We start from the raw sequence: 278,149 nt of genomic DNA on the forward strand, positions 1-278,149 counted from the left end.
CTCAAACCGTTCCCCCAGCTTCGGGAACCCCGCCCCTCCTGGGAGGGGATGTTGGGTCCCTAGATGCTCGAGGGGCTCAGCTCAGGGTGGGGGGCGAGGGACTCCAAGGGCTGGGGCTTCGGGAACCTCTCCCTGAGACCTGCTCCTGGAGGCTGGGAGAACCAAGGCATCCCAGGGCTGGGCGCCTTCGAGGACAACAAGGAGTCGCAGGAGTGGGATTTCCGTTCCCCCCCCACCGCGGGGTGTTTGTGCGCCGGCCCCACCCGGCGATGAGTCACCGGGCACCACCGGGAAGGCTGGGACGCGTTACGACCAGCCACGCCCGGCAGGCTGGACTGGAGAGCGTTCCGCGCGGCCGCCGGGGCAGCCCCGCCCACGAAACGCCCCCGGAGGAGGAGCAGGGACGCACGGGGCGGTGCACGTGGCGGTGAAGTGGGGGACCGGGCAAGTATGCGTGCGTGCGCGCGCGACCCGGCTCGCGAGCACCCGGACCCGCTGGGACACTTCAGGACTTTCCGTTCGGGGACAGAGACTGGCCTTTTCGTCCCGCAGGGCCCTAGGAGGATTAGACTTCCCACAAAGTTAGTCCTCCCCCCCATTCCAGCACGTGTCCACGCACGCGACACCAGCCCTGGGTGACTCACAGTTGCCACAGGATAAGGCGCGGCCCTGGCGCCGGGCGCTGGCGGCCCCCTTCATCCGGACCCACTGCCACACCTCGGCTGGTGACGCGGTCTGCCCCTTCCCCACCTTCGCGTCTTTGCACACGTTATTCCCTCCTCCCGGAAGACGAGCGCATAGGTAGCCAAGCCTTTTCCATTCAAAAATATTGATTACGCTTTCCAGTTCGGGGGAGTTAAGAGGGAGAAGATGAGTCTGTCCTTCCTGCGTTGACTCAAGACAGGCTTCGGCAGGCAGGGAGCCGCGCTGTCGTGGGGTGCCCCGCCCTGGCCCAGATCTCTCTCTGGGTGCAGCTCTGCTCAAGTGACCTTTCTCTTCTCCCATCTGGGATCCCAACCAAGGGTGGGACAGGACTTCTCCCTCTCACCGTCAGCATCTCCCAGCCCTACCCCAGGGCCAAGCCCTGTTCACTCTTGTTTTCTGGTTTGCTGACTGTACCCAAAAGAATGCTTCGCCTAATTTGCAAAATGGGCCAAGGCTGCTCCCTCTGGCCCAAAGGGAAGGTCCTCAAAAAGACGGCTGGGTAGTGAGGGGGGCTTCCAGCCTCTCCAGGAGCCCCAGCCGCCAGGTGGGTGCCAAGGTCAGGAGAGACCGTCTTGGGCCACAACCGGGGGGAGGCCAGAGGGGCTGGATTGGCAGAGCCCTCACATCTTTTCTGGTGTGCTCCCTTCCGGTGGTGACTCAGAAATCCCCAGGGCCCCAGCAATCCCTCTTTATCCAGTGCTCCTCAAGAAATTGCCTTAGGAATGGGTGTGGGACACAGCTCTGGCTAAGAAGAGGGGAGATCACATCTGAGGGCCAAGGAGCTTTGAGGAAAGAGTTTTCCATCCTCAAGAAAAGAGAGAGAGAGACAAAAGAAGAAAGAGTCCTTCATCTTCTACTGGACATTTTTTTGTGGCTGGAAATGATGCTTGGAACTGTGGAGGAAGTAACCAAAGGAGGAAGAAGCTTCAGGAAAAGCCAGCTTGCTGATAAGGGCCGAGCAGAAATATAGAAAGAAACTGGGTCCCAAGTTACTTTATTCAGTTCCTAAATTAACAATTTTTGAGCTGCCACATGCTAGCAAGAGGGAGGATTCGGCTTCCCATGGTATTTTTTTTTTTTTTTAAGATTTTATTTATTTATCCGATGGAGAGAGAGGGAGAGATCACAAGTAGGCAGAGAGAGAGGGGGAAGCAGACTCCCCGCTCTGCAGAGAGCCTGATGCGGGGCTCGATCCCAGGACCCTGAGACCATGACCCGAGCCGAAGGCAGGTGCTTAACCCACTGAGCCACCCAGGCACCGCTTCCCATGGTATTTGAGCCACGGTGAATGAGGTTTTTCTTTTGCAAGCAAAAGCTTCAGTCCCCATGTTACCTGGATGCCAGCATCCTGCTGGCCTCACCTACCTTTCCAGCCTCCTCACTCAACACCCTGTCCCTCTTTGCCTCAGCCACATTGACCTTTTCACATTTTCCTTGACATCATGCTCCTGCTCACCCCAGGGTCTTGGCATGTGCTGTATTTTTCTACCTGGAATGCTCTCCATCCTCCCCCACAAACTAGTCTCATCTAGAGCGCCTACCCTTCATCCTTCAGGTTCCAGCTGCCCTGTCCACCCTCCAATACACACATACACACACACACACTCAGAATGGGTCCAGCCATCACTGATACACTCACAGCCCTCCTGTACTCCCTCTCCACAGTTATTCTAACGAGTCCTTTCCTGTGTGCATCTTTGTGATGGTTGTCCACGGGGCTGCAACCAAGTCCCTTCTACTGATGAGTGCACACCCAGTGCCTAGAGTAGTGCTCGGGAACATTTGCTAAATGAACACAGTGACTGTCCTTTGGTTCTCCTACCAGATAACAGTGAGTTTGCATATTGTCACATTCACCATGGGTGCCATTATTGTATGCAGCCCTTTCCACACTCTTCCTGCCCCATGAAGCTAGCCCTCCCATGGCACCAGGCAAATGCTTGTTTCTGTGTGCCTCTGTTCTCCCCAACACTGTGAGCCCTGGGGGTGGAAGTGGAGGCAAGGCCAAGTTTGACTTGGTTTTGCTCAATGTCTGGGACACAGGGAGCACAGTACCAGGGGAGGCCACAGGAGCCTATAGGAGCCCAGGCCTATCTCCGTGAGGTTCATGAAGCTAGCTGAACCCAGGCTGGCTGAAGAGGAGAAGGCTGTGGCCATCTATTGGGTATTGGTCAAGGCTCCAAAGATCAGTTCTCCCATCAGCAATTCCCCCAGATAATTCTTGATTCTCCAGATTCCAGTTCCTCAACTAGACAAACACAAGGTCACTAACATTACATATTGTTTCCCTTGGACTTCTCAGTTCTGATTCCTGTCAAGTTATAAACTACATAAGAGACAAGGAGCAGGGTTTTCTATTTTGACTTTCTCTCTCTTTATTTTATTTTATTTTTTTAAGATTGATTTATTTATTTTAGAGAGAAAGAGATCTTGCATGCACCTGAGCAGGAGAGGCAGAGGGAGAGAGAGAGAAAGGGAGGCAAACTCACTGCTGAGCACAGAGCCCAACGACATGGGGCTTGATCCCACGACCCTGAGATCAGCACCTGAGCAGAAATCAAGAGTCAAAGGCTTAACCAACTTAACCAACTATTTTTCACTTTTCAACCCCATTCTCTCTCTCTCTTTTTTTTTTTTTTTTTAAGATTTTATTTATTTATTTGACAGACAGAGATCACAAGTAGGCAGAGAGGCAGGCAGAGAGAGAGAGGAGGAAGCAGGCTCCCCGCAGAGCAGAGAGCCCGATGTGGGGCTCGATCCCAGGACCCTGGGATCATGACCTGAGCTGAAGGCGGAGGCTTTAACCCACTGAGCCACCCAGGGGTTGTTATTTCTCTCTACTTTTTGAAATATTTACATTCCATTCCTCTACTCTGAGCCACACCTTTGTTTTGCCTTAGATCTGCAACTGAAGATATTAAAATCTCTCTGCCATTCTTTTTGCTAAAATATTTTTTGCTATCCATTGGTTGGTTGGAGTTAGTCCTCTAGAAGGTTCCTCAAGAATGAAATATTTACAGATAAAGTGGGAAGACATCTCGGATCTGAGCTCACAATTGCTATAGCTACACCCCTCGGGTTATTGCAATGGGCCCATGAAGATTCATTGTGTTCTATATTTGTGTACAGCATTTTCTATTTTTAAAAAAGTTAGGGGCGCCTCGGTGGTTCGGTTGGTTAAGTGACTGCCTTCAGCTCAGGTCATGATCCCAGAGTCCTGGGATCGAGTCCCGCATCGGGCTCCCAGCTCCATGGGGAGTGTTTCTCCCTCTGACCTCAGCTCTCATGCTCTCTCTCACTCTCTCTTTCAAATAAATAAATAAAATCTTTTTTTAAAAAAGTTAGAAAGTTAAAATTAAAACTTTATTATTCTTATTTCATCAGACAATATTATTTTGTTAATTAACTTAAATTTTAATTTAGCTAAATATGCTAATATCAGTTCCTCCCTTCTGATCATTGTATTGTGGTTGTGTGAGACGCAAACATCCACAAGGGAAGGCTGGGGAGGAAGATAGAGAAACCTCCCTATTCATTGTAAAGCCCTTGTATTTATGACATTGGAGGCTGTCGGGAATCCAGAGTTCAGATCTGAAGTAGAACTTCCCAGGCATCAGTGGGACATTCTCATGGAGAGGGTCGGGCCGGGGACTCACCCAGGTTCTTCTGTTCAGGAGACTGGCCTTCCTTCATGTAAGTGTTGGGCTCACCTTCGTAGCCGTGAACCGAACTAACTTCAAGAAGGTTCTATAGGCAGCCTTCTTTTCCCAGTTGTGGCCTCCAGGGGTTCAGCTCTTGCCTTTCCAAGGGCTCTCTTGTCTCTTGGAAGGTGGTCCTCTTTTAGAGAAGCCCCTCTGGAGTTCCTTGGGCTTATTCCACTTCTTTCTTCAGCTCCTCAGGTTCAAGTTCTGTCCCAAAGAGTTCTCACTCAGAGGGCCATCTCAGCCCGGAAGTGAGTGTTGCTGGCAAAGTCTGAGACGCCTGCTACCCAGGCCCTTCCCCATCCCCTGCTCTTCGGTACTGGCCTGTCTTCCCCCTGGGTTCACCTGCTTCTGGATTTGCATGGTTTCCCAATCCCAATCTCCTGATTTCTCTGAAATTAAGTTTGACCTGTGGGTGTTGGTGAAGGCCTGCCTTTGTCCTCCTCCTCCATATGGTTTCAAGGAGGAGCAATGGGACTATCCGGAATTAAGCTGCTGCCTTGTTTCCTGCAGACCCAGCAGTCTGGCAGGCTGAGCTGGTGCTGTGTTTACAGAGAATCTGTATCCACTCTTCACCTGCTCCTCCCTGCCCTCGCCCTGGGAACCTGCCCTCGTGAGCTGCATCACCAGGGCTCCCGCGGCCTCAGCCCCAGTTAGGTTCAGCCAGTGGGGGATGTATCGGGAGAGCAGGGAGGGCGAGGAGAAGTATTTATCCCTCCTGCGCCCTCCTTGCTTGGCATGGTTTGGCAGAGGCTGTGTTCCTCTGCTGCTGCTCCTTGTCTGATCTTCTCCTAAAGCCCCAGCTCTTCTTGGCGTCTGTACGGGCTCTCCTTTGCCCCTCCCAGGCCCAGGGAGGTAACCGCTCTCGCTATTACAGGTCCCTGGGCACCTTGCCATCCTTTGCTGTTCTCTTAAATCTGCCCACAGCTTTGTGGGCATCAGATACCCCTTTGATGTGCCCTCCGCTTTCCACCGGAACCTGGACTGTCAGCCATGGATGTGTAATGTTGACATGCCAAGGAAGTCCTTCTCTGCTGGCCCACAGACCGTCGCTAGGAGTCTGGATTTGGTTCCCTGTAACCGGAAGGGGTTGGTGTGCGCAGGGTCCGTAGGCTGAGTCTATCCTGTGAGCTCAAATCCAGGAAGCAGAAGGAGGAGAAGGCAGAAGGAGGACAGGCGGCCGTGACACTTGACATTCGTGACATCTGCAGTTCAGCTCACATGAGTCGTCCTGCTTTGGACACAAGATAGCCCCAAGTACTGGAGTACTTAAAATCAACAGTCTTTGTTATTATTTTTCAGAACTGGTCATTGTTAAGTTGGCAAATTGTTATTTGAAAAATTAGCTCTCTGTGACTTGGTGACGCAGCCAGGGGGTTCTTTGCCAAACTGGGTTGCTGAGCACATTCCACTTGGAGGATTAGTAGGCTCCATGGAAGGCCTGAGTGTCCAGTCCCGATGGCTGGGCTTCATCTTCTGACTCAGGACAGGCTGACAGGTGCCTGTGTTTAAGGGCTGCTCCACGGGGGCCCAGTGTGAGTCAAGCCTCTTCCAAGACTTGGGATGATTCTCTCCTGAGTCGTCTTCCACCTCATGGAGGCAGTGAGGTTGCTCCCCGCAGGAGCTGCTTGAGCTCAGCCCCTCCCACCAGCATCCAGCCCTGGTCAGAGGGTCTTGCACAGGGTGGACTAGGAGAACAGGGAGCTGGTCACAGCTAGAGCTGGAAGACCAAGGGGGGTTGGACCTGGGCCAGAGCACCAAGGTCCAGGGCCCCAGGCTGGTCCTGCGCAGCTTGGCCTCTCCAGGCCCCTTGCTTTCTCCCTGCTGGGTATTAGGGATCTTTGTCTGGACCTAACCTTGCCAGCAGATCTGGGGCCATAATGTGTTGTCACTGGAGTCAGGGTGCTCATACCTGGGCAGTACAGGGTCTCAGGGGGCAGGCAGGGTGATGTGGCAAGGGCAACAGTAGCCTGACAGTGGAAGAAAAGTGTATCCAGAAGCTGTGCTGGGCTGAGCTCGGGACTGGCACTGGGACCAAAGTCCTGCTGAGGGGCTGAGCCCTAACAAGGGCCTATTGAGGGGCAAGTGAGCTCCTGAGGAGATGGAGAGGAGTACCCTAGCATGGGCACAGGTAGGAAGGGGTCTGTAGAGTCTGGAAGCCATTCCAGAAATGCTGAGTGACACCACCATCCTGTCAGGGGATCAGGCACAGCGAGGACCCCTGTGGGCCTGGGGGACCCACACAACCTCAGAGGAAGAGGGTTTGATGGGTCCAAGGAAGTTCCTGTGGGTCTCTCAGCCCGATTCCCACCAGGTGTGTCCTGGAAGCTGCCCTCCAACCCCCACTGCCAACTCAGCAGTGCTGCCTGAGCAGAACATTCTGGTATTTGGCTATGGTAAGGGGTGAATGGAGTCTCGGGGACCTACTTAAGCTCCAGAGCCCCTCACTTCACAGCCTCTTGTGAGTCTACAAGGTCACACAGGGCCATCTGTAACACTTGCAAGAGTAGTAGTATTATGTTTTTTCCCTCAAAGAGGGCCTCTCCAAGTTGTTTAAGACCCAAACACTCCTGCCAGCGGAGAATGACAGGTGGTTGCTATGACCCTGTGACCCAGAGTCACCCCCTCCCGGGGGTGCTGGTCACAGCTTGGGGCTTCCTAACACCAATCAGGAATGTGGGAGGGCCTCAGCCCCATAACACCCAGGCTGTGAGGGCCCCAGATCGGATAAACACTAATTAGGGCTCACCACACCCTCCTGAAAAGCTCTGAGGGCTGAGAGAGCAGGCAAGTGGGGAGGCTGCTTCAGACTCCTGCCCTAGGCCTGGATGGCATGAACAGGGACTTGGGAGGACTTTTCTTCCGTGACCCCTGGCCATTGAGGTCACACTCCCCAGCCCTCTGCTCCCTCTACTCTTTGTTCCACCCACTGGTCAGTCAGGGCTCACTGCCAAGCACATCAGTGACAAGGGGGAGGGAATAGAAGTTTAGCAAGAGCTTGCACACATGACCCCACCGACTGTCAGTGACATGGCCAGGAAGGCATGGCTGTCCCCATTTTACACATGAGGAAACTGAGGCTCAGGTTGGGCCAATGACTAAAGGGTATGGCACAAGGCATGTGGCTTGAGGCATCTCTCTCCATCCTGAATAACTAGGGAGGCAGCCTGGTCCCTTGAGCATGTGATGTATCAGGAGCTGGTGGAGTGGCTTTCTGGAATTCTGGCTAGGGCCACCAGACACACCTTCCCTAGTGGTGGTGGGGTCCTCCATCTACTCTTCTAGGACCTCCTGGGGGACACTGGGCCTCTGCAAGAAGCCAGGCCCCAAGGTGCAGGGATGGCCAGGCTCCCTCCTGGGCTAGTTGCTCCCGTTCTGGCTGTTCAGGTGCTCGGTGCTTCTGTGAGCGAGAAGCAGCTGACGGCAAGCCAGGGGTGACTGTATTTCTGGTTAATGCTACATCCTCCTCAGCCTAGGGCAAGGTACAATGATGAGGCCCCTACCCCTCACCCCTCAAATTTCTAGTGAAAGCTGCAGAGACTGCGGAGCTGAGGTCCAGTGGCCACCACTTCACTTGTGTTCCTGGCCTGAGCAGCCATCTAGGTCCCCAGGTCCCCAGGCTCTCAAGCCCCTAACTAGGCCACCCTGGGGATCCTGAACGGCAGGCTGGAAATCCTAGGCCTTGTCTGGGAGTGCACCAGTGCCAGGGATGTGGGAAGCTCAAAACTCAGGGGGCTGGCAGGGGTCCCCAGTTGCCTCTCATCCCGCAAACAAGTCAGGCCTCCTGCTTTGGGGGAGGGACATGACCCAGAGCTACTTCTCTGTCCAGTCCCTGACCCTCACAGGGTCCCAGAATACAGGGTATAGGGGTCTCATACTGCCAGAGGGGCAAGGTTGCCCTCACAGCACTGGGGTGGCCCCACCCAGCCTCCTCCTCCTGCCGCCGCCTACGCTGACTAACCAGCTGATCTCCTACTTGGCTTAGGCGGGGGCCCCGTGCTCCAGAGCCCAGGCAGGCATCAGGGGCATCTATAAAAGGACGCAGGGCCAGGCCCTAGCATCCTGCTTGCTTGCCACCTGTCATCTCACGATGCTGGGAGGTCTGGGGAAACTTGCTGCTGAGGGCCTGGCCCACCGCACTGAGAAAGCCACTGAGGAAGCTGGTAAGAAGCCCGAGGCTCCTTTGACCGGGGCCCTTCTCCTAGGGCTGGGAGGGTTGGGGCCTGTTGAAAGTGGATCCCAGTAGATTGGAGGTAGGCCTTGGCCCCTCGACAACCCTGGCCAGTCAGCCCCACAAGGACAGAATGGAAGTGATGGGTATGGAAGCTAAGGAGGGCAGCTTGGGTGGAGTCATGAGGGGTCTAGTACCCCAAACAGGCCTCTCCGGGTCAGACCCGTTTCTGGAGTCTGTGACTGAGGGCAGAAGGGACTCCAGCTCAGGGGACATGGGGAGAGCCCTGGTGCTTGGGTGAGCTTTGGGTAGCTAGAATCTGTCCGTCTGGAAACCTGGGAGCCCTTCTGTATCAAAAACAGCCTATTTTGAATATCCTCTATAGAAAAAGGAAAAATGGATTTTTATTTTTACCATCAATTTAAAGCTTCAAGCATTTCTTCACTAAGAAACCAAGTCTGATTCTGTTCAATGTCAACCCCTAGGGTTTATCCAAAGGACATTTTGAATTTCTTCCAAGTCCCCAGAAACCCTTTCTTGTACGCAGACTCCCACAATTGTATGCAGGAGATGAGTCTGGGTCCCAGCGGGCATTTTGTGAAACACAGCCCCGTGTCCGAGTTGGCCGCTGTGGTTCCTCCTGGCTGGCTGCGGCAGACACGTCTGTCTTTCATCGGTTAAGCTGCAGCTGGCCTTCCCTGCCCAGTCACACCTGCCACTGGCTCTGAGCTTAGTCCCACCCCTAGTCCGCAGGTGAGGGAACCAAGCAGCACACAGTGGAGGTAGAATCAGAATCAGTTCTTCTGACTCCCAAATCTTGCTGTTCTAGCCACTGCCACCCAAATGTCAGACAACTCCTAGGCGATCAGAGAGTTCTCTCCTGCTGGAGGAATTGCTCTGGGGCCTTGGTTTTGCTGTAGATAGATAGCTTTGGGATTTGGCCTCCCGCTGCAGCTTCCATTGGGCTGAGGCAGGCCAGCAGCGCGCCCGAAGGTGCCCTCATCTGGGAGACAGGCTCCACCTTGGCCCCAGGCCCCCAGCTGGCAGGAGGGCCTGCTCTTCTGCATTCCAGGCCTTGCCAGGCCGGCCAGGGGCCATGGAGAGCCCCATGCCTTTGTCTGGCTCACCTCAGCTTGTGTCCCAAAAGCCAGGCCCCATGGGTGTCTCTGAAGCAAGCCAGCTGGGGCTCCTTCCTAGGGGCTGCCTCGTCCTGCCTGCGGTGATGTCCAGGATATCCAGAGCGGTCTGGGCACCATGTTGAGAAGAAGCTGGCTTGTACTGTGTTTTCACTGTGGGCTTCTCCTCTTTGCAGTTCATGCCGTGGAGGGGGTGGTCAAGGAGGTGGTGGAACACGCCAAAGAAGCTGGAGAGAAAGGTACGGCTGGGGCTGGAACCAGGGAAGGAGAGAAGCTAGGTGCTGGGGACAGTCGTTCTTTACCTAAGCAGGTCAAACCCTGACCTTGATGATGCATCCTTTCAGGCAGTATGCAATTATCAACACTCATCTGAGACCCCAAACTGTACTTTGCTAAAGCAAAATCTATCCAGACGGTTCTTTCTGGTGCATGTTAAGACGGTGTCACAAACGACTATGTGGCAGCAGGCTCGGACAAAAACCATTTCAGACATAAAATTCTCTATTTATATAAATATAAATTTACAGAAGTGTGTGTGTGTGTGTGTGTGTGTGTGTGTGTGTGCGCACGCGCGCTCTATAGTACAGTGATGTAAAAATAGCTCCTTCCTTACAACAAAAGAGATTCTAGAGGGATCAAGGGCTCTGTATTAAATACATGAAATTGTTAAATTGTTAGAAGAGAAGGTAATCTGGATTATCTGGGAAAGGATAAATTGGATAATCTGGGAAAGGAGAGGATTGCTTTAACTATGACAGAAAACCTAACAGCCATAAAAGAAATATTAGGTAAATCTGACAATACAAGATTTCTAAATTTTCCATAATAAAAAAAAAAATGGGATGAGCCAAAAGAAAAACCATACACTGAAGAAAAGCATTTGTAAATAGAAACGAACTGATATAAAAATGACCAGAAGACAGAAGCAGGCAGCTGACAGAGAAATGAGGTCTGAGTAGGCAGTGCGCCCTTGAGGGGAGCAAATGCTATCTTGCTCTGGACTGCAGAAACCCAAGTTGTTGGGGGAAATAAAACCACACTTGAATGCATTCCTCTGGGAGCCCCGATGCCCTCTGTCCCGTTGGGGCTCCTCCAGGGCACAATCCAGTAAGAACCACATCCCACAGGCCACTCCAGCCCTACCAGCTGGAAATGTTTACTTAGCTCACCGGACATTATTTCTCTTTCTTCCTGACAGCCATTGCCGATGCCTTAAAGAAGGCCCAAGATACAGGGGACAAGGTGGTGAAGGAAGTCACTGAGACGGTGACTAACACAGTCACAAATGCTGTCACCCATGCAGCGGAAGGCCTGGGCAAACTGGGACAGTGAGCACATCCACCTCCAGGGGACTCTTCCTGAATCTCAATAAAAAGCTGTGAAATGTGTACATCGAGCCCTAGATTTTTTCCTGTTTGGATGGAAACCTTGCCCGTGTCCCCAGTGGCCACTCTGCAGGGGCAGGGGACCCGCATGTTGGCAGCTTCTGGGGGTCAGTAGGACCCCATGGTTAATCAGTTGTGCTGCCCTCACATTATGATTTCTCACATCAGCAAGGAGCTCTGGAAGAATCATTAGGGTCTGTGCAACATTTCAAAAATGGTTATTTTCCTAGACACTATATATAGCTTTCAGACACCTCTATGCTTCCAGGACATCCCAAGGGAGGGACATAATTCAACTCACATGTTCTTTGGGTTTTTCTTGAAGTGTTCTTATAGGTCTCAAGGAAGATCGCGGACCAACCTGATGGAGAGTGTAGCTGGGCAGCTCAGACTGTTTGAGATGCTTCACATTCTGAAAGAGACTTTAGAGAAGCATTTGAGCTGGACAGACAGTCAGAGAATCAGGTCAAGTAGTAACTGAGTCCACTGCTTACTGGCCGTGGAAGCCACTGTTGGATCTTTCCCCAGAGACTTTTTCATGCCCAATTGATAGCAGTGGCCAAGAATGCCTGGCCTCCTCCCCTTCCTGCCATGAGGGGTCAGCACCATAAAGTTAAACCTATGTGGAAGCAGCATTTAGCTTAACATTTTGGATTTTAAAAAAGAAAATTATTTGTAAAGAAGAGGCATCGCTTATTTATCTTGCCGGAAATTTCTTGTTCTTCGCAGAAATGAGAAGAAAAGATGCTTAAGGAGCATGTCAGTTGGTCACCACATGTCTGGCTTTTTAAAAGTGGCTTCACAAGTCTTGAACAGCCCAGGAATATCCAATGTCCTAGCTTGGAACACTTGCCACTGTCCAGCTAGATCTGGACTCTACTTCTTGGTTGGGTTCCTGAAGACTTTTGAATTCCCTCAGTCTAAATCCTAGCTCAAAAAAAGTGAGAGCATTGTGGGCATCAGAATAAACTGGAGCCCCCTTTGGACAGGAATTTCTCTTGCCAAGACTTGATGCTTCTGGTGTACACAGGTACACACAGATGCCTAGAGGGCGGACACACAGGTGCATCATGGCATGTCTGTAATGGCAGGAGGTGGAAACACCCTAGCATGCCAGGCAGAAGTCAGGCAAATTTTGCTCTGCTTAGTAGGGTTGATGCCTAATTTAGATTTGACACCTCTTACTTCTAATGTATTGTAAGCCATATCCCAACTTGAAAAAAATGGGACCTTGTCTATATATATATATATATGTATACACATATGTACATATATACATATATGTATGTATATATGTACATATGTGTATATATACATATTAATGTATGTATATATGTACATATGTATGTATATATATATGCAACAGTTGTTAACCAGTTCCTGTTGGAACTGGTTACATATATATGTAACTGGTACATATATATGTACATATGTACATATATATGCAACAGTTGTTAACCAGTTCCTGTTGGTGCATATATATATATGTATATATATATATATACGTATATATATATATATATATGCAACAATTATATAAATATTCCATGTATATATGTGGAATGTCCAGAAAAATGAGGAACATGTAATACACTGTATGGGAACAAGTCCACATAAATTACAAATTATGGAAAATACGTTTGTAGGAGGAGTTCATTTAAGTAAAGCAAACTCAAACTTGTGGAAGAAGAGGAAAAAACTGGTAGCATGTATCTAGCAGACATATTAATACTGATCCTCTCTGTATCCATGGGAATATGAGAGATCTTCATTTTCTTTCTTTTTTTAATATTTTACTTATTTGTCAGAGACAGAGAGAGCACAAGCAAAGGCAGCGGCAGATAGAGCAGGCAGGGGGAGAAGCAGACTCCTCACTTAGCAAGCGATCCAATATGGGACTCGATCCCTGGACCCTGGGATTATGACCTGAGCCGAAGGCAGACACTCAACAGACTGAGCCACCCAGGCATCTTAAGATATCTTCATTTTCTCCATGACACAGTTCCATGATGCTTGAATTTAAGAGCAAACCAACAGAGACAGATTTTTAAATGTTGTTGAGGGCACATATTAGCTTATTCAAGATCATTTGCTGGTTAAGTGCTACTCAATGCTTATTGGCTTGCAAACCTTGTTATTACTACTTGGTGACAAGGTAAGTGAGAACAGAGCATTTAGAAACTTTTACAAAAATCTGATATTGCCAGGACCTCCATCTGCTGCGTGACCAGAAGATGATGCTTGTTGAAGAGGGTAGAGACCAGCTCTGGGTTGTTGAACTTGCATGGCAAGTTGTATGTGAACTAGTCACATGAAGGAGGACCACATACCCCGATGTATTAGATTAGCAAACAAAATAAAATTGGTCCTTTGCCATGGAGAGCTGGAGAAGCACTGCCCATGGTTCCTTAAGTTCACCTTGCAGTGTGCTGTTCTAGAATAAGAACTTCTCCCACTTTCTCTTTACTGTCTGTTATGCAATGAGTGGTATGACATCAGCCTCAGACAAGCTCTAAATGTGTTAGAAAAAACAATAGGTGGTGATGTCCAAGCAACAGGCAGAGCAGGGACCTCCAAAAATTTCCTCGTCCATAAAAGTAATGAGAAAACTGGCAAAAATATGATCAGAATCAAAAATTTTTTTTCCAGAATTCTTAACCAAAGGCTTACAGCAATCCAGGGAGCACTTATGTAAAACAAATTAAAAACAAATAAACAAAGTCTTCTTAAGCATGGCAAGCTCTGTGATGTTTTTAACTTACCCTATTCTGTCCCCCACCCCCCCAACCCCCACCTTCTCCAGTTCCATGAAAACCAACAGCCTAGCGGTTACTGGAAAGAGCTGAAGAAGCTTCATTTCCAGAAAACTGTGCTTATTTCACTTGACTGGTGGTTCCAGTAAGACCTCATTGCAAGGCTGCCTTTATTTGTCTCTACTAGGAGCTCCCCCAATTAAATAGCTTTTCCCCTGGGGTTGTTTGTCATAAAACAATTAGAGGCAATTAAAAAAAAAAGATTTCATTTATTTGTCAGAGAGAGAGAGGGCATGAGTGCACAAGCAGTGGGAGCAGTAGGCAGAGGGAGTAGCAGGCTCCATGCTGAGCAGAGAGCCCAATGCAAGACTTGATCCCAGGATGCTAGGATCATGACCTGAGCTCAAAGCAGACACCCAACCCACTGAGCCACCCAGGCCTCCCTAGAGGCAATTTTTTTTTTTTTAAAAGGATTTTATTGATTTATTTGAGAGAGAGTGAGAAAGAGTGTACTAGTAGGATGGGCGGTTGAGAGGGGTAGAGGGGGAGAGAGAAGCAGACTCTCTGCTGAGCAGAGAGCCCGATGCGGAGCTTGATCCCAGGACCCTGAGATCATGACCTGAGCCGAAGGCAGAGGCTTAACCCACCGAGCCACCCAGGCACTCCTAGAGGCAATTTTTTTAAGCTGGTGGCCTCACTGGATAACAGTTTGGGAAATCAATAGGCTAAACAAAGCAAAGAGCTTTAAAGGAAAAACTGGGGAATGAAATGTTCATAGGGACTTCAAAAATTCCAGTACATTTCCAGGAATCTAGAAGGCCATGCACATGTGTAGGGCTGTGCATGCGCTCATTAAAGACTGGAAAAGGCTTGAAGCTCTCACCTCTAAACAACCTTGAGGCTCTGTGAGGAGGAAGTGAAAACCAAAGCAGAGATATAATCTGCCCAGCTGAGTTTTGAAGGTAAGGCCCAACCTGCACAGAGTTCCCTGGCAATGATGGGAGACCTACTGATTCTGGATAAATCTCTGTCCAGTCATCAGCTAACGATTAAGCTACCTGAAGAGAAACTTCAATGGCAAAACACAACAAAGAAAAGAGACTGTAGAATTATTTCAGAAAAGCCACTACACAAACACTTAGGAACAAAAAACAAGGTATCTGGGAGGAGGGGTGTGGAATCTGATTTCAGAGTTGCCACATTATTCACTATGTGTAGTTTTCAGAAAAAGAATATTATGCCAGGAAAGACATTGTGACTCATTTAAGGGGGGGGGGAATGGAAACTGTGCCTAAGTAAGCCCAAATATTGGACTAATCAGAGATTTTATTTTTTTCCCCAAAGAATTAAAATCAATTATTCTATACATGTTCAAAGAGCTAAAGGAAACCACATCTACAGAATTAAAGTATATGATCAATACCAAATAGAGAGTACACATGGACAGAAATTATAGAAAGGCATGAAATAGTTATTCTAGAATTGAAAGTACAACTGAAATAAAACAATCAGATGTGAACAGGCTCATGAAAGAATCTGTGAATTTGAAGATATGTCAGATGAGATGATCGAACCTGAGGAAAAGAAAGATAAACAAATGAAGAAAAATAAAGAGGATCAGAGACACATGCATCACTGTGCACCATGGGGGTACCAGTCAGAGAGGAGAGAAAGAGGCAGGAAAAGTATTTGAGTAAATACTGATTGAAAACAAATTTGATGAAAATCCAAGCTCAACAAACTCCAAGTAGGAAGACCCAATTAGATGCGTACCAGGTATATCCTAACCAAACTGTTTGAATTAAGACAAAGAATCTTGAAACAGAAAAAGAAGGCATCACATAAAAGGGAGGTTCAATGAGATTAAGAGGTACCTTCTCATCAGAAACCGCAGAAGCCAGAGGCAGGAGGATCACCTACTCAAAGTGTTGAGAGAGACAGTCAGCCAGGAGTTCTAATTATTAAGCAACCACAGCCTTTTCACCCCATGCAGGCAGTCTACTTAACCCATAGGACCACGGCTCATGCCACTGACTCTGTTGTCACCAGGGGAGACCTGGTGGCCCTAGGCCTTGATCTGTCCCACCAGCATCATGACCTGCTGTGGGGCTGTCAAGATCCAAATACCACCAGGCTCCTGCAACTCCCTGATTGCTGTCGTCTATGCTAGCCCTCTGCAGGGGAGGCTTCCCAGTGCAGGGTGCGCTCTGGGCAGCACCCATCTTCACTCCACTCACAGGATACTTGCTGTGAGCAGGTTTCATCAGAAACTTTGGCCACCTTGCAACAAGACTCCCTGGATGTTTCTGGGGGTTCAACTCTAAGTTAGTGGGTTTTAATTCATTTATTTTTGAGGTGAAATTTACATAATATACAATTAACCATTTTCAAGTGTATCGTGCAGTTGCATTTATATATTCACAATGTTGCAAACCATCACTTAGTTTTAAAACTTTGTTATCACCTTGGGGCGCCTGTGTGGCTCAGTCGGTTGAGCATCTGACTCTTGGTTTTGGCTTGGGTTGTGATCTTGTGATTGTTGGACTGAGCCCCGTGATCAGCTCTGTGCTCAGTGGCAAGTCTGCTTGGGATTCTTTCACCTCTCCCTCTTCCCCTCCCCCAAATTGTGTGTGTGCACTGATAGATAACTCTTAAAACCAACCAAGCACAAAAACTGTCTCAGAGGGGTGCCTGGGTGGCTCGGTGGGTTAAAGCCTCTGCCTTAGGCTCAGGTCAAGATCCCAGGGTCCTGGGATCAAGCCCCACATCAGGCTGTCTGCTCAGAGGGAGCCTGCTTCCTCCCCTCTCTCTGCCTGCTTCCTTGCCTACTTGTGATCTCTGTCAAATAAATAAAAAACAAAATACCCAAAAAGCTGTCTCAGAAAAACACCCCATACTCCTAAGCAACCATTCCTCACTCTCACAGCTCCTGGTAACCATGACTCTGCTTTCTGTATCTGTGAATGCCTATTCTGGGTACAGAGTATAGAAGGATCATACAGTATGTTGACTTTCTGCGTCTGACTTCCTTAGCATGTTTTCAAGGTTCATCTAAGTTGTGGTGTGTTATCACCACTCCTCTCCTTTTAATGGCTGAATAATATCCCACTGCATGTACATACCACTTTGTTTTTCATCAGTTATGTTGGGAACTGTGGGTCTTTGTACGTTTTTATCACACTCAGAAGTTCTCCGGATGCCTGGGTGGCTCAGTCAGTTGAGCATCTGTGTTCATTTGGCAACGTGAATGCGTTTCTGATTGCCGTATCTGAGGTGCCACTGGCATCTAATGGAGGCCAGGGATGTTGTTAAACATCCTACAAAGCACAGGGTAGTCCCCCAAACAAGGAACTACCCGGCCCCAACTATCAACAGCATGGAGGTTAAGAAACTGCCTAAACCACTGTGTAAGCTTTGAACATCATATTACAAAGCAAAAAAGGCTTTCACAGGGGTCTCTGTCCAAGGCCCATAGATGCAGCTCCCTTCCTCTGCCATGGCTGGACTGTCTGAATGTATATCATGGCCAAGATGTCTACCAGGGAGGTTTAGGGAATAATGAATTTACTTAAAGCTACTAAGTTAATACGCTAAGGTTTTTGTATAAAAAGTCTATCACCAATCCTAGTAATTTGAGTTACCAGAAGCACCGTTAAGGAAAAAAAATAAAGAAAAAATTGCCTCCCAAACTGAAAACCAAGCTTTTCCGTCTCACTTCCCTGAACTCTTCCTGTTGGATAATTAGAACACATTTTCGTGTAGGGCTTCACCCGGCAAGAGCGAAGTATTCTTCGCATGTCACCTGAGCCACCTGTGGCTATTTCAGAAGCAATTAATTTTAGAGCATTATATGTAATTTTAAAAAATTATGAGTAGTGAATAAACTAGAAAATTTCAGTGAAGCTGAAAGACTAACTTACCAGGATTTTCAAACTCAAAACCCTGGAAACCAAAGTTGACACCAGCACTCTATACAGCTAGCAAGCATGATTCAGGTTTCCTAACATTAGTATCTGCAACCAACATCAACATCTACCTAATCTTTAAATAACCACTACAAAGGAGCACCTGGGTGGCTCAGTTAGTTGAGTGTCTGTCTTTGGCTTGGGTCATGATCCCAGGATCCTGCGACTGAGCCCTACATTGGGCTCTCCACTCAGTGGGGAGTCTGATTCTCCTCACTCTCCCTCTGTGCTCGCTCTCTCTTGAATAAAAATAAACAAACAAAAAAACACATACTAATAGTCCCAATGTTGTTAAGACAAAGGCCACCATGAAGACTTATCATCCCCTTTTCACACCTGGTAGGACTGCAAGTAGACAGAGCAGCCTGGGAAGGGGTGCCTGTGTGCCTGGTGTCAGGGGGCTTCTTTACCTACTGCCTGACTTGATGCTCAGAACCGCAGGTGTTCTAGACAGAACTGGGACAACAAAAGAGACAGTCCAGCTGGAAGCTGAGCTCCAGATTTGGCAGCTAAGTGAGTGACTGGTGGAGTCAGGTCTAGGATCTAATTCTGCCAACCATGGTTAGTATTCTGCCTTAAGGTGTTATAAGCTGTGGCTCAATTATTAAAAACAAATCCCTGATCACTGAAAAGTTCCTTCATTAAAAAAGGCACTAAAAATTACCTGGGTATATCAGCTTTGAGTACCAGAACCTCCTCCCCAAGAATAGCCACTGATACCGCTTAACAGAATGAAACACAAAAGAATTCGAGAATAAAATCTGGGAGGCTCATAATATATAGTGGAAAGAAATGTTATACAGGTGGTTCCAAAAATTTCAGAAACCCAACTTAGTTTAATTATTTACAGGAAGTTACTCTTAAATATGAAAACACAGAAACACAGGAAGCATAAGCTTTGGAAAAGGTAGACTTTTAATAACTGCTTTTATCACCAGGTTAAGTCATGCAGTTACAAAGTAGTTAGAAATTTCTGAAAGGATATTGTTGTTTAAAAAAAAAAAAAAAAAAAGCTCATTCTTACATAAATAATATCTAGTACTCCATTGGGACACTACTGTTCAAAAGGCCCTGGCGAAATAACTCCCAAACAAAACACTCAACCCAAGGTTGTTTCCAGCCTAGTGGTAATGATGCTATGCACAGAATCCAGTCCTCTCAAAGAGGACACCAAGTCAGGCTGAGTCGGGCTCATTGGCAGGGCTCGGAGCCGCCAGCTAGACTCCAAAGTGGGAGCCCAAGTGGTTTTTTTCTGGGACACTGTACTCGAATTATTGTTCAATTAGACAACACAGTAGATCTTCAAAAGAGAACAATTAATTAACATGATAAGGAGGTTACTGCACTCTTTGGACTATATGTCATAATTGCAGTTAGTAAATTCTGACAGTCTTAACAAAAATAGCCTCCACCATTTGCAGGTATGAAGATAACTTAATTCTCCATCAGACTTTTCATTTTTTGCTGGACAATACATGATTGATAAGCTATAAATGATACTGTTTTATATTATAAAAATACTAGCTTTTTTTTTCATTTATTACGTTTATAGGCATTCACTGCTTGAGTCAAGGTTAGGCTTGGTAAGTGATTAAAGGCAGTTTTATTACAGCAGCATGTACTTATTTTATTCTAAGAGAATAAAATGCATAAAGAGAAACAGCTTTTATTTTTGTCGCAATCTGTAAAACTGAGTTATTTTGCTGATGTAAAATACCAGTAACTCACTTGAGGACCATGCCACCTTCTGAAAATGCCCCACACCCATGGCTCAGAGGCGGCCAAGTTCCAGGATGTGCTAGACTCGTCCAGAGCTGAAGCAGCAAGCAACTGGCTGCTCTTGGCTAACAGGTGTGTTCCTGGCCCCAGCTCTGACCGTACTGGCAGTAGCCGCAGAGCACAGCAGCACAGACAGACGGGAGAGACCTTCATTTAACAGCCAAATACCTATATGGCTCTCTGGCCTAGGGAATTCCTACTTCCATATTCATCAGCTTACATATGATCCCCTAACCTTAATTTCTTTTTTCTCGAAGGGGCTGATTTCAACTGACTTGTTGAGAATGATGTCCATTTATCTAGTAAGTCGAGAGAGAGAGAGACAGAGAGAGAGAGAGAGAGAGATTTCTGTGGTTACATGTAAACTTGTGAAGGGTCTGCAGATGAAGAGGGGAAGAGGGCAGTGAAGAGGTCAGCCACACTCTGTCTATGTGAAGGTCACACCAGCTTCATTGTACACCTTGAAGACTTTCTCAATGGCATTGACGTAGGCAGCCGTTCTCAGATCCAAACCCAGATTGTACTTCATGGCCGTGCGCATGATTTGCTGGAAGGCCAGAAAAAACACAGTGAGGACAACCCTGACCCCAGCAGCTGGGCCACGGCCATGAACACAGAAGGAGCAAATGGGCCCCGGGAGGTGAACCCACCCCCATGTCCATGCGGGACTCTGGCCACTGAACCCCACTGGGAAGGACGAACTCTCCACAGACTAATACATGTTACCAATTAGGTGGCAGTGAGCCGTTGCTCTCAAATATGAACCGTCTCTCTGTCCCGTCAGACATCCTGTTAGCTGGACTGAGCTCACTGTCACACTTGGTGATGATTCTACAGAACTAAGAATGGGGTGGTGCTGAAAACATTCTGGCCTGAGCGGGGACGGCTACGTAGTCTTGGGAAGATAAAGTTGAAGACTGTGTACTTTAAAAGGGTGAATTTATGGCATGTCCATGATATCACATCAAAAAAAACATTAACAGCAAGCACCACCTGTAATGTCTGCTTATGCGATTTCAACTTAAAGCCAAGTGGAAAGAATCTAAACTCAAGAAGAAATCAGGAAAACTGGACTCAAATTGTGTTTAAGGTACTGAAATAAGGACCAAATGGTCAAAAATCCTTTTTCTTACAGCCAATTCCCTCGTGAGGTGGTTCCCTGCCGACCCAACAGAGTGGTGTTACAGACACCACACATCACTCCCACCTAACCTGCTGTTACCGATTTCCCAGAGCCTGGTGAACCTACTGTAGACAGTGGAAACACTGCCCATCAGATGAGCCTGAAAAAGTCAGCCTTCTGCTACACGTTCCTGAAGAACATGTGACCAGACCGCACAGTCCGGCCGCCCGGAGGCCACGGCCGAGCGGGGCTCCATGCAGGAGCAGACTCGCCGAGAGCACCTGCACACGTACCCTGGCAGAGCGCTCCATGGTGTATGCCAAGCCAGAGTGCACGATGTCCTTCTCGGAGGCGCCCTGGGCAGAAAAAGAAGAGCAGTTTAACACCACCACACACAGACACGCTTCATTTATAACCACACAAAGGATTCTTCAATCAATATACAGCCAGAGAGAACTGTGTAGTCTTTTGGTAAAGACCTATTTAATTCCTATGTGTCTCTTTTAAAAAAATTTTCTGTAAGGTATCTAAATAGCTATTTAAATAGTTGTGTGTGGGTTTTTTTGTTTGTTTGTTTTTTAAAGATTTTGTTTATTTATTTCAGAGAGAAAGCATGAGAAAGAGTGCAGGCAGCGGGGTAGAGGGAGAGGGAGAAGCATTCTCCCCGACAAGCAGGGAGCTCGATGCGGGACTTGATCCCCGGACGCTGGGATCATGACCTGAGCTGAAGGCAGAGGCTTAAACCACTGAGCCACCCAAGCGCCCTTAAATAGTTGTGTTTTAATCACAGCTTTGGTTTTCATTATATTTGACAAGCAAGTAACTCATGAAGTAAGATGGTAAAACAATGCACACAGAAGAGCTTGCAGCAGGAAGACATGGGGCGAGTAGCAAGTCCAGCACGAGTCGCCCCTCTGAGAGCAGACGGACCACAGTAGCATGTTACACCGTCTACTTCATGGCTCACCTCTGTTCTGCAGCTAAGAGGGACACTGTAAGGGGCCCAGAGAGGAGTCTGGCCGCCTCCAACAGCAGCTCTGTGGAAGGATGCTGGCTACATACTCAGCAGTGCCACCAATGTGGAAAGCTGAACAGAGCTCAGCAGCTCCTCATTATCCCCTCATTCCACTGAAGAGTGCGCCAACGACCAGAGAAGTTGGCCATGGTTATAAACAGCCATTTTTAGAGCTGGGGTATAACCCAGGGCCTTCGATCACCAAGTCAGCTCATCTTCCCATGCCAATTACTTCCTTAAGTCAATTTGTTTCAAAAGACTCCTCTATCTAGTTTCTAGATGCTTTCTACAATTTTAGGACAATTAATGATCGCCCCCTTTCTAATATGTCCTATCCAGCTGTCAAATACCGATCTGGCTATGCCAGATGAAAACTTAAAAACTGGGTCGCCAACCACAGGGGTCTATGCTGACCTTCGTCTCGTCAGCATTCTTGTCCCTTCAGAAGTTGTGTATCTGTAAAATCTGTATCAACTGAGAAACATCTGGGTTAAACTTTGTTCCGTCCTATCAACTTAGGAAGAAGGAAAAAAAAACTCTCCTTCCCAAGTGGGATTACTGCTCTTTCTCACTCACTCATTCCCTCGTGAAACATTCATGGAGCAGCTACTACGTACCAGGCACTCTTCTAGGCACTGGGGGCAGAGCAGAAAACAAAATAATGAAAATTCTCTGTTCTCGCGGAGTTGATATTCTGGTGGAGGGAGTCAGCCTATTTGTGGACTTAAAACCAGAACTGAGGGAGATCACTAAAATTCTGAATTCAGACACTGAAGTGCTCCAGGGCCCGAGGCCTGCCACCACGAAGAGCAGGGAGAGGCAATGAGGACGGCAGAGGACAAACGCGCAGGAACGGCTGGGGAAGCAGGAAGACACCAGTGAGGGTGCAGGGGCTCGGAAGCCAAGAGGAGAGACTATTTCAGGGGGAATGATCACCTCTGACAACAGCTGCTGATGAGCGAAGGAAGAGGGGGACAGAGAATCGACCACAGGTGTGGCAGTGCCTGATGCCACAGGTCATCTGGTCAAGCACAGTTTTGGAGGAGTGGTGAGCGTCAGCGCACGGAGGCAGTACGCACAACTCTCAAGGATGTCTGGTATGAGCGAAATAAAAATGGCAAGAACCAAGTTTGGAAGAGGAACTGGGATTGAGATCGAATTTTTTTTTTTAAAACTGCATTAAGCACACTGTCAGGAATGACTGCCGATGCGGAAGAGAAGGGAAGGCAGCGCATTTTTGGTGGGTGAAAGCAGGCCACTGGGAGTAGATGGAGGTACCCAGAGTCACTCTGGAACCAGAAGAGAGGCGACAGGAGACAAGGTGCAGGCACCAAGCGCCGGCGAAGTCTCCTCTGCGGACAGACCCTGGGTCACGTGCTGGAACGCAGGGGAGGAGAGAATGAGAAGGTGGAACAGGGAGAGGCAGGACAACTGCCAGGCAGCGCCGGCTGCAGACTTGAGGTTCGGGTCAGGATGCAGCAGTGGGCAGGGCCTCCAGCCCACAGGGGACAGGTGTGGAGGGAGCAGACTCGGGTTTCATCAGGGTTCAGGTGTTAGCAAGGGGGTATGCTGAGGCAAAAGAAGATGAAGGCATGACTTAATGATGCAGTGTGGAGTTTTTAAGTCAGACAACAAGAGGACTGAGTGGAGGTGGGAGTGGGGTGGGGTGATGGTCAATGATGAAAGTCCTGGCAGGGCCCGAGCTTGGCTGGGGAGGGGGGAGTGGGAGGGAAGGGGCTGGAATAAAAACCGTTTTTTAAACTAATACCACAAGACTCCTATAATAAGTCAGTAAGAGATGAGAAATAGCAATTCAGTTCAACATCTGAAGCACTGAAAGCATTTGGAAATTCTAAGCCCAACACACTGGGCAAAGATTATTTAAAAAAGGATAATGGGGTGCCTGGGTGGCTCAGTGGGTTAAGCTTCTGCCTCCAGTTCAGGTCATGATCTCAGGGTCCTGGGATCAAGCCCCGCCTCGGGTTCTCTGCTCAGCAGGGAGTCTGCTTCCCCCTCTCTCTCTGCCTACTTGTGACTTCTCCGTCAAACAAGTAAGTCAATCTTAAAAATAAAATAAAATTAAATTTAAAAGGATAAAAAGCAAGTCATCATGGCTGTCTTCCTAACTGGCCGTCCTCCTCCCGTAGTCCCTTTCGAGGTTTCAGTACCAGGACACAGGCGGCCACAGGGAGGGGCAGGAAGCCCATCTAAGGGCAGTTAACAAGTCCTGGCAGTGCAGGGACACGTGTGATGAAGGACGTGTGCAATTCCCGCATGCAGGGGGATCTTCAGGGCTGGGGTACCCAGGCAGGGAGCGGGTCAGGGCACTGCAGATAGAGGGACCAGAACTGAGACACAGCTCTGGGAAAGGTGAAGTCTCATTTAGGGCAATGGTTAATACCCAGAGTGGCAAAGCACCTTCTATTCTTCAAAAGAAAACCCCAACTTTCCTTCCATGTTGTAATCTCACCTTGCATTACTTTCTATGACTAAATATTTCATACAAAGACGTATTTTATAACTTGGCCATTTCCCAGCCATGTGCATGTAGATGGTTAAAATCAAACCTAATTTAAAAACCTGACTGCAAACACTGTTCCACAGACATCACCACGTGTGGCATCATTCCTCTCCTTTAGAATGATTTCCTCAGGATCAACCAGGTAAATTCCCAGAGGGGATATTATGATGGTACCCATGGGCAGGAAAACTGTCATAGGTCTTCAGCTTTTCCGAAGAGCTGCACCAATCTGCCTCATCATCAAAATAAAGGTACACTGGGTAGCTCAGTGGGTTAAAGCTTCTGCCTTCAGCTCAGGTCATGATCCTGCGGTCCTGGGATCGAGCCGCATATTGGGCTCTCTGCTCAGCCGGGAGCCTGCTTCCCCCCTCTCTCTTCCCCCTCCCTCTGTGCCTACTTGTGATCTCTCTCTCTCTCTCTCTCTCTCTCTCTCAAATAAATAAATAAATAAAATCTTAAAAAAAAAAAAAAAAAAAAAAAAAGGTAGACTGTTTCCCCACAGACACAGTGAATGTAAGAATGTAAGATCCATGGATGGTTTTTGTTAGTTTAATACATTAAAGAAAGCTTATTTTAATTTGTATTTAACAGCGAGAATGAGCATTTCTTTTTTCCTATGACTTTGTTTTTCATGTCTCTGCCCTTTACCAGGGACGATGTTCTTTGTGACATGTGTGCGCTCTTACTCTGTCCCGTCAACAGCTAATACACTCAGATCTACCTTTTCTACCTGCTTCCTTTCACGCTTGTTCATGTCCACATAGCAATTTCAATTCTTCGTATAGCTCAATTTCATGTTTACTTTTATTTAGTTTCTGTTTTGTGTAAAGCTTTTTAAAGTTTTTCAAGACCAGAAGAGCCGTTAATATTTATTTTAAACTATAATTCTTGGGCGCCTGGGTGGCTCAGTGGGTTAAAGCCTCTGCCTGTGGCTCAGGTCATGATCCCAGGGTCCTAGGATCGAGTCCCCCATCAGGCTCTCTGTTCGGCGGGGAGCCTGCTTCCCCTCTCCTCCTTCTCTGCCTGCCTCTCTGCCTACTTGTGATCTCTGTCAAGTAAATAAATAAAATCTTTAAAACAAAACAAAACAAAACTGCAATTCTTACTCCGTGTTTAGCATGTGAGGAGAGAGGACTGTACAAAGCACACACAGATCATCATTACTGCCATGCGGCCGACCACCCTCACCCCGATCCCTCTGCCTGGGTCTACAGAAGAGCGGACTGTGTGTGGAGAGTGTGGACCTGTCACAGCACACTTACCGATATCCTGTCTTGGAACTCGGCTGTAGGTACAATGGGAATAGTTCCACCATGCTTTCCAAATTTTCTTTCCAAGCTCTCTTGAACAGACACTGCAGAAAGCCAAGAGGTGAAGTTAAAATACTGCTAGTAGAAAAAAAGAAGAAGAAGAAGAAGAAGAAGAACCAGAAGTAGTTTCAAAGTTTCAAACTATATCCACAACCCAGAAACTACTAGAGTTTAGAAGCCTTGGGGGATCCTGTGTGGCTCAGTTCGTTAAGCATCTGCCTTTGGATCAGGTCATGATCCCAGGACCTTAGGAAAGAGCCCACACTGGGTTCCCTGCTCAGCAGGGAGCCTGCATCTCCCTCTCCCTCTGCCCTCCCTCTATCCCTCTATTTGTTCCCCACTCTTTCTCCCAAATAAATAAATAAAATCTTAAAAAAAAAAAAAAAAAAGACTTCAACACTATTGCCATAAATGGGTTAATCACTTAGAACTCTGCCAGATTCCTATAAATGTGAATTTAGGTCAGTGCTCTGTTTCCATAACACCCATTACCAGGGTTTTTCCTTGGCTCTGTTAAAAAGAAAACGCTGAGGGAAAAAGAAACGGAAATGGATGGAACACTTCACCCAGATTCTCAGAGTGGGCTGAGTGAAGCTCAGTCGGAGGTCTTGGTCTTACTTCAGCTGGATGAAATGAGACCATTAACTCTGGAGCCTACTCTAGTCAAAGAAAAACCGCATTCTCATCAGAAGACTCCAAAATTCTTGACACTAGAAAGGCCTTAACTAAGAGCAACCAGAGGTCAAAATGAGTGAATATCAACAGGAGTTCCTGGTTTATTAAAAGGAAACTCTTTCTACTTACTAACTTGTAGATTATGTTAGGGGAACATTATAGCATAGAATAAACATCTGGACAGAAATTTATTTGAGAGAGTTAGTAAGTTGACTACCCATAAAGAAATCATGTATTTTTGGTCCTAAGACTCATGAGACAATAATATAATTTCCTATTCTGACATTAAGTTCTCTGGGATTACAAAAAGGAAATTAGTCCTTTTTAAGTATAAGCTTTTTTCAGCCTTTTAGCGGGCCCCAAGGATGATTTCTGAACAAGGAAGGGCATGAGAACTCACTCAGCAAGTGGTAGTTAGAATCCCTTTCATATTTGAAGGTCAAACGGCCATAGCTGACATGATTTAGATTCTTCAGCCACTCAAAGTAAGACACTGTCACTCCTCCAGCATTCAAGTAGAGATCCTATACAGAGAAATACAGGGAAGACACCAAAGAAATGAGCAGATGATGGCTTCAAAATGTTTTCAGTGGACATCAGAACTCCATTTTAGTATTAAAGCAAATTAAGCCTTAAACTTCCCAAATATACCTTAGATTATATCAGGAATTTCACACTTAAATTTAACAAACATCCTTTCTAATTCACTAGAGGTTTATCAAACAAGCATTTGATTAGCTTTGGTTAGAGCATGTTCTCCACCAACCACTGGATTGCCCAAAGGGTGCCTCACCAGAAAGATCAGCATTCCTTCTCCTACTATCTAAGGGCAGTCTTATTTCAGCTAACCTGAATTTCTTAAGTGCTTCTGACAAAAGTTTAAATGCATCACCAATCCACATTCACTTCCTCTTGCAAATAATCTTCCGGTATAGACCCCAAGCTCACGCACTGATAACCTAAGCACATATTCTTTCTATGAGCTTTCTGAGTAAAGCAGCAAGGGACATTTGAAATGCACAAGGTTAGAAATTATAGAAAAGCTTAGAGTTCAAGTTAGAATTCATATTTCTAGCACAATATACGTTTTTTATATAACTGGATTCTTAAGCAGGCTAATACATACAAGAAAGAGCCTGAAGTTGGAAGAAAATGTTCAGGTCTAAGTGGAAACCGACAGGTCTTTTTTACTACACTAACCAACCAGGCTTCTACTTTATTTTCTTTAAAGCGAAATAAAGATAAAAAATTCAGTATAGTTTGGGAAATTAAGGATGACCCTTTTCCCTCCCCAGTTCATCGCAGAAGAGAGTTAGGATTCCAAGTGCATATAAAACCCGGCAAAAATGGATGACTTACGGGAATCACCATAATGTTCCTCTCCAGGAAGATCTTATCAGCCTCTGGAGTTGTCGGCCCATTGGCACCCTCAGCAATAATCTGCGAGAGAGTCAGGACATACAGAAATGCCAGCAACATTATCGACTCCCTTCACCAGGTCTGCAAGGGGTGTGTGTGTGGGCAGAACTCCAGTTTAAATTTAATAAATAAGTTATTTTGTTCTTGGGGCGCCTGGGTGGCTCAGTGGCTGGGCGACTGCCTTCGGCTTGGGTCATGGTCCTAGAGTCCTGGGATTGAGTCCCACATCGGACTCCCTGCTTGGCAGGGAGTCTGCTTCTCCCGCTGACTTCTCTCCTCTCATGCTCTCTCAAATAATTAAATAAAATCATTAAAAAAAAAAGTTATTTTGTTCTATAAATAAAGTATATAAAGTATATAAAACTATTTTTCACCTATTTCCTTAACTGCTTTTTGGAACTTTGGTTTAAGAGGAAACCCATGTCCATGGTGATGGACAGCTGCACAGCTCTGTGTATATACAAAGCCATTAAATTTTACTTGGGTGAATTGTATGGTATGTGAATTATAGCCCAATAAAGCAGTTTTAAAAAAAAAAGGAGGAAAGCCAGTTAAGAGCTTTTCTGTGAGCCTCAGGTTCATTCCACACTGTAAGGTTCCAGTTCCACCAAGCTCTCACCTTGGCTTTGACTCGGGGTGCATTGGACTTGGTCAGCTGCTTCTCACTGGCAGCAGGGATCAGGATGTCACAGTCGGCTTCCAAGATGCTCCCTTCGTAGGGCTTTGCCTTGGGGAAGCCCAGGATTGATCCATGTTGCTGCAATTGGTTGAGGAGTCAGAATTAATGGCGTGTGCACCATGGTTTCAGTGTTTATGATTAACGCCGATGATATGAAGACACACCTACTGAGAGCTCTTTGGGTTACATTTTAAAAAGTAAATAATGGAAATAGATTTTAATAGGGCTTATTTCAACTTTACAATACTCAGGGTAGCCAGACTGTTCAGATGTTAGATTAACATACCAATTTGAAGTCTTCCAGTTCCTTTGGGTCAATACCATCTGGATTCCATATGCTCCCATCAGACTCACCAACACCCACACATTTAGCACCAAAACGATGTAAGTATCTCATGGAGTGTAGGCCCACATTACCAAATCCCTATAAAGAACAATTACACATGACACAAAAACCAAGGTTTTAATACGGATGGCAAGAATCGTATTTGACCAAGACACATTCTCTTTGTTTAGAGTCATTCTTGAAACCCTTTTGCCGCAAGAAACAAATGTACTAGATGGCTTCTCTTCAGCAATCAGTTTCTCTTTAAGAATGTGGAGCCCCATGCTCTGTAATCTGTGAGAGCGAGTCCTGAAGAAGTTCAGGTGGGTACAGCCTTGTTGGCTTATAAAGAAATGGCCGTAGTGTCAGTCACACCCCAAGTCCTCAGTCCCTGATGACCAGATGTCTTATGGTTGTAAAAATACTAAAGTCACTAACTGGGAGGAATACAAATTCTATTCTAAAGTAGCATTCAACTTAAGTTAGATTGCACTCAGTAAAATAACCAAATACCAAGCAAATTCCTCCTGAAAATTAAAATCTGGATCATTGTGCAAACCTTTCCCCTTCTGAAAACAATTTCAATTTAAATATTGACCAGAAGAAGTTGGTGATAGTTTCATATGTATCTGCAAGACACTAAACGTGGTTCTAGTCACATGAATCATCAAGTGCTTATTACTCTGGAAACATCCACTCTAACACTTAAGAGATTCAATAGAATGACCTTTTAAAAACTGCAAATCTAAAAACACTGAAAAACTTACTTTATGCCTATCAGTTATTCTTTAAGAGAACAGACATTTTTACCTGAACAACAAATGTTTTATCTCCAAACCCTGGTGTCATTCCTAAAATACTCATGTAAGAAGCTTCGTTGATGAAATTTTCAATCCCATGGAAGACTCCTCGGCCAGTAGCAGAGATCCGCCCATGGATCCCGCCCTGACTGATAGGCTTACCGGTAACACAGGCATGGGCATTAATATCCTGCAAGAAAAAGTCAGAACTTCACATTTTTGTTTAACTAATTTACTCATGAGGACCATATGTGTGCTTATGAGTACAATTCCACCAATAGGGGTAAGTCGCATTTTTCCAGATTTCTGTTCCTAAAAAATATAGACTAAAACAGACTGTATTTTCATGGGGCTCCTTAACTCAGTTAAGTGGCTGCCTTTGACTCAGGTCATGATCTCAGGGTCCTGGGATCAATCCCCCCATCACGTTCCCTGCTCAGCGAGGAGTCTGTTTCTCCCTCTGCCTATGTCCCTCCCCCAGGTTGTGTTCTCTCTCTCTCTTTCGAATAAATAGACAAAAATCTTAAAATAAATAAATAAATAAATAAATAGACCACGGGCACCTGGGTGGCTTGTGGGTTAAGCCTCTGCCTTCAGTTCAGGTCATGATCTCAGGGTCCTAGGACGGAGCCCCACATTGGGCTTTCTGCTCAGCAGGGAGCCTGCCTCCCCACCTCTCTCTGCCTACTTGAGATCTCTCTCTCTCTGTCAAATAAATAAATAAAATCTTAAAAAAAAAAAAAAAAGACCATATTTTCCAATGGGAGAAACAAAGTTTTTAGGAACTTAACATCATTAGTACAAATAACAGTATCACAAAAGCAGAGATAGTTCTGCTTAAAACTATTATTCCTTCAAAAGTATTTAAGCCCTATTAGGTTGGATATACATCTCACATGTCTCTTAAAACTACCACGTCATGGGGCGCCTGGGTGGCTCAGCTGTTGGTTGGACTGCCTTCAGCTCAGGTCATGATCCTGTCTGGAGTCCCAGGATCGAGTCCCGCATCGGGCTCCCAGCTCCATGGGGAGTCTGCTTCTCCCTCTGACCTTCTCCTCGCTCACGGTTCTCTCTCACTGTCTCTCTCAAATAAATAAATAAAATCTTAAACAAACAAACAAACAAAAAAAAACTACCATGTCACCAAAATAGAGAGCCTGAATAGGAGGCCGCATTATGGTAGTCCGGGTTAGATGGGAAGACTCAATGTTGTAAAGATACTCTTCCACCAAACTAATTCAGAAATTCATAAAATGCCACTTTAAAAGTTAATATTCAGTTTTACCTACAAGTGGATTAACAAAAGTAGTCAAGAAATTAAAAAAAAAAGATAAAATAACTAAGGGGTTTGTAGGGCATTCTGGAATGCCTACCAAATAAAAATACCCATTAACTCAAAGATTCTACTTCTTGGAATTCAAGTTTTTGTGTATTTAGTGTATCATTTGAATTAGGAAAAACAAAAAGGTGCATGGGGGCCAGAGAGGCTGCTGCTTACATGTGGGTGGAGGCCCTCTGGGAGGAAGCGAGAGTAAGCCTTCACCACCCACCCTCCCTTACTCTGAACTGAAAGCGCATTCTTATTCAGAAACAACTATCATTAGGAAGAAACAAAAGGCTGGGGAGAGCTTTCGGAGAGCTTTCCTTCCAAGCTGTATCCACCAGAACAGTGCAGAACCCACAGACTTGATCACTGGGACAGGAAAACTACACGGTCCTATTATATACAGGAAATCAACATAAAAAGGAAGCGTTTTAAATTCGTGGATAAAGTACGGACTATTTAATAAACTTGCAGGGCAAACTGCTACCCACCGAAAGCAGGATGGAATGCTTCACCTCACAGTATAGTCCCTACCACCAAACAGAGGTAACTGGGTGAGGTAAGAAGCAACCTGGTCTTTATCTGTATTTTTTAAGCTATTTTTACAGAGATAAATTAGAACCATATTGACTCTGAATTGCCAACAAAAAGAAGAAGAGTTAAAAAAATCAAAGAAAGCAGTCCAGTAAAGTAATTTACAGAAATTAGTAGTTTTCCCACAGTTCCCTTCATGAATAATTAACACCATGAACACAGAATTAGGAACCTAGTGCCAAATGCTTTTACATAGTGCAAATGCGAATGCTGGAGCCTTGGGCAATCCCGAGTGAGGTCGGCCCAGGGCCAGCCACCCAGCTCCCAGCACACCTCATTGTCCAGGCAGCCTGGCGACAGCACAACCTCCCTCCAGGACCTGCACTTCTGGGCAGGATTAGACCAAAGTTGAGGCGTGTTTAGCTTTATATCTGGAAATTAAGTAAGACAGACAGTGGCTCCTTACCTTAGGCCCTGATTTTGGGATTTCCTATCACTTTAAGAAAAAAGAAGTCTTTTGCCAAGGTTTAGCTGGCAGTGCCTCACAACTTTTTTTGTGGTCACCACTGGGGATAAGCTATGAATAATGAATACACTGCTTACTACTTCACACCATGCAGTCTACTGTCTCGCTTAAAGGAAACCAGAGACTATCCAGAGCTCATTTAGTATCAAAAGGTGACATGGAAAAAGCAGCATTGCGGGAAACGGCAGTTAAAACCAAAATTCTCTGAAGCGTCTCATAATGCTCTTGTTTTATTTCAGGGAATTTATGCAGTTTACCTGATATAATATTTATTATATACCTGATATAATATTTATTGTTTTGTGTATTTTACTAAGGAAGGGGTACTATTCTAAGTGCATTATATTACTATTTAATTAATCCTCATTAGCTATTACTACTGTCATCTTACAAGACAGAGGCACAGTGAGCTCAAGGTACCTACCACAGGTCATAGAGCTGGCGTGTGAGGGAGCCAGTTCCAAAGCCAGCTCATGACTGCACCGCATCAGGACCTCAGAGCAGTGTGTGAGTTCTGCACTGTCTGCTGCAGCCCCCTTACTTCCCCGGGGAGAATAGTTCTCCTCTTCTCCAAGTCTCATCTTTCCACTAGGGCCACCCCCTACCTTTTAAAAAAAGGTTTTATTTATTTACTTGAGAGAGAAAGAATCTCAAGCAGACTTGGCACTGGGCCTAGAGTGTGATGTGGGGCTTGATCTTAAGACCCTGAGATCATGACCTGAGCTGAAACCAATAGTCAGATGCTTCAGTGAATGCGCCACCCAGGCGCCCCTCCACTAGGGGGCCTTTAAAGGAAAATTCATGAGGCCTTTATTCCCTTGGACGACTCTGCTACCTCTTCTGTTATCGTTCTCGTACTGTCTCTTGCATGGCTGAATCTGGGGCCCGCAGTCAACTTGCCAATATCATCAACAACAATAACCTTTCTCTTTGGGCAACAGCCACCTTTCACGTTCCCGCTCCGCTGTCCAGCGCCATTTTTCTCAGTGAAGTCTACTCTTCATGCCCTATTTGCTTCCTTGCAGCCCGGCTCCAATCAAACTAGAGGCTCTAGTTGCTAAACTTGTCTCTTACCAGAACCCCCCGGCCCCCCGCCCTGACATCACCATGTGGAGTTCAGTGCTTCCCGTTCTGCAACTGATTGCCTTCCCTCTAAATCACTCTTCCATATGGCCATTTCTTTCCAGCTCCAGGGGAGGCCAGTTTCCCTTCCCTTTGGGACTCCTGTATGGTCTCCTGCCCCCAACAATCCCATTCTGTGCTGCACACAGAGTAAAGTTCAAAATGCCGCCTGCCTGCTTTTAGTTAGCACCCTACCAGCTTCCCTCTGTTTTCAGGACAAAGACCAAAGTCTTTGCTGTCACTCGTAAGTGATGATGTGGTCCGACACTCCCCAACTGGCCTCTTAGGCTCTACTCTCCGGCTTTCCACGCTGGCTATCACAGTCTTCCCTCAATCTCAAGTTCACCTCTTCTGCACTCCAGAATTTAAACCAGTGGTTTCTTCTGCCTCCAACATTCGCACCCCCGCCCCTTCCCCAGTGGATCCTATTTGTCATTCCGAGTGCAGACCGGAAGCTTACTCCTTCACGGAGGCCTTTTCTGATCTCACCTGGGAAGGCCTGGCCAGGCCCTGTGATGCCTTGTCCCAGCATCAGAAATCCCTCTGCTCCCATTTATTCCAAATGCACTGAATACTTTGCTTGTTTGGCATGTATATCTTTTTAAGTTTTCAGGGAAAACTTTTCAGTTCCCTTTCTCTTCCTGATCCTTGCATGGTTTTCAAGGTTCCATCCGTTTCAAGAACGCAAAGTAGCTTTCCTTCTTGTGTTCTGTATTAGCAGCACCACTTCTGCTCAGTCCTCCAGACTCAAGTCCTCCTGGTTCTCTTCCTTGGTAACAGGCCCCCACTCCAGTCCTGCGGGGTCTATCGTGCGCCTGTGCTTCTCCCCAGCCCCCACAGCCCTGGGCTCCAGTGCAGCCTAACACCACCAGCTCAGTCTCCCTTAAAAAGAGTCAGCCCCAGAGCCTCCCCTCTGACTAGCCAACAAAACAAAAAACTAGGGCTTGAGTATTTTTGTCTTGGTTCAATTACTTCTTCACTCTTCTATTACGCTTCAAAATAAGCCTCATCTCCAGATAACCTGAGCTCTACTGTTTCTCTTCCTACCCCCGATGCTCCCCCCACCAATGTCTGTGTTTAAATCCTACCCATTTTCCAGGTCTAGCCCAGATACCTCATCCAGGAAGCCTTCTTTCAGAGATGTAACTGCATCCTTGTATTATCCCATCTCCTGACCTTATATGGGTTTATGTGTCCAAATTCCTCTTTAAATGAAAGCTCTGAGGGAAATCAGAAATGAATGCTTATTTCCCTTCTAGCGTCTTGTACCATGTCCTGCCCTGCCTAGTAGGTGATTGTTTCTGAGGTCCCATCCCCAGCTTTCAGGACAGGGCAGCATGTAAGTGAAAACCCAGTCCATGTTCACTACATTTATGGTTTATGGCAAGAGAGCTAGAAGTAAAATAATATCCAAATCAAGATACAACTGAAGGGGAGAAAAGCCCAGTGAATTCTCTCCATCCACACACCATCAGCTTGTTACTTCTTACAGATAGCCAACGGGGCCCTCAGGGTACTCACATAGTGCCCTATGGTGCTGGCATAGGTGTCCGCAATCCAGGACATCTCCCGCTCACCCGTGCTCATGTCTGGGGCAGGCACATCAATGCCAGGACCTGGGGGCACAAGGAAAAGGCACTGTACCAGCTTTTAAGGTCCACTCATCTCAAACAAACTGATCCTTGTAATTTTCTACCATAACAAGGCTACCATGGTTAGAAAACTTGAGGTTTCATCTGGGTAACTACTTGAAGCCATAGAAATACTCATTAAACATCTCACTACAAAACTTACACACATGCAATATTACATGGCAATTTCTCCATCTGGTGTTTCCTTGCTCTGTTTGGAAGTTAGCTCTGCGTGAGACACATAAGCCACTCCGCTGGACTTCTGACTACGTGAGCATAAGCAGATCAGTGTACTCCCTTTGACCTCAGCTCAGTGAAATGCAATTAGGGAGAAGAGTACCATCTTGCCCTATACAAGGATGACTGCTGTGGTTAGGGAGTGTCTGTTAAGAGACAGCACAGAGACATACTACTTAACTGGGGGTGCAAGCCCTCCCCGCCAGGGAGAAAAAGAAAACATACACACTGCTGAAGCAATTATGGTAAGCCCCATAATACTTTCACTCGTGCTTTGACCTGCTCATCAAAGCTTATTCTATGTACATATATTCCAGCCCTCGGCTATGAATTCCTCAAATCATAGCAAATTAGAAAGGTTAATAATAGAAGTTAGTCCAACAGCAAATGCCAGGGACAGCACTAACACTGACAGTCAGCCTGAGATCTCAGGTAAAAATGTGTGAGGTTATGCCCCCTCTCATCTGTCAAGGAATACACAGAAATACCCCCATCAGAACAGTAAAAAGCAAAACACCTTTGTTACTTGGTGGGTCAATTAAATAAAACATGCTGTATCAACATAAAGAAATATTACGCACCCATTAAAAAGCTTGCAACCCTCACCAAAACATATTGTGTGGGGGGAAAAAAAGCAGCTTTTGTATAGTATGTAGAATGTATTCCCATTTATGTAACATTCTTTCTTTCTCTCTAGCTACATCTCTGTACAGTATCTATGCATCTGTTTCCATGTGTATATACAGTATGGCCGGCACAGGTTTGGAAGGATACGCTTAGCTTACCTCACACTTGCTCACTATGTTTCCATTACCAGCCTTGTTTATAACTTTCTATAATTGTTTTAGTTGTCTAATACAAACTCATTACCTTTATAAACAGAAAATACAATTTGAAAAATGGTTCAGCTATGAAGTCTTCCAAAGAAAGTTCTAAGGCCTGCACTCGAGTTCTGTATTTTTCACTTTTTAACCAACTGAACAAGGTACATTTTATTTTATTTTTAAAAAGCTTTTACTTATTTGACAGATAGAGACCAAGCATAAGAAAAAGAGCACAAGCAGAGGGAGAAGCAGACTCAACACGGAGAGGGACCATGCCAACAGCTGCTGGCAGAAGCTTAACCAACAGAAGCTTAACCAATGGAGCTACCCAGGCACCCAGAGGAAGCTATGTTTTAGTATTTTCCTACACTGCCCATTGTGATGCAATGGATACATAACCCGTCTACAATAACTTGGAAATGGTCAGCTTGCTTTTCACCCCCCTGTCCCACCCCCAGCCAATCTGTCATTCTCCTGCACCCGAGCACACTTCCCCTTAGGCAGCTTCTAAATCTCATGAAATCTAACTTCCTCAAACTACTCTCCCCACATATAACTCTACCTGGAAGAGGTAGTGCTCCACCCTGACCTCCCCCTTTGACAAAAGGGCTCTACTATTTCCATTTGTTCAGTGTCCATTCTCTGAGAGCAACAGACTTCAAGGATGTTCATAAAGATTTGTTTGATCATACTACTTTTCTTCCAAGATATAAATGAAATTGCTTCTGAATCCTTCTAGAGGCATCTACAAAAGTTTTCTTTTTTTTCTTTTTATCAATATCAAGTGACAAGTAAGCTGTTGCAGGACGCCTGGGTCGCTCAATGGGTTGAGCCTCTGCCTTGGCTTGGGTCAGGATCTCAGGGTCAGGCTCTCTGCTCAGTGGGGAGCCTGCTTTCCCCTCTCTCTGCCTTGCCTCTCTGCCTACGTGTGATCTCTGTCAAACAAATAAATAAAATCTTAAAAAGTAAAATAAAATTAACAAAACAAAACAAAGCTTGTTGGGACAAATCCCAATTCCAACTGGAGAAGGCCTACTGGCAAGGGGCAAGTTACAGTCTGTAACCTGGAAATGTACCACAATAAACTGCTTCTTAAAAACCTCGATTCAGGGACCCCTGGGTGGCTCAGTTGGTTAAGCCACTGCCTTCAGCTCAGGTCATGATCCCAGTGTCTTCGGATCGAGTCCCACATCTGGCTCCTTGCTCAGCGGGAGCCTGCTTCTCCATCTGCCTCTGCCTGCCACTCTGTCTGTCTGTGCTCACTCTGACAAATAAATAAATAAAATCTTAAAAAAAAAAAACAAACAAACCTCGATTCATCTAGACAGCTCTCCCTACCAAAAGCCGAAATATTAGGTTTTTGAGTTTTCTACTCCACACAAAATCCAGGGATGCTCAGATTCTAAGTAAATCCTGAATTACAGACAAATTCTCAAATACCTTGCAGAGAACAGGTCTGAAAGTCCATACTTTGTAAAACAGGTTACCTAACCTCAGGAAAACTAAAATGCCATCCTTCAATCCCACAACAGTATACAAAAAGATAAAAAACCGGCAAAGAGCACAGCTGCTTTAACAGAAAGTGAGCACAGGGCGGAGCTAAAGGCCAGTTCTGGTGCACTGAGATGGGGGTGGGGCTAGAAAGATGGACACACTGGTTAATGTGAGGGACCTTCACAGTGTACACAGGTGGTATCTAAACTCATGCTATAGAATTAACACTAAACTTTAACAAACCTAAAAAGAAAAAAAAAAAGATACAAGTGGAAAGAACACTTGCTAACTGATTCTCTGAGGCCAGTATTCTGATGTTAAGGGCCTCACAAAAAAGAATATTGTACACCGCTATCCCTTAAAATAGCATAAAAAAAGTACTTATGAGTAAAGGTAACAAGTCGTGTAGGATGTGTGAGTTGAACTACAGACCATCACTGAAGGTAATGGAAGGAGCGGGAAACAACTGGAAGGGCCCTCAGTGTTCAGGGACTGGAACAGTCCTCTGACGGGTCTGCAAACCCATTGCATTCCCTATCAACTGTCCAGCTGACGGGACAGGGCTAGGACTCAGAGCCAGGTGGAATGCACACTCAAACTCCATGGACAGAGAAGTCCCAAAATAAGGAAGCAAAGACCTCAGTTCCAGAGGTTTGTTAGGACCAGTTCTGTGCCCTGGAGGGAGAGAGAGAATTCTTCCCCCTTCCCCCCAATGCTAAAAAGCCTTCTGAGCCCAGCCATCAGGTTAGCGGCATTGTGAGTCAATGAGGCTTTTTGCTTCAGAAAAGAAGTCAAATTGCAGGATTTAAGCTTTCATTGTTTTGATCAATCACTTTTAACCTTGGGAATCCTAAAGTATTTGTCAATACAGAGAAAATGAAGCTGCTTATCGTCTATATATGAGCCGTAAATACTAATAAATAAAGTCTGCAACCACTTAAGACTACGAAAGACATTGCATTTAAGCTAAGACGAAATACAATACAAAAATTATGAAGGCTGTCAAAAGGCTGAACATGACTGTAGTTCACCAAATCTGGGAAGCAGGAGGCATTTCTGTAAGGAAGGTAGTTACCTCCCCCTGTGTTTCCCCAGCTCAGTGACAGGACAAGTTCACAGCAGTGCTGAGAAAGGGGCATGCCAAGAATCCAAATGCCTTTAAAATGATCAAATCATTTAAACCAGACCAAATCTGGTAAAGTTCTCGTGTTACTTATATTTATTTCCGTACTGGTTTATTTCATGCTCTTTTTCCATAAGAAGAGGGCAAACTTCAAAATAAGGATATCTTAAGCTCACAGGAACATGTCAATGGTGGGGAGAAGCTGGGTAAGAAAACACAGGGGCAGCAAAACAGAAAAAGCAGATTTTCCTTCTTATTAGTCAGTCTTTGTTACAAGGGCAAACATTCTGTTAAATACTTTTATGTTATTAAAACAAATTAGAATTCTTCTAGCACAACAGAAGAAATAGAGACTTAATTTGCTTGAAAAATTAAAGAGTAAATGATGAATAGTCATACATCATAGCAAAGAATATCGCCATCCCACACAAAAACCACAGGACACAGATGACAGTATGATACAAAAACAGCAAGCCAATGAAGATCAGCACCGTCAGAAATCTAGTCTTTGGCCGAAGGGCCTGGTGACAAACATCAGGAGTCCCAGGGAACCCTCTAAACCAGCCAGTGCCGGTAGAGTGAGCCACTGTGGGAGCCCCTCACCTCCTAGCCTCTGCTCACTCTCTGAAGGGGCAGCCGGCTTTCAGCTTTTGGCTCCCAATCCCCAAAGGTATCCGATTTCTCACTGCTTTCACAACAGGATTACGATCATAAAAGTGCTTCTTACACATTAGAAAGTGTTTATAATACAGGCATTACTTAGTTCCTAAATCTTTCTGATCATCCCAACAGTGACTGTACAGGGATCCAAGGTAGCAGCGGCCCCCTGGTGTCCACACTGCGTACCAAGAACCTGAACTTGCCTTATAGAGATGCATCAAAACCAGACCTGTGTGCGCCCACCACAGTTACCACAGAGCCCCGTTTCTCAAAGCAAAGGGGCAGTTCTACCCAGGTACATACAGACAAACACAGGAGTTAGATGTTCCTACTCTATGCACAAGCCTACAAGGTAACACATACCAATAAAGCCCTTCTTCGCCAGCTCCATGGTAAACCTCCTTGTGATCTTTTCCAACTCATTATCCTATAAAGGAAAAAATGAAAACAAAACAACAATGAAACAAATGTTTCTCACAGAAAACCACTGGTGGAGATAAGTAATAGTTGCATCATACTTTCTGTTTATAGAACATTTTCATGTATCTCATTTTTTTAAAGATTTTATTTATTTATTTGTCAGAGAGAGAAAAAGCACAAGCAGGCAGAGAGGCAGGCAGAGGCAGAGAGAAGCAGGCTCTCTGCTGAGCAAGGAACCCAATGCGGGACTGAATCCTAGGACCCTGGGATCACCACCTGAGCCACCCAGGCATCCCAGGACATTTTCATATATCTTGTGTAGTAATCCTTCTAACTCATAAAGCTGGCATCTCCATTTCAAAGATAAGAAAATGACAGATCAGAAATTAGGTTATACAAATATCAGATAGTAGAACTGGGGCTCAAATCCCAGTTTCTGTTCTTTTTGTATTAATACAGCACCCTACAAGCAATCCCAATGGTATATAACAGCCAGCTTAAATTAATTTGGGAATTGATAGGAAAAATGGTAAGATTTTTACTAAATTAAGGCATCTGTCACTAGACCTTGAGATCCCAATATAAACATCTCAGATCAGGGTGCCTGGGGGGCTCAAGTTGGTTAAGTGGCTTTGGCTCAGGTCATGATCCCCGGGGTCCCACGTCAGGTCCCTGCTCAGCAGGGAATATGCCCCTCCCCTCGTTCGTTCTCTCAATCTCTCTCTTAAATAAATAAAATTAAAACAAAACAACCCCCCCCAAAACACCCACAGATCATAGCAACATGTTAAATGTATACAGCGCATATTATATTTATATTGTAGAATATATGACATGGATATAAATGCCTAAGAATATGAAGGTATTAATTACCTTTTAACCAAGTGTAAAAATGAAAGAGGACATTGATGTTAAGCAGGTGACCTTTACATGGCACCACACTCAATGAGTTAATTATTTACTTGTTTTTCCATTCCTTTAAAAAGCAACAGGGGTCATTAATCTCAATGGTATGGGGGACACACAGAAACCCTGTAATTTCAAGTCCTTTGTGAGTGTCCATGTGGACAAGTATCATTTTGACACTTACAGTATAGTTCTTGGGATTGATCTTAACACCAGCCTTGGCACCCCCAAATGGCACATCTGAAAGAGAAGGCTACAAGTTGCTATTCCATACAAAGGACCAAAAAAAAGTCAAGAGGCAGAAAGCACTATGCAGTATTACAATAATTCAAATATGACACTTCAAGCTTGAACTTTAGAAAATTCAAGATCTAAACCCACACTGATCTCTTAAAATGTATTTGAACTAAAATTCTAGTGGAACAGAAATGATAAGGCTGGGCAAGTTATGATGCCTTTTTATTCACTGTGCTTTACTACTTCTAAAAGAAAAAATTTATTTTCCTTCTACCATGATTTGGTCTTATTTACTGAGCATGGAAAGGGATTTTTAAAAAAGATCTACACTTAAAGAAAATTCAATTTGTTTCTATAAAAAGTTTTCCATTTAAAAAAAAAGAGACTACATCTTAATTAAGACTAACTGAAAAATGATATAAGCATTAAATGGTGCAACTTAAATAACCCCCCAAAAGTAACCTGGTGTGTAGACGCATTTCAGCAAAGCGTTATCCAGCAGCAGCAAAGCGGATCACTTACCGACCACCGCACACTTGTAGGTCATCAGCGAGGCCAGAGCTTTCACCTCATCCACACTCACATCCATGCTGTAACGAATCCCTGTGGGGCAAGAAAGAAGGGGATGGATTCAGAACGTCCTTCGGCTGGTGAAAAGAAGTGCCAGAAGCTGAAAAATGTCCACACTTCCTCCATTTCATTCCCTGGTTACTTCCAAGAACACTTAGAGTAGCTTGTGATACAAAGTCAAGGAAAACCTGCTAATGAGACACCTAGCAAGGGCTACAGATGAGTATGGAACTGGATTTTTAAGTATTCTGTTAGTTAAGGGAGTAAGACTGGCGAGGGAATACAGTGTTTGCATTCTGGTAGGAGTGGTAAGAGCATCAAGCAGTGCTCCCGGAGATGAACAGATGAGCCACAGTCCTGTCCTTGAGGGGCTTACAGCGCAGTGGGACTTCACAAGACAAAAACTACCTACAAATCAATGTTTCCAATGCTCTTACGAAGGCAACTAATTCAGCAAAGTCATTTATTCTTTTACTATTTGGCTTAGGTGATTTGGTGGCAAGGAGTTAAAAAATGTTTTCTTTCTGAGAGCAGATAAATATAAGCAAATGGATAGTCAACAGATCCAACAGATTCAACTTAGATCAGGTTGTCTAGTTCTGGCTTCAGACAAGTGTAGGAGATCCTTACCTCTTCCTCGTTTCACTCACTGCTAGCTTGTCATCCAAGAGAGAAGAAGCTGACAGACCTTTCTCAGCAATTCCCTCTGCTCTTTCTGCAAGGACGAGAGGAGGCCAAGCGACAGGGAACTGTGTCTTAATGTCCCTGTACTTGGGAGTGATTAGGTGTTTGGTAGAAGGGACACGGAGACTGAGTATGCCCACTACTTTGGTTTTGGGGATCCTGGTCACTCACGCTCCTGAGTTGTGTAGCATGAAGCCACCTTTCATCCTCTGCTGATCACTGTTTCTCAACCCCAAGGAAGAAGGCCAGAGTGAGGCTGATGTTTGCATGCTACTTGGGGCTCGTGAGCACTGTGTTTTTAAGCAACGAAGGATCTGAATGAAGCTGGGTACAACTTCCACTGAGAGTTATAGTAATGGGGGACCTCAGGGATAATCTCTTAAAGAAGAATTTTGGGAATAAAAGCTTTTTAGATAGAAATATACAATATTTCATAAACTAGCAGTTTGAGAAAACTTCCCTAATCACTTTTAAAAGCTGGCTTCTTATGTATTTCAGAAAATATCTATCTAAACACAAATGATACAGCTTAAGAGAATTTTATCTGTTGTATATGCTATCAAAAGGGCAAATTCTAAACCCGAACACATTTCTCTGGCTTATTAGAAAAATAAAATGATTACATTTAGAAAAGTGAGCTGTAAGAAGAGATCTTACATATAATGGGTTCTCAGATTATCTGGGAACAAATTTATGTTAGTGAATTTTAGATGAGATATAACAATTTTTAAAAGAAGATCTAGTGGTGGGGGCACCTGGGTGGCTCAGTCGATTAAGTGGCTGCCTTTGGCTTGGATCGTGATCCCAGGGTCCTGGGATGGAGCCCCACTTCAGGCTCCTTGCTCAGGAGGCAGCCTGCTTCTCCCTCTGCCTACCGCTCCCCTTGCTTGTGCTTGCTCCCTCCCTCTTTGTGTCAAATAAAAAAATAAAATCTTTGGAAGGAAGGAAGGAAGGAATTGTAAACAAAGAAAAAGAAAAGGATCTAGCCGCTATCTGTTGCTACAGAGCTTGCTTTCTTATTTTCTTCAGGCCTCTATTAAAACTGGCTTCACTCCAAGAGGCCCTTCCCAACCACCTTATTTAAAAAGCACCTTCCTCATCTCCACTCTCTATTCCCCTCTACCTTATTTAATGTTTTACCACTGACTTTACATTATATATATTGTTTATAGTCTTGGGTTCCCCACCTGGAAGGCTAGCAGCACCATGAGGACAGACTTTATCTTGTTCACTGCTTTAATTCTTAGTACCTAACACAGAAAATGGCAAGCATGTATTAGGTGCTCAAATACGTGTAAATAAATATCTGAATATTTCTTGACTAAGGTGTTAAGACAGAAAGGCCATCGTCACTAAAAATTCTGACATGCCTGTAATTTCTAAACAATTCACCAGCAGTGTCTGCGTGTATTACCAAAGGGCTAGAAACTAGAAAGAGGCAGAAGTACCAGGTCCTAAAATGTACTCCAGACCCCCCCCAAAAAAATCTGTAAGTAGTATTAAGATCAAACATTTCTTTCTTTAAAACAAAAAAATCCTGCTCAAACACCACAATGTGTTTTTTAAAACCAATAAAACTGTTACTGTGTATCATGCACATGACTCAGTGGAAACCTTGCTAGGCCAGGGACCTGGGCCAGGTGCGGGGCTGGGCACTTCCTAACCAAGCTGAGTCTCCTAAAGCAGTAAATGTTGTGGCCTGCGCCTGCTTACCTGAGGGACAGGGACATAGCGCTCACGGTTCGAATCAAGCCTACACAGGACAGTACCTGCGTGTGGCCATAGCTTCAATCTTGGCCATTATCACTGCTACAGGAAGTATTACCGTGTGGTGGCAGATCAAGAAATTTAGGTTTTAAAAAGTCTAAACTGACAGGAGCTTAAACAACTTAATAAAACTTGATTTCATTACTTCTCAAGATAAATTCATGAAGGTAGAAAAAACAGTCTGCTATGAAGAGTTAGTATTTATATTACACACAAAGCACTTTTTTCACTGTTTTTTTAGAGCCCATGGAAGTGGTTGCTCAGTTATTTAATTTCCCTTGCTTTCTTTAAAAGAAAATCACTGGGCGCCTGGGTAGCTCAGTGGGTTAAAGCCTCTGCCTTCAGCTCAGGTCATGATCCCAGGGTCCTGGGATTGAGCCCCGCATTGGGCTCTCTGCTCAGCGGGGAGCCTGTATCCTCATCTCTCTCTCTCTGCCTGCCTCTCTGCCTACTTGTGATCGCTGTCTGTCAAATAAATAAATAAAATCTTTAAAAAAAGGAAAGAAAAGAAAAGAAAAAACACCTTAATTTCAGGTATATCACACCAGAGTGACTAGAAAAGTCTATACATTATACTGTGCTCACAGTGTAGTTACCACTTTCCTTGCTTTCTTAAGGGAGGGGGAAAGTTATTGTCCCTTATCCAGTGTTTTTAACTAATACATTTGGTGGGAAACTGAAAACAGCTTGAAAGAGTAACATTCACAAATCTGAGAGCAATCCTATTATTCTAGACACTGGACTCCGGCTTGTACGAAATACTGTAAACAAAATGTCTATTTTACTGCAGAAGTCCTGGAATGATATGAGTCAGAAACTGTACATGTATAACAAAAAACATGTTTCTGCTTGGACAGAACCCAGGAATTCTTGTTTGTAAAGTAAAATTTTCTTTCCGAGCCACACCCAGTCAGAGCTCAGCTACACGCCAGGGAAGAGCAGCAGTTAGATAGACTACCTTTCACACCAGCCTATTCTGGCAGGCTATGAACCCCTGAAGGAGTCCAGTGAACTGAGGCAGGAGCAGAAGAATCAGGGGGATAAGCCCTGGAGCAGATGAAGGTGGGGGCAAAGGTGGACCCTGGAACCAACACACATGGCACTGCTGGGCTAAAGAAAAAACAGGTTTTCCTTTCAGCTTTCTAATTAAGCAGTTGATACACAAATGTTTTGACTTCTGGAAGCTGGCAGACACATTAACACAGGGTTACTTAAACTGTTAGTCTGGAAAAAACTCTCCAGTAGAGCCATAAAAAATACTCTGTACTGTACCAATACTTGAGACAAAAACAGGCATCAGAACAGAGAGTTCATCCACATCTAAGGGAAAGCTACACTTGCTTTTCTTCTCATGGGACTGGAAACCAAAGGTAATTACTAAAAATATACTGTCACCTAAACATTCTTACCCACATTCTATTGGATATTAAGAATATGAGGGCAAAAAAGAAGCCGTTCTTTACTGTATACAAAGCCAGTCAGTTATGAGATACCAACACAAGTTGGGGGTGAGTGAGGGACCAAGCAATGTGACAGACATATACTTGATGTGACACTCACTACCCCAAGTTAGGACAGTCACCACATGTTATGCTTTGAAGTTCTGAAAGGGGAAAACAGAGCATTTCTGAATGCCTCTAGTGTGTCAAAAATAAAGAATTCGAAGACAAAGTTGTTCAGTAAAGCCAAATAACAGGTAATACACACACATACACACACACACACACACGAAAACCAGGAAAGCTTAAAATGTTTTAAACCAAAATTAAAGAAACAAGGATCTTAGGTGCAGTCTGATATTTTCACTTTTTCTAAAACCACACTTCTCCGTCTTTCCTGTGGGATGGGTAGTATGGCAAGAGAAGGCTAAAGGTGAGTCGGGACAGGCGGGGACTGGATGCGGGCACAAGGATAGAAACTAGAAGGACCCCAAGTTTTATTCCAGGAACTGAGAAAAGCAAATCCAGACTTTTTTCTTTCCTGAAGTCCTCCAGCACTACCTGGTAGCCTGTGCTGCCATCAGCACTACTGGGGTTCAGGAGGAGGCCAACTGGGTCTCTGAACACAGCACTGACAGGTGTCACGCTGGAGGTGAACACGTGCAGTGAAAAGCAGGAGTCCATGGCTGGCCAAACTAGAACAGGAACTGGGTGATTACACATGTGTCATTAGAAACAGGGTCTAAAAATCAAGGACCACATTCTGACTGGCCCACAGAGTAAGTTGAACTTCTAGTTCACCAGAGGAAACTGAAGAAATAGCACCTATGACAAGGTTTATCATCTATCAAACCTGGAGGACGGGTTGGTGACACAGCTTTGAAATCAGACCTTTCATTCTGAAGAGTAATTAACTCTATCATACAGTTATTTTAGGCTAACGGGCATCCAGATGTTTCAAAAGAACATTAATAACAGGCATACATCTGCATACTACACAACAGAGAGCGTTTCTCTGCCTTTTGACTTAATGACCAAAGAGTCTCATCCCCAAGAGTCTCATGATTGGTATACAGCACATTTTTCTAGGAGAAACAAAAAACATAAAGCAAAAATTAGCTGAGGCTGCTCTAGTGATGAAGAAACCACACCGGCTCCTTACTTTGAGAAAAGATTCGGTGAAAACCACAACTGAGTAGCTTCATTTTTTTTTCCTTTCGCTAGCTGACTCAAAACCAAAAACAGACAAAAAAGCTCCTAGCAACTGAGCCAACATTGTTTTTTTTAATGATGAATCATTAACTGAACAGATTCACGAAAACCCAAATGGTTTTAAAAATTACTTGAACTAAGATCTTTTAATAGGGCTTGATTTATTAAAAGTTCAATTTCCAACTGTATTCTATCTCTTTTCAGAGAGGTTCTGAAGAGTTCTACCACAAGCACAGAACTCATAGGAAAGCAAAAGAGCCGAGAATTCATAAAATGCATGCACTAACCCTCTTTCCATTTACTCCTGAGAACACTTCTTTTCTCACTTAAGACTAATATAATCTCTAACATGCAAGAGAATGGCATACCTTAATTACAAATGAAGAAAGGAGGGCAAGCAGCAGTGAGGAACCACCACAGAAAATATGGGAAGTCTCAGATAAAAATTCATTCAGCACTGCAGAGAGCAGTTTTGTTCGGGAGCAAAGGAAAGTCATACCTTTAACTGCTTTGACAGTGTCCCTGTCTGTGTAAGGCGGCAGGGAAACCCCATTATCAAAATCTTTAAGTGTTTTGAAGAGACAAACTTCGTAAGTTCTGGGAAACATATGTTTAGCTGATGCTGGAGAAATGAAAAACATTTCACTTCTTCTTTTCATCAACATTTAGAAGTTTCAACACGTATGTATGTGTTCATCCAAACTTAAACACAGAAAAAACTGAAATCTCCCCTATCACTACATAAACCCTGTCTTTTCCTTATGGGTGACCATTCTTAGCAATTTAAGAGAGAGAGAGTGTGTGTGTGCATACATATCCTCTGAAATCATTTCCCTGCATTTAAATACGTACTGTTTATTAAATGTGCAGCTTTGTCTTATACTAAGTATTGAACTTACTGCCCAATAGATGGAGGAAAGATTATGGATTCAGACGGGGGAATCTTGATCCCTGGTTTCACAGATTGCTTATTCTGCTAATAGCAGTAAACTTAGTCCCCGCTTCCCACCAAACAGGTCTTGGAAACGATGCCAGGGTAAAAGTGGTGAATATAAAATCAGATGACATTTAGGAAAACATAAAGGTAACTAACTGGTTATAAAAAGGTTCAAAAGGTAAAGAACTGACATTACAGATATCCAGTTTCACATAAATAATGAATAAGTCTAGGTGATATTTGAGATGGATCGTGAAGAGCAGGAAGAGAATTAGAGGGAGATAGAAGACACGGATAGACAAGCACCACAGGCAGTGACTGTACTTTGCCAGAGTAAGATCAAGAAAATACATATGCCTGTATTTCCAATTGTCCTAAGGATCATTTTATACCCGATCTCCTTTAATTTAAAAATCCAGCCCTTTTTCCTAATTGTACTTTCCGGGTAGCTGATACCACCCCGTTCCCTAACGGTGCCTCAGGCTAGAAATAGAGGCTTTATCTCATTCTCAGTTCCTCTGCTGCCTAGCCTTCTGGGCCCTCCCAGAGTTATTATCCACCCAAAAAGCTGTTTCTTCTGCTTGTACACTTCTGACACCAAATGTGTGGGTTTTCCACACCAACAGCCAGTTCTCCAAATCTCTGTGGGCACCAACTGATTGTTGTACACAATTTAACTCAGTTCTGACACTGGCTACATGGAGTTAGCACAGACTCCACAGATTAAGGGCTTATTTCCACCAGACTGGCCTTCATCTTCATCACAAGTATTGCATGCTCAGGGTACCCAGGCTTTTGTCCAACTTGGTAACAAACTGGGGCTCCCATGACTCCCTCCTCAGATTTGATAATTTCCTATAATGGCTCACAGAACTCAAGAGAACACTTTACACATGTTCACTGGTTTATTATAAGGGTCCTGAGGAGAGCAGCTTCCATCCCTGTGTCACAGGTGTGCCATCCTCCTGGCACATGGATGAATACCAGAAAGCTCTCAAAATCTAGTCGTTTGGGATTTTTATGAAGGCTTCCTCACATAGGCATGATGGCTATTAACTCAATGTCCAACTCCTCTTACCTCCATGGAGAAGGGTAAGGCATGGGACTTAAAGTTCCAAGCTCCTCATCATGGCTTCATCTTTCTGGCGGCCAGCTGCCATCCTGAAGCTATCCAGGAATCCACCAAGAGTTGCCTCATTAAAACAAAAGATGCTCCTATCAACCCAGGAAATTCCAAGGGATTTAGGAGCTCTGTGTCAGGAACTGGAGTTAAGACCAAATATTAGGACAAAAGAGGCTCTCAGCATCTCTATCACTCAGGAAATTACAATGATTTTAGGAGCTGTGTGTCAGGAACTAGGGACAGAGACCAAAAAAGTATTCATCATGCCATGAACCCTGGCTTTCCCCTATTTACACACACACAGGTTGTCCCTATGACCCCATCACATGGTCCTGCCTCTTACCTGGGCTTAATCAGTTACCCCCTCTATTTCTCTTTATCTAAAATCATCTTTCCCCCATCCAAATCCTATCCAGCCCTCCCTGCTTACAGATCAAGAGGGTCATTCCCTGGTATATTCTTTTAACTCCTACTGTAGCAATGCACTGTTGAGTGTTCCCAACTGTGTCATTTACTGACTAGTTCTGGGAAAGGAAAATGCAGAAACAGAATAATGAGCTAAAAACAAAAGGAGAATGCCACAGATACCGTAGGAGATTTGGGATTCTGTTCTATTCTGAGGAAATCAATGAAAAGACACTGAGAAAAAAAAAAAATGAGCTTTGTTTTGTTAAAGCTTTCTTATGGATAGTTCCCCCAGCGAAGAGCACCATACCTGACAGAGCAGGGATTAAAATGCCTGTAATGAACAGGTGAACTATCAGAAATCCCCAGGAGTTAAGGAATGCTCCTTAATTAAGCATAACGTTTAAAGCTCTTGCCTGCAGGGAAAACTAACACATAATGGAAAAATTGATTTATCTGGAATATCATCTATAGCTCATAATGAACATAGTCCTTATTCAGTAAACCCCCAATACGGGGACTTCCACCCTTGACTACTATTCCCTTGTGGTTTTTCTTATGGTAAAAGGGATTAAAAACAACAAGGAGTCCATGTACATCCTAAGGCTCAAATGTACAAAATGCCTTTTTTTTTTAAAGGCCCATGTCCATGTATTTATGACGATGATATATGGCAAAAGGAGTCACACTACTGACAACCTTTTAATTTTCATCTGGGTCATCTTTCACATTTTTCTCTAGCCAAGAATAATCCAGAGAAATAGCAATTCATGACAAAATGTAACTTCTGAGTTTTTAAGGAAGAGGCACTCAGAAGAAAGCCTTGTTAAAACGATTCCTTTGAAAACCCTTCAAGATCCATGTTCTAACACTCTGGAAGGGAAAGGAGCTCTCCTGACTGTCACATTAAACTGTTCAACACTACAGCTCTTCAAACCTTTCAGCGGAAAACTCTCATTAGGAAGTTCTTTCACGGCCGACTGGAATAAATGGGCCCGTAAAGATTTCAGATATGAGCGAGTTTTATATGCACAGCTGTTGGAATATGCAAGCATTTTCTAGGAAGGGAGGCCTTCTAATAGCTTTTAACACATTTCAAATGATCCAAAGTATTTGGTAGTCCTGGTACTGAGGGCACGACATGGTTCTCAGTCACTGCTTAGGATATAACGCGTCATTTTTTTCCATATGAATAGATCCCAAACAATAATCATTTAAGGAGGTGGGTGCTGGAGCCAGAGGATGGGAGCCCGAACCCCAAATCTGCTACTTAAACTGGGTGGGGGTGTAACCTTACTGGAGGAATCTTTTCAGCCCTAGTATCCCTTTTTCAAAGTCGGGCAACAGTGTGTTCATGAGGTTGTTGTGAAGAATAAAAGCGATGATGCATGAAAAGCTCTTAGCAAAATGCCTGGTGTCCACAGAGAGCTCACCAAATGTGAGCTGTTAGGTCACCCCTTGCTTTGCCAGTTGACCTGTGTGGAGACAGATCTCTCAGGTGCTGCTGCCTTTGGGAAAGGAAATTAAGGTCTGGAGCAGCCTTCTCCCAGGACACCACTCTGCCCTTGGTGAAACCTGTCCTGCCTTTAGCCATAGTATTTCATACACCAATGCTTCAGTCTTTTTGATAGTGAGTAATCTACATAAATTTCTGCCTCTGGAAAGGGGAAAAGATTGCCTCACTGGGATAGCTAGGTCAGTTTTAGGTGAGAACTGTGCACAGAAAATTGTTCAGTTACTTCATGGGAAAGAGCTGGACAGAGTTGGCTCATTTTTCATTTTATAACCGTTATCACTATTTATCTGAATGATATACAGCTATTTTAATAGGAGTTTCTTGGGTACAGCCATCATGGGTTATTTATGAATCAATGTTCTTCACTGCGGTGATGTAAGAGGTCTGGTGTTTTTGTTTGTTTTGTTTTTGTATTATGAAAATCTAATATTATGCAAAATAAATGGGAAAAAAAGTCCCACAACATCCTGGAAATCCTGTCAGGCTACTGCCTAGGAATTCTTCAACAACCCAAAGCTTATTATTTTGGTCTTTATTGGTTCTTGGCAGAACTCTCAGCACCTTTAAATATCACTGGACAAAAACAATTTTCTTAAACAATCTAAATTATTATCTAAATTATTATCAACAGCTGTATGCCACCTAACTTCTTCCCTCTACAAACCAGAAAATTCATGTTTGATTTTTACTTCTTCTATTTAAAATTTAAACACTGCCACTTTTATTGAAGTTTAATAAACTGGTACTTGTCCTCTGATTTTTGATGCCCCAATTCCTGCAATGTGTTCTCTGCGTAATGAGTGGGCAGAGTCTGTGTTCCTGCATACCGGCTTTCTACTGCCAGGGCCAGCCACCTACATGGATTTGCCCGAAGTGAGGGGAAGACTGAACTGCCTTCTGATGCATCCTATCTGATGCATTTGTCTCCCATGAAATTCAAAAGCCTCTATCATGGCAACCCAGTTCTGGATTTAATTAAAAAGGATTAAAAACAACAGCAGGAGCCGCGGCAACAAAACCCTCAGGGATGAGGGCTGGGGCGAGAACACATTACAAATCACCTGTCTTTTAACGGAATTTTCAGACTGAGTTAAATCCTAAATTTATCTACAAAGGCTACATTTTCTCTTGTGGGAACAGATGTGGACACACACTCACACTTCAAGAATACTGAGTGTGAGCATTTATTCAAGTTACCCATGTTCTGCCAGCTGTCAATCTGGCACAGCAGAAATAAGTCAGAAACATTTTTTTTTTTCCAGTGAAGGCAGAGCATGCGTCACTTTTAAACAGTATCAGTACCTTCTACACTCTTCCTACAAAGCACCACCATTCACTATGCAGTGGTAACCCAGAGGACTGGCTGAATGATACTACTGGACTCCGAAACTCAGCGGCCTCCCATACCCTCCACCCCAGCATCCTGTCCCCCAGGGACTAGAACAAACACTGTCTACCTCCCACTGCTTTTTTGCATTTTGGCTCTTAAAGAACAAGTCCATGGGTTATTATAGTTTATACTTTTGGGGGGGGTACTGATATTTACAGTTTAACAAAAGATTTAGGGTCAGTGTACCAGACTATTCCATTTGTAGTCCATCAACTTTATTTATTTATTTTTAAAAAGATTTTATTTATTTATTTGACAGACAGAGATCACAAGTAGGCAGAGAGGCAGGCAGAGGGGAGGAAGCAGGCTCCCCCCCAAGCAGAGAGGCCAGAGGTGGTGCTCCAATCCCAAGACCCTGGGATCATGACCTGAGCCAAAGGCACAGGCTTTAACCCACTAAGCCACCCAGGCACCCCCATAAACTTTATTTAAAATGATAATAATTTTAGAAAGTTCTATGATAGAAGGAAGAAGCAGGAACAGGGAACTTTGGCTTAATAGTTCTAATATGAACGTAAGAAGCTGGGGAAAAACAACCTAGGAGATAAAGTTAAATTGCTCCTACGTCAATTAATATCAATCTGTACTTCTCCTCCAAAACGGACTTTTATTTATTTTTAAAAAATTTTAAAAGACTTGAGGAAGCACGCAAGAGCAGGGGGAGGGACAGAGGGAGAGAGAGAATTCAAAACAGATTCCCCTCTGAGTGCAAAGCCCCATGCTAGGGATCCCAAGACTCCCATGACTGAAAACAAGAGTCAGCTGCTTAACTGACTGAGCCACCCAGGTGCCCTCCCAAAACTGATTCTTAAACAATAAACATCTTTCTGAAAAGGTACTGCACTGGTCTCAGAACTGGTTGCAGAACCATGGGCCAACAGAATATAGAATTTATTCTGAGAAAGTTAACAGAAACAATCACTGATAATGTTTTCAAACATGTACGAAACTATGAAAAAGTCTTCTCAAAGCATAAATTCCCACAATATTCATCTTTGTTGAAAATATTAAGTCTGCTCTTGAAATTTCCCTTTTGAGTTTACAGCATACTCTACTGCAAATGCTTAATAGATGTAAAATCTGATGACTTCAGGTAAATATGCTTTGCGGGGAAAGGAGCAAAAAAACAAAAATGTATTATTAAATATTTACTTGGAATAAAGTACACATCAGCCACCCCCAGGTCTTCAAACCACCTGTTCCCCTTACACAGATTATAATTAGGTTGTTACTTTGCTTCAACCTTGAAAATTGTATTTCAGAAAACTCAGGTAGAAGGTCACTCTTGAGGGAAGATTAGATGCAGAACACTGAGGGTTATGAAAAAGATGAACAGCCAACAAGGCTGTGTGTGTGTGAGTTTGTGTGTGCATGCGCGCGCAAAAACACTGGCAGAGAAGGCAGCTGAGGTGGTGAGAGAAAATGTTTAAAAGAGAAAGATTTACTTAAGCCACAGGGATTATCCAAAGCATCCTTGGAAATTTCAATCACCTAATAAATTTTGTAAGACCAGAGTGCAACCATGAAGGTCAACAACCTTTTTGTAAGTTAAAAAAAAAAAAAAAAAGCTTTAAATGTTTAATTGGAAACAAAAACTACTCAAAATAGGGTGCTCATCGAATATACATTCTCTGCAGTCAGATTGAAGTAATAAACGGGAAGAAAGATCCTGGAGTGTTACAAAAAGCAAAGCATGCACGTCCACATTATCCAAATTTTGCTGATCAACTATTTAGCACACCCATGCATTAAGTAAAGCACACAAAAATATTTTTAAGGCCTTTCATAGCTATATAATCCTGCCCAATCAATCCTCTTATCTCCTTGAAGTCTTTGAAATTCCCTAAGATAATACACTTACCACTTTATAGAGGCCAATTTTCATGTTACATTATCTTGCAATGCCTGCTTAACTAATTATTAGTTGCAATTCGGTTTCTCTGTTTGTAAGCTGGGAGTTGATAGCACTTTCAGTACATGCCTTCCAGTAAATGGGGTAAATTGGAGAGAATTGTTTCTTACCCTTCGGTACAAGCAAATGCTACAGTAACAGAGCCTTAATATGGCTGATGTGGTTTGGCAAGGTTCAGTATTTTCGCATTAAAACTGCTGTGGCAACAAGAGGAGGACTGACAAACCATGGTAAATTTTAGTTGCTTTAATGAGTTTGTAGAGTTGTGATAGGAGAGGACTCAGCATATAAAGAATAGAGGAATATAAAGAACTTCAAGGAAACGAAATCAGACCCTGCGGAAAAATATCTATAATGGTTTACTTCCTTATCTTTTAAGCTACTGGAATATACTGCCAAGAGGACAGTAATATCAACTAGACGGCCATTTTAAAGAAACATAGCAACTTAGAATTTGCTAACTTCTCTTCTTCCAACATCCTTGTTTGCTTTTCTTGGGAGCCTAAACTTGTATTCTTGGTTTAGAGAATAGGGAGTGGTAGGAAGAAGGAAGGTGATGTAGGAAACTAACTTTTATGTAATTTGGAGGAGCAAAGGGAAATTAAAGGTCAAAGTGGTTCAAATATTAGTTTGAGAAGAGCAACGAGAGCTAGAGGGTATTAAGCTCTAAAGGTCTGTCCTAGAAGGTGGCGTCAATGCAAATTTAACCAGTAAATCATTAAACAGGTTCAGGCAACCTTTGTTCCCAGTTTGGAAATGCCAGCAGAGCTCCAATTTTTCCAGAAGAGAGATTTCTAAAGACTATCCTTAGAAGTCAGCTCTTATACTGAATACTGTACCAGGCTCATGTAGAGAAACGGTCCAGCCCAACACCCTCCCCTATGCTTATTTGCCAAGCAACCTCCACCAAGACTTCAACTCCTTGGGTCCTTAACTCAACATCTTTTTTTTTTTTTTTTTTTAATAGAAATAAAGTGGTTGTGCCCTTTTTCTAGGTTATGCTTAAGCACTTTTAGAAGATGTACTGTGCCATGTACTGGGGAAAATTTTTTTTAAGTTTATATTTGCTCGAAGGAAGCCAAATCTCAAAAATGTAAGTACAGAAAAAAAAAAAATTAAGTACAGGATAACTTGGGACTACCAAATTCTAACCGACTCAACTCCTTTCTTCAGTACTTTATCTTTTCCCCAAGCTCAAATCTGGTGCTAGCCAGGACCAGTACACACCCCCAGGGCTATTTCATTCCATTGGCTGGCGGGCCGTCCTGCATTCTACACCCTTTAGATTTACTGTCAGGGCGCCCGGTGTTTGTTCGTCGGAGATGTTACGTCGCTTTTGCATTACTTTTTTTTCTTTTCTTTCTTTCTTTTTCTTTGGTGTGTGCAAAACAGGAGTGTCAGGTCAGAAAAATGACGTGATTTAAAAGACCAATGTGTAATTAGTAAAATCATTTGGTTAGCAAAACTGTCTAGATTTCAAACGTAAAAGGCAATTCACTTTGTATGTTTCGGTATCATTTGCCATTGATGTAAAAATGAGTGGAGGAAAAAAAAACCCGGAAATAATTATTTCATAGTTCGTGATCGGGTGAGTCATAGACGCTCACAAAAACTTGCAAAGGCACAGTCAGATGGGCCAGGCATTCCGATTTCTAGAAGTGCATTTCGTCAGGACCCACCCTAGGTGTCACCTACACTAGGACCTAAGAAGAGCCGTGCAGCATCTATTCTGCATGCAACATCCACAGGCAGGGGCCGGGGATGATGGGTCACGGGGCAGAAGATGGGACCACTACGTGGCGGTTTCGGGAGGAAAAATCACGGTCCGTGCGAGCCTGACACATCCGCGGCTGGGGCCGGGGCGAGGGTGGGTGGGGGCCAGTGCCCATCCCGGCTGGGCAGGACAGCGGGGGAGGGCGCGAGGGGCTCGGCCGGCGCTCACCTCCCTTGCAGGGCGTGCGGTGCTGGCTGTGCTGGGCCCGGTAGCCTTCGATGACCTCCCAGGAGCCGTCGTCGCGCCGGATGGGGAAGGACAGGCTCAGCACATGGTTGCAGGGCTTGATGATCCGCAGGATGCCGCGCACCCGGTTCCGCTTCTGCTCCTCGCTCTCCCGGGTCTTGAGGTCCTCCACCAGCTTGTCCTCCACGATGCTGGCGCCGCGGTCGAAGAAGCCCTCCACCATCTTGAAGAAGTTAGGGTCGTCCTCGCGGTCGGCCGCCGCCTCACTGTAGTGTCGCCGGGTGGGCGGCGCGAGCCCCGGCTGCGGGGCGGCAACGGCGGCGGCGGCAGCGGGCTGCCCGCGGGCCCGGCCCAGCAGCGCGGCCGAGTCGGCCGCCGCGGAGACCAAGGCGGCGGGCCCCGCGCGGCACAGGAGCAGCGCTTCGCCCAGGCAGCGGTACATGGCGGCGGGGTGGAGGCCGCAGAGCGGAGGCACTCGCAGAGGCCGGGAACGGAGGGAGGGAGGAAGGGCCCGGCGCCCGCTGCTCTTTTAAGCTGCAGCTTCCTGCCCCCTGGGCTGTCCCCTCCCCTCCGGCGCCCGCCGCCTAACGGGGAGGACGGACTTGGGGGCCGCGGGCGCAAGTCGCTTGTGAATGGCAGGGCTTCGCTGGGGGGGTGGGGGGGGCGGCGCGCGCCGCCCAGGGAGCCGGGCCTCCGCCTCTGCCGCGGCCTCGCCCGGCCTCCCAGGCGGCGGCGCGTGCCTGCAGGGGCGCTCGGGGGCGCGCAGACGCGGCAGGGCTCAGTGCGCATGCTCGCGCCGGCGGGGGAGGGAGGGGCGAGGCCTCCTAGGACTGGCCGGATCTACAGGGAGGCGGTGTCTCAGGTCTGTGCGCGCCCCCGACCTCGATCTGGGGAGGGGGCCAGTGTGGGGAGGGGGCCAGCTCGGGAAGGGGCTTGCGGGGGAGGAGCTTGTTTCCCCCTCGGGGGCGCTGAGAGGCGGATCCCCGGGCCCCGCCGCAGTGAAGGTGGTGCGGTTTGGCGGCGGGCCGGGCCGCGTGAGTCACTGGTGTCCCTCGTTTCCGTCCGCACGCCCTCGGGCGGGGTGGCGGCCCAGCACCCCGCTGGCCCGTCCTCTGGCGTCCCTGCGGGGCGCGGGCCGAACGAGGGGCGCCGAGACCGTGAAGCGGCGGTGGAAGGCGCGGCTGTGGGCTTGGCTCTGCCTTCGGGGAATGAAGCACGGAAATGTCATCGGGAGGTGGCTTGCAGGAACTGGAAAGGAGAAAGCGTGGGAGCTGGGGAATCCCTTGTCCACTGGCCTTAATAAAAAGTGAAGTTTTTAAATTTTACCCCATGCAACGACACATCAATGTCAAGATCATAGTTACCGTGAGTCATTGCAGTTTTCTAAGATTTACTGACTGTGCTTCCCCTCTTTAGAAATACGGTCTAAAAACAAAGACACTCTAGAAATGCAATAATAAGACTCCAGCACATTCTCCGTAATATAGTTATTAAGTGGCCCAGAGTAGGATTTGTGAACGTCTAAGTTTCATGAGGGTTAATTTTATACTTGCACATACTTGAGGAATGCTAAAGTCATACACTCCTACGGGTAGGTTAGGCACCTGTTTTATTCTAATGACTCAGTCCTTAAGAAAAGGTACCGAAGGCCTCATTCTCAGCTTTACTAGGACCCGTGTACCTTGGTGGTTTTAAAATGGCACCTTTTTGACTTGCAAAACTACTTTACTTCCTGACATTCACTTTATTCATCTCTTAGAACATGGAAGAGAATGTTCTTAATTCTTACAATATACTGCGAAGTATGAAGTGGCAACGTAAATTAGTTAAATTACATTCATCTATCTCAGTGTAGTCTCAAATCAAAGAAGATTTAGATTATATTTTATCTTATTTGCTAGATAAATGTATCATTATTTATATTTGTGTGTTGTTTTTCACTGAAAAATATTCTCTAAACTGAATCTTGAATTTGTCTTGTTGGTAAAAAAAATTAAGGTACTAAATTGCCTTTTCACTTGATGGTATTATCATTTTACATTGCAAAAACAACAACAACAAAACAAACAAACAAAAACCAAACAAACCCATGAAAATTGAACCCCAGATACTAAAATTTTAGAATAAAGTGAATTAGCATCCAGAAACATGTGGACATTTTTTCCCTTGAGATTAAATTCTTTGGTGTGTTTTGAGGAAAGTGGTTTCAAAGCTTAGTTTTATTGCCCCGATTATCTCTTTAGTGATAACCATAGCCTTTAGAAACATCAATGTTTGACTTTGCTTCTTCCCAAGTTTTATTCATCTAAATTCAAAAGTTAGAAAGCCTATGGAAATAGTGAGGAGGTCATCTGTAACTGAGAGTCTCCTATCTATAAATGACTTAAAAAAGGGCTCTATAAGAACCCAAAAAGTAGATGCTTTTATTTTTTAAATCCTCATTATGTTTTAAAATTACATATAAGTTGTAAAAAAAAATTCAGATGGTACAGGGAAATTTTTTTTTAAGTTTTTACTTATTCATTTGACAGAGAAAAAAACAAGAGCAGGGGGAGGGGCAGAGGGAAAAGCCTACTCCCAGCTGAGCTGGGAGCCTGATGTGGGGCAAGATCCCAGGACCCTGAGATGATGACCTGAGCCAAAGGCAGCTGATTAACCAACTGAGCCACCCAGGCACCCCTAAATGTTATAGATAAGTTTAAGGAGTGAAATTTTCCAAACACTACTCTTCTTCCCCACATTTAATAAGTAGACGGAGTATTTGTTTTTAAACTAAAGTAGGTATTATAATTCCTGGTTTGATGGAAGAGGGAACTAAAGCTCACAGAGACCAAGTACATTGTTGATGGTTGCCCAGCTGGTAAACAGCAGGCTGAGATTCAAACCTGTGTATTTGACCCCAAAGTTATTCTACTGCTGCTATCCCAAGAAATATGTTAAGTATTGTTGCATTTAGTTTAAATTTTTGTGATGTAAGGTATAGTGAGTTTCAGTTCACAGTGATGATTTAGTTTATTTTAATTGCCAGTACAGTTAGCATAGAGTGTTATATTACTTTCAGGTATACCATATATATAGTGACTCAACAATTCTATAGGTAACATTGATGATTGCTTTATAAAAGATAGTTATTTTGAAAATTAAAGTTTAAATTTATGAGTAATTTCCATTTCAAAAGGAAGCCAGAATTTAACTGAAGGGAATTTTGGTCATTTGATGATATTCAACAAAGACAAATCAGTTTTCTGGCTTTGACATTTATGAGTTTTCCTTAGCTGTTTTAAAATTCCAGGTCATTTCTCTTTGATCCATTGCATGCTTTTATGTTTTCAAGTGCTTTTAAAAATATCACAGAAGAAGAATTTTAGGATTTAGAAAGACATAGCATAAAAATAAAAGAACCTCATAGTCCTTAAAAAAAAATGATTTGGAAAAGTAATACATACTTCCTACCTTGTGTGTTTATATTTGTCTTTGCTGGACATTTTGTTTAGGTGGAATGATACAATAGGTGGCCTTTTGTGATTGGCTTCTTTCACTTAGGATAATGTTGTAAGGATTCATTTATGTTATAGCATGGATCAGTATTTCATTTCTTTTCATGGCTAAATAGTATTCGTTGTATGGCTGTCTCATTTTTTAATCCATTTATCGTGGACATTTGGGTTATTTTCGCTTTTTGGCTGTTGTGAATAATGCTATTATGAACATTCTTGTACAAGTTTTTGTGTGGAAACATGTTTTCAGTCCTCTTGGGTATATACCTAGGAATGGAATTGCTGTTTAACCTTTTGAAAAAAAAAAAAAAAAGTTTTTTAATCTTGAGAAACTGCCAAACTGTTTTCCACAGAGCTGCACCATTTTAATTATTTTTAGCAGCATATGAGGGATACAATTTCTCTGCATCCTCGGCAACACATGTTATTTTCTGGGGTGCAATAGTAGCTCATTTTGGTTTTGATTTGCATTTCCTTGGTGGCTAATGATGCTGAATATCTTTTCATGTGCTCATTGGCCATTTGTCTATCTTTTCTTGGAGAAATGTCTATTCATTTCCTTTTCCTATTTTTTTAAGAAAGATTTTATTTCTTTCTTTGTTTGAGAGCAAGCGAATGAGAGGAGGAGCAGAGGGAGAGGAACAAGCAGATTCCTCGATGAGCCAGATATAGGACTTGATCTCATGAGACTGCCACCAGTCCCCACCCCCCACCAGCCCCGAGATCATGACCTGAGCTGAAATCAAGAGTTGGATGCTTAACTGACTGAGCCACCCAGGTGCCCCTTCTTTTCCCATTTCTAAGTTGGATTATTTCTCCTCTTCATTGTTGGGTTGTTACAGTTCTTTATATATTCTAGTCACAAATCCCTTATTAGATACATGATTTGGAAGTGTTTTCTGCTATTCTGTTGTTGTTTGTTCACTTCTTTGACGGTGTCTTTTGAAGCACAAAAATTCTAAAATTTGGTGTCCAGTTTATTAATGTTTTCTTTTGTTGCTTTTGCTTTTGGTACCATGTCTAAGAAACCATTGTCTAACTGGAGGTCATGAAGATTTACACCTATGTTTTCTTCTAAGATTGTTAGCTTTTACATTTAGGTCTTTTTATATTTAGTTCTTTTATGTTTTAGGTTTCAAAATGGATTTTGAGTTGATTTTTGTATATGGAATGAGGAAGGAATCTACTTTCATTCTTCTGCCTGTGAATATCCATTTGTTCAAAAGTCTGTTTCTTTCCCCATTTAATTGTCTTCATACCCTTTCAAAAATTAATTGACCTAAATGTGAGGATTTGTTTTTGGACTCTTGAGTTCTTCTCCACTTGCTCACATATCTCTCTTTATGCTAGTACCACACTGTTTTGATTACTGTAGCTTTGTAGTAGATTTTGAAATTGGGAAGTGTGAGTCCTCAAACTTTGTTCTTTTTCAAGATTGGTTTTCAGAGTCCCTTGACTATTCAAATGAATTTTACAGTCAAGTGGTTAATTGCTGCACAGATTCTGCCTGGAATTTTTATTGGGATTGGGTTGAATCAGTTTGGGGAGTGCCATTTTAATGATATCACATCTCCGACTCTTGAATATGAGATGTTTTTTTCAGTTGTTTAGGTTTCTAAAAATTGCTCTCAGCCCTGTTGTCTTTTCAGAGTAGAAGTTCTGTACTTGGGCACCTGGGTGGCTCAGTGGGTTGGGCCTCTGCCTTTGGCTTGGGTTGTGATCTTAGGGTCCTGGGATCGAGCCCTGCATCAGGCTCTCTGCTCAGCGGGGAGCCTGCTTCCCCCCATCTCTCTCTGCCTGCTCTCTGCCTACTTGTGATCTCTCTGTCAAATAAATAAATAAAATCTTTGAAAAAAAAGTTCTGTATTTCTTTCATTAGGTTTATTACTGGGGGGGCGTGCTTGATTGGCTCAGTCCATTAAGCATCTGACTCTCGGTTTTAGCTGAGGTTGTGATCACAGGTCATGATCTCAGGGTGGTGAGATGGAGACTGTGTTGGGCTCTGTACTCAGCAGGGACTCTGCTTGAGATTCTCCCTCTCTCCCTCTGCCCTTCCTTGTCCTACTTATGTGTGTACAGTCTCTCTCTCTCTCTCTCTCAAATAAACAGATCTTTAAAAGAAGTTTATTACTGAGCCTTTAATTCTTTTTGATGCTATTATAATTGGAATTCTTTCCTTAACTTCCTTTTTAAGTTCTTCTTTTCACCTTACAGAAATAGAATTGATTATTGTATATTGACATCTTGTGTTTTAACCTTATGGAACTCATTTATTAGTTTTCATAATTATTTTGGTGGGTTTCTTAGGATTTTCTGTACACAAGATCATCTGCAAAGGGAGAGAGTTTTACTTCTTCCTTTCCAATAGATTTATTTTATTTTACTGGCTAATTGCTCATTTTTTTTGTTATTATGCCCTATTTCGTGGTATGCATGTGTTATAATTATTTTTGCTAGTCCTTCAATGGACACATAAATTGCTCCTAATACCTTGAAGTTACAGCAGTGCTACAGTGAATAATCTATTACATAGAACATCAGTTTTCAGTCTTTCATCTCAGGATGTCTTCTTTTTTTTTTTTTTTTTTTAAAGATTTTATTTATTTATTTGACAGAGAGAAATCACAAGTAGATGGAGAGGCAGGCAGAGAGAGAGAGAGGGAAGCAGGCTCTCTGCTCGGCAGAGAGCCCGATGCGGGACCCGATTCCAGGACCCTGAGATCATGACCTGAGCCGAAGGCAGCGGCTTAAACCACTGAGCCACCCAGGCGCCCCTCAGGATGTCTTCTTAAGTATGAGTAGTGAATTTGAACTTAGGAAGAATTTAGCAGTGGTCAGAATCTTGTTTTCCTTTAAAGTTGTTTAGTTCTCATTTGACATAATTTATTACTCTCTGTAGACAAGTCAGATATTTAACTTCTTAAACAAGGGCTTCTAAATGAGGAACTAAGAATCTTGATATTTCTTTTATTAGGTCACCATTTTTCTCATTTGAATATTTTTTTTAAACAGATTTTATTTTATTTTTGCTTGCTTATTTTTAAAGATTTTATTTATTTGAGAGAGAGACACAGATAGCGACAGAGATAGTGAGAGAGAGTACAAAGCAGGGAGGAGAGGGAGAAGCAGGCTCCCTGCTGAGCAGGCACCCTGATGTGGGGCACGATCCCAGCACCCTGGGATCATGACCCGAGCTGAAGTCAGATGCTCAACTGATGGAGCCACCCAGGTGCCCCTTAATAGATTTTCTTTATGACGATATTTTATTTTATTTATTTATTTTTAAGTTGACTCCATGCCCATTGTGGGGCTTGAAGTCATGACTCAGAGACCAAGCATTGCCTGCTCTACTGACTGAGCCAGCCAGGCATCCCTAAGTTTCAATCGGTTTTAGTTCAAAAGTGCTTATTAGTACTTCATTCATTAATCAGCCAGTTGAGTGTGGGGGAGAGAAGAGAGCCTTATACTAAGGGAACACCATATGCAAAGGTCTGAAGGTAAAGGAGACCATGATTTGAGAGCGTAGGGTAGCATACACTTTGGTTAAAGGAATTTGATCATAATGGTTCGGTTTAAACAAATTTGGTTGAGAGTTGCCTGGGTGGCTCAGTTGGTTAAGCATCTGGCTCTTGATTTTGGTTTAGGCCATGATCTCAGGGTTGAAGTGATCGATCAGGCCTGCATTGGGTTCTGTCTCAGCAGGGAGTCTGCTTGGGATTCTCTGTCTCCCTCACCCTCTCCCCCACCCTCAAATACATAAATTAATTAAAAACAAAACCAAAAACCAAACAATAGTTTGGTTGAAAAATGAATATCCCCTAGTTCCCTTTTTTTCCTCCCAGCATTGGTAATTTTGGTGTATCATGGATTATTTTTCAAGCCTTTGTGCTTGTAATTTTCAGGAAAATTTTTTCTAATACTTTGGTGTTTCTCATGGATTTTCAGAAAAGTTGTAATTTTCATCTTTTGTCCCCTTTAGTGAGCATGTTTTTTTTAGTAAGTAAAAAACAAACTGTATCCAAGAAAAGAACCTGGAATTTTTAGGATTTCTAGTGCTTTTCCTTTTATTTTTGATTTTTTAAAAAAGATTTTATTTATTTTTTTGAAAGACAGAGATCACAAGTAGGCAGAGAGGCAGGGAGAGAGAGAAGAAGGGAAGCAGGCTCCCTGCTGAGCAGAGAGCCTGTGGGGGGCTCGATCCCAGGACCCCGGGATCATGACCTGAGCCGAAGGCAGAGGCTTTAACCCACTGAGCCACCCAGGCGCCATGTGTTTTTCCTTTTAAAAACCATTTTTTCCTAATAAATTACATGCCACTCATATCTATTTCTGTAGTTTGGTTAAGTTTTCATTTTGCTTTGTTGCTGAATAATACTCAACAAAGGTTTTTATCAACTCTTACTTAAGGGTTCTTTCCATGTTGTGAGTAAATGTGAAAACTCATTATAGGAACTTTTATCTCTTTAAGCATAGTGTGCAAGAAACAAATGAGGTCTCCTAAAAATTAGCTATACTAAGGTAGGATTCTGAATTCACCTGTATATAATTCATTACGCCTGTCTTTTTCTTTGTTTTTTAATTGAGATCTTTTGTTTTCCTTATATGTAAAAAGGACAGCGCATTCAATTATTCATCATCCCAGATGCCTCACCCTCCAGCTACATTTATTGATCTATGTAGATGCCACTTTATAAAATCCAGTCTTTATCCTAGCTTTCACACTTCCTTTTGGAAATTTTAAAGATTTTATTTACTTATCTTAGAGAGAGAGAGCAGGGAAAGGGGCAGAGGCCGAGGGAGAGAGAGAATCTCAAGTAGACTCGGTGCTGAGCACAGAGCCCCATATGGGCTTGATCTCATGACCCCAAGATCATGACCTGAGTGAAAAACAAGAGTTGGATGCTTAACCAACTAAGCCACCAAGGCTTGCCCCCCTCCCCCACTTTTTGGAAATTTTAGATCACTTGTGATCTTTTTTTTTTTTTTAATTTTATATATTTATTTGACAGAGAGAGATCACAAGAAGGCAGATAGACAAACAGAGAGAGATGAGGAAGCAGGCTCTCTGCTGAGCAGAGAGCCTGCTATGTAGCTCGATCCCAGGACTCTGGGATCATGACCTGAGCCAAAAGCAGAGGCTTTAACCCACTGAGCCACCCAGGCACCCCGATCACTTGGATTGAAGTTTGAATAATAAGAAAGTGTAAGCTAAAAATTGAGGCATATTTGTGCGCTGGAGAAGCAAAAAACACCTTCACGTTCACCATGGAAAAGTTGTGAAGAAACTGACTTTATCCTGAAGTGCAGATGTGAGTGTAGTGACATTGAGTCTGCTCTTGATAGAAAAGAAAAACATGAATGAGGCGGGAGGGATCAAGGCATAGACACTGGTCATGGCTGGTGGCATCAGCTAAGTAGCAGTGGTCTAACTCCAAGATAGTGAAGGGAACAGGTACTTGCTAGCTGTATTGGTTGGGATGTTTTGGCCCTTAAGCAACAATATCCAGATAAAAGTGGCTTTAGTCTAAGAGACTAAAGGTGCAAACTAAATGAGATTAACTATTATCTAACAAGAAACCTGGAGGCAGGGCTATTCTGGTTGTTGGTAAAGGGCTCAGAGATACTCTCAAGGAACCCAGAGCTTTTCTCAGTGGGACAGTCAGCAAGTTGGTGGTTTCTCTTGTTCAGAAGATTGCTGCATCAGTTCCAGGGGTCACATCCAGGCACAACTAAATGCTATGTGGGAGAACAGAAGTTTCCTCCCATATGCGTTCCTTTGTTGGTAAAGAAAACCTAACCTTTTCAAAGGCCTGTTGACCAGCTTCAGCTCTTTTAGGTAGGCCTTAGTAGCTTAGGAACAGGTTCCATGCTGTGCCCTCACTGTGGAGGAGGCAGGAAGGAGAACTTTGTGACGCTCTGAACTTCTAAAATATAGATAGGCACAGCCAGTGAGGAAGAAAGAGCAGGAGGAATAATTGTGAAGTTGGCAACCAGCAGTGTTTGCTGTATTTGCCACAGAAAATAACTGACCTGCTCTGTGCTTTCTCTCTCATTTTTTTTTTTTTAAAGATTTTATTTGTCAGAGAGAGAAAACACAAGCAGTGGGGGCAGGAAGCAGAGGGAAAAAGCAGGCTTCAGTGAGCCAGATATGAGGCTCAATCCCAGGACCCTGGGATCATGACCTGAGCTGAAGGCAGATGCTTAGCTGACTGAGCCACTCAGGCACCCCTGCTAAGTGCTCTCTTACTGTGATAATATATTCTCTTAGAAAATAAGCACAGTTTGAAAGGGGGGAAACATTCTTAAATATACCTCTGGGAATTGTGCTTGTGGTTTCATGTTCTCTACATTGATAAATCTAGAACCCAGTTCCCCTTGAAAACTCTCATTATGTTTCATGTTTTCTACTTTGAGACATTTGCTAAGTCTATTTCCCTTTGAGATTTTATGTAATGATCATAGTTTTAAAATATGTCTCTTTTGGCCAGGAGGAGGGGGGGCACTGACAGCTTATAAGGCAACATCTCATGCTGCAGTGTTTATCGCCAGTCAGGAGAACAGAATGGAAACTGAAAACACATCCTCAGTTTCTGGGGGAAAGTCTGGGAGTTGTAAAGAAATATCAAATGCTCAAATGATTTCAATGGATCTTCAGATTAAGCTGCTACCAGCAACTTACTGGCAGTGGTATAAGACACAGATAAATGAGTTACATCTACAGGAGGGATCATCTGTTTGGTCTTTCTGTTGAAATTAGAAGTTCTTGTGTTTGTGCTAAGGACAAGTATGACAGTGTCACTGGAGTCTCTGTGTTCTATTGTACACACTGTCAGAAGCACAGTTGGGGGTAGGACTCCTTTTTTTTGAGAGAGAGCAAGAAAGAGCTTGTGTGTGTGAACAGGATTGGGGAGAGGGGCAGAGGCAGAGAGAGCATCCCAAGCAGGCTCTTATATAGGTCATGAGACCCTGAGATCCCAGCCCCTGAATCAAGTGTCTGATGCAATTGACCGAGCCACTCAGATGCCCTGAGGTGAGACTACTTTGAAGATGCACAGGGCAGATACATAAAATGGCCCTTTATATATATTTGCCCTCCACATTTTTCTTGCCAAGGATGTCATCTTTATAATTGTATTCCTGGAGGGCCATCTAGAACCAATGAAACACAGAGAGATTCATCTTAGATTCTAGAATCACCAGCCATCCACAGTGGAAGTTCCGATCAGCTATGAAAAAAAAATGAGGTATCAGTGAAGAGCTGTTCGTCCGTGGGAATGTCTATTACAGGGAGAAAAGAGGTGTCAGGACTTCCAGCTTCCAGGGAAGCTGTGACAAGAGGCTCAATTTAAAGCAAGTATGTATCCCTACCTTCATGTGTTTTTTTCTAGGTCAGATATAAAATGGAATTATTTTTGAATAACAATTTTTTGGTATTTTTTAACATGTATTGTAAAGAATGATAGACTTTGACGGTCTTCTGTAATTTCATATTCTTTCTTGCCTTTTTTATTATACAATACAAACACCAAAAAAAAAAAAAAAGTGAAGAAAACATTAGAGAAGCAAATACAATTGGCTTTAAATTAACTAGAAAAAACTTAAATGGGCAAAAACGTAAAAAACCTGAGCCCTGAGAAATTCCAGTTCCTTGCCTCTTATGGTTTTTATTTATTTTAACGTTTTCTTAGAGAAAAATGAAAAAGTGTATGAATAGGAACAATAGCCTGCCCATCGGCCTGAGATGACTGTGCATTTTCAACTATAAGTATTCCTTGCTGACCCAACTCTTGCTGTCTGAACTTGGAAACAGAACAGATGGGACAACAAAGGATGCTTAGATTTATTCCTAACTTATTTCTGCAGACTCATGTTATTTCTAGTCCAAATACCTGCTTTTCTGTATTGTTTCTCATTATGGAACACCTATGCTTTCCTAATTTTTCTCTATAGCTATCAGTTAAAACAGTTAAAAATGGAAAAAAATGACTTTGAATTTTATTTTATTTTTAGAGATAGAGAGCTCAACTGAGGAGGGGGAAGGAACAAAGGGAAGAAAGGGGGAGAGTTTTTTTTTTTTTTTTTTTTTTTGCTTATTTGACAGAGATAGAGAGCATAAACAGTCAGAGGGAGAGGGAGAAGCAAGCTCTCTGCTGAGCAGGGTGCCCTGCACAGGGCTTGATCCCAGGATCCCTGGATCAAGACCTGAGCCAAAGGCAGCAGCTTAACCAACTGAGCCACCCAGGTACCCCAACGGGGAGAGAAATCTTTTTTTTTTTTTTTTTTTTAAAGATTTATTTATTTATTTATTTGATAGACTGAGAGAGATCACAAGTAGGCAGAGAGGCAGGCGGGATGGGGGGGAGTAGGCTCACTGCTGAGCAGAGAGCCCGATGTGGGGCTTGATCCCAGGACTCTGGGATCGTGACCTGAGCTGAGGGCAGCGTCTTTAACCCACTGAGCCATCCAGGCGCCCCTAAGGGGAGAGAAAGTCTTAAACAGGCTCCACACCCAGCACTGAGCCCGGGCTCAGGGCTTGATCTCATTACCCTGAGATCATGATCTGAGCTGAAATCAGGAGTCAGATGCCCATCTGACTCAGCCACCCATTTGAATTTTAGAGTAGGATAAGACCTGAAAAATCTGAAATATGAAAGAAAATGCTTAAAAATATGTATCTAGGCTCATAGAAGCACTCCATGATGTATTTATAATACTAAAAGTTGAAAAAAACAATGACTAGATGCGTTCAATTTTTCCACTTTTAAAATTTTGATTTTGAAATAGTTTTATTTATAATAATTTGTTTTGACATAACTTTTCTTTAGAAAGAATTTTAGATACATAGAAGAGGTGTAAAGATACTGCAGAGTTCCCTTCACCCATCTTTACCTAATGATAACATTTTACATAGTCGCAATACATTTATCAAAATTAAGAAATTACTACTGGTACAGGGAGATTTTTAACTGTTATTTCAGCCAAATTGTTGTGTTGACCAGCATGCTTTTTGCTGAGTTACCTGGAGCTCTACCGTTGATCTTAATCATGATCTATGCTCCCAGCTCTTTTGGACGGTTGTGTTTGGTACCCTGTGACCTTCATCTCTTGTTCCTCGGGCTACAGATGACTGACCGCCTTTTGGGCAAGTACCCAGCCATGTCCAGTCTAAATGCTGGCCAGAAACCCATGATGTGACTTGGTCAGAAAAATGGCTTTCCAAGTTTAGTTTTATTTCTAATGCTTGTGTCTTTTTATAATATCCTTCTCTCTACTTTCAGAACTGATCGAAATGTCTTCTTTTTAAACTACTGAATAGTCAGTGCTAGGTAACCGTGTCGTACTTCACTGTGGCCAGAGAGTGTGTTTATGTGGGTCTGCTGGGGAGGGAGGGAGAGACAGAAGAAATGGCAAGAGATGAGGTGGGGCAGCTCACCAGATAGCTGGTCTCTTCGTTGGACCAGTTTAATGGCTTCACCAGTATCCTCTATTCGTTGGTTATTATTTGCAATTTTTAAATCTAGAGATGGATATCTTTGCAGGTTCTAGAACATTTGCACCTGTTACCTCTTTCAATACTGTCTCTACCCTGTTCTATCTTCCTTCACTTTATCTTCTGTGTTTCTTACTCTTTTTGTGTTTTCCAACTTTTTTTTGTGTGCTTCTTTCTGTAGGTGCCCAGGGTCAGGCAAGGTACCACATCATCCAAGGTTTGCAGTTTCCTGGGCCATCAAATGATGCAAATCTTGGTTATAAGACTTCAGGCATTGGTTTACTTTCTGATGACTGTTACCCTGAGGGTGTTGCCCTTTAGAGGTACAGGTTATTGTGGGGACACTTTCTTAGTAGGCTCATCATTTTGTATGGGTTCCGCGCTTTGAATTATGTTTCTAGTACCTCATGACACCATCAAACAAAAATGTATATTTTCCCTCATGATCAAATGTCCTCATCAAAAGCAGCTCCAATGCTAACTTACTCTAGATTGCTGGTTTTCTCTTATAGATTTAGTTGGCTAATTTCCTTACTATATTAACTCTTAGTGGCAAAAAATTTGTTTTTTATGTTTCACCTTGTGTTTTTATTTGTTTTCATAAGAAGAGTTGGCTTGAATATAGCTCTTCATTTGGAAAACGGAACTTATATTGTTATTTATATTTCAGTATCTCTAATATTGATTAGGATTAACTTTAAAAGATACACCATTCTGTATTTTTTTTTTTTTTTAAAGATTTTATTTATTTATTTGACAGAGAGAGAGATCATAAGTAGGCACAGAGAGGGGGAAGCAGACTCCCTGCTGATCCAAGACCCGATGCGGGGCTCGATTCCAGGACCCTGAGATCATGACCTGAGCGGAAGGCAAAGGCTTAACCCACTGTGCCACCCAGGTGCCCCCATCCTTTTGTATTCTCCTTGAAGTTGTAGTAGGTTTATAGATTCATGTAAGGAGAATCGATATCTTACATTATTGTTTAACCATGAAAAGAGTGTGGAGCATCTCCCATTATGTTTAGACAGTTTCTTTTATTCCTCAGTAAAGTTTTTGTAGGCTCAGTTTTATTCCTGTGCACCTAATTATTTTAATATTTATTATTATTATTTTCAAAGAAAATATAATAATATAATATATAATATAATATAATAATATAATAATAATAACCATCTTGATGGTTTGTTGGACTTGCTTCTGTTTTGTGTTTCGGTTTTAAGAGGCTTTAGCCTGGGGGTGCCTGGGTGGCTCAGTGGGTTAAAGCCTCTGCCTTCGGCTCAGGTCATGATCCCAGGGTCGTGGGATCGAGCCCTGCATCGGGTTCTCCGCTTGGCGGGGATCTTGCTTCCTCCTCTCTCTCTGCCTGCCTCTCTGCCTCCTTGTGATTTCTGTCTGTCAAATAAACAAATAAATCTTAAAAAAAAAAAAAAAAAAGAGGCTTTAGCCTGAAGAAGTTACTATATAATTTCATATAACCATTTTCTAAGACTCTATAATTACATTGTTTTAAAAATAAAAATAGAAACTTATTTATGTATGATCTTTCTTTTTACTTGGATTTCCAAATTGGAATATGGTAGTTGTCTACTTTTAATTTTTTAAATTCTTTAATACATGGATTTGTCAGAAGGTTTTAAAGTTTATTTTGTCTATCACACTTTATTCTGATTCATTAGTTCCTCATTGACCACCTGTCATGGACCAGATACTAGAGTAGTTGGTGAACAAGACAGGCAAGAACAGAGCTTTTATTCTAGTGGGCATGTGAAATTTTGAGGACTGTTCTAGTTGGAAATCATAGGTACTGTGCCACTTTATTTAGGATGTCAGAGAAGGCCTTTTTAAGGAAGAAACATTTAAATGGAAGCTAAAGTTTGCATTGGGGCAACTTCTGTGAAGACCCATGGGAGCACAAATGAAGGAAACAGCATGTGGAGATCTCTAATATAGGAAAGACCAAAGACCTTGGCGTATTTTAGGAATGGAAGGAAACCAGAGTGATTATGGTTGTCCATGCTTAGTGCTAGATGTTGTACCTTTGGAGAGGTAGATCACATTGACAGGGGGTTTACAGTTTACTTTTTGTGTAGCTGAAGCCCAACTGTTGTATAGCAGGCATAAATTTTGTCAACTACGAAATGTAGTTATCTCTCTATAACTAAAATTTCCTTAGCTCTGGAGCTTCTTATTTCTACAAGGTAGTAGAGGACAATTTTGCCAATTTAGGATAAAGTCAGTAGCTTCTGGTTTAGCTTAATTAATTCCAGGTTTACTCAGAGGTAAATAATCAGTCCTTTGGATAAATTCAGTTTTTTCTCACATAGTTCTTTACTTTTTTTTTTTCCTGGGGTGGAGAGTATTGATAGAAGTGATATAATTTTCCCTGGCACTGGGGAGGGGCATCTTGTCTTTGGTCCATTCTCTGTCCTTGGCCATTGCTAACCTGTGCCTTGACAGGCTTAGTCCCAAATGGCACTGTCTGCTCTGTTGCGTCTGAGGCTGATGTCCCCGCTACTACCATGACCTCTGGTCAACAGGTCTGTGTGCGCTGGATCCGCCTTGATTCGAGGCTCTTTTGGGCACCCTGGCCCAAAGTAAACTTCTTAACAGTTTCCATGCCATGCTGGTGTGCTTGGGTCTCTGAGGCAGCTTTTCAGGAATATGGTCTGGGCATGTCATTGGCTCTTAACGTTGATATAGTGGTAGGTATAAGGTTTTGCTAAAAACTTGCAGTTCCCTGGACTATAACTTAGAAAAGGGAAAGATGGTTATCTTCTCTTCTGGGTCCTTCCCCACAGACATACTAGGGATTTTTCTTACCCTTTCTCACCCCAAGACTTAGCTTCAGATGGGATAAGAGGTAAGAATTCTAAACTTCTACCTATTTTCTATCTCCTCTTTCTCTCTCTATTCCCACCCCCACCCCATTTTTTATGTCCTCTTGATTGTTGTGGGAGAACCACACTTACGCCATCACCTGCCACTTCCTGTGTGCCATAGTTTACAGTATAAACTCTGCTAGCAAAGTTTTCCTGCTTTGTCATATTGAAAGCCAGGGTCTCAGAATTTTAAAAACCCTTAGATATTGCAAGTGAAATGCTTAGCTTTTGAGAATTATGGTTTTCATGGATTAAGGACCTAAATCTAAAAGCTGAAAGCATACAACTGTTTGAAAAAAACATAGGTGTTAATATTCATGATTTTATAGCAGGCAACAGTTTCTTTCTTCTTCTTCTTCTTCTTTTTTTTTTTCCCCAAAGATTTTATTTATTTATTTGACAGAGGCACACAGGAAGAGAGGGAACACAAGCAGGGGAGTGGGAGAGGTAGAAGAAGCAGGCTTCCCGCTGAGCAGGGAGCCCAATGCAGGGCTGGATCCCAGCGTGCTGGGATCGTGACCTGAGCCAAAGGCATGCTTAATGACCGAGCCACCCAACAGTTTCTTAAAAATGATACCCAAAGCACAAACAAACAAAGAAAAAATAGATAATTTGACTTCATCAAAATTCAGTACTTTTGTGCATCAGAGGATACTATCAAGATAGTGAGATATTGAAGTACTGGTATCTTTTCATAGAGAGTGAGTGGGTCCAGAGCTCAGGATAGACTTCTAAGCTAGAGATCTGTATTTTGTCATCATCAGTGAGTAGGCAGTGTGAACACGGTAATCCCAGGATGGATGTGAGAAGAGCAAGGAAAGGAGTCCCGAGGGAGTATGAGTCTCTAAGCGTTGAGTAGAGAAAGGAAGGAGTGATCTGAGAGGTTGAAAGAAGAGTGTGATTGTAGAAGCTTCCTCCACCTGACTCTAAGTTCCTTGAGGGCTTACTGTGCCAGGCTCATCATTTTATCCCCAGTTCTTGTAGAAAGTAGGTGTCCCGTAGATATTGTTAAATGAAAACTGAGAAGTCTTAAGAGACAGTGGTGAGCAGTGTCAAATGTCTCAAAATAGGTCAACTGACGTAAGGGCAGAGCATCGAGGAGATGATGGAGTGTCTTTAGCAGAAAAACGTCAGTGGAGTCTCTGTGGGGGAGACACAGCCAGGTTGCTGAGGACAAAGAGTGAATGGTTGTAAGAGAGTTGGAGACAGTGCAGACATTCTTTTCCAAAAGCTTGAAGGATAGTAGGTAGGGCACATGTTGTATCCAGATGAGAGAGACGTAAGTATGGTTATATGCTTCACAGGAGAATTCAGAAAGGAGAAGTGATACAGGAAGAAGGAGGTATGTGAGTTTGGCTGAACATTATCCTTAGGATTAGAGAGAATGGAGTAAAGTTACAGGGTTTGAGTAGGAGTAGGAATATAATTTTCACTGACATGGGGATAATGGAAGGAGAGATGGGGTCAACAAAGAAGTGTTTGGGGGATAGGTGAGGAATTTGGGGCCTCAGTACACTTGATGAATTTTTCCAGTGAGGTGAGGGGGATAAAGTCATTAGCTGAGATTATAGGGGAAGGAGATGGTGACTGTAGGGGAGAGTTTGGGGAGAAAGGGAGAGTTTTGAGAAAGCCATTGGGGGAAATGAGAGGGCTAACTGAACAGAATTACGTAGAAGAATTGTAATGACACATTTTTCTTGGGTCTGGTGTATGTAGCTGTGTGAGTGATCTCCCCCCCAACCCCCCCACCCCCGCATCTCAGGGCTCAGCAGCCCGAGCGTCTGAGCAGACAAGTTGAACGAGTAGATTGATCTTGGTCTGGATTTAACGAGCCAGTGTGGCAGAAAGGGAGGCAAGAGATTCCAGCAGTGAAGGTGTTTGAAGTGATGGGCCATTGACTCGAGGCAAACTAGGGAACAACCGAAACCAGAAAGTGGCTGCTGGGATGTGAAGTGGTTGAGACTGGATGCTGGAATTTAAGATTAAGTTAAATTGAAGCTTAACTAGGAGGAGCAGTTGCTGGTTATGACTGAATGCTAGAGCTGGCTATGGAATGGGTTTCTGAAGCAGAGAAAGTGAAGGTTACTGGGGTTGAGCAGATAAGGGAGGTGTAAAGCTCGGGGGCAGAGGAGTCAGCTTCATAGAAAGTGAATTGCTCAGAATGCTTCTTGAGCAAGGGCTGGGAAGATTCTGAACTAGATTCCAAAGTCTTTGGTGGATGTGGGAAAGTGACTAAGAGGTCAGTTGATGACAGAAACAAGGAGAGAGAGGTAGGAATAGGACAGACACCTCAAAAGAGGTACTTTGAGGGTGCCTCAAAAGGAGTACCTTGAGGGTGCCTCTAAAGAGGTACATGAGGGTGCAGAACCTCGATGGTGAACAAGGACTGACTTCCGTGCTGTGCGTTTGCTGAGGGCAGAAAGAATAGCTGCGGTCAGATTTTAGTTTAGACAAGAAGACTGCTGGAATGGTGCTCAGATTGGTTCAAGGCTTCGGGTATTTGTTTACAGGGGAACAGTATAAAGGGTCCTCAGGAAGTAGAGCTACGGGAGGACTGGATGGTGGTTGAGGAGGGGGAGAGTACCTAGCAGAAAACGAGATCAGAGTGCAGTAGCGAAGGGGAATTACCTGGAGGGGTTTAGGTTTTGGATGATCGTGGTAATGATGAAAAACATGGTGGTCTTAGCTGACCTCCAGATTTTTATTAGTTTTGTAGGAAAATATGTTTATGCTGACAGACTGAGAGACTGGGTTATGCACAGAGCTAGATGACTTCATTCATTTCAGATCTACTTAGCAATGTTTAGCAATCTGTGGCCTTTGCTCAGCGTGTCATAAAGAATCCTAGCGTGGGGCTGTTTTCTTTGGCGAGGCTTAGCGCTGGTGAGGAGGATGGCAGGGTGGAAGTGATTGGTACTCACCTGATCTTTTGACCTTGACAAACTTGTCTCTAAGGGGTGGATAGGTGGGTAGAGAAAATCCTGAGTCCGAATTGGGGTGCGATAAGTTGTCAGGACTTTGGAAAGCCTGATGCCAGCTTGAAGGGGAATGTTAAAAGTTCTGAGTCCCCAAAGGAGGGAATAGCAATAAGAATGATTCATGTTCTCCTTGATGACTTAAAAATTTAATACTATTGCAGCAATATTTAAATCATATTTAAGTTAAAAATTATAACCCAAAATGCTACATATTAAATGTCTATCTTTGGAATTAGAAAATGTGACAATTTATAAAGTTGCAAGACCATACCCTCAAAGTTTTACCTCTCCCATAATGCCTTTCTTAAAACCAGAGGCTCTACTACATTGATCTTTGGCATATTTAAAATAGGCTTTCAGACTTCCTTGGGTTAAGGAATACTTAGAGTCATGATGCATGGTATTTTTACAGAGCGCTAAGAATACTGGTATGTGCTCTTGAATACTTACCTTGATAAGCAAGCACTGAGTAATGGATAGGTAGAATTGTTGAATCATTATATTGTACACCTGAAACTAGTAAATACTGTATGTTAATTACACTTCCATTTAAAAAAAGCATAAAATAAATTAAATTGAAAAAAAAGATATTGGTGTGTATTATTTCGCTATGTAAACTGAGAACAATTCTGCTGGCAGAAAACAGGACTTCCTTGGATATATAGCTGTCTCTGCCTCTCACAAAATAATAGATAACGTTCTAAAGAAATCACGCCATAATATTTTCAATCTTTTTTTAAAGATATATTTATTTATTTGAGAGAAGGGGGGAGATGGCAGAGTGAGTGAGAGAGAACGCCAGTGGAGGGGAAGGGCAGAGGGAGAGGGAGCAGACTCCCTGCTGAGTAGGGAGCCCAATGCAGGACTTGATCCCAGGACCCTGGGATCATGACCTGAGCCAAAGGCAGACGCTTAGCTAACTGAGCCACCCAGGCGGCCCTTTGTCAGTCTCTTTAACCACTAGGCCAGTTTACCTGACATCATTTCTTCTGTCATCTATTAGAACTCAAAGGCTAAGTGGTAGCAAGTGAGAGTTAATGAAAATTTTGGAGAGAAAAATACGGCATTTTATTTTGGGGGGTTTTTAAAGAAATATGTAACAATAAGACATACTCAGTAAAGAAAACTTGGAAAATACAGGAAAAGAGGAAGAAGGGTCGCCTGTGGCTCAAATCAACCATAGTTGATGTTTTCACTTTTTTTTAATTTAGTTTTTTTTCTCATATTTTGATTATTTGGTATTTTGTTGGTTTATTTATTTTAGGCAACTGTGCTTATACTATGAGCCTATATTTGTAACCTGCTTTCACATAGCATTATTCATAACCTTTACAACATCATTTGTTATGACTGCATGATAGAACTAATGTGCCACTCTGTATTTAATCCTTCCCCTAAAATTAGACTTTCTGAGTACAGTTGACTCTTGAACAATCCAAGTTTTAGCTACATGGGTCCACTTACATGCGGATTTTTTTCAATAAATACAGTATAGTACTGTAAATGTGTTTTCTTGTTTCTAGAATTTTCTTTATAACATTTTCTTTTTTCTAGCCTTATTGTAAGAATATAGTATGTAATACATAATACACAAAGTAGATTTTAATCAACTGTGTTATTGTCTCAACAGCAGGCTATCACTTTGGGGAGTTAAAATTATACTCAGATTTTTTGATTGTGTGGGAGTTGATGTCCCTAATGCCCACTTTGTCCAGGGGTCAACGGTATTCTAATTTTCTAGAATGTTAAACCATGTTGCAATATGTGCATTTACATAAAATTTTATCATATATTCTTTATTTATTTCCATAGTATGGATTCCTGGAAATGGATTTGTTTGATCAAAGTCTATAAGCATTTCTGGAGACCGTAATACATATAGCTTAGAAAAATTCTTAATGATAGGGTAACATAATTGGCACTTTCCGCAGTGACTGTAAATTTCACAACTGGGCAGAAAAAACACCAAATGCAATAAACACCATTTGAATATCTTCAAATCTATGCAGGGGATATGAGACTTACATCGATGCCATATCTTGATAATGGAAAGCATTTTTTTCCTTATTCAGATGCCTCCAGGCTGGATGATGACTGAATAGGTAACACACAATATTTTGGATAATTGAATGGCTGATCTGATGAGGCAGATGATGGCTTGAAGCCAGTGTGAGCTATGGAGTAGAAAGCAAAGTGGTATTTCATTTCAGTACATGTATAGGTTCCAGGCACTGAATCCATATGCCAGAATCTATAAGGAGGTATTACTGCTTTATTATTAAGGATACAACTCAGAAATAGCCAAATGGAAGAGCCGTGTAGGGCAGGGTATGAGGGAAGGAGTGGAGTACTTCCATGCCCACTCTGGACATGTTACCCTTTCAGCACCTTGATGTGTTCAGCAACTGGGAAGCACTAACCTTGTTTTGTTTTTAACAGATTTTATTTTAGTGATGGAATTCTCTATTATTTCTCAGAGAATGGTTTTATGTATTTTGGTTTTCGTTTTATAGACATTAACCAGTCTTCTTGATGGCCTGTGCAAAAGTGGGTTCCATTATATAATTTTGAGAAGAAGCTACATACCATATCCCTTTCTCACTTAGTGATTAACCATGAACATCAGCTTTCATCAGCTTAATAAGGACTTAGGGAAATGATATTACCACTAACAATTTAACATTTTTTGAATACTTAGTATTTTTGTGGCTCTGTTCTAACAATCCCACATGTATTAATCTTTACAGGTCTGTCTTCTGCAATTACATCCTTTGTTTACAGATGAGAAAGTTGAGGTCCACATTGGTAAAATAACTTGCCCAAAGTTACTAACATGGCTTAGGAGGTGGAAGAGCCAGGACTCCATCCCAGATAGACTGGCTCCAGAGGATTTTCAAGCACTACATTGTACTATTTGTAACTGGAAAGAAGACTGGTTTAGTGCAGTGTTTCTCAAGCTCGTTTAACAATGGAAGCTCATTGTCTTTCAATATTTTTATAGGGATTAGTTTTCCATGGAGTTAACTAGGAAGTGTTGCCTTGAGCCAGCCTGCACTGGTGCAGTCTCTTAAACACCATGATTTTATTTTATTTTTTTTTATTTATTTGACAGACAGAGATCACAAGTAGGCAGAGAGGCAGAGAGAGAGAGGAGGAAGCAGGCTCCCCGCTGAGCAGAGAGCCCGATGCGGGACTCGATCCCAGGACCCCGAGATCATGACCTGAGCCGAAGGCAGCAGCTTAACCCACTGAGCCACCCAGGCGCCCCTTAAACACCATGATTTTAGAATAGAACTTTTTTTCTTTTTTTTTTTTTTTAACTTAGGTTCTCTTTTCATAATATTAAATGTTATATTTATTTTTTTGTTATTTTGAAATGTTATTGAAAGATTAGTATTCTGACTTCATTTTATATTGTCTTATAATGACCTTCCTAGGAATTTTTAAAAGGTCAGCATCACTTATACTACTTTTGAGGTACTAAAACAGTTTATAATCCAAGTCACTATTTTACTCTGCTTTCTGTGCTCTTATATTATTATGATTTTTAAAAAAATATTTATATACTTATTTGTCAGAGAGAGAGCACAAGCAGGCAGAGTGGCAGGCTGGGGCAGAGAGTGAAGCAGGCTCCCCACTGAAAAAGGAGCCTGATGAAGGACTTGATCCCAGGACCTTAGGATCATGACCTGAGCCGAAGGCAGCCGCTTAACCAACTGAGCCACCCGGCGTCCCTATTATGATTTTTTAAAATAAAAATTAAATTTCTTTACAAGATAAACTGACAACTTTTTAGTGCTATGGGACATGAGAGTAACTGACCACTTTGAGTTTTAACCTTGCTCTGCCTCTTTATAGACTATGTGACCTTAGAAAAGTCACTTCATTTCTCAAAACTTCTGTTCTTTCCTCTAAAAGACAAGGTTAATATCTTGCAGGGTGGCTGTGGGAATTGAATGAGAAAATGCGTGTAATGTCTGACACGTAGAAAGCTCATGACAAATGTGAATTGGTCTCAATTCTATACCGTGAGTGAATGCAAAAATAGTTGGAAAAGAAAGGTCAGTTTCAGTTTGAACTGCATCGGTGTTATGCTGACATCAGCTACATTTCTGATAAAGTGATGTTTTCCTGATACAGGCTGTATGGGAGTTAAAACCAGTTTCCTTCCGGCCTTCCAACTGACATAATAAGCAAAACCTGACTGGGCAAACATAGACCTTTTTATTAGATCACTTATTATTAATGTTAAACTAGCCCTGGTGCTGACTTACCCTGTTCTTTTTTGAAATTTCACTGTTGTCATTTAAAATCTGCCAAACCTTCAGAAGCTTCATAGAATGCTAGAGGGTTTGGTCCATCTTCCAAAACATGTGAAGTTTATTTTTCAAAGTGGTCCTCTACATCCAGCAGTATGTTTAAAATCATGCATGTATGACAGAAATAGCTCCTATTTTTATATTTGCTGCTGGAGGTTTGTACCGTTTTCCTAACTGTCAACTTTGGAGTTTAGGGGGCAGTATTTAACACATCTAACCAAAGCATGAGTAATTACTGAAAACAGAACTATTAAAGGAAAGATCTGTGGAGATTTGTCAATTTTCCAGTGACTTACTCCTTAAGCAAAAACAAAATGGGTTTATTTTGAGTTGTATATGGTGGGATCTCTAGTATTCTATCTTAATGCCTCCTTGACCTTGATATCTAGTAAGCACTCAGTAAATACTTCTTGATAGACTGAATTTGATTTCTAATCCTAATTTAGTACTTTGCAACTTCCATAAACTTGGACCTTCTTGAATCTTCTAAGCTTCAGTTTCCTTTTATGTAAAAAATAGGGTACCAGTATTTGTGTCTCAGGATTGTTGTAACAATGAAGTGTTCATGCATTTAAAGTAGTCAACACAGGGACTCCTGGGTGGCTCAGTTGGTTAAGTGTCTGCCTTTGGCTCAGGTCATCATCCCTGGGTCCTGGGATCAGGTCCCACGTTAGTCTCCTTGCTCAGCGGGGAATCTGCTTTTCCCTCTGCCAGCTGCTCCCCCTGTTTGTGCTCTCTCTTTCTCTCTGACAAACAAATAAAATCTTAAATTAAAAAAACAAAACAAAACAAAACAGGCACAGCACGAGGCACCATAGCAGACACACAGTGCATTGCACATTTTCCCAGATGCCTCACTTTGTTCTTCAATAATATTCTCTTCAAGTATTTTTTTAAGCACTTTCTCATTCCCTAAACACTTAGAAGCCATGTTCAAGAGCGAATATGAGTGTTTTGCCAGTTAAAGCCAGTTAAACTGAAAATACATTCCTCTGTAGCCAGCACTTGGAATGTTTCAGCAAAAACGAGTGTATCCCTGACAGCCCTTGGTTTGAATTCTGGCTTTACAACTATGCTATGACCTTAGGTAGGTTACTTCACTTTCTGTAAAGTATTGTGAGGTTGAAATGAGGAATAATATGTATAAAACACCTGGTTCCAGTGCTTGGTTTGCCCAGGCGCAGAAGAGATTTATTATCTTAAATTGAGAGTTTTATTTAATCTGATAATTTAGGGACGCCTGGGTGGCTCAGTTGGTTGGACGACTGCCTTCGGCTCAGGTCATGATCCCGGAGTCCCGGGATCGAGTCCCGCATCAGGCTCCCAGCTCCGTGGGGAGTCTGCTTCTCCCTCTGACCTTCTCCTCGCTCATGCTCTCTCTCACTGTCTCTCTCTCAAATAAATAAAAAAATCTTTAAAAAAAAATAATCTGATAATTTAGGGGTGCCTGGGTGCTCAGTTGTTACGTGCCTGTACTTGACTCAGGTCATGATTCCAGGGTCCTGGGATTGAGCCCCACATCTGGCTCCCTGCTCGGTGGGAAGCCTGCTTCTCCTGCTCCCACTCCCCCTGCATGTGTTCCTTCTCTCTGTGTGTCTCTGTCAAATAAATAAATAAAAATTTTTAAAAAAAATCTGATAATTTATATAATTAATTCTGTATATTGAGTGCCTACTCTACTCAAACCCTATTAAACCCCAAAGATACAGATGTAGTGAAAAGAAGGGCCATGTGTACCCCAATGTTTATAGCAGCAATGGCCACGGTCGCCAAACTGTGGAAAGAACCAAGATGCCCTTCAGCGGATGAATGGATAAGGAAGATGTGGTCTATATACACTATACACTATGGAGTATTATGCCTCCATCAGAAAGGATGAATACCCAACTTTTGTAGCAACATGGACGGGACTGGAAGAGATTATGCTGAGTGAAATAAGTCAAGCAGAGAGAGTCAAGTATCATATGGTTTCACTTATTTGTGGAGCATAACAAATAGCATGGAGGACATGGGGAGATGGAGAGGAGAAGGGAGTTGAGGGAAATTGGAAGGGGAGGTGAACTATGGACTCTGAAAAACAATCTGAGGGTTTTGAAGGGGCGGGGGGTGGGAGGTTGGGGTAACCAGGTGGTGGGTATTATGGAGGGCATGTATTCCATGGAGCACTGGGTGTGGTGCATAAACAATGAATTCTATTACGCTGAAAAGAAATTAAAAAAAAAAAAAAAGGCAGCCAGGAAGATTGTGAATGATTATGTAGGTGACTGAAGTTGGCCTCACCTAGAATCAGTTTCTGTAGAAGTGGCATTTTATTTTTTAGTTTGTATTTATTTAGAGAGAGAAAGTATGCGAATGTTTGAGCAGGGGGTGGGACAGAGGGAGATGGAGAGAGGGAAGCCCAAGCAGGCTCCATGCTGAGTGCAGAGCCTGATGGGGGGCCTTGATCATACGACCCTGAGACCATGACCTGAGCAGAAACCAAGAGTCAGGGCTGCAATTGCATTTGATATGGCATTTTTTGAATGTTGCATTTCTCTATTAAATACTAAAATTAAAAATAATGTCAAGAGATAGGTTTATGAATGCTAAAGCAAACAAGGTAAATTTTGCTGTTTAAAAGTATTTTTTATCTTCTGCTGATCTTGTTCATTACAAAAACCACTTTCCTCTCCTATACTAAAATTGAATGCAGGATATTGGTAAGACAAATTTAATAAAATATTTGACCCATTTAAAAATTCCCTTGAATTGTGTAGATATCATATAAAATTGATTCCTACCCTGGCAGACTAAGAATTGCAAAACTGGTGCTAAGCATTTTATGAGAATTCCTAACAAATAGGAAATCTTAAGGATGACATTGACATTATAGAAAAAGGTTTAACTTTGAGGAGTACCTGGCTGGTTTTGTAGGTGAACGTGTGACCCTTGATCTTGGGGTTGTGGGTTTGAACTCTGTGCTGGGTATAGAGATCACTTAAAAATTGAAAAAAATCTTCAAAAAAGGTTTATAATTAAAATATTAATAATGCCCTTATGCAATTAATCATAAGGTTTTTAAAGGGGTGCCAAAATAATCCACATTTCTCTGATAGGATGTTAACATATTTGTATTGTGATGTAAAGTTTCTTTTGTCGATTGAGCTATAATTCGCAAAATGAAAAAATTCCACTGTTGTTAAGGATGTTCACAATCTTGTGCAACCATTACTTGATTCCAGACCTTGTTCATCACCCTCAAAGGAAACTCTGTACATGTTAAAGAGTCGCTCGCTGTTTCTTCTTTCTGCCAGCCCCTGGCAGCCGCTACTCTGTGTACATGTCTGTTGATTTGCCTATTCTGAGTACTTCATATAAATGGAATCATACTGTATATTGCCTTGTGTGTTTGTTTTCCTTCCCTTTGCATGTTTTCAGGGCTTATCTGTGTTGTGGCACATATCAGTACTCATTACTTTTTAATTTGTAAAACATTGTTTATTTGTTTGTTTATTTATTTACTTATCTTTTTTAAAGATTTTTTTTTAAATTTATTTGACAGATAGAGATAACAAGTAGGCAGAGAGGCAGAGAGAGAGAGAGAAAGAGAGAGAAAGGGAAGCAGGATCCCTGCTGAGCAGAGAGCCCCATGCAGGGCTCCATCCCAGGACCCTGAGATCATGACCTGAGCTGAAGGCAGAGGCTTTAACCCACTGAGCCACTCAGGTGCCCCTATTTATTTATTTATTTATTTTAGAATGGGGGAGAGAGAGAGAGAGAGAGAGAGAGAGAGAGCGCATGGGGAGGAGCAAAGAGGAACAAGTAGACTCTTTGCTGAACTCATTCTCCTGACCCTGAGATCCTGATCTGAGCTGAAACCAAGAGTCAGATACTGAGCCGCCCAGGCGCCCCACTTCATTCCTTTTTATAATACTAATAATACTCTATTGTATGGATATACACATTTTATTTATGCACCAGTTGATGGATTTTTGAGTTGTTTCCCCTTTTTGGCTATTGTGCCTGATGCTACTATGGCCATTTCTGAACGTTTTTGTGTGGACATGTTTTCAGTTCTTCCAGCTATATATGTAGGGTAGAATTAATGGGTCACATGGGAAATCTATGTTTAACTTTTTGAGGAAACAGCAGACTTTTTCCAAAGCAGGAACATCATGTTTTGTAGTTTTTAATGCTGAGATACTTGGAAAAAATGAGAGAAAAATTTATAAAATGTTAACCTGAGGGGCGACAGGGTTGCTCAGTGGGTTAAGGCCTCTGCCTTCTGCTCAGGTCATGATCCTGGGGTCCTGGGATCGAGCCCCACATCGGGCTCTCTGCTCCACAGGGACCGTGCTTCCCCCCCGCCCCCCACCCCGCCACCTGCCTCTCTGACTACTTGTGATCTCTGTCAAATAAATAAATAAAATCTTAAAACAACAACAACAACCCCCCTCCCAATGTTACCCTGAGACTATTAGTACTCATGACAGCCCTTCTGACAAGCTAGTTGGAAGTCTCAATTTGCCTATTTACTTTTCCGATGAAAATATTAAGATATAAACCCACACCATAGAAATAGTGTAATATTTTTTATGCCCTCTTGTTCCTCTACCCCCCACTTCTAAAAGTTTGGAATATGATTGGAGTTGATGATGCTTACTTACATGTAAGTATCGGTCTCTAAAAGTGATATATTGAGGTTCCTGCTCTGCTTTTCCTTAGTGGGTTTCATGTTTTATTACATAGGTTACTAATGTAGAGACATCAAACTTTGCTCTTTTTTTTTTTTTAAAGATTTTATTTATTTATTTGACAGAGAGAGATCACAAGAAGGCAGAGAGGCAGGCAGAGAGAGGGAGGAAACAGGCTCCTCCCTGAGCAGAGAGCCTGATGTGGGGCTCTATCCCAGGACCCTGAGATCATGACCTGAGCTGAAGGCAAAGGTTTAACCCACTGGGCCACCCATGCACCCCAAACATTATTCTTTTAACAGAAAATATTCTGGAAACAAAATTCAACATAGATTTAATTACTTATGATTAAATTTTCTTGTATATACTACTATTTTTCAAAAATACCACAAAAAGACTTCACCCAGAAATCTTTATGTCAAGGATATTGTGTAAATGTAGGTAGTTCAGAAATGCTTTTGCCTTCTCGGATGATGACATTATTATCTGTGTCCAGACTTCCATTTTTGTCAGTAGTCCTTATCAACTATTCAACCTCCTACATTTGTTCTAGCAAATATTTATATAGCCTTCCTACATTTACTTAAATGAAATCATTATAAAGAAATAAAGTAAGTTGGTTTTATTGAGGGTATAGAATTTTAGAGCAGAAAGGGTGCTCAAAAGAAATAACATTTATGGAATAATTTCTGATGCTAAATTGGAACGTAAGTGCTTTTGATGCCATATCACATTTAAAGTGACAATCTATATGAATTTTGTATTTGGTAGAAGAAATGAGATGATCAGTCATTTCAAAAAGCTTGAAGTATTGAAGTGAGCTCTCTCTCTCTCTCTAGGATAAATTTAGTCTTCATTCCTGTTTGGGTACATTATAGAGATGATTTGTTTTCTTAGAGTAATGAAAAGTTAACAGAGTTCATTTTTTAGGTAAATTTCTCTCAGGTTTTACACTATGAAAATCAGTATCATTGTGGACACTGAATACGTTGTTTACTAAGTTCTGTAATTTTAGCCCATACTTTTCAGTTATTTTTGCAATTATTTTGGTGCCTAAAACAATTTATGTTATCATGTTAGGTAACTTTATATCTGTTCTGTTTCTGAAATATCTAAGAACAGGTAGCTGCATCTGAGCTGGAGAAATACTAGGTTTTAATCAGATCTTTTTGTCTGCATTGTGACTCTTTTAAAAAGTTTTTTTTTGGGAGGGTGGGACATGGTATTAAGTTCGCAGTTGATAAGCTTCTATACTAACTAGAAGTAGAGCAGAAACTATACAAATCAGAAATATGTCTCAAAAAATTAAAAATAGAACGACATATGATCCAGCAATTCCACTTTCGGGTATATATCTGATGGGAATGAAATCATTATGTTAAAGAGTCATCCACATCCCCATATTCACTGCGGCATCATCTACAATGAAGACACAGAAACAACCTGAGTGTCCATCAATTGATGAATGGATAAATAAAATGTGATACACACACACATACACTGGAATAGTCAGTAATAAAAAAGAAGGAGATATTATCTACAAAAAGTAAAAAATGGATGGGACCTGAAGGCATTATGCTAAGTGAAAGACAAATACTGTATGATCTCACTTATACATGGAATCTAAAAAAAAAAAACAACACCCCGAAGTCCCAGAAATAGAGAACCAATCCGTGGTTGACAGAGGAGGGGTGTGGGGGATAGGGGAAAGGTGTGAATGTGGTTAAAAGGTACAAATTTCCAGTTATAACGTATTAATTCCAGGGATGTAACGTACAGCATGGTGACTATATTTCAGAGGCACCTGGGTGGCTCAGGATTTTGGGCATCAGACTCTTGGTTTCAGCTCAGGTGCTGGTTTTCAGGATTGTGAGATTGAGCCCTGCGCTCTGCATGCATGGCATCTGCTTAAGTTTCTCCCTCTGCCTCTGCCTCCTGTCTTCCCCCAGTATGCGCGCTCTCTCAAATTAATTAATTAAAAAATACTGTATTGTGTATTTGGAAGTTGCTGTGAAAGTTGATCTTAAATGTTCTCATCACAAGAAAATTTGTAAGTGTATGGTGATGGATGTTAATTAGACTTACTGTGATTGTTTTGCAATATATGCATAAATCATTATGTAATACACTTTAGTACAGTGTTCTATGTCAATTAAATCTCACTAAAATCAGAAGGAAAAATTCTTTTCAGATACAATATTGATGACCACTATTTACATTTAGTAACTGTTTTTTTTTTAAAGATTTTATTTATTTATTTGACAGAGAGAAATTACAAGTACACTGAGAGGCAGGCAGAGAGAGAGAGAGAAGGAAGCAGGCTCCCTGCTGAGCAGAGAGCCCGATGCGGGACTCGATCCCAGGACCCTGAGATCATGACCTGAGCCGAAGGCAGCGGCTTAACCCACTGAGCCACCCAGGCGCCCCGTAACTGTTTTTTTTAAATTAAAAAAAAATTTTTTTAAGATTGTATTTATTTCTTTGACAGAGAGAGATCTCAAGTAGGCGGAGAGGAAGGCAGAGAGAGAGGAGGAAGCAGGCTCCCCAGCAGAGAGCCTGATGTGGAGCTCAATCCCAGGGCCCCGGGATCATGACCTGAGCCGAAGGCAGAGGCCCTAACCCACTGAGCCACCCAGGTGCCCCTTGTTTTTTTTTTTTTTTTTTTTTAAGATTTTATTTATTTACTTATTTGACAGAGAGAGAGAGAGAGAGAGATATCACTAGTAGGCAGAGAGGCAGGCAGAGAGAGAGGAAGGAAGCAGGCTCCCCATTGAGCAGAGAGCCCAATGCGGGGCTCGATCCCAGGACCCTGAGATCATGATCTGAGCTGAAGGCAGAGACTTAACCCACTGAGCCACCCAGGTGCCCCAAAGTTACTGGTTTTTAAAGGGAAAGAAGTCAGGGAAATTTTGGAGGTCAAGTTGTATATAATGAAAACCCAGTTTAGTGATATATACATACTTAGCAATAGTGTAAGTGATCTCCAACCAAAACCTGATTTCTAAGGAGGAATAGCTTTCAAGTCCGATGGAGTATCTGCTGATACCATATGATTCTTGGTGTTCAAACTGGTCTTGTTGCCAAGAAAAAGGAAGCTGTTCCTTCAGTTGAAAATTGTAATGCATTTCTCCATAGAAAGAATATGGTCCAAATAGTACTTTTAATTCTAGTTATCCATTCATTACGTAAATATTTTAAGCTCCTGAGAGAAAGCATGTACTGTGTTACATACCATTAATGTTTATAAGGATACAAAGTTGAATGAAACCAGGTGTGACATAGTGTCTAATCTCACGTAAGAACTATTTTTGCTTGCTGTGGGAGAACAAAAGACGTGGTTGAAAGTCATTTAACATGGCTACATTTCTTCCTGTCTTTTTCTGTGGTTTTCAGGTACGTATGGAGTAAATTGGTTTTTGGGGATTGCCCCGGGGCCTCAACTTTATTTCATAAGTTTGTTTCTTTGGAAAAATGTTTCCCAAGCTTTATAACAAAGTATCACTGAACTTGGAGAAGACAGCCTGTGCATAAGTTGGAGACTTTGCCTATTTTGAAATGGAAAAATTCTTGTCTCAGCATTACTGAGTTAATGTATAGTTGGTACAAAGTTTTCAATTCTATTGCTGATTTGCTTGGTGAGTGAATGATTGATCACAATGAACTAGAATGTGTAAGATAAAACATGGTGACCTGAGTAGTTTTTCTGGTACAGCCAATTCTTTGGTGTAATAAGTATTTTTATTAATAAGTTTTCTGTTTCTCTTGGATAGTCAATGTCTCTCCCTCTTTTTCAGGGGATTTATGTGAAGGGATTGGAAGAAGCCTTGCTGTTTGAGTAGATAAGGTAAGCAGTCAAGTAAACACTTCAGTATTATGACAATTGAATTGGTTGATTTGGTATCAAAAAGGAATTTTAGTTATTTAAAAAAGAGTGAATTATTAACTGTGTTAATAATATTTATATCTACCAATCACTGTAAGCACTTCATGTTCATTATCTGATTGAAGCCTACTAATAGTCCTGTGAGAGATACTATTACACCCGCTTTATAAAGTAGGGAGCTGAAGCCCAGAAACCTATGATTTCTGCTCTTAACGCTATGTATTTGTCAAGAGTTGTGACAGCGTGGAAGTAATGTTACTTCCTTCTTGCTTCCCCCCCTCCCCCAAACTTATCTGTTATTGTTATTTTTTCCTTTAGGGACAATTTTGTGGGAGTTCTTTGCTTCCAGAGGTCAGATTTAGTTGTTGATATGGGTTCCGCACTCTTTCCGCATCTTCCATGTTCTTTTATGTACACTTTTTTCAAGGTTATACAGTTCAGCAAGTTAAGTAGTTTGTCAGGGGTTTACAAACAGGGATTCTCAGTCCCAGCCTCATTCTTCCTCCTCAGAGGTGACTGTTCTTGACTCTCCTTGCTTTTCGGGATTTATCTGTGGTTTCTCAAGTAGTATATCGAATTGATGTTACCTGAGTTTTCAGTTCAGGACACAAGTTGTTTATATGATTTTCTGTGTCTTTATCACTAACTGAACTCAGGAGTCTCTATCAGTTGCCCAATATTCCTGCTTTCTGTCACATCGTTTTTTCTGTTAATGTCATCATCTTGAAGAAGTCCTTCCCAGGGCAAAGTGCTGCCATACGGAGTAGCTTCTGTTTTCCCATAGTGCCCAGCTCTCATTCTAGGGGCTTTCTTTTCCTTTGGGTTGGATCTTCTATTTCCTCTCTCCTCTTCTTTCTTGGTTCACTCCCTCATTCTGCTTCTCTAGAGCCTCTCCTGTATAGATACTAAATTATCTTGATTGGGCCTCTGATTTCCCTATTTTTTTTCTTATTATCATCTGTTTTAGTCTCTGTTCTTTCTGATAAATTTCCCTAAGTTTAATGTCCAAAGCCTATCTCTTTTTTAAAAAAATTATTTATTTATTTATTTTTTTGAGAGAGCGAGAAAGCGCACAAGCTGGGGGAGCTGCAGAGGGAGAGGGAGAAGAAGGCTTCCTGCAGAGAAGGGAACCCAATGCTGGCTCATCCCAGGACCCTGGGACCATGACCTGAGCTGAAGGCAGATGTTTAACCAACTGAGCTACCCAGCCACCCCAGGATTAGGCTGTTTCTTGAAGAACTTTCAACCAACCTGCCCTGTTTGATGTTCTCTTAACCCCTGTTTCCAGAGGTACCATCTGTTACCAATTCTGCCTTTTGAGAATTCGGTGGACTAAGTCAGGTTGGTTTTTGGCTTTCCACCTTCCTAGTTTAAGATTCAGCTTTCCTGGATCTGTTACTGTTTACCACTGTTCCATCTGCTTTCCAGCCTTCAGACTTTTGTTTATGCCTTAAAAATACCTTATTAGCATTTTAGGAAAGAGTGAAATTAAATATGTATGTTTAATCTTTCCATCTTCCCAGAAACTACTGCTAGATTTTTTTCATTTGCTTAAGCATTTATTTATTCATTTTTTTTTTATTGTGGCAAAATACGTATAAAGTTTTTAACCATTTTAATGTGTGCAGGTCAGTAGCAATAAGGTACCTCCATGATGCTGTGTACCCATCACGGCTGGTTCCAGAACTTTTTCATCAACCCTAAAAGGAGCCCTATACCTATTAAACAGTTATTCCCTACTCCTCCCTCCCTTTCCCAGCCCTGGCAACCAGGAACCTGCTTTCTGTCTCTGTGGATTTGCCAGATCTGGTGAGACTCTTTTATTCTTTTATTTTTAAAGATTTTATTTATTTATTTGACAGAGAGAGAGAGATCACAAGTAGGCAGAGAAGCAGACAGAGAGGGGTGGGGGAAGCAGGCTCCCCGCTGAGCAGAGAGCCCGATGCCCCTGGTGAGACTCTTTTAGACAGGGTAATCAAGGCAAGGCTTCTTTGGAGAGAGAAGATAATTGAAAGGAAACCTTAATGCCCCGGAGATGTGAGTGTGTGGGTGGGAGGGTGGTAAACCATCAGAAGCATTGGGGAATGAATCCTGCCACTTCTTTGGATGTACAAAGTTACAAGGTTTTGTTATGGTCACCCTGAAAACCAACAGAAGCCAAGTAAGGATCATAGTTTTAAAAACCCACCAGTCAGAGAAGATACAAGGAAACCCAAGTGAACCAAACTCCAGAAATTAATGAAAGCTTCACAGTGGAGAGGAGACCCATGGCTGTTCAGAACAGCCCATGGAAGAGGAACTTGCCCCAGATGGGGGAAAGGAGAAACCTGCCACACTTGGGGCTGGCCTGTTGTGGCCCCATGCAGGCGGGCTGGTGCGACAGTCTAGAACCCCGAGGAGCCACAGTTGCTCCTCCACCAGAGAGCAAGTCCACCTCCAGTCCTCGCCCACAGGTCTTCACGGAATACTCAGGGATGGTGAGCCACACACGTGGGCCAAGGAAGTTGAGCTGACCAAGATCTTACCTGAGGCACACTGAACTCTCCCCAAGTGCCCAGCAACCACCCTCAGCAAGCAGAGGACTGAGCAGGGGTGAAGGAGTAGACCTGGAGAGCTGAGAGACACTCACCAGGAGTGCCCTAGGTTTTCAGTTATGGAAGCCTGAAGGCAGGGAGAGAGCTGGAGATGACCTTCCCCCTCCCCATCCCCACACTCTGCAACTCTGTGCTTTCAGTGCCGGAGCATTGAACACAGGGCAGGACGGGTAAGAGAAACCCTCTAATTCATTCCAGGCCTTCCCACAAATGTAGGAAGCTGCCCTCTCACAGGAAGGCTGGGGAGGAACAGGCTGAGAAGTCACCTGGGCTGCAGAAAGCAAGGCAGGGGACTGGAAAGCAAAGAGAATCCCTAGCAAATGAAAAACCTGGCAGTCATGCTTAAAGCAGAGAGAGCTCCCAGTTGTTTTTCTTTTTAAAAATCAACTTATTTTTTGGAATGATTTTAGTTTTTTAATGATTTATTTATTTATTTGAGAGAGAGAGAATGTCAGTGAGCTCGAAGGGGTGGGGAGCCGAGAACAGACGCTTAAAGGACTGAGCCACCCAGGCACTCCCATTTTCTTAAACAGTATGGACTCATGGATATTTATTTTAGACTTGAGGTTATGGTCCAATTACTACTTTATTTATTTGGTTGAAATTGTTCTACCTTTGACCACTGGGAGCTCTTTTGGTTGTCTCTTTGACATTACCCCGTCAACATGTGTGTGTGTGTGTGTGTGTGTGTGTGTGTGTGTGTGTGTGTGTTTCTTACTTCTGGCACTATGTGATACTCCAGGTTTATGTGTATATTTCCTGCCACAGATCTTCAGTCAGCTATTTCTCCTGGGAGCCCTTGTTGCTTTTATTCAAGAATGGGGAGGGGCGCCTGGGTGGCTCAGTGGCTTAAGCCGCTGCCTTCGGCTCAGGTCATGATCTCGGGGTTCTCGGATCGAGTCCCGCATTGGGCTCTTTGCTCAGCGGGGAGCCTGCTTCCTCCTCTCTCTCTCTCTGCCTGCCTCTCTGCCTACTTGTGATCTCTCGCTGTCAAATAAATAAATAAAATCTTAAAAAAAAAAAAAGGAATGGGGAAACCAAGATCTAGGTGTTAGATGTGCTTGTTGCTACTGGGGTGTTGTGCTTGTAGGCCCTCTCAGCTGACAGAGCCAGGAAATATATGTGGAGGTACTAATCTGTATATTTACACATCTCTATAAATATTTCTATATATACCCATCTCCATCTATATTAGGCTAAATGTGAGTTCATACTGACATGTCCAACTCAAATCCATTGACACTTAGATCATTCTAAATTCCTCCCTTTGTTTATCTGTTACTTTTATTCTGGTGAGAAACCTGGCTTGCACCATCTGCCATCTGTTTACTTAACTGTCACAGGGTACACATAAAGCACTCCCACGGTTTGGACAGCCCATGGCTTAGCTGTGAAGTACAGGCAGGTCTCTGGAATCCTACCTGGGCTTGGATCCCAGACCCTGCTCTAGCAAAAGTCCCGAGTCCCACCCTTTAAATATTTGAAGCCAGTGAGAGACTACATCAAGCTAAAGCTGCATCAAAGCCCAGCCCCAGATTAATGGCAGATGAGACTGACTCAGACCCCATTCCAGTGGCCTGACAGAGGGTCATGTCTCTTTCTAGAAGGGAAATATTACTTACTTCAGTCATGAATGTAATTTTGTATAGAATATTTGGGTTATAATAAAAAATTAGAAGACACAAGAAAAAGCAGGAAAATGTGACCAAATATCAGGAGAGGAAATAGCCAGGAGAGAGAGAGAGACCCAGAGGTAATCCAGGTGGTGGAATTATCAGACAGACACATAAAGATAACTAAGGAGAAAAGAATGCTAGAGGATCTAATGGTAAAAGTGGGCAACATGTACGAGCAGATGGGGATTTTTAACTGAGTCAAGGGAGCTCTACCAAGGAACGAAATGGAAATTCTAGAAATGAAAACTGTAATGTTAGAAGTGAAGACTGGGTTTACACATGGGCTTAACAGCTTCTTCCCATGTCAGAAGATAGGATCAGTGAATATGGAGCCCTGTCAATGGCACATTCCAATGTAACTAAGGAGAGAGCAATGTAACTAAGGGGAGAGGGAGAAAAGAGCTCCTCCACCTGTGGGATAATGTCGGTCTGAAGTATTTTTACTTGGGGTTTTTGAAAGAGGAGAGAAGTGGCAGAAGACATTCTTGAGGACACCGTGGTCAAGAATTTCTAAAACCGATGAAAGACCTCAGTTCACAGAATCGAGAACTCAGCAAACCCCAAGTAGGTTAAATACAAAACAAAAAGAAACCAATGAATCCACAACAACAAAAATCCCAGACCTACACACATCATAATCAAACTGCTAAACACTGAAGAGTAGATCTCACAAGCTAGTGAGTAAAAGACACAGTAACTACATGGGAATAACAGTATGAATTATGGCTAAACACTCACCAGAAAAAAACTAGAGGCTTCAAGACAATGGAGTGACATCCACAAAAGTGCTGAAGGAAACGGAACCAAACCAAACACCTGTTGGCCTAGAATTCTGTCTCAAGAAGGAAGTCTGCAAAAACCAAGGTAAACAAAGGTATTTTCACACAGATTAAAAGGTGAAAGAATTTGTTTCTAGCAGATATGAACTGCCACAAAATGCTAAAAAATGTTCCACAAGGTAAAGATAAAAGAGGCCAGACTGAAACTTGGGTCTGCAGAAAAGAATGAAGAAAACCAGGAATGTTAAATAACCCAGACCCGTATGTTGGAAAACCTTCTGGGACCTTCCCATATAATAGATACCCGCAGACTATTGGGTATTTAAAGCAGAAATGTTAAAACACGGGGTTTACAGATTTTATAGAAATAGAATATAATACCACAAGAATACCAGAAGAGGGAAATGGAATTATGCTGTCCTAAATTTCATACGCTGAATTAGTGCACTTTTATTTGTGTGCGTGGTCATAACTTCAAACTCGTATTTTAGTCACTAGACCAACCACTAAAAATTAACACAAAGAAGAAAACTATAAAAGTGGTACATATTCCCATGTAAGATTAACCACCTTGAACATTGCCCTCCTACTGTACACTGAAAAACAGGATTAAAATATATGAAACAGCCACTTTCAGACATTGGAAAACAGTCAGTGCAGGGTAGTGACCCTTGAAAGAAATGACATTGTAGGTGCCCAGCACATGGCCTGTAGGCACTTGCTAGACTGTAGCAGAGTAGAAAAACCCAGATAGAGCCCAGGAAGAGTTCAGAGAAGCTAAAGCACCTAGAATTTGTGGGATAAACCAGAGCAGAGGGTACTATACAGAAATCCATAGAACTAGGAGATCTCTGGAGATCTATAGAAGGGTCCTCTAGAATCTTTTGATGAATTCTCATCTGTATATGTGAAGTTTGAAACCCTACAATGCTGGGGAAAGCCACACTGGAAATCAACATGCTGAACAATTCCAGGAGCTCACATAGACCTCAGAGTAGTGTGTGTTTCTACTAGGCATCGAGGAGAGACTGTTTCTTTCTTTCTTTTTCTTTTAAAGATTTTCTTTATTTATTTGACAGAGATCATAAGTAGGCAGAGCATCAGGCAGAGACAGAGGTGGAAGCAGGCTCCCTGCTGAGCAGAGAGCCCAATGTGGGGCTCGATCCCAGGACCCTGAGATCGTGACCTCAGCTGAAGGCAGAGGTTTAACCCACTGAGCCACCCAGGTGCCCCGGAGAGACTCTTTCATACATGGACATTGGCTAGACATCTTGGAGTGGGGTTAAATTAGCCATAGACCAAAGCCACCTCTAAGCCCACCCTAACAAAGCTCAGAAGCATGTTTGGAAAGTCTCAAATGAATTGTAAGTAACTGAACCGTGAGCCAAAACTGAATCAATCGCTCTCTAAATGAATACAGTAAAAACCAACATCCAGTAATGAAAATGTCTAGCATCAAATACTTGAGTGGGAGGAAAATATTTCTACCTCTTTTATGTGTCAAAGGACTTGTATCTAGGGGTTGTAAAGAACTGCAAAAACCCAATAGGAAAATGAACAAAAGAGGAATTGTGCAGTAACAAAATGAGGAAAAGCCATGACTTTCCAAAGGAAGACATACCAATGGTCAGTAAACACTTGGGAAGGCACTGAACCTCATTTAGTCAGCAGGGGAGTAATGCCAATGTAAACTTACAAGGAGGTACCATTTCACACCCTGTAGAAAGACTAACAAGAGAAAGACTAACTGTCCTTAGCCTTGGGGATGGTGTGATACAACCGGAACCATACATTGCTGGTGATTGTGCAAAATGGCACAACTCTTGGGGAGCCATTTGATAATTTCTAATGAAATTGAACACATATCAGTCTTCTGATTTTTCAGTTCTACTCTTTGGTATTTGATGAAGAGAAAGGAAAACACATGTCCACAGCCTTAGTCATAATAGCTAAAAATTGGAAACCACTGAAATGTCTGTCTACAGGAAAATGGATAAATTGTGGTGGTTCACAGGTCCTGACAACTATTACACCCAGCAATGCAGAGGAGTCTCAGAGCCCTGTGTGCAGGGAAAGAAACTAGACATAAACGAACGTATACTATGTGGGTTATATGAAGTCTAAGAAAAGGCAGAACTATTCTACAAGGATAGAAATCAGAAAATAATTGTAGGTTGGATAGGGAGGGACAGTGTTGAGGAAAGAGCAGGATGGAACTTCCTGAGGTCCCTGCAAATGTGCTATGTCTCATTTGGGTGATGGCTACACGAATACAGACAGTCATCCACAGTCATTGGTACAGGACTCCTAAAACCTGTGCTTATTATCAAACATTTAATTACAAAAATTAAAAAAATTTTAAAACTAGTAAACAGGTGTCTAGGGAAAGAATGTTAATGCAAATGCTCTAGTTGCTGGGGTATATTTTAAGAGATTATTATTATTATCACTTTAAAAGACTTTGTCAGAGAGAGAGCATGCGTGAGCGCCAGTAAGGGGAGTGGCAGGCAGAGGGAGAAGCAAGCAGAGGGAGAAGGCAGAAGGAGAGGGGGGAAGCAGGCTCCCTACTGAGCAAGGAGCCCTATGAGGATGAAGATGATGATGGTGATGGTGATGATGATGTTGTTATTGTTGATGATGGTGATGTAGGACCTGGACTGGACCAGGCCCCTGGGATCATGACCTGAGCTGAAGGCAGACGCTGAGCTGATAAGCCACCCAGGTGTCCCACGCGTTAAGATATTAAAGGTGAAAGGAAGAAAGTGTGAGGTTAGGTCAGGTAGGTGGGTCTGTCGTCTGTACTTCGTTCCGTATACTTCCTGTTTCAGCTCGCTGAGCAATGGGTTTTAACATCTGAATATTTGATTTCTTGGAAGTTTAGTGTCTCATTGCGAGCTCATTAAAGTGAGAAGTGAGAGACAGAGAGAGAGAGAGAGAGACACCTGGGTGGGGGAGGGTAGAGAAGAGGAAGAGAGAGAAGGGGAGGGCGGGGAAGGAAGGAGAGAGAAAAATGGGTCCGATAGGAAGGAAGCAGAGGATTAACAGAGCTGTTTTCTTAAAAGCCATTTATTATTTGCTTCATTAGGAAGTTTATAGTGAACCTTCCCAGTGGAATTCTTTGATAGTGAAGCTTTTTATGCGGAAGTTTTGTTCTTTCCACACCTCTTTAGATGAGCCAGTGCTCTGTGAGGATCCTTGGTGACCCAGTGGCCGGGTTCTAGCCCGGGTGTGGGAAGACAGAAAAGCAGAAGGCAGTATGGAGCAGTGGTGGCGGGGAGCGTAGGCTCTGTCGTCCTGTCCTCTAGCTCCTGCTCCATGACCTCCAGGCTGTGTGACCCTGGTCAAGTGCTCTGAGTGGGGAACAGAGAAAGCAGTTAGGAGGCTGTTTTCAATCAGGGTGAAAATCCTGTTTGAACCAGGATGAGAGCAGGTGAAGAGGGAGAAAAGTGGCCAAATTATTTAAAATTTTTTTTTATTTAAAAAAACTTTTTTTAAATTAAAAAAAATTTTTTTTAAATAAAAAAAAATTTTTTTATTAAAAAAATTTTTTTTCTAAAGATTTTTTTTTTCATCTTTTATTTATTTGACAGAGTGAGAGAGAGAGAGAGAGCTCACAAGTAGGCAGAGAGGCAGGCAGATACAGAGGGGGAAAGCAGGCTCCCTGCCAAGCAGAGAACCCTGATGCAGGGCTCCATCCCAGGACCATGAGATCATGACCTGAGCCTAAGGCAGAGGCCCAACCCACTGAGCCACCCAGGTGCCCCAAGTGGCCAACTTCTAAAGGAATCTTAAAGGGCTGGCAAAAGAGATTTGATGAGTTAAGAGAAAAAGAAAGCAGTCAGTGAGAAAAGCTTTTTGGCTTGAGTTGCTGGAGGGATGGGGCCCCATTGGCTGAGTGTGACTTTTTACAAAAGAATGTCAGGGCTTAAACTGCAAGGTTCCCCCCCACCCCCTTTGGTTTGTTCGTTTTGTTTTTCATATATTTTTAGGGAATGGGTGGAGATGGTAGCAATCCTGGGGATTGGCAGGCAGACCCCTGGCTTAGAGATTGTGATTGTCCCACTTTGAGTTCCTTCCTTTTGCTATTACATGGTGGTGCGGGGTGGGGGGGGGAAGCAAAGTGCGGTACTTTAGGGTTTGACAGGAATTCCTTAGAAAGCATGAGCCTCGGACAAGTTGACATCTTACTGTCCAAGACATTTTCCAGGAAGACTGGATCCAAAAGGTTTATTTATTTTATTTTTTTTTAATTTATTTTTTATTTTTTAAAGATTTTATTTATTTATTTGACACACAGAGATCACAAGTAGGCAGAGAGGCAGGCAGAGAGAGAGGAGGAAGCAGGCTCCCTGCTGAGCAGAAAGCCCGATGTGAGGCTTGATCCCAGGACTCTGGGATCATGACCTGAGCCGAAGGCAGAGGCTTAACCCACTGAGCCACCCAGGCACCCCGGCTTTATTTTTTTTAAAGATTTATTTATTTATTTGTCAGAGAGTGAACACAAGCAGAGGGAGTAACAGGCAGAGGGACAAGTAACTCTGCACTGAGCAGGGAGCCCCATGCAGACTCCATCCCAGGACGCTGGGATTATGACATGAGCCCAAGGTAGACACTTAACCAACTGAGCCACCCAAGGGCCCTGGATCCAAAAGGTTTAATACCTTTTGTCTGCAGTTTCATAAGTACCTGTCTGCAGAACCTGATGGCCAGATTCTTTTTTTCCCCTTGGCTGCCAAACACGTTAATTCTCTTCTCTACGTCATTTAATTCTTATCTCCATTGTGAGATTCTCAAATGCATGTTGTAATTTTTAGATACTATTCAACCATATTTCCGTTAGTATTTCATTATTTAAAAAATTGTATAAGAGGGGTGCCTGGGTTGCTCAATCAGTTGAGCATCTATCTTGGGCTCAGGTCGTGATCTCAAGGTCCTGGATTGAGCCCCACCTTGAGGCTCCCTGCTCAGTGGGCAGTCTGCCTCTCCCTTTTCCTCTGCTCCTCCCCCACTGCCTGTGCACTCTGTCTCTAAATAAATAAATAAATGAAAAATCTTTTTTAAAAAATTGTACAGGAAAACTGAACAGAATGTTTCCTTTCTCCCTTAAATTGTTCCTACTATTATGTTTCTGATAAAATGTATTAAGAGGTACGCTCTTGACCAATAGGGCATTTATTCATGCATTTCTGTGGTTCTTAACTTGGTGACTGTATAATGTATCTCTAAATGAGACATATGAACAGTGGAAAGGGAAACTGACTGACCAGGCCACCAGGATGGGACTCTTCCGGGCAAATCCAAGTGTCTGGTCACAATATTCCGATGGTAAACAAGCAGCTAGGTTAAGGCTTGCTTCCTGTTTAAATGCTGGGACTTTTAAATGCAGGGTGGAAGGCGCATGTCTGCAGTGGGGTGTGGGAAGGAGACCTTCCTGCTGCATTGCACGCAGGACTAAGGAGGCTCACTGCTTGACATTAACACCAAGTGGTGATGGGCCCGTGATGACATTCCTCACTTGAAAGCCAGTGTTGCAAAGGAAATCAAGGTCATGCAAGGAGATTTAAGGAATTACTTGTCTGCTGCCTTTGCTTTAGTAGCTTAGTTTAGTTACAAGAATGAGTAGTAGCTTTAAATCTCAGTTGCTTCTGTTTTAGGACAAATACCACACCTTTCATCCTTCCATAGGTCACATAAAGTGTGGCATTGGTCTGTCATTTATTTATTTATTTTTTATTAATTATTTTTATTAACATACAATGTATTATTTGCCTCAGGGGTTTCAGGTCTGTGAGTCGTCAGGCTTACACACTTCACAGCACTCACCATAGCACATACCCTCCCCAAAGTCCATAACCCAACCACCCTTTTGTTCTGTCATTTTATTTTATTTTATTTTAGTTTTTTTAAAAAATTAATTATTTATTTGACAGAGAGAGATCACAAGTAGGCAGAGAGGCAGGTAGAGAGGGAAGGGGAAGCAGGCTCCCTGCTGAGCAGAGAGCCAGATGCGTGGCTCCATCCCAGGACCCTCCCCGGACCCTCCCCAGACCCTCCCAGGACCCCCAGGACCCTCCCAGGACCCTGGGATCATGACCTGAACCAGAAGCAGAGGCTTTAACCCACTGAGCCACCCAGGCGCCCCTTGTTCTGTCATTTTAAATGGGAAATTCCGGTACTAACATTTAGTGGTTACTAGTGACAATCTTAAGAGTAGAGTTCAGCGAGAACGTACACAATACGGGAGTTACTAATATCCCATATCACTTCTTAGCACAATGACGTAAGATGACAGATTGGACTGATGCAGTGAGGTTAAAGCAAAAAAAACCTTTTTTTTTGCCACCGCTTGTATCAGTCACCATGGAGAACACATATTTTTCTTACATAGAAGGGGGAAATGGTTTCTAACTTCAATATAAATCGTAGTAAACTGAATACTGTTTTAAAATATATAATCTCTCTATATTTAATTTTTAATAGTCTCCTTGTTTTATATATAGGGAGAAGGTTTTTTTTAGGTGATATTATATGTCTTCATGATTTCTAGTGGCTGTGTAGTTTGCCTTTGTATGGCTGGGCCATAATTTATTTAACTGATCTCAGTGGGTACACTTTGTCCTCACCATTTTTTTTTTTTTTTTAAATTTTAGACAGCACTGCTATGAGTATCCTTGTAGTGAGTGGGTGAGAGTGTATATGATGTTTTTTCTTTGAGGTTAAACTCTTAGGCATATAACTGTGGGGCCAAGGGGATGCAGAATTGTAAGACTTTTGGTATCCATTGCCATATTGCCCTCCAGAAACGCTTTCATAGTTTAAACCCCTATGAGTAGAAATCATTTCCTGCAACCTTGTAATTTTAAGTGAATCTTTCTAGTTTGATAGGTAGAAATGTTTTCTCACTAACTTACTAATTTTTCTTTCATGTTATTACGAGGATGCATGTTTTCTTTGTTTTTAACCTTGTATTTTTTCTGTGCTGTATACCTGCTTATCTTCTTACTCATTTTTTTTATTACTCTTTATAAATTAAAGACATTCATCCAAATGTAATTTAAAATTCACTTTTTTTCTTCTCCCTATTTGGACATATCTAGGGAAATGTAGATGAACCCGTAGTAAAGTAGCTCAGATGCTAACAAAGTTGTGTCAAGCAGGAACTCTCAGCCGTCCTTTGTGGCATTATAAACTGTTCAATTCTTTTGCAAATGACATAGTAGTATATATTAAGAACCATAACAATGGACTGTCTGTGACCTAATAATCCTATACCTGGGAGTTTACCACCAAAAAATAATTGAAAAGTGATGTTGAATGTCCCAAATAATTTATTGCAGCAAGGGCTATACTAATGACAAGTTAGAAACAAATTAATGAATTGGAGAGTAATGGTTAACTAAATTAGATTCATCATTAGAGTATTAAGTGAGCATTAAAAATGATTGGGAAGATTATAGATTGACATAAAAGGGTGGCCCTATAAAAGGGTGGCCCTATAAAACCATCGAAGCAGAATACAAAATTATTTCAATTTTATGGTTACAATTATGTAAAAATACACATAAGAAACAAAAACATGGATGAAACACCATGGGCTGATTTTTGTTTGTCCTACCAAGTATGTGTATGTAGAGTTTCCAGGGTTTGAGACTAACATTCACTAAGCGAGTAGTGTGTACTCCTCTTACAATAGCTCTGTAAGATGGGACATGGTGTTATTCTCAATTGACAGATAAAGAAACTTAATTCTCATTTGATATGTAAAGAAATTTAATCTTTTATTATAGTTGTTTTCCGATGTCTACAAAAGTAGCAAGAATAGTAATGATGAGCCCGGTGTAACTCTGACCTAGCTTCTACAATTCCAAGTTTACATTTTTAGTAAGTTGCAGAGTTGTAACCATATCTCTCCTACTCTGAAACCCATGCTTCTCAACACAACCCTGTCTTGCCTCTTTATTTTGTTATTTAATGCTATCGAATAACTTTATGATGCTTAGCGTTTTTGGTAAAATGGGCATGGAAAGGCATTATAACAGTGAGTTTTATAAGGCAGAGAAAGGACTCTCTTTTAACCACATATATTTTGTAATAAGCATTTTTAGTTGCAGTGTTCTGTAAAGACAAAACTTGCTGATACAGTTCATCCTGTTTTATAAATCTTTGACCCATTCATCAGACTCTGACCACTCTAAAGATAAAGGGTTATGGTTGTATTAGTCTTTCTGACTGAAGTGGCCTTCTGCAGATTGAGAAATTGGCTAATCATTAACTACAGTAATGGATATGTACCCGCAAGTTTCATCTGGTATCTTAATGAGCTTTAACCCTCTGAGTACACCCCAAACATATCCTGGAATCATTGCAATTTATCAGTTGTCTGTAACTTAACTTTCTACTGTGTGTATTTTTGCTTTGATAGATGATTTGTGCCCCCCACCCCCAATCCTATTCTCCTGTTCACTCACTCACAACTCCTGTCAGTTACAGGATTTTGTAGCAGCCGCTTAGATATAAAAACCTTCGAAAAAATTCTTCTTTTTTGAATTAAGAGGGCCATACTCTCTAGTCCATTTTTTGGTGTGTGTGTGGGAAGTTCCACACTTACTGGGGGATACATTTAAAAAGTAAGGGCATACTGAAATAATTATTAGGGACACATAACCTTGTGTTTTATGGAACTGATTCATTTTAGATGTCTGTTGTCCTGGGAGATCTTCTCTGAACTCTCAAGATATCCCTGTGTGCTTCCCATGTAGGACTCTGAATCTTGGGGACCTCTGAACTCATGGCCTTGTAACCATAAACTGTACTAGAGTTGAGTCCAAGGACTGGAATCCAGTCTGGATACAGGGTATAGCAAGACTAGAAGGATGTCTGAAGTTTGGGAGAGTGGTTGGTTAAGTATCCATTGATAAAGCATAAGTATCCATTGGGGGATATTTAGTAGTTAAATGAATGAGACCAGGTGAAATTCTGCAGAGTTGTGTGGCGTGAAAAGAGGACATGGTCCAACATGAGAGAAAGAAGAGCCAGAGAGGAAGAGGAACTAGGAAAGCGTAGCATTCTAGAAACGGAGGGAAGAGAGTTTTGCAGTTAGAGTCGCCCAGTACTGTGAGTACTTATTTGACAATTTGAACTTCACTGTTGTCTGAACAGCGGTAAGAAATAGAAGTCTGACTGCAGGACCTTCAGGAGAAAAGGTTAAGTGAGGACCCAGAAGCAGTGAGTGTCTTATAGTCTCTATAAATGTTCTTTCTGAAGGCATGTGTGTCTCTTGGGTAAGGCAACTGAAGCTGCTTTCTGGGCTCCTGTGGTGGAGTGGAGAGGAAGGGGACTTGGGGACTATGTTGGACTCCTTTTTTTCTGAATTGATTTGATTTTAAATTAATCTAATTGTAGTCCTAAGAGCCTATGAAAAATGCAGATAATGGGCTGTCCTGCTTTGGTTGGTTGCCCCCCCTCTTCTGCCTGCTGGACACATCTCTGCATTTAATCCTGTGGCAGGTCAATAGCACTATTTAAAAAAAATATATATTTATTTATTTGACAGAGATCACAAGTAGGCAGAGAGGCAGGCAGAGGTGGGGGTGGTGGGGTGGGTAGCAGGCACCCTGCAGAGCAAAAAGACCAATGCAGGGCTTGGTCCCAGGCCCCTGAGACCATGACCTGAGAGGAAGGCAGAGGCTTAACCGCACTGCAACCCAGGAGCCCCTCAATAGCACTATTTTATAATGTCATTTTGTTGCTTCCATTAGACTAGAAGCTACTGAAAACTCCTTGTCATTGCTGACTTCTCAATACCTAGCATAATGCCCAGCACGTAGTATTAAGTATTTGTTGTATGAATGAGTGAATGAAAAAACCAGCAATTATCTCTCTCTTAAGCATAAAGTAATTCCAATCCGATGCCCTCTCACAGAATCAAAAGAGAATGTTTCAGGGAAGAGGAACTTATAAACAGTTTCAAATGGCAGTAAGGAAAAGATCGAAAACTGACCTTTGGATTTGGCCATTAAAGGGCATTGGTTTTCATAATAAAAAGCATTATAGCTTTTTACTATAAAATGACTGGAATAAGAGCCATATTTAAGTGTGTTGGAGAATAAATGGGAAGTAAGAACAAAGAAACAACATAGAAGTTTGGATCCCCCCCTCAACACTTTTTGAAAGATTTTATTTATGTGAGAGAGGGCACAAGCAAGGAGAGCAGCAGAGGGAGAGGGAGAAGCAGGCTCTCCACTGAGCAGGGAGCCCTACACGGGGCTCTATCCCAGGACTCCTGGATCATGACCTGAGCTGAAAGCAGACACTAAACCCACCCCAGAAGTTTGTTTTTGTTTTGTTTTGTTTTTTAAGGATTTGAGATTAAAGGGAAGAAACCATTGGAGAGAAACCCAGATATTTGCGAGAGGGAAGGTCATTATCACTGTAATTTTATGCATTTGATTTGAATATAAGTATTCCCACCTGCTAGTCAGCATAGTTTCTCCCTGTTCTGCTTGATTTTAAAGCATCTTTAGAACTTGAAGGTTTTGACTGTGCTATTTGGGGGCCCCCTAGTGGCCAATTTAATAATGACACATTAGTAGTAAAATGATTGATCCACTAGATCTGTTATTCCTTATGCAGGTTATTCTTTCTATGAGGATTAGATAGCGTGGGGTATACAGTTATAGTAATTAGTGAGGCTTAGTCCTCTTTTATATATCAAAACTTGTCACCTAAACTTACCTCTATTTTGCTGCCATAGTAAGAACTCACTATTGCGGTGTATCTTTGTTGTAACTGCTAACACATTACTAACTGCCATCATTGTGCTCAGCTCTTACTCTGCAATCTTAGATTTTTTGGACCATCATATTCAGTTTGGAGATTGTGAAAGAAAAACCTAAATTACCAAGCAAAAAGGTTTTGATTATTATGAAAATAATACATACTCATTATTCATCACAATAAGCTTTTAAAAAATATAGAAAAATTAAAAAAACCATCCTAATGTCGCCTCTCAATGTTTTTTTTTCTAGGGGTTTTTGTATCATAAAATATATCTGAACAATATAAGGAACACCTCTTTAACCACACCTCATTAAAAAAAAAAACCAAAAAACAAACCAAGCATGTTCAGTACAATTCAAGCCCTTTGTGTACCTTTACCTATTACATTCCTATTCGTCCCTCCTGAAGGTAACCACAATCCTGAATTTGGTGTTTTATTCTCAGAAGTATTTAAAAATTCAGTATTTTAATTTAATATTGACAGCTGTACTTGTGGTGAACATAGCCTAATATATAAACTTGTTGAATCAGAATCACGAAGTTGTACAACTTATGTAACACAGAAACTAATATAACTTTGTGTCAATGATACTCGAATTATAAAAATATTAAAAAATTCAATATATCAATGCCCAAATTTATATACTCTTCAGATTGTTTCTTTGATTTAAAATTGTATTTGTGGGGAGCCTGGGTGACTCAGTCAGTTGAGCATCTGATTGTTGATCTCAGTTCAGGTCTTGATCTCAGTGTCATGAGTTCAAGCCCAGCTCTGGGCTCAAAAAAAAAAAAAATTGTATTTATAAAATATATCCGTGTTGACCTGTAACTCTTGGCTACTTCTTTTTGCTGCCATATGGTAATCTTTCTCTGAATATCCCATGATGTAACCATTTTCCTCTTCATGAACTTTTAGCTTCTAAACTTCTTTTGCTTAAAAAGTCTCCCATGATCATTCTTGTACATATATAAAATCCCCAGGGTTCTCCAGAGCAGAAACTTGGAAGTGGAACTCTTTGGTTATGTGGTATGTGTATCCTCAGCTTTACCAAATTGTTTTTCAAAGTGGAATGCTGATTTACTGCTCTACCAGCAGTGTGAGAGTTCCTCAATCTTGGCTATCATTAGACTGCTTTAATCTTTCTGCAGTTCTGTGGGTATGAACAGTATTTCTTAAGAACAGCAAAGAGAAGACTTGTATTACAGATATTTCAAGCATATACGAAAGCAGAGTGATTACTGCTGTGAACCTCTATGTGTTTCTTCACCCTGATTAACACATGGACCGTCTTGTTTTATCTACACCCTTAATCCCCTTCCCCTCCCAGGGTTCTACAGGCATCTGGGCTGTCACCCCATCTTACCTGCAGACACTCATGCGTCTCCAGCCCTCTTTCATACATAGCCTTGGTAGCATTATCCCACTGAAAAGTAACAATAATCCCTTCATGTTATTAAATTTAGTTTCTCCAGTTGTTTTGTAATATTTTTACATTTGTGTCTTCAAATCAGGATCTAGATAAGGTTCATACATTATAATTGATCTCAGTCTACAGAGCCCCTCCATTTTCCCCTACAACATCTGCCTTGTGACATTAGCAGTCATCAGTGATTTTTGCCTAGACAATATACTCTACTCATTCATTGGGAGTTGCAAAATGGTGCTATTCTTTAATTTCTTTTTTGTTTGTTTATCAGCAGGATATCTCTGTAAAGAAAGATTTTTTCAAATAGTTGGGTCTTCTTGAGATACTGTTAATAAAGAAAGAGAGGATAAAATTTCTTTCATTCACCAGATTTTTAAAAAAAGATTTTATTTATTTATTTATATATTTAAAAGATTTTATTTATTTATTTGTCATAGAGAGAGAAGCGAGAGCAAGCACAGGCAGACAGAGTGGCAGGCAGAGGCAGAGGGAGAAGCAGGCTCCCTGCCAAGCAAGGAGCCCGATGTGGGACTCAATCCCAGGATGCTGGGATCATGACCTGAGCCGAAGGCAGCCGCTCAACCAACTGAGCCACCCAGGCGTCCCGAGATTTTATTTATTTGATTGAGAGACAGTGAGAGAGGAAATACAAGCAGGGGGAATGGGAGAGGGAGAAGCAGGCTCCCTGCTGAGCAGGGAGCCCAATGCGGGGCTGGATCCCAGGACCCCAGGATCATGACCTGAGCCAAAGGCAGATGCTTAATGACTGAGCCATCCAGGCTCCCCTTAATTCACCAGCTTTTGAAACAATTACTTAGACACCAGTATCCTCCCAAGGTCACTGAGAAAGTTTGTTTAGTTATCTTTGTGAACTCATGCATTTAAACAAATTGGGTGTGTTCCAATCCAGTATAGTAATCATTCTCAATGACAGAGTGCTCAACTTTGGCCGATGGGAACTTCTCTAAGATGACCCCTGAATTCTTCTGACACCACCCTAGCAGCGTCTGGTAGTTTTCTTATTTTCTGGGATGACAAGATGTTTCAGGTTCACCTCGTACATTTCTTGCTCCGGACCGGAGACCAGCAATTTCTCTAAGGAGTTCTGGTCACGCAGCCATCCTCTGCACGGCATATACTGAAATTCCCGTTTCTCAGAAGGAAAGCCACTGTTCAGCACAACATTGTTTACATGGGTAGTTTAGGCAGGGTGAGCCATTCTTATCAAGGAACCGTGGGAAGCCTCCTGGAGTCTAAATTCCTAGACGCCAGCCTGGGCCCACCCTGCAGGCCAGCCTTTTTAAGGACAGTAGTCAGAGGCCTGCCGTGTTAACTCTTTTCTGCACAGCTGCCTGTTAGACATTCTGTTGCTGTTTAGTGTGAGTGGAAAGTTGGTTAAGGAGTCAGGAGTTCAGGGGAGAGGTTGTGATGGGGGTGTAATGTGATTGTCATTAGCCCGGGAGGGTATTCAGAGCCTGGAGACAGTATGGTCATCCAGGGAGGGAGCACAGAGACTCAAGGACACGCCCCTGAGCACGAAGTCCTGGCCTTGAGGAGCCGGCAGAAGACACTGAGAAAGATTACCCGGTGAAGTAGTGCCACCTGGAATGAGGACTAAGAGCGGGTAGAATCCCTAAATCCCAATAATAGAGTGTTGAAGAAGGAGGGCGAGGTCCTCGGCGTCAGATGCGGCTGAAAATGGAGAACGGACTCCTCATGGCAGTGTGGAGGCTACTGGGGACCTTGAAACGTGCTATGTCACTGGGGTGGTTGGGACCAAAGCTTGACGGGAGTAGGTGTAAGAGAGAATGGGAGAAGAGGGAGATAGACAATTCTTTCAAGGAATTTTGCTGCGGAGGGGAGCAGAATGGTTGGAGAGGCAAAGGAGCCAAGGAATAACAACATGAGAAAAAATAGCAGCACGTCCGTATGTTGATGGACATGCCCCAGGACAGAGAGAAAAATCAACGACCTAGGAGAGAAGGGGAGAGTTTTTGGAACCTGAGGAAGAAAAAAGGAATAAGCTCTAACATCTAAGTAGGGAAGAGATGGCCTTGCGTAGAAGCATGGACAGTTCATCCACAGTAACAGGAAGGGGGGCACAGTCTCTCATAGGGTAGGGCTGGGTTGGTAGGTCTGTTGTTGAGAGCTTGTAAATAGAGATGGTAGCATGGTCACCTGCTGCACTCGAGGAGTGGGGAAGCGATGCTGCAGATTTAAAGAGTGAAGAGGTATGGGAACAGTTAGCTTAGTGAGTGGAAAAGGAAAGACAGATTGCGAGGTACCCCCTGGAGGTTAGTGGTAAGGAACTTAAAAAGAGACTAGTTTTCCGTTGAAGGTTTTTGTTTGTTTTCCTAGTTCCTTCTAGCCATTGGACTCTGGGTGCAGGGACTGAAGCTGGTTAAGGAGGGAGGTGAAGAATGAAGCTGTGAAGATGTGGTCCCTACAGTCAGTCGTAGGTCCCACACGTTCAAGGAGTTGCCGAAGTGGTGCATTTAGAGGGAGTAAGTAGGAAGAGGGGAGAAACTAATCGGAGCCCTGAAAGCTTAAATCAGGGAAGGATGTGCAGTTACGGATAATAGGAGGGTATGCAACTTTAAGAATGGGTAACTGGGGTAAGGTGGGCAGTACAGTCCCTACAGGCGAGGAGGACCAGGACCCCAGAGGTCGGGGGACAGAAGGATCTTCCCCCATTGATACTGAAATCACCAGAATTCTAAAATGAGAGAAATGATTAGATTTGGAGAAGGTGACAATGAGCCAATCCTCAAGGATGTTGAGAGTGACTGGCGATCCCAGTCATTTCGTGAGGGTTCCCCCTTTCTGTGGACTTCCAGACTTCTCGCACCGCCACACGGACTTCTCATGATGTGAAAACTTCCTGCCTTTTTACAAAGGACCCTGTACTCTGGTTAAAAGTCCTTAGTCATGCCATCGGTCTGCCTAACTCTGCCTTTTATAGCTGCTGTTTCTTTTGTTTAAATGCTGTCGGCCACAGTGGCTCACTTCCCCAGCAGATGGTCATTTCCTGTTTATAGGCTGTCGGATTCGGTGCATTATTTTCAGAGTATTAGTTTACAGTCACTATTTTCCCTCCTTTCTGTTTAGGCCAAGAACCTTATCTGTCTCTTTGTCCCTGTAGCACTGTGAGAAAGCTCTTGGCAAGCTCTAGGACCAGACCTAGTACATAAAGTCCCTTTGGAAGTCAGGGATTATCAAGTAAATAGGGTGTGAATCTTCATTTTTCATCTCAGGAAATAGGATGCTTCTTTAGATGTACTTACGCCAGGTGCCACAGTTAATGACAAAAAGTTTAAATCACAACGGATCCCTTTCTCTGTGTGTTACAGAATGACTACTCTTAATCTTTGTATTTGTGGTGCCGAGAAGACTGAAGAGTACAGGACAGGAGTCACTAGCTGTGCTAACACATGGGCCCAAGCACCGAGATGACACAGTCACTTACTTCAACGGCTTGAAGAGAGAGCCTCAAGTCTCAGGTTTTCGTTTTCTCTCCCTCTTGGTTGGAGCCCTCTATTTTGTCTTGGGAATCAGGTTCACTGTTATGGGAAGGAGGCCTCAGAGCTACTGAGATCATCTCTGGAGTAAAGAAAACAGGAAATGTAAAGGTGACTAGAGTACAACGAAACAAATACCTTCTTTTTCCTTCTCTACTAACTCATTATTTAAACATCATTTGATGTTAGTATACTTAGCTTTATTTTTTTAGAGTCTTTTTTTTTTAATCTCATTTAAGTGGCTGTTTTGATTTCTCAACCAAATTTGATTTCTCAAACCAAAATCTTTTGGTTTCTTGTATATTTATGAAGTTTGTAGTTAAATGGGATATCAGTATAAATAACCTTTATTAATTATGTTTTTAATTCATAGTTTAGGTGACATTTTCTTTTGGCATATTATTAAGTTAATATCAATGTATAAAGTATCTAGTGACAAAATACTCATTTTAATTTTTTTCAGAAACTATGAGTGGAGGATCTCAAGTCCACATTTTTTGGGGTGCGCCAGTTGGTCCATTGAACATGACCATATCACCAGAACCACCTTCTTTAAGGTCTACTGAGAACCGCTGGAAAAAAATTCAGCTTTTATACAACCAACATTCTTTACATCTGAGGAATGAAAACTGCATACATGGAACTCTTGAAGACCATCCAGTCCTAGAAGCCAAGGGTCCTCCCCATCTTCCTAATGCTCGTTTTTTAACAGACTCTACTAGTGAACCTGTTCATGTGAACGAAGACTCTCTACCCTGTATGTCTGAAACACAGCCTGTAAAATCCCAGGAGGGTTCCCCTTTAGGGATGAGAGAGAAAACCAGCCCCGATGTGCAAATATGCAGATTTAAGGGCAAAGTTCAGCATTTAACTGACGAAGAAAAGTTTCCAAAGCTTCTCAGCGAAAATAAGAAAATTACAGATGAAGAGCATAAAGATCAGGCAAATACATGCGGTCGGAACTTCCGGAAAAACTTCTTTCAGTTAGACCATAAGTGTGTACTAGATCTGGTCAGTAGTGCGGGACAGATTAGTACACGGCCGGGAGCGAAGGAAGCCAAGTGTGTGCCCACAGAAGGCTGGCATCATGAGGCACTCAGCCAGGGTCTGGAGATCTTTTCCTCGGACCCAGAAGATAAGCCAGGGTCTGAAGCTGTTGGAAAGGTCTCTACTGACACTGAATTTCTTAGTATAATGACCTCCAGCCAGGTGGCTTTTTTCTCTCAAAGGAAGTCTAAAGGACACAATATTACAAATAAAGGGCCTGTAAACATGGAGAGCAAACCAAAGGCAAGCCATAGGGAAGTAAGAATGCTTGAAGATGATCTGACTCGGCCCAATGAGGACTTCGCAGGAGGATGTGAAAGTGAACAAAACCAAGCGCATTCCCTGGAACTCTTCAGTCCTATTTGTCCTGAAACAAAAAGTAGCGGCACTCCCATGAAATCTGATAAAGGTCTTGAGGAAGATAAAGGATCTCAAGCACTTTTCAATTTTGAAGATAAACTGCTGCCCAGTGCTGTACGTATTGAGTCATACAGCTCAGGAATGCTGTGTTCCCAGCAAAACGGCTTCCACAAAAGTCCCATTAAAGGAAGTTGGACCTTTCCAAAGCTCAAAGAAGACAAGCTGACCCATTCCAGAGCTCTGTCTGAAGTCCTCCCACCATTCAAGAAAATTAAGTTGGTCTCTGATGCCGGAGATCCCACTGCAGCCATGGACCAGAGGAATGTGTCTACACTTAAGGGGATTAAAAAAACATCATTAATAAAAAATTGTGATTCTAAAAGCCAGAAGTATAATTGTTTAGTCCTGGTATTATCTCCATGTCATGTGAAAGAAATAAGTATAAAGTCTGGACCAAATTCTGGCTCTAAAGTGCCTTTAGGAATAATTGTGGTAACGGACCAGTCAAGAATTCAGAAGAAGGTCTCTCTGTGGAGGGCTGCGGCATTTTGGGCACTTACAGTGTTTCCTGGAGATATAATTCTGCTCACAGGTAAGGTCACTTTTGGGTAGCTGTAGGCTTCCCCCAGCTCCCACTTTAGGCCTTATTACCGTTTTCCCGCTTTGGGAGGCAGCATGATCAATCCCTTTCCAGTACCCTTACCATCCCCTGGTATCCCATGTCCCTGCCATTTCTGGGCCTTTACTCTAGACCTTCTTAGTTCTTGCCCTCTTTTCTGCTCACCTTGAAGAAGCCTTCCCTGGTTGCTCCTCCCCTTCATTCACTACGTGAGCATTCAGGTCATATCATCAGGTTCTTTCTTTGTTTCCTTATGGCTTTGTCTACATATGTCTTATTTTTAAGTGTTTTCTTATAATGAAAGGAAAGCATTTCTACTATGTAAGCCCTAATAATGCTGTGCACATCACCTTCTCATTGAGGGGACAGAGAGAGAATTTCTATTGTGTTTTTAATTATTAAAATTATACTATCATTTGGGAATATGAGAAGGAAAAACTGCTGGTATTAAACCAACCTCACACCACCACCAGTAGGGGTTTGGAGTGTTACCTTCCGTCTGCTCCTAATAACATGTATACATACATATGTAATAGTTGATATTTATTGGGAACTTACTTTGTGTCCAACCGTTTTATTTATGTATTTATTTTTAAAAAAGATTTTATTTATTTATTTGACACAGACCGTGAGAAGGGGAACACAAGCAGGGGGAGTGGGAGAGGGAGAAGCAGGCTTTCCGCCGAGCAAGGAGCCCGACACGGCGCTCAATCGCAGGCCCCTGAGATCACAACCTGAGCTGAAGGCAGACGCCTAATGACTGAACCATCCAGGCACCTCCACAACCCTGTTTTAAACTTTATGTGTGTATCAATTCATTACAACAACTATATGAAGAAGGTACTGATTATTAGCCGCATTTTTCACTTTGAGGAAATGGAGCCCCAGGAAAGTTGTGTATCTAGTTTCACACATCTAGGAAGTGGCAAAGCCAGGATTTCACCTAAGCTCCAGAACCTATACTCTTACTATAGAGTTGTAATCATAAAGAACATTGGGTTTTTATCCTGCTGCTTTCTGACATAAGACATCTAACATTTTTTTTTTACATGTTCTTAATTAATTGAAAATACAATGTATTAGAGCAGAGATACCAATCATCTTAAGGATGAATCCCAGAGTGGGAGGAAGCGGATTAAGTTCAATAATCTATCTAGAGAAAGAATGTGGTAGAGAAGCAGAGTGGGGTGAGCCTCAGAAGCTTGGGAAAAGACAACATCAAGGCAGTCCTTGGTGGTTCCTACCAAGTGGTTTGCTGGGAGAACGAGAGCCTTGCCTATTAGACCGTAGGTGCACAGGTAAGACTGTCAGGTGCACCGTCTCATGAAGAGAGATGTGGGATTGCAACCGACAAGGTGAGCGTGGTCCCTGCCCACTCGCAATGCCATCTTATTTGTTGGTAAGTCAATTAATCTAGCTCCCCTATTCTGATTCAGTGCTCACCAAGCCAGCCCTTTGCTTACCATTTGCTTCTCCAGCTATAAACCCGCCTGCCTCCATGAGAGTGAGCTGCTAATGCAGTTTCTGTGGCAATTAATACCCCATTGTAAATTTTAAAATGGTGGTGTGCTTTCTGTTTGTCTCATTAACTTGTTTAACGGGAGCTTATGTTGCAGAGCTGAAATCTATTTTTGGGTTCCCGACAAAATCAGATTCCCAGACTATCAGGAGACAACTGGGCCCTGGACCATGGTCATGTTTCCAAGGCAATTCCCATCACTGGGTGAGCCTCACAGGAGGACATTTCCTGGCAGATGGAAACTCAAGCCTGCCATCCCTGTGTTTTTCCCTGGTGTCCGTACAGTTAGGTAACCTTCTTTCAAGTGCCTTGACTGGTTTCCCTAGCCATTTTCCTCTTATGGGATATTTAGATTATTTCTATGAGCACCTTTTAAAGAAATCAGGTTTTCTTCTTTCTGTTTTGCCTTACTTCCTTAGCAAAAAAAGTATTCTAGTTCACCAATTTCTTCATGGGTTTCTTTTGTTTGTGTGGACAGATGGAAACTTCATGGAAAAAAGAGAAATCCATACTTCCCCCTTTTCCTGATTAAGTACTGAAATTATACATACATAGAAATTTGTGGATAAAATCCCATTTTAATTAACAGTATCGAATTGTACATCATTATACCTCCATGTTGGATATCTAGTATTTGCTGACGTATAACCCCAAACTGAACTTATTTCTGCAGCAGATGTATCCCAGCTCACACTGTGTTCAGTGACACAGCGGACGTTTTGCCGTTATAGTTGTAGCACTAGGCATGAAGAGGTGCTGTAAGTAAGATCCGTCTAAGGGAGACTATGGGCCAGAGTTCAAAGATGACCTCACACGGAGCTGTGGAAAACCATAGGTTTTCAGAACAAACAAGAGAGGCTCTAGGGCGTATCAGTAAGAGCAAATCAGGAGAGCCAGGAGGCAAGGGCTGAGCGGTGAATTCCACTCCACCCTATCACTCCTGATTAGCAAGTCCCTAACCCAACCTAGGTTTTTGTTTCCCAAAGCCTCTCCTTGAACTTTCTGACACGTTTCTTTCTGAAGAGCAGGCATCCTGATGGTCAGATTATGAGAAGTCTAGAATGCGGTGCTAGCTGTTGCTGGCCAGGCAGTGGGCAGCTGCTGAGTTCTTTCTAAACCAGTCAACAGATCACATTAATGTTCTTGAGAAATTGCTCATTAGCACTGGGGGCATGGATTGGAGGTGGGAAGGGGACCTGCTAGGAGAGAGAGGAATGTATGATATAAAACGGTCCTGGCAGGGCCATGGGGAGACTCAAGAGGCAGAATCAACAGGTCGGGGTTTGGAAACAAGGGTGGGGAGGGAGAGGTAGATGCTCAGGTTGATTTCATGTTTGAATTTACCTGGTGGGTTCCAGAGTGCCCACAAGTGAGATGCGTCATATGAGAAGAAGAGCAGGTTTGAGCATTGCTGAGTTTGGGGGTGGGGGGCGGTAGAATATCCAGGCAGGGATGTCCTTTTGGCAGTTGTGGGTAATGGGGTAAATGGTTTTGAAGATGGAGAGAGGGTCTGGGTGTCAGTTTGTAAGTACTTGGAAGGTGTGCCTCCTTGTTTTTCCTTCTTAATTATTATCTCAAAAACTTGCTGCTATTAGGTTATCTTTATACCTCTAGCGTTTTATGCACTGATCATATCTTGCCTGGGGTTGATATATCTCTGTCTCTAACGAACAGTTTTTGCTCTACTTGGAATTGTTTCTGCCTGTTGGTATAATTAGTTCTACTCCAATTCTTCTCTAGACATCTTAGATCATAGATGACCTATGATCTACATCCCATTGGAAAGTGTTCCTTACCTCCCAGATCCTTCACTTTTAACATCTGGAGATGAAGATTGCTTTTAATTAAAGAAAACTTTAATTAAAAAATAATTAAATTCCTTTGAGAATGTCTATATTCATAGGTATTTACAGCAGAAGGAGTAAATGCATACTAAATATTATTTGCTCTCCTAGGCACTACTGCTTTGGAACCATTACTTTCCTTCCTGGCTCAAATGATTTCCTTTTAATTTCTCAAAATAGACGTTAGAGCATTTCTTTTATGTAAACAAAAGCCATTAAACCATTCATTGTGGAGCAGTGAGCTTCCACACTGATACTGTTCAGATATACAGAAGCAATTTTGTTAGTGCTATTTTATTATTTTGTGTCTTTAGGCAGATCATTTGACCCACCCGAACTTCAGCTGAACTTGAGTTGCCTGACATGTGAGAGACATGCATAATATTTTGCTATGATTGTTAAGTTAATTACAGGGTGAAGGAATGTATGGCATGATCAGAGGAACTTCTTTTTCTCCTTTCTAGATGTTACCGTTCATGAAAATCATTGGATTGGTGAGACAGTACTACAATCAACATTTACCAGTCAGTTACTAAATCTTGGAAGTTACTCCTCTGTCCAGTCTGAAGAGTGTAAGACATTTTATATATAATAACTTCTTAGTATTTAAAGTATATACACTATTTTCTATATTAGAAAAAGGAGCTAAAATGTTACTCATTTGTCCAGTCTCAAGAGTGTAAGACATTAATAATTAATAATTTCTTAGTATTAGAAGTATATACACTTTTCTATATTAGAAAAAGAAGTTAAAATAGTTATTTTATGAAATGTTTTCTTTTCTTTCTTTTTCAAGATTTTATTTATTTATTTTTTAAATCTTTTTTTGTTTTTTTTAAGATTTATTTATTTATTTGACAGACAGAGATCACAAGTAGGCAGAGAGGCAGGCAGAGAGAGAGGGGAGGAAGCAGACTCCCTGCAGAGCAGAGAGCCCGATGCAGGGCTCGATCCTAGGACCCTGGGATCATGACCTGAGCCGAAGGCAGAGGCTTTAACCCACTGGCCACCCAGGCGCCCCGAAAGATTTTATTTATTTATTTGACAGACAGAGATCACAAGTAGGCAGAGAGGAAGGGAAGCAGGCTCCCTGCTGAGCAGAGAGCCCGATGTGGGGCTCGATCCCAGGGTCCTGGGATCATGACCCAAGCCGAAGGCAGAGGTTTTAACCCACTGAGCCACCCAGGCACCCCTGAAATGTTTTCTAAACAGGTTAGTTGAACAGTGTTGGTTTATTTTCTTCAGTAAGAATGAAACTAGAATTTATAAAAATAAACATGTACATTGCAAATCATAACTCTTTTAAGAAATATTAGGGTTCAGATTCCATTTTCTTACTTTTCTTAGAGTCCACATAGTAGTGATTTTTAACCTTTTAAGGAGTCATAGCTCTCTTTGAGAAGCTATGGCCCATTTCTCCAGAAAAATGGACTTAGGTAGATAGAAACAATATTTTTTTAAAAAGATTTTATTTATTTATTTGACAGAGAGAGATCACAAGGAGGCAGAGAGGCAGGCAGAGAGAGAGGGGGAAGCAGGCTCCCCGCTGAGCAGAGAGCCCATTGTGGGGCTCCATCCTGGGACCCTGGGATCATGACCCGAGCCAAAGGCAGAGGCTTTAACCCACTGAGACACCCAGGCACCCCTAGAAACAACATTTTTCAAATAATTCCAAATGGTTCGATGGACCTCTGAAGTTCTTTTGTGGGATTCCCCAATCTCTGGTTACGAAACCTTAAGGTACTGAGAAAAGCATGGGCCTTCCAGTCAGACGGTTGTAGTTTGAATCCTGGTTCTTCAGTCCACCACTGCTAGGAAAGACTACCTTCCTTCTCTGACATCCATTTTTCTCTTCTTTAAAGCGAGCTATTCAGTGAAGAGCCCAGCAGTTATCCATTTCTCCAAGAAGTTAAAAAGGAAAACAAAGTAAGAGAGACAGTATAAACTGGTGATTATTGTCTCTGGAGTCAAATAGAGCAGGATTTGAATCTTGGCCCTACCATTTCCACCGTCTGTGTCTTTCAGCAAGTTACTTAACCTCATTGTACCCCTGCTTCCTCTTGTGTGAAATGGAAATTTAAAAATATATATAGCTTAAAGAGTTGCTGTGAAGATTAAATGAGAGAATGAATAGGAGGGGGGCGCCTGGGTGGCTCAGTGGGTTAAGCCTCTGCCTTCGGCTCGGGTCATGATCTCAGGGTTCTGGGATCGAGTTCCGCATGGGGCTCTGCTCAGCAGGGAGCCTGTTTCCTCCTCTCTTTCCACCTGCCTCTCTGCCTCATTGTGATTTCTCTCTCTGTATGTCAAATAAATAAAATCTTTAAAAAAAATGAATATGAGGTATTGTACCTACAAGTAGTATATAATAATATAGTAGTATCAATGGGAGAAGTAATAAGCAAAATATATTTGTTAGAAAATTAAAACAGTGTCATAGAAAAATAGCTGTATATAAAATAGCTATATATATATAAAATACACTGATTATATAAGAGATTAACTGGAATGACAAGTTGTATATGGCATATATGGAAGATACAGCATGGAATTCCAACCCGTGAATAATAAGAATTCTCAAAGAAAGGCAGGGTAAGCAGAAGAGAACAACAACTATGGTGTTTGAGAAGGGTGAGAATTCCCCATATCCTAGGAAAGCTAGTCAGTGGGAAATCAGCTCTGACATAGTCTCATAAAATAACTAAAATTGGTGTGCCTGGGTGGCTCAGTGGGTTAAAGCCTCTGCCTTCGGCTCAGGTCATGATCCCAGGGTCCTGGGATAGAGGCCCGCATCGGGCTCTCCACTCAGCAGGGAGCCTGCTTCCCTTCCTCTCTCTTTCTGCCTGCCTCTCTGCCTACTTGTGATCTCTGTCTGTCAAATAAATAAATAAATAACCTTAAAAAATAACTAAAATTGAGCTCTTCATCTGCCCAGTTTATACATATTAAGTGGTGACATTGTTTGAGGCAGTGAACACTGGGGGTCCACCTGGTGCTGGCCTTCATGGCGCTCATGTTCATGTGTGGAGGACAGACAAGGAAGAAACTAAAGAGACATGCAAATATAATATTTGCAGATGATAATGAATGCTAAGAAGTAGCAAAGGGCAGGATGGAGAATACCATAGATCTGGTTGGGAAGGGCTGAGCATGGAACAGAATCAGGGAATTAGGAGGTAATTAGAATAGTTGAGGTTGAGAGATAATGGGTGATCAGTGGAAATAATGAGAAATGGATGGATATGAGCTATAGCTTAGACCAGTTTCTGTAGAAGAAATGGAGGAAATTATTAAGGAACTACCATACAAAAAAGCTGCCAGGCCCAGACAGTTACACAGGAGAACTCTGTCAAACCTTCAGAGACTAGATAGTTCCAGTGCTCTAAAAATTATTCCAGAGTATTGAAGAAAGAAACTTCCTAATTCCTTTTATTAAGGAAATATAACACTGACACCTAAACCAAATGAAGTCATTACAAATAAAAATATAGACCAGTATTATCCATGAGTATTCATGCATGAAGTCTAAACAAAATATTAGTAAATAAAATCTGACACTTCATTAAAGAAATAATGATCAAGTGAGACTTTTTCCAGAAATTGAAAAGTATGTTCAATATTAGAATATCCATGAATTTTGTATACCATACCATAAAGAAAAAATTATATATTTATTTCCATAGAGGTTGAGAAATGCTTTGACAAAATTTAACAATCATTTCCCATAAAAAGCACTCCAGGAAATGGAAATTGAAGGATACTTTCTCTTTCAGTATCAATAAATATAGTGTCAATACAGTGTTACAATTACAATGCAATTGGCACTGTGTCAATAAAGTTAGATGTATTTAGTCCTAATACCAGCATCATATTTAATGGAGAAACACCAGAGGTATTTCCACTAAAATCAGGAACAAGGTAAGGGTGTCCACTATCTCTGCTACTCGTCGTCACTATACTAGAGTTATCAAGCAGTGCAGCTAGACAAGAAGAGGTATCTGAGTGGGTGAAAAAGAGTAAAAACTATATGTACAAATGCTTTGATAATGTATCTGAAAAACTTCAGGGAATCAAAGATAAACTAAATTCAAACAATAAAAGAATTCAGTGGCGTTAACAGACGATGAAAGTTAATGTTAAAAGAGTCAGTAGCCTTTGTATACACAAACACTAAGCGGAGGGCATGAGGGGAGGGAAGAGCTCATCGGCAAAACCAGTAAAGAAGGTACTTCGGAATAAAATTAACAAGAAATTTGCAAAACCTGTGTGAGGAAAAAATTGTAACTACTCCAGAAAGAAAAAAGGACGTGAAGAAATGGAAACACAGCATTCCCTATTCATGGATAAGATGACTTAACATTATAATGGTATCAGTTCTGCATCATTTAATTCATAAACTCAGTGCTGTCTCAATAAAAATATTAAGAAGCTGTGCTCTGGCATTCCCAACTTGATACTAACATTCATATGGAAAAACAGAGATGCAAGAATAGCTAGGAAAACCCTGAAAAAGAAGAAGTATGGTAACCATGCTTACCAGACAGGCTTTAAACTGTAAAGCCTCTATAATTAAAACCATGTGATGCTGGTGCGTAAATAGACAAGTGAACCAGGGGAATAGAACAGAATGATCACAATCAGACCCATACACATATAATTTAGTATATGACAAAGATGTTATCTGAGGTCACTGAGGTGGAGGCTAACTTTTTAATAAATGGTGAGGCAACTAGGTAGTCATTTAGAATAAACACAGAATTAGAACAATATCTCACATGAAATAGAAGGATATACTCCAAAGGGATTAAGAATCTAAATATAAAAAATAAAACCATTAACTGCTAGATGGAAACTTGGGTGAATTTCTTTATCATCTTGGTATAGAGAAAACTTTCCTACTATTCAGAATCCAGAAATAGCAAATGGAAAGGAAAAAGGACAATAAATATGACTATTAAAAAATAAAATTTTGCATGACCAGTAGTGTCATAAACAAAGTTAGAAGAGGAGCACCTGGGTGGCTTGGTGGGTTAATCCTCTGCCTTTGGCTCAGGTCATGATCTCAGGGTCCTGGAATTGAGCCCTGCTTTGGGCTCTCTGCTTACCAGGGAGCCTGCTTCTCCCTCTCTTCCTCTCTGCCTGCCTCTCTGCCTACTTGTGATCTCTGCCTGTCAAATAAAAAATAAATAAAATCTTAAAAACAAAAAAACAAACTCAAAAGACAACTGGAAAACTTGGACAGAATATTTGCAACATATACCTTAGACAAAAGGCTGATATTCCTAATACAGAGAGAACTCCTACAATTGAGTGACAAAGGACCTGATAGGAAAATGGAAAAAAGACACGAGACATTCAAATGACAGCTACACAGATATATCATTTCCTGCTATCCAACTGGCAAAATTAAAAAAACATGACAGAATGTGCTGTTGATGAGGCTGCAGGGAAACAGGCCCTCTTGTACATTGCTAGCAGGCATGAGAATTTCCACACTTCTTCTGGCGGGGTATAGCGATCCCTAACAAAATTACTTAGTACTCAGCTTTCTGCCCAGGAAGCCTACTTACAGGAATCTGTCTTGAAGCTACAACTACAACACTGTGAGAATACGTATGCACAAGGTTATTCAAGGCAATGCGTATAATTGCAAGACCCTGGGAAAAATCAGAATGCCCCAGTATAGCAGAATGATTGAGCAAATTGTGGTACCTTTCCACAGTGAAATACTATGCAGCCATGAAAAAGAAAGAAAAAGAGTTCTGTGAACTGATTTCTGGGACATACTGTTACATGGAAAACACAAAGCTCAACAAAGTATATGTAGTATGCTAACTTTTGTATAAGAAAGGGAGGAATAAAATATATGTGTATCTCCTCATTTGCAAAAAAAAAAAAATACAGGAAAGAAAAAACAGAAACTAAAGAGATGAGTTACCTACAGAGGGGGGTGGGAAAAGGAGCAGAAAGAAGGAGGGAATGGAAATAGCATATCATGGAGGAGGAGGAAGTAGCACTTCTCTGCATGGATCTTTTTGTGTAGCCTTGACTCACTGAATCACACTGATGCTTCCCATACCCACAGTAAGCCATCAAAACCAGATAAAATGCAGTGGAGGGGGAAGCCCAAAAGGAATACCAACATTAACAACTGAACCTAACCGTACTACAAATGAATAAAATAACTGCACAGGAGGGTGGGAAAGAAAAGATCAAATCTCAGTAACTGTGGAAAACAGTGAATGGACTGGATTCTGCAAGGCCAAGGGCAAAAGGACATCATGGGTGCTGCAGTCTGATTAGTAGAAGTGCTTCTCAGAGGGGTGGGGGTTACCAACAGCCTGGAGACTGGAAGTGACAAAAAGAAAAGTGAGTTTCCATTTTGGGAATTTCTTTAAAAGATGTTAAGTATAATCTTTTATTATGAGTATTTGAAGTCACCACATCCTTGGAGAGCATATTTCCATGGAGCTGAATGGGTTGTAAGTAAAACTCACCTTATTTAATAGATGTTAATATAAGAGAAGAGTAGGGAATGTTTTGAAATCATGAAAATAACATGGTATGCAAATATTTCACAAGGGATTGGGGAGATAACTGTTGTAGGTAGAGTTGGCTTTAGGACTGATTTGTATTCAAGTAAGGCTGATCTGTTTGAGTCATTTCAGAAAAACCTTAGGAACTAATTCTAGTGAAGGGGAAGCTCCAGGTTTTTGTAGGACAGAGAGAAAAACCTTGAACTAGTTAGAGAACCTTTAAAGCTTACTTCAAATTCCTTCTTCTTATACTTATATAAGAATTTATATTGTCATTTTTCACAGGATGGTAGCTAATATATATTCTAAGTCTTTTTTATTTGATTTAGGGGAATGGTGATCAGTTGATACTTTGAGAATATTGTAGTTGTTTTTCTTCAGAAAGAATAAATCAGTTTGGTTAGGTTTTTGTTTTTGTTTTTATAAGTACTTACAGCTCATGAGACCATTCTTCTGATCAATCTATTGTGCTTTGGAGAAGACTTCTGTTCTTTCCTCATTGTACATATGGCAGGACATAGATTTATCTGAAATATTATTAAATTGAAATGATTAAGGATATAAATCAAAGGTTAATACAATGTTTTCATTGTATTATGTAATATGTAGATTATATTCATTGAAATTTAAGTAATCCCATGTTTCTGTATTAAAAATCAGGGAAAGTAAATACTTGGATATCAGGGATCTTTGTATTTTCCCCGAAAAGCTCCACATTAAGACAAAGAATGAAGCCCAGGGAGGTTATGTATGAGTTCTCAGAACTCATTGTTGACAGAGTCAGAATTTGAACCTGTTTGAATTTTGATTCCACATGTGCCGGAAATATTGTGGAAGAGGGATCAGGACGTCTGGTGAATGAATTGGAGCCCTGGATGGAGCTACTTGGAGTTGGATTTTGCTGTAATCTAATGGGGGGTCTTATCTCTTCCTCTCTTGCTCTCATTTCTCTTTCATGTCTTCTGTTCTTTTCTCTTATGTTCCTTGTCTTTGTTAGTGATATCATTGTCGCTTCATAAAAGTCATTGAGAAACTGAGTCATCTAACTAGAATGGACTTCAGGTATCAGGTTCTAAAAACCTTAAAACATTTGTTTTAATCCATGCACTCATCTGTGCAAGGAAACTGGATGCCATCTTTCATCTTTTCTGTGAGCTCTCCATCTCATTGTTTCTTGGATTCCACCTCCTGAACTGTTCACAGATCTGTCACCCCTCATCCCCTTATGCAGTCTTGCCTGGTTCCCAGCGCTCATCGTCTCGCCCCGGATGGCTACTGGCCTCCTAAGTGTCCTTCCTACTCTCTCTTCCGTGAAAATGGATTCCTCCACATTAAAGGGTCCATGAACTTGGCTGCGAAGGCATTACATCTTTACTTTCTCTGAAGCTAACTGAAAACGAGCACTTGCTTCCATTATGCGTGAGGCAGCAATCCGCAGAGATATTAGCAATACTTGGAGCTTGGTCACCAGTGGAAGGCACGCGCACTTTCATATCACGTATTATAGTTGTTGACAATGACATGAACATCATTTATGCCCCTCACTACTTTGAAATTACAGTAGTTGTTACATATGCATTATGTATTGTTATTTAATGTACTAATGAGGCACTTTAAAAATATTTAAAAATATTGGATTATTATATTTCTATATAGTCGGTTTTGCAATCTTACTTTATGCATTGAAAAGTACTATTTTGTAATGAAAATGCTCTAAAATTAGATAATGATAGTAGTTGTACAACATTGTAAAATACTAAAAAAACACTGAATCATAGGCTTTTTTTTGGAATCATACACTTCATTTTTTTCTAATTCTTTTTGATTTTTTTTTTTTTAAAGTAGGCTCTGCACCCAACATGGGGCTTAAACTCACAACCTTGAGTTTTAGAGGTGTGTGTGCTACCAACTGAGCAAGCTAGATGCCCCAAATTATACACTTTAAAAGGGTGAATTTTATGTATGTCAGTTACAGCTCAATAAAGTTATTTTACAAAGAGTATGATTCTGGTAATGGATTCACGTGTTTCGTCAGATTACCGGGAGCATCTGTAATATGTAAAGGAATACAGATCCCTTTCCCTTTATCTGGAAATACACCCCCTCCTCCATTTACTACCTAGAAAACTCTAGGACATTTTTCTAAAACCCAGCTCAAATATTCCTTCAATAAAGCCTCTTCCAACTTGCCTGGGCAGTTGTTTTCATGTGTTTTGGGGAAGGCTTACATGTATCTCCTATCCTAAGCCCACTGTTTGTTATTGACTATCTCAAGGTTGCTAATTCCTTTAGTGTGGGTATCATGACAAGATACGTCTTTGTATCCGTAGCACCTGGCATAGTGCCTGGCCTGTAGTGGACAGTCTCCTAATGAGAGAATGAATTATGAGGCTTTAGTGTAGCATCAGAAATACACAAAGATGAAAATGTTAATGGGAGAAGGAAAGAAGAATCATTGTTTTTTCCTCCTGAAATCAGCAAACAGACCCAACAATCCACTATATATTCAAATATGCTTCCCTTATTTTAGGGAAATTAAAATTTAATCAGCAAACTTCATCCTTCTGTCCATTTAAAATGTGTGCATTTTATTGTATGTAAGGTATATATCAAAAAATGAGAAAAAATTGAAACAAATAATTAAGAAACAGAGGAAAACGTTTAAATGACATAATGACCAAAGAACTAAACAACTGATCGAACAATCTTGAGAAATATTACAATGTAGCACATGCTCAAAGGCCACATGAGAGCTGGAGAGAAAAGCTTTCTGTGGGAAGGAGTCGCTGGGAACCTCTCTATGGTGGTGTTTTTTCTGGGTGGTATTTGCGTAGGTAGAGTCGATGAGAGCATTGCAGCCAGTGAGAGTGGTGAGGACAAAGGCTTGGCAGTGGGGAAGAGGAAGGCATGTTCAGGGAAAGAGGTGACTCTTAAGTATATTTCAGATGAGAAATGTAAGAGTCTTGAGGAAGAATGGCAGCAGCTGGCGTGGTCAGGGAAGGTGTGAGCAAATCAGACTGCAGGGATTAGAGAGGCACTGATTGGGTATAACAGGGTAATGGAGGAGTCAAAAGAAGTAAGCAAAACACTGGTCTTGGTTACTTGGTAGAAAAATGATATTATTATTATTATTTTTAAAAGATTTTATTTATTTATTTATTTGACAGACAAGGGATCACAAGTAGGCAGATAGGCAGGCAGAGAGAGAGGGGCAAGCAGGCTCCCTGATGAGTAGAGAGCCCAATGTGGGGCTCGATCCCAGGACCCTGAGATCATGACCTGAGCTGAAGGCAGAGGCTTAACCCACTGAGCCACCCAGGTACCCCGAAAAATGATATTGTTAACAAAATAGAGAAGGGAACAGGGCAAGTTGTTTTAGAGATGGTAAATAATTCTAATTCCCTTGGTTAAAAGCATCCTTATTTTTGCACCTAAATATTTAAGAAAAGTTTATATATTTTTAGAAATGAAAGCATAGTTTACATTTAATCACACTTTATAACATAAAATACATTTCTAAGAAAGTATTGTATTGTTAAGAAAATATAATTTTGCCATCTTTCATATATTTGTGTCTCTCTCTTTCTTAGTTTCCAATATAGTTAATGATGCTGTGCTTCGAGACTTACTGGCATACGTGTCTTCAAAACATTCCTATCTCAGAGATCTTCCTCAGAGGCAGCCTCAGAAAATTAACAGTATAGAATTTGTAGATTTGGAGCAGCTGCAGCCGGACATACTGGTCCATGCGGTACTAAAAGTAGTTGATATCACTGTACTAACAGGTAAGTATTTGGGGTGCTGTCTTAGTTTTAGATTATAAAATAGTTAAGATATAAGACTTTTGTAGTATATCATTTGGTTATCACTATTATATTTATCATTGGACATTAAGGTAAGGTGTCCTATGTGATAAAGTAATGCCAGATGAACTATTTCTTTTCCAGAGGCATTATACAGTTATAGAGGACAGAAGCAAAGGAAAGTTATGTTAACAGTGGAACAGGTCCAAGGTCAACATTATGTGCTTGTATTATGGGGTCCTGGAGCAGCCTGGTACCCTCAACTTCAAAGGAAAAAAGGTAAATATACCAAAAAGCATTTAACCTATTTATAGTTAGGTAAATGATTAATGCTTATGAGCCTAAGATGAAGAGCATTTTAAGAGATTAAGATAGACAACATTTGAAATAGTAGGTGATCAAAATTGAATATTTATCCTTGGAATTCATCTGTTATGATTGTAAGCAATTTTGTGGAATTCTTGAAATTCTTCTGTTATGATTGTAAGCAATTTCGTGATCTAAAAAGTCCTCTGTAATTAATGGAGGCAAAAGAAAAGCTTCCATTTATTCCCAGTTTACTACTTTACCTTTTTAGTGAAGATCTTATCTCCGCCAGGAAACGTTCTTTAAAAATTGAAATCTGGAGAAGCTTCTACAGATTTTATTCAGCCAGAGTCTCTGATAAATAAATGTCTGTCTGGTTATAAGGCAGATGTTAGGGAAGCTTCATTAACCCTTTCAAGTCGCAACATTACTGCTCATAAGTTAGTATGTTCCAGCTGTGTACATTAGTATGTATACCAGTTGTTTTAAAAGTGTTAGCCATTTATAGGATGTTCATGTTTAGAATATGAGCCATGATTACATTTTTTCTTCAAAGCATGAGTTACTAATAATTTTATGATGAATTTAATTAAGTGGCATTGATGTTTCAATAAAATAGTATACTATATTCATTTCGATATTATGAGATCCTTTCGTTGTAACAGTCAGAGGTAGTGTGATTAGTGGCTTATGAGTTATTTTGTCCTGCTGAATTAATCCAGAGATTGATTAGATTGATTAGGTCTCATTCTTCTTTACCTGAAAGAGTTACTGTCTCTTCCCAAGGTTATACCTACAAAATGGTTATCAAAAGATGGGATCTGTCACATTCTCTCTCTTAATCATTAACAGCCTATAACCAGGATTTGAGATAAGTCTGACTTTTGACTTTTATGTTAGGATCAAACGGTGACAAATATTTGTTCCGTTGAGAAATCTGACAAACATGTGTCGGTGGTAGGATGACCACCGCTATTGACCACCCTGTCGGAGCCGGGAACACGTGTTTAGTGCATGTGGGACAAAATGTGGGTTAGAGGTGCTCTTGGCTTTGTGATGGGGCCATAGCAGACTGCTCCATGCTTACTATGAATATTCTAAAAGTCGTGGTTATTCAGCTAATAGAAGAGACATTCTAGTTCCCTCTAGATACTTTTATGGTATTTAGGTTACTGTTGGAAATTTGGGAATCCAGGAATTAAGATACATTTGTTCTTCATTCATTCATTCATTCATTCATTCATTCATTCATTCATTCAGCATATTTTGTTTATAACCATCATTCTTAAGTTTTGATATCCACCTCAGTACCCCAAAATTATTCTTTTCAAAAAAAGGAAGTACTAATTTTGAAGGCCCATCTAAATAAGTGATTCTGCTTTCAGAAGCTGTTAGCATTTTCTCTATTCATTTAGTATTTCTTGAGGCGTTCTCTGTATTAACCTCCATGCTGGGCATTGGCTTTCCTTGTTCCCGAAGATAACAAACTCACATTTAGATGATATAATCATCTAAATCAATGATGATACTATCAAGTAGTCATTGGTGAATACTGGAGATCACAGAGTTGATGTTTTGGGGAGGGATAATAAGTCCCCAATTCACATTCTTTCAAAATTATGCATGGAAATTTGTAGCTAGGATTGATCACAATTTAGGCCCTAATGAGGGTGGACTAGAGGCATACACTACACTTCTTAGGAATAATTGGGTACATAAAATAAGCTATTCAGAACTAAATGCCTTCCAATGCAATATTCTGAAAGTATTTAATAGAAGTCTAATATTTTAAAAATATAACAAATTATAATAAAGTACTCTTGTGACATTACTAATTAAGCACAGAGTAATGCAAATGATCCCAATGTTTGTAATTATACTTAATGCAAAATCATAATTACATCTGTATGGAAGTTTGAAATCTATTAACATCTTTAATTCATGAGTCAAATATAGAAATGTGTTAGAAATTGTCTCAATACCAGTCTCCCTCAGACCTACTAGTCTAATCTGCACACGACTCCTGTTACTTGAACTTGCCAATCTTTTTCCTGCCTTGGAATCTTAAGTTTACATGTTTCCTCTGACTCAAGTGTTCTGCCTTCCAGCTCCCCACATGGATGTCTCCATTTCTCAGCTCCAATGTCATATCCTCAGAGGGGCCTCACACACATATAATCACCATCAGATTCACTCCTTGAAGTCCATTCATTCCACTTAACACCATCAGGATTATCCAGTTTATTTGCTTACTTGCAAATGAGCTAACTTTCTCCATAGACTATAAATTCTGTGAATACAAGCATTCTGCTAAGCTTCTTCAGCACAGTATCCTGATCACACATGCTGTGCCTGCCCTTGTAGATGCTTTCTTGTGAATGAATGAATTAATGAATGAAGTATAAAATACAGATCAGGCAACCACTCAAAATTTCCAGTCTTGAAAGAGTAAGAGACTTAAGTTTGAGGAGTGAATAACTTTGTTTCCAATGATAAGAAAAAAATCACCAGTTTGAAAATGCATGTACACAAAGGTTCGGCAACCCATGGAACGTATTAACAAATTATATTTAAACTTGGGCACAGAGGGCTTTTAGTGAACTGAACTAGAACTCTTCTCTGGTTAACTTAAACAATTAAGGGGCATGTATTTGAAGTATATGGGAGTAGGTCATGGTACATAGGGCAAGAGTGCTGATGGGTTCAAGGGTACTTGGAAGCAGGAGCTGAAATTTCCTTTGTGGGTCCCGGCAGCTTCTCCAGCTGTCTGCGTTATTCACCTGGTGCAGACTTTGAGGGAAGGCACAACAGGCTTACTCTGTAGCTACTGATTTTCCTTTTCCTTCTGAATTCCCAGCGAGGAGAATTTGATTTTGATTGAATTTGAATCAGTCAACTGTGGCCTCAGGGACAGGGTGGGGAAGTACAATAGGAATGCCTGAGCTTGTATCAGAGGGTCGGGGAACAGGTGAGAGGGTCATTTGTGGTCTGGGTGGACATCCAAAGGTATTTGCCACCAAAGATAGGAATGTTCAGTAGCCCAGAGAGATGTATGTGATGTTACCATTGAGTTTAAAAAGTAGATTATATATTGACATTGGGGAGGGTATGTGCTATGGTGAGTGCTATGAAATGTGTAAGCCCGTTGATTCACAGACCTGTACCGCTGGGGCAAATAATACATTATATGTTAATAAAAAATTTTTTAAAAAGATTATAAAATTTCATGTATGATAGGATCCCATTTTATTAAAGCAGGTAGGTAAGTATGTGTATACATGAAAAAATTTGGAAATACTGTTGCTAAAATGCTAGCAATGGCTATGTGTGTTTTTTTTCTTTATGCCTTTAGTTTGACTTTTATGTGTGTGTGAATTTGCATTTATTTTTTACATATTTAGTAAAAACTTCAAACTTAATATATAGAGAATAATATAATGAAGTACCCATTATATCCATTATATGAGAACACTGGCCAACCTTATTTCACCTATTGCTACTCTTTTCTTTTACTGTATAAATATTTTATAGTAAATATATTCTATTTACAATTAAGAAATAAAGCATAAAACAGATTTTTCCTTTTGAAAAAAAGAGTAGGTAAGGTTTGAAATAGCTAGTTAACAATTTGGAAAAAAAATAGAATTAAATTTGTACTTCATATTTGTGCCAAAATAAATTCCAGATGCATTAGAGATCCAAATTAAAAAAAAAAAAACACAGTAGTATGAAAAAACATAAACAAACTTATTTGGAATCTAAAGATGGGTAGGTTAAATAAAATGCAGCAACAAGAACTATACATAAAAATCACCATAGACCAGGGTGTCTGGGTGGCTCAATGGGTAAGCCTCTACCTTTGGCTCAGATCATGATCTCAGGGTCCTGGGATTGAGTCCTGCACTGAGCCCCACATTGGGCTCCCTGCTTAGCAGGGAGCGTGCTCCCCTGCACCTCACTGCCTGCCTCTCTGCCTACTTGTGATCTCTGTCAAATAAATAAAATATTTTTTAAAAAATTACCATATACCAAATTAAAAGGCAAGTGAAAAAACCAGAAAAAAAAATGTTGCATTTTGTCAGAAAATAATGGAATAAACGAAAGACAAATATCTGTAAGGATAAATGGGCAATAGATATGAATAGGAAGTCCCCCAAGAAGAAATAAAAATGGCCAATGAATGTATGAAAAAAGTTTACTGGGGGACACCTGCATGGCTCAGTGGGTTAAGCCTCTGCTTTCGGCTCAGGTCATGATCTCAGGGTCCTGGGATCTAGCCCCGCATCGGTCTATCTGCTCAGCAGGGAGCCTGCTTCTCCCCTTCTCTCTGCCTCCCTCTCTGCCTCCCTCTCTGCCTACTTGTGATCTCTGTCTGTCAAATGAATAAATAAAATCTTTAAGAAAATTTATTTATTAGTAATTGAAGGCACACAAATAACATAGTGACAGCACATGATTTTTCTCCTGACTAGTTGATAGAAAACCTACAGGGGAATAGTCACTCTCATAAACTATTGGAAATGTAAATTGTCAAAACCTTTCTTGAGGACAACTGAAAATGCATTATGAAAACTGAATTTGGAATACTGTTGACCTAATAATTACACTTACAGGAATTTATCACGGCTATGCATAAAGATGTGGGTAAAAATATATTTATCACAGTACTGTTTATAATAGTACAAAATTAGAAATAACCAACATGTGCCAAATGGGGAATTGCTGTAATAATTTTTAAGATTTTGGCATATCTATGCCAAATTATTGGCATATTATGCCATATCTTATTTTATTTTAATTTTTTAAAAGATTTTTATTTATTTATTTGACAGAGAGAGACACAGTGAGAAAGGGAACACCCGCAGAGGGAGTGAGAAAGGGAGAAGCAAGCTTCTGGCTGAGCAGGGAGCCTGATGTGGGGCTCAAACCCAGGGGTCCTGGGATCATGACCCTAGCTGAAGGCAGACGCTTAACGACTGAACCACCCTGATGCCCCCTGTATTTTAAAATAATATAGAATAATATTTAGTGACCTATAAATCCAATTGAAAACAACTGGATGTCCACTAAACACAGTGTTAACTGAGTTTATCTGGGGGTGTTGAGATTATGGTTGTTATTTTATTTTAGTTATATATTTAATCTGATTTCTAAGCATGCATTTTATAATAAGATGAGCAAACTTTTAAAAATAGTGATTGTAAAAAATAAAAATAGTGATTGTTTTCAAGCAGTGACTTGGAATATATATGCTGTATTTCTTTTTAATGATGCTCTGTCTATACAGACTTACTGACTTGTTTTGATTCTGCATTTTTCAAGAAGAAACTAAGAAAAAAAAACTAAGGAGGCAGTGTGGGGGAGGGATGTGAATTAGCTTTATGGCCTGATGTAAGTGGAAACTAAAAGAACAGCTGTTATTACTAGAAAACTCAGTACTAAGAGATGTTTTTGTTTTATTAGAGTTTAAAGTTGGAGTTATTAATATATAATAGGATTATTTGTTCAGAAATCTCTGTGCCACTGCAGTTTTATAAAGGATTATAATTATGACTACAATTGTCTCTCAGTGCTTTTTTTTTTTTTTTGTCATGGGAAAATTAGCTAAATAAGAAAAAGAAGGTGTTGAAAAATCAGCAAGAGATACTGATTATAGCACACATGTCCATTTCTATGCCTTACTAGTTTTAAAAACTTTGTAGATATCAAAACAGGAATTAGCTACTCTGAAAAGCAATTGGTTATGATACATTATGACTGTTTAAGAAACAAAGAAATCTTAAAAAATTTTTTTTATTGAAATTATCTCCAGCATCCTTATGCTGTTGCCCTAATACAGCATAATTCACATTTTGTCTTTTAATACCCAAATTCCTTAGAGTGGTAAAAGTTGTATTTAACTGATCTAGTCAATTGGTCTATTTAATCTGATTCTGAGCCTAGATTATTTCCTTTTTGGTGACTTTTTGTTTTTGTTTGTTTGTTTAAGATTATATTTGGGAATTTAAATATCTTTTTGTTCAGCACAATGACGTCCTAGAAAGCCTAGAATTGCATTCAACATTTTGGTCATCCTGTGAGTGCCTGTTTGACGACGATATAAGGGCAATTACATTTAAAGCAAAATTTCGAAAAAGCATACCCTCCTTTGTGAAGATGTCAGATTTAACAACATACCTGGAGGAAAAGCGTTCAGGTAAGATCTTTACATATGCAAGATATTGTTCATTTTACTACAAGCAAGGGAAGCTACCATTTATGGGGAAAATGTGTAATTAAATATGAAAGTAAAATGTAGATCACCATAAGTAGCCCAACCAGATATTTGCATAACTTCTTAGCCTTCTACCTACAATCCTTTGAGGTTAAGTTGTAATTATTAGGGATCACTTAAAAATAACTTTTGCCTATATTTACAAGCAGCTTATCACTTAATGAGCCAGAAATAGAAAAATGGCCTTAACCAGAGTTACTGTTGAGATAAGCATTTTATCAAGTTACTAAACTGTTATCTATACATGATTGTTTAAATTTAGCATTGATACAGAATCCATGCAATTTGCTTGCTGCTTTAGTAAAATGTAATATCATATTTCCTGAACTCACATGTTTGTGTGTGTGTGTATGTGTGTGTATAAAATTCATCCTCAGAAATATACTACATAGAAGATTGCCTTTGGTGATGAATTTTATACCCATAGCTCACATGCTTTCCATGAACTTAATACCATTAAACTAACTAATTTTGAATGAGGTAGTAAAAGGAATATGCTTTAGGTTCAATATGCCATATACTTTGGAATGAAGAGAGTAAAAGTGAGAATAACTAAATAAATTGATACAATTTTAGTGGGAAATACTTTCCACTAAATTATTTTGGCTTCCTAAGTACAGAGCTATGCTGAAAGTATGCTAACTCCAAGTTAAAGGAGTAACAATTAAATAGCATTTGAAGCTATATTTCAGGTTGCTAAATGCCAATAATCAGTGAATTGCAGTGATTATCAATTTTGGGAACTACGGAATGTTTTCTGGTGGCTATTACAGCAATTGTTTTTATTTATTTATTTTTATTTTTAAAATTTTAGTTTTTCAGTATTCCAAGATTCATTGTTTATGCACCACACCCAGTGTTCCATGCAATAGGTGCCCTCCTTAATACCTACCACCAGGCTCAGCTAACCCCCACACCCCTCTCCCCTGCAAAACCCTCAGTTTGTTTCTCAGAGTCCACATTCTCTCATGGTTCATCTCCCCCATCGATTTCCCCCAATTCACTTTTCCTTTCCTTCTCCCAATGTCCTCCATGTTAATCCTTATGCTCCACAGGTAAGTGAAACCATATGATAATTGACTCCCTCTGCTTGGCTTATTTCACTCAGCATAATCTCCTTCGGTCCCACCCATGTTGATACAAAAGTTGGGTATTCCTCCCTTCTGATGGAGGCATAATATTCCATTGCATATAGGGATCATATCTTCTTTATCCACTCATCTCTTGAAGGGCATCTTGACTCTCCATAGTTTGGCGACTGTGGCCATTGCTGCTATGAACATTGGGGTACAGATGGCCCTTCTTTTCACTACTTCTGTATCTTTGAGGTAATACCCAGTAGATAGCAATTGTTTTTAGAGGGGAAATGAGTGCTGAAAAAAATAGGATGTCTTTATAGGTTTATTGTTATATAATTTAAGTTTTTTAATGAAGAAAATATTTGGTCAAAATATTTTCTCAGAATTTGTATAAATAAGATTACCATTTTTGGTGCTTTTATAGGTTAAATTATTATTTTTTTTAAAAAGGTTTTATTTATTTATTTCATAGAGAAGGAACACATGCAGGGGGAGTGGGAGAGGGAGAAGCAGGCTTCCTGCTGAGTGGGGAGCCAGATGTGGGGCTCTATCCCAGGACCCCGGGATCATGACCGAGCCGAAAGCAGATGCTTAACGCTTGAGCCACCCAGGTTCCCCTATAGGTTAAATTATTAAGAATAACTCAGGAACTTTGGATTTTGGTACTAAATTTTAATTTTATCCTCCCATTTACACAAATAATTTTCTGCATTCTTATAGGTGGTTTTAGATTTTATTAAATGCTAAATGTGGTTTAAGTGAAATAAGATTATTTTTATAATTCTAATAAAAAGAACGTGTTCCAGAGTGAAATGAGTTGAAACTCCTTAAGAGATCACATGCTAAGATTCTCAAGTGTATTTCTGGGACTTTTTGTTAGCGTGCTCTGCCCCCTTTAGGTACATCCCCAGAAATGTAAAAGTTGTGTCATAGCAGAGTGGAAGATATCTCAGATGCCTTTCTAATGTGGTTCAGAGTGTCAAATTTAAAAAGATTTTTAACAGGGTTTTTAGGGTATAATTTTCGTACAATAAACCACCCTTAATTGACGTATCCCACATTCACACTGGTGAGTTTTGACACGAGACCTATCACCACAGTCATAAAACTGTTCCCACAGTCGTGAAACCATCACCAGTCTGCCCCTTTGTAATCTCTCCCTTCCCTGCATACCTGCCCTCTTGAGCCTTCCAGGCAATCAATCTGTTACTGGAAATTAGTTTGAATTTTCTATGATTTTTATATACGTGGAATCATACATTATGTACACCATTTTGTTTGGCACTTAAATGAAGCAAATTCTTTTGAGACATATCTGTGCTTTTGTGCATATCAATAGTTCATTCCTTTTATTCTCTTGTACGAATATACCATGATGTGTCTATCTGTCCATTTGTTGATGGACATCTGCATTGTTTCCAGTTCTTGGCTCTTACAAGTAAAGAGTCTATAAACATTCATGTACAAAGCAATATATGGACACGCTCCTTTATTCATGAGTAAACCTAGGAGCTGAGTGAGCTGAAGGATTATGTGGTAGGTGTATGTTTAATTTTTAATTAAGAAACTGCCAAACTGTTTCCCAAAGTAGTTGTAGCATTTTGTATTTCCCCCACGCAGTGTGTGAAAGTTCTGTTTTTCCCACATCCACGTCAACACTTGGTCTTTTTAATTTCTGTAAGAATAGATCATTGTGGTTTGAATTTACATTTTCCCATTGGCTAACGATGTTGAGCATCTTTTCATCTACTCAGTTGCCATCCCTATGTCTTTGATCAAGTGTCAACTGAAATCTTTTGTCCATTTAAAAACAAAGGGTTGATTATTTTCTTATTACTGATTTTTGAGAGTTCTTTATATTCTGGATAAGAATTATTTGTTAGATGTAGGCTTTGCAGATATGTTCTCCCAGTCTGTTACCAGCTTGTTCAGTCTTTTAACCAGGCTTTTTGAGGACCACACATTTCGAGTTTTGATGAACTCCAGTTTACCCATTTATTCTTATATGAACTATGCTCTTGGTTTCCTACTTAGAAAATCGTTGCCTTACCCAGCATCCCAAACATTTATGTCTTACGTGTTATTTTAGAAGTTTTAGAGTTTTAGGGTTCACATTTGGGTCCATGATCTATTTTGAGTTCATTTTTGTATATGGTGTGATGCATGACTAGAAGCTCTTTTCCTTTTTGCGTATGAATATCCCTCGTTTAAGCCCCATGTGTTGAAAAGATTTCTATTTTTCCCGTGAATTGCTTTTACCCCTTTGTCAAAATCAGTTGTTTATACATAAGTGATCTATTTTGGGGCTTTCCCTTCCATTTTATTGATCTATTTGTCTGTCTTTATACCAGTACCACACTATTTTGATTACTGATAGCTTTTATAATTTGCCTTGAAGTCAGATATTTTTAGCCTTCCAACTTTATTCTTTTTCAAAGTTGTTTTGGCCCTTCTAGGTACTTTGCATCTCCATGTGAATTTTAGAATTAGTTTGTCAATTTCTAGAAAAAAGCCTGATGGGATTGTTTTGAAGCTGTGTATACATCAATTTGAGGGAGAATTGATGTAATATTGAATTTTCCAACCTACGAACAAGATACATCTTTTATTTCTCTTAGCTGTGTTTTGTAGTTTTCAGAATATAGGGCTTTCATATCTTTCCTCAGACTCCTCTTTTCGGTTTTCAGCTATTCGGTTTTTCTGCTATTGGTGCTTTTTAAAATTTCAGTTTCAACTGTTTGTTGCTGTTATGTAGAAATAGAGTTGATTTTTCCATATCGATCTTGTCTTTTGTAACCTGGCTAAACTCACTAAGCTCAGTAATAACTGTTTGGTAGATTTGAATTTTCTATATAGATGATCATGTTACCTGTGAAGAAAGTTTCATTTCTTTCTTTCCAGTCTGGATGCCCCTTATTTATTTTTTTCACCCCTTTGATGACTTCTCTAATATAATATTGATAAAAAGCTGTAAGAGCAAATGTGTTTACCTTGTTTCTGATCTTAGGGAGAAAACATACGTTTTTTCATTATTAAGTATGGCGTTGGCTTAGGGTTTTCCTCCATGCTTTGTATAAGGCTGATGAAGTTGCCTTTTATTCCTAGTTTACTGAAAAAAAATTTATTTTAAAAATATTTAATTAATTAATTTCTTTATTTGTCAGGGAGAGAGAGCACACAAACAGGCAGAGTGGCAGGCAGAGGCGGAGAGAGAAGCAGGCTCCCTGCTGAGCAAGGAGCCCGATGCAGGACTCAATTCCAGGATCCTGGGATCATCACCTGAGCCAAATGCAGTGGCTTAACTGACTGAGCCACCCCGGTGTTCCTGAAAAAATTTTTTTTGATCAGGAATGAGTATTAGAATTTCTCAAATGCTCTTTCTCCATTGATTGAGATGATCATAAAGTTTTTCTTTTGCACTATTTTAATGTAATTACATTGATTGATTTTTGAATGTTAAAATAACTTTGCATTTATGGGGTAAAACGTATTTGGTCATGATGTGTCCTTTTTATATATTGCTGGATTTAATTTGCTGACATTTGTTAAGAATTTTTATGTCTGTGCTCATGAAGGATATTTGTAGTTTTTTTTTTTCTTCTTCTTCTTGTAATAGTTTTTCTTGCTTTTGGGACAGAATTAGAATAATGCTATGGAGTAAGTTGGGATGTAGTTCCTCCTCTTCAGTTTTCTGGAAGAGTTTGTCTAGAATGAGAATGGTTTCTTCCTTACATGTCTGGTAGAATTCCTCAGTGAAGCCCTGTGGGCCTCCACTTTTCCTTACTGGAAGGTTTTAACCACAGAAAGATAGTGGAGGAGTACATTTAACTTACTTGGTGTCACGAAGTCAGCTCTGTTATCTACTAGTTACACAGAGCAGCTGCCTCCTGGAATTGGAGACATAGAATTAGATTTTAAAATAAAAATCACCATCATTGGGTGCCTGGGTGGCTCAGTGGGTTAAGCCTTTGCCTTCAGCTCAGGTCATGATTTCAGGGTCCTGGGATTGAGCCCCGCATCGGGCTCTCTGCTCAGCAGGGAGTCTGCTTCTCTCTCTCTCTGCCTGCCTCTCTGTCTACTTGTGATCTCTGTCTGTCAAGTAAATAAATAAATAAAATCTTTAAAAAAAAAGTCACCATCATGAGCAGTAATAAAATAGGTGCTTATAGCTCTGAAGGTTTGGTTTGGGGGACGAGGCTGGGGATTGGGAGTATCCTTGCAAATCCTGGAGATGAGCTCCCCATTGGTAAGCCATGCAAAGACTGTTGTTACAGTTAGTCCCTGGTAGGCTGTGTTCAGAGAGGGCCTTTTAGCTACTTTTCATTCTCTTATGTTCAGCTCTGAGGGCTGGATTCATGGTTTCTGTCATTGTGTATATGTTTTTAAGACAGAAATGGAGAGAGCATATGGAAGTACGAGCAATTTTTTCCTAATGTGCTTCATAGTTAAATAAAAGGAGTGAGATAGGGAGCTCAACATGGGAGAATTTCTTGAGGGTCTGCTCTCTTAACAAAGCTTAACAGAAGCTGGATGGGGTGAAGCTGTGCCCAGCTCCTTGTCAAGAAATGAAGGTGCTTTACTCAGTGTCCAGCTCTGCTGTTGGGCCCTGCCATCTGCAGAACATCAGTGCCCAGCAGGCTGTAAGCTCCTTGAAAGCAGAGTCCATTAATCATGAACTTGTAATTCTTTTGTAGAGATGTGTAAATTTATAAAATGTGTGGAGGGATGTTAACGTTCTTCTAAAATGATTGAATTCTTTCGTTAATTTCTTAGTGATACAACATGTCTGTGGCAAGGTGTGATGCAGAGTGTGCTGTCGTTTGCTGGGTCTGCTGATGGTTACACACTCTTGTAATTCATGTTAGGGATACAGGGCCTGATTGAAGAAGATGATGAAACAATCTTTGGGCACCAAAAGACCAAAGCAAACAGAAGGACTTAGGAATAGGAAAGTCACCATTAGTGGGTTTCTTAAAGAGATAACCCCAAAAGAGAATAGGTGGCCAGAAGGATGAGTTCCTGACCTGGATTATACCACCGGCTAAAAGGATGAAGAAGAGCAAATCCAAAGGCTTAAAAAGGGCTTTTAGCTGACTCTGGAGAGGAAGGGAGAGATAAACTCAGGTGAAGTCCCTGACTTCACTAGTATACAATAAGGCAAAGGTAAATGAGAAAAAAAGAGTGCCTGGCAGATAACGATACTCAGTATTTGTTTAACAGGTGAATGCATGAGCCAGTGAGAGTGCATGAACGTGCTTGAGGTCCTGGTGAGCCACATTTTGTAAATGAGCACTCTCGGTGCTCACGTGCTCTGTAACCAATGCCCAGAGTATGGATGGCGATGGGCAGGAAACTGGGGAAAAAAAAAAAAAGTTTAAAAAGAGGATAAGCTAGTGGTATGTTCGTTTTGGATGAAGTAGAGACTGGAAGAATACTGACCTGGTATTTGGCTTTCAGCAATGAGCAATTAAAAAGAAGTGAGGATGGGAAGAGAGAAGGTATGTTAGCTCAAGTGTTTTGAAGGGATCGCTCCTGAAAGAGGGATAGATCTCAGTTTGCATGATTCCGGAGGACAAGGAGGAAGGAAACACTCACCTGTGCAGCCAGTCTAGCCAGAGCAATCTTCACTCTTAGTTACGGGTAGCAGCTGCTTACCTCTTACTTTTCAGAGTAAACACTGAGGCCGAGAGCTGATGAGATTGTGCAGGGAAAGACTGAAGGAGGGAAGACCAAGGAGTCCTCGGGCGTGTCCTTTACTATCAGTGACTCAGTCAACCATATCATGAACCACGTTCATAAGTTAAAGTTATGCTTTTGGTTCTATAATATATACACATTTCTTTTTGTCTCTTGTAGGAGTGATTCTAATCAAAGCCCAGATTTCAGAGCTAGTGATCCCTGTCCCGGCAGCTCAGAAGATAGCTCTATGTGCCCGCAGCTCTCTGAAGAGCATCTTCTCTTCTCTTCCTGACATTGTATATACCGGCTGTGCAAAATGCGGACTGGAACTGGAAACAGACAAGAACAAGATCTATAAACAGTGTTACGGCTGCTTGCCCTTTACTATGAAGAAGCTATACTACAGGTGAGGCAGCTAAGCAAGCCACTGGGTTGGCAAAGATTTATTACTCTACGACTGGACATGACCGAAACATTGCATATATCAATTCTTACTTTCTAATGAGAATTAACTAGAACTCATCCAAGAGAATAAAATTTTTCTGCTGAGTGATAAATGGCTATTTATGAAGGCAAAAATTGTCTAGTAATCATAACAGGGATTTTTAAAAGCAGTAATTAAAAGATACTATTATCTTCAAGAGCTATATTGAAGAAAATTTTTACTTGGTTTTATATTATTTAACTAAGATCTAAATGGCTCATGAGAAACTGATTTCTATACTTTCACATATAACTGGAATTTAAAGGTTAAACTGTTCTGTGATCTAACCTCTCAGTGTGGAAGCTAATAAGATATTTAACTTTTCTGTGCCTCAGTTTTCCCAGCTTCACATTAGAAATTAAGGATTGCAGGGGCGCCTGGGTGGCTCAGTGGGTTAAGCCGCTGCCTTCGGCTCAGGTCATGATCTCAGGGTCCTGGGATCGAGTCTCGCATCGGGCTCTCTGCTCAGCAGGGAGTCTGCTTCCTCCTCTCTCTCTGCCTGCCTCTCTGCCTACTTGTGAACTCTCTCTGTCAAATAAATAAATAAAATCTTTAAAAAAAAAAGAAATTAAGGATTGCAAATGTTCTTTGGTAAAATTGCAAACCAGCTCTGTGAAAAACACATTTTTCAATCAATCAGTGTCCAAATGCTTGTATAAATTTTTTCTTTTTACCTTGTAAATTACATGCCTTTATAAAATAATCATCACTGTTTCATGCTCTTTTCTGTTTCTAAATACTGCAGTATCTAAAAACTAAATACAAATGTATTCAGCATGTTATCATGGTATACGTTGAGAACATTTATAGAAGCTTAATCCATAAACCTTATTTCCCTTTACATATGTGTGTTATAAATAAGTAAATAAATTTTGCTCTTACTCTGAAAGTTGCTTGTATGGAAAAGAAAATAAAATTAAGATAGGTGGTGTATAAGAAATATAGTTAATAAAAAAAAGAAAAAAGAAATATAGTTAATGAAAATTGATTTTTTATCAATAGTTAAGGCTCCTTACAGAATGCGTGTGTTACTTTATATCATTCTTAATGTTCCTAATGAACGTGATTATTTATTGGACAAAAATGTTACCCAATAAATATCCCTTATGGAGCAGACAGACTTTGAATCTTCAGTCTAAAAAATAACTATTCAAGAGAACAACTTCACAGATTATTATCAGCTGACTATGATATACCCAGTATGAGGTCTATAAGGTATGGTTCTAAACTATAATGCATTGAAGATGTAGTGCAAATGTTTTGTGTTGCTAGAATGTTGATAGACATGCTAAAGCAGAGTTGTTTTGTTTATTTATTGAAAAGCCTTTAAATTGTTTTTAGGTTTAGGATTCAGATTATTTGGTTTTCTTAAAAAAGATTTTTTTTTTATTAAGAAAGTCTTGAGATTAGAGATTCCCTCAAGTTATCAAGTACAGTGATTCAGAAATCATTGCACCAGTTATCACTTATGATTCTATGTAAGTCAGTAGCAACCGAATAAGAAAAAGCTGATTGCCTAGTTTTTTTTTTAATATTTTACTTATGTATTTGACACAGAGAGATCACAAGTAGGCAGAAAGAGAGAGGAGGAAGCAGGCTCCCTGCTGAGCAGAGAGCCCGATGCGGGACTCGATCCCAGGACCCTGAGATCATGAACCGAGCCAAAGGCAGGGGCTTAACCCACTGAGCCACCCAGGCACCCCTCTGACTACCTAGTTTTGAAAGACCCACACAGTCGAGTTAGGTATCCACATATGTTCACCTGATACCTCGTACTGTGGATGTTATGCTGGTTGATGTAAGCATGCTTCTTGTACTCAGAAACTCTTATGAAATACATAGTGAGCATTCGTATGGGATGACAGTCCCATGCTGTGAGTGGGTCAGTCATGCTGGGTGTTGCTTGTTTGTGACTTGGAATTGATTTTCCGGCGGCAACCTTAGCTCCATGATTTAAGTCTCATTCCCGCCTTCAAAGGATTCGCATGTGCTGGTGACTCTCGGCAGCATCTCCACCCTGGTTTTCTCCTCCAAGCCCCAATATCCAGATACTCACTTCCTCACTTGAATGTGTTTCAGGCAACCCACACTAAAAATACCCGAGATTGGCTCTCTTATTTTTCCTGTCTATATCAAACTGGGTTCTTCCCAGTTTCTTACTTCCCAGTGCATGGTATCACCAGCTACCCTATTCACCTAGACACCTGCACATAGGCCTTGAATCATCCCCTTTTCCTTACCTACCATGTCTAATCTACTGGCAAGTCCTAGGAATTTCATCCAAAACCGCATCACAAATTCACCCACTTTTTCCCATCTCCACTGCTCCTCAACCTCAGGGGCACTAGTGACATCTCAGGCAGGACAGTGTCTTACGGTTAGGGTCCCCATACATTGCAGGTCATGTGACAGCCTGGTTACCTGGCCTTGCCAAAACCCCAGTTATCACAAAACCAGAACGGGAAGGCAGCACCTGCTGGTCCTGAAGCACGTGGACCTGGTCGTGGCTGCTGCTCGGTCTTACAGGCCTCCTTCGGCCTTGGCCCACTTCCGCGGATTCTCTGCACAGCTGACGGGTGATCACGGCCTGACCTAAACACCTCCGGGTGGGTTCCCTTCACTCTGCTGCCATGCTTTCCCTCTCTCTGTGCCCACCTCTCCCCTCACCCCCGGCCTTCATTCAGTTCCTTGGACACCCGATGTTTCTGTCCTTAAGCTTTCTTGTGTGTTCTTCCCTCCACCCGCCCCACGTCTTAGTTTAAACGACACCTCATTACCGGGGCCTTCTTAACCCAGCACCATGTGTGTACTCGCTGCAATTGGTACTTGTCTAGTTGTTTGATGTCTTCTCTAAAAAACATCTTTACTGGGCTAGAATTCAAACAAAGCCATCTAGGATGTATGATCCATGGTTTTAGTGTATTCACAGGCTTATGCCACGACCCCACAGTCCATTTTTAGAGACACTTTCATCACCCATCACTTCTATCACCTTAGCAGTCACTTCCTCTCTCCCTCCATCCCAGCATTTGGTCTGGTCCCACATTTTGGCTGTTATGAATGATATTGCTGTGAAGATTTGTGTACAAATTTATTTTTTAAGATTTTATTTATTTATTTGACAGAGAGATCACAAGTAGGCAGAGAGACAGGCAGAGAGAGAGGGAAACGGGCTCCCTGCTGAGCAGAGAGCTCGATGCGGGACTCAATCCCAGGACTCTGAGATCATGACCCGAGCTGAAGGCAGAGGCTTAACGCACTGAGCCACCCAGGCGCCCCGCTTATTGTCTTTTTGTCCTACTAAACTCTTACGATCCTGGAGTGAAGGAATCAGATCTGTCTTGTCTGCTAGTGTGCACCTAGTGCTTAGCACGGTGCTTGGCATGAAGTACATATTGAGTATGTGTTTGTCGAAATAAAGAATGGAGGAAGAGAGAGAGCATGGGGAAAGTGTAGAGTGAAAGAGAGGAAAGACCTAGCATCATCATGTGGGTGAAAGGACAAGTAGATTTTTTGAGGGAAAATCAGTACTGTTGTTTGAACTGTTAATTCCTCTATATTAATGAGTCTGTTTCTAAAATCTGTTCTTGGGGCCCCTGGGTGGTTCAGCTGGCGGAGCGTCTGACTCTTGGTTTCAGCTCAGGTCATGATCTCATGGGACTGAGCCCTGCATTGGGTTTCCTCCTCAGCTCCGAGTCAGCTTGTCGCTCTCCCTTTGCTCCCTCCCTGCACACTCTCCACTTTATACTCTTTCTCCCTCTCTCTCTCAAGTTAAAAAAAAAAAAAATCTCTTCTCAACTTATTATTTTTTTTTTTAAAGATTTTATTTATTTATTTGACAGAGAGAGATCACAAGTAGGCAGAGAGGCAGGCAGAGAGAGAGAGGGGGAAGCAGGCTCCCTGCTGAGCAGAGAGCCCGATGCGGGCCTCGATCCCAGGACCCTGAGATCATGACCTGAGCCGAAGGCAGCGGCTTAACCCACTGAGCCACCCAGGCGCCCTCTCAACTTATTTTTAACAACTAATCTTTGAAAGAGGTAACATGGACCTGGTTAAAAATGCAACCTGTAGAGGAAGATCTGAAGCCGGAAATTCTTCCCCATCTATCCTCCACCATCGCTGCTACTTCCTTGCTGATGGGAGGTTTTTGTATATTCTTCTAGTAATTTATCATGTCCACACCAGCACATATATATCCCTTTCTTTAAAAATATGTAGATAGAATACTGCTCATTTTGTTATTCATATTGTTTGTTCCGTGGCGTACATGATGGCCGGCCTTCCCTAATAGCACTTATAAACCTTCACCAGCCTTTTTAGCAGCCACATAGTACTCCACCATAGCACACACTGAAAATTATTTATCTAGTTCCCTGCTGATTGACCCACAAAACAGTCTGGTTTTGATAGGGAAAAATCCAGTGGGGAAAAAGAACTTGAAATTGTGACTGTGAAATACTGTGATTATTATCTTTATTTATGTTTCTAAAAATAATATAGACAACGGTGTAAAAATATGTTTTTTTTCTTAGTATCTGAAATTTTAAAATGAATATGGAATAAATCAAATTTAATAATTAATCATTTGAAACTCTTAAAAAAAAAAGGGGCTTTCTTTGTGTTTCAGAATGTCCTAGAGTTGTTTTAGGAATTAAAGTGAACCCTGCTTGGAAACCCAGTGCTCTTTGAAATTACATTGTACTTAAACATTCCTTTAATTTGAACATGTTATTTAAGGTCCTGTGTTATTACTGTTTTGTAGGCCAGCTGTAATGACCGTAGCTGATGGAATACATGAGGTTTGTATCCACGTAGGATCCAAGCTGATGGAGAAGATTCTTTTCAACATTTCTCCTGACTGGCTCAACAGAGTTATAGGTAAGATAGCAGCACTCGTTTCGGGGGGCGTCGACAGTTTATTGGAACAGAAAGAATACTGTAAATTAAGGGTTTTTTTCTGTCTGTGCAAAAGCAGAGGGATAATTTAGCTTGAGTAGAACAAAAAATATGAAGGCGGAAGGTAAGTCTTGCTCTCCACCTGCTGTGACAGCCATGTTCTGCCTTGTATCCCTGGTGGGGGTGGGGGTGGGGGGGGTGGGATGGGTCTTATGCGGTCCTCCCCTCTCCCAGCAGTAGGGCACCACTTATGCTCTGAATGGGGAGCTTTCTGCCCCTCCCCTAGGGATAGAGGGATTTTTCTTTTCTCTTTCCTCCACCGTCAGCCCTGGGCAATAGGATTTACCCACCTTCCTCTCTCAGTTTAAGGCTCTCATTCCTTAGAGGAGCCCTGAATGGTGTTTTGTGTTTTCCCTTGTGGCAGCTTCTCCGCTTCTCCAGACTTCACCGTTGTTGGAAGCTTTCTCTGTGTCCTGCCCTAGATCCAAGTGTGTGAGCACCTGGTGGGGATGAGGGTGCAGTCCCCCCTTACCTGAGACACTGGCCCACACTTGGCTTTTAGCGAGTCATGAAAAGTTGTAGCACATTCTTCCTTCTTGCCTGTTGGGTGCACGTGTCTTCTTTCACTGCTCACTGCAATAATCCTGTGGTCTCCTCCATCCTCTCTCGTTTCCCTCTGGCTTGGCTGCCTCACTACCTCGGCTGTCCTAGAGGCTCCATAAATTGTGACTTCGAAGTGTCTTCAGTTTTTCTAATAATTGTTAAGGTTGGAGCCATGTTCTTTCCAGCTTTTCACATCCTAACTGGAAGTCTGTGTGTCCTTTTTTTATTCACTGTCTTTATTACTTTTTATTCTTTTGGCTGTTCCGTTCCTTCTCTTGGTGTTCTTTGTTGTATTTTCAGTTTTGCCTTTTTACTTTTGGCACAATATCAGTTAGCCTCCATTTCCCAGAGAAGGACCATTCCCAGATCAAGTCTATGTCTGCATTTTGCACATTCCCGAGTCAAATGCACTTCTTGGTATTAATTAAATCGCAAACTTAAGTGAAAATGTGGGCACCAGTTATAAAGTGGTCTTCAGACCATTCAAATTATCTCTAATCTTGATTTTTTTTAGCTTATCTAAGTGAAGAATATGAAAGCTTTGAGTATTGTAAGAGAATTCTCTCACTGCCAAAAATATGTGACTGGCTCCCTGGGAGTCGGTAGAGGCAATCCAAGAGGGGCTGGTGGTGTTGGCGGGGGAACAAGTGTAGTTTGAGCATGGTTGGTCATGCCTGGCCAGCCTAGCATCTAGCACCCTGCTCAGGAACTGGACTTAATGTCCTAAAATAAAATAAAATAAAATAAAAGGAAGCTATAAGACAAGTGCAAAAATACAGTGATATCTCTGTAATTTCAGTATTTTTATATTATCAAGATTTGATATTAAGTAACTAAGTCAGGGTTCTGTTATATACACTAGATGCAGACAAGAGCTGTCGACTGGATAGATGAGACGGCTTTTCTGACGTGGACACGCTCTTTCTGAGTCAGGCTTGACTCAGGAAGATGTCAGTGTCAATTCTTTCCTCTGTTGTTTATAGAAGCCAAGAGCTGTGTCATAATAGGAAATGCCACCGGTCCGAGCAGCCTGTCCGCGATCAGCGGGCATCGCGGGCCCTCATTCTAGAGCATCTTCAGCACCTGTGACTGGAAAGAGAGGGGACAGACAGGGAAATTTCCGGCGGGTGTGGGGCTCGAGAACCAAGGCGGGACGACCCCTTGGCTGTGTGCATTTCTGGCATCTGGGCAGGGAGCCTAAGAGCGAGTGTGTTTCCATGTTCCCCAGCGCCTCCCTCGGAGGTCACCTTCCGCGCCGTGGCCGCGGACCTGCTGCACTCGCTGCTGGCGGGCGGCGGCGCCCCTTGCGTGCTGAAGCTGCACAGCCTCTTCGTGTTGGATGAAAACAGCTGCCCGCTGCAGCTGGAGTTCTCGCTGCTGGATTTGTATCCCGACAGTGGAGAGCCGGGGGCCCAGTGCCCTCCTCTGAGACCCGATGGGGAAACCGCCGGTACTTCCAGGAAGACATTCCAGGAATGACGGGGCTCTACCCGTATTTTTGTAAAGAGAATGGTGTTAAATATATAAATTAAAACTTTTTTTCTAGGAACGTTCTGTGAGGTTTTCTGTCTGTTGTTTGGTCTTTTCCTTTCCTGCTTCTAGAGGAAGGGTCTGGCAATAAAGGCAATAGGTCCCTGATCAAGTCGATGTCTGCATTTTGCACATTTTCGAGTCAAATGAACTTCTTGGCATTAATTAAATCGCAAACCTAATGTTCCCTGGGAATTACAGGTTCACTCTCTAGGTCCCCGCTCCGTTCCAGCGCTCTGTGAAGGACTGAACACACAGACATTTCTCAAGAGTTGCTCTTCTGCCATGCTCACACACTCTCAGTGCTCCCCCCCACCCCGCCTTTTTAAAAATATATTTTTTTAAAGATATTATCTATTTACCTGACAGAGACCACAAGTAGGCAGAGAGGCAGGCAGAGAGAGGGGCGGGGGGAAGCAGGCGCCTGGTGGAGCAGCGATCCCGATGCGGGGCTCGATCCCAGAACCCCCAGACCATGACCTCCGCGGAAGGCGGAGGCCCCAAGACACTGAGCCACCCAAGTGCCTCCAGTGCTTTCCCTTTAATAGACTATCAGTGTGAACTGATTTCCTCAATTGTAACTCTAGAAGCAGTGGGTTAGTTTGTATATCCTGAGAAGGATCCTTGACCGAAAATGGGTGTGGGGGAAACAAGCATTCTACTTGGTGAGTTAATTCCTGGGGAAGGAAGAGATTAAATCAAATGACTCCTGAGGTTTTATCCAACACCCAGTAAGGTGAGTGGGGAAAAAGTTGTCCCCGTGTTGTACTTAGAGAACAAAATGGTTGGCTCTCCCAGATAACTCATGTGATGGCTGATGAATCTCAAGGCCAGAGGTGATGTCTTCTAAGCTATGTTCTTTCAACTCTAAGCACAGTAGAAGCAAATCTGGAATTCTGATATAAATTACTGCCCAGTCTGTGTAAGCCCACGGAGAGTGCTGTCCTCTTAAACTTGCCTGCCTTCACTTTGCCCCCAAGATGAGGTCTAGTCCTTTTATCAACCAAAACACAGCCTGCTGGAATAGAGGGCCTTCACACCCTTTTGGGTAGAAGCCTCTAAGCCATTTCAAGTGAGACAAAGAACAGCAGGTCCCGCCAGTATCTCTTCACAGTTTCTAGTATGTAGGGCATAGGTTAACCCATTTTTCTAGGAACCCTTATTTGGGCTGAAAATAACTTCCCTCTGTCCTGAGGAAATTACCATGTATTTAATTTAAACAAATTACCATCACTCCCAGGTGTACTCCTTACCCTAGACGTACAGGTAAGTATATTTAACATATGCCACAGATTTTTATAAAACTCCATTGAGGAGCCTAGGAGCCTAAGAATGTCAGCCAATCCAACAGTCCTATGTCTGGAAATCCAATGGCAGACATTTTAGGTAAATCTCATTTTTCTTTCTTTCTTTCTTTCTTTCTTTCTTTCTTTCTTTCTTTCTTTCTTTCTTCTCAAGATTTCATTTATTTATTTGACAGAGGGAGTGAGATTGCAAGTAGGCAGAGAGGTAGGCAGAGAGAAAGGGGGAAGATGCCTCCCTGCTGAGCAGAGAACCTGATATGGGGCTTGATGCCAGGACCCTGGGATCATGACCTGAGCTGAAGGCAGAGGCTTAACCCACTGAGCCACCCAGGCACCCCGGTAAATCTCATTTTTCGTCTGACAGTTCAGCTGAGAGGGACAGATTCTCCCGTCTTAAGTTGTTTACAGCTAGTCTTCCATTAATGTAGGTTTACCTGAATAGGTGACAACATGGCTTTCTTAGAAGAAAATATCTCTAGTTTCTCAGAACGATATAGAATGAAACAGAAAATATCCCATCCCTATGTCTTTGATTTTAAATGATGAATTTGCATCCTGGAGGGTCTCTAGATGATGAAACATGGTTCACAGATCAGAACAATTAGAATAAAGTGTTTGTGTTTCCTGTTTTAAGGCCAGTAGGGTAAGAAATAGGTGAGGGGGAGGTTTGCCAATTACTTGTTATTCTGTCTTTGGGGGTCTTAAACTGGGTTTGTTATCGGGAAGTTAACTCCATCCACTTAAGGAATACATTTGCTAAGGGTGAGCCGTCTGCTTCCAAGTGGAGGGGGAGGGACAGCCCGCTTTCCCTTGGCTCCCACTCAGCTTTCTGGGGCTGCAGGAGGGCATGAACTGACAGTGAGACAACTCCCCAGTCTCTTCCCCATCCCCGAAGGCCCAGCTCCTGCAGGGACTGGGGGCAGGGAGGAAAGCAGGACCAGGGACAATGGTTTCATGACAAACTGGCTCCCACTGTGGTCCTTGGGGTGGTCCTGACCGCCAGTGCCTTCTGTGCAGTAGGCACCCAATGCTGCTCTTTCTAGAACACGTGCTCGAGTTCTTTGGAGGGCTTCTCCTCCTTACGCAGCATCTGCATGGTTTCTCGTCAGGGGAGATCAAGCTCCTGCCTGGTCTTTGCCACCGCTCCACTCCCTCCAGATGTCAGCCCTTCTCCTCATCCTGCCTTCTCTCTCTGACTCACTTCACTCCCTGCTCAGATACACAGTGCAAATTCTCCACATAGCCAGACAGCAGATAAGCTGAGGAATTGTCCTTATTTACATAATGTGTGTAGTACAATTCAAGTTATGTAACATTGTGATCATACCATGTGGAAGACTCTGACCAAAATGGTGTAGTGATTACCCTGGGTTGGGGGATTGGGGCCTGGTTTTACCTTCTCCTTTATGCTTGTTTTTATCTGATGGAAGTACTAGGAAAATTTCCCTAATTCCTGAAAAATACAAATTCCCCATATTAAAAAGATTTCTTACAAATATAGGAAAAGGTAATACGGTTTTGATCACAGAAACTACCACCAGGTTCTTCATGGGGCGGCAGCGGAGCCCACAACCCTACCCCTTCTCTGGGCCGCGTCTATGTTTGGTTTGATTCCTTGGCAAAAACTGATTACTCACAGACAGCAGGTTACCTGACTCAAGCTGGGCCAATCAGATTGTTTTTCCTGGAGTTAAAATTAAGATTTATACAAAGAAAAAATGCACAGATCTTAAATGTACAGCTTGCTGAATTTTGACAAATACATACATTCATGTAGCCAATACCCCAATCAAAAAATTTAGGTTTCCATCTCTCTAAAAGTTTCGCTCATTTCCACTTCCTGTCAATCCCCACCCATGCTAGGCAACCACTTTTCTGATTTCTGTCCCCATAGATTAGTTTTATCTGCTCTTGAATGTCAGGTAAGTAAAATTGTATGGTTTATATTCCTTTTTGACTTGCTTTCCTCACAACAGTGGTTTTGAGATTCATCCAGATTTTTATGTGACTCGGTAGTTCATTTTTTTTTTAACATTTTATTTATTTGACAGAGAGAGATCACAAGTAGGCAGAGAGGCAGACAGAGCGGGGGGCGGGGGTGGTGGGGTGGATGCAGGCTCCCTGCTGAGCAGAGAGCCCGATGCGGGGCTTGATCCCAGGTCCCCAGGATCATGACCCGAGCCCATGACAGAGGCTTTAACCCACTGAGCCACCCAGGCGCCCCTAGTTTGTCTTCTTTTTGGTGAGTAATATGCCAGTGTAGGAATATATTATCTATTTTCCGATCCAAGGTCATTTGGGTTGTTTCTAGTTTGGGGCTGTTATTAGTAGTTGCTATGAACATCTTTTTTGCCAGTCCAGTTGTGGACATATGTTTTCAGATTTGGCTACGGGGTTGGGGGTAAATTCCTGTGACTGAGATTGCTGGCTTATAGGGTATCTATTTCACTTCAAAAGAAACTGCCAAAGAGTGCTCCGGAGTTGTACAACTTCACACATAAGCCGTGTATGAGGGTCCCAGTAATTCTGCGGGGAGCCTGTATCCTCATGGGATCTGGGATCTGGGATCATGACCTGAGCGGAAGGCAGAGGCTTTATTTAGCCCACTAAGCCACCCAGGCATCCCTCCCTGAGTTGACTTCTAGACTCTAGGCAATTTCAACCAAAGTCACAACAGCCTTCCTCTTTGGGAGATGGGAGGGACTTAGCAAGCTGATTCTAAAATTTACATGGAAATGCCACATGCCCATATAGTCGACACTCTTGAAGAAGAACCAGACCGAGACTTAGCCAAGCAGATGTTGACATTACACATGAGTAATTAAGACATGATGGTATTAGTATAAAGATAGGCAAATTTACTTATGTAGCAGAAGGAGCCCAGAAACAGACTCAAACGTACATGATGCTTGATTTATTTCCTTGGTACTGTAGCAGACTAATGGAGAAACGGATAATCTTTTCAATAAATGGTGCTTGGATAATTCAATATCCAATATGGGGAAAAAAGTAAGAAACTCAAATCCAGTGTTATAACTTATACAAGCTTCTATTTCAAGTAGCTTCTAGATACTTAAATGTGAAAGGCAAAATAATTGAGCTTCTTGAAAATAGTATAGAAGAATGTCTTCATGATCTGGAGGTGTGGAAAGTGTGAGAAGATGGAGGAGGGAGAGTAAAGTGTCCTCCAAACTGAGAAGGCACTTTGAGACCAGAAAATGAAACCGGCCACTCCGTACAGTTTGCACAGTTTTATTCCGGCTGACTTACTGATGTGGGAGTTGGGATGGTGACAATAGCTGCACAGCTATTCTCCCCAAAGCCCAGACCTAAGTCCACAAATTTCATACAGTGAGGGGATGTGCAGGGAGCACCTTAGTTAAAGGGTCTAACACTGACCAGACCTCGTGGCGCCAACAGAAGTAGAGTTGCTGGATCCTAGGGTTTGCATATCTCCCCATTTAGCAGATAAAGCCAAACTGTTCTCCAAAGTCCATGTTCCAAGTTCACATTCTCACCAGAAGTGTATGAGTTCCCATTGCTGTTCCCATTGCTCTACATCCTTGTCTACACTTGGTATCATCAGTCTTTTTATTCTAGTCATTCTTTATAGTATGGAGAGCTATCCCTTGTGGGTTTAATTTGTACTCCCCTAATGGCAAAGGAGGCTGAACCTGTTTTGTATGTTACTTGGTCATTCCGATCTCTTCCTTTGTGAAGGGCTTGTTCATGTTCTTAACCACTTTTCTATTGGGTTGTGGTTTTCTTATTGATTTGTAGGAATTCATTTCAATTAGATATACAACTGTTTTCTCCCGTTCTGTTTATTTAAATTACCAATATATTTGCAGTTGATTTCCTCCTATTTTTATGGCTCTCGGTTGATAAACAGAAGTTTTTCATTTTAATGTAGTCAAACGAAGCAATCTTTTTGTGTCCTCTTTTTAAGAAGCACTTCTGTAGGAGCGCGGACAATACGGACTCCATCTTTGGCCCTCCATCTTGTTCGTGTCCACACAATGACCTCTCTCGGGACTACGTGTTCGAAGCCCTAGGTTAATGTATGCCCTGACCGGAATGTGAGAAGGCTTGTTCTTGTCTCTGCTAAAGTTGTTTACATAACTAATAGAGATAACATAGTTCCTAACCACCCCACCTCCCATTCCGGCGCTCTGGTTTAAACCCCTCCCTCCTCCCGCAATGTATAATGAATCTCGATTCATCGTGTGGCGTCAAAGAAGCCAAATACAAAATAGTGCTTCCTTTCTAGTTCCCTATATGAGCTTTGTAACAAAACAAAAAAGGCTATGGCATTTAAGGCTGCATGGTTACGTAGTAAAAGCAAAGAAGTGATTTCCACAAAAAACAGGTTAGTGGTTATTTTGGTGGGGAGGGAGAGACGTGCTTGGGAGGGGGCGCAAGAAAAGAGTCTGGCGAGGCTGGTTTACCAGTTAACAATTTCCTAGGGGCTCCAAATCCGTCCTTAATACATGCTCTGCATGAGTACGCGGCTGAACAGCAGAGGGCGCTGGAGACACGCTGCAGGAGGTGGGCGCTTTTCTTGCTTTTTCAGTAGCGGCACATTAGTCACGCCGCGGGTGTGGGGACACTGGATGGCGGTGTGCCCCTGCCACACGTCCCGGACTCGCGGCTCCCCGGCCACTTTGCATCCCGGTCTGGTCATGTTCCCATGACCCTCCTGACATGGACACCAGAGCTCCCCCCTCCCTCCCATCTGCTCCAGGGCTCCCACTGTCTAGCTTGCATCATCTGCCTTCTGGAAGTTTGTCATACCAGGTCAGTCAGTCAGCAAACCAATAAAAGCAGATTATCAAAAACAATAGGAAGACAAGAATCAAATCTGGTCACTTTCAGGATTACACTTTATCAGCAGTGGAGATAAACACATAATTTACACAAACCGAAGGGTGGGAGAGGGAGCAAAGGAAGAAGGAAGGAGGGAGAAGAAGGGGGAGAGGGAGGGAAGCTGGCAGGGGTGGGGGGGGTGGACACGAGGACGGCCCCACAGGCCGCTAACGGTGCCCAGACAGAAGCGGCTTGTCGACTGGGCATGTGAAGGGCCTTTCCCACGGCCCGTGGTGGTAGTGTAAGGGCACTTGGTGTTGCCTACAGCTTTTTTGAGGTCCCTCTGGCAGTATGTAGCAGTGATACCATTTTGGACATCTGCGATCTGCTTGCAATTCCAGCTCCACCACCTCCTGGCTCTGGAGCCCTGAGAAATGACCCCCCACCCCTCCCATGCTCACTTTCATCCTTTCTGAACATGGGGGAGCTCCTCGTGGGCTGCTGTGTGGATGTGACAAGCTGAGGTTTAAAGCCCTAGGCTACTTCCCAAGGGCTAGTTCCCTGCTCCCCATCTTAACAGTCACCCCACTTTGAGAAACATGTTATTTGAAATAAAGCTTCACGCAGGGAGGGGAGGAGTGACCTGGGCCAACGATTCTATACTTAAAATAGGAAAAAAACAAGAGGCAGATATTATGATCTGTCTCCATAATAGCATACTAAATTCAATTAAGAAATACATCCATTACATTGAAAGAGCCTGGCTTATGGAATATAATCAGCAAACTACTTCATCTTTTTTCTTTTTTTTTTTTTTCCCCCTTTTTCCAGTGACCCATTCAAACCTGCTTGGCAGGTTGCTTCTCCCTGCCCTTTGGATAAAATCTAGGGCAGAGCGCATGACTTTTTTGATCACTCTTAGGTTGCAGTAAATTTTTCCTGTAACTTCTACTTATGAAAGCACGTTGTGTTCAGCACTTAAAATGTCCAATGTTGTGTAGTCTGAACTTGCAACTTCATTGAAAATTTAAGCTCCCCCTTCACCCCCACCCTCACGCCTGCTCATGCCCCTTGCAGGCTGCAACCGGAGAAGGGCATGGAGCACAATTTTCCTATTTCTTCTACCTTGTGCTTCCACACTCCCCCAACTTGTGAACAGAGGTTTCTGCTCAACCTAGTAGGGGCAGGGAAGGAGCCCAACCAGGAGGCGCCTAAGGGGCAGGGGACGTCCTCCTTGACCAATACAGTTATGAGCTGGAGGACTCATGTGGGTACTTCAAGAGCCTCCTAGATCTGCCATCTCTTACCTAAGATTCCCTGACCCCAGTTTACCCCCCCCGGGGGGGGGCACGCAACACCATTCCCACCCCCTTTAAAGGTCTATATTACATTGCCTGGAAATTAGATTTCCCAGACTCTCCTATGAACAGTGTTCCAGGTTGAGTTTGCCAAATGTGAGATAATTGGGTGAGACTCGACAGCAGAAAGAAGGTAAAAATCGTCCTTTTCTGCCTTGGACTCTCCTACTTTGGCCAGCAGCATGCTCCAGGCTCTCGCAGTAATCTGGAATTCCACAGTGAAAAAAAAGTTACCTGGCAAGAGGCTGTGCAAGTTCTGGGCACTCACCACTAGAGGGAAGCAGTGGACAGCAGCGGCTCTGAGGCCTGGTGGCAGATGCCCAGTCCTGAGGTCTCCCCATCTCAGAGAGCCTTGCACAGCCACACACAGGCCCCCAGAGGTCCCCATCTCTACAACACATCACTGAAGTGCACTGAATGACCACCCCAATTCTCCACCCCTCCCTGCAGCTATGTCCACTGCCATGCAGCTTGCAGTTCTTCTCATAAAAAGGCATAGTTTGCCTCCCTGCCCCTTGATTTTGAACTTGGCCACACAGCAGGGCTCAGTCAATGAGATATTAAGTAAACCCAGCAGAGAGTGGAGCTGTGCTTGCCCTTTTGCCTTCTCTTTGGAAAGACCACCCCCCCACCAGCCCCTTACCCCGGGGGGCTGCTGCCCTTCCAGCTTGTGCTCAGAATGAACAAATGCAGAGTGGGCCTAGGTGAGGACCTGAACCCTGCCAGACCCCCTGTTTGAAAGTGGCTTGCCTGATCTCGACAGGCTCACACTCAGCTGGCCATAGATGGATGAGAAATAAATGCTCATTTCAGTACAACTCTGAGATGTTGTGAATGTTTGTTACATGCGATCATCGCAAAAACAGATGACACAAGCAATTTTCTCCTTCTGGCTTCACCAGCCTTCCAACGAATCATGTAATCCAATACCTTGTATAAAATCAGTCTTTGCTGAGAATTCTTTTTTTTGGGAATTCTGAGAAAAATGTTACTTTACTGTGTTGGGTAGAGGGATGTTCATGCCGATAAATGACTAGAAAAGCTGAATAAAATACAGAAAACCTCTTTTCAAGTCACTGGAGAGCTCCCAAATCGACAAGCTGACAAGCCATGATCTCTGAAGGAGGAAAACACAAGGAGGTGAGCTGACATTCTGTGAACCACTTTATTCCTTCAGGCAATGCATTGATTCTCATTAAGGGGCTAGCCCTTTGGGCAGAGGGCTGAGGCTTAGAGAGAGTAAAGGCAGCAGAGTGGCTGGAGTTGGAGAGACAAGACAAAAAATTGGAGATTGAGGTTGCCAAAGCAGCTGGGACTAAAGAGGCAAGAGGTTGAACAGAAAAGAGATAGAAGAGTAATTCTGACACTTAGGGTTTTTCCCTTTGAGGCATTTGCTGATTATGAAGTTCTGAATTAATTTATGCAGAAAGCTCATGGAAGATGGCAGGGCTTTCCTCCTCTCCTTTCCTCCTCTCTCTCTCTCCCTTTCTCTCTCTGTCTCGCTTTCTTTTTTCGCAATACCATGACACGGAGGAGATAAAAATTGTAGTTTATGACCCACTAAGGAAGAGGAGTCTAGTAAACACACCAGAACCTCATTTGGTGATTGAAATGGTACCCTTAGAAGAAATGGGGTATAGTCATAGAACCTTACAGGTGGTCATAGAGGTGGTCATAGAACCTTACAACAACTGCAACCCACGGGCACCAAGGTAGCTCAGTTGGTAAAGCAACTGACTCAGGTCATGATTTTGGCTCATGTCATGACCTCAGGACTGTGGGATCGTGCCCTGTGTCGGACTCCATGTTGACTGTGGAGTCTACTTAAGATTTCCCTCTCCCTTTCCATCTGCCTCCCACCACCCCACCCAACTCGTGCCCTCTCTTAAATGCAAAAACAAAAGCAAAAATCCCTGCCACCCAGACTCCAGTTAGTTCACTACTGCACTGGATTCAGGTGACCTCTCCCCATTCTGTCAGCCAGAGGATACAGTAAGCCCTCTCCGAAGGAGTACCGTCTCCCGGGGCACCCGTAATTTATCACAATGGTCAGTGCTGGACAGTATATTGTCAAACATTCCAAATGACAGAACCAAAGAGGGAAACACACACAGTAAAACTGACCCATTGATGTCACAGGTATTGGTATGACTGACAAACCAGAGACTTTCATCAGAGAGTGGGAATTGATCACAAAGCCTCAAATGGAAATTTAAAACTGAAAGAATGCAGTAATTGAAATTAAGCACTCAGCATATAGGTTAACTACAATTAGACATAGCAGAAGAAAGATTTAGTAAAATAGAAGAAGGCAGGGAGTGGAAAAGGCAGCCCAGTGCCTAGGAGTCCTGCAGGAGCTGCCGGGAGAGCTAACAGGTATGTACTTGGAGTCTCAGAAGAGGAGAGGAAGAAGGGGCAGAAATCGTATATGAAGAAGTATGTGCTGAGAATTTTCCAAAACTTACGGAGGTTTGCTACTCCCAAGGTGGATAAATAAAAGGAAAATTGCCTGGAGGTATACCATACTCAAATTCCTGATAACCAAAGATAAAGAGAAAATATTAAAAGCAGCTAATGGTGGGAAGGAGAGGGAGATGCATTACTTTCCAAGGAGAAACAAAAGATGATAACTCACTTGTCAACAGCAATGATGGCAGTAAGAAGATAATGAACACCATTTAAAAACTCTTGACAGAAAATGTCAGCCTAGAATTCTATCCCCCCCAAAATCCTTTAAAAATGAACTTGAAATAGACATTTCTAATCAAAAACCAAGAAAATTTGCTGTGAACAGTTGTGCACTAAAAGAAATACTAAAAAGAGTTCTTCAAGTAGGAGGAACACGATCTCAGAATCCCAGAAACGGAGGAAAGAATGAAAAGCAAAAGAAAGAGCAACTCTGTGACTGAATATAAGTGGGAATTGACTGAACATAATAATAATAGCAATGTCTTGCTAGGTGTAAGATATATGTGGGATTGAAATGAATGATATCAATACCATTAAAAACTGGAGGTAAGGAGAGATCAGCCAAAGGAAACGGAGGGACATACCATGTTAATGGATGGAAGTTTCAATATTGTAGGGATAGAAAATGGTTCCCAAACTGGCCTATGTACTCCATCAAAATCCAGTCAAACTCAAACACTTTTTTGGTGTGGCAATTGACAAGCCAATCCTTAAATACTCTGTGGATTCAAAGGACTTGCAAAGTGGAAAGACAGAGAGCTTATAAAGTAGACACGCAGGGATCACCTGGTAGGTGAGGGTAGAAGGGTTGCAGAGGACGGAGACAACCCAGGCCAGCTCCCTCTGGTCCACTGGAAGCACTTGTGTATTTTTTGCTCTTACCACGTCTGTAGACATTTCAACCCCATACAGCAACCCCTTCCTCCTCTCTCTGGAGCAGAGAACTGTCAGTCTCTTGCCATTGAGATTTTTCAGCTGTGAATCAGACACACCGGTCCACTCTGTCCTGCCAAGGGATCCTTACCAGCTTTTCCAAGTGGCCCCGGAAAGGCCACCTAGTAGGCATGAATGTCACCTTGAAATGTGGGGGTGGCTGGCACCTCTTGTCTCGGGACTCCGGGTGAAATGGAAACCATTCTAGGTTAGTAGCCTGCTAGACACACAGAGAGAATGTGTGTGCTCTGATGCTATTAGCAATGACTGGAGTGTGGGCTTTGTTGGAATGTGTGTGTGAAATAAGTGTGTGAAATTCTGTCTGTACGGACCACTGCCAGGTAAAGCTTGTCTTTGTGCATGGACAGAGATCGGGAGTGAGATCGAAGAGGCACACTCGAATATAATGCTCACTACTTTCTTTTGCTGAAGTTGTTCACTGCGTAAGAGAAGAGACAGGTTTGAAGTTTGCTCCAGGTATACGGTCACAGTGCATTGACCCCGCAAGTTCAAAAGTATGTGGGGGAAAATACAAGCTACCCGTTCAGTAACAGTGATAAACACAGTAAAGGCTCATTACCCTGAGGACAGTGTCACGGGGAGGTGATGACCGGGATTTGTGGGGACTCTCAACTCGATGAGCCTCACGTGGGCACCTGTCACAACACAGTCATCCTAACGAAATCGCTGGGTTTACAGGGAAAGCTCTCGGCCCTGGGGGCTGCGCTTTGGCTGCGTGCTTTGGCCATTTCTTGCCCCAAGTGAGTTGTGCGAGCTGAACGCCGTCAACCAGGGAGACCACAGAAACCCGTAGGACAGCCAGCTGGAAGACCAGGGGCGTGAGGCTTGGGTTCTGGGGAGGACGGGCCGTGGGCAGGATGTGACATGGCCCTGGGAGGGACCCAACACAGGTGAGGGCCTCCTCCTGGTACAGGGAGTGGATGTCCACTTGGTGGGCAGTGTTCTTCCCCAGGCCTGAAGCCGGCGAGTCTCGATCCCTGAGAGCTTTCTCTCCCGAGCTGTAGACACGCTGTGCTGCGCAGGCATCTGGGGGCTGTTCCATTCCAATGTGTCCGACCCCCACCCCAACTTTCAGACGGGACTCTTTATTGTGGGCCAGCTGGAATCGGCGCTTTGGGCACCCCCACCCCCCACGATTCCCCCAGAGCAGTTTGTTTTCTCTGCTTGGCGGGAGGCAGGAAGACCACAGCTGAGACGCTGTGCCCGTCCAGCACAGACCTACCGTCAGCTTTCCAGAATGGTGGAGCCCGGGTCTCCGCTCAGCACACACAGCTCTGCTATCACGGAATAGAACAGTTCTTCTGAAGGCCTGAGATCCCAGTCCAGATGGGGACTGAGCTGACCAGGGTTTGGGACTCGCAGCCCAGGCAGCAGCACGGACAGAGGAGGACGGAGGGAGATGGGGGGTCTCTGAGGCCGGCAGGTGGCGGCCAGCCATGCTGCTGACCCGGCTGGAGCTCGCTGGTCCCTCTTCTCTCCTGCCTCTCGGCATGCACGCTGCCCTGGCTCAGGCCGCCCTGGCAGCCCAAGGAGATGCTGGCCCGACCGTCCAGGCTCGTGGCTGCCACAGGGGAGGGCAGACTCCGGAGGCAGAGCGGAGGTCCTGAGCCGAGTCAGGGCTCAGGGGTGGGACAGAGCGCGTGCCAGCGCTTCACCAGCTCCTTGGGCTTGCTGAGCATCGCGTTCCAGTGCTCCAGCTGTCTGCCTCGGGCGTACATGTAGGGGCCCACGACCACCCGGCCCAGCTGGTGGCTGTCTGTGGGGGAGGGAAAAACGCCGTCATTCTTCAGAGCACAGAAGCCACCCAACTTGGGCAGTACCCCCAGTGCCTTCTCTTTCCCTGTCTCACTCTTCCTCTCAGAGGATGGAGCTAGCCCCTCCCTCTTGAAGCAGGAGCAGGCAGCCCCCAAAAGGTCCTGGCTTTGCTCTGGAACTGAAGATGGGGGAGAAGGGAGCCCAAGTGGAGAGCCAGCAGAAGCCGCCCTTTGACCTCTCCGTACGTTGCCACGGAGAGACAAACTGAGCAGAGATGGGTGTGAATCTCGGCTCTCCTACTCTCAACCTCTGTGTCCCTGGGCATGTATCTCAGCCTCTCTGAGTTCTAGTTGCCCTAGCAGAGAACAGAAACCTCTCTCTGCAGGTCCTACTGCCTGAACGCTCCTCCTGCGCCCATGTCCCAAAGAGCCTGGGGGGTGGGGGAGCAGCCTTACTCTCCCCTCTGGTGCTCTGCAGCACGGTCAGGCTGAGGCTGGCAGTGTCCAGCTCCGCAGGATCGGCCTTGAAGCTGAAAGTCTCGCTGTACACGGGGTTGGCTGAGCCCAGCACCGCCGAAGTCTTCTTGCACTTGACAAACTTGTTGTGGTTCATCAGAGACACTTTGACAAACACACCTAAGGAGCAGTGCAGACAGTGGGCTGGGCTGGGAGGGAGAGGCAGGGTCCAGCCTCTGGCCTGTGGGAGGTCTGGCTGGGAGGCCACACGCCCACCTTGGGCACCAGGCCCCTTCTGCTGCAGCCAGAGGGCACCAATTACAAGAGAAAACAGGGACCATTAGTGTATGGGCTTACACCCGAGGAAATACTTGACTCCCTTCCATTTCCTTCCTCTGTGCCTCCTGAGTGCATCATGGCTCCGCTGGCCCTTGCTTCCCAGAGCCTGACTGGCTCCCTGGAGTTCCTCAAGCACCTTCTTCTTCAGAGGGTCAAGGTTTTGGGGGTGGGGCTCACATGAATTTTAGATCCATGGTGGAAGGTTGAATGACAACTTGCTTATGGTGACCCAGATGTGGAGACACACAGGGATCTGATAGCTACCACTCTGCTTGCGGGGCCGGGGGGCGGGCGTTGGGGGTGCATAAGGGCAGGACATTTCGGTGAGCCAGAGCAGGGAGTCCACTCCTCCAGCTGCTGGGTTCTGGGCGCCCAGAGGAAGCAGAATACTGCACTCCCTGTCAGCCTGAAGCATCTCCTTTCTGCCCAGTGTCCTGCCTGGTGTACAGGGAGCCTGCCCAGGGGGCAGTGGGGGCAAGGGCTCTGGCCCCGGAGGAAGTGGAATCCTTCACGGAAGGGCAGAGGTGGAGGAAGAGGGACAGAACCTTTACGGAGCCAAGATGCTGCCTTGGGAAAGGAGAGGGGAGGACTTGGTCTCGGGGGGTGTTAGGGGTCTTGGTGGAGGCCAAGGGGATACAGTCTTGGGTTCAATAGAAGGAAGTGGCTTCCCACATCACAGCCGTCCACAGAGGGTAGTGAGCACTCCATGGTGGGCCACAGGCAGGCAGAAACTGAAGGGCCAGAGGAAGGGGTCAGACTCCAGCCCAGGCCACAGGCTCACTGGACAGGGCCCGCCCTGCAAAGGAAAACTTACTGATGAAACTCGTGTCCTCCTGGAGCTGGAGACCCTTGGCTCGCAGCACGACCACAGTCAGGCGACACAGGCAGTCATTGTAGCTGAGACAGAACTGCAGGTCTCCAAACTCGGAGGGAGGCTGGAGAGGCCCAGAGGAAAGCATCCCTGTCACTCAGCAGGTGCTGGAGAGGCCGTGGTATCTGGCCTCCTCCCAGCAGTCAGGCTCTGGTCCTGGGTTACACACCCATGGTGTCTCCTTTCAGCCCAACGGCATTTTACGGATGGGGAAGCTGCGGTCTGGACAGTGGAAAGGGCTTGCTGAAGCTCACACAGTAGTGAGTGTCAGAGCTGAGGGTTCAAACCCAGGTCTAGGGGATTCCAAAGCCTTTTTCAAGCTGCCTGGGTCTTCTGAGGGGTCAGGAGAAGAGAGGGCAAGCCTGGTCCATTTGGGGTATCACCTTTCACAGGTGTCTGATCTGGAAGGGAATCAAGTTGATCCAGGTAATCTGGTCTCCAGGGCAAAAGAACCTCAGGCCACCTTTCCTTGCCCAAGAGTAGCTCTGCCCTGCCCCCTGGTCCCAGGCCGCTCCAGCCCAGTTTCATGACCCCAAGTCACACTTGCTTGGGTTGATGCTGGCCAGCAGGCACTGGGCCACACTGCTGGCTGCCCCTGGGAGTCTGACACACAAAAGTATATGCTTGGTGACCTTGACCTTTACCTCTCCACTCTCAGCCTCCAGGTCTCTCCAGATGACATGCGGGCAGTCACCGGCCAGAGGCTCATTTCTCAGGGGGAAGAACACCTGGCCCAGGAGCTGGTGCTTCCTCTGCCTGTCCACGTGGTACACGGAGAACCTGAGTACCCTTTGAGTGATGTTCTTGCTGGACACCTGGGAGAGATGAGGGTCTGGGCTGGGGTCAGGCGTGGAAACAGAGGATGGGAGGGTGTGGTACACTGTTCTCGACACAGGAGATTTTGGTGAGAGGTGGTTCAGCCAGGAACCTGCACCCCCCCCCCAAACCCAGACATCGTCAGGGGACCGTTCCAGTAGTGGGGACCTGTCCCCCGGGGACCAGTGGCAGTGGGAACATGTGCCAGAGCCTTGCCCTGCAGAGTGAGTTCAAGGACCAACAGTGTCTACCCCTCCTCTGGACCTTATTAGAAATACAGGACATGAGGCCCCATCTCAGGCCCATGAAGGAAATCCACCGTTTAACAGGACCTCCAAGTGATCTGCCTGCACATAAAAATGTGAGAAGTCCCCCACCGGAGCCCACAGAAACAAGTTTGTGAACACGCCATGTGGCCACGCTGGGCAGCACGGCTACATGTCTTGGCTTTTTACGTTCTGAGGAGAACAAGGTCACCTGTGAACACCGCAGCCTTGACCCCCAGCAAAACAGGCGGGATCTGGGCCCCATGCCAGCTCTCCATGCAGCTCCAGCTCTCGGGCCCAGAAGAAGGCAAGAATTCAGGCTCTGACCTCAGCAATCACCCTCTTCCCGGATGCTGAACGGCCTCTCCTCACCTTGCCAGTCAGCCTACTGCCTGGCTCTTGAAAATGTTTGTCCAAGGCCTCAAGGCAGCTCTTGATGCCTGGTTTCCCATCAGGGCCCCCAGTCACCTGCTTAGACTCCCAGGCCCCTGTGGGCTTGGCTCAGTGCCCTGACAGCCTCTGCACCTGCAGACCCTGAGCCGGCCTGTCCTCAGGGCAGCCAAGGCAGCACGGGCTGCACGATGGCTCTTGGGCCCTGCACTGGCCTCCAACACACTAGGCGAGTTCCTGCCCCTGCTCTAAGGGGGCGTGGGGGTCTCACCCTCTGCCTTTCTTGGATAACCTTGCCAGAAACCCCCTAAGGCTCCAGGGCTTTGGACTGCTTCTCCAGAGCCTCGTGGGCCAGAGCCTGGCATCCAGTAGGTGGTCCGAGGATGTGTTTTCTCTTTCTCTCCTCCAGGCACCCCTGAAACAGGGAGCCCAGCCCTCTACCCCTCACCTCCCTCGCTCGCCCCCCTCCCCCCCAAATAGGGCTCTGGGCTCTTGCAGACCCTGACCTGTCCGGTAGGTAAAGTAGACCTGGTGGCAGCAGGGGCCTGGGAGGCCTTCAGGGCCCTAGCTGTCACAGGAGGCTGGGGTCACCTGGACCCTGGCTGCTCCTTCCTCGGAGGCCAGACTCTATATGCTGCAGGGGTCATACCTGGAAGATGAAGTGCTCATCAAACTGCGGGCTGGAGGTCTTGCGTTTGGTCTTCGACTGGAGGAAGCGCCGCTCGTCGGGCAGCAGGTGCAGCTTCACGAGGGGGCTGCAGCTCTCCGAGGGGGCTTGCAGCCTCCGAGCCTTGATTAAGCCCACCAACAGCCGCTCGGCGTCCTGCTGATATTCCACGGAGAACCACAGCCGTCCCAGGCAGCCCTCAGGGAAGTCGGTTTCACTCTTGTCCTCCAGGAACTTATATAGATCTGGGTTGATGGTCGCCACCGTGCCTGTATTTCCTATAACACAGGGGCGGGGTGGTCTGCCAGGCCCGAGGAAGGCAGGGACAGTGGTGGGAGGTGGATAGCAAGCTCTGGGCTTCATCGCCCCTGCCCCAGCCCATCTCTTCTTGCCTGAGCTTCCAGGAGACAGTTCTCTGGCTTCTCCTTACCACATCCTCCCCACACCCTTCTCTAGACTGGACACAGCCCCTCTCTCTAGGACTACTCTTCCAGGAAGCCTGCCAGCACTAAGGCATGGTATATCCAGTCCTGCTCCCCTCTGAGGCCCCCCAAAGAGTGCCCATTTAACTCCATTTAACCCCAACCCCTAGGTCAGGGCCTGCTTGGTGGGGGGGGGGACCCAGTGCCCAGCTCTTGGCCTGGCTCCTGTCCATGGGGTCCACAGGATGTCTCAGTGATGAAGTTTTGCCTCTTTTCTTCCTCTTCAAATTAGAGGGGACTAGCTGATCCCTTCTGGTTCCTGGGAAGGTATCTTGGGAGGTCTTCAGAGCAAAGGGGTAGGCAGAAAGCTGTGTGCCCGGCTCCTACCACTTGCCCTCTGGATCACGCAACCTATCAGCCTAGAACAAAACTCATTGAGCGCTCTGGGTTCTAATCCCAGACCTGTTGCTTACTGCCTCTGTGACCTTGAGCAGGGCACTCTTAACTTTCTGAGCCTCTGTTTATGAATGTGTAAGATGGGGCAAGGATCTCTTCCCCCACAGAGGCATGGGGTGAGGTAGGTCTAAGGCCACAACGGCACCTGAGGCCAGATCTGGCACAAGCTGGGGGTGCAGCAGACGTTCGGTAAACCCAAGTACCTGGAAAGAGCGGTCACTGGGCAACTCTTTTCAACGGAAACCAGAAAACTCTGCCCAGAGCACTAGGATTGCAAGGAAAATGGCATTACTGCTGAGACCCAGCAGAGCCCAACCAACAGCCACCTTGCTTCTGCTTCACTCTGTGGTCCAGCCTAGGGGGGTGGGCTTGCTGCCTAAATTCTGCCCCCAGGAGGCCAGTGGTGTGGGCTTTCCCTATGTACCACAGTCCTGGTGGTCTCTGCCCCCAGAATAAGCGGACCTGGTCACTGAGGGCACTACCGGAGGACTGCTGGTTCCGGCGGTTTTCCAGAACCAGGCCCGTGAAAGCAAATGGGCCCACCCTGGCCTGAACAGACCCTGACCCCAGCACTCACCAACGCTGCCACTGGAGGGGCGGGGCAGGAGCTCTGGGGAGAGGCAAGGGTCCTGTGGGGCCTGGGCCCACTCTCCACGGTGTAGGGGTACCCAGTCTTGGTCTTGAAGGGAAGGAGGCACCACGAACGGCACACCTGGAGGCCTGTCCCGAGGTGGGGAGATGACATACATATTGGTGGCAAGTGACCGTTGTGGCCTCCTTGCGCTCAGCCCATAGGGGTTGAGGGCTGGAGGCTGGGGGAAGAAAAAGCAGCAGGAGCCAGGAGGAGGCAAGAGCACTATTTTCTGGGTCCACATTCCCCCACCATCCCCCCACCAAAGCTAACAGCTCTGCCCATCTGCAGCCAGTGGAGACTTGCTGAAGGAGCACTGCTTCCGGAGTCATTCTGCCCGGACTCAAATGCCTGTTCTGGCACTTACTAGGCCTGCTTTATGTCCTCTGGGTCTGTTTTCTTATCTGGAAAATGAGCCTCACAATGCCTGTCCCAGAGCTTGTCGTGATGATTCTGGGGTTGCTTTGTAGCATGGTAATGGCATAGAGGAGGAGCCCCACAAAATAGACTTTCCTCCCTACCCCCCACCAAGGGAAACTCCACATCCTGCCTCACCTGCTTGTCTGCGTCCTGGCAGGTGGGGGGTAGAGCTTGCCCCCCTGTACGCTGGAGGCAGCGGTGCTCCCTGGCAGCTCCTCATAGGTGGACAGGGCCCGAAGCTTCTTCCAGAGACAGCAGCTCACCCAGATCAGCAACAGTAGCAGTAGCAACCCCCCAGCGAGGCCCCCAATTACCAGGGCCACCTGCTCTGGGGGCAGAGACCACCCGGATTGTGATGCCAGGGGGAAAGACACCCCCCCCCCACCTCCGCACCGCTGGCCTGCAGGGGGTGGGGGGCAGAATGTGGGCAGCAACCCCACCCCCTGGGTTGGACCCTAGGACTGACACAGAAGCAGGCTTCCTGTTGCTTTGGAAAGCGGCAGGCCTTGGGCTTGAGATTCTGGCTGAAATGAACCATTTTCTCATGCTCCTGATGAGACATTCCATCTGCTTTCACCAGAACCTTTATCTTTCCAGGTTTCCGGTTCAGGCTTGAGGGTAAGCCCGAGTGTGGCCATTCTATACTTAAGGGAAGCCCAGGAAGGGATGATGCCCTGGTTTGCAATCCCTGTCCTTTTTGGTCCTGGGGCCTGCTGAGAGACTGCTCGTGTTTGAATTCTGTAACGTTCTCTAAAACCCAATCCTTTCCTCAACCCTCTATCAAGATGAAGCCACTTAGGGGGATCAGTTGAAGACAACGGCAAGGAATGTCGATGAGGAAGGGCGCAGTAGGTGCGAGAAACAGAGACACAAGGACAGTTGACTGCCTGCACCCCATCATTTGAGGGGGCCTGGCCGGATCCACTCGCGTTCAGCGCCGGCTGAGAGCACCGAGACGCTCGTTCCCAGGCGCCGGCTGCCCTCCAAGGACAAAGAAGGTGCCTGCTTTACGTCACGTGCGGACAAGGGGCTTCTGGCAGGCTCTAGGGTCTGGAGCGAGGGGACTGGTGAGAGGGCCAGATCCCCACACTTTCTGCCTCGCAACCGTCTGGGAGGAGAGAGTCTCCCTCTCCACTTCACCCTCGCAGGGTACGGGCTGCGCCCCGGCGGGGCAGGCGGGGAGAGGCAAAGTGCGGCCACGGCTGGGGATGGGCAGGGGGCCCGGATGCAGCGCTGGGCGCGAGGGTACCGCGAGGGGCACTTACCCGCCATGGGACTGCTCGGGCCGGCTGTCGGGGCCGGGGCGCACGTATCTCCGCGCCTCCAGCCGCTGCGGGGCAGGCTTTTAAGGCCCGGCGGGGGCCGTCCGGAGGACGCGGGGGCGGTCCCTGGTCTCGCTGGGCCCTGGCTACAGACCGCGGGTCTGGGAGCCACCCCCCGGACTCCGCAGCTCCGCCCCGGCCAGGCTCGCCAGAGTGGAGCCCCTGGTGCGTGCCCGGAAACTGCAGGGCTCCGGGCTGGGCGGTACGGGGCGCCCGGGGCTCCCAGCAGGTCGGGTGGGGTGGGGTGCGAGGGCCCCCCGCTCCGGGAGGGTAGGGTGAGAGGGCCCCTGGCTAAGGCCTTGGCCGCCGCGTCTGATGGAGGGCTCAGCACCCGAACCTTCACGCCAGGCTGCCTGGGCAAGCCACTTTTAGGTCTAGGAGTGCGCGTCCACCTTCCGCGGCCCCCCGCAGCGTGAGGTCCCCCCCTACACCCCCGCTCCGGCCCGGCGCCCATCCGCATTCCTGGGGCCTGCCCAGCTCCCAGGGCGGACTCTCCTTTCCGGGTCCCCGTGGCTTGCGCTGCGGCGCTGAAGTTCACTCGTCCACCGTCGCAGCACACAAAATAACGAGGCTTTGGAGAGCCCTGGTTCTGCAGCAGGCCCTCTGACAACGACTCTGGGTTCCAACTCTGCTCCCCACCCACCAGCTGTGCCACTTGGGACAATTTCCTTCAGCACCCCGGGCTCTCTGTCCTCAGTTGGGTTAGCAATAGTACTCCCTCTGGATGGAAGTATGTAATGGATATGGCTTAGAATGGTGACTTAGCCTGAGGGTGTGGGGTTGGGGGTGCTCAGAGCCTGCCACCCACTACTGTGGTGATTTTGTGGCTCAGGGTGGAGTCGTCTGGATCCCCTCGACACCCGAAACCCTTATTATTGTAGTGATTATTATCAGAGCGCAGGGGCAGTGCAGTTGAGACTACTGAACGCAGCCTTCGCGGGAGGCTGGAGGAAAGGCCCTGCAGTTCCTCTGCCCGCTCCGTCTTGAGCCCCATCCACATGCACCTTCTTGGGGCCGCACGCAGCGGTCCCTGAGGAGCGCTCTGGGGCCGGGAGCAGGGGTGGGGTGGGGGAGCATCTGAAACCTCGAGGCTGCATCTGTAGTTGGCAACTGAAAGAAATATATGTGTGTGGGGAGGGAGGGTCGGTCTTGTAGTACAGCCTTGAAGGTCATGTCCAAAGAGCAACTCTGGGCCCTGCTCCTGCCTGGCACCTATGCCTATCACACGGTAGGGAGAAGGCTGAGTAGACTAGACAGGGTTGGCGGGGGGGTCCTCCAGGCTGTCAGTGTGCAGCTCTGTCCTGCCCCCAGGGCCGGTTGACTTGAGGCATGATGGGTGGTGAACTGGGGTCCCCCTCCTTTCCCAGGGGTGGGAAGTGGGGCAGTTACTTTCTTCCCGTGGTCAGGTGAGAAAGGGGTCCCTGCATCTCTACCCAGTAGGGCCTCTCTCTGCTCTCCACCCCCGAAGACTGCTAGGAGCCTGGTGGAGGCAGGGCATTTCCTTTTCCCACCTTTCCCCTCCTGCAAATCCTGTTGGTGTCTGGAGAACCTGGGGCTCTAACCTTTGCTTCTGCTCAGCTGAGGATGCTGATGACATCTTGGGAGGTGGGGTCTGGGTCCCCCTCAAAGCCTCCTCATCTTTCTCCTCAGGTCTGAGTTGCATGTCAGTTTTCTGTTAGTTAAAAACAATGTAGTGTCTTGCAGCCTGAAGTCAGAAGACTGAAAGAGATCTGCAGGGCTGCCTTCGTTCTGGAGACTGGGGAGAAAATCCATTTCTTATCTTTTCCTGGCTTCTAGAAGCTGCTTGTAAGTGGCCCCTTCCTTTGTCTTCAAAGGGGCAGCAGCATTTTCTAATCTCTCTGAATCTTTATCATATTTGTTATTTTTAATTATTTATTTATTTTGAGAGAGAGAGTGAGCGAGCATGAGCATGGGGAGGGGCAGAGGGAGAGAAAGAATCGTAAGCAGACTCCCTGCTGAGCACAGAGCCTGATGCAGGGCTCAATCTCACAACTCTGAGATCATGACCTGAGCTGAAAGCAAGAGCTGGACGCCCAACTGACTGAGCCACCCAGGTGTCCCAATCCTTGTCACTGTCACATCTAAGTAGATCTGACTCCCTCTTATAAGGTGATTAGGTGGGGCCTGCCCAGAAAATCCAGGGTAATTGTCCCATCTCAAGATCTTTACTTTAATCACTTCTTCAAGGTCCCCTTTGCGATGTCAGGTAACCCATTCCCAGGTCCCAAGCACTGGGACGTGGACATCGTTGGAGCCATCTCCATGACTGGCCCCAAGCTGCGTGAGTGGGTGCTTCTGGAAGAGGGAATGCTTTGTGGCCAGTCTGGAGGTGTCAGGTCCAGAGCTGCCCATCCTCCCCCAGCCCCATGCTCTGCTTTCCAAGGCCTCCAAGACCCCTTTCCTGGTCTCCTTTCCTCACCATCCACATCCAAGCATGGCCTGCTTCTGCCAGCTCTTCCTCCTCTGTCCAACTCCATCACCACCAAACACTCCCGCCTGGTCTCTGCCATAACCAACCCGGAACACAGCATCCAATTCCTGTCTGAATCTTCAGATTCAACCCTATCCCCCCTTCTCCACTATGTCTTCCAGGATCTCCTCCCCATTCTCAGCCACCCAGATGCTCCCCCACCTCCATCTGTCTGCAGCGCTCAGTGCCTGTGACCATCACCCCACCTCACTCTCCCTAGCAGACCAGGACTTCATGAAGGCAGGGAGCCATGTCTTTCTCAGCTCAGCATCCCAACATCAGCCTCTGGGACCGAGGCTGTGCTGAATGGTGGAAGAAAGGCTTGTACCCCGAGGATGAGCTGCCCCCTGGCTTCTGCCAGTGTCGTCTGTACATCACACACATCCCAGGCCCACACTCTGGGGCCCGCCAGGAGCTCTTGACCTTGCCCTGGAGCCTGGCTGTGGGGTCTTGCTGTCACGTTGCTAGCTCAGCCTGCGAGCACCTTACCCATGCAGCCAGCCCCCCAAATTTTCAGTCTTTTCTCCTCCACTGGAAGATGAAAGCAGGTGTTGGGGGTGTGTGAGTTCACCTTTCTTGTTCCTCCTTATGTTTTGGGCACCCTGATGCTGGCTCAGTGTGCATGACCTGTTGAACCTTACCTTGTGTCAGCCCTGCATAGTTGGTCTTCTCATGAAGAAACCAAATCAAAGAAGTTCCATGGACCACCCAGTTAAGTGGGGGAGCTAGACCCAGCCCCTGGACTCCCTCTGTCCATGGCCTCGCAGGGGCCCCGAGCCCGGCTGAGCTACAGCCTGTTCACATGACAGCAGCTTCCAGGTCGAGCTGCAGCCCTGGCCCAGCTTCCTGTTTTTAGATCTCGTTCCTCTCTGGGTCTCTGGGAGCTGGGAACACTGGAAAGAGCGGCAGACAGGGTTTCTCTTCTCTGTGGCCAAAAGGAAGTCCTATTTCAACTGGCAAAAGCATTCCTGAGAAGGGCTGCAGGAAGTCCAAGTGTTTTAAAGGCCTGCAAATGCCTGCAGGTGATTAATAATTCAGTGCAATGGGTGATTCATGAGAAAGGCCACTTTCAATTAACCTTAAGAATCAGGCCGTCTGAGGAAGTGTCATCTCTCATCACCTAGGAACAGAGAGACTAGAGCAGGATAAAGGCCATGTCAAGAACCCCGTGGAAGACTGTGTTGCTCACAGTTATGTAAACTCCACCCTGGTCAGCCCAGGTCCCTCTCTGTGAGATGGGGAAGGAGCCTGTCTTTTCTCTGGTTCTGTTAGATTGGCCTTACTTTCCTACTTTTGAGGAGCTTGGAGAAAGTACCTTTCCTTATCTGGTCAGAAGCTCCCTGCTTGTCCCCCACTCCACCATCCTGGCTCCAAATAGTTCCTGCGGACAAACACTCAGCGTCTCAGGATGGAGCCCGGAGCCCACGGCTCATGCCTGCCCTGCAGGGGTTTTCTCTGCTGCCCTGCCTGGCTCGTCCTTCTTCCCGCCCTTGCTTGGCAGCCTTTCTCCCTACTGGCAACAACAGCCTACCTTTTCTTTCTCCGAAACTGCTCTCTCCCCTCCTTGCCCTCATGGAAGCTGATGGAAGACCATCCCACTGTGTGCTTCACTCCCTGGACACAGCAATGGGTTCAGCCCTGGAATTTTTATGGAATCCATTTTTGCGGACGCTCCTTTTTTCTCAGGCCCAGAGGAAGCAGAAGGAGCTACGTCTGGGGTGGGTGGGAGCACTTGTGTGGAGCAGGGTATGTGAGACAAAGCCGACACAGGAGCACAGAGCCTCAGGATACTGTCTGACCCTGGCCCTGCTGTGCCGGGAGTCATCTCTCCCCAGACGGTTCAATAAATTAAATATATATATATATATATATTTTAAAGCCAGTATGAGGAAATTTCTGTCACTTGCAACGAAGAGTCTTAATTAATTGTTAGCTGAGGCAGGCAATGGATGGGCGGGCAAGCACTGTGAAGCTCCTTCCCATCTCACTCAGGTGGAAAGTGAGTGACACGGACAGACGTGAGGAGTTGCCTGAGGCCACTGAGCTAGGAGGTGACTGGCTGGTCTTGACATCAGTTTTTCTAGCTCTGGGTCTCCTGATCGACCCCTCAGACAGTGCAGAAGTCAGGGATGGAGGCAAAGCTGGTCATTTCTGAATTATCATTGCTGGCCCTGCAGCGATGGAGGCAAAGCTGGTCATTTCTGAATTGTCATCGCTGGCCCTGCAGCCATCCCAGGGATGACTGGCCACTCAGGGGTGGGTCTTTTATCAGTCAAGGCTATTGCGGCCGGCAGCAGCTAATTTATTCCTCAGCGCCCTGTGCTCACCTGCGACCCCTCCAGCTTTGTTGCTAACAGCAGAACCCAGACTTTGAGGGAGCAGCTCTGTGCTGGGGCAGGGATGCCTCTGAGTTCTCTGGGCCACATACGGTGCTCTCAGCCCCCTAGATTTGATTGCTAGATTCTGACTTGACTAGCCTTCTTAGCAGCTGCTGGTGGCCACGTGGCAGGGCTCTAGCTGGTAAGACACGTGAGGACATCTTTCAGGGGGCTGCTGGGAAATACTTTTTAAAAATGAAATGTTGTTTTAATGTATCAAGGTATTACATCAATGTTTTGACAAAGACACTAAGAAGTTAGCCATCCAGCTCCAAAGAGAGGTGACAGACAGAGATGCAGATTGTCAAAGGTGGCCGCAAACCAGCCTCACAGCTAGCCCGTTGGGGGAAAGACAAAGCTGAGCGAGCGGAGGACGGAGAGGACTTGGGCAAGGGTTGGAGCTGAGTGGGGACCCCCTACCATTGGGGACAGGGGGAAGAGTCATACCTCCCTCAAGCCCAGAGACCATGAGCCTGAACAGGACCTCTCTGAGAGCCTGGTTTGTGTCCACTGGAGTTTGGGAGTTTGGAATTCCTCTGAAGCTCCCCCTGTGGCTATGATGGGTTCAGGGAGACACAGACACAGGGACTGACCAGGGCCAATGAGAGGCAACGCCAATTTTCCTGACAGTGCCAGGCTAGAGGCTCTTCCTGAGGGCCTTTGAATCTCGCCAGCAAATCTCGTGTGATCAGAAAAGAGCCTGACTGGAGGCTGGTGCACACAGCTGGTTGTGATTCTTGGGTTGAGGTAGCGGGGGCTGAGGGGCAGGCATGCTGCTTCTGTATTGGGAAGTGGCTGCATGCCCTCTAATGGGGTGGTGTCAAAGGCTTGTTGATGAGGTGAGCCACTTTCAGTGGGAGTGGGGACCTGACTGGATGAGCAGTTGCCACCAGCCCACTCCCAGGGGCTTGTCAGGATGGGAGGAATCGAAGGGGACCACGTGATCAAAAGAGCCACTGTGCCATTATCTCTGACCCTGACCCAAGGCCTGCCCAGAACCGATGGAAGTGCAGCAGAAGGAAGGAGGAGGTGGACTTCCTAGGGGCCGAGGAGGGAGCCAGTGGTGTCTGATTCATTGGCTCCGGTCAGGGAACTACAGCTCTGGACCTGGGTGTGGAGATGGCCGGGTAGGGAGTGGCAGTGGAAAGAGAGGGTCTGCAAGAGACTTTTGAAAGCGCCCATGACAGCATTAAATTTCTTCCAGATCCAGTGAGCATAAAGCCATCTTATGGGGACCATGGAAGAAGAACTTTCCATGCTGCCTTCTCTTCCTCTGTCCTTGTCCTCTGACCTCAGCAGGCTGTGTCAGCAAGGTGTGGGAGGAGAGAAGACACTGACAGCGTCACTCTGTCAGAGAGAGGGCCTTGCCTGAGGCCCGCCTGAGCGGCGGGAGACCGGAAGACTTTGCTGTAATTCAGGCTGCAGAGATGATGATTTTGGGGCTGGGCCCTGCCAGCACGGGATCCCGACCGTTGAGGGCCGTGGACAGAAGAGGGAGGATCTCTGTCAGCTGTGACTCCATTCCAGGTGTGACCGCCATCGGGAGTTCAGGGCTCTCCCACATCCTCCTCCTCCTTTCCCCCAGACAGATCATGTAATCATGGACAAGGCCAAAATTGTTCAGCTCAGGGTTTAAAGGGGAGCTTTCACTCTGACAAACAAATCAGTTACGAGTGCTGAGCCTGTGGGGAAGGCTGCCGTTCAGTTCCCTGCTGCGGGGATTACGTGGTCGGTCCCAGGTCCTCTCTTCCTGGTACTGATGTCATACTTCCCCATCCTTGCAAGGCGGTGCAGAAGCATACTTCCCCACTCGACATGGAGCTTGGCCACGTGACTTGTTTGGGCCAATAGAATGTTAGCAGAGATGTTGCAAGACCGGAAATTGTTTTCTTGAGTGTCTGCCATCACGGTTAGAAAGGGATGGTCCAGGTAGCTGCTGTCTGAAGGCCAGTGAGAGGTCTGTGGAGCGGACCCAAACCTATCTGAGAGCCTGGGGTCAATGGATCCAGTCTACGCCAGCTGACCCCCACCAACCTGCAAACATGAGAGGGAAATATCAACGTTCATGGATGATTGCCATAGCGTTCCTTAAGCAGGAAAGTTGACTGAAACACAGTCACTCTTTTTGATGACTCCAGTGAGACCAGAGTGGTGAGCTGAGCAGCGCTCCCCTTCGGAGGGCTATGCCCTTTCTCCCCCTCCACGCCCCTTGGATTTGTGGCCCCAGGGTGGATGGCCTTGTCACTTCTCCTTGCTGGTCTTCCTGGCGGTCTTCCTGGACCGCCTTTCATTGTGGAGGGAGTGATATGGTGCGAGGCCTGCGTGGTGGTAGTGGGCTTAGGGGATAGAGAGGAGAAGGCTTGGGAAGACATCTGGGGTTGTTGTACCATAGCCTCCTTTGTCCTTCTGCTAACATGGTGCCCCAGATGTGTTCTGGGAGAACTCCTCTCCCTCTTCTCAGTGCCAGTGACTCAGGTGTGGTTGACCCTTCCCTCTGCCTTGATTCCTCCGAAGCTCGCTCTCCTGAGGCAGTGATGGGTTCAGGGAGACACAGACACTGGGATGGACCAGGGCCAATGAGAGGCAACACCACTTTTCCTGACAGCGCTGGGCCACAGGCCTTTGGGGCGCAGGGGACTTGAATCTCAGAAGGAATCTTGCAGAAGAAAAGAGCCTGACAGAACAGAATCTGCTTGGAACAGTGGGTGCCCAGGGACTGAGGGTGAGAGTCACTGGGTCCTTGTGGCAGCTGAATCAGACCATGTCTGAAGCTAGAACATCACCGGACTTTTCCCTGAGGTGAGTCAATAAATCTCATTTATACTTAAGCCAGTTTGAGTAGGTACATGCCACCTGTAACTAAAAGTTTCAAATGATACAAGATTGTTGGGTCACCTGGGTGGCTCAGTCATTAACCTTCTGCCTTCATCTCAGTCCCGGGATCGAGTCCCATGTCAAGCTCCCTGCTCAGCAGGAAGCCTGTTTCTTCCTCTCCCACTCCCCCTGCTTGTGTTCCAGCTTTCGCCGTCTCTCTCTCTGTCAAATAAATAAATAAAAACCTTAAAAAAAAAAAAAAAAAAGATTGCTACCTGTTTTGAGTTCTCTGAGGTCCAGACTTGTAACTCATGTTTTCCCTGGACTTATTTTTTAGACATATACCAGTCTTAGGGACTGCGTGTATGTCTACAGTTGGACAAATAATTTATATAACTAGATATCGAGGCCCTGACAAAATACCATCCCTTTAAAAAAATCTACCTCAAGAACTTTGCTTACATATTATACATTCATTCATTCTTCACAACCACCATCTACGGTGGATATTTTTCCCAGTTCGGAGTTCTTTTGGCTACAGTTTACAGAAAACCTGACTTAATGTGACTTGAACCATAAGGAGACTTATTTTCATATTTCAGTAACTCTAAGATGCTACTGATTGTAAAACGTACCACTATTGCATCATTTTCCCTGCATCAGAAAAAAAATACTGTCCAACTACGAAACAATTCTTTACTGTCCAATCACCTGTGAGATGTGACTTGATTTCGGAAGTGTTAAATGTCAAGAAGCATGTGGGTTTTAGGATTGGTGAAATATGAGATTAACAAGAAATCTGTTGTGAGATGGCTGCAGATTTAGTTTGGCAGCTGAAGTTTATTATCCAAGACCCAGGCTTCTTGTTACTTTCTACTCTGTCCATCTTAGCAGGCGCACAGGCCTTAAAGTTGCAGGCCTTAAAATTGCAGGACTAACTACTATAGCACCACACTTGATGTCCTCTAGCACCAAGTTCAAAGGCAGGAAAAGAAGGAAGGGAACACGCTCCTCACTTACTTCTCTCCTTTCATCAGAAACTTTTAGCACATTGGCTCTTATATACCATTGGCTAGATCCACACGCAGCCATGCTGGTTTCCAGGGAGACCAAGACAGTGGGTATCTGACCTTTTCAGTCTAACAGCGGGAGGTGAATAAGAAATGGCTGTCTGTGTCACATGACTTTTATTCCCGTTTTACAGATGAGGAAACCAAGGCTCAAAGGGCCTTAATTATATGTCCTTTGTTATCCACCTAAGGACACATAGCTGGAAATTGGTTGACCCTAGATTTGAAGCTTGCGTTGAGTGAACCAAAGCCCTTGTTCTTTCCACTGCACCATGAATTGTCTGCATCTTAAAGACTGAACACACAGTCTTTAGCTGAACAAATGAAACTTAAAACACAGTGAGGGTAAATAGTAAGGAATGCAGATACCAGATGGTCCTACTATCAGGGAATCAAAGAGATAGGGTTTTTTGTTTTCTTGTAACAAGCAGCCTACAGATTGGCAGCCCTGGACAAGGCAGCTGCTCAGGGATTTCATCAAGATCTCAGGCTCCCTCATCCTCTTCTTTGCCTTCCTTATCGTGTAGCTTCTGTCCTTATGCTCACAGTATGGCTGCTGCATCTCCAGGCATCACATCAGCTTTCCTTCTCAGGGGCTCCCTTCTGTATCTTACTGGTCAGAACAAGGTCACATGTCTAGCTCTAGTTACAAGGAAGTCTGGAAAGGTAGATTTAGCTGGGTACATTGTCATCCTGGACAAAACTGTGACTCTTATAGGAAGGAAGAAGAGAGAGAAACTGGGTAGTGGTTCCCATTAGTGCAGTGTGTGTCTGACTTTCCTCTTTTCATGCAGGTGGAATGAAGCCCCCCCCCCCCCTTGGACTTAGATATGGATGTGTGATTTACTTTGGCCAAAGAAATATGAGCAGAAGTGACATGTATCACTTTCTGGTGGAAGCTTTAAGAGTTGGTGCCTAATTCTCCACCTTCTTTTCCATCGAGGTGCTGATTGCAAAAGCATGTGTTGAGGAGCCTCCAGTTGCCTGGGTTCCTGAGAGAAACAGAGCTCTCTTGCCAATCTATGAGAAACGTAAAGCATGAGCAGGAAATAGATCTTCACTCAGTTAAGACACTGATACTTCCATGAAGCTTGAGGTTGCAGCAAAATCTAGTCTCTCCTGACACAGGTAGGCCATCAGCAGCAGCCCTCCATTTGGGCCTCAGGCAATGTTACAATCAGAACTGTAAGGAGCCAAGACCTAGGTCTGAATTAGCACAGTGTCCCAGGTCCCCCAGAGTAAGCTGTTAGTGGCCTCACGGTGTGAATTGGGAGCTCACATGTTCCTAGGCATTAGAGAGAGCTGCGTATCTGAAGCTGCTGCCTGAGCCTGCAGACCTGACCACCCACCCACCAGCAGTGTCTCTATCACTTTGTCAGGCCACAGAAGCACATACATAAGGATTTGCCAAGTCACCCCCATGCCCTTGCTTCCTTCTTACAGTAACGGAAACCAGGTTCCCTCTTCCATCAGATGCACTCCGCCCTGCTCTCCTCTGGTCAAGGAGTGGGTTTGACATGCATTTTAGGCTAATCTTCTGCTCTCAGTCTGAAACTTGAATCTTGAGTAGAATAATCGAGATGAATTGGATTATTGGAATTTATTAACCTCGATGGTGCCCTTGAAATAGATCACCACTGGGTCCTGTTCTCTAGGTTTTTAGAGCGTCACTTGGACCATTCCTTCCAGGCTCTCTGAAAGGACCATACACCACCCAGAGATTCTGGAACTGGAGCTGGATGCAGCAACTGTTGGAGAATCTAGACCCTATTTTCTTCTGTTACCATTGCTATGAGAGGGTTTGGTGGTATATGGTATAACTGCATTATTTTAAACAAGAATATTTTCACAAGTATGTTTATGGAAGGAAGGATATATGCAGATGGTGGGTGGCCAATGGTGTGGATTGCAGCGGACATCTGTTTTTTTGTTTTTTTTGTTTTGTTTTTAATCAGAGAGAGAGAGGGAAAGAGAGTGAGCACAGGCAGACAGAATGGCAGGCAGAGGCAGAGGAAGAAGCAGGCTCCCCGCCGAGCAAGGAGCCCGATGTGGGACTCGATCTCAGGACGCTGGGATCATGACCTGAGCCGAAGGCAGCTGCTCAACCAACTGAGCCACCCAGGCGTCCCGACATCTGTTGTTTTTACCTGTCCAAAATCTTTTGCTTCTTCTGGCAACAAAACCCATGTGTTCTCCTCTAATCCCAGATATGTGACAGGGTGGGATAACTTCTTAACTCCAGAGTTCCACTCGATCCAGAATCTGTCAGTCAGAGCATCACATTTCTTAGGCCACAGTGACTCACATTAGTTTCCTGTAACTCAAACCTCACATTTGGGGGGAACTGTAGGAAGTGATAACAACAATAATAGCTAATACAATAACTTGGCATTTTTTTCAACTCTTTAAATTCTTTTCCAAGGACTTATAGATGTGAGGATATAATCCAGGAGCTGCTGAGAGCCAACTATGTATGGGAAGTCTGGCTAAAAGAGACGGAGAGGTGTCAGGCTTTGAGGACACCCCTTGCACCTAGATCCAGCAAAACCTGACTGCCTTGGACTTGGATTTTACAAGAGCCCAAGAAATGTCCTTTGGGTGGTTTAGTCAATTTGAGTTGAGCTCTGCCTCTCAAAGCCAAAAGAGTACTGCCTAATATAATATATATTTTTTTATAGATATGCAAGGCACATCAGTAGTGGTACCTGCCATGCCCACAGTCCTAATAGCCCAACCAGCAGGTGGACTTGTTTTAGACCATGTGGCCATCGCATGGGAAGGGGCTCCTGACCTAGGTGCTGAATCCATCAGCTGGCCAGGACTTGTGCTTTCCTTTGGCATTAGAGATGACCTGTGTCTATCAGATTTCTTTTGTTTGAACTGGGTGTTGGGAAGAATGTCCAGAGTTAGGCAGCTAGCAGCAGAAGTGAAAAGGATGCATTGAGAGACTCCACCAGGAGGAGCTGGGGCCTTGGTGATTCAAGGTATCCAAACAGTGGAAATTCTGCATCAGTAGAGGGCGCTAGTTGGCACAGAGTGTAGCACAGAGGACCTTCTGGAGGGAGGTGATGCTCCCAGGCTCCAGGAAGGAAGTGATACAGCAATGACCATGGCTGGATCTGTCTGGCTAGGTCCTGAGAACTTTCCAATTCTAGTTCAAATACACATGCATCTTTATAACAAGTCCATGTTTTCCCAAGCAAGCTTCAGGTGGTCTCTGACTTCCCTTGTAAGATTGAACTCAGGTACCTGCCTTCCATGCCACCTCCATGATACTCCCAGTCTAGGCTGAAGACTATCACCGAGGCCACCTTTGGTAGCAAGGGATGGAAATTTAACCCAAACTAGTTTAAACAAAAGTGATAATTATTGGCTTCTGTAACTGAGAAGTCAAGGAATGAGACCAGACTTAGCCTAAACTGCATTCAAGGCTCAGATGATGTACCTGGGACCTTGCTTCTCTTCACACCTTCACCTTGTCACCCTCTGGGCTGGCTCCAGCATCAGGCTCTGAGTAAGATGGTGGCTTCAGTCTGCATATCTCCTTAGGGACAGGAGTTGAGTTTCTTTCTTCGGACTCCCAGAGAAATTCTTGATTGCATGTCATTGGCTCTAAGTGGGACGCATGCTTATCCTGAGCAATCTCAGGAGCCAGGGAGATGTGATGCAAGTGATTGGCCTGGGCCCAAGCATGTGCTCCTCCTCTGAGACACACCCAAAACACATGGGCGTAAAGGAAAGGGTGAGTAATTTTTAGGATATGGGTTGAACTGCTGGAAGAGAGACCTTGAATAAGGTTGGCCTAAGCAAGACAGAAGTTCCTTTCTCTCTCACCTGTCTTCAGGTAAGCAGCCTGAGCCCAGATTTCTTCTTCTCTTGTTTATTCCCTATTCATAGGTATTGTGCATTCGTGTAGCTTGACATATTTCACCACTTCTACCACCCAGCCAGTGGAAACAGAAAAGAGAAAAGAGGAAGACTCCCCCTACTTTTGGTTAAAGAATCACCGCTCCCCACTTCAGTCCTATTGGTTACTTACTTGCCCAAACATAGCTTCTAGGAATATAGCCCCCCACCCCCTACAGCACCCTGGATTTCCATGTCCCCAGATAAAAAGCAGAGATTCTTTAAACATATGAAGAGATCTTGACTGTTAGGGAGGTGGTTAGCAGTCTCTATCCCAGTCTATTCCTTGGGCCAACCAAATGTCTGTGTGCCCTGTTCTTCAAAGCTTGGAATGCCCTCTCCCTTGGTGTTAGGGATGGATGTGGTTCTTTATGATGTGGCCATACTAGCTGTCTCATCATACCCCATAGACAACAGTCAGTCAGAATAGGATAACACAGTAGGAACCCCTGTCTGGATTAAGGAAACACAGAAACACAGAAACCCACTGAAGCCATTGGCCACCATCATCAAGTCCTACCAGGCAGAAACTATGAAGATTCCCAGCGAGTGGAGTATATTTCTTGGATGACAGCCCTTTCTCCAGCACTGTCCCTCTGGGCCCTGGTGGTCCCCTCTTTGTCTACTACCTTCTGTGGCCAAATCCAAAGTTGGCATTGAAGGTGTACATCTCTTGGGATTGTACAGTCATGCAGCCCACTTCCTGCTGGTATGGGTTTGTCGGCAAGAGGCTAGCTGTTTTTTCTTTTAGGTTTTTATTTTAATTCTGGGGAGTTAACATACAGTTTATATGTAGGTGTACAATATAGTAATATAGTAATTCAACAGTTCCATACATCACCCTGTGGAGGTTGTTTTTTTAAAATTTTTAAAAATTTTTTTAAAAAAGATTTTATTTATTTACTTGATAGAGGGAAAGAGATCACAAGCAGACAGAGAGGCAGGCAGAGAGAGAGGGGGAAGCAGGCTCCCCACTGAGCAGAGACCCTGATGCAAAGCTCAATCTCAGGACCCTGAGATCATGACCTGAGCTGGAGGCAGAGGCTTAACTCACTGAGCCACCCAGGCGCCCCTGGAGATTGGTTTTTTAAGGAGTCAGCAATGAGGGCTTTGTACTGGCTGGGCTCAGGCTTTCTTTGGTAACACACATACCCCTCAGAATCTTACTTGGTTTTCTGCCTATTTGCTTCCAGATCTTCTCGCGGACCCATATTTAATATTTAAGCCTAGAAACTCTGGTCTTTCATTTAACAGCCTGCCTGCTATACCTGATCACCTTCCTGTGAACCTGAGACCAGCGAAGACATTCAACTTAGACTGGAAGGCAACACCATCGGTCTGGCCTTTGCCGTTGAGCTGGCTGTCAGTGTCAGGGTAAGAACTCTTAGCTGAAAATGCTTGAGAAAGACTAGTTAGTGTCCATAGTCTTGTCTCCTGATAATACCCCTTCTTCAAAAATGTCTTCTAGATCTGCTTCAGTTGGCCGTATAGAAGTGGTTGGAGTTTTCAGCTCTGAGAAATCACAACCCGAGAGCATCTGCTCGCCCGTATGCGTTCCCTCCCATCTCTGCCTGCACGCTGGCTAGCTCTATTCAGACTCTCCTGGCTCACAGAGGCCTTTGCTGAGAGTGGCAAGGAGCAGCCAGCAAATGCGAGCACCCTGAAATATTCATTCATTTTCCTACAGTTACAGATGACTTTCCAGGGGACTGTGGGAGTTTATCAACTGCTTTCGCAGGGCACAGCAAGGGTCTCCAGCTTCCCGGCCTACAATATCTATGTGTTGAGAACATATTTTAAGATTTGTTACCTGTACTACCTCTGTTGCAGGCACAAAATTCTGTATGCATTACCATCTAGGCTTTCCTTTCGCAAGAGCATCTCTGCCCCATAGCAGCTGAAATAGACTATAGGCTACTTTCTCTTTCATGCAAAATTTGGTCATAAACAATCCAGGGTGGACCTACAACTGTGTAGCGCTGGGATGTAGGGTCCTTCTGTCCTGTTGCTCTCATACCCCTGGGGAGCAGGGGGTCTTGCCTTCATCAGAATGTACGAATTAGCTAAATACCAGTTCACTTGACTGCCGAGAGCAGAAGGCCCGGACAGCCAAAGTGTCACCTCCCAGCCACCAGCATCCAGAAAGCTGGGCCTTCGACTCTGTTTTTCTCTCTTGCAATTGTAAATCCTAATCAAAACTTGCTTTTCCTTGATGATTCTTTCTGGGAAGTATTATTGCTGGTCACACATCTTGGTTGGACCCCAATATGGCCTAGCAATATGGGCTTCATGCCAACCAGGGGAGAGGGAAAGAAACACGCCTTCTGAGGGGTTCAGCTAGAAGCCGTGTGCCTCACTTCTGCTAACACGTCACTGGAACAGAGTCCAAGCACACTGTGGGCCTTGCTGCACGGTGTTTGAAAAGGTGGTCTCTGCTCTGGGCAGGTGTGTTCTCAGCGAGGGGAGTTCTATGCTTATAGAAGGGGGAGTAAGGATTGGGGGACAACTGGCAGCCTCTGTATGGGGGTGATTCCCTAAAGGAAGTGGAGGGTGTGCATTGTGGGGAGCTAAAAGGGAACAGAGGTCCACCACAGGGCCTCTCCTCTGCGTGCTCCAGCCCTTTCTGTGTCCTTTCATCACTCTGATCTAATTGTCTGTGTGTGCGTCCATCACTGCTGTCCCTGAGTGCCCCATCGCCCCGGCTCTGAGGTCAAGGCATCTCTGATGCAGTCTGTATTCCCAGCTCACAGTGTACGGCTGGCATTTATTAGGGACTCGGTGAAATGTCTGTGGATGAAACTGAGGTGGTACTAGGTAATGGGTGTTCCTGGATAGCCTTCCTCCCTCCCTCCCTTCTCTCAGCATCTATTATATACCAGGTCCTGGGAAGTCGGTGCCTTTGGTCAGACAAAAAGGCACAGCCTTTTCACTCACGGATCGTATGGCTGTGAGAAGAGTCTCTCACACTCTAGGAATTTTCGTGTCGGAAAGACAGATACTGTTCAGCTTAATCTAAGCTCTCCCTTCCGTAGGCATTGATGGCACACGGACACATTTGAATTTTCAGCGGCTCCTTTTCTGAGCCTCCCAGAGATGCTGCCGCCTGTGGTCATCTGCGCTTTGGGCCAACTCAGTGTTGCTTTCCCTTTAGTCTGGCACCAGCTTCTTGCCTGTCCACTGTCCACTGAGTCCCTGGAGGGGCTGCCCGTCCTAGGAGAGGGTTCTGAGCATCCTTGGAAAAGCACAGGACACAGGCCGGCGTGCCAGAGAGCTCTCTCCCTCTGGCCCAGGATTGTCAGGCAAGGTCAGGAAGACCTGGTTTGCGGATCTAGAGATGGGCGGGTGTGGGTTGCCAGCAACCTTGTTTCACGAAAGGAAAGAGTCTGTGTGAGAAACTAGCCCAGAGGGTGTCAGAGGGAAGGAGCAGGTGAGAGATCCTGTCCACATCATCGGAGTCCTTGGCTTCAGCCAGTGCCTGAAGATGATTCAATAAATCCCCTCATTTGCCTAAACTATACAATACTAACCCTTTCCTCCTGTGTTCAGGTCTAATAAATGACAGGTTCGTAGGCAAGTCAGTTAATGTTATGGCAGCCGGGAAGCAATCTGATTCAGAAGCTAACATTTTCCTCCTATTCTTTTTCAAGCTGCCTTTACCACACTCAACTGACGGCCGATTTTGTGACTCACTTTCCAAAGCACTTAACCTAGACTTCGTAGGAACAGAACTTTCTTTTTCTATGCATATTCCACTAGTTCATGCCCTATTTAATTAAATTAGATTGATTATTTATGCAATTGTGTCACTATGACACATACCATCGGAGTAAGTGAGTTCGATACGAGCTCAGCTGACTCTTAGAAGCCGACGACTCAAGCACCCACGGCAGAAGGGCCAGCCGGTTTGGCTGTATGCTCCCAGCCACCGGCACCCAGAATGCTGTGGTCATTTTGTGACTCTCTTTTTCTCTCTTGCAACTGCGAGTCCTAATTAAAACTTGTTTTCTTTGATGATATTATTGCTGGTCTTGCTTGGGCCCCAGTACTGCTTGGCAATATCTTCTACTGCGTTTCTTCAGCCAACAGAGGATCTTCCCCCTCTTTGCAATGATGATTTCTTTTCCTTTTCTTTTTAAAAAAAATATTTTAGTGAGGGTATTGGGGGTGGGGAGATAGAAGGAGAGGGAGAGAGAGAGTCTTAAACAGACTCTATGCCCAGCATGGAGCCCAGTGCGGGGCTCAATCCCACTACCTTGAGATCATGACCTGAGCTGAAATCAAGAGTCAGTCACTTAACTGACTGAGCCACCCAGGTGCCCCTCTGCAATGACCATTTCAAACCTCCTCTGCTCTTCTCACCCCTCCAACCTCTCCATCTTCTCCCTTCTGTCTCAGCACAACAGTTTGCCTTTTATTGCACAGAGAAAAGAGAAACCATCAACCTTAAATTTCCAAACCTAGTAACCTACCTACACCTGTCATTTCTTCTCGCTTTCCAGTTACATAGAGAAGCTGTCCCCACTCCTGCTTCACATGTCCCAGCCCTTCGGGACCTTATGCCAGCTGTGCATAAGGTCTGCTCTCTTTCCAGCTCTTCATCCGCTCCCCCTCTACGGCTCCTTGCCCCCCAATGTCAAGTACGCTGAACTTGCTACAGCGTGCAGTGGATCTGTCTGGGTCTGGCCACTTGGCCTCCATTCCTCCCTCTGGGGAAAGTGTCCTGGGAGGCCCTGGGTACTCCTAGAGGTCTACCAGGCCAGGTATTCCTCGATTGTCCACGGACAGAAGGTGTGTGGCCGTAGCTCACACAAAGAGCTCCTGCTTCCCTGAGACTTAGAATCTTGAACAGAACAAAAGGAGAAAAAACCAGAATCCTTCCTTCCATGGCCATGACCGGGCAAGACTGGGAAGTGGCTCCCTCTGTGGAGGTCTGGAGTCCCCTGGCTCCCAGCTTGGAGAGCAAGAATAGCTCTCCACGTCACTTTCCTTTCTGAACTCCCCGCGGTCTTCCGACAACTCCCTTTCTGCCTATCTCAACCCGAGCTGTTCTCTGTTGCTTGAAATTAAAGATTCCTACTCCATGATGCAGCATATTAAAAAGCCAACCAAAAAGCCACAGCCCAAAGCCCCAAATCTCTCTTGACCCCATGTCCTTCCTGAGTGACCCCTTTCTTTATTCTCCCCTTTAGGGTCTTGCTTAAAAGAGTTGTGTGCACATTTGGTGTCTTGGATTCTGCCCTCCAGCTCCTTACCCAGTGCACTCCTGTGGTCCTGCCTCCAGCACCATGATGAAGCTGCTTGCTGTGAGCATCCCGAGTCCCAGCAATGCCTCAGTTTCCCTCTTTCCTCCCTGGCTGCTGCTTCTCAGTCCTTTGCCACCTGGTTGGTTACCCACAGCTGGGTCCTGGGCCCTGTTTGCTACTCTTCCTGAAGACCTTATTCAAATCCTTTGACTTCAGGGACCCCTGTGGCCCTGATGCCCAGACCTTCTGGGAAAGTTCTAGATGTGCAGCTCTCCTCTCTACCTGGCATTGCATCATGCCCTGACTGAACTCCGGAGCACACCATTCTTGCTCCTCTTCTGTCAGATTCTTTTTTTTTTTTTTTTTTTTTAAGATTTTACTTATTTATTTGAGAGAGAAAGAGTGAGAGAGAGAGCATGAGAGGGTAGAAGATTATAGGGAGAAGCAGACTCCCCATGGAGCTGGGAGCCTGATGCAGGGCTCAATCCTAGAGCTCCAGGATCATGACCTGAGTCAAAGGCAGTCGCTTAACCAACTGAGCCTAAGTGTCCCTCTTTGGTCAGATTCTGAGTCTCAAGGAGTGGCCCTTGGTCCTTGTAGTCCTAAACCAGAGCCTCCCCTCTCTACTAGAGCAGTCAACAAACCCCACTCCTGCCCCACACCAGGCGGTTCTGGCTTTTACTTCCAGAACCTGACACAGGAGGAGCTCAATAAATATTTGATCAAATGACTGATAGCAGCAAGAACACTCCGCAGAACACTTTCGTAAACCCCATCTTTCCCACAGCCCTGGGAGGGAGGTGTAATTATTGTCGCTGTGCTGATGAGGAAACCAATGCCCAGAGAGGTGGACAGTTTTCTTGGGTGTGGGATCGCAGAGCAAGAGAACAGGTGGAGTTAGGACAGCAACTGAGGGCTGACTCTCCATGCTTGGCTCTCCCTGGGCAGCCACCACAGCCAGAGAAGCTTCTTTGCCAAACCACAGTTGGAAGAAGAGGACTAGCTGTCCAAGGTGCCAAGGCCAGGCTCAGAGACCCTGGTGGCAGGTTCAGCGAGGCCGCATCTGCAGGTGGACACCAGACTCCAAGTTGCCTCCCTGAAACACTGGGTTGAGGTTCTCAGAGGCTCTCATTTGACCAGGGAGCTTGGAGCCCCAGGCACTGGCACCGACTCTCAATGTGACCCCAGGTAACTTATCCCTTCTTGGGGCTCAGCTGACTTCCTTAAAAAGACAATGTGAATAAGATTCCTGAGACATGAAAAGAGGGGCCCTAATTGCTAGGCAAGAGGAGGAGTGGGTTGATAGTCTCCGCAAACAATCTCCCATATGGCCCCTTTGGGCAGATCCCCTGGCAGGCTGTGTGTGGTGGGAGGACAGGGCCTGGGGCTTAGGGTTAGGGTTAGGGTTAGGTTCCCTTGTTATCCTCCAGTGTTCACCATCCCCTCCATAGCTGTCTGGGCCAGTGCTCTGAGACCCCACTGGAAAGGGGTGCTTAGGGCAGTCTGAGTCTTCCTGAGCAGAACCCCACCCACTCCTCCAGTGAGTGAGCCCCCACTTGAAGCTGTAGGTGACCATGGCATGAGGGGCGGGGGAGGTAGGGCCAAGGCTTCCATTCCAGCCAGGCCCTAAGCAGCAGGATCCCAGGCTGGAGGGGGTGGGAATAGGGAGACATGGATGCCTGTGTTAAACCTCAGGTGAGGGAGTGTGAGGGCATGATCTATGGGACCCAAATGCTGTCTGTGACAGGTATCTGTTGTCTCCTTTGGTCTATGAGGTAATCTGATGAGGGGCAGTTCATAGCTACAGACGGGGATACAAGGTGCGGGGGGTCCCTGCACTCAGAGAACATACCAGGCGGTGGGGGGGGGGTGGGGAGGCGGCTGGGCGGGAGGTACCAGCCACACCTGTGGCCTAGGCTGCACACCCCTCTTCTGGGCTAGGAGCAGGGGTAGGGGCTGGGGGAAGGGCAGTGAATGGTACACATTCCAGCCTAGGTTCTCCACTCTTGACCTTGCTCTAAGGTCTGAGGGGCTTTGTGCTGACCTTCTCCTGATGCTCTGGCCTCAGAGCAGGGCTGGGAGAGGCTGGAGAGGTGAGCCCAGGCTTCTCAAACTGGAGGAGGAGCAGAGAGGCATTAGCTACTGGGGGCACTGGACCAAAGCTGTGTAGATCCCTCAGCAAAATGTTGGGCAAGCAAATCAGGGGTTCCCCGTGCTAGAGACAACGGAGTCAACATTGGGACCCAATTCTCAAGAGACTGGGGCCCAGAGGTGGGAAATGCTCTTCTTAAAATGAGGCCCTCAGGATGAGTGGCAGGAACCTCTGGAGAGCTGAAGGGGTCGAGGGTGGCTTGTGTGGGTGGCTCTTGCTCCTCTGCGAACCCCTAGCCAGATCAGGGCTTTCAGATACGGGGGGATGCAGAAGGAAAGGTGGTGGGACCAAGCATTCCCAGGACCTGGACTCTTCCTGGAATCCTGGGGCAGAAAGGGAGAGAGGGAGGTTATTTTGGGGACTATAGGAAGCAGCCGGATGGGGTGTGTCTTGGATGGGGTGGCCTCACCCTCTCATGGTCATTGTGCATGCCAGCTGTTGGGGCCCATGGGGATGGTCTGGAGATTGAATGCCCAGGAATGGGATTGGGTTAGGGGGCAAAGGTGGGGATAGGGACATGGGCCAGGGAAAGGGTGGGAGAATACGGGCTTTGGGGTCCGGGACCAGGGTCGTCTTGGAGTCTGCGAGAGTAGAGCTAAGAGGGTGGGACTGTGGGGTTCAGCGTTTGGAGAACAGGGGAGCGGGACTATGACTATGATGAACCCGGCCTGGTGTCCGAGGGTGAATGGCCCTAAAGCCATGGGGTCTTGAGGGTGGGGTCGGAAGCCGGAAACTTATGAAGGGCGGGTCCAGGATGATAAAGGACATTGGGCGGGGCCGTGAGGAAGTGGGTCGCAGGAGGACCCGTGGCCCTTGGTGAGGGGTGTGGCGCTCTACCACGGGGACCGAAGGGGCGGGGCAATGAGGAAGTGGACTTGGGGCCTCAGTCGGGGGCTCAGGGCTGTGGGGAGCCGAGCCTATAAGATTGGGGTTGGGAGGCAAGTCGAGAAGATGGGTGTCTTGGGGAATTCTCAGGGAAGGCGCGTATAACAGGGGATCGTGATGGGGGCGGGGCCTAAGAGACGGGACAGTGGAGACCGGCCCTGAGGTCGGGAAGGAGGACTGGGGGCTCGTGGACAGAGGGGTAGGGCTCCAGGGACTGTGGGCGCCGGACTGCTCGGCGGCCGTGGGGGCGGGGCAGGCCGGGTCCCGGGGGCGGGGCCGCGGGCAGGGGGCGGGGCCCGGACGCCGACGCGAGCTGTGGAGCGCGGGGGCTGGCCCAGGTGAGCTGGGCCACCGCCCCCTGCGCCCCTCCTTCTCCAGCCCCCCAGTCACCCCTGGGCGCCACCCGGGCGCTGGCTCCGCGGGCCAGGCGGACGGCGGCGGGTGGCGTCTTTGGCCCGGGCCGGGTCGGGCTCCGGCTCCATCTTGGGCAGCTGCGCCGGGCACCTGTGGCGGCCGCAGGAGCAGCGCTTCCGCCGGCCTGCGCGGCCCCGGGCGGGCGAGAGGGTGAGAGGCCGGCTGTGGGCGTGCGGGTGGTAGCGGGGAGGGTGGTGGGATGGGCAGCGCGTTCCCTTCCTGCGCCCCAGAACCCCACTCCTCACCTCTTCGTGCGCTCGACCCTCCGCATCACAGCCCCAGCCTGGTGCTCAGCGTCCCCATGGCTGCATCCCTCCTCCCGTCTCTCCTCTCATTGCCTATCCCATCCCCTCTTTCGCGTCTCCTCTGCCCATCCTCCCATGTCCAGCACTCTGCCTAGGACCCCGACTTCTTCTGCCTCCATCTCCGCTACTATCGCTGTCCCCTCCCATTCCTCTTCCCTTTTCCATCCCTACCCCTCCCTCCACCCTTCCGCGAGGCCTCCAGCCCCAAACCTCCTTTCCCTCGCGTTCCTTCTGCCCTCCATCCATACCCCTTGCCTCACAGCCTCATCTTCCCTCAGTCACTGCTTTTGCTTCTGGGAAGATCTGTAGCCTGGTTTGGGGGATTGTATCTAGGACCTTCTCCCTGGGTCCGGTGGGCTTTGTGAGGAGGGGCGGGGAAGGGGCCCCTGCTCTGGGGGAGAGAGTATGGTGTGGTGTGTTCAGGCCTCTAGCCCCAGAGCCAGAGGCGGTCTGTACATTTGGTGTGCAGAGAGCAGCTGTGGAGATGCTGTTTCCTGCAGGCTCCCACAGTAGATGGGCCTGTGCGTCCGCTTCTCATGCGGCCACGGGTGGGGCTCAGGCCCATGCTGGTGCATGGGTGCCTGTGGGCATGGGTGCCTGGGAGCATACAGGGAGGGATACACTAGCTACCCTGGCTACCTCTGGTTTGGGGCACCTGGGCCTTTAGGTTGACCTCCTCCACCCCAGGTGCCTCCTGGGAAGTATGGGCATATTGTCCTCAGGGGAGGAAGCTCTGGGGCGTTTGGGGGCCTGGGCCTCTCTGATGAGCAGTGCTGTGTCCTTTGGGCTTTTGCTCACAGTTATCCTCGAACCCTTTAGTGGCACAGCATGTGACCTGATCATTTTGTGCTTAAGGCCCCCTCATCCTGTGATGGGCAGATTTTGTCCCCTTCAAACAATCCCTCTCGGTAGCTCAGGAATGCTCCTTGCTGCTTTGCCCAACTTTGGCCTTGAGTGGTCCTGTCAGACCCTCTTTTGCTGCTGGGATGGATCAGACCACCATTGCTACACCCCCACTATCCAACCAAGGGTTCCCGTGCTGTGTATCCCTACCAGGTCCCTGAGGGGTAAGGTCCATATTTTAACATTGGAGCAGTTTCCCCTGCTGACCACATGAGTTTGCTTTTCCTGTTTTGGTTTTGCTGGAAGCAGAAGTCATCATCCAACTGCTTATCTCTTGACAAGAGGAGATGTATGTGGATGACACAGGGTGGTCTGAACCAGGCCTGCTTGCAGTGGCTTTGGTGCGCCCTGCCCCAGCCGCACTCCCAAAGGCCTGAGCTCTCTGCTGGGTGGTATGGCAGGAGCTAGAATCTCTGACCAAGTCAACCTAGCAGTTTCGTTTATTGTTTTGTTTCGGGTTTTTGTTGTTGTTGTTGTTGTTGTTTTTTGGTTGGGCCAGTTTGGGAGGTTTTCCAGGACTGGGAGGCTTTACTCAAAATAATGCTGGCTGATTGCCGCGTGAGGCCAGTTCTTCCATTTACTGAGCAGCAGAACTGAGACAGTAGGAGATCCTATATAGGCCACAAGACATGGCCATCTTGCAACTTTGGCATCAAGTGGGGCAAGAGAGAGGACAGTAAGGTGTCATCCAAAGAACACTAGCGGTCTTGGATAGCTCGGTGTGCCTGTCATTTATTTTGTGCTAAAACATCTTTCTAGGATCTGTTTGGGGGTGAAACCAGAGCCTTCTCCATGGTTTTTAAGGCAAGTGTGCATGCCATTCAGGCCAGACTCCAGACTTGGGTGTGCACCTACATACATGTATGTACAAGCATGGGTGCGTATCCTCCCAGCTTAAGTTTTAAAATAGATTGGGAAGCTTAGTGCAGTGACGGAGACACTGCGGACCCTGGTGGTGACTAGGTCCTAGGAAAAGATGAGGACAGGAAGGACTGGGAAGCGAGAGGAAGCTCACCTACAGGTGTCTCGAAAAGGTCCCTTTGCCCCCAGTCCTAGTCCCTGTGATACCTTGAGCACAGGTCGCTCCTGATAGGAGGAGGAAAGAAGAGATTATTACTAGCAGCCGCTATTCCGTCTGTGCACCGTCATGTTAGTAGACTTCACAGCAACCTTGCAGCTGCATTTGCTTCTGTTTTGCAGACTGGGCAAACTGGGGCTCAGGGAGCGTAGGTGTCTGCCTGGGGCAGGTGCATGGGAAGGGGAGGAATCAGGCTTAGAAGCAGACCCCTTGCCTCGCCTGCTCATCCATGGCTCCAAAGCTCATTTGGTCAGCTCCTTTTGCTCCCTGGAGGCCCCTCTTCTTGGCGATGAGGGTGTGGGAAGCCTCCTTTCACTGGGATAATCTGGGTGACTTCCCTCACAGCATTTCCCTCCTTCGAGGCCAAGAAGACCAGGCTGTGGGAGAAATACCCCATTGGGGTTCAGCTGTGGGCTCTCTGATATTTCTCAACTGCTCCTGGCCTCTATTTTGTCAGCTGCCACTCGTGGAGGTGAGGTGAAGAAGGGAAATGACAGATAGCCACCCGCCCAGGGTCTCTGTGGTCACTGCTTTCTCTGGGGGAATGCCTCATCCTGGTGAGGCAGCCATCTGGTGAGGGGGGCACAGTGGGAACCTTGTCACTGGTGGCTTCTGAGTAGCTCCCAGAGGAGTCTGAGTGTATCTGCAACCTCAGCCCCCCTGTTTCCTCAGAGTGGGGCCAGGGCCTGACCTTGCTCTCTCTGGCCCTGCTTCCCAGGAGGGTTTCAGGTTGGTGGGTTTCAGAGGCTGTGTTGGGTGCTGGTCTTTCAGCCAAGTCAGGGCAACTGCAAAGTCGGGGGATGGCGGTAGTGGGGGAATGTTAGTCTCCAGGACTCAGACGCTCCTGGATTTGATTCCTGGCTTAGCTGCTCACCAGCTGTGTGCCTACTGGCAAGTTGGGACACCTCTCTGAGCTCTGGCCTCCTCATCTGCAGAATGGGGTGGATGGTGTACCTTACGAGGCTGCTGTGACAATTACAGTGAAGTGAGCCAGTGTGCAGACAGGGTGTGATTTGTGCCTGGCACGGGGCATCGGGGGGGTGGGGGTGGTTTTACAGCCCTGTGAGCTGTTCTTTAACGTTCTCATAACTGTGACTGTTACTGGCTTTGTTGCCCTTCTCTGTATGTATGTCCGTCTTGGAGCTCCTGGAGGGCAGAGCCTGGGTTCTTGTCCTCCCTTGGCTGCTTATCCTTTTCTTGACGCCTGGGACCAGTGTGGCTTCGGCCGCGAGGAGCAGCCAGGTGGGGACACACCTGTGCAGGCTGGAGCTAGAGCCCATGGGTCCCAGAGGGGAGTCATTAAGCACAGGTGGCCATTTACACTTTAAATGGCTTACTGGGACATGAAATCAGGAAGCCAGTTTGTCAGTCACAAAGGCCACAGGTCAAGGGCTTAGGAGCCACATGTGGCTAGTGCCCATCTATAGGACAGTGCAGAGTAGAATCTTTCCCACCATCACAAAGCTGGGCTGAACTGGACTCCAAAGCAAGCCTTGAGCTCTCAGGGGACTGCAGTTCCAGAAGCATCCTCACTGTGGAAGAGCCGGCAGCCGTCTCCTGAGTGTTGGGGCAGAAGAAGTTGGTAATTATACAGAAACTGAGTTCCTGAGAGTCCTTCCCACGTTCTCTTTCTGGTGGCCTTGCTCACCTGGCCAAGGCGGTTGGTGTCTTGGTAGTTCTTATCAGGCCAGGGGTGGAAGGGCAGGACTGGGATTGCCTCTCTTCCCCTGCCCTGTTTCTCCAGCTGGTCCTGCCTGGCAGGGAGTCCTGGGGGGAGGGTCCTCACTGACAGCTTTGGCTGGGGCCAGGCTGGCCCACATGCCCTGACCTCTCCCCCTTACCCCCTCTGGGGCCCTGCCCAGCCTCCTCCCCTCCCCTCGTGTGCCTCCTGCCTTGTGCTCTCCCCCGGCCCCTTCTCCTTCTCTCTGGGCCCCACTTACACAGCTGGGCTCCTGGGAGGCCTTTTCTGATCCATCATGCAAAGTGAGCTCTCCTGGAAATGCTCTCTCGGACCCCATATTCGGCACTCAGCCCTCTCCCCTGTGGCTTCACTCTCTTGTTCTCTGAGGCAGGCACATCCAGCTGGGCCGAGTGCCAGCCAGTGTCGGGTCCATTGTGGGTGCTGGGTAGACTGAGGGGCACGGGCTGCCAGGCCTGCTCCAACAGCTTTGGGTTGGTGGGAGGCCCACGGTTGCTCAGGTCGCTCCATCCAGGCCAGCCAGTGCTCAGCCAGAGATGGAGCCAGCCCAGGAGGAGGTGCTGAGGCTGAAGGGGCCAGGCTCTAGGCTGCGGAGGAGGCTGTGAGCACATCCAGAGGGGTCTGTGTGACGGGAGGAAGGGACAGGAATGGCAGACGGGGAGGGAGGCAAGGAGAGTGCGGGCACACGTGGCAAAAGGGAATTTAAATTTTATGGAGGGCCTGTCTACCTGTTGACGTTAGGTCCCATTCCTGGAGGTGCGGCCGGATCCAAGCTGGTTCCTCGTCTCCCAACTCCAGAGCCTGGCAGGCGGTGGGTGCTTGGAGACGGCTGTGGAACAAGTGAACATGTAAAGGGCTGGCTTGTGGGGCCTCTCCCTCCCCCTGGAGCCTGAGCTGGGAGTCAGGAAACCCGTTTCCCCTTCACAGCTGCCAAGACTGAGTCCAAGAGACAGGACGGCTCAACCAGGCTAGGCCCGAGAGGGTGGGGGAGGGAGCGGGGGCGGGGGAGAACCCAAGGTCCTTCATGAGCCCTCTGTTCATTGTTTTTCATCTCACAGCCCTCCTTGGAGCCCCAGCTCTGTCCCAGGGAGGCCCCACTCCAGAGCAAGATGGATACGGACAGTTTTAGGAGGAACCAGGCTAGTATTTGCCAGTCAAGCTTTACTGGTTATTAAAATACTGCAATGCTCTTGGGCTGGTTGACAAAGAGCTGTTGTCCCAAAGCCCCCTCCCCCAGTGCTGCAGTCCCCACCCCAGGGTCCCAGCAGACATGGCTTCTCCCTGGATTCCCGTCTTGCCAGGTAAGGCAGCAGTAAAGACTCAGCAGCTGGTGTGGGTGGTCTCTGGGACCTTGTGCTAGGGCTGGTTCTAATCGCTTGGTACTGTTATCAGAGATTTGCAGGGACATCTTCCAGTGTAATGTGTGCTGATCTTGATTTTAAGTGTCTGGTGTCCTCATGGCTCTGGGCCATCAGGCAGCTGGGGCTGCAGCTGTCTTCCCAGCGTGCCTAGCTCCGCGCAAGCCCACGGCGGTGTCCAGCTGAGGTACTGCACACAGTTCAGCTCCATTCCCTCCCTCTCCTGCAGGCCACCATGAGCACCAGCCGCCCCGAGCCAGGTGCCCGGCCATCCTGGAGCCCCCGCCCGCAGCCCCTGTCCCGGAGCTCGTCCAGCCTGCTGGGTGAAGGCCAGGGGCAGAGACCAGAACTCCGCAAGAGTGCCAGCAGCACCGTATGGCAGGCCCAGCCGGGCGAGGCCAGCAGCAGTCCGCAGAGTCCAGAGGAGGAGGAGCAGCACACTGAGAGCGAGGAGCAGGCACAGGCATCCAGCCCCCGACCCCGGCCCCGTGCTGTGGGCCACTGGCGGAGCAGCACTGTGGGCAATGTGTCTACCGTGGGCGGTGGTGATCTGTGTCACCTGCGGGCCCCTGGCGCCACTGCCATGCAGAGGAGCCACTCGGACCTGGTCCGTAGCACCCAGACCCGGGGTCGCGGTGCTACTCAGAAGGCCAGCCTCAGCTGCTTGGCCCTTGGCAGCTTGCCTGTCCACAGGGCTCGGCTGCAGCCCAGCCGTACTTCTGGCCAGGGAGGCCAGGCCCCTGCCGGCCTAGAAAGGGACCTGGCTCCAGAGGAAGGGTCTTCGAACTCAGCCTGGACACTGGGAGAGAGTCAGGTGAGGGTAACACCACCAGACGTGGGAGGGACAGCCCCCGCCAGCAGCAGCCCCCAGGCTGGACCCGAAGCCACTGGGCAGCCGGCAACCGCCTCCTGCCACGCCCTGTCTGCAGCAACTCTACTGTGTGGGATGAGGGAGGTGGGGACCAGTGGCTGCTGCCACGCCCTGCCAGCCCCAGGGATCCTGGCCTTCCCCAAGCTAGTGGCCTCTGTGAGTGAGTCTGGGCTACAGGCACAGCATGGGGTGAACTTCCAGTGTAGGTTGCCTGGGGTGCTCCCTGGGCATTCCCACTGTTGCGCCCATCACCCTTGGGGTCCCACCGGGTCAGCCACGGAGCCTGGTGCCAGGACCAAGGATGTGTGGACCATGACCTCAGCCAGTGACTTGGCCCCTGTGTTGGCATCCTCTCTGTCAGCCCAGGATGCTGGTGTGCAGGCAGCACCCATGGCTGTCTGCAAGGCTGTGGCCACCAGCCCGCCCCTGGAAGGCCCTGCGGCCCTGCACACATTCCCGGAGGTAACCGTGGGGGCCGACCTGGAGGAGGCACCCTCCCCCGTGCGGGATGTGCGATGGGATGCTGAGGGCATGACCTGGGAGGTGTACGGAGCTGCAGTGGACCCCGAGGTGCTGGGCGTGGCCATCCAGAAGCATCTGGAGATGCAGTTTGAGCAGCTGCAGCGGGCGCCCACCAGCGAGGACAGCCTGTCAGCGGAGGGCCGCCGGGGGCCGCTGCGAGCCGTCATGCAGTCCCTGCGGCGCCCCAGCTGCTGCGGCTGCTCTGGGGGAGCTCCCGAGTGAGGGGCCATGGCCCTTGGAGTTCTCCTGAGCCCTCCTTAGACTCAGTCTCAGGGCCCGGGCTGCAGGGGGTGCCACGTTTCTCGGTCCTACAGGCGGCTGTGGACGTGTCTCTGCTGTTGGTTGACCGCAGGGCGCAGGACCACAGCCCGGGGGACCACTGCTTCTCACAGCTGGGCTGGTTTTTAAGGGCTTGATCCCCATGAGCCACATCTCTGCACGTCGAGGCTCTGAACCTTGGGACAGACTTTCAGCACCGTGCAGGAGGAGATTCCTATTCTTCTGTAAAAATACTTGACATTCTGTGTAGTCTCTCCTCAGAAGTCTGCTGCGATTTCTCTGAGGGCTTTTGGTGGCTGTATTTTAGAGCTGAGCTATAGTGCTGAGCTATAACACCTTCCTGACATGAAAGTTGGGGGCCCAAGTGACAGGACTGGCTGGGTCTTTAGCGCAGGGCACGGATGTTGAAGACAGCCTGTGTGCCCCCCACTGTGCTTGTCACCTTACCTTGGGGGAGCACCCGCCTCTTTGCCCCATTATCTGGATGAAACCATGGACACCTGGCAAGGCTGTACCTGACAGGCCCCGGGCTGGCCTGCTGGAGGGGGTCGGCTAAGGTTCAAAGCCAAGGTTGGCTGAAGGCTGCAGTCTTTTTCCTGCAGCACAAGGCTGGTCAGTGCAGTGCAGTCACGAACCAGAAGAATTTATTGAGTCACTATTCTGTGCGGGGTTCTGTGGGTTTCTTGGGGAATGAGACAGGCTGTCTGCACCCTTGCTGAGCTGACAGTGTGGGGGAGGTGGCACATCAGGACCAGGGTGCTGAGCGTTACAGAAGGGCCGGGGGTGCTACTAAGAGTCAGCCCCCTTGTTGGTCATCGTGGCAGAAGCCAGTCTCAGGAAGGGGAGAACAGGTGGCTCTTTGTCCCCAAATATTTTGGCAGGGCCTGAAATTGCACCCTTGTCACCTCATTCCTGTGGCTTAATGATTTATTCCCAGCTGGTGCAGTCCTTGGAAGGAGGGAAGGGAGAAATGGGTGGGAAAAGGGAAGGGGCCTGGAGTGGGGTCTTCCACCTGGTGGGAAATGGCCAGAGCTATGAGGCCCTGGGGAGCAGGGAGGCCCATGATGGGCCTGTTCTCTCAGCTGTGCCCATGTGAGTTGACCTGGGCCAGGCAGTGGGGAGCCAGGGATATGGAGTGAGGAAGCCCAGGACACAGGCTTGGTACAGACTGACTTCATTGCCTGAAGATCTCTCAGGCGCTGTGGAGTTTGGGGACGGGCTTGTGTTGTCATCTTGGGCTTAGCATCGAAGAGTAAGTCCACCAACTTACTCTTAAGAGATTAGGGGACCGCTCAGGGTCCCCTGCCCTGGGGTGGAATCAGGGCCCAGATGCTGAGCAGGGTGTTGAGGACACAGTGGGGCTGGACAGATGGACCGTGGGGAAGGGCACACCAGGCAGCTGGGACAGTCTGGTCAGAGACCTGGAGGTGCCCGTCCTGCTCATGCTGTGGTGAGCCATGGTAATGTAGCCTCTGTCGGAGTGTTTGTTGGGTTGGGAGGCTGGCAAGGGTGCCCCATGGTGAGGACAGGACGAGGTGGGAGGCAGGGCCCAGGAGATGTGGGTGTACGAGCCAAGGGGGGGGCCTGTCAAGGGGAGACGGAAGGGGAGCTGGGCTTTGGGTATGCGCCACACACACACCCCACACACCCATTCTGCAGTGGCTTCAGGAAGGAGGAGGAATTCCAGGAGCCTGAGGTTTCCAGTTTGAGCAAAAGGAGGCGAGGCCACCACCTGGGACGAGAGGAGGCAGGTGAAGGGTCACATGTCAGGATATTTGGCTTGGATCAGTGAAACCCTTAAGAGACTTTCTCTGTTATATGCAAATTGGAATGAGTTCATTCTCTGTTGGGCTGACGGGGGCCAACCTGGCCAACCCGTGCCGCTTCTAGTCTGCATCTGGAGTGCCAGGATGTCGGGCTGGGCTGGGCCCTGAGTGGGAAGGGCCAGCCAAACCTTCTACCCAACTCATAACTGAGATAAATGTTTGCAGGGTGGTGTTGGAATCCAGATGTGTCTGGTCTCGGGACTGTGCATGGCTGGGGACCCCGTCATACCCTCCTGGGTAGGCTTGCCACCCTGGCCATGGCCCCATGGCTCAGACTGCATAGCCCTGGCCAGTGGGTTTACCTAGTGACTACAGCAGAATCCCTGAGTTTGCCCTGGAGAATGAACCCCTCATCCCCGTCCCATTGCTGTGGCCCCTCCCTGGCCAGGCAGGACCGGTTGTGGTTTAGGGACTCAAGACATGTCCACCTGCTTAGTTTGAAGATCTCCCCTCAGATTCCAGATTTGTGACCAGAATCTCTGGGTCCCCTTCAGGCCCTGTTGTGGGAGGTGGTGGATTTCATTATTTGTACATTTGTTTTGTTCTGAATTTGAAATAAAGTTTTGGAGGTCAGAGCTTTGCCAGGCAAGGGTCCACAGTCCTGGCTGGTCTGGTTTTTCTCTGGTAGGTTTTGTTCTTGGAGCATCCCCCCTGGATCCTGAGCTCCTCCTCCAGGCAGGAATCCCCCTCCTTCTTCTCCAGGGACTCCTCCCTTCTGTCCATTGTTCTCCCCTTCCTGTAAGGGCCCCCCAACAGCTGAAGACTGGTTTCCTGGAGCTTATCACCTCTGGGCGTGGCCAGGACACCGGGCACACATCTCTTGCCAAGCCCCAGGCTGCTTTTACCCTCCCAGGCAATCACTGGCCCACCCCAAAGGAGAAGCCACTGCTGCCAGAGTGTAGTCTCCCCCCCACCCGCCAAGCTCACGTTGTGTATGGGGGGTGCAGATGGTGGAGGAGTGGAGAATGGTGCTGTTCCATGGGGACATCACTGCCAGTATCTTCTGGATTGGGTCTCTGTCCCCAGAAGTGCTGCATTCTTATTTCACGGCGGGGAGGTGGCGAGGCAAGGGGAACTTCCCAGTGAAGATCCTGACATTTTGAATCTGGAAGTGTTGCGTGGGAGTGGGGTGGGTGGCACTACATCTTAATGGTCTACAGTCTGAGTTTGACTCCTGGGTCTCATCCTCAGCCGGGAGACCTTGGGCAAATTACTGACCTTGCTGTCTTCAGCTTCCTCATGATGACAATCATGGCTCCTTCTTAGGCTGGCCCCGCAGATCAAATGGAATAACCCACATGAAGCAGGTGGCACTGAGTTGGGGCTCACCCGCCACGCCAGTGTCGTGGGATGCCTCTTCCTTGGGCCTACTTCTGTGGCCAAAGTCAGGGGCTAGCTCTTGCCTAGCCAGCGTGGCTGTGGTCAAGGTCCACATCCCATCTCCTTGGCCATTCCTCATTCAGATTCGCCTTCCAGATCCTTCACCCTGTGCTTACACCCTGCTTAGAACATGTGTACTCTGGCCATGGCCTGAAACCGTGGTTTCCAGAACCATGCTGAGGAGACTAGTCTATGGCAGGGCTCCCAGAGAAGCGGTGCTATGATTCTAGATTACCTGGGGAGTGGGGAGCACAAGGTAGGGAAGGGATAGAAGCCAACAAGGGCGTGATCTCAGGTAGAGTCCTGGCCTTGGCCAGGTCCTGCAGGGGAGCCCTGGGGCACACTCTATCGCAGGTAAGGGCCACTGGGGCCAGGGCTATGCAGGTGAGGCGTAGTTCTGGGCATTCCTTTCGGTGGCAGGCAGACTGTGAAGTTCCAGGAGCCCTGGGGCATGTGTCTGCATGGGGTGCAGGTCCCATCTGAGGGGAGGGGTGCACAGAAACCAGGGACATCTGCATCCTGGGGAAACACCCATACCCAGATGCATTCAAGCCCTGACCAGCCCCTCACCCAGTAGATGCGTGTGGAGTCTGAGGCCTGTGGAATGCCCAGACCTTGTCTCCGGGAGCTGCTCTGAAGCAATTGTCTCATTTATGTTCATGCCGAGTGACCTTGGTTACTCAAGTGCAGAGCTTGCATTTGCCCTCACTTAATTCTGTCTCGGTCATCATTCTAGCCTGACCCAGTTTTGTCATCAGAAGCTATGACTAGTCCTTTATCAGTTTCCATCCAACCTGTCAGGCAGAGCAGGGACACATGGAGCCCAGGGCCTGTCACCAAGTCATCCTAGAGTTCAGCACTGGTCCCCGGATGCCTATGAATCAACAGTCATCATGGGCAAATTCATTTAAGGTGAATTTGTGCAAATCTGCATCTTCAACATGGGTAGCACTCTTCCGACTGAAGTTCTGGTCCAGGGACCCTCACATCCAAACAAGGACGGAGGGGAGGGGCTTAACTCAAGTCCTTCCTCTCGGCATGGCTGTTTCTAGTTCTGGTGATCGATGCTTCCCTTTTGAAGATCCTATTTCCGTTTAACAAGCTGTTCTAGAAGTTTGAGATCTACAGCAAGCTAAGATTCAGACTACCTTGTAACCCCTTAGGAGATTGGAAACTGCCCCACTCTGCATCGGCAGGATTCCCCTTTATATTCCTCTGGGCACAAGGGGACTCACCAGCGCACTTCCTTGGAGGTAAAGTGAGCGGGAGAGCATGGCACTCATCACAGCTGGCCTCTAGCACCTTCCTCATTGGGCCTTTCCCTGGGGCTGCTCACCATTTTTTGCTCAGTCTTTCTGAAGCTGCGTGGGGGTCTCCCTGATGGGTTAGGAGAACACAGGGCTAGTTTTGTTGCTGTGGTTACACAGAAATAATAAGCCACAGAACATTTCAGAAAAGTCGATGTCTGTTAAAAAACCCAAACCAAATCAAAGTTGCATTGGCCTATGGGATTGGGGGTAGACAGCTGGGGTCTGACTCTGGCTCCAAAATTTGGATAAACATTGCCTTTGCTCTCTTCTGCAGTGACTTTCTGTGACTCATTCATCCTTTCTCCTCCTCCAAGTTGGGGTGGCTCAGCAAGGAGGCAGGTCTGTACCCTGAGATATTGTACCCTGTGTTCCCAGATGGGTATCCTAGAATTCATGTCTCGTGTCCCCACTTCATAGGAGAGAGTGTGGGAATTGTAGGAACACGGAAGATCTCATTTGGGGCTTGGAACTGGTGAGTGTGTCCAATTTTAAGGTGTGTGGCTTTTAGTCACGTACCCCTCACCCAGTCCGTCCTGGCCTGGAACTTTTCATTTCTGAAACTTTCCTGAGAAGAAACATAGCATCCTATGAATGTGGCCATGAGAGTGCAGGACCTCCATGCGTGTCCAGACAGGCCCAGTGGGAAGACTCTGCCCATGGTGTTTGTTCTCTCCATGCCCTGTTTTTCTCGAACCTCAGTTTCTTCCTTTTTTCCTTTTCTGTACCAAGTTCTCTCTGCCCTCAAGAAACCTCGTGTCTCCACATGGTTCCATATCCTTTCCCCTGCCACCAAGGGTCTGCCTTGCCCTAACCCCCTTGCCACAAACAGCCGTCCTGTTCTTCTCGTGGCCTGTGCCCTTTCTCTCTTGACCATGGCTGAGTCTGGGTCTCAGCATTCCTGACTTTCATGAGTCTGGGCTTTTCCTTCCTACCTGCCTGTTCTCTTTGGGTGACAACCAAATCATTGGAACTTGCCAAATAGATTCTGAGCCTCTCAGAAGTGGGCTAAACTGGAGTTGCTTTGGCAAGTTTCCATCACTTTTACCCCAAATGAGAACTCAGTTGTTCGTGGTCCTGCTGGGTGAGTGGAGGAGCTTTGTTCAGGCTGGAAGGCAATTCAGTTTTGGTGGCCCTTACTGGGGCCTGACAGGGTAGGTCACTGAGGGGCTTATTGGATGCGCAGTGACACCTGCTAGCTTCAGGTAGGCCCTCTCCTCTTTCACGTTTTCAAACGCTTTTTGCTTTGCTTGTAGTTAGATTGGGGCATGGCCTGGGCCTCCGTGGGAGCACACCATGCTGTCCCATCTCTGTGCCTGTCTTCTGCGTGGGACTGGGCTTGTGTCTTGGAGCCAGGGCTGGGGACAAGGGGGAGGAGACTTCTGTCTTTAACACCTGAGAAAATGCCCACTGAGAAAGCCTGAGTAGGGCCCAAGTAGGGAGCCTCAGTTGGGGTTGGCATTTTCCGTGGCTCCCCAGGAAACTGAATTTGGGGTGCTGGAGCCCTGCTGGGGAGGAGTGGAGTTGTTCCCTCACCTACACCCACTGGCCCCTTATCTGTAGCCTTCTACTTTGCCCTCCCTTTGTCTGCTTCTCATTTTTAGCAGTCAAGGCTCTGGGGAGGTGGTGGCCAAGGGTCCCATTTTGTATTCAGGCCTTGTGGCTTTTGTAAGCCCCACCTGCCTCCCTTGAGGAAGACTCGGTGGTTTGATTTCTTTCCCTGTGGAGTTGGGGGAATTCAGGGAGAGCGGGTAGGGCTTTCTGAGAAGTTTCCAACCCTGAATGCCCTTCCTCACAGGTACAATCCCCAGGGTGTGGCTCAGCCTCCCTCCTGGTCACACCCCTGGGCTGGGTAGAGAGTGGGCAGGAAGCCGCAGGGCTGTGGTCCCAGGAAGGCTCAGACATACAGCTGGGCCCCGCTGAAGGCACCAGGAGCACTGCCTGAGACTTGCTGAATGGCAGACAGCCATACTTCACGGAGGATCCTGCTTTTAAGTGAATTTTTGATATTTTGTCATTCATTTTTTTGCATTAATTCTGATTTTAAAATATTCATGAAAGCACTGTTTATCTTGATTATTGAGCATTCTGTGCCTAGTCTCTGCCTGGTGTCCTCCTTCTGTCTGCGGGCCAAGAGACAACCTTTCCTTTTCCGGCCCCACACCGGTACCTCTGGCAGGTGCTGGGCGGCGCAAGGGAGGGGAGGGCTATGGGGGGGTGCGGGGGGAGCTGGTGGGGTTGGGCTGCCTGCAGCGTGGGTCCTGGAGGGCTCCAGGCCTGGGAGTGTACCTGGAGGGCTCCTGGGAGGGTGCGGCCAGCGGGAGAAGCTCGGGCGCCCCCTAGTGGTCAAGGAGCCGCCCTTCGGAGGCTCCTGGGGACGCAGTCTGGGAGCCAACTACCTTTTTCCCTCTCGGGGCAGCCTGGAGCTACCTCCCGCTGGTCTCACTGCAGTGCCTGCCCCTCCTCCTCCGCCCTTCCTCCTCCTCCTAATGCTCCAGGACCACCAGAGCCTAAGATTGTGGTTTCGATGATAGAGAGGGTGAAGGTGGAGCGGGTGGGGTCCAGGCAGAGGTGGGGCTGGGGAGGGCACTTGTGGCCTTTGGAGGGGAATACAGCCTCGTTTTACTTACACCTTTGACTAAAGCTGTGAGTTATACAACCTGAGGAGGCTGAATGTAGGAGCCTTTGTCATTCCACCGTAAAGGCGGGTGTGTTTTCATAACCCTTCTTTGGCTTGCTTTTGTCTTAAAATTTACCTGGGGCCTCTAAACGTGCTCAGTGGTCCCATCCCCAGAGAGTCATCTTCTTCCTGGGCCACGGGGAGACCCGGTGTAGACAGCCAGGATTGTCCCTTCCCTCACCAGGCACTGGCCCTGTCTGGCAGAGGGAGGATGGGGGACAGTGGGCTGAGAAGAGGAGTCTGAGCTGGAGTTGACTGTTAGAGAGGGGCCGGGGTCTAACGATCCCTGCGGTGGGGCCTGTCTCAAGAGTCTTTATTGCTGTTATTTCCTATTTTCACTGACTCCGGGTGGTCTGCAAGGCCAGTTGTACATGCTAGAATGATGGTAGTCGAGAGAGAGGTTGGAGGGAGAGCTTCATAACTGAAGTGTGGCTGAGAGGTGTGCATGGGATTGAGAGAGAGCAGAGGGCTGGGCTTCTGTTCTTCAGTGGCACGGGGCTGGTTACTAGAGGGGAAAGGGAGTAGCCGTTTCCCTGACAGATGCTCTTCGGTCATTCCATGCCCACATGGCTTCTCTGAGCTAGTATCTCTCTTGGACATTTTTGCCTCTAAGTAACTGAATTATGAACCAAAAGTTATCTTAACAATTAGGATTAATTTCCCACTTAACTCTTTAATTTCATTTAGGAATGTACTGGGCCATTTTTAAAATACACTCTGTGGCTCAGTGAAGACATCAGGGATTCAAGTTCTTTCCATAATTCTGCTCTGACATCTTCAGAGTATTAGTGAAGGCTGTCCTTATGGTCACAAGATGGTTGCTGCACCTCCAGCGATCACATTCCAATAGGAAGGAAGAAACCAAAAATCTGCCACAAGAGGTTCTTAGTCCACCCAAGCAACTGATTAAAAACATCAGCTTTTCATAGCCTGCCAACGAATGAAGGCCGCCTTATCCCGACCCTAAACAAATGGGGGAACCAGTGACTATGTTTTGCATACTTATCTTTTCCACTTCTCGTGATTAGCCCCACTTCGCCATAACAGCTGAGTTTCAGAGAGGTCCCATTTTAGGACCAGGAAATGAGGGAGCTGGAATTCAGACTCCAATCTGTATGACTCTAGGCCTGGCTTTTTGTTTGACTTTTTGAAAATGAAAAGAATACTTATTTATGATAAGAATGTCAAACAATCCAGAACTTGGCATTTTGCTTTTTAAACAGTACATGTTCATGATAAGGATTTCAGATGGTGTAAAGGGTATGGTGAAGATCTGTCTATCGCCCCTCTTGGCAGTACCCACTGTAATTTCTGTAAGTCCTCCAGGAAATTTCCTCTGTAGTCACAAGCTCAGGCTTCTAAATATTTTATACAAATGAGGTCAACTTAGTTACCATTCTGCACTCATTTTTAAAAATTAATGCATCTTGCTAGTAATATTGCCATATGTAAAGTCTACCTTCTTTGTTCTCTTGGGTACATTGTATTGCATAAAATACAGAGGTTATTATTGTTAATTATTATTCCAGTTCTCGTCTGCTGGCCTTCATGTTATTTCTCATATTTTTTTTTTACTTTTATAACAATGATGTAAAAATAAATTCCCTTCTATGTATAGTTTTGTGGTCATATGCGAGAATTTCTTTCAGATGAAGTTTTTATCAGATTGTATATACAACATATCTATGGATATTGCCAAATTGCCCTCAAAAAGATTACACCAATGATACACGCAAATGCTTAATCTCTCATACCCACGCCAAATGGGAGTGTTATCACATTCTGGCCAATTTGATAAATAAGAAAAATAACATCTCGATGGTTGTTTTGCTTTGTAAGGTTGTGTTGAGCCAAGCTGCCTGGGTGAGAATTCCTCTTCGGTGCTTGAAAGCTGTTAGGCACATTGCTGCACCTCCCTGGACCCCAGTTTCTTCATCTGTATAACAGCAATGGTACTGGAGTAGTTCGTTGGTAGTGAGGATTTAATAACATCGTACATGTAAATTGCTAGCGGAGTTCCTAGCTCAAAGTGAGGGCTAAGTAAATGTTTGCTATTATTTTCCCGTGTATTTATTGACAATTTGAGTTTGTTTATCATTTGCTTATTCATGTCTATTATCCGTTTTCATTGAATTCTCTTTTCCTTATTAATTTGTTAGAACTCTTTGTGTATTAATAACATGTAGCTTTTACATATATTACCAGTATTTTTGTTTACGTTTTAATAGATTTTATTTGTTAGAGCAATTTCAGGTTCACAGCTAAATCGAGAGGAAGGTACAGAGATTTACCGTATTATTTTATTTATTTTTAAAAGATTTTATTTATTTATTTGAGGGAGGGAAGGGAAGAGAGAGAGAGAGAGAGAGAGAGAGAGAGAGACAGCTTGCGTGCACATGGGTGAGGGACAGAGGAAGAGGGACAAGCAGACTCTCTGCTGAGTGAGGAGTCTGATGCGGGGCTCGATTCCAGAACACCAAGATCCTGACCTGAGCCGAAGTCAGCTGCTTAACTGACCAAGACACTCAAGCACCTCGAGATTTCCCATATTAATCAATCCAGTGAATTAATGGATCCATTCATCCATTCATTCAATGAACACTTTTTGGTATGTCAAGCTCATGTCTTTTGCAAACAGCGGCCTCAACTTAAGATACAATGCCCATCAGGTTCCCTTCTGCTGGGAAGTCTTTGGTAATACCAGTGTCAGAGAGTACTCGTGAAGGAGGCCTGTCCTGGACAGGGATGTGGGACGCTGTCCAGGCACATGGTGGGCCCTGACCACCTTGAGCAGCACTGCAGTCATCCAGTCATAAAGATGTCTGCCCTGACCAGCTTGCTGCCCTCCAGGTATACCTCCCTGGCTGAGAATCCCAGACAATCCCAGTGGCTGGCTTGGACCCCGTGTGTAAGGCAGGAGTTTATGAGAGGTGGTAACAGAACAAGGAAGATTAGAGAAAGAAAGACAGGGAGAGACAGAGAATTGGAGAGAAGGAAGAGTGAGAATGGGAAAAGACGGAGAAAGAGACAGCGAAGAGAAAAAAATTTAGGATGACCAACTTGCCCTGGTTTTCCTGGTTTTAGTCTCCAAGACTCATGGCCTAGAGATCCCCACAGGCTCAGGAATATGGAAACTGCCAGCCACCCGCAAGGAGGCACAATGAGGGAGAGATAGAATGTGGAAGGGAGAGCAAAGAGGCAGACACGGAGAGATGATGGATTCCCCTGCAGGGGCTCCTGTTGCCGAGGTCCACAGACAGTCGTCTAAACAGCAGACACATACTATCTCACGGTTTTGGATGTGAGAGGTCCCAGATGAAGGCGTCGGTTGAGTCAGTTCCTTCCAGGGGCCACGAGGGAAGGATCTGTTCCAGGCCTCTCTTCTTGGCTTGTAGAGGGGCTTTTTCTTGTGTCCTCGTATCATCTTGCCTTTGTGCATGTCTGTCTCACATTCCAAATTTCCCCTGGTAAGGACACCCATCAAATTGGATTAGAGGCCACTCTAATGACCTTGCTTTAACTTGATTTTCTCCGTAAAGATCCTGTCTCCATATGAGGGCACATTCTGTGGTGTTGGAGGCTAAGACTTCAACAGAAGAATTTGGGGGATACAAGTCAGCTCTTAACTGATGGGAAGTCAGAGAGACACCTAGAGGACAGGGACACGGATGGAGGTAGAGTGAGAGGAGTCCAAGGCAGGAAGGAGAGAGGCAGGTGACTGTGAGGGGACCGAGGATCAGGAGTGACCACACCACATCCAGTTTATTCTCCTGACAGCTGGCTTCTGTCCATAATCTAGTTCTCTCCCGGCTACATCCCACCTCCACTCTCCATCCTGGCCCAGGGTCCTCCCTGGAGCCTTGTGTCCTCCCATTGCAGACCCCATGTGTGGTTTGGTCCCACCTGCAGTTCCCAAGTGGTGTCCCCTCAGAGCCCTAGTGCCACTTCTGTCTCTCTGCAGCGTCCCTGAGCCCATGGGCTACGGCATGCCGCCCTGTGTGGACATCTCTGGCATGCATACCTGTTCCTATGGGGTGCGTCCAGGGACCACCTCTCCCCTTGGCCACTGGACTCAGAATCTTATTCTTCTCAGTGCATTTGTGAGTCAACATTCCCATCATCTCCTGCCTCCCATCTTCAGACCTAGCCAGATTATCGGTGTTGTAATCTTGTTTGCTGGGATTCACTTACCAGCTGGTTTGTCCAAAAAGAAATCATTCCAACCTGCAGACCTTGCTCAGCTTCTCTGACTTTGTTTATAGGCTTTGGGAAGTGCTGGGCACGTTTATAGTCAGTTTCTGAAATATTGGGTGCAAAATATTGGGTTTGGTCTAACACCAAGCCTTGGTGCTGAGTTTCATCCCGTTTAGCCTGGATCTTGGCAATGATAGATGGATTCTATGGGTCCAGCCAAGTTTCTCTGCTAGCCTCTCCCTCTTCATTATTGCTGTTTTCTCTCCCAACCTCTCAGTTCATCCATGGAGATTCCCATTCGTCTATTTACATACCTGTTACCATCATTCACCATCTTTCCATCCATCAATCATCCAACCATCCATCCATCCATCCATCCATCCATCCATCCATCCATCCATCCATTATCTCTCAACCCATTAATCTATTCACAATCCATCTGTTAGTCATCTGTCTCCCTACATATCCATTATTCATCATTCACCACAATCCAGACACTCATCAGTCTACCCACTTTCATCACTTAACCCATCCCCATCTAACTACCATCATTCTTCCATCCATTCATTTATCTTCTCATCTACTGTCCATCATTGATTCTCCCTCCATCCCATCCAACCATCTATCCATCCATCCTCCCATCCATCCACCAATCCACCTACCCACCCACCCATCCATCCATTCATTCTGTCCCATCTATCCCAACCCTCCATCTATCAATTTAGCAAGGATGCTCTATATTTTGGTACTATGACAAGGAGGGCCTTAGGTCTTGAAAACCAGAGATAAGTAATAAACTTTTTCTATCCTTAGAGCTCTCCCCCAAGTGGGGCGGGAGGAGGTGATGGAATGAAAGCAAAATGAAACAGCTCTCCAAAGCTCTACAACATCAGTAAGCTCATCAGGGTACCATGGGAACCCGGGGTGGGGGGAACCCACTAAATTTCTGAAGCTGCTGGGGAGAGTTTCAAAGAAGGTGACATTTGACTAGGTCATTGAAGGATGAAGAGGAGTTGGTCATAGAGAAAATGAATGGGTGGTGGTTGGAGGGGTGTGTCGGGGAGGGGGAGGACACATTCCTGGCTGAGGAACTGCATGTGCAGAGGTGAAGATGACTCAGAGGCTCGCAGGGAGCAGGGGGATGTTTGGGGGGGCTAGGGTGCAGCAGGTGGAATGAGGAGCTGAAGCTTTGGAGGTAGTTGGGGGCCAGATCAGGAGTGTCTTGAATGCCAGGCTTTATTCTGTGGACATGGGAGTCAGTGAAGGCCAGGAAGAAGGGGAGGAACACAGTCAAGTTTGGACTTTGGAATGATCATTCTAGCAGTGGGGGGGGGGGGGCGGCGGGGGCGGGGAAGGACAAGCCTGAAAGGTGGAGGTGCCAAGGCCTGCAGCAACTGGCCACCGGGAGGATCAGACCTTGGCATTGGGGTGGCTAGCCAGGTGAGGTTGGCTCTGAGGGAACTGGGGTCCTGGCAGGGAAGCGAATCAGTAACTTTGGCCCCAGATGGAGTGCTGGGGCCCAGTTAGAGCTGACTGTGGGTGGGGAGGGTTCCGTTGGTGAGACAGAGGTGGCTGGCAGTGCTTCCATCAACGAGGCAAAGGATGTACTCAGGCGGGGTCCCTGTGCACTTCAGCAGAACTGCTGTCAGCAGCCAAGAGGTTGCCCAGGCAAGGACCCACCTCACCTACAGCTGAAAGTTGGGGTCTCAGGCCCAGGTCTGAGTGAGTGTCGGGGTCACAGGCAGGCTTACGTCCTGATGCTTGGCTCATGGAGGCGGCAGGACTGCTCCCAGAGGCCTGGTGTCTGGGTTTGAGTGGCTGTGAGCCCATGCCATGGCCAGCTCAGCCCTCTCCCTGGCGGGCTAGTCTGGGGTTCCCCTTGGTCTGCTGCTGTCTCTGACCCTCACTCTGGGATTGGTCATCTCACCCTCTGACATTAAGGCTTCCTGCAGCTGTGGTCCCCAAAGGCTGGGGGAATGTGGGGCTCAAGCATCCTTGGGTCAATGTGTTGCCTGAGGGCTCCAATGGTCCCTCTCAGGAAGTGGTGGGGTCGGGTGCAGTTTAGTTTCTTTTGTGGTCTTGTGTGGAGGGCTTCCTCCCCTCCCCTCGCTCAGACCTGCTCTTGCCCTCTTATCACTGCCTGCTTTCTGACTCTCCCTTGCCATAAAGCAGATTCCAGACCATTCACTTCCATCTGCAGGGTCTAGCCGGTTGCGCAGTGGTGGTCATCGGGAATGCCCCTTGGGTACTCCAAGATCGGTCATCCCCAGCCTGGCCCCCGTGTCTTGTGTCTGCTGGTTTGGGGACTCTGAGGTACCTCCTGAGGGCTGGATATATTCTGGTGGGACGTGCTACCAGGGCAGTGGCAGAACTGGGTGTAGGGATACTTGTGTCCCAAGCTTTGTGCCTGCCCTGCTAGATGTGTCTGTACAAACATCTTTCTAACAGCCTTTCATTACAGCCCTGTGAGGGGCTGTGGGCATAGGGTTTGGGGCCTGGTTGACCTGGGCTTGGATCCTGCCTTCCTCCCCCTCTTCCCCAGCTGCTGTGTGAAACTGGATGAATGAGCCTCAGTTGCCATTCTGTAAAATGAGTCTAAATTCACCTACCTCCCAGGGGCTGGGAGACATGAAGGAGCCAGTGCGTCATGGTTCCCATATTTTCCTTGGGCAGTTTCTGCCTCGCTCTGCACCAGGTGTTTTCTTTCCTCGTGGTCTCCAGAAGGAGTTCCTTTCTCCAAAGCCCTGGTGAGAAAGCTCGACTTCACTGACGCTGCTGTAGGGGGCCCGATGGGGTACACGGCACCCCATGTGAAACGTGCTCCAAATCCCCCATTTGCTCACTTCTTCTCCCCAGTCCTTCCTTCTCCTGCCGCCTATGTGAAATCCCTTCTCTCCATTCTCCATCGAGTTTCCGTGTCAGAGACCCCAGTGTCTCACTGCCGACCCCCCCCCCCCACTCCTCCTTCTCTTGCTCTTCTCATCTCTCTCTGCAGTTCTTTCCACATGTCTGGGCGCCCCGTGCTCAGGGATCCTCCAAAACCCAGGATAATGCCAGGGAGGTTCTGACCACATGGAAAACAGGTCTCGGTCCTGCTGATGAAAGAGTACTTTTAGGAGACAGAAGCTTGTAGATTGAAGAGACAGGCTGGAGAGGGTTCCAAAGAGAGAGCCTAAAAAGTGCAGAGGCTTGGAGCCAGTGGGAGTACAGTGTGTTGGTGGTGTGCGCTGGTGGGAGAAAGGGAACCCGTGTCGGGTGTTGGGCACCTGGGGGCGGATGGATCCTGGGAAATGAGGCCTGGGTGGGAGGCAGGCCTCTAAGGGGTACTTCTCTGGGCACCAGAAGCTGGACAATTAAGGATTGTGGCTCAGTCATGCTGATGGAGAGGTCAGCCTCTTCTGCCAGAGCTTGGGGCCCAGGCGCACAGGGTTGGGCTGCCTTTACCTGAACCCTTAATGGAGTCCTCAGTAGTTGTCCTGGCTGTAGGCTGGGCACCCCACGCCAGGAAGGACTTATGCTTTTGTCAGAAGGACCTCTTGAGCTGCGCTTGTGGAGGTTGTTAGAGAAAACCAGAGCTGGACAATAGTAAAAAAAATTTATTCAGGAACTATTGTGATTGAGGAAAAGGATCTTCATATAGAGAAGTGAGCTCAGTTTTAAAGACAGCAGGGACAAGTGGGATGACTGCCACAGAGCAGGGTGGGGGTCAGTGGGCAGACAGGTATGGAGGGCAAGCCTCAGGGTTAGGGGAGTTCTGCTAAAACCAACTTGACAGGATTCTGCTGAAGGCAGGCCAGGCTGAGCAGAGACCAAGAGCTGGGCATCAATAAGTTGATCAAATATCGAGTGTGATCAGATATCAAGGGTGAGGAGTCTCACTGCACTGACTCAGCAAGACTTTTTGCGCAACTGGACCGTGCAGGCCAGACAAGGACAGATGGACAAGGACAAGGAGAGCTCCAGGCCCTGAGGGCTTAGGGGAACCTGACTAGAGTTTCCTCAAGGACAGAGACCGTCGGGGCCCAACCTGGGCAATTCTCCCACCTCAGAGCCGACTTGGGTTGGGTGCTAGTTACCTTCTCCATAGGTGGGAGCTGGGGGAGCCTGGTCACTCTGGGGCAGTTGGGGAGGAACAGAAGCCCAGAACCTTCTTGGAGTTTCCTTGGACGGGCTCCTCAAGGTAGCCTCAGGACCCGAGTGGTCGTCACTCTCCTGCCCTCCCTGGCTGTGCTCTCCACCCATCAAAGCGCAGAAGGAAGCCACCCACGCTAGCTCCTGGGCCGGATGAAACTCACCACGTCGCAATCCGTTTTCCCAAAGGCATCCTCATCAGTGCTTTGACTGGTGGTATGTATGGCAAAGAGAGTTTTGATCATGCATTTGTGATTGCTTTAACGAGCAATCTCGAGGTGGGTGCCTTGTAAGCGTGAATCAAATATGGTTCCTCTTTCTTAGGAACTCACAGGCAGATGGGGAAGGATGCGTGAACATTGAATGCTCACCAAGGCTGTTAACCCTGAACTCGGCAGTTACCAGTCATTCTTAGCAGATACAGAGCCCTTGACAGCAGCGTAATACCATTTTAGGAGAGCTTTTGCTGTTCTTCTACGATGGGATGGTAGAGGGTCAGTGCAGTCATAGAACTATGACTGTGTCGCTTGTTGGCGGCTGAATCAGGTTTCCAACTCAGATCTCTCCTGCTGCGGAGGCCACTCCTGCAGCATCTGTCCTCCCACACTAGAGCCAAAAACAGAAGTTGTGATAACCAGGAGTTCCCCAGGGACCCATGGGGAGGGCAGCCCAGGCAAAGAACCTGAGCAAAGTGTAGAGGTAGAGAAATGTGGCCTGGGCTGGGCATGGGTGTGATGGAATTAGAGGTTGGGAGGCTGACCAGGGCCTCTCTAGGACAACCGTCCTAGGTCTTGGTTCAAAACCAGGGTTTGAAGCTGAACACGACGAGCCTTGGGTTGCCACAGCAGTACCATGTCATCATTTACAACCCCTCGCTTGCTGTCCTCAGCATCAGCATCAGGGAGAGTGAGGAAGAGTGCAACAATTCAGAATTCCACACATCTGACAGCTGTGTCCTTGGGCAAGTGACTTGCTCTCTACAGCTTTGACTTCTTCCTTTGTGAAGATGTGACCGTTAAGGGAAATAATATACAGAAAGCACTGTATCTGTTAGACCTCTTTGCTTTTAAGCCATGGAAATGTTGATGAATTTAAGTAGGAATTTCATTCACAGAGTTAGTGGGGAGACGGGGAACTGGGCGTTGGCCCAAGGTCAGAACCAAGGCAGCTACAGAAGGAAACCTGGGGGAATGGCCTCATTCATGAGTGATCTGGTCAGGATGTAGAGACACTAGAAGGAATGGTTGGAGGAATGGTAACCCCTGCCAGCCCTGATTCTGTGACCCAGATCCAGATTCCAGGGAGGGGGCATGTGACAGGCTGCTTCCTGATGAGGGCTGGCATGGAAGTCTCCTGCTTTATGAGCCAGGAGACTGGAGATAATGGGGAGAAACAGGTTGTGGTTAGCAAGGCAAAGTGGACACCATGTCACTGCTGGTGGAGGGTCAGGCACTTTATCTTTCTCCTCTCCTCCTGTCTTCTCCTTCTTCTTCTTTTTCCCACTTTTTCCCCCTCCGTCTTTCTCTTCCTTCTCTCCCCAAGTCTCCAGAATGGTGGGTTCTCATCCACTTTCATGTGGACAGTAGTAGCTGCCCTACTCTCATCTCTCCTCTCTGACAGCTCACCCACACACCCTCCAGTTTTATTTCTAAGACGTAAATATTGTCTTGTTGCTTCTCTGCTAAAAAGTCTCTAAAGGCTTCTCAACAAAGCAGAACAAATCTCAGAATTCTGAATCATGCCTGTTCTTCTGCTGTCAGCCACTTAACCCCACACTACTCTTCTCTGATCCCATCATCTTTCCAGTATTCTAAGTCCCAGTGTTCTCGCTTCCTGAAATGCACCAACCCAAACCTAGAGAGCTCCTGCTTATCCTTTAGATCCATCCCAAATGGGAATATTCCAGAAAAATGTCATATGAGTGACAGCTGACCAATGACACATGCATGTTAGTTATAGATGTTAATGATCTGGGCAGCTAACCCAGATGTCATTACACCTGGGACGGAGGGCTTGCCCAAGATGACTTGCCTGGTGAAGGAGGGGGGCAGAAGGGCTGCCTCCTCTGTGCATTTTTAGGTTTGGCCTCATGGTGTCGCCATTAGGCCTCTGGTGCTTTCACAAATCATTGTTTTTTTTTTTTTTTTTTTTTTTCTTGTCTTCCTGCCTTGGGACAAATGATCTGGCTAAGGAACCTGTGTGGATCAGCACCCCCCCACCCCCACCCACCAACTATGGCGTGTCAAACACCTCATGCTGTTTCCCCATCCAGGGACGGAGAGGCGATCCTGGTTTTCACATCTTCTCCTTTGGTGTGCTAGGTCCATTCCATGGGTCACAGCTGCTTTGGCCATGGCTCAGAGTAGGGAACTTTACACCAACCTGCCTTCTCTTCTCAGCCTCCTCTGACTCCCCTGCACAGTTAGTGCTTCTGTCTTCTGGGGTCCCACAGCACAAGCTGGATTTACTGGATCTGGGCTCTGATATGGGCAGGACTGGGAACCAAAGGCCCCTTGTTTGTGGTGGGAACATCAGGAACCGGGAGGTGGGGCAGGTCCAGCCACCTGTGAAAACAGTCTGGAACAAACTGGAACTGCTACTTGGGGTTAAGGCTTGAAACATCTGTGTCCCTAAGAAGGCAAGTGGTGCAGAGAAGGCTGGGAAGACAGTTCTTGGGCCAGGCCCTGGGCCAATGACCGAAGGGGCCCTGTCTTCCATATTGGCATTTCCAAAGCTCTAACCTGCCATTGCAAAGCTTGTTTTGGGGATGAGCACTTTGGAAGGCCGGATGGGAGCCATGACAAGGTCTGGAAAGGTGGGGATGGGCATGGGAAATGAACACAGTGAGAACAACAAAGAAAACAGAACGTCTACTACAGACTAAAATTCCAAAGGACTGGGAACAAGTAATCGTGAGAAGAGTGAGAATTAAAATCAACTATGAGGAGATGAATTCATTCCGAGGAAATGGAGATATGAGAAAATAAGAAAAAAAAAATAAGCATTTTGAGATCTCCCTAGAGGAAAAAACAATGTTTGTAAAGATAACAAGAAATGATAAAATAAAGAACAAGCTAGCTTTGGGAAGGAATGGTTTTAGAAATCTGGGCGTAAAAGCCATGCTAATCAAGTGGATAGATGAAAGAATCAAAGACAGAATTAATGAACTGAAGGTTAGAAAGCAACTCGCTGGTCTAAGAAGATGAAAAGATGGGAAAGAATGTAAGAGTCAGGTTAGGAAGGAGTGACAGAGAAGGAGTAGTAGAGGGGATGACTGAGAATCTTCCATAATTTAAGAAAGATGTGACTTCAGAGTAAAAACTTGCACGGGATGCTGAGCAGGATAAACATAAGGAAATTGAGAGAGAGACACCCTAGACCAGGTTGGCCCACCCCATCCCCCACCCTAGGTCACCTTCTCCTTCTCATTGGTAGCATTGAGACACTGGTCATGAGACTGTGGCTCCATGTCGGTTTGGATAATATGCAGGTGGTCTGGTGTCTGGTTTCTAGAAGGTGCTCAATAAACATATGCCAATTAATATTTGAATAACCGACAGGTGAATAAGTCATCGTTGAGAGAAACTTGTCCCTGTGTCCCAGTGCCCAGCGAGGGCCTGGAGATAGGAGAGTCACTGTAGAGGAGTGCGGGAAGTGCCAGGGACAAGCTCATGGCCCCGCTCTGGTAGGCTGGCCAGGCAGGCTGCCAATGTGGAGGGCCACTCCGAGGGCCAGTGTGCCTGGGGGTGGTGGGAAGGAGCTGCATGCCCTCCACGCGGGGGGAGACCACTCAGACCATGCTCAGGGACATGTGAGAACTGGCTTTCCCATGAGATCTTTCTAGTTTCCCTGCCTGGAGAGTGGCTGGCCCAGTAGAGGTACGAACTCATTCTCTATAAATATGTGATTAGCGATGAGTTATTAATAGAATAACAACCTTAAAGCAGCATGATCAAATATTGATACAGCACTTTACGGGTTCCAAAGGGCTTCACGTTTGTTATCTCATCTAATCCCTATAACATCCACAGAGGATATTGTTAGCATAATCATTTGATAGGCTGGGAAAAACTAGGTTTGGAGAATTGGAACGGGTTACCCGAGCTCCCTGAACTCCTGGGGGGCAGAGCTGGGGCTCTGCGGGGCGGCCTCTGGCCACTGGCCTCTGCTCTTCCTGGCCTCTGTCCTCCTGCTTGTTCAGGCAAAGGCTGGGCTGCCAGTGATCTTTGCTCCCCAGAAACAAAGGGTTTAGTGAGTAACTGAAGAATGTATACAACACGGCGCAGCCGGCCATGTGTACTGTGTTCCTGGCCACCGAGCGGGGTTTCCCCATCCGCCTCCACAGAGAACACAGGAAGTGGAGTGCGTGTAGGCCAAGAACAGACGGAGGTGTGCGGGGGTGACAGGGTTGCTTTCAGGGAGGTAAGGAAGAGAAGAGAGGGGGTATATTCCCTGCTTTTCCTCCTCCACGTCTGGATCCAGCCCTCAAGGCTGCCCTGCTTGCATTTTGTACACGGGCTTTACTTTTACTCTGGCCCTTCATGGGTGGTCCGTGGGCCCGCAAGGGAGGCAGGCTAAGCACTCCTGCTTTGGCATGCCGGAAGACCCAGTTTCCCATCTCAGCTGAATTCTTCCTGAGCCCTGAGCCCTAGCATTTTGAAATTTCCACTGTTTTAATCAAACCAGGGGAAAAGAAAGCAAGCATGTGAATAATGGCCAAAGACCGCCGTACACATGTGGAGGTCTTCGGTCCGCATCGGCTGGACCAGCAGAACCCAACCATCTCCCCACAGCTGTGAAGGGAGGGCTGAATGGGGCGCACACAGGACCACACACCAGATAGACTCAAGGGCGGGTTTTTCGAATGTGCAACGTGTGGAAGTCGATGACAGCTTCTGTTTCCAAAATACCTATTCATAAAATAATCAATGGACCTATTTGTGAACAACTCATTCAGCAAATATTTATTGTGCTCCTGGTCGCCTGGAAATGACTAAGGGGAGGCCTCGCCCACAAGGAGCTCACCGCCTCAGGGGAGAAATCAGGCAGGGTAGAAAGTTCGAGTCGGTGACTGAAGCTATGGGTGCAGTCTCCTTGCGACCCTCCCTCCCAACGCTGTGGTTTGTGAGCACGGTGCTGCGTTTCAGTGTTTCTACACACGCACATTCTGAAAGTCAGACTGCACTTCCCCTGGTTCATTTAATTGAGTGGATTTTCACTTGCAGAGAAAATTCTACTTAATAGCGGAAACAAGAGGAAGGGAGAAAGGAAGGCTTTGTGCAGCAGGGCCGGCTGGGCTTGGGAGGAGGCAGGAGGCAGCAGGGGCGGGAGGAAGGAGCCCCAGGAGAAGCCCTGGGCCAGTGGCCGAGCCGCCCTCTGCTGTGATGACAGAGTGTGGCAGAGACCATGTATTTCTGGGGTTTGTTTAGGACAGAAGGACGTTCCCGTCTGTCCATCCTGACAGAGCTGCAGAACGGGATGAGTCCCTTTGGTCTGCAGTTTGGACATGGTGGAATCCCATCCGGCAGCTGTGTTAACTGGTCTTTAGCCGTAATTCTGTCAAACTGCTGTCCTCCAGCTCCACCCCGCGCCTGCTGGCTGCGTGTGGCCTTGGCCAGGCTCACACAGCGGCTCCTGCCCCCGTCCCGGGGCACTTAGCACCTTCTAGAGTGAATGGGTCATTACTGGGTCTCTGCCTTCAGACAACAAGTCCTGAGGGGCCCTCTGCTGCCCTCCCAGTCCTCAGTACCAGGCACAGGGCCTGGGCAGGAGCACCCGGACAGGAGCAGAGTCACCTTGCCGAGGGTGGGAGGGAAAAGGACAAGGGAGCATTCCAGGGGCATGGAGATCGAGGCTTGTAGCTGGGAGTCCAGTGCTCTGTCTTCCCTCTTTGCACCCCCAGGTACCCTCCAGCATCCTGCTCCTCTTCCCCCACACCGGCCAGATGTGGAGATGCTGGCTCTTCCCGAAGCACTTGCCCCGCCAGGTGAGAAGAGCACTAGCAGGGCCGCTGGAGAGGAGAGGGGAGGGTGCTTCTGCTGTTTGCAGGACAGGTAGCATGGGGTTGCATGCTATGGGTGCTGTTGGTCAAGGGAGGGTACCCCAAGTGTCACAGCACTGACTGTGTTTGGACCCATCATTTCTACTCACGGAGTCCATTTCCACCCGTAAAATGGGGGTAATCACAGCAACTCCCAGGATGACATGAAGAAGAGAGGGATGCAGCCTAAAGTGCATGGCACATTACAGACACTCGCACAATGGAGACCGTAATTCTGTATTCTTGGCCTGACCCCTAGAGGAGACTCCACAGATGGATGGTTCCCGAGTGCGATCAGCACTGTGGTTCTCTGTGGTCTTGTTATGGGATGTTGAACACAGAGGGCAGAGAGAGTGGGGAGAGTATTAGGAATCGGAAGAGGCCTGAGGTTTGAGTCTGGGTTCTGTCACATTGTAGCTGTGTGACTCTGAACAAGTTAGTTACCCTCTCTGAACCTTATTCTTATTACTTTTTTCTTAATTGTTGAATATGGAATCTTACAGATGCTCTATGAGTAGAGACAGTGACCTCTGGAATCAAGGCAAAATGTTACCGTTATCCACCTATAGGACATTTCTGCCAGTGGTGAGTTCGAAGCTCACAGGTGGTGGCTGGGCTCCTGGCCACTGCTGTGTGTTGACGGGCACCTTAGTGACACTGATACCAAGGAGTGCTTTTCACTGCCTCTGTCTGACTCCTTATTGATATGGCAGCAGATATTTACCAAGATCTGGCTGGCCTTAGAAATGCTGGTCTAAACATCATTATGGGGTGGGAATGAGATTGAAACAGAGGCCTCCTGGACTCATTACCTATATCCCCAGATATGATTATGTCATATTATCTTTGATGGAAAGTATAGGGACTCCCTGAATTGTAAGAGATGGGATTTGGCAAGCAGAGGAGATGACAACCTCCCGCCTCCCCGTGTGCAGTGGAGGACTACTGAAGGGCAGGACAGGTTCTCAGAGAGCTTCCAGCTGGAGAACACTCAGGGAGGGAGCCCCGGCCCTTGGAGTAACACTAGATGAGGGATTGTTGTCTTTGGCCTCCCCCCTTGAACAGCAGGCAATAAGGGTGAGCAGACACTAGGGTGGGAGCATGAGGGCAGTACCCAGGAGAAGGAGGGGAGCATTGCCGCCCAGAAGGGTGACTACTGGCATATCCAGTCCAGGAACCCTCCCCACACACCGCAGCTGCAGAGGCCACCTTCACCACCTCCAGGCAACAAAATTAGTAATGCTCGCTGCAGGCTCATAGTCTAAGCCTAAGGTGGGCCTTCCAATAAAACCCTCCACACATTTGTGGAAAAAAAATGACACCTGAACAGAGATACTAAGGAAATTGAGTTAAATGAGCAAACAGGAGATTTAAAAAAAGAAAAAAAAGAAAGAAAATCTTAAGAGGGACGAAGTTATCAAATCTATTAAACGAGAACAAGCAATTTTATTTTAAAAATTGAAGTAAAATAGAGGTGCCTGGGTGGCTCAGTCAGTTAAGAGCCCAACTCTTAATCTCAGCTCAGGTCTTGATCTCAGGGTCCTGAGTTCCAGCCCTGTGTTGGGCTCCATGCTGGGTGTGGAGCCTATATAAAAAAAAAATATATATATATATATATATATATATATAAATATATATATATTTATATATATATATAAATATATATATATTTATATATATATATTTTAAATATATATATATATATTATATATATAAAATGAGGTTTTGGCAATGAAAAATAGGATTGTCAAAATACATTTAAAAAACTGAAAGGATGGGATTACTAGCCACAGTAACACAAGTGGAAGGGGGTTGGCGAGCTGGAAGAACGAGGAAGGGAATGCTTCCAGAACCCACTGCAGACATTCTAGAAGGACTGTCAGTGGTCTACCGAATTCCAGCCTCGCCCTTTTCCAGAACACAGGCTGGTTCCCAGTCCCCACTGTTAGTAGATGTGGTCACATGACTGAATTCTGTCCAAGGAACACAAGGGGCTGGGTTCCTTCCAGACCAAGGGCCTGCCTCTTTTTGCTGTTCCCTCCCACCGTTTGGGGAGGAAGAAATCTTCAGGTAGAAAATGGAAGAAAATATCAAAGAGGTGAAGAAAGGAAAGATTCAATTTAAGGGCCCCTGGAGTATCAAGCAGGATGAAAGGAAATAAAAATAAAAAGAAATTCTGGCTTAAATCCTTGCTATGACATTTGGAAACACCAAAGAGAGAGAGAACATCCTAAGAAGGGGAGAGAATTAAATAAACTTAGGAAATGAGAATTAAACTAACATCAGTTTTCTCACTTGGCAACCCTGAATACAAAAGAGCGGTATTTTTGAAATTCTGGGGGACAACTGCTTTGAACTGACAAGGCTATCCAGAGCCCATCTGTAAGTCAAGTGCCAGGGCGAAGTAAAGACATCTGAAGGCAGAAAGCTCTGTTTACCACTGGTCTTATTACCTGTGAATCTTATTCAAAAGAATTGCTGGAAGATGTCCTTCAGCAAAATGAAATGTGAATCCAAGAAAAAATGTGCGTTATAAGAATTATGTGATTAAAGATACCAGTAAAACTTAATCATTCCAAATAATCAATAATACTGTCAGTATATTATATCGATTGTATTATACACGATGTTATAAGAACCTAGAACAAAGATTCTAAATAACCTCAACATGGGGGAAGTGATGAAAAAGATAGAAACATGTTAAAAATGGAAATAATATTTCCCCCTTTTTCAAAAAGGGAAAAATATGAAATAAGAAATATGAGTCTTTTTTTAAGAAAGGAGTCATACTTAACTAAAGGGAAACTATGAAGCAAATTAGTTGAACCTTAAAATTGCTTTGTTTATTAAAGTAATATATTATAAGTTGCTTTCTCTGGGCTACTATGAAAATGGAAGGATGTAGTATATTTATGACTCTGTGAGCTAAAACATAAAATCAATTTGCTGACAAATCTGATTGATGTCAAGGACTCAAGTAAAATGAGATTTTATTCCGCTCTAACTTTATCACAAGTCATGGATCCTCCCTGCTGTGTTTCCTGAGGCTTAATATAAAGATACAACAATTATCTTTGTTATAAAGATGTCCCTTATTAGCCGGTCTTTTTTCCATGGAGCATGTCTTTATTCATCAAAAGTGTCATTTCTTAACTTATAAATGTGTCTGCACATCAAGGCTTTTGAAATGTATTTTTCTCAATTTTGTAAAACATGGCCACCAGCAAAGGAGACAGTGGTGTTCAAAGATTGTGCCTATAGTTAATTACTCCAACTGTAACCGACTCACTTCCTTTCCTTCCTTCCAGTTTAGAACTTAACTTTTCAGTTTCCCACAGTGTTATTACTGGGATTTGAAATCATTTATTCTGCTAGTTCTCCCTGCTGTATCTATTTAATATAAACTTGAGTTAAAAACATGGGCTAAAAAAACTCCCCAAACCCAAAAACCAAAAAAGTGCTAAAGAAAAAAAAATGGTGTCAATATCAAGTGTTGGCGAGGATGTGGAGAAACTGGGTCACTCATGCATCATTCAGCTATTGGTGGGGGGGGGGGTTGTTCCAGAATGAATGGAGGTGAAGGAACCTAAATCTCAGTGAGGAGCCAAGTCCTGTTGGACCTGCAGCTCAGGGCAGAACTGGCCCACTGAGCCCAGCTTAGGTCAGCTCAACCCCAGGTGTCCTGTAGTTGCTCGTATGTCACTGTCTGTATGCCATTTTGTGGTTATTTGTTACTCAGCAATAGCTGACCCATACATTGTTGTATCAGGTAAACATGCTAGGACAGTGCGTCTAAGCACAATTTGAGATGAGGAATAAAATAGAGTGAGTTCTTCATCCAAGGCATATGGTAGTCTGGTCACTGTTTTACCTAAATTCCCATAAGCACCCATTTTGGAGGTTTCTGGATCAAAACCTCTTTTATAACATGTCTTGGGGAGCTGAACTCTATGTCTAGCATCCAGCACATGTAGGACTTAAAAATATTTGTTCAATGACTGTGGATTGCTTGAATGAATCCTAAAAGGTCCCAGAAGGTCCCAGAAGGCAGGGACAGGGTTTGGGGAAGGGGGTGGATACAAACAGTGTAGCCTGGACTGCTTTGGTATTTCTCCTTTGTCTTCCACAGAGAGGCAGGTGATACACTGGGGTAGCCGAAGACAGGGACTATAGGTCTCTTTTGTCCTTGTCCTTCTCTTACTCTCTGCTAAGGAGGAACAGTGCTGTCCTCAGCTGGTCAGCTTCAAGATCATGGACTGTACTGGGGAAATGGAGCTTTAGTGGCAGGTGGAAACTGTACCCACTTCCTCCTTTCTCTCTGGCTGGTGGGCAGGCTTTGTCTTGCCTTTCCTTGAGGTGGAGTTGAGAAGGCGTGAAACATTGGGAAGGAGGAGATGGGCAAAGGCACTGGAAGTCTAGCTTCATCGGGAATGAGGCAAGGACAGGGAGCCAGGGAAAGGCCAGCTGTCTGGGGGTGGGAGGCAGGAAAGGTGTTGGCTGCCAGCTGACATCCCTTATCTTTTTTTCTTGTGGCCAGAATAGGTTATTCTATAGTCCAGCCCCTTTATGGCCTCAGCAGGGGACAAGGGCCAGCAAAGAGCAAGGGATCCTTCAGGGTCTGGGGAGCCGCCTCCCACAGCAGATGTGCTTTCTTCTGCAGCCCGGCCTGTCACTTGCAGAGCTTCATGGAAGCCCAGACCCACAGGGGCTGCCTGACCTGGGGGTCCCTCCTTCATGTCCCCCTTTCATGTGGCTTTGAAAAAGACTTTGACATCCCTGCACCCTGATTCTTTCTAGAGGTTGCAACTTTCAACTTTTATTTCTGTTTTATTCCATGGAGGTGAAAAATCTTATTATTTAAAAATATATAAACAATCTTAAACTTACAGAAAAGTTTAAGTGAGGAGAGAACATTTAAAAAAAATTTCTGAACAATTTGAGAATAAGCTGCGACAACGTGCTCATCTCCTCCAAAGTCTATTTTTATTGTATATTTCTTATAGAGAAGGACATTCTCCTGCTTACCCCAAAACACAACCACCATGATGCAGGCTCTTAGCAGTGACATATGACTGCCCTCTCACCCCTAGGCTCCATTTACCAGTGGTCCCAAGATGCTTGGGTTTCGCTTTCACAAATCTGGTCTCCTTTATTCTGGAATAGTTCTCCTTGACTTTCATGGCCTAGACACGTTCTAAGACTACAGGCCAGGTATTGGCAGCATGTCCCTCATTTCGGGTTAGTCTGATGTTTCCTTGGGATTGGGTTCATTTTTGTGCATCTTTTGCAGAAATATGACAGAAGCAATGATGTGCTCTTCTTGCATCCCATCATGGGTACGTGATTTCAGTTTGTAACGTTAGTGGTGATGGTCGCTTTGATCATGCTGATTAGCGTGGGGTCTTCCAGGCTCCTCTGAAAAGTGACTAATTTTTTCTTTGTAACTAATATCTATTTTATGGTGAGGCACACTGAAGCCATGTAAATATCCTGTTGTTCATCAAACTTTCACTTTATTCATTCAATTATTTACGTTGGAGTGGACTCACGGGTTTCTATTTTATTCAATGGGCTAGTATCTATTACTATTGATAATTCTCTATTTTCACACTCACATTGTTCCAGATTTGGCCAGTAAGCATCCTTTCCAGCTGGATCCTGGGTCTTCTTCACATGCTTCATTGTTCTTAGAATGCTCTGTTACTTTCTAGCCTTCAAAGATCTTTAAGGCTCATCTTGTATGTTCCCTGTCCTCACATTCTTTCAAGGGAGAGTAGCATTTAGAAGCCAAGTATGGGTGCGAGGAGTCCTCATTGTTATTGGTGTCATTACTCCAAGGCTCTCTCGGTGGACAAAGTAAGGAGATGCGTGTGTGTGAATGTGTATCTCACAATTGCATTCATATTTATTTATATATAGATCTTCTTTAACTTACAATGGGGTTATGTCCTGATAAACCCATTGCACCTTGAAAATAATGTAAATTGAAAATACATTTAATAACCTAACCTAAGGAACATCATAGCATAGGTAAGTTTAACTTAAACGTGCTCAGACCACTTGCATGAATCTACTTAGGCAAAGTCATCTAACACAAAGCCGCTTTATAATAAAGTGATGAATATCATGTAATTTATTGAATGCTATACTGAAAGGGAAAAACTGAACGGTTGAATAGGTATCAGCTGTTCAGTCTCGTGATTGTGTGGCTGACTGGCTGTTGCCCACGGCCCAGCATCATGAGAGAGTATGTCATATTGCTAGCCCGGGAAAAGATCAAAATTCAGAATCTGAAGTACTGTTTCTACTGAATGTGTATGGCTTTCACACCCTCATAAGGTTGAAAAGTTGCTTGAGTCAAACCAGTGTAAGTGGGGGACCATGTATCTATTGAAAACTGAGTTCATACAAGACCTTCAATTCTGATTTAAAACCACGGGGCTCGGGGCACCTGGGTGGCTCAGTGGGTTAAGCCTCTGCCTTTGGCTCCGGTCATGATCTCAGGGTTCTGGAATCGAGCCCCGCATCGATCAAAACAAACAAACAAACAAACAAACAAGCAACCCACAGGGCTCATTCTGGTTTTTTTCCCCTTCTGTGTTTGTAACTCCCTTCTCCATTGGTAAGAATACTGGCTCCAATTATCTTTAGTATATTTGCTTCACTTGGTTGGTTCCCGTGTGTGGAGCCAGTCCGCGACAGTGGAACTCCCCTCCCTCTGTGCCGGCTCTGGGACTCTGCGCTGTCCTCTTCCCTCACACGGATACCGTCTTCATTCTATTTGAGCTCTAACACCCTGTGTTGGGCTGCGAATTCCCTGCCTCCTTATATGGATACTTTGTCCTATTCTGACACCCTAATGCTAGCCCCCCTGTCATGGGGTGCCATTCCCTGTGTGCCTGGCTCTGACAGGGCTGGACTGCTGGGGTGGATACCCTGTGCCGTGCAGATGTATTCCTCCTCTCTGGGTTCCTACACCTCCTGGCTTGCCCCTTGTGGCGATATCTTCTTACTCGACTTGGGCTCCAACTCTCTGTTCTTGGCCACCCGTTGTCCTCACCTTGGCCTCACCCTCATGGGACACCATCTTGCTCAGCTCTACCTAATGTTCCCTGCACCATGGAGGCATTTAGAACTAATTTTGGATATGGATATGAATATTCAGAAGGGCAGGGAATGGAAGAGGAACAGCATAAGTGCTTCAAAACTTTTTATTTTGAGCAGCACTCTGTAGATCTTTTCAAACTACATCTCTGGGAAAGTTTCTTTTATTATTGAGAATTCCTTGCGCTGGGTACTTTCTGTTAATACTCCACCCAGATTCATTCTCTGCCATTGTTCTCGTTTTCTTTATGTCCAGAGAGTCTGGAGGAATCTTTGCTGATTGGATCCCAGGTGGCTTTGATCAATGGCAGGAACCCACTGGAGACTGGTAGTGGATGGGGAAAAGTTGGTGTACTTCTTCCACATGTGCCTTTGTTTCAATGCTGAGTCTATGGCGACAGTGGCTTGCCTCCAGACTTCAGCAGCTCATTGGGTGGCCCTTCCTCCACACTCCCTCGGCTCTGATGACGTGATTTTTTCCCCCTCACTCCTTCAGCTGTAGGGTGAAAATTGCCCTGCCAGTCTCTGGGTGTCTTACCCTTTCTCGTCTTTCGCCTGACTTCTGCTACTCCTCCATAAGTTACTTTTCAATTAATGTCTCTTCATTTGACTATCTGGAGGTGAATTCTATTTCCTGCTTAGTCTATGATTGATATGCGACCTTTTATTTTTTTGGTTCTCCCTTCCTAGAAATTTTATTAATTGGATAACAGATCATTTGCATTAATCATCTATGTCTCTTGTTTTTTTCTCTTGGTTTTCCATCTTTTTGTGTTCTGGCTGCACATGATGGGACATTTCCCTACATTGTCCCCTTTCCCCATCCCTTCAAATAAAATGTTTTTCAACTTAGCAATCATATATTTAGTTTTCAAGGGTTCTTTCTTGTTTTCTAGGTCTCTCGTTTCCTAGCAGTCTGCTCTTGTTTTACAAATACAGCAACTTCTTTAATCTCTCTGAGGATTAATGAACATGGCTGGTCTCTTAATGTTCTTCTCTAGTCCCTGAGTCACCTCAGTTTTATGTGGGGTCAGTTGTTTTGCTTATTTATCGTGACCTGTTTCATTTGTGCTATTGATTTTCTAAGTGTATGGGATTCTTCAGTTCTCTGTTCATAGGAATGGGAAAATAAACTGATTTTCCTGGATAGCTAATGTGGTTTTCTTTTGCTGTGTCTCTTCCAGGCACAAAGCAGGACATCTGCCTGGGAGTTCTCCGTGTGGGGGGACATACTCGCTAGCTTCCCTTTAGAACTAATGTGTGGTGGAATGAAATGACAGGAACATTTCACAGAGGGCAGGTTGTATGGGTTGGTCTCCAAGAATGAATAGGAGTTTTCCAAGTGGAGAATGAGCTCAATGAGTCCAGCCTATGGAAACAACATCTACACAAACCTGGATATGTGAGATGCAAAGATAGTCCCTAAAAATAGAGAGTTTGAGTGGGGAAGGAGCCTGGGGGAGACACCCTAGAAAGGCTTAAGGGGAAACAGACTGATTTTGAGAAGCTCACCGTGATGGAGATGAGGCCCGTTAGGACCATGTTGGACTAATTCGGGTGGGAGTATGGGTCCAGAGAGGTTCCAGACTAGAATTGCTGGAGCCTGCTTATTAGCTTTTGTGGGGAGGGGCAGTGCTCAAGTGGGTGGAGGAGCATAGGAGGACCGGGGGCAATAACAGCAGCCTTGGATATCCAGGGCATGTTTCCTGTGCTAGGAGCCATTCACATCTCTTCTCATTTCTGCTTACAACAGCCTCAAGGTGGACTTTATTATTAGCTCCATTTTGCAGAAAAGAATTTGAGGCTTGAAGAGTTGGCCCCCTGTGTCCAGCCCTTGACCACTTACCACACTGGCTCCTAAGATGGTGGCAGGAACAGGCCTCGTTTCTAATCTCAGCACATTGCCAGCAAAAGGGTGGTTGGGGTGTATGCCTCCTTCCTGACCCCCAGCTTTCTCGTCGGCCCAAGGAGACTTTGCAGTGGACCAAGGTAGTCAAACTGCAGGCTGTGGAGGGCTGAACATGCCTGAGGGATTGGTGCTTGCATTTGGCTCCAAAGAGGTTCACTTGGGACATGCCGAAGGGGAGTGGGAAGTGAGGTCCATCACTAGGCTGTTAAGGGGGCTCAGTGTCTAGGTCAGACAAAAAGCCAGCCACTTCTACAGTGCAGGGAGAACCCTACTGAGCCCCTTCCCCAGAAACTGTGGAATGTAGCCTGCCTCGCTGGCAGGCCCTCCCAGACTAGGGTCCGGGCTCTAGGACCCCACGAGATGGGAAATACAGTGCCCCCTTTCTTGCTTGTGGCCTTTTCTTGGGGGGAGCTCTGCTGGGTGCCAGCTCTGCTGCCGCCAGAGGGTGCTGTTTCCTTCCCCAGCAAAGACAGAGGGTCTGACAGCGTGCTCCTGTAGTGTTGGTTGGACTAGGAATTCTGCTGTGAGGCGCTCCCTCCCCATCTCAGGGGGCACTACAGGGTTGGAGAAGGAGCTCAGACTTTGCCTTCAGATCCTAGCCTGGCCATCTACAATTTGGAAGACTGAGACAAGTCACTCTACTTCTTTGGGTCTCAGTTTTTTTTTCATTGAGAGATGGGATGATCGCACTTCACCAGGTGAGCATGAGGAGGGAGTAAGAGCAGGTGCTCCTTTCACTGGCTGAAGAGGAGCCAACGCTTGGCTGCCCGATTTTGCCTGCTGTATCAGCTCCTTGGCTGTTGACCATGGGGTGGTGGTGGTGGGGCTCAGACTCCTGAGCCCCGGGCAGTGGTTTTCAAATGTGTGTATGTGGCGGCCTGCCTGGAAGGGCTCCCCAGCGAGGCCTGACACAGTTGCTCCATGGGGAGGAAGGGACAGCGTCTGAGTTCTTGCCTGCACAGAGAACAGGTGGCTATGCTGAGCAGTTTCTGGATAGGAAATATTGTCCACTTTAGACTCTAGGAAGCTACAATTATGATTAAGTGCCATTAAATGCATATCTTCCTTTCTTTGTCAGATGCTGCCTCTGCATATGGACCCATGTTGGGCTTTTGGGGGCAGAGGATAGACTGGTGCCCTTGAGATGGGGAATGGGGAGACAAGTGTGCTGGGGTGCTCCCTGCCTCTGCCATGGAGCACGGAGTGCTGGAGAAATGCATCCTAGCAGGAGGGTCATTGGAAGGCCCTTGTGAGCAGAGCCATGGGTTTGGCAGGTTGGATCTGAGTGTTTCTTAGCCGAGTCCTGCAGTCTTACTTGGCTTTATCAGTAAAGTAGGAATAAAAATGCCTACCTCTTGGAGCTGTTGTGATGATTAAATAAGGTCATGTTCGTAGGGTCCACAAGTACCATCAATGACAGCTGCCATTCTAGAAGGGGTCATTGACCACAGCTCCAGGGCCATTTCCACAGATGAATGGTACCTCGGGGTTTACCTGGTGTGTAGAAGGAGTACCTGGGAGGTGTGTGTCATGTCATAGGAGACTTGTGCCTGTCCCAGATTTAGGATGTTCCCTTGAAGCAGATCTGTTACTCTCGGGAGGTCCTCCAAACACATACTTAATTTTACTGTGTGGCCTCCTCAGGGAAGAAAATGATTAGTGTATTTAAAGCAGGAACAGCCCTTGTAACAAATCCTGTTCCATTTCAGCCAAGTCCTGTGTCACCTGGGCCCTGATGGAGAAGTGCTTTCTCTGTTAATTCTCATTGCAACAACCTTGGAGGCCCTTCCAGCACCTCTAAGTCCCTTCTGACTGTCCCACCTGAGCCTCTGGAAGCCACCTTGCTAACATTCTACGGGACACCGCCTCTGGTACTCTGCAGGGGCCAAAGCCTCCAGCCTCAGGGCCTGCGCTCCTGCTGGGCTCTCTGCCAGGCTCTCTGCCTGGATCACCCATCTAGAGCTGACCTATTTCCCCACAGCATCTCACTCCGAGGTGAGATTTGTCTTGTCTCATTTGCTTGTCTCTTGCTTATCTTTCCTCTCAGGACCAGGAGCTCCAGAATGACACAGGACAGCGACTCTGTCTTCTTTGGCTGTGTGTGCCCAGCAGGAGAGCCAAGCTCACAGAAGGCCTGCAATTAATATTCGTGAACCAGTTCATGAACGGCCCATTTCGCGGATGAGGACACCCAGGCCCAGGCAGGGAGAGCCGCGCAGCCCCAGTCTGGAGCGCGGGACCGGGGCCGGCGCAGGGGGTGGCCCGCGTGCTGGGCCGGAGCTGCAGGGCGGGTGGTGGGGCTCGCGGGCACGGCTCCCAGAGGAGCAGTCCTCGTGGGCGGGCGCCGGCGGCGGACTGGGCGGGCGCGGGCGCGGGCGCGGGAGCGGCGGGCGGCGGGCGGCGCAGGAGGGAGCCGAGCGGGTCCACGGGCAGACGGGCAGGAAGGCTGGGCACCGCACGCAGTGAGCGCGGTGGACGCCGGAGCGGGTAGGCGGGCGCGGGACGGCCCCGTGGGTGCGGGGAGCGGAGGGGCCCGGGGCCCAGGTGCCAGGGGTCCCCAGGTGAGCCGCGCGCGCTGCCTGCCGCGGGGCGCCTGGGGAGGGGGCGCCCGGTGGGCTTCACATGAGCCCCGGGGCTCGGAGCCTAAAGGCCAGGGTGAGGGGTGGGGGGCGGGGCGGGACGGGGCGGGGTGCGGGGGGAGCCCGCTGCCCCTCCCTTGGACTCGGGCTCCCGCCGCCGCGGTGTCCTCACCTGCTGCCTCACCCTGTGGGCCACGAGAAACGAGGGGTGCATGGAAAGCGTCTGGACACCTGGGCTTTAGGACTACAGGAGGTGTATTAGTTATTAGTTTTCCTCTGACTGATGGGGAACGCAGGCTGCGGGGAGACCACTCCCAGAGCTTCCGATGTTCCCGCCGCCGGGTCTTGACAGCGGCCTGGGAACTAAATACGGACTCACCATTCTAGGGCCCTTGTATAATAATCCCTTCTCCCCCTCCCAGAATCACCACCCCTGGGGCGGACCCGGAGGAACTGAGCCCTGGTCCTCCTCACTGCGCACCTCTGAGGTACGCAATGGGAAGTGAGGGACAGTCTTGGTATGAGGTCCCCTGCTGGGGGGTGAGGGAGGCAAGCACCCAGAAAGGTCTGAAGTGGTCATGTGGCCCCAGCTCAGCACCCCGGGGAGGGGATGCGATCCCTGCACTGCTGGAGGCTGCGAGGCACTGACCCTTGGAAGGGAGGGGTCCTTGCTCAGTGGTAGCCCTTCCAGCCTGCGTCTCCTCCTTGGGGAAACGTCCTCTTGTGGTCTGCCATGGTAGGGGAGGGCTCTGAGGTTCCAGAGTGTGTCAATAAGGAGGTAACCCCAAGAGTGTCATTATCTTAGGGACCGCCAGTCCCAGACTGCTTGGGAAGGACGGGGGGCCTGAAGAGGCTGAATGGTCCTTGGCGCTGCTGGGGAGCCGGGGGCTTTGAGCCAGCATGCTGGGACCAAGGGCCAAAGCCCTCAACCTCACTAACGCAGGTTCCCGGGGCACCTTCTTATTTGGCTCAGCCACCTCCCAGCACCCCTGGGCGCTTACTGGGACCATGGGCTCTGTCAGGCTTTATCAGGGACCTTTACTGCCAACCCAGCCTTTGCTCCTCTGTGGCTCTACCTCAGCTTGCGTCTTGCTTAAGCGTGGGTTCCACTTCCCTTTTCGAAATCTGCCTGGCAGGTCTAAGGGCAGGGGTTTCAGAATCAGACTGCTGGGGTTCTTATTTGTTGTGTCCCTCTGTTCTTACTAGTCAGGTCCTTTCCTCTAGCTGGGTCTCAAGCATCCCCCTCTTGAAAATGGAGCAGATATGAGATTGAATCACATGAATTTGCCATGTTTGCAGGGCAACAATGGCTGTGTACTGGCAATTTGATGTGGTTCAGCCTAGTAATGCCTTCCTTGCAGGGCTGTGTTGTGGATTAATGCCGGGTGGGGTATAAGGTGCCCAAAGCTCTGTGACAGCTGATGTCCCTTCTGCCCATTGTCTCCCAGGAATGCATGTGTTCTCCAGGTTGAGGCAAGCCCCCTCCCTTCTTGCTCTCTCTCCTCTAAGACTGGGCTCCCTCTGCAGTCTCCTGCTTTCCCTACCAAATGCGCTTCCCTGCTCCCCTGGGTCTAGCAGCCTCAGATCCTGCCCCTCCCCAGGTGCAGCCTCATGGACTGTTTGGGCATCTCCCGGGATGTCCAGGGACCAAAATCAAAGCAAAATCTTGTCTGTCGGCATGCTGGCGGCTACCACCTTCTCCTTACTGCCTGTGTGTCCCTCAGAATCCTGGGGTCTCATCTACAGATGGGGCAGTGTGAATGAGGGTCAGTGTGAGGCCTGTCATGGGTGTCTCTTGGGCTAGTCACTGGCCTGTGGACAGCGAAGTCTTTGGCTCTGAAATGAGAGCAGTGGGAGTGTGGCCCTTCGTAGCCCAGGGTAGAGATGGGGACTCCATGGTGGGGCGGGGCTCACAGCAGGAGCGTGGTGCAGCAGCACTGGCACCCTTTTGAGGCTGGGCATTGGGTAAAGGATTGGAGTAGGTGATTGCTCCCAGCTCTGTGCCCTCTTTCAGGACTTCCTAAAGAGGCTTTGGGTCAAAGCCAGAGCCAAGTGCACTCAGCGGCCTGGGCATGGGTTTGTATGACCACTGTGGCCAGGTCCTCATGGTGGAAGAGAGTGAGGTCTCCTCGGGTAGTGTTGGTGGGAGGATGTGTTGGGAAAGAAGGAAACTAACGTTCAATGAGCACCTACTCTAGGATAGGCTGGTCTTGTTGCAAAATGGGCAGCTCAGCTTCCCAGGAGGTGGCAGAGAGAGTTCCTGAGCAGGACATGGTCCACTGAATTATGTTATTTGTCCAAGGAACTAAGATGGAGACTGAACCTGAAAGAGTCTAAGGGAGGGAGAGCTCCGGGGTCCTACTTTTCAGGCTCCTTTTGTTCCCATTTTATCCCCTGACCTAGGAGGGAACCAGGCTCTCCTGTAAGATAAGGATTTCTTCCCACCGGCCCCATATAGCCGAGGGAACTGAGGCTCAGGGAGGTTCAGCGACTCTCCCAAAACCACCCTGCTGACAGGTGGCAGGGCTGGAATTTGAACCCCGGACAAGTTCATGGCCTGCTGGGCTCCCTGGGGTCCTGATGTTTCTTGGCTCTTTTTCCAGATGCCAGGGATGGCCCTGTGCAACAAAGGATACAGTTCTTGCCCCCAGGGGCCCTCAGACAACTGGGGAGACAGAACTATAGCCTGCTCTTGAGGAAAAGCATCCCCTGCCCCAGCCCAGCAGTAAGGTGACCCACTCCTTTCAACCATATGATCTCACTCTGAGACCTCAACCCTTAAGTCCCAGTTGGGGTTGTGGCTGGATCATGATAGCTTTCCACCAGGCTCTGGGGGTAGCTAAGTCCTATCCTTCCTTACCTGGTTCTGCTCAGGAGCATCTCCCTTCAAGGGATCCTCCTTTCCGGGGGCCCCCACCTCTCAGCACGTTCTTTGAAAGAAATCTAGCTTTCTTGATGATCTGGGGCTCTTGGATTTGAGTCATTGCCACCTTGGCCCTGGAGTATGCTTCTGGAAATCCTCAGTCCTGGTGCACAGAGGGCCTTTCTGGGGCGGAGGTGGGGGGGCTCATGGAGTCTTCTCCTGGTGGGCCTCTCCCAGCTTCTACAGAAACATGCAGAGGCCTGCTGATAGTTCCGATTCTTTTCTGGTCCCAACACCATGCTTGCTTTCCTGCCTTACTGCTCTCCCAGTCCTGGCACTTCCTTCCTCTCCCTGTTCCCACCAGTTGCTGGGAAGGGCTGATTGGCTTTCAGGCACTCATGTGGTCTAGGCAGCGGTGACTGGTGTGGGGTGTCTCGGGCCACGCGTGCCCATCCCTTATGTTACTCTTTATGACTTCCCTAAGAAGGGGGCTACAAGCCAGTGTTGTCTTCCTGGCCCTCCCTCTCCTCATGTCCTGGACTGCTTCCTCAGACTGTTCGCTATATCCGAATGATATTTCTAGAATGGACATGGGCTTGTTGGCCAGCTTTTAATGGCTCCCCTGGCATTCCTGCTCCGGCCCACCTCTCCGGTCTCGCTGCTTGCCACTGCCTTCCACCTACGCGAGACTTCCGTTATTCGGAGGGGCTCGCTGTTCTCTGAGGAGGTTCTGCTCTTCCCTGCCTTCCTGTCTTTGCACATGCTGCTCCCCGCACCTTGAATTCCCTCCTCTATCTGGTCCACTGGATGGCTGACTCCTTCAACTTTGGGGCCCTGCCTCACTGTCACATCTTCTCTCATCTTCCTGCTTCCTCTCCCATCTCCCAGCTCACAGGTGTTGCGGTCATACTGGTTTTGGCCATGGTATGGCCTTGAGGCTCACCTGTGTTTCTGGGAGGCAGTTCTGTGGTCTGGGAGGGACTTGGCCATATGTCATGGGTCTTCTGTCATGGGTCTTGGCACATGTATTGAGTGAATGAAGATGTGAGGATTTTTTGGAGGTCTCCCCACCCACGAACTCTGCTCTGATCATGTTGTCCTTGGCTAATTTAGAGCTGCTAGTCTTACTCCCTGCCATTCACCCAGCCCTGGCTGATGGTCAGCTAGAGCCTGGGGTGTCTCTCCCATTGGCTGCTTCTGAGCACAGTGCACCCAACTCTGTTTCATGCAGCTTTGGCTGCTTTTGGACTCAACATACTGAACCTTACATTTGGCTTTGCTGTATTTCATTTTATCAGGTTCCATTCCAAACAGTCCTTTCTGCCAGAAGACTGTGGTGCCAGAAAAATCCTCCTGCCTCTGACATTCAGTAGCCAAAAGAACCAGCCTGTAAAGTATCAGTTGAATTCATGACTTGATCTTGTAAATAACCAAATGTAGCTCATCTTTATAAGCCAGATCAAATGCATGGTGAGTGACATTTAAGACATTAGACATACAGATTTTACTGATCTCTGGTTCATTTTGGCCATACTCTGTAAAAACAGCTTTTAAATTGTCACTTGATCGTGAAGAACATATATATGCTCACCAATGGGCTTGACCATTCTATGGGCCTTAAAGAATATCTGAAATAGGGTCTTCCTCTGTGATTATGTATTTCACAATGGGAATTGAGGAGCATGCGTATGAGAGTTCTCTGGGCCACTTGCTAAGAAACAGGTGCCTGGGTCGCATCCCAGACTCACTTCACTGTATCTCCAGGTGTGGGGCTCTGGAGTTTGCACTTTCAGCATGCTCCTGGAAGGATTGCAATGCTTCCTGATGGCCGAGAACTGCTCGTGAGGTTAATGACAGCTAGAGACCCCTTGAGGAAGGTGTATCACAGTGGTGTGTGGAGTGATCTGGTAGCTCTCTTAGTCAGAGCCTCTGCCATTGGCATTACCACCTGGAGATCCCAGAGTCTCAAATTCCAATCTGGTATTAGTGGAGGGTCCCTCATGTTGAAGAGACAGCCAGGGAAAAGAGACAAGCTGTGTCAGGGCATGGAGGTATGGACCAAGCTGGTGTGCTTGGGATCTGTGCTAGTTCAGATGACTTGAGCATAGACAGGACAGTCAGTGGCAATTCATAACCTTGGCCTTGCATGTGTGCAGCATGATGGGCAGGAGGAGAGAGCTGGCATGCCGATGACCCCGTCTTTTCATCAGTGGCGATCTTCAGCTGTGCCATGTGTTGCCAGAGAAACAAGGCTGGCAGGGCAGGTAGGGCCCGAGACCAGGGCGGTGCACTGGGTGGTGAGCTCCGAGGTTTGGTTTTATCCCAGAGGGCAGGGGTCACTGTGGAAGGGCCTGAGCAGATGGTGTCATCTGCCACCGTCTCCATTTGGATAAAATATCATAAGGGGATTTTGGCCCATATTCCCTAAGCAGTTCTGTCTTTGTACTCTGCATGCAAATCCCTAGTTTCTTTATCATTAAAACAGCTTGGAAGCCTGAAGTCAGAGGGAATGTGTATGACAAGTTCTGGCATCAGACCGGAGTTCACATCTGAGCCCTGTGACTGATTAGCCATGTGACCATGGGCAAGTTGCTTTATATCTTTGAGGCTCAGGTCTTCCAGGTCCCAGCAGCCTTGGGATGGCAGAAGCCATGAAGCTCTCTACGTGGCCCCCACCTCTCCCTGGATTCAGGAGGCAGGAGCCCTGACTACCACTTGTCTGTTTGCTTTGTAGGCTTCGTCACTGAACCTTCTGGAATCTTCTCACCTGCACCATGAATGTCTCTCACTTCCTGGCCTTACTGCTCCCAGGATCTCCACAGGGTCAAAACAGGAGCAGATCAAGGAGCATTCCGTACAACTTCTCAGACCACTGCCAGGATTCTGTAGACCTGATGGTCTTCATTGTCACCTCTTATAGCATTGAGACTGTTGTGGGGGTCCTGGGCAACCTCTGCCTCATATGCGTGACTATGCGGCAGAAGGAGAAGGCCAATGTGACCAACCTGCTCATTGCCAACCTAGCTTTCTCTGACTTCCTCATGGGTCTCCTCTGCCAGCCGCTCACGGCCATATACACCATCATGGACTACTGGGTCTTTGGGGAGACCCTTTGCAAGATGTCGGCCTTCATCCAGTGCATGTCAGTGACAGTCTCCATCCTTTCGCTTGTCCTTGTGGCCCTGGAGAGGCATCAGCTCATCATCAACCCAACAGGCTGGAAGCCCAGTGTTCCCCAGGCCTACCTGGGAATTGTGATCATCTGGCTCATCGGCGGCTTCCTCTCCCTCCCCTTCCTGGTCAACAGTGTCCTGGAGAAAGTCTTTCATAGGAACCACTCCAAGGCTGTGGAGTTTCTGGTAGATAAGGTGGTCTGTACCGAGTCGTGGCCACTGCACCACCACCGCATCGTCTATACCACCTCCCTGCTGCTCTTCCAGTACTGTGTGCCCTTGGCCTTCATCCTGGTCTGCTACGTGCGCATCTACAGGCACCTGCGGAAGCGGAGGCAGGTGTTCCACAAGGGCACCTACAGCTCACGGGCATGGCAGATGAAGCGGATCAATGGGATCCTCGTGGCCATGGTGGTGGCCTTTGCCGTGCTCTGGCTGCCCCTGCATGTGTTCAACAGCCTAGAGGACTGGTACCACGAGGCCATCCCCGTCTGTTATGGCAACCTCATCTTCTTGGTGTGCCACCTGCTTGCCATGGCCTCTACCTGTGTCAACCCTTTCATCTATGGCTTTCTCAACACCAACTTCAAGAAGGAGGTCAAGGCCCTGGTACTGACGTGTCAGCAGAGTGCTCCGGTGGACGAGTCCGAGAATCTTCCCCTGTCCACGGTGCACACGGAAGTCTCCAAAGGCTCTCTGAGGCTCAGTGGCAGGTCTAACCCCATTTAGTCTGGTTTAGGGCTTCTCCCTGCCACGTCCATTGCCAGGCTGTCTCACTCAGCTAAGTGGGCCAGTTGTATCATTACTGGCATTGTTAGGGCATTCTGGTGGCACTCCATCATTGCTGGTTTTTTCGAGCCCAGAGAGGATAGAGAGAGCCTCTTTTTGCACCCATTTGCCCTGTGAAGCCCAACATTCACATGATCCAGGCATTTGTTCCTGGGGGAGTCCTGAGTTTGGATTCTGCAGGTTATATATATATAGCATGCCTTGCAGCCTGACCAGGTGCTGGAACCAGAGATGGCCTGCTTGTAGCAGGCAGAGTTCATTCTGGTAATTCACAAACAGATGCTCAGCCTAGGAACCCAAGGGGTTCACCTTGGCCAATGAGACTGTGAGGTCACCGTGGGGTGAGGGAAGGAGCACGTGGGGCCAGGGCTCTGGACCTTGGTCAGTCCCTCATCTCTGGGTGATGTTGGTGAACAGAATTTATGAGTAGTAAAGAAGTCTATGAAGACAAGGTAGAGGGATTACTGTCATGGGGTTCGAGTATTACATTGCAGAGCATGGATCCTGGTCATCTTGGGTCCTCGTGCTCTTCTGCAGCACGGAAGTCAGGCCTGAGCAGCAAGAACCCCAGGATTCACCTCCTGCTCCAACTTTCTCTTTCACTGCCTCTGCCACCTTAGTTGGAAATAAGCCTGCAAGTGTTCCCCCCCACACCTTGAAAACCACCTTGAGGGGGATACCTGCATTGTCACAGAGCTGGTCCTCCACACCTAGGACAGATGCTGGTGCAGGGAGAGGGCTCCAGCAAGTCAGGCTGATGGCAAACCTGTCCTGCTGAGTGCTCAGCTGAGCACAAGCACCGTGGGCCACAGTCCAGCATGGGGAGGACTCAGGGGGCTTCAGCCATGCTTTTACTTCCTCTTCCTGGCCTTCAGGACTTCTCTCAACAAGGCAGCTGGCCAGGAACTCTGTGTGCCTCCCCATCATTGACCTACTGCCAAGGCCGACAGCACTCTGACTGCTAACCTGACTTGCTCTAGGTGATGTGCACCCTTGTTGAAAAGCCTCACCAAGGCTTCAGGAAGGGTAGGGGCTGGGGGTTTCTTTCATTTGGCTTAATGGGACACTGGCTGAAACCTAGATTTCCTCCCCAAAAAAGGAAGGAAAGCCTAAAATGAATATGATTATCTCACCCATGCCCCAGTCTTCTGGCTGCTGACCCAGATCCAAGGCTTTATCTCTGTGTGGACCAGACAGACAGATCAAGATCGCCTCTGGGCTACTTTTGATGGGATGCCGGGTCTGGCTCTTGCCTGCTCAGACCCATTCACCCTGGGGCAGAGTGGTTACTGGTTAGACCCACCATGGCTTCCTGGGGCAGGATATTCAGGTGCCCAGAGCCCCCGAGGAGTCTCACTGGGAGGCTACTAGGACTGCTGTTCACAGGATATCTGGCAGAGGGCCAAGCAGCAGGAGGTTGAACAGCCATATCTGACTGTCTCTCTGACCTGGCCCCTGACCAAGAACTTGCGCAGCCAACACCCAAGTCAAGCGCTCCATTGGGCCATGAGCTCCATTCCTGGAACTATTTGTTTCGTCCCAGCTTTTGGTCACAGCTCTCATGCTGCTCCTTTGCTGACCTCTACCCTGGCTTTGGGGATAGATTTTGAGCTATTCTGTCAGGCGTGGCTTGTGCTGGTCCTCTGGTGCCATCTGCTGCAGGCTGCTCCAGGTAAAGCCCAGACCCAGGGGCTCATCCCAGAGTAATGTCATTGACCAAGCTTCCCAAAGAATTTGGGGGCCCCTCCAGAACCCCATGTAGTTGCCTGGAATTTATGTCTCATCACCCATCTCAATGGGGATGCTTGGGGACAAGGATGCTTTAGGGTGCCCATACACTTGAGGACACGGACTGGTCTGGGGATCTGGCAAAGGTGCTTGGCATTAGGAATCGGGGTAGTGGGTGAAAGCTTCGTTGAGCATCTTCTGTGCTCCCCTCACCTTGTCTGGGCGGACACAACCTGCCCGGATGGCTGTCTCCTGCTCCCAGTTCCTAGTGCCCCTTGGAGTTGTCTGGCTCCCCAGCACCCTGGGATCGTGCTGCTGAAAGCAGGGTCAGAAAACCAGCAGTCTCAGCATCACTTGGAACTTGACAGACATGCTGGATCTCTGTTCCCACTTAAGAACTAGTAAATCAGAATCCTCATTTGATCAAATCCTCCAAGTTAATGGTGTACACCTTTGAGTGTGAGAAGCTCTGCTCGAGGAAACAGAGGGCCTTGCAGCCTGGAGGCACTCGGGGAGCTCTGCGGGCATGCACTCTGGGATCTCAAAGACGTCTCTAGGAATACTGGTTCTGGAGATGGGGCTGCACAGTGATATTGCTGAAAAGGTGGGTTGTTTGGCTCTGGTTGTTTGTCTCATCTCTGTCTGTATGTGGACAAAATTCTCGTGATGCCTTTTCATTCCTCCAATAAATATTCACTGAATGAACAGTTTGTGTAGTTACATTCTTAGTGAACGTGCCCACCTGTATTCTGCTTGATCTCACTTAAAACTATCATCAATGGTTTTCCATGATCATTTTTGACCATCCCTATCATTATGGATTTAGCAAATGTGCCCGTGAAAGCTGGTACCTCTGAGGAAGCTCCTGGGTCCCAGCTAATGGGCATGTCCCTGACTGTAGTGGGAGGAGCCCAATCTTCGGGGAGCATTGGGACTGGAACCTGAGCTGCCCACCCACAAAGACTGCCTGGGGACCCCTCGAGGAAGCAAAGCATTCCTGATCCCTGGTGGTGGGAACACAGATCCTGTCTCACTCTAGCACTTCCTTTTCCCAGAAATGACATTGGCTTGTTTTTTCCCCTGTTATAAAAGTTAATCATATTCATTCTTGAATATACATGAAATATACAACAATAAAATGAAAAAGGAAATCATGTTCTGTCACCCAAAGATACTAATTGTTTACATTCCTTGGGAGTCATTTCTTTAGTTTACATGTACATAGTTTTATTAGAAAAGCATGATTGAGATCATACTATAAGTGTCTATTTTCTGTATAGTCTTAAAATATTTTAAAATATCTTTTTTTGCTTAACCTTGTAAGAATTTTTAATCATTCAACAGATATGTCAGACACATGGGAGGTGACAGAGATACAGTGCTAAGTAAAATAGACACTGTCCTTATTCTCATGGAGTGTATAGTCCAATGACTAGATCCATCCTGCATCTTTAATCATCTGTTGTGGCATACTTAGATGTTTCTAGATCTGTTATGATGAACTTCTATGCAGATGGCTTACTCTAATTTTTTATTTTTTAAAAATATTTTTAAGAAATATTTTAAGTTGTTTCCACACCCAATGTGGGGCTTGAACCGAGGACCTGGAGATCAAAGATCACACGATCTACTGATTGAGCCAGCCAGGCAACCACAGAGAACTCTTTTTGTATTTGGAATTATTTCCTTAAGAGAGATTTCCAGAAGTGGAATTAATGGGTCAAAGGGCGTGGACATTTTTCAAGGCTCATGATGTGTACTGCCAGACTGACTTCTGAAGAGGCTGGAATGGTTTTTGCTCTATGGCTAGAGCCTGTTTTACTGTCGCCTGGCCACACTTGAGGGGTTACCATTTATAAGCAGACTTCCGTTTTTCACTAGATCCTGTCCCCACTCACCTCTTGGACGTCACTCCAGTGCCCTCTGTTCTGTGCTGAGACTTGTCTTATCTGGGTGTCTCTGCTTCTTCTCCTTCCATGCTCTTTTGTACTTACCTGTCCATCCAAACAGCTCTTTCCAGGGTCACCAGTGACCCCCATGTTGCCAGATCCCTTGGTCAGTTCTCAGTTTCGTCTTCTATGATTGATTAGCAGCGTTTGGCAGTTGGTCAATCCCTTCTCCTTGAATCTCTTTCTGTTTTTTCAGGACATCACACTCTTTTGGCTTTTTCAGGACATCACACTCAGGGTTCTGCTGGGCAGTCCTTCTCAGATTCCTTCTTGGATTCTGGTTTCCCTGCCCTTAGATTATTGGCACGACCCCATGGATACATGGAGGCCCACCTCTGATCCTCTAGATGGGCTTACCCAGTCTCTTGACTTTCAACACCATCGAATGTTTACCTGCCTAGTGCTCCCAAATGTCACTCTCCAGTCTGGTCTTCTGCTCTAAGATTTGTGTATCCAGCCACTGCTCTATGCTAACTGGATCAAACTTGGCATGTTCAAAAACAGATGCTTGATTTGTTGCCTCATCTCTTCTCCCTCAGTTTCCCTCCCCCCTTCATGGAATGGCAACTCTTCCATTTCATTTGCTTGGGTCAAAGTCTTAGGATCAGCCTTCCATTCACAGCCCACATCCAGTCCACCAGTGAGTTCTGTAAGCTCTGCCTTCAAAATGTACTGAGAATGACCACTTCTCACCTCCTCTGGCTCTGCCGCCTGGTCCAAGCCGTCACCATCTCTACCAAGATGATTGCAGTGACCTTGTCTCTGCTCTTGCTCAGGCTAAGCAGTTCTTTGAACACTTCTGTTCAAAACCCTTTACTGGCTTTCTGTCACTCTCAGAGCCAAATTTACAGTCCATAGCCTGCCTGGGTTGGCCATCTGCTTGTCTCTGACTTCACTTCTTACCACCTTTCCCCTCTCCCACACCCTTCAGCAGCTTCTAAGATTGCTCCGACTTCCGTGCTTTGTACTTCCTACTCTTGCTGCTACCCTCTGAGATCAACACTTTCACTCCCTTCTTCCCTTCACTTTAATGAGCCTTTATCAGAAGCTTACGGGCTCAGCCACGCTATGATGCATGCCTACTTGATGCTATAGGACTTAGCACCCTATGACATGCTCGTACACATTTATTGCTCTGTAATTGATTGCCTTGTTTCCCCATAAGGATGTAAACCCCATGAAGGCAGGAACCTTGCAAGTTTTATTAACTGTCTGGCTCTTAGAAGAGTGTTTGCCTACAGGAGGTACAGAAGAAACATCGGCAGAGTGAATATATTTAAACATTTTTTTTGTAGTTGATCAGTGGGGAGTGATACTTCATCTTCTTATTTGTGGAGGGAAGGCATTTGGTTTTGTAGGATTTTGGCTCCAGGTGTGGTAAAGCCTTAGCTGGTTGAACGTGTGAACCTGAGAGGCTCCCTCTGCATCTTAGTTTCTTTCTTTCTTTCTTTCTTTTTTTTTTTTTTTAAAGATTTATTTATTTATTTGACAGACAGAGATCACAAGTAGGCAGAGAGACAGGCAGAGAGAGAGAGGAAGGGAAGCAGGCTCCCCAAGGAACAGAGAGCCTGATGCCAGGCTTGATCCCAGGACCCTGAGCCGAAGGCAGGGACTTTAACCCACTGAGCCACCCAGGCGCCCCTGCATCTTGGTTTCTGATATTTCACCTGGAATGACCCTGGCTACTATGTGGTTAGTGTCCCAAACACTGTGCTAGACACTCTATAGACAGGTGCTCTCCTCAACATTTAGATTGGGTGGAAGAAGAAATGGGTGGAGGGGAAAAACAACAACAACAACAACAACAACAACAACAACAACAACAATACTTCATCCAAATTTTCAAAAAGAGCTAGATTTGAAACCCAATCTGGTGGATTCCAAAGTCCATGACTTGGATTGCTGCAGCAAGGAAGAAGGTTGACTGGATGACCTTCCAACTTTTAGCTAGACAGTTTGAACTTAATGGGTAATGGAGGGACCACGAAGGGCTTTAAGCAGGGAAATATAGTCCAGTCATATTTAAGATCAGTAAGGCTGAATTGGTCTGGGTTTCCCTAAAGCAGAAGCTGAGGCAGAGGCTTACGGGCTTTTTGTTTACTGGGGAATGCAATCCCAAGAAACGAAGTGAGCACATGGGGAATGAGATGGGGGAAGAGAGAGAGCCAATCTGAAGATGGTTTATTGAACTGGCTGTTTTTCAAAGGCAGCTGATTACTCCATCTTTTGTATCACTCACAGGACAGTCTTTCTGGAAGGAGAAAAGAGTAAGAATTTAACCATGCATTCCTGTATGTCATTTGTCAAAGTTTTTCCCCATGGAGTTGTGCATTCGTAGAGCTTGAACACACTTGTCCATGAACAGAGCAGCCCCTGGGAGAGGAGAGAAGATGTGCTGTGAGGTAAGGTGTAAGACGAAGTGGCATCAGGTCACACTTGCAGGAAGCTGGTCAGAGCCCCGCAGAGCTGGATGCTGCTGCAGTGGTCACTGGACCTGCAACAGAGAATCTGAAGGTGGGTATAAGCGGCTTCTGATGCAGGGCAGAGCTGGAGGTGGGCTGGCTGGTGTTATCAGTTGAATTGTGTCTCCTCCACTCCCAAATTCATATGTTGAAGGTTTAACCCCCAGGACTTCAGAATGTGACCTTATTTGACAGTAGGGGCACTGCAGATATAATTAGTTGAGATGAAGCCATGCTGGAGGAGGGTGGACCCCAATCCAATATGATTGGTATTCTTATAAAAGGAGAAAGTTTAGGTACAGAGACAAAATGCACTGAAGATGAAGGAGGAGGTCTGAGTGATGCCAAGGAAGGTCAAAGATTGCCAGCAAACCATCAAAAACTAGGGGAAAGGCATGGACACATTATTTCTCATAGCCTTCAAAGGAACCAACCCTACTGACACCTTGGTTTTGGACTCCTACCCTCCAGAACATTGAGGCAATACATTTCTGTTATTCAAGCCACCCTGTTTGTTTTGGCAGCCCTAGCAGACTAGTGCAGGAGGTAAGATTGAATGTAGGAAGACCCATCCATGGGAGCTATGGTGTCTACCAGGTGCTCTGTTGCTGGAGACAGACACCCCAGCTCAAATTGGCTATGACCAAATAGGGATTTATAGATTCATGTAATGGGGTAGAGTTCTTCCAAAAGAAGTTTTTTGGTTTTAGGCTGGATTCAGAGGTTCAAACGATGACTTTGGGGCTCTCCTTTCCTCTCCACCACTCTCTCTGATCCCTTAATTCTACTGATTTCTTCATGGCCTCACACTCCTCTGTGTGACCGTAAGAGGCTCCATAGCTTCCACCTTTGGTCCCCATAAGCCCAGGGAGATGGAGCATATCTTCCCCCATGACTAGTCAGAACTCTGGGGAGGATTCCAATGGCTCAGTCCTGAACAGATGACCATGGCCAAGTTGCTGCGTATTTTCTTTAGCCAGGCCTGGATCCCTTGGCTATTCCTGCATCAGGTTGCTTGGGCCAAGCTCACTTGAATCACATGGATGTGATAAGATATTATTATTATTTTTCATGTTTTTAAGATTTGAATACAATTTAGTTAACACATAGTGTATTATTAGTTTCAGGGGTAGAATTTAGTGATTCATCTGTTGCCTATAACACTCAGAGCTCATTACATCAAATGCCCTCCTTAATGCCCATGACCCAATTACCCCATTTTCCCACCCATATCCCCTTCAGCAACCCTCATATTTTTTTCTTAGAGTTAAGGGTCTCTTACGGTTTGCCTCCCTCTCTGTTTTCATCTTATTTATTTTTCCTTCTTTTCCTCTATGTTCATCTATTCTGTTTCTTAAATTCCACCTATGAGTGAAATCATATGGTATTTGTCTTTCTCTGACTGACTTATTTTGCTCAGCATAATACCTCTAGTTCTCTCTACATTGTTATAAAGGGCAAGATACATTCTTTTTGATGGCTGCATAGTATTCCATTGTATGTATATATACCACTTTTTCTTTATCCATTCATCTGTCGATGGACATCTGGGCTCTTTCCATAGTTTGGCTATAGTGAACATTGCTGCTATAAACATTGGGGTTCAGGGACCCCTTCGAATCAGTATGTTTGTATCCTTTGGATAAATACCCAGTAATGCAATTGCTGCCTTGTAGGGTAGCTCTATTTTCAACTTTTTGAGGAAACTTCATACTGTTTCCCAGAGTGACTGCACCAGCCTGCCTTCCCATTAACAGTGTAAGATGGTTTTCCTTTCTCTGCATCCTCGCCAATACCTGTTGTTCCCTGAGTTGTTCATTTTAGCCATTCTGACCGGTGTGAGGGGTATCTCATTGCGGTTTTGGTGATAAGATCATTCTAGCAGGGGCTAGAAGTAGTGTCCCAAAGAAAGTGATGCCAAGGCAGGCCAAAACACAAAAGCAGAGTGGGCTTGGAGAGTAGAGATGGATTGGAAGGATATTTAGGTTTCGGATGGATGGGATGAACTTGGATGTGGGGGAGAGGAGGAAGATTCTCAGGTTTCCGACTCAGGAAAGTGGTGTAAATTGGTCCATTTGGTGAGATGGAAATGAGTTTGGGGGGTGGGTAGCTTCTCTTGGGATATATTGTTGGTGGCACATTTGGGCATGCAAATGGATGGTCAGATACTTGAGTCTGGAGCTCTAGGGAGAGCTTGGACCAAGGCCTGATCAAGCCCTGAAGATGGGCACTAGATTGGGGTATGGGTTGATCTGGAGCTGGGCATGGGCCAAAGGAATTCCAGGTGCCTGGAGCTGAATTTGGTGATAGGACATTGAAGTCAGCAAACCAGTTGGAGTCCTAGGACATGGGGTGGGACAGTGCCCAGCAAGGAGGCCTGGTAGACAGGGCATTATAAATCAGAAACTGGGTCTATTTCCCTAAACCTGAGCCCAGGGATGATATCAGGCAAATTATCCTCACTAGGTAAGTTGTTCTGTAGCCTCCGTTCTTCAGAGAGTGAAGGGCAGCTTTAAGGTCAAGCTTCTTGGCTGGAAGTTGGGAGTTGTTATTGTGACTTACCTCTTTGCAGGGATACAATAATGTCTAAGAAAATGCTGAAAAGATCTGAAAGTTCTTCAAAGAAGAAATCTTTGATTCCTGCAGTGTGTTAAGGGATGGTCTGATGCCAGAGGAATGAGCACAGCTGTTGTCTCTGTCTTAAATTGGGTTGTGCTGACTTGGACAGACATCTTTTGGTGACAAAGATCTTGGCTTGACCTTGTTTCATGGTGGGGCTTCTCCCTAGAATATGTCTTCAAGGTTCTGGTGCACGTTATAAGACTGCTGCAAATACACAGACAGAGACCAGCCCGGGGCCCCTGGGTCTTGAGAGGACACTGGGAATGGGTTTGCAGAGCAGACTGGATGCTTTCCTTGCTGACGGCAACCCAGCACTCCCTCCCCTGGGCAGCTGAGAATGCATCTGCTGGGTGGATTTGCCAGTGAACCACAGAGGGGGAGGCTACTTGTGAATGTGGCTGTGCACTCATGGCCTTCGAGGTTTCTAGTTGTTTAAATGTCACCATTTATTTGAAATTGACTCCCGTCAGACTTTGGAAAGTTTATCAGTGCAATTGTGTATCAGCACAAAGCTCTCTTAAAATACATTTCCTTTCATTCATAAAGCTGTTAATGGGCATTTGATTAGTCTTTCTCTCGACTGCCAAGGAAACCGTGCTGAAAGTAGGGCACGAATTCAGAACAAAGAACTTCAACTCACTGGTGAGAACCCTGCGATAGCCTTATCTCCCTCGCCAGATAGTGCGCCTTGCGATGGCCAACCACCCGTTGCCACCTTGTAAATGTCACCTGAAGCCCCTTCTGGGTTTTACGACTTTAAGGTGTGGGGGAGGGTGGGGTGTGTGGAGCCAGAAAGGATTTCCCAAAAAAAGACCTCCTTTTCCTACTTTTTCTTTTATAGACCCATTTCTTCAACCCACATACCTGGGGCAAGTGGGAGACTTGTAGCTTACCTGGCTTATTTGTAGCTTACTTGTAGGTAAGATTACTTGTAGCTTACCTGGTATGAGCACCAGTCTTTTCCCTGGGTTCCTGGGCACTGTCAGACTGTGCTCCCAATGGGCTGCGGGGCCTCAGTCACATCCTGGTGGAAGGAATACTGAGGTCTCTTATGAGTATGTTCAAAAACTCAGAGGTAATGGCCTATACCACTACCCCCCACCCCAGTACATAGCTTTGAAACAGTTAAAGATAATGTGGTTTATATAAGGTGGTGAGTGTTTCACCATCTATGAAATCTGGGGTCTATGGCTGTGGCCAGGGCAGAAAGGTGCAGAACCAGAGTTTTGGGGAGAAGCATATGCAGCTGGTGCATTTCGTCCTGATTCACTGGGACCTTCTCTGCAGATGGTATGATGCAGACACCTTCAGAAGGACAGGTATAAAAAGAAGTACCATGTGCTGTGAGAGCAATCGCAGAGCCAGGGCATGGGGTTGGGCCAGTCATTCTCCAGGAGGGCATTTGGGAGGCTTTGCCTTTAAGTTCACCAGTGGGCAGGATGGGAAAAGGGTGACATCAGTGGCAGGTAACAGCAGGGGGTTGAGTGGTTTGACTTCATCAGGCTGGTGAGGAGAGAACATTAAGACACTTTAGCAGGGGGTGGGGGGTACCGGGGTTGGGTTGGAGGTTAGAAAAGCTGTCTTTGGCTGCAGTGAGGAGAAGGGTCAGGGGAGTGATAACTAACGTACTCAGCTTATTTCTGACTTAGCTCTTCTCTATAGGCTGGCCTCCCAGAGGAGCTGGTCTCCTGCAGAGCTCCCAGGAGGCTGGCTCCAGCTGAATCTGGAAAACGGTCAATCGTAGAGGAACGCTGCTTTGTCATAAGGTGGAACCCTACCCTTGACCATGCCAGCATGGCCAGTGCCCCCAGCTATGAATGCTGAGCTGCAAGGGCAGGGTGGATGACCAGAGTTTTGCCACACCACACGGTGATCAGATCCCAAGTCCTGGCCCCCCAGGAGAGGGTTGGTGCGTCCCTAATCATAAAAACCCGAGGTCTGGGGTCCCTTTCCTGGGCTCCGACTTTAGCTAGCCAGAACCCTATGCACTGCCCTGGAATGGGTCAACACGTTTGTTCCTGAGCTTATCTCTGTGGGTTTCCCTCACTGACCCCTGTTCCAGCAGGCAGTGCGTGGACTGTCAGGTAATTTTCCCTTGTTTGCGAAAGCAGTTTGGGCCCGGAGGCCATTTCCGTAGCTTTTTGGTTCATCTTGCTAAAGAGAGGCCCCTCTTGCTCCTAGGCACCGAGTCCTGACAGTCGCAGGCACGGGGGAGGGTGATGAGGCTGTGTGAGGGCATCTTGAGGGTAGGGCCGTGAACTGTTGTGTCCACTCACCTCTCGCTTAGGCCTCCTCCAGCGTAGAAGTTAGAGGGCTCAGTGTCCAGTTCCGAGCCACACAGTCTGCTGTGCAGAAGGGATGACCAGGCATCATCGAAGCCCTGTTGCTTCATGGGAGCTATCTTCTCATGGTTTGTGGATTCTGTGTCACCAGCTCATGGAGAAAGTTCTAGAAGTTGCTAACACTGAGTCTCAGTTTCCCTATCAGTCATATGGGATGGTCGGGACTAGAATATTTTCTGGATTCTGGGCTTTTTTAGAAGAGTCCATGATTTCTCTGTCTTGTGGGAAATAAAGTGATCTCCTTAGCCCTCCGACCCCTCCATGCAATGAAGCTGAAGCCCTCACTAGGACCAGCATCAGGACCAAAGCGCAGGATTCCCGGTACATGGTGGGAGTTGCCTGCATCTTGTTAACTTCGCAGCCTCATTTTCATGAGGACTGTTCCGATTTTTTTGGCCCGGCGCACCTGGGCCAGAGCTCAATTCCACGGCCCGGTTAGTTTATTTAGTCCTTTAAGTTGGCATTAGCCATGCCAGAGCTGTGTAGTCGGCTATTAAAAGCCAGACAACAGCATCATCTGTCTGAATTATTACTGAGCACTGATGGACACGTGGTGCCAGATAACGAGCCATAAATGTCCAAAATATTGAGAAAGAATGTGGGATGAGTGAGGTCGGAGACTCCCATGTCACACTACTGCCAGCATGCCATCCCCGGCTCTTGCATGTGGGCCTGTGGCCAGCACTGCATTCTGCGACCTTCCTGGGACTCTGAACGTCAGAGCTTGAGCCTGGCCAGGCAGCTTCTCCATGAGGCCCCGAGCCTCTTCCTCCCTCCGGCCTTGCCTGAACTGGCCCGAGGCTCAGGACTGGTCAGTGTCAAAGTATCTGCACCTGGGGGAGGGTGACAGATCCACAGCACGGGAGGATTACTCCTTCCGGGAAAGTTTAGCCCACAATTAAAGGCATCACAGCTCTCCAGTCTTTCAGCTTAGTACCTTCTAAGTTATCTTCAGACTCTTTCTCTACAGGCTCTGTCTTTCCAGCCTACAAACCCTGTGAGGGGCCACCTTGGAATAATTCCTCCCAGGACTTTGCCAGCCCCTTTTATGGATCTCCTTCCCTCCAAAGCCAAGTTTCTCGGAGAGAAGTCTATGCACATGGCCACCACTGTCTCCCCTTCTCCTTGCTTCTCAACTGATGGACGTTTTATAACCACAGCTGCGGAAGTTCCTGTGCATAAAATCCCAGGTGGCAAGTTAATCGCCGCACTTTTGAGTCCTTACCCTACTTGATCTTTCTGGCATTTTGTTCTTGATTTCACATCCCTGAACCGCGCCCCCCCTCCCCTGCCCCACTGTTAGCTTCCATGACAGGACCCCAGCCTCATTCTCCTAATTCCGGCTGCTCCATCTCAGGTGCCTCTGTCCCTCAAATGTCAGGCTTTTCCTGGTTCTGCTGTGGCTTTTGTGTCCCACCTGTCATATTTTCTGTGAGCAATTGCATTGTGTTCCCTTGGCTTCAGCGGCTCCTTAGAAGTTGACCAGTCCCAAATTACATGTCCCCAAACTTCATCTACTGGCTGCTTGATACCCGCTCCCCTACACACACACCGGGAGTGCAAGTCCAAAGCAAACAAACCCTTCTCTTGCATTCCCACTGGATTTTCCTTCACAGTTATCCCCTACCAACAACCACTTGATTTCCTACCTTCTAACATCTGATTCATTTCCGTTACTTTGCACTCTGGCAAGAGCCTCCCTCAATTGTATCTCTATGTTCAGTCTTGCTGCCCTGTGGTTTCATCTTACTCTAGTCACACATTTGACCTTGACTTTATCATTTGGTAGTTTCTACCATCTATAGGATGGAGTTCCAATACTTTTACATGGTCCCTGGGCCATTTGTGGTCTACCTCTAGCTGGTCTTCTTAAACTTGGTTCTAACCTTCACCCACCCACCCACCCTCTGCTCCGGTCCACCAGATACCTTATTTTCTGTTCCTCAAACGTGCCATACTTTGCTTAGATTGATGCCTGTTGAATCTCTGCACCCTAAATTTACTTTCTCTGAAAACTTTCTGCAGCTGCCTTGTCTCATTGTCTGTGTGCCCAGAATATTTTGCAATGTCTCAGTTGTCCCCTTAAAGAGTCTTAGAACTGGAGAGAAGAAAGGATGTCTCTCTGCTTTCCACCTGACTGTAGTCCCCTCAAGCAAAGGGACTTCAGCACCTGGATAGGCCACATAATGCCTGGCCTTGAGTAAATTCCCCAGGAAGAACAGAAAAATGAACTTGTAGTCAGAGGTGATCGAGGCCTCAAGGAGGAGATCAGGAAGAGCAGGGCTGGCAAATCTTTTCCCCTACAGGGCAGCTAATCGAGTCTACAGTCATCTCTGGCCCCAACATGCACAAAGCAACTCTCCATACAGAGCACTTAAATTAGACTTTGGGGTCTAGGGGCCCGAACAAAAAACAAAGTTTTTTGTATTTAAGTAAGCAGGAAACTATAATATAAATTATTTAAAAAGAGAGAGAGAGAAGGGAAAAAGGAACCTAGGCAGAGCAACTATCCCTTGTAGTTTCCTTGGGCATGATGGAAGCACGTCCTTGGACTCAGTAGTTTATCACCGGATCACACTTCCTCTACTTTTCCCCAGGCAGGACTGTTGACACAGGAATCTACAACATTTGTATATATCAACAGAGACCAATTAACAAACGCATGTGTTCCTGTGTAAATATGGAAACTTCCTTATGCAGACAGGAGTAAGCAGACATTTGGCTTAGAAATATTTATTTTTTAGAAATATTTAACAAATAGGGGTGGCAGACGAGATGTCAGCCGCTGCACCCTGCTCCAGGCGGCCAGGTGCCTAGATGCCTCTGGTTTCTTTTTGAGTAAGTTCCCTTTCCTTGAAATGAACGCTATACAAGGGACTTATATTTATTTTTAAACAAAAAAAAAAACCCAAATTTAACTTTGTCTAACTTAAACAAAAATTAGGAAATACAGACAAATGTAAAGAATGACCGTTCACATTTCAATTTGTATGCATATTCCCCTTTTGAATTCTATTAATTTATTCACACGGACTTTAGAATGAACTATTACTAAAGTCTTTCCTAGCCGTCTTCTTTTCTATTCTTTTTAAATGTATTTAATTAATTTAATTTTTTAAATGGACCTGGAGTGTATTACACTCCGTGAAATAAGACAAAGACAAATACCATACGATCTCATTTATACGTGGACTCCGGAAAACAAAACAAGTAAACAAACAATAGCAACAACAAAAAAGAGAAACAGTCCCATAAATGGTTGCCAAAGGAAAGGGGGGGAGGGGCATGGGCAAAATAGGGGAAGGACACCAGATGGTACAGACTTCCAGTGATACGTAAGTCATGGGTAAAAACAGTAAGTCACAGGGATGAAAGTACAGCCCAGAGAGTATAGTCAATAATATGGTAATTACGTTGGTGACAGATGGTAACCACGCTTTATTGCGGCGAGCATCTTGTAATGTATATCCTTGTCGAATCACTATGTTGCACACCTGAAAGTGATATCATAGGTCAACTACGCTTCAATAAAAAAACTAGATCCATCTGTCTTTATCAGTCTTCCCTGCGTCTTTCTGAGCATTTCAATGGTCATTGTCAGGTTCATTGACGCTAACACGTTCTTTAGCGGGTGTGTGCCCCATGCGTGGACTCTCTAACTTACTGACGAGGAGGAATGGACTCTGTGTGAGTCATCGATGAACAAGGGTCATTCAGTCAACATCATTAAATGCCTAGGCACGTGCCAGCACCGGGGCTGAGGAAGGCAGGACTGCAAACATGCATAAGGCAGTCTGGAGGAACTCAGAGCTTTTAAGGGAAACCTATATTTGGTGTAAGATTGATGTAACAAAAAGGCCTTTGTGTGTACAGTGTCATACGTGGGGAACAAGAAGACGCCCATGGATCGGAAGAGACTAAACAAGGTGGGAGAGTGGGCTACCGGCTGGGAGGGGAGGCGCTTGGGTAATATTGAGGATACTTCTGATCTGTTAAATATTTTACAATCACCATGCCGAACTGGAGTGTATACTCCCCACTATTTGTTAAGTGCACTTACGCATTCATAGAGAAATATATCCCTGGAAGGAAAGACTGCAGTGACTAGGGGATTGCAGTGATGTTTTTATTTGTATTTCTTACATTGTCCAAGGTTTCTACAGTAAGCAGCCATTGCATTTACAGTCAGAAAAAGCGATTTTTAAAAGTCTTCATGCCTGGGTGAAAAAGACTGTTCATGAAGCTTTGTGGGCTCTCTCGGGTTCTGTTTTTCTGTTAGGAGAACTTGGTTCTAACAATTCCTTAGGAGAGCGACCTAAAAGCAAAATGAAGGGCCAACAGGATATGCCCATTTCGAAGCTTCTGATGGGTTTGCGACACTTCTTTCCAACAAGGCTGTGCTGATTCACCTTCTCCAACAGCCTCTGTGACAAGTTACAAAAAGTCTTGGAGCAGACGCTTTGGTGCTGAGGGGACAGGTGTTCCATCTGGCAACATTTGGTGGCAGGCCCACTTGCCTCCCATAGCACACTTGCTCAGCTAGTCGCCCAGACTCCTGCTTACATCCCATCTTATCTCCAGACATCCAGGCCTGGTGAAGAGATCAGGAATACATGCATTTTGACAAAAGGCTGGCGATCCCTTCAGTCAGCCTGAAGCCGTACTATCTCCCAGAGTGTATACTTGTCCTGCCGTTGCTATGGACTGTCCTCTGCCGCAGTCGGAAGTCGCAGAGTGCCTGAATGGTCTGTTATCTCCAGAGAGACGACATCAAGTTTGCAGGAGGCTGGCTCTGCCAGCTGTTTGTCGCTAAGACGCTGCTAAGAATACAGGAGGCAGGAAGCAAAGAGGGCATAGCAGAGTCAGCCCGGACTAGGGAGCCAGGTGGCCACTGACGCTGGGCAGGTGACTACCCTATCCTGGGCCACAGTTTCCCCACCTATGACATGCATTCTAGTGTCCTTCCTGCTGAACCATCTGGCTGTTTTGCATGTTCTGGTATAAGGAGATGCCAGGTAAAGCATCAGGGCACTCCCCCACCCCAGAACCCAGAAAAACTCCTCACTGGATTTGCTTCATGTCATTTAAGGGTTTCCAGTTTTAGTTGGCCCTGGACTTCAGATCAGGGTTGTTTGAGCTCAGAGAGTTAGGGGTGGGATCTGGCTGGGTGAAGACTCTCCCATTACTGATGAGGAAACAAACCTGGAAGCATGGAGTGGCCTGAAGCCCCATGGCCATTGGGAGGTCAGCTGAGAGGACACCTGAGGCTCCCTTGACCATGTGGAGCCCATCACACCAGCTTGCTTCCCTGAGACATTGTGTCTGAGCTTGCCTCCCGGGGAGGAGCAGAGCATGCTGGGACTTCTGAGCATGATTTCCTCCCATGTGTGATGAGCAACGAGCTGTCCTTACGAGACTGAGGTGGGCACAATGAAGCAAAGTGCTTTCTGCCTCGCAGTGCTTTGTGGGGAGGCTGTGGGATCAAAAGCCCCTAAGGAGAAACTCCAGGACTGTGTCAGAAAGGAGAGAAAGGAACTATCCCCTCTGGGGCTCTGCCAGACTCCTGGCGGAAGGCCTGGGCTGTTCACGGGGTGGGGAGTAAAAAGAGAGGGAGGGGCAGGAACGGGCTGTCTCAGCCCCTTTTATTCCCTCTGAGTCTGGTCACTGAGGCTGGTGGCACCACTACGATGTGGCTCCTGGGGGGTCATGGTAGAACTATGGGTGGGGGGATGGCAGTCGATTTCTCTCCATCAGTGTCCAGCAGGCTGGCTGCCTGAGTTAGAGGGCAAGTCTCCCAGGCTTGCCGTCACTTCCTGAATTGCACTTGAACCGCAGAATGTGATGTGGGATGCAGCTTGGTACAGTGGGAAGGGAGGGCTTTGGGTGTGGGCTCAGGGCCCTGCTCTGCTGTGTAGGCAGCCTCAGCATCTGTGCTTGTCTCCCGTGTTAATGCGGCTGCTTACTCCAAGGCAGTCCACCAGGCCCCTTGTAACCCTGAGCCTCCCTCTTTCAATATTGGCAAGGCTGGAGGCCTCCCCGAGGGGGACAGTGCCTGGCCTGAAGCCCCTGCTGTAGACATTCCCTTTCCCCATGGGCACCTCATTCATCACAGCTCCTCCCCAACCGCATGCTGGCCTTTGAACTTTGCTCCCATCTGAGTCCTGGAGAGGCCAGGCGGGGGGGTCCCCCCGGATCTCCTGATAGCTCGGGGACCCTCCTCTTCCAGCTCTTCTTGCCTGGGCTTCTGCCTCCCCCACCCCCATTCCAGGTCCATGTGGGCTCCTCTCTTCTCTAAACACTCCCTGCTCCCTCTTGCCCTCCTCCCCGGGTTTTGAATACACACTTCCCTCCACCTGGAATGATTTTCACCCCTGCATCCGCTCCCCCACCCCCACCCCCCAACTAACCTACTATGGACAGATTTCATGTCACTCCCTCTGGGATGCCTAAGACTGCCTCTAGCCCTCTGTTCCTCCCTCTGTGGCTTCTTGAATTTCCTGGCTCAGCTATAACCTTCTTTCCAAAGTCTCCACACTCAGCCCCTCCCTCATGTCTCAGCATCTGTCCCCAGAGAGGCACATCATGGCTGTGGAACACGGTGCCTTGGGCCATAGATGGATTTTCTAGGCTTTAGGGTCTGGTGGTGTGCAGAGGAACAGTGTTTTCAGTGAGTGGGCCGTCGTTACCAGCTTATGAATATTCATGAGTCTCTCTGTGCCCTGAACTTCCTTCTTTTTCAGAAGAGAGGGCTTTCAGAGCTTTCAGGCCAACAATGGGTTAAGATGCCTGTCAGCTGGGTCTCTGAGGATAAGACACCAAGACCTCAACTAGCTGCTGAATTCTGCCAGGTGACTGAAGACAGCGTGACATATCCCATATTCTTTTTTTTTTTTATTGCGGTAATGTATGTATATATAATATATGATTTGCCATTTTAACGTTTTTCAGTGTACAATGCAATGGCATTAACTGCATTCGTATTAAGCAGTCATCACTAGTGTTCCCCAATTTTTTCATCGTCTCAGACAGACTCTATAGCCCATTAAACAGTAACTCCCTGCTCCCCTCTCCTCCCAGCACCTGGCCATCTCTACTTTTTATCTCTATGGGTTTACCTATTTTCGATATTTCCTACAAGTGGAGTCAAGCAGTATTTGTCTGCTTGTAACGGTCTTATTTCACTTAACATAATGTTTCTGAGGTTCATCCATGTGGTAAGCACGTATCAAAACTTCATTCCTGGGGTGCCTGGGTGGCTCAGTGGGTTAAGCCTCTGCCTTCAGCTCAGGTCATGATCTCAGGGTCCTGGGATCAAGCCCCATATCAGGCTCTCTGCTCAGCGGGGGACCTACTTCCCTCTCGCTCTCTGCCTGCCTCTCTGCCTACTTGTGATCTCTCTCTCTCTGTCAAATAAATAAATAAAATCTTTAGAAAAACAAAAACAAACAAACAAACAAACAAAACTTCATTCCTTTTTTTGGGGTGGGGAGGGGCAGAGTTTGGAAAGGGAGACCGAGGGAGAATCCCAAGCAGACTCTTGGCTGAGCACAGAGCCCAACACACGGCTGGATCCCGTGACTCTGAGATCATGACCTGAGCCAAAATCAAGAGTCGGATGCCTAACTGAGCCCCCAGGTGCCCCAGAACTTTATTCCTTTTTATGGCTGAGTACTTTTCCACTGTATGTATGTGTCACATTTGTGTATCTGTTCAGCTGTTAATAGACACTTGGGTTGTTTCCACGCCCGGCTACGGTGACTAGGGCTGCAGTGAACATTGCTATATGTGTTTTCAGTCCTTTTGGATACACCCAGGAGTGGAATTGCTGGGTCGTGCATGGGTAATTCTCTGTTGGTCTTCTTGAGGAGACTAGACTGTTTTCCAAAGCAGTGGCGTCGTTTTATATTCTCGCTGGAGGTGTATGGGTGTTCCAATTTCTTTTACGACCTTGCTAACCCTTGTTATTTTCCATTTAAAAAATTATGGTCATCTTGATAGAGGTAAAGTGGTGTCTCATTGTGGTTTCGATTTGCATTGCCCTAATGACCAAAGGTGCCGAACATCTTTTCGCATGCTTATTGGCCATTTGTATATAATTTCTTTGAAGAAATACCTATGCAAGTCTTTGTCATTTTAAAATTTGGGTTTTAGGAATCCTTTATACATTCTGGGTATTGAATCTTGATATACATGGGTATTGAATCTTGATATACATGATTTGCAAATATTTTCTTCCATCTTGTACATTATATTATTTTCTCGATAATGTCCTTTGATTCCCCAAGGTTTTTACATTTTGATGAAGTCTGTTTATTCGTTCCCCCCTGCCTCTTTTTTTTGGCTTATGCTTTGGATGTCTTTAAGAATCCATTGCAAGATCTGAGGTCATAAAGGTTTACCCCTATGTTTTCTTCTAAGAGTTTTACAGTCTTGGCTCTTACCTTTAGGTCTTTGATACATTTTGAGTTAATATCGGTATATTGTGGGAGGTAGGGTTCTAGATTCACTCTTTTGCATGTGGAAATCAAGTTATCTGAGCACCACTGGTTGAAGGATTGTTCTTTCCGCACTGAATGGACATGGCAGCCTTGTTAAAATCAATTGATCATAGAAGCATGGTTTTACTTCTGGATATTCTCAGTTCTATTCCATTGGTCTAAATGTTTATCTTTATGCTAATATGCCACTGTTTTGGTTATCGTAGCTTTATAGTGAGTTTTGAAATCATAAAGTGTGAGTCAGACACATATTCTTTTATCTCTGCCCATATCCTGTGCTGGTGACCTGGGCTGGTGCCCTCCGAGTCTCCAGCACCTTCCTGAGCCTCTGGTCCTATGTGGGAGATAGACACAGGCCTAGGAGACCTGCTTCATGTTCCCTCTTCCCAGACTCCCTCCGGGGTGTGTGTGTGTGTGTGTGTGTGTGTGTGTAGGGGGGAGAACATAATAAAATTATGTGGACTTGGATACTTTTGAAAATGAAAGGGGATTTGTATGAGTTTTTTAGGGCTTATATAATGAATTACTACAACTTTGGGGGTTTAAAACAATAGATATTTATTCTCTCACAGTTCTGGAGGCCAGAAGTCTGCAAACAAAGGGCAGACAGGGCTGTCTTCTCCAAAGGCGCTAGGAGAAGTTCTTCCCTTACTCTTCTGGCTTCTGGTGGCTCCTGGCATTCTTTGGCTTGTGGCTGCTTCCCTCCAATCTCTGCCTCTGTCCTCCCATGGTCTTCTCTTTTGTGTTTGCATCTGCTCTTCTCTCTCTTATAAGGGCACTTGTCATTGGACTTAGAGCCCCCTGGATAATCCAGGATGCTCTCATCTTGAGATCCTTAATGACATCTTCAGGACCTTTTTTGCCAAACAAGGTCACACTTACAGGTGATAGAAGTAAGGGCATGGACAAATTTTGGGGGACATAACTCAACGCACTACAGGATTTTACTGGTAATTATACTGAGACAAAAGACATTATATCAGGACTGTCCCCAGCAAAGCAGGGCTTACAATCATCTAGATTGAAGACTCTGGATCTAACATAATATGAAGGGATTGCTTTTTCCAGCAGTAACTCAGGGCAGAAGCACCCTCCCCCTTACTCCACTCTACCATGCTTCCTTGTGCTAGGCCAGGGTCTGGCTTCCATGGCTGTCCAAAGCCAAGGACTCCCCATCCAAAGGTGGCATCTCGGTTGTTGTCTCTCCACATCACAGATGAGATCCCTTTTGTGCATCCCACCGAAAGTTCCCTTCCGCCTTGAGTAGGTGCACTGGGCATCAGAGAATCTCTGTGGTTCCTAGACTGTGACAGATGTGTTCCCTTGGTTTTTCCCTAGAAGTTGGAGGGAGGGAGCCCTCTAGATATTGGTGGTAATAATAAAGAGACTTATCACACTGAACATGCCTGTTGTCTTGGGCCTTGGCATGTGACACAGCAGGGCCAGCCAGAGTCCAACTTTAGGAACTGAGAATTAACTCTGGGAGAAGAGTCTACTCCCCTTCGAAATGTACCGTGGGGGGCTGTGTGAGCTTGGGGCTTCTTCCCACCGTCTTGCTGGCTCATGGAGACAGTGTGTGTGAAACTGAAGCTAAGCAGAGTCCTGTAGAGTCTAGAGGTAGAGCAGTAAAACCCAAGAATCTTGTTTGAATTTCTGGGGCCCAACCATACCCCCAAATCCTGGTGGGGCTTTAAGTTGTGTGACCCTGTGGAAAGTTAATGATGGCCATAGACTCTTTGACAGAGCACCTCTTGAGAGGCGGGAGAATCCAGGGGGTCACCAAAGCCAGAGGCCTGTGTGCAAGGATCAGGCACGGAGGTGGCTTACTGATGGTGCTCCTCGGGGAGGAGAGAGTGGAGGTCAGAGTGTGGGCACTGAAGGAGGAGATACTTATTACATCTTGATCCTACTTCATGCTCAGCCTTCAGAGGTACGTGCTGATGCTCTTATCCCAAGGAGGAGGCGAAGCTGTGGAAAGTGAAGGCCAAGGCCATCCCGTAATCAAGTAGCCAGACCTGCAGTCCACACTTGCCCCCTCCCCAAGTCAGTTTTCCTGAGGTTGAGTCAATGACCACTGTGCCCTCGCAGCCTCCCATCTCCCACTCACAAACTGACCCCTGAATTATTCTGCTGCACAGATCTCATTACCGCCGGGAGCAGGGAGTGTGGCTCCAGCCTCGCCCACCTCAGCCGCTAATGAGCGCCCTAATTTGATTGGCTCCAAATGAATGTGAAGCAAAATTAAAAGATGCCAGAAGACACTGCCATAAATCGAATGAGTTGGCTTCAATTTATTATGTTTTGAATTTAATTAGATTTCTCCTCCCATTCTCTCCGAATATTAATCCAGCTGCTGGCCACAGAGCAATAACTAGAAGGGTTATGATTGTTGAATCCCAGCCCACTGTGGAGCTTGGGCTCGGGCAATAGCTCTGGATGGAAAACCTCAGCCCTGGGCGTGGGGAGGTCAAGGGAGTTCAAGGCTAGCTGCCAACCCTCCCACCAGCCAGCCGGCATATTTCCTGTTGGGGAAGGGAGTCAAAGCCATGTACCCAATTAAATGGTTTATAAAATTATTTTTAGTGCATAAACACTTGAAAAGACTGCATAGAAAGGAGGACTGGAGTCATGGTCTTGGCCATGTGACAAGCAGCAGGGGACACGATGACCCAGGGTCTGGGCTTAGCCAGGCCACCAGCTCTGTGAGGCCAACCTTTTCCAGCCCCTGATCCTCCATTTGCAAAACAAGGGAGGCGGACTCTGAGAATGATTTTGATGGCCCTGGATTCTGCAACTTCCCTTTTGTTCCTACCTGTCCACCCAGCCCCTGTTCTACCTCCTGCTGTCATTCTCTGGCCCATTTGGCCTGGAAAGCAGACCTCCACAGGCTGCCTCTCCAGGGCTTTCTTGCTGGGCATAGGTTGGATTCAGCCAATGGGAGGCTCTGGTTGGAGGGTGAAAGGATAGGAAGAGAGGTCAGGGTGTTATCCTCTAAGACCTCACTCCAGCAGGAAACCCCCCACCCCCATACCTCCAGCTTTCCTGGAAGTGGTGGCACTGTTGTCTGTTTGTTTCTTCAGCCCTGTGAGTGGTAACAGCAACCTACAGCTGCTGCGCCCATATTCTCTACACCCCTTACTAGGTCTCTGCACCCAGCCCACCTTTCTTTGGGAGTATTGTCATTAAAGTCTCAGGATTTGAACCACCTGGGATGCATTCCACTTCCTGCCATGACTCCAAATAATGAAGATGCTGAATCCACTCTTGACTGAGGTTTCCCATGGGGAGGGGTCCTCCAAGGAGAGGGACTGCAGCTAAAACAAAGGAAGTCTCCTGGTTTGGGATCCTGGCATGAAGCCAGGGAAGTCCAGGAGCTTCCAGTCAGAACATGGGAGATGCTGTCCCCAGAGGCACTGTCTATCTTCAGGTGGAGAGCAGGGGGACCTGGGAGGACCCGGGTATGGGAAGCTCAGGGGAGGCAGTTTCTTCCAGCCCTCAGAAATCAGATGATGCCTCAGAAGGCTAGAGGAAAGAGAGGAAGGCTCCGGGTCCCACTCCATCCTTGACCCAGTTGGATGTGGAGACTGAGAGTCCCTGACTGAGGGCAAAGGGCTTGTATCCTCAGAGAATCCCAGGAGGGAGGGAGCTCTGCAAAGAGGCTGATGATGGAGGGTTTGTTTGCTCTGGAATGGGGCTCCCAAGAGTACAGTGACAAGAACTTGGGGTCAGCCATGGGGCAAGTACTTGACAGAGAAGGAATCCCCGAGCAGGATGGAGGGGGAGAGGGAAACAGTGGGTGGCCAGGAGCTTGCCTTTGGGATGGTGGCCAAAGAGTACAGGGGTGGGATCAACTATGGCTCAATGTGGCACTCAGCATCAGTGTAAGTAAATGACCTGGGCCCTGGAGGAGGGTGAAGAGTGACACTCTGAACCTCTAGTCCAGGAGCCCTGTGTGGATGAAGGGGGACCCAGAGGGGAACTGGAAGTCAGCATTAGGCCTATGTTGTGGTATATGAGCATCCTAAGGCTGTGGTCTGACTGCCTCAGGGTCAGCACGCAGGGAAGGCCAAGTTCCACCTCAGTGTTTCCCATATGTTGGTCCTAGTGCTGTCTCTTGTGTTGAAGGGAAACTTGGGAATGCTTATTGACTTACTTGGAGAAGGAGCAGCCACCAAGGAGGGATGGTGTCTTTGTCACTGCAGGTGCTCAAGGCCATCTGGAAGCTTGGGTTGATGAAGAAGGAATGCAGATAACCCACAGGTCCTAAATGACCTTAGGTTTCAGGGAACTGTGACCTATGAATCAATAGGAGATTCAGGTCCAAAGAAGCCAGATCTAGATTCTGGGCAAGTGGAGGTGGGGGATCTAGGCCAAGAGTCTGAGCACCAGGTCAGGCCCCAGAGAAACAAAGGCAAATGGGATCCTGGTCAGCTGCTGAGGTGGTTTTCGACCATCCCCTGGGCTTGAGTTGTCAGGGATAGAAGAATGGACAGGTGTGGTCAGTGTTCTGGACAGACACTGGAGGTAGATGAGCCATATGCCTGGGAAGCAGATAAATGGGGAGGGGCAATTCTTCTTGTGTGAATTAAGGCATCTTCCTGTCTCCTGGAGAGAAGGGGATGGCAAGGAGTCCATTCACTCATCCATTTGTGGTTGGTTTTTTAAAAATTAAAGCAGGTGAGGGTTTTTTCTTTTTCCAGACTTGGAACATCAATTTTTTTTTTTTTTTTACTGACCTGTGATATAACAGGTCAAACTCCTAGAGGTTCATCCAAGTAGATAAGAAATAAGGTAGTTTCCTTTTTAAAAAAATAACTCAAATATTAATAAAGATCATTCCAAATTATACATTTTTCCTTATGATCCTAAAATTGCATTCTAAAGGGAGTCCCCATACTAGATTCTGATCAAATCCTTTTTCAAAGCTTAGGTCATTCGTCCAGATATTTAAAAATCTTTTGCTATCGTCACAGTGAGTCTGGTCATTGACACGATGCCTACAAATAGGAACAAATCAAACAGGAGAGAAGGGTTTATGATGAAGGAAAGCAGCATCCACCCTCGCTCTGCAGCAAACTTCTTTTAAACATTCCCATTTTTAGTACTTCCAGTGGGTATCTCCATAACTCTAAATAGCATGTATATGTACTCTTAGTTCTTGACTTACTGTCTGTAGAAAGTTTATGGATCCCCTACAGTGGAAAAAGAGAAATTGCTCCATGTATATGCCTTTCTTTCCTCCCTTTATTATCCCAAGTTTCCATAGTTTTCCCATAATTATTTTTAGTTCTTCCATTATTTAGTTTTATAACTTTTAGAGTGTGTAATATACCTTTATTCTGCATTTTGTCAACCTCAGGGAGGGTAATGGACCATGGCAGGCAGTTTTGGCCTGGTCCCATACTTTCCACTCCTCTTTCTTTTAGAAAGGACTCTTCCCTTCTCTCCCAGAGGTGCATGCAAAGATCCTCCTGGCTGGCTCATCAAGGACACTCCGCCTCCCCAGCCATGGCAACTGCCTGACCCCTGGGCATGTACCCCAATGTAAGCCATTGAGAATCCAGAGGGTATAATGTAAAATGAAATAAGTCAGTCAGAGAAAGACAAACACCATATGATCTTCACTCATATGTGGACTTTAAGAAACAAAACAAACAAAGAAAAAAAGAGACAGACCAAAAAAACAGGACTCTTAACTACAGAGAACAAACTGATGGTTCCCAGAGGGCAGTAGGTTGTGGATGGTGAAGTAGGTGAAGGGGATTGAGAGGACACTCATCATGATGAGCACTGAGTAATGTATAGGATTGCTGAATCACTATTTTGTATACCTGTAAATTATATCACACTGTACATTAATTATATGGGAACTTACAAAATTAATTAGAAGAAAAGAATCCTCGCCCCACACTTTTACTATTAAAACTGCTTTCTTCTTCTCTGGGGTTACCTCCAGCAGGGAAATGGAACTTGCCCATGGGTAGTGTCCTTCTGGGCCACCGCAGACAGAGAACCTGACAAGACCAATGCAAAGGTCAACAGTGGTGAAAAAGGGAGAGAGAGAGAGAGAGAGAGAGATGAGTTCTGATGATGACAAAGGCTGCTGGTCCATCTCTCCTGGAACTAGTTCACCTCTTGATCTTCACAGCTACAACCAGGTATATTAGCTTTCTGACTATTATAGTGCTAATCATGGCAGAGCAAACACCCCATTGTGTAGAAGATGAAATGAGAATCAGCAGCTCTTCTCTCTGCATTATTTTCTTCTGGCTGCAGTAACAGATTACTACAAATGTAGTGCCTTACAACATTACACATTTTACAGTTATGGAGGTCAGATGTCCACAGTGGGTCTCGCTGGGCTCAAGTCAAGGTGTCCGCAGGACTATGTTCCTTCTGGAGGCTTTAGTGGAGATTTAGTGGAGATTTTTGCCATTTTCACCTTCTGGAGGCTGCCTGCTTCCTTGGTTTGAGGACTTCTCCCTCCATGTTCACCACTAGCCCCAGTGAGTGGGAAGCATGTCTTTCTGACATGGCATCACTCTCACTTCCTTTTCTACCTCCATCTTCCCCATTCAGGGACTGTTGGGTTTACATTGGATCCACCTAGACCACCCAGGATGCTCTTTATTTCTTAAAGTCAGTTCATTAGCAACCTAATTCCATCTGCTACCCTAATTTCCCCTCGCCATTGTGATGTTCTTTCTGACACTGCTTCTGACATCTAATGTGTGGTGTCTTTTCAATCAATTCTCCAATTCTCCAATATCAACACCAAATCTCGTTCTCTGACACCAACTTGGGGCCATTATTCTGCCTACCAGCCTTCACATTTTAAATGAAATTTCATATCCTAACCCCTATTAAGTACATACTTACCTTTCATTTTGCTTTTAAGTTTAAACAGCTCATTGGTATATAAAATTAATATTCAATAAATGGCACATATTGAAAGTGTATAATTTGATAAATGTTAGCATACATATACATCCATAAAACCATCACCAGGGTAAAAAAATGAACATATGTCCATTTACTCTTATGCCCATATGTCCATTTACTCTTATGCCCATTTTTAATTGATTCCTCCCCCCTTTCTCATCCCTATCAACAGGAATTTTTTAGAAGTTCATAGACATTTAGAAATGGAATCATACCATATGTATGCCTGTTTTTGGGTCTTTTTGTTTTTTAGCTAACATGATTATTTTGAGATTTATTCACCCATGTTGTAGCATGTACGTTCTTTTTTTATGGTGAGTGGTGTTCCATTGTATGGACATACCACAGTTTTTAAAATTAACACTCTGTGGAAGGTGAATGCTCTTGGTGGATGTTGAATTGTTTCAGTTATGTGGACATACCATTTCATCTCTCTTGGGAAAATACCTAGGAATGAAATGATTAGATCATATGGCAAGTGTATATTTAACCTTTTTTTCTTCATAGACATTCTGTGAATTTTGCATTGCATTGCATCAGAAGGCATTTATTAACTTTCTATTTATTTTTTATTTTTTTATTATGTTCAGTTAGCCAGCATATAAGCATATCGTAAGTGTTTGTTGCTGTGTTCAGTGTTCATTAGTTGCATATAACACCTAGAGCTCATCCTAAGATGTGCCCTCTTTAATACCCATCACCTGGTCACCCCATCCCTCTACACTTCTCTCTCTGCAACCCTCAGTTTGTTTCCTGGAGTCCAGAGTCTCTTGTGGTTTAGAATTCATTTTAGTTACAGACAACAAAATTCATTTTTGGGGTAGTTACAGTACTATGAGTTTTAAAGCACCACAGTTGGGACATGGGACAATTTAATCCCCCAGAAGTTCCCTTGGGCTGCCCCTTTGACTGTAGAACCTCTCCCATGCAACAACTGATCTACTCCCTGTCCCCATTGTTTTGCCCTTTTTTAAAGATTGTCACATAAATGAAAGCATTCGGTACGTAATTTTTGAAATGGCTTCTTTCACTGGCATAATGTCTTTGAGATTCATCCATGTTGGTTCATGTGTCAATTGTTCATTCCTTTCCAGCTGAGTAGAATGGCATGTACAGATGTGGTCCAGCTTATCCATGTACCTGCTGGAAGGATGTTGGGTGTGGGTTTTCCAGTTTCTGGCGGCTATGGATCACCCATTATCATCTTCTCTAATCATCTGTATAAGATGAATGAGTTTTATTTCTCTGTGGTGAATATCTAGGAGAGGAATTTCTGAGTCACATGGTAAGTATATGTTAAATTTTATAAGAAACAATACCATTTTCCAGAACGACTGTACCATTTTTCATTCTTACTAAAAATACAGGAGAGCTCCAGTTACCCTACATCCTTTTTTTCCCTTTTTTCCTTTTTTCTTTTATTTTATTATTTTTTATCTTAATTTTAATTTTTAAATTTCTTTTCAGAGTAACAGTATTCATTGTTTTTGCACCACACCCAGTGCTCCATGCAATACTTGCCCTCCCTAATATCCACCACTTTGTTCCTGCAACTTCCAATCCCCCACCCCTTCAAGACCCTCAGGTTGTTTTTCAGAGTCCATAGTCTCTCATGGTTCACCTCCCCTTTTAATTTCCATCAACTCCCTTCTCCTCTCCTTCTCCCCATGTCCTCCATGTTATTTGTTATGCTCACAAATAAGTGAAACCATATGATAATTGACTCTCTCTGCTTGGACTTATTTCACTCCGCATAATCTCTTCCAGTCCCCTCCATGTTGCTACAAAAATTTACCCTACATCCTTACAGCAAATGTCAGATTTTTAAATTTTAGATATTAAAACCAACATGATTTCAACTTACTTTCCTTAATGGTCTAGTGAAGTTGAGTATCTTTTCATGTATGTATTTGCTATCTGTATGCCTTCTCTTTTGTCCAAATCTTTTGTCACTTTTAATTGCGTTTTCTAAAAGATTTTGTTTATTTGACAGAGAAAGACACAATGAGAGAGGGAACACAAGAAGGAAGAGTGGGAGAGGGAGAAGCAGGTTTCCTGCTGAGCAGAGACCTAGATGTGGGACTTGATCCTGGGACTCTGGGATCATGACCTGAGCCAAAGGCAGATGCTTAATGACTGAGCCACCCAGGCACCCCTTGAGTTTTTTTTTTTTTTTAAATTGTTGAATTTTGAGATTGATTTTTGGGTTGATCTTATATCCCATAATCTTGCCAGAATTTCTTATTAGTTATGGGAGGTGTTTTTTGTTTTTTATTTGTTTTTTAAGTTCTTTGAAATTTCCTACATAGGCAATCATGTTATCTGAGATAGAAACAGTTTTATTTCCTCCTTTCCAATCTGTGTGTCTTTTCTTCCCTGAGTTATTGAAGTCTTAAAATTTCTAGTGCTGTGTTAAATACAGTGCTGAGAGTGGACGGCTTTTTTTTGTTGCTGTTGTTTGTTTTCAGTCCTAGAGGAAAATATTCTGTTGGGCCACTAAATATGATGTTTGTTATAGCTTTTTGTAGATGCACTTCATCAATTTGAGTTAGTTCCCTATATGCCTAACTTGCTTAGGGCTTTTGTTATAAATGGGTATGGGTTTTTATCAAATGCTTTTTCTGCATCAATTTGTATGATCATTTGATTTTTCTTCTTTGGCCTGATTATGTGGTGGGTATCATGAGTGGATTTTTAAATGTCAAACTTGCCTTGCATACCTAGAATAAACCCTACTTGGCTGTGGTGTCTAATTTTTTTTTTTTTACACATTGTTGGATTGGATTTGCTGACGTTTTGTTCAGGATTTTTGGGTGTAAGTTCAGAATAGATATTGATGTGTTGTTTCTTTCTCTTTTGTCTTTGGTTTTTATCTGGGTAATAGAGGCTTCATAAAAAGAGTTAGGAAGTGTTTCCTCTTCTTCTGTGTCTTGGAAAAGATTGTGGGAAATCAATCTTAATTTTTCTTTAAATGTTTGATAGAGCACTCAAGGAAAGTCTTCCAGGCCTGGAGATTTATTTTACTGGAGCTTTTTAATTATTCATCAAGGGTGTTTAATTGTTATAAGGCTATTCAGATTGTTTATTACAAGTTGGCTTAGTTTTTGTAGTTTTTGATTTTTGAGGACTTGGTCTATCTTTTCGAAGCTCTGCCTTTATGAATGTCAAGTGGTTGATATCATTCCTTTATTATCTTTTAAAATGGCTATAGGGTCTAGACTGACATCTTCTGTTTCATTTTTATTTCCTTCTTTCTGCTTGCTATGGGCTTATTTTATCTTCTTTTTTATGTTCTTGAATTAGGAACTTAGACTGTTGAGTTGAGAAATTTTTTATTTCTAATGTGTTTGGTGCTATACATTTCACTCTCGGTACTGGTTGAAGATGTGTTGTAACTTACGTTTTTGATGTTTTGATATGTTGTATTTTAACTTTCCCTTCAGTTCTGTGTACTTTTAAATTTCTTTAGAGACTTCCTCTTTCACTTATGGGATTGTTTAGAAGTGTGTAGTCTAGACTGTAAGTGTTGAAATATCTTCCTGTTGTCTTTGTTTTTGATTTCTCGCTTTGATTCCATTGTGGTTAGAGATATATACTCAAAGATTTTAATTCCTTTAAATTTGCTGTTCTTTTGTTTTATGGCCCAGGAAATAGTCTATCTTGGGGAACAGTCCAGGGACACATGAAAAAGTATATTCTGCTATTGTTGGATGGATTGTTCTAATATTGTTAATTAAATCCTGTTGACTGACTTGGTATCGGATCTTCTGTATCGTTGCTGATTTTCTGGGTAGCACTTCTTCGGGTTTCCGAGAGGAGACGTTGATGGTCCTCGACTATAATTTTGCAGTTTTGTTCTTTTCCTTTCAGCTTCATCAGTTTTGCTTCATGTTTTGAAAGTTTTGTTGTTTGATGTATATACATAAAGGATCGTTATGTCTTCCTCCTGAATGGATCCTTTCATCATTTTATAATGTTCCTCTTTGTTCCTAGCAACTTCTCTTTATTAGACATTAATGAGCCACACCATAATTTTTTAAAAAATTAATGGATGCATTGTGTATCTTGTATTGTTTTATTTTCAGCCTACCTCTGTCCTTGAATTTGAAGTGAGAATTTTTATAAACAGCAATGTTTGTGAACATTCTGCCAATCTCTCTTCATGCGTGCTGTAGTCAGACCATTTACATGAGGGCAATTATTGATATGTCAGGGATTAAATCTGCCATTTTGTTATATGCTGTATGTTTGTTTCCTAGGATTCCTCTGTTTTCTCTTTTTTTGGGGGGTCTTCTTGTGGGTTACTTGAACATTGTTTAGGATTCCATTGTGATTAACTTATCATGTTTAAGAGTATATCTCTTTGTATAGATTTCAGAGTTGTTGCTCTGGACATTAAGCACACACGCATGTCTTATCAAAGTCTACTCATCTCTACCTTTTACCGCTTCCAGTGAAGTGTTTAAACCCTGCCTATTTGCAGCTGCTGTCAGGTCTGTTGAAAGTGTGAAAAGAGCCTCTCTCACCTCCCCTGGGATCCTTAATAATATATTTGGCTCTGCAGATCCCCCCCATTCCTTTTCCCCACACTTTGTGAACCTTCAGTTTTGCAGAACTGTGTTTGACTCTCATTTATGAATGGCCCTCCTCTCCTTTGGCTTCTGCCCTATGGTTTTTTTTTTTTTTTTTTTTCATTTTGAATTTACAAGCTTCAGTTTTAGTGATGTCTTCAGAAAAACAGGAGATGAAGTTTAAGGAATGGAAAGCTCCAAGGGCCCTCTTGAAGACAGAGAGTAGGAAGAGCTTGGACTTTGGCTCTGGGGAGACCTGGGGAGTCAAAAGCCAGCGCTGCTCATTTGCTTATTGTGTGGCCTGGGTGCATGTGATCTGCACTCAGATCACACTGAGCCCCAATGTCCTCCTGGGCAGTGCACAGTGTTGCTGGAAGATGAGCAAGATGGCATGTGTGAGAAGTCAGATTCAGGGCCTGGCACAAAGCAGCTCAATGAAGGGCTCTTATTATCTGCACCCCAGTCCAAAGCTGAGGACCAGGTGGGTGCAGTTCAGCCCTGAGGGGTGACCACAGGCCTCTTTCACTGGATCCTGAAACAGGTCTGACTTAGCCACTTTTGGTATCAAAGGATGTCCCAAAAAGGAGATATGTCCCCCTTGGAGAGGACGGTTTCCTGGTGGCTGAACTGAGAGCAAGGGAGTGGGTTAGGGCCATTTTAAGAAAGTCATTGGCCACTGGGCACCTGGGTGGCTCAGTGGGTTAAAGCCTCTGCTTTCAGCTCAGGTCATGATCCCGGGGTCCTGGGATCGAGTCCTGCATCGGGCTCTCTGCTTCGGCAGGGAGCCTGCTTCCTCTTCTCTCTCTCTCTCTGCCTGCATCTCTCCTACTTGTGATCTCTGTCTGGCAAATAAATAAATAAAATCTTAAAAAAAAAAAGAAAGTCATTGGTCACTGTGCACTGTCCTTGGGAGGCCCTACCCACCCCATAAAACCACCACATCCAATATCGTTAAATGTAGTTTATATATAATGACAGAAGTTGTATATAACATATGTAACTACTGAAAACAAGCTCACAAGTTAACATAATGCTACATTATAAGACATTTCATTAATAAGAATTTTTTGCAGTTTCATTTAAGTATTTCAGAGCTCCCAAGAGTTTCCCATGCCTCAGACATTTTTATAAGCCCTGGAAAAGCCAAAAGGCCCTGTATTCTGGGTTGATCATGAGTGAAACAGCCCTGCAGTGCTCTCAGGAGGAAGCTGTGGGCTGTGTTCGCTGAGGGAAGTGTCAGCTGGGGTGTTCACCACATAAGAGGCAAGACATTGTGCCACAATGATCAATTTGCTGAACACACCTTCAGTAGGACCGATCCCAAAGAGCCTACGGCAACTGACTGGTAGGCAGGGTACAGCAGCAAAGGCTTCTGGGGGACCAGCAGGTGAAATTCTGGCTCTGTTGCCTTTTTGGCTGTGTGACTTCAGTCAAGTTATTGCTCACTCTGATCCCCAAATGTTCTAAGGTCCTTTTACCACTGAAACCTCTAAGATCAGATTGGCCATGAGAATTTGGTTAGTTGGTTGCTACCCCTTATTTAGCACTTTTTCTCAAACATGGGTGGTTGTGTGCACTTAAAGGGGGGTATTCCTGGAATACTCTCCTCATTCTGACTTTGAAGCCATGAGGAAACCCAACCCATCCTGCGGAAGGAAGGGGGAGATACTTGCACTGGAAGTGCCTTTGTCTTATTGGCAAAGGTGAGGGGAGAGAGGAGCTAAGGTGCTGAGTTATAGGGAATGAGGATCATACCTCTTTTCTGGGAGTGGAGACATTCCATTTATCTCCCCTGTTGCAACTCCTGAATTGCTAAAGCCTTAAGCCTCCAGGTTGGCCTGACACAGGCTGATGGGAGTGAGGGACACTGAGATATTCCTTGGGTGAAGGGAAAAGAGTGGCCAGCTGGAACCTACCCATTCACCACGATGCTTAAAAGACCAGGCACCACTGGCAAGTCTTTCCTGAGACCATATGGCAGCAGAGGTGGCCCTGGAAGCTTCTGCCTGTTTTTTTTCTGGGCTAGGCTGGTTGGGATTTGGGAGGGTTGGTGTGGGAGGGTCGTGCCCAAGAAGACAGGGCTCTCTCTGGGAATATACCCGGGCTGCCAGCACTAGGCCCAGGAGAAAGGCCAGGCTGGCACAATAGCCACAGGCCACAGTCTAGGGTCACAGGGTCGCTATGGTCTGGTTCCCCTTCCAGCATGGGTGGGTCCAAGCCAGGAATTATTTCTTTTCTTTAAAAAAATTTTTAAAATTAACATATAATTTATTATTTGTTTCAGGGGTACAGGTCTGTGATTCATCAGTCTTACACAATTCACAGCACTCACCATAGCACATACCCTCCCCAAAGTCTGTTTCTTTTCTGAAAGTGACATGTAGCTATGAGGTCAGGTTGGGAAAGGGCAAAGCTAGTACAGTTGCTATTGTTGTTAGATTATTGCTGGTATCGAAACACACGATGAGTGTCTTTGTCGTGGGCCTTGGACAGGCAGAGTCCCTCTCTTATGAGGCTCACATTCCAGGGGGAGACAGACATTCCCTCCCCTAACACACAGGCAAGTACAAAATGCAGTGACTTCCCTGAAGAGAAAAAACAAGAGATGGAGAGAAAACAGTGATGATAAGATTAGGTTAGACTTTAGAAAAGGAATTGAGGGGCACCTGGGTGGCTCAGTCGGTTGAGCATTCCACTCTCGGTTTCGGCTCAGGTCATGATCTCAGGGTCAAGGGATCGCCCCACTCAGTGGGGAGTCTGCTTGAGACTCTCTCCTCTGCCCACCCCCACCCCCACCTCATGCACGTGGGTGCACTCTCTCTTTTTCTTTCTCTCAAAATAAATAAATTAATCTTAGGAAAAAAAGAAAGAAAAGGCAGTGAGGAATTGTCTTTGTGAAGGAGTGGGGAGGAGGAAACCGAGGGTCAGAGAAGTGCAGTTACTTACGCAAGGCAGCCTGCTGGTCATAGCAGCACTGGTGGCCTGTCCCTCTCCTTATTATGTTGACCATTGGGACCAGGGTCTGAGCTGGGGCAGAAACTATGGTAGCAGGGTGTGTGGTCCCAGTGGAGAAGGTTAGGGCCTCTTGCCGGCCTCCTGGCTCAGCCATCAAAGGAAACTCAGAGTCCCATGTCCTGTCCCCCTCCCCACTCCCTGAACTTTTCCTGGCTCTACTCCAGTGGGCTCAGGAGTGAGACATGATGACTAAGGAGAAGTCAGATTATAAAGGACGACTTAAGAACACCACTCCTTATTCTATGAAGGAGGAAACATGTACAGAAAGGGTGAGTGATTTGCCTAAGGTCACACAGCTGACCTGGGGTCATCTCCCAAGGAGACCCTCAGTGCTCTTTCCATTACTGTGGTTATCTTTCCTCCCAGGGAACTTATAGGGACCCAAAGGAATGCATCACTAATGACGTAATTTCATGGAATGTGGGAGTGAGGGATGTGTGTGCCATGGGCCCAGCGTATTCACAACATAATGGGAAACTAGCACATGCCTGGCTTGTGGTTAGCCCTCTGTGAGTGGTTCCTTTCCCTTCATCCCCTGGTTTGGGACATGATGTCTGAGTTCAGGGCCTTGCCCACAGTGGGCACCCTACTGCAGTTTGCTAATTGTGTGAATGCCAAGGTGAGGATTCCTACTTACTTGGACTCCAAGAACACTCTTTATACACCTAGTGGAGGGGAAGGTATAGAGGAAAGGTATAGAGGTAGGGCTCACACTCAGTGGGGAGTCTGCTTGAGATTCTCTCCTCTGCCCACCCCCCACCCCCACCTGACGCACGTGCGTGCACTCTCTCTTTTCTTTCTCTCTTAGGAGAGAAAGATTATGTGACCCCGATTATGTGACCCTGCACACGCGTGCACAGACACACACACACACACACACACACACACACACTCACACACCCCTTCAGGGTTGGTAAGAAACATGGCCAGACCTAAGATTCTATTTGTTGGCCTCTTTTTCTCTCGTGATATAGCAGGAAAAGACATTCCTCCAAGCCCACAGCTGCGGTCCTCCCGAGCAGGGTTCAGTCTTTAATCACGCTGTGGAGGACAAGATGATCCGTGACTCAGGAATCTGCTTAGCTGATAACTCAATTCGGTGGCTGGGCCACATTTGTAAGCCGTGATAGCACACTCTACGGAAACCCAGAATCCAATTAGAGCTAAGGGTTGCATCATTTCTTATCCCTCACTGCCTTCCACAGCCCCCAGCCGTCCATCTTTCCCCGGCTGAAGGCTCCTTGAGGTCTGCAGGGCAAACTTCTGACCCTCTAGTCAGGGGCCTAGGCTGCTCTCCTTGTCCTCACGGAAGCCGCAGGGATTGGAATCAGAGCTCCAGGGGACCGGCTCTCCTTGATCCCTGGGACTTGCGGACACTCTGGACAATCCCAGACTGTGATTAGAGGCATTTCATTAGTTCAATCCCACATAAGTCCTCGGAGGTCCTGGGTATTTTCTAAACCCACCCACCATCGAGCCATTGGCCTGAGGCTACGTGGATTACTTACTGGCAACAAACGTTAGAGACGTTAGAAAATGAAACGTGAGGGTTTCAACAACACAGAAAGCTGACTCCAAAGAGGTTTAAATCAGTTTACACTCAAACAAAGTGCAAATGTGCTATTAGACAAGGGCTCCATGACTTGGCATCAGGCCATGACCAGAAAGATTCCGGATTTTTCTGAGTTTCATACTCTCCTCCTCAGTTCTAGGATTATTGGAGGATCCCCCCCCCCCCCGACCCTGGAAATTTCTGATGGACTACATTTGTCCCATGGACTCAGCCTCTTCATTTTGTGAGAATGAAAATTCTCTAGTTCACTAGTTCCGCTACATCCCCCCACCCCGCCCACCGCCCAGTTCAGCCTCCTCATTTAGTGAACTATTTAGATATGGGAATCTTTCAGCCTGCATGTCAGCTCCAACAGATTGGTAGTGGCAGCTCTAAAAACTGGGTCTAGAAAGATTCTGACCTAACTGAGGCACAGAGGGAGAAGAATGCCATGTTGAATGAACAAAGCCTTCCACACTGGCCAGAGGGTGAGACGTGGCATGTGCTTCACATCTTTTGCTGTCTTTGCACGAAACCCTTCTAAGCTCTGAGAGGGGCCCTGTTAAATAACAGAGATGGGCCTGGCCTTCAGCTTGTTCACAGTGTATCAGGGATGATGAGCTAGCAAGTGTTCCAGATTGATGTTTGGTGACCTGGGGGAGGAAGATAGAAGTAGGCCATTCTGTAGAAGGCATGGACTTTGGGGATGGATGTTCCTCAACACACATCCTGATGCTGGTACTTCACTGCTGGGGAGCAGTGGACTAGTTCTCCAAATGAGCTGAGCCACCGTATCTTCACACTGAAATGAAGATAATACCTACTCACTAGGTAGTTATGGTCATTAAATAACATTGGATTTTGAAGCACTAGCTGCTTACCTTGTAATAATGATTACTATGATAAATACCATCAGTGTGGAAGCACAGATAGGTCCTCTAAATTGTTTGGGTACAGAGAACTCTCCATGGAGAAGCTTGTTTTGAATGGCGAGGAGTGTAGGGCAGTCTTCAGTAGAAGAAGACAGAAGCCATTCAAAAGAAAGGAGGACATTCTGTTTTCTTGGTTAGGAAAACCTGAACTATGGAACAGAAAAAAAAAAATAGGGTCAAAATTCAAAACAATTTTCCTGAAACAAAAATAGACTTGAATTTATTGGCTGAAAGGAAAATATACAGAGTGGTCAACATGGAAGCAGAGGTTAGTGATTGAATGTTTGACCTCAAAGAGAAAAATTCCAAGAGTATGTAGTGAAAAACCATTCCTCCAAAAGCCAGGTTTAAAACAAACAAACAAACAACAAAAACCAACAACAACCCAAAACCCAAATTGAAAGAACAACCACACAAAAACTCAACCAAGGAAAAACACTTCCAAAATGCAGAATAATAGGCTCTGAAAATATACATCTTCATAAAAGCAAGAAGAACACTAGTGGTAAGTGTCAAAATGAACTTTTTCAGAGCTCTGGAAATTAACCAAAGGCTTTCAACAATCTGAGAATAACTGATTCAAGAAAAATGGATGAATTGTGGTAAGAATAGTCAAGTTTTGTGGTGTTTTAACTTGCCTTACTCCCATCATCCTTTCAAGGTCAATGGTGCACTTGCAAACCAAAATTCTCACAGCTACAGTAGGGAAAGCCAGCAGCCTGGCAATCACTGAAGAGGACAGAATGGGTCTGGAGCTTTCCAAAAAACCCCGTTCCCAGAGAATCATCACTATTTGATCTGACAGTTCTCTGGAAAAGCTCCCTTCTTTGGGATTATCTTTATTTGATGCAGCTCAGTGCTTGTTCGGTGCAAACAGCCGTATCCTGAGGGCATTTGTCAAAAACAGTCAGCAGCCTGGGGCAACAACACCAGCTGGGGCTAACAGGAGGCTGATCAAAACACTTAAAAAGAAAAACTGGTGAGTGAAATATACATAGGGACTTGGAGGAGCTCTGGCATATTCCTGGAATTTTAGAAGGCCATGTGCATGTGCTGGGTTGTACACAAGCCCAAGAAAGACCTGTATAGGGACTTAACCTATGATTGACCTTGAGGCTGTGAACAAGCAGCAAGTAAAGACGAGACAGAGAGACAGAGTTGTAAGTTGCTTGCTGGCATGTTGAAGACATACCTCAACACACACATACACACACACACACACACACACACATTTCATAGCAAAAGGCTAGGGGGGTGGTACTTAGAGGTTCAGGAACTAAAGGAAGCCTCTGTCCATCTTTAGGTGATCACTAAACTAACTAAGAAAAGAATCAGTAACCCTAGTGACAAAGAATATAGAATTAGATAATTAGTCTAGCAAAATCACTGAACAAAGAAACAGAAAAGGCATCAGCAGCAATAACAAGATGAACACTCAAAGAGTTTTGTTGTCCTGAGTTCCCACATTATGCTATTTAAAATGTCAGTTTTCAAGAAAAAGATTATGAGAGATGCAAAGAAACAGTAACAAATGGTCTATTCATAGGGGAAAAAGAAGTAGTCATTAGAAACTGCCACAAGGGAAGCCCAGACATTGAAATTACTGTTAAAGGACAAAATCACATAATTTCAATAGACGTAGAAAAAGTACTTGACAAAGTCCCATACCCTTTTATGATAAAAACACTCAACAAACTAGAAAGAGAGGGGAGCTTCTGAAATCTGAAAAAGGATAGGTATAAAAAGCCATATCCAACATCATATTTAATAGTGAAAGACTGAATGCTTTCCTTCTAAGACCAGGAGGAAGGCAAGGAAATCTGCTCTCACCGGTTCCATTCAACAAAGTCCTAGAGGTCCAAGACGGGGCAATTATGCAAACAAGTAAATAAGTAAGTGAATAAATAGACAGAAATAATTTTCATCCAGGTTGTAGAGGAAGAAGCAAACATATATTCACAGATGATATGATCTAAGAAATTCACAAAATAACTATTAGAACTGATAAATGAGTTTAGCAAGTTTGAAGATACAAAATCAGTAAAAAAAAGTAGTTGTATTTGTATACATTAGCAACAAACAATCCAGATATAAAATTAAGAATATGATTCCATTTTTAATCAAAAAATGAAAAAATAAAAAAAATAAAGAGTAAATCTCATAAAAGAAATACAAAATGTATATATTGAAAACCACATGACACTGTTAAAATAGAAGACCTAAATAAGTAGAAAGATATCTTATATTCATGGATTTGGAAGACTCGATATTGTTAAGATGACATTCTTATAAGTATGTTTATTGTCATATTACTTCCAAAAAACAAAGACCAAAAACACTCTAAATGTCCATTGAGCAAAGACTTGCATTCACCGTGTCCCTCAACAAGCACAGTCCTGGGCTGTACCAGACTTTGATGTAAATCCACACAAAAATTTGCACACAAATGTTCATAGCAGCTTTATCTGTATTATTTCTGTTGATGGATAATTAGAGTGAAATGCACAACTCTAAGGTTTTACAATTTGATATGTTTTTGGCAAATTCACGCCTTTCCTGAACCCCCACCTTTGTAAGATTTAAAATATTTCTAATATCCTGGAAAGTTCCTCTGGGCCCTTTCCAATTTATCTCTGCCCCTTCAACCCACCCGTAAATCTCAGAGCAAGTACTAGTCTGATTTCTTTCACTGTAGATCAGTCTTCAGAGAAATGGAATCATGCACTATATGATCCTTTATGTTTGGCTTCTTTTGTTCAGGAACATGTAGCGGAGATTCTTCTGTGTTGTAATGTGCACCAACGGCTCATTTCCTTTTTAATTGCCCGCTAACATTTCCTTGCACGGATACACCACAATTTATTTATTCACTTTCCTGTTGATAGATGTTTGGATTGTTTCTTGTTTTGTGTTTTATCAATAAAGCTTCTATGAACATAGCCACGTAAATCTTTTTCAAAGAGATGACTTTTCATTTCTTTTGGACAAAAAACTAAGAATGGAATGTCTGGATCATAGAGTAAGGCATATTATTAATTTATGAGAAATGACTAAATTTTTTTCCTTTTTTAAAAAAGATTTTATTATTTTAGAGAGAGAGAGAGGGAGAACATGAGCAGGGAGAGGGGCAAAGGGAGAGAGAAAATCGCACGTTGAGCACGGAGCTGACAGTGCCGTGATGGTGGGGGCTCAGTCCTCCGACCCTGAGTGAAATCCAGAGTCTGACGCTCAACTGACTGAGCCACCCAGGCGCCCCCACTGATCTTTTTTCTAGAGTTTTCCATCATTTATTTCTCACAGCAAAATGGATGGGCCTATTTAAATTTTTTTTCAAGATTTTATTTATTTATTTGAGAGAGACCAAGAACAAGAAAGATCACAGAGGGAGAGGGAAGAGTAGAAGCCGACTCATTGCTGAGCAGAGAGCCTGATATGGGGCTCGATCCCAGGACCCTGAGATCATGGCCTGAGCTGAAGCCTGATGCTTAACTGACTGAGCTGTCCAGTGTCGCCCACTGAAAATTTTTAATAAGCATGCCATTTTCATGTGCATATTGGCCATTTGTATTTATTTCTTTGTGGAAGCATTTGCTCAAGTCTTTTGTCCATTTCTTAATTGGGCTTTTTATTATTGAGTTGTAAAAAATCTTTTCCCTCCAGCTTTATTATGATATGACTGACATATAACATTGTGTAAGTTCAAGGTGAACAGCCTGTTGATCTGATATTCTTACATGTTGCAAAATGATGACCACCGCAGGTTTAGCTAACACCTGCTTCACATCAGGTAATTACCAGTTCTTTCTTGTGGTGAGAACATTTAACATCCACTATCTAAGCAACTTTCAAGTATATAATACAATGTTGTTAATTATAATCACTGTGCTGTATGAGATCCCCAGAACTTACTCTATTTCTACTTGGGGGAGTTTATACTTTTTGACCAAGACTTGTAGGAATTCTTAAACATCCTGGCATCAAATACCTTATTAGGTATGTTTTGTGAATCCTTCTTCAATCTTTGATTTGTCTATTGATTTTCTTACTGATGAAGTTTAAATTTTTGATAAGGTCTAATTTATTAATGATTTACATGGTAGTTTATGCTTTCTGTGTCTTATCGAAAAATGTTTTCCTATCCTAAGGTGGTTAAGATATTCTGTTTCATTCTGTAAGCTTTTAGGTGTATGACTTTGATCTCCTTCTGAATTTTTTTTTAACCAGATGTGGATGTTACCTTTAATATTAAAAAAATAATGAATGAGAGGAAGACGTGTAGGGGAGTCAGTGGAAAGAGCTCTTGGGCGTTGGAGCCTGGGGTGTGGCTTGGGAGTGTCCAGTCAGATGGCCTTAGGCAGGTCACTCCTCAGGGAACAAAATGGGCCAAAGGGGTGTAGCAATGACCCACTGAGTGTCAGTACAGTAAATGTGTGTAATTATTTAAAAAAGATTTTATTTATTTATTTGAGAGAGAGAGAATGCACAAGCAGCAGGAGGGACAGAGGGAGGAGGTGGGAAGCAGACTCCCAGCTGAGCAGAGAGCCCCATGCGGAACTCGATCCCAGGACCCTGAGATCAGGACCTGAGCTCAAGGCAGATGCTTAACCAATGGAGTCACTGACCCAGGAGTCCCCAGGTAAGTGGTTTTTGTTTGTTTGTTTGTTTGTTTTTAAGATTTTATTTATTTATTTGACACAGAGAGAGAGAGAGAGAGAGAGATCACAAGCAGGGAGAGAGGCAGACAGAGGGAGAGGGGGAAGCAGACTCCCCACCAAGCAGAGAACCCGATGCAGGGCTCCATTTCAGGACCCTGAGACCATGACCTGAGCCAAAGGCAGAGGTTTGACCCACTGAGCCACCCAGGCACACCCCCCCCCCCCACCCCACCAAACCCCCGCCCCAGGTAAGTGTTTTCGCAATGTAATTGGAGCAAGCTGAGGCCACGCAGCACTATAGAGCTGGTGGGCAATAAAATGCCGACTTCCCGCACTCAGTGGTGAGAAGGGTCAGGGTCCTACCGCCACCGCCCCTCAAGCCTTCTCTACCTGGGCAGTGGGTGGCTGCCCCTAGGCTGACGGTTAACCCTGCAGCCACAAGAGGGCACTGTGTAAGCAGGTTTCTAGGCCGGCTTGGCGCTGCCTGCAGCATGGATGCCCCGCTGGGTCCCTGCAGCAAAGGCGGTGGTACTGGCTCTTGAGGGGCAGCGGGGGTTGCGGGGGGTGGGGGCTGCTTTCTAAGTCCTGTATGGTCACATGGGGAGGTGGGGAGGAGGTCGGAGCGGGGCCTTCACCTGTGCTGTGGAAGGGCCCACCAGGGTGTTCCCTCCAAGCTGGGGGCCCCAGAATGGTACTGGATGAGAGCCCAACAGCCAGCAAGGGGCTGGGAGAGGAACAAAGGTAGTTCCAGGCCAATGGGGCATCGTCACACAGGGCCCGCTTTGGCCCAAACCCATGGGGGAGCTTGGACACCTACATGGGCCATGAAAATCCCTGGACCCTCACACGCAGGCCCAGGGCCCTCTGAGCAAGTTCAGCTCTGATTGTGCTGAAGTGGGAGGCGAGACAGTCAGCTTTGCTCCTCTCCACAGGGTCAAAGATGCGGTGGCCTTGGGCTACAGCAGAACTATAGTGGCCAGGCCAGCCTCCTCCTGGAGAAGTCGTCTTAGGACCATAGAAGACTAGGCTGGAGGGTTGTGGGATGGGTCTCCACGTGGGGCTTCCTACCTCCAGACTACGCAGGCAGACTCCTCTGCTGCGGTGTTGCCAGGAATCTTCTCCCTGGATCTCTCCCAGATGCTCCCTGGCCTGACCCCTTACAAGATCCCCTTGTCCCTGGAAATACTTGGAGCTTCTCCATCTGATAGCTTGAGTCTGCCCTGACTTGCCACCTGAAAACACCTTTATCTTGGACTCCCCCACCTCAGGAGGTCTGAGCATATCATTCCTATAATTTGAAGAAGGCCAGAGGCCCTGCTGTGTTTGTATTCCTCCCTCGGCCTGGATTGTGGTCCCCTGTCTACTCTACCTGAGAAGCACCTAGTCATCCTTCAAGGCTCTGCTCAAACATCACCTTCCTTACAAAGCCGTCCCTCGTTAGCCCCGACCTGGCGGTAGGTACAATGCGTGGGCGTGGTAACAGAAGTGTTGGACGGGTGCTAAGCACAGATCCATTTCCCCATTTACTCCTTTGCTGAGATGATCCTGATTTTGCCAAGCATTTAATCCTTAGTGAGGTGGCCCTTCCCCTGCTCAAGGATAAACACGAAAAAGGCCAAGCCCCACAGTCTAGCCCTTGCCCTCCAGCGGCACAAAGTGATGCTGGTGGGCACGGGTCTGCTTCTGGCTGTGTCTGCATGCCCCACTGGACTGGTGATAGGTGATGAGGAGCGGCGAGCGTTTCCAAAGGGGCTCAGGCCGGGGTGGGTCCTGCTGGGTTTGTTTGTCATGCCATGTGAAGCCTGAAATAGGGCCAAGTAGGCGCACTCCCCCTTAGATCTTTCTGGGGCTGTTTTCAGTAGGGCTGGCTGAGTAGGCTTCCCTCTGAGGAGAGTCCGAGAGGTCGCGTGTCTTCTCAGAATGAGAGATGATGAAGGGTGGGCTCAGGTGTCCTGGCTAGGTAGGTCTTCCATCCCCAAAGCCTGTCATCTTGTTTGCTTTTGTTCCTTCAAAAATATTCATCAGGGGCCTGCGGCACGATAGACACTGAATATTCAGGAATGAGTAAAACCAGGTTCTTGCTCTCCTGGTTCCCAGCCTTTTTGAGGGAGAGGCCCAAACAGGTAATTATCCTCTGGTGTCATAAGGGCATGGATTCTTCATTACTGAGAGACTTTTGAATTGCTCACAAGAGCTTCCCTTCTGGATAGTTTAAGTGGAAAAGGAATTTATGAGCAGCCATTGGATAACTCCCAGAATCCTGTGTCAGATGAAAATTTTGCCTCAAATTATGCCATAGGACGAACCCTGAACTCAGTGCACTAGAACAGGTCTTTCTTTGCAACCAGCTGGTGTTGCTCAGGGAGCGAGCAGGTCCAGTTTCTAAGTTATGAAGCATCTTGGATTTGAGAATAGAAAGGGCTTTTATGAGCATATAATCTTCTGCAGAGAGTTAGGAGACAATAGTTCTCATTATAGACCTGTGGTGAGGTTGCAAGCAGGTACCTCCTAGCTTCTCATTTTTCTCTTTTGCTGAATTCAAATGGAGTGGACTCCAAATTCTCTTTAAAGAGACAGGTGCATTAAAAGTAAAAAAGAAAAAAAAAAAAAGAAAAGAAAAAAATCCCAGAGCAATTGTAAAAGTACCTTAGGACTCTGTCTGTTTTATCAGAAATGCTCAAAAGTTTATTCCAGCAAAAAGGATTTGGAGGGGCTGAGGACACATTCAGTGTCCTGGCCTAGTCCCTCTGCCAGCCTGCGCCCCCGTCCCCAGCCGCCACCTCAGCTAGACAGAAACCACCTCCCGGGGAGGCCACAGGACCACCCGTGCTGCTCTAGCTGTCACCCCAGGGAGAGAGAACCTCTCTGTAATCTCAGGAGATCTGCTCCTGCCCTCTGTGGCCAGAGGGAGCTCCATCAGCTCAGCCGAAATGAGGGAAGAACTGCACGGTTCCGCTGAAACCCGCTCCCCTGCCGGGCACTAGCTGGACACAACAGAGTTTCCTGAGCTGTCTGCTTGGCTCCAGCTTTTCTGGAGGCTCCCATCTGGCCACCTCAGGCTAGCTTTGGGATGGACCTCAAGACAATCCTGTGCCCAGAGAGTGGGCATTTCAGAGGGATTACAGGGCAGAGAAATCCTCTAAGTTTTTTCTGAAGGCAGAAGGTGACTCAGTGACTCAGCATGAAAAGAAAGTTCAGGGCAGGACTTGAATTAAAAAAAAAAAAAAAAAGATTAAAGCATCAGGACCCCCTGAGAGGCTGGCCTGGGGCCACACAGGTTGCGCTAAGCACGCTCTGGGTGGGTGGGTGGGGGGGCTCTGGGACCTTACTTCGGGCCCACCCACAGCTGCACTCATGGCTCAGGGATTCTACACCCGTTGTTCAAGTACTTAAACCACTTGTGGATTTAAGACAATGGCCTCTCATTCTTTGACCTTCTTCTTGTGGACAGCTGGGGACTGTGTCTGCTTCCCTCAAAGCTGGGCTGGCCTGTGATGTCTTTGACAGATAGGGCATGGTGAATGTGATCTGTGTGCCTCTCGAGGTGCCTCCCAGAAGGCCATGCGGCACTGACCTGCCACGTACGGAGCCCCGTGACCCTCTGCGTACCGGGCAGGCTGCAAGTCGGAGCGCTGGAGGGTAGTTCCAGCTGAGCCTAGCCTTCTAGCCCTTAGGGAAAGAAGCTTCCAGATGACTTCAGGATCCTGCCTTAGAGTTCCACCAAACCTTCGGGTCTTCCCCATGGAGCCCCCAGACTTGCTGTAGAAGAGTTGAGCTATCTGCGCTGGGCCCTGGCTGAATTTCCAACCTGCAGAACCCATGACCATCGTAAAATGATGGTTTTATACCAGCTGTAGGGTGGTTTGAAATGCAGCAAGTAACTGGGACTGAATTCCTGCGTTGAAAGTTGAGGGAACTGAGCTCAGAGGAAGAGAGGAAGTGATTAGGTCAGAGTCACACAGCCAGCACAGGGCAGAACTGGAGCCTACTTTTCACCTGTGTGAGCTCAGTGGGCCTGCTGTGCCATCTCTCGGATCTGCCTGACTCCTCAGGGTCATACTTCAAGAGGGAGTTTGCAAACTAGAACATGTTCAGAGGATGTAGCCCCAAACCAGGCTCTGGGAGGGACAGTTAAGGGACCGGGGAAGTTTAGCTTTGACAGAAGATGTCTTAGTGGAGTCTATGGGTCGTCTTCGGATAGGCGAGGAGGATGGGAAAAGATAGGCACTGTGGCCCTAGATGGAGACTCGAGATCAGAGGGCTGTGTGGGGCAGGGTTTGACTCAGTTAAAGGAAGAGCTCTGCTGATCACTCCTGCTGGAAGAAGACGGGGCTGTCCAAGGAGGCTGGGAGTC

The 278,149-nt window shown here is 45.7% G+C and overlaps 6 protein-coding genes and 1 long non-coding RNA gene across 29 annotated transcripts; 4 read left to right on the forward strand and 3 right to left on the reverse strand.

The window, feature by feature from the left end:
• The first annotated feature begins 8,417 nt into the window (after positions 1 to 8,417).
• FAM25A (family with sequence similarity 25 member A) lies at positions 8,418 to 11,103 on the forward strand. The gene is made up of 3 exons (XM_032312366.1): positions 8,418 to 8,569; positions 9,890 to 9,952; positions 10,912 to 11,103. Exons 1-3 carry the CDS (start codon positions 8,497 to 8,499, stop codon positions 11,043 to 11,045), a joined length of 270 nt encoding a protein of 89 aa, XP_032168257.1. The 5' UTR covers positions 8,418 to 8,496; the 3' UTR covers positions 11,046 to 11,103.
• Positions 11,104 to 18,713: 7,610 nt separating this feature from the next.
• GLUD1 (glutamate dehydrogenase 1) lies at positions 18,714 to 56,146 on the reverse strand. The gene is made up of 13 exons (XM_032314012.1): positions 55,398 to 56,146; positions 41,023 to 41,103; positions 40,448 to 40,503; positions 39,301 to 39,364; positions 34,490 to 34,584; positions 29,473 to 29,652; positions 28,624 to 28,761; positions 28,278 to 28,415; positions 27,599 to 27,679; positions 26,640 to 26,763; positions 25,517 to 25,608; positions 21,012 to 21,074; positions 18,714 to 20,142 (listed from the first exon to the last, which is right to left on the reverse strand). Exons 1-13 carry the CDS (start codon positions 55,855 to 55,857, stop codon positions 20,023 to 20,025), a joined length of 1,692 nt encoding a protein of 563 aa, XP_032169903.1. The 5' UTR covers positions 55,858 to 56,146; the 3' UTR covers positions 18,714 to 20,022.
• Positions 56,147 to 56,186: 40 nt separating this feature from the next.
• Positions 56,187 to 144,502, forward strand: SHLD2 (shieldin complex subunit 2). Of its 3 annotated transcripts, XM_032314010.1 has the most exons (11): positions 56,187 to 56,277; positions 87,046 to 87,095; positions 107,740 to 107,889; positions 108,371 to 109,906; positions 113,761 to 113,868; positions 123,420 to 123,614; positions 123,777 to 123,911; positions 129,928 to 130,134; positions 137,148 to 137,376; positions 142,217 to 142,332; positions 144,182 to 144,502. In XM_032314010.1, exons 4-11 carry the CDS (start codon positions 108,376 to 108,378, stop codon positions 144,430 to 144,432), a joined length of 2,772 nt encoding a protein of 923 aa, XP_032169901.1. In that variant the 5' UTR covers positions 56,187 to 56,277; positions 87,046 to 87,095; positions 107,740 to 107,889; positions 108,371 to 108,375; the 3' UTR covers positions 144,433 to 144,502. The 3 variants fall into 3 exon arrangements, with proteins under 3 accessions (XP_032169901.1, XP_032169900.1, XP_032169902.1); XM_032314009.1 differs by lacking the exons at positions 56,187 to 56,277; positions 87,046 to 87,095; positions 107,740 to 107,889 and adding an exon at positions 107,896 to 108,012; XM_032314011.1 differs by lacking the exons at positions 56,187 to 56,277; positions 87,046 to 87,095; positions 107,740 to 107,889; positions 108,371 to 109,906; positions 113,761 to 113,868 and having other exon boundaries at positions 123,497 to 123,614; positions 129,963 to 130,134.
• On the reverse strand, positions 71,884 to 124,372 carry LOC116573723. 7 transcript variants are annotated; one of them, XR_004278952.1, is made up of 7 exons: positions 124,202 to 124,372; positions 120,264 to 120,356; positions 107,856 to 107,989; positions 104,327 to 104,386; positions 76,285 to 76,433; positions 74,710 to 74,775; positions 71,884 to 74,341 (listed from the first exon to the last, which is right to left on the reverse strand). It is a non-coding gene; the product is annotated as an uncharacterized LOC116573723 (long non-coding RNA). The 7 variants fall into 7 exon arrangements; XR_004278951.1 differs by lacking the exons at positions 71,884 to 74,341; positions 74,710 to 74,775 and having other exon boundaries at positions 75,140 to 76,433; positions 124,202 to 124,366; XR_004278950.1 differs by lacking the exons at positions 71,884 to 74,341; positions 74,710 to 74,775; positions 76,285 to 76,433 and adding an exon at positions 95,146 to 95,533 and having other exon boundaries at positions 124,202 to 124,365.
• A 12,279-nt stretch (positions 144,503 to 156,781) lies between the features above and the next one.
• Positions 156,782 to 164,566, reverse strand: LOC116573048 (synaptotagmin-15). Of its 4 annotated transcripts, none has more exons than XM_032312666.1 (8): positions 164,128 to 164,561; positions 162,998 to 163,262; positions 162,389 to 162,531; positions 160,916 to 161,211; positions 159,439 to 159,609; positions 158,738 to 158,858; positions 157,585 to 157,764; positions 156,782 to 157,130 (listed from the first exon to the last, which is right to left on the reverse strand). In XM_032312666.1, exons 1-8 carry the CDS (start codon positions 164,132 to 164,134, stop codon positions 156,988 to 156,990), a joined length of 1,326 nt encoding a protein of 441 aa, XP_032168557.1. In that variant the 5' UTR covers positions 164,135 to 164,561; the 3' UTR covers positions 156,782 to 156,987. The 4 variants fall into 4 exon arrangements, with proteins under 4 accessions (XP_032168557.1, XP_032168558.1, XP_032168560.1 ...); XM_032312667.1 differs by having other exon boundaries at positions 162,998 to 163,190; positions 164,128 to 164,559; XM_032312669.1 differs by lacking the exons at positions 162,389 to 162,531; positions 162,998 to 163,262 and having other exon boundaries at positions 164,128 to 164,559.
• Positions 164,567 to 170,991: 6,425 nt separating this feature from the next.
• On the forward strand, positions 170,992 to 197,568 carry GPRIN2 (G protein regulated inducer of neurite outgrowth 2). 9 transcript variants are annotated; one of them, XM_032313326.1, is made up of 4 exons: positions 170,992 to 171,852; positions 178,098 to 178,217; positions 178,312 to 178,390; positions 191,110 to 197,568. In XM_032313326.1, exons 1-4 carry the CDS (start codon positions 171,815 to 171,817, stop codon positions 192,493 to 192,495), a joined length of 1,623 nt encoding a protein of 540 aa, XP_032169217.1. In that variant the 5' UTR covers positions 170,992 to 171,814; the 3' UTR covers positions 192,496 to 197,568. The 9 variants fall into 9 exon arrangements, with proteins under 9 accessions (XP_032169217.1, XP_032169219.1, XP_032169222.1 ...); XM_032313328.1 differs by lacking the exons at positions 170,992 to 171,852; positions 178,098 to 178,217; positions 178,312 to 178,390 and adding an exon at positions 182,996 to 183,274; XM_032313331.1 differs by lacking the exons at positions 170,992 to 171,852; positions 178,098 to 178,217; positions 178,312 to 178,390 and adding an exon at positions 185,307 to 185,322.
• A 27,958-nt stretch (positions 197,569 to 225,526) lies between these two features.
• Positions 225,527 to 233,962, forward strand: LOC116573281 (neuropeptide Y receptor type 4-2). 4 transcript variants are annotated; one of them, XM_032313334.1, is made up of 5 exons: positions 225,527 to 225,610; positions 226,125 to 226,190; positions 229,864 to 230,035; positions 230,722 to 230,829; positions 231,300 to 233,962. In XM_032313334.1, the coding sequence occupies exon 5, from the start codon at positions 231,340 to 231,342 to the stop codon at positions 232,465 to 232,467; it is 1,128 nt and encodes a 375-aa protein (XP_032169225.1). In that variant the 5' UTR covers positions 225,527 to 225,610; positions 226,125 to 226,190; positions 229,864 to 230,035; positions 230,722 to 230,829; positions 231,300 to 231,339; the 3' UTR covers positions 232,468 to 233,962. The 4 variants fall into 4 exon arrangements, with proteins under 4 accessions (XP_032169225.1, XP_032169226.1, XP_032169228.1 ...); XM_032313335.1 differs by lacking the exon at positions 226,125 to 226,190; XM_032313336.1 differs by lacking the exons at positions 225,527 to 225,610; positions 226,125 to 226,190 and having other exon boundaries at positions 229,609 to 230,035.
• Positions 233,963 to 278,149: the final 44,187 nt, after the last annotated feature.

The sequence above is a fragment of the Mustela erminea genome, chromosome 14 (genome assembly GCF_009829155.1).
Source record: "Mustela erminea isolate mMusErm1 chromosome 14, mMusErm1.Pri, whole genome shotgun sequence".
NCBI lineage: Eukaryota > Metazoa > Chordata > Mammalia > Carnivora > Mustelidae > Mustela > Mustela erminea.

What these genes read in the sequence shown, in the direction of transcription:
- FAM25A (XM_032312366.1), top strand. Translation starts at nt 8,497, where the DNA reads ATGCTGGGAGGTCTGGGGAAACTTGCTGCTGAGGGCCTGGCCCACCGC. An exon ending in GAAAGCCACTGAGGAAGCTG is followed by an intron (nt 8,570 to 9,889) that starts GTAAGAAGCCCG and finishes TCCTCTTTGCAG; the next exon opens with TTCATGCCGTGGAGGGGGTG. An exon ending in CAAAGAAGCTGGAGAGAAAG is followed by an intron (nt 9,953 to 10,911) that starts GTACGGCTGGGG and finishes TCTTCCTGACAG; the next exon opens with CCATTGCCGATGCCTTAAAG.
- GLUD1 (XM_032314012.1), bottom strand. Translation starts at nt 55,857, where the DNA reads ATGTACCGCTGCCTGGGCGAAGCGCTGCTCCTGTGCCGCGCGGGGCCC. An exon ending in CCAGCACCATAGGGCACTAT is followed by an intron (nt 29,653 to 34,489) that starts GTGAGTACCCTG and finishes TTTTTCTTGCAG; the next exon opens with GATATTAATGCCCATGCCTG. An exon ending in CACCCCGAGTCAAAGCCAAG is followed by an intron (nt 27,680 to 28,277) that starts GTGAGAGCTTGG and finishes ACTCTCTCGCAG; the next exon opens with ATTATTGCTGAGGGTGCCAA.
- SHLD2 (XM_032314010.1), top strand. Translation starts at nt 108,376, where the DNA reads ATGAGTGGAGGATCTCAAGTCCACATTTTTTGGGGTGCGCCAGTTGGT. An exon ending in AGATATAATTCTGCTCACAG is followed by an intron (nt 109,907 to 113,760) that starts GTAAGGTCACTT and finishes TCTCCTTTCTAG; the next exon opens with ATGTTACCGTTCATGAAAAT. An exon ending in CTGGCTCAACAGAGTTATAG is followed by an intron (nt 142,333 to 144,181) that starts GTAAGATAGCAG and finishes CATGTTCCCCAG; the next exon opens with CGCCTCCCTCGGAGGTCACC.
- LOC116573048 (XM_032312666.1), bottom strand. An exon ending in GCCAGGACGCAGACAAGCAG is followed by an intron (nt 162,532 to 162,997) that starts GTGAGGCAGGAT and finishes ACCTCGGGACAG; the next exon opens with GCCTCCAGGTGTGCCGTTCG. An exon ending in TGGAGGCTGAGAGTGGAGAG is followed by an intron (nt 158,859 to 159,438) that starts GTAAAGGTCAAG and finishes GGGCCTCTCCAG; the next exon opens with CCTCCCTCCGAGTTTGGAGA.
- GPRIN2 (XM_032313324.1), top strand. Translation starts at nt 188,053, where the DNA reads ATGGCTCCAAAGCTCATTTGGTCAGCTCCTTTTGCTCCCTGGAGGCCC. An exon ending in GTCAGCTGCCACTCGTGGAG is followed by an intron (nt 188,296 to 191,109) that starts GTGAGGTGAAGA and finishes CCTCTCCTGCAG; the next exon opens with GCCACCATGAGCACCAGCCG.
- LOC116573281 (XM_032313334.1), top strand. Translation starts at nt 231,340, where the DNA reads ATGAATGTCTCTCACTTCCTGGCCTTACTGCTCCCAGGATCTCCACAG.